This window comes from the organism of the source record quoted next, unplaced genomic scaffold (genome assembly GCF_019419815.1).
Source record: "Pyrus x bretschneideri cultivar Hongxiangsu unplaced genomic scaffold, Pyrus_bretschneideri_v1 Contig2, whole genome shotgun sequence".
Lineage (NCBI taxonomy): Eukaryota > Viridiplantae > Streptophyta > Magnoliopsida > Rosales > Rosaceae > Pyrus > Pyrus x bretschneideri.
The window spans coordinates 12,871,576-13,156,349 of record NW_025999501.1 but is presented as its reverse complement, the minus strand read 5'-3'; the positions used below and the strand labels follow the sequence as shown (position 1 = coordinate 13,156,349).

The 284,774-nt window shown below is 37.0% G+C and overlaps 25 protein-coding genes, 6 long non-coding RNA genes, 1 other non-coding gene and 4 pseudogenes across 46 annotated transcripts; 24 read left to right on the top strand and 12 right to left on the bottom strand.

Moving 5' to 3' along the window:
- Positions 1–11,236: 11,236 nt before the first annotated feature.
- Positions 11,237–14,635, bottom strand: LOC125476869 (cytochrome P450 72C1-like). The gene is made up of 7 exons (XM_048583440.1): positions 14,609–14,635; positions 13,016–13,066; positions 12,540–12,608; positions 12,264–12,344; positions 11,986–12,140; positions 11,711–11,833; positions 11,237–11,408 (listed from the first exon to the last, which is right to left on the bottom strand). The coding sequence occupies exons 1-7, from the start codon at positions 14,633–14,635 to the stop codon at positions 11,237–11,239; spliced, it is 678 nt and encodes a 225-aa protein (XP_048439397.1).
- Positions 14,636–16,755: 2,120 nt separating this feature from the next.
- LOC103949376 (tropinone reductase homolog) lies at positions 16,756–18,411 on the top strand. The gene is made up of 5 exons (XM_009360484.3): positions 16,756–16,972; positions 17,081–17,288; positions 17,380–17,596; positions 17,733–17,842; positions 17,964–18,411. Exons 1-5 carry the CDS (start codon positions 16,896–16,898, stop codon positions 18,132–18,134), a joined length of 783 nt encoding a protein of 260 aa, XP_009358759.2. The 5' UTR covers positions 16,756–16,895; the 3' UTR covers positions 18,135–18,411.
- A 4,700-nt stretch (positions 18,412–23,111) lies between these two features.
- On the top strand, positions 23,112–24,909 carry LOC103949377 (tropinone reductase homolog). Its single transcript, XM_009360485.3, has 5 exons — positions 23,112–23,303; positions 23,404–23,611; positions 23,975–24,191; positions 24,287–24,396; positions 24,525–24,909. Exons 1-5 carry the CDS (start codon positions 23,227–23,229, stop codon positions 24,693–24,695), a joined length of 783 nt encoding a protein of 260 aa, XP_009358760.2. The 5' UTR covers positions 23,112–23,226; the 3' UTR covers positions 24,696–24,909.
- A 2,403-nt stretch (positions 24,910–27,312) lies between these two features.
- Positions 27,313–30,989, top strand: LOC103949379 (ultraviolet-B receptor UVR8-like). Of its 6 annotated transcripts, none has more exons than XM_048583626.1 (11): positions 27,313–27,659; positions 27,767–27,840; positions 27,921–28,005; positions 28,638–28,769; positions 28,908–29,102; positions 29,262–29,477; positions 29,728–29,771; positions 29,963–30,145; positions 30,254–30,344; positions 30,442–30,485; positions 30,600–30,989. In XM_048583626.1, exons 1-11 carry the CDS (start codon positions 27,446–27,448, stop codon positions 30,720–30,722), a joined length of 1,401 nt encoding a protein of 466 aa, XP_048439583.1. In that variant the 5' UTR covers positions 27,313–27,445; the 3' UTR covers positions 30,723–30,989. The 6 variants fall into 6 exon arrangements, with proteins under 6 accessions (XP_048439583.1, XP_048439582.1, XP_009358766.2 ...); XM_048583625.1 differs by having other exon boundaries at positions 27,314–27,659; positions 29,256–29,477; positions 30,248–30,344; XM_009360491.3 differs by having other exon boundaries at positions 27,314–27,659; positions 28,866–29,102.
- On the bottom strand, positions 30,779–35,900 carry LOC103949378. Its single transcript, XM_048583622.1, has 11 exons — positions 35,668–35,900; positions 35,127–35,582; positions 34,537–34,743; positions 34,121–34,208; positions 33,967–34,008; positions 33,799–33,858; positions 32,314–33,513; positions 32,126–32,227; positions 31,731–31,871; positions 31,524–31,649; positions 30,779–31,178 (listed from the first exon to the last, which is right to left on the bottom strand). Exons 2-11 carry the CDS (start codon positions 35,222–35,224, stop codon positions 31,089–31,091), a joined length of 2,154 nt encoding a protein of 717 aa, XP_048439579.1. The 5' UTR covers positions 35,225–35,582; positions 35,668–35,900; the 3' UTR covers positions 30,779–31,088.
- Positions 35,901–48,479: 12,579 nt separating this feature from the next.
- On the top strand, positions 48,480–50,171 carry LOC125476741. The gene is made up of 2 exons (XR_007258036.1): positions 48,480–49,061; positions 49,264–50,171. It is a non-coding gene; the product is annotated as an uncharacterized LOC125476741 (long non-coding RNA).
- A 2,143-nt stretch (positions 50,172–52,314) lies between these two features.
- LOC125476969 lies at positions 52,315–52,989 on the top strand. Its single transcript, XR_007258251.1, has 2 exons — positions 52,315–52,375; positions 52,590–52,989. It is a non-coding gene; the product is annotated as an uncharacterized LOC125476969 (long non-coding RNA).
- Positions 52,990–55,576: 2,587 nt separating this feature from the next.
- On the bottom strand, positions 55,577–57,629 carry LOC108867124. Its single transcript, XR_001953069.2, has 2 exons — positions 57,207–57,629; positions 55,577–55,943 (listed from the first exon to the last, which is right to left on the bottom strand). It is a non-coding gene; the product is annotated as an uncharacterized LOC108867124 (long non-coding RNA).
- Positions 57,630–65,144: 7,515 nt separating this feature from the next.
- On the top strand, positions 65,145–72,224 carry LOC125476868 (annotated as a pseudogene).
- A 16,204-nt stretch (positions 72,225–88,428) lies between these two features.
- On the top strand, positions 88,429–91,915 carry LOC103949470 (annotated as a pseudogene).
- Positions 91,916–93,156: 1,241 nt separating this feature from the next.
- Positions 93,157–95,491, top strand: LOC103949472 (wall-associated receptor kinase-like 20). Its single transcript, XM_048583439.1, is given in 3 exon segments — positions 93,157–94,037; positions 94,217–94,270; positions 94,398–95,491. Coding segments are annotated over 3 exon segments (1,650 nt in total). The 5' UTR covers positions 93,157–93,535.
- Positions 95,492–102,302: 6,811 nt separating this feature from the next.
- On the bottom strand, positions 102,303–103,976 carry LOC125476608. Of its 2 annotated transcripts, XR_007257910.1 has the most exons (4): positions 103,762–103,976; positions 103,585–103,681; positions 103,192–103,473; positions 102,303–102,909 (listed from the first exon to the last, which is right to left on the bottom strand). It is a non-coding gene; the product is annotated as an uncharacterized LOC125476608 (long non-coding RNA). The 2 variants fall into 2 exon arrangements; XR_007257909.1 differs by having other exon boundaries at positions 103,585–103,976.
- Positions 103,977–107,374: 3,398 nt separating this feature from the next.
- On the top strand, positions 107,375–109,713 carry LOC103949386 (aldo-keto reductase family 4 member C10). The gene is made up of 7 exons (XM_009360498.2): positions 107,375–107,554; positions 107,643–107,693; positions 107,806–107,882; positions 108,135–108,222; positions 108,617–108,892; positions 108,984–109,232; positions 109,444–109,713. Exons 1-7 carry the CDS (start codon positions 107,435–107,437, stop codon positions 109,528–109,530), a joined length of 948 nt encoding a protein of 315 aa, XP_009358773.2. The 5' UTR covers positions 107,375–107,434; the 3' UTR covers positions 109,531–109,713.
- Positions 109,714–111,500: 1,787 nt separating this feature from the next.
- LOC103949474 (60S acidic ribosomal protein P2-2-like) lies at positions 111,501–116,465 on the bottom strand (the record flags this gene model as incomplete). The annotated part of the gene is made up of 3 exons (XM_048582957.1): positions 116,249–116,465; positions 115,820–115,826; positions 111,501–111,591 (listed from the first exon to the last, which is right to left on the bottom strand). Coding segments are annotated over exons 1-3 (315 nt in total), but the record flags the coding sequence as incomplete, so codon positions are not given.
- A 4,988-nt stretch (positions 116,466–121,453) lies between these two features.
- LOC103949385 (NADPH-dependent aldo-keto reductase, chloroplastic) lies at positions 121,454–124,345 on the top strand. The gene is made up of 7 exons (XM_009360497.3): positions 121,454–121,834; positions 121,970–122,020; positions 122,508–122,584; positions 122,705–122,792; positions 123,065–123,340; positions 123,523–123,750; positions 124,043–124,345. The coding sequence occupies exons 1-7, from the start codon at positions 121,715–121,717 to the stop codon at positions 124,124–124,126; spliced, it is 924 nt and encodes a 307-aa protein (XP_009358772.1). The 5' UTR covers positions 121,454–121,714; the 3' UTR covers positions 124,127–124,345.
- Positions 124,346–126,477: 2,132 nt separating this feature from the next.
- Positions 126,478–129,160, top strand: LOC103949384 (NADPH-dependent aldo-keto reductase, chloroplastic). Its single transcript, XM_009360496.3, has 7 exons — positions 126,478–126,769; positions 126,875–126,925; positions 127,405–127,481; positions 127,571–127,658; positions 128,072–128,350; positions 128,483–128,731; positions 128,899–129,160. Exons 1-7 carry the CDS (start codon positions 126,650–126,652, stop codon positions 128,983–128,985), a joined length of 951 nt encoding a protein of 316 aa, XP_009358771.2. The 5' UTR covers positions 126,478–126,649; the 3' UTR covers positions 128,986–129,160.
- A 1,075-nt stretch (positions 129,161–130,235) lies between these two features.
- Positions 130,236–133,167, top strand: LOC103949387 (NADPH-dependent aldo-keto reductase, chloroplastic). The gene is made up of 7 exons (XM_009360499.3): positions 130,236–130,428; positions 130,530–130,580; positions 131,061–131,137; positions 131,714–131,801; positions 132,118–132,393; positions 132,529–132,777; positions 132,941–133,167. The coding sequence occupies exons 1-7, from the start codon at positions 130,309–130,311 to the stop codon at positions 133,025–133,027; spliced, it is 948 nt and encodes a 315-aa protein (XP_009358774.2). The 5' UTR covers positions 130,236–130,308; the 3' UTR covers positions 133,028–133,167.
- Positions 133,168–134,163: 996 nt separating this feature from the next.
- Positions 134,164–137,620, top strand: LOC103949388 (NADPH-dependent aldo-keto reductase, chloroplastic-like). Its single transcript, XM_009360500.3, has 7 exons — positions 134,164–135,146; positions 135,256–135,306; positions 135,649–135,725; positions 135,869–135,956; positions 136,282–136,557; positions 136,712–136,960; positions 137,193–137,620. Exons 1-7 carry the CDS (start codon positions 135,027–135,029, stop codon positions 137,277–137,279), a joined length of 948 nt encoding a protein of 315 aa, XP_009358775.2. The 5' UTR covers positions 134,164–135,026; the 3' UTR covers positions 137,280–137,620.
- Positions 137,621–137,946: 326 nt separating this feature from the next.
- Positions 137,947–139,730, top strand: LOC103949390 (uncharacterized protein At2g39795, mitochondrial). The gene is made up of 3 exons (XM_009360501.2): positions 137,947–138,309; positions 138,881–139,191; positions 139,298–139,730. The coding sequence occupies exons 1-3, from the start codon at positions 138,031–138,033 to the stop codon at positions 139,455–139,457; spliced, it is 750 nt and encodes a 249-aa protein (XP_009358776.2). The 5' UTR covers positions 137,947–138,030; the 3' UTR covers positions 139,458–139,730.
- Positions 139,731–145,476: 5,746 nt separating this feature from the next.
- LOC103949392 (delta-1-pyrroline-5-carboxylate synthase) lies at positions 145,477–151,609 on the bottom strand. The gene is given in 22 exon segments (XM_009360503.3): positions 145,477–145,819; positions 145,937–146,007; positions 146,089–146,155; positions 146,353–146,421; positions 146,539–146,689; positions 146,962–147,040; positions 147,157–147,260; positions 147,342–147,438; positions 147,511–147,597; positions 147,721–147,807; positions 147,978–148,067; positions 148,247–148,324; positions 148,421–148,585; positions 148,746–148,760; positions 148,762–148,832; positions 148,835–148,896; positions 149,053–149,330; positions 149,879–150,040; positions 150,150–150,252; positions 150,357–150,460; positions 150,600–150,671; positions 151,147–151,609. Coding segments are annotated over 22 exon segments (2,151 nt in total). The 5' UTR covers positions 151,207–151,609; the 3' UTR covers positions 145,477–145,740.
- A 3,374-nt stretch (positions 151,610–154,983) lies between these two features.
- LOC103949393 (uracil phosphoribosyltransferase) lies at positions 154,984–158,606 on the top strand. Of its 2 annotated transcripts, none has more exons than XM_048582956.1 (12): positions 154,984–155,167; positions 155,284–155,379; positions 155,610–155,688; positions 156,206–156,264; positions 156,374–156,451; positions 156,762–156,843; positions 157,150–157,198; positions 157,491–157,552; positions 157,746–157,813; positions 158,056–158,111; positions 158,192–158,239; positions 158,336–158,606. In XM_048582956.1, the coding sequence occupies exons 1-12, from the start codon at positions 154,994–154,996 to the stop codon at positions 158,385–158,387; spliced, it is 903 nt and encodes a 300-aa protein (XP_048438913.1). In that variant the 5' UTR covers positions 154,984–154,993; the 3' UTR covers positions 158,388–158,606. The 2 variants fall into 2 exon arrangements, with proteins under 2 accessions (XP_048438913.1, XP_009358780.2); XM_009360505.3 differs by having other exon boundaries at positions 154,987–155,167; positions 155,287–155,379.
- Positions 158,607–159,825: 1,219 nt separating this feature from the next.
- Positions 159,826–160,116, bottom strand: LOC125476867 (glycine-rich cell wall structural protein-like). The gene has a single exon (XM_048583438.1). It carries the CDS (start codon positions 160,114–160,116, stop codon positions 159,826–159,828), a length of 291 nt encoding a protein of 96 aa, XP_048439395.1.
- A 5,417-nt stretch (positions 160,117–165,533) lies between these two features.
- LOC103949395 (PRA1 family protein A1) lies at positions 165,534–168,130 on the bottom strand. Of its 3 annotated transcripts, none has more exons than XM_009360507.3 (8): positions 167,757–168,130; positions 167,511–167,551; positions 167,332–167,410; positions 166,654–166,740; positions 166,489–166,577; positions 166,277–166,348; positions 166,055–166,170; positions 165,534–165,901 (listed from the first exon to the last, which is right to left on the bottom strand). In XM_009360507.3, exons 1-7 carry the CDS (start codon positions 167,912–167,914, stop codon positions 166,067–166,069), a joined length of 630 nt encoding a protein of 209 aa, XP_009358782.1. In that variant the 5' UTR covers positions 167,915–168,130; the 3' UTR covers positions 165,534–165,901; positions 166,055–166,066. The 3 variants fall into 3 exon arrangements, with proteins under 3 accessions (XP_009358782.1, XP_009358783.1, XP_009358784.1); XM_009360508.3 differs by having other exon boundaries at positions 165,534–165,880; XM_009360509.3 differs by having other exon boundaries at positions 165,534–165,847.
- A 75-nt stretch (positions 168,131–168,205) lies between these two features.
- TRNAV-CAC lies at positions 168,206–168,279 on the bottom strand. Its single transcript has one exon. It is a non-coding gene; the product is annotated as a tRNA-Val (tRNA).
- Positions 168,280–171,396: 3,117 nt separating this feature from the next.
- On the top strand, positions 171,397–178,125 carry LOC103949394 (serine/threonine-protein kinase ATG1c). Of its 2 annotated transcripts, XM_009360506.3 has the most exons (13): positions 171,397–172,015; positions 173,080–173,197; positions 173,301–173,359; positions 173,937–174,001; positions 174,166–174,259; positions 174,343–174,423; positions 174,564–174,672; positions 175,511–175,577; positions 175,660–176,021; positions 176,120–176,478; positions 176,792–177,080; positions 177,375–177,445; positions 177,694–178,125. In XM_009360506.3, exons 1-13 carry the CDS (start codon positions 171,773–171,775, stop codon positions 177,931–177,933), a joined length of 2,157 nt encoding a protein of 718 aa, XP_009358781.1. In that variant the 5' UTR covers positions 171,397–171,772; the 3' UTR covers positions 177,934–178,125. The 2 variants fall into 2 exon arrangements, with proteins under 2 accessions (XP_009358781.1, XP_018503495.1); XM_018647979.2 differs by lacking the exon at positions 171,397–172,015 and having other exon boundaries at positions 173,114–173,197; positions 173,883–174,001.
- A 151-nt stretch (positions 178,126–178,276) lies between these two features.
- LOC125476866 lies at positions 178,277–179,924 on the top strand (annotated as a pseudogene).
- Positions 179,925–180,269: 345 nt separating this feature from the next.
- LOC103949475 (putative receptor protein kinase ZmPK1) lies at positions 180,270–182,914 on the top strand. Its single transcript, XM_009360594.3, has one exon. It carries the CDS (start codon positions 180,880–180,882, stop codon positions 182,701–182,703), a length of 1,824 nt encoding a protein of 607 aa, XP_009358869.2. The 5' UTR covers positions 180,270–180,879; the 3' UTR covers positions 182,704–182,914.
- A 4,398-nt stretch (positions 182,915–187,312) lies between these two features.
- On the top strand, positions 187,313–188,470 carry LOC103949476 (putative receptor protein kinase ZmPK1). The gene has a single exon (XM_048583437.1). It carries the CDS (start codon positions 187,313–187,315, stop codon positions 188,468–188,470), a length of 1,158 nt encoding a protein of 385 aa, XP_048439394.1.
- A 51-nt stretch (positions 188,471–188,521) lies between these two features.
- LOC125476865 lies at positions 188,522–189,693 on the top strand (annotated as a pseudogene).
- A 9,472-nt stretch (positions 189,694–199,165) lies between these two features.
- On the top strand, positions 199,166–201,183 carry LOC125476748. Of its 3 annotated transcripts, XR_007258054.1 has the most exons (7): positions 199,168–199,545; positions 199,656–199,873; positions 199,967–200,057; positions 200,194–200,249; positions 200,375–200,467; positions 200,543–200,622; positions 200,984–201,183. It is a non-coding gene; the product is annotated as an uncharacterized LOC125476748 (long non-coding RNA). The 3 variants fall into 3 exon arrangements; XR_007258053.1 differs by having other exon boundaries at positions 199,166–199,545; positions 199,656–200,112; XR_007258052.1 differs by having other exon boundaries at positions 199,170–199,545; positions 199,656–200,057.
- Positions 201,184–204,137: 2,954 nt separating this feature from the next.
- Positions 204,138–215,263, top strand: LOC103949396. 2 transcript variants are annotated; one of them, XM_048583617.1, is made up of 15 exons: positions 204,249–204,409; positions 204,636–204,690; positions 204,820–204,919; positions 205,016–205,059; positions 205,167–205,236; positions 205,346–205,398; positions 205,834–205,955; positions 206,065–206,168; positions 206,252–206,491; positions 206,590–206,786; positions 206,979–207,106; positions 207,204–207,271; positions 213,473–213,713; positions 213,864–214,016; positions 214,105–215,263. In XM_048583617.1, the coding sequence occupies exons 1-9, from the start codon at positions 204,379–204,381 to the stop codon at positions 206,345–206,347; spliced, it is 675 nt and encodes a 224-aa protein (XP_048439574.1). In that variant the 5' UTR covers positions 204,249–204,378; the 3' UTR covers positions 206,348–206,491; positions 206,590–206,786; positions 206,979–207,106; positions 207,204–207,271; positions 213,473–213,713; positions 213,864–214,016; positions 214,105–215,263. The 2 variants fall into 2 exon arrangements, with proteins under 2 accessions (XP_048439575.1, XP_048439574.1); XM_048583618.1 differs by lacking the exons at positions 213,473–213,713; positions 213,864–214,016; positions 214,105–215,263 and adding an exon at positions 204,138–204,216 and having other exon boundaries at positions 204,340–204,409; positions 207,204–207,492.
- A 2,237-nt stretch (positions 215,264–217,500) lies between these two features.
- Positions 217,501–218,509, top strand: LOC103949397 (protein MIZU-KUSSEI 1-like). Its single transcript, XM_009360510.2, has one exon. It carries the CDS (start codon positions 217,630–217,632, stop codon positions 218,404–218,406), a length of 777 nt encoding a protein of 258 aa, XP_009358785.2. The 5' UTR covers positions 217,501–217,629; the 3' UTR covers positions 218,407–218,509.
- Positions 218,510–232,343: 13,834 nt separating this feature from the next.
- Positions 232,344–233,633, top strand: LOC108867411. Of its 2 annotated transcripts, XR_001953372.2 has the most exons (3): positions 232,374–232,789; positions 232,901–233,021; positions 233,206–233,633. It is a non-coding gene; the product is annotated as an uncharacterized LOC108867411 (long non-coding RNA). The 2 variants fall into 2 exon arrangements; XR_007258032.1 differs by having other exon boundaries at positions 232,344–232,789; positions 232,901–233,633.
- A 3,746-nt stretch (positions 233,634–237,379) lies between these two features.
- On the bottom strand, positions 237,380–238,384 carry LOC108867409 (receptor-like protein 6). The gene is made up of 2 exons (XM_048583436.1): positions 238,354–238,384; positions 237,380–238,260 (listed from the first exon to the last, which is right to left on the bottom strand). Exons 1-2 carry the CDS (start codon positions 238,382–238,384, stop codon positions 237,380–237,382), a joined length of 912 nt encoding a protein of 303 aa, XP_048439393.1.
- Positions 238,385–261,684: 23,300 nt separating this feature from the next.
- LOC103949401 (mitochondrial substrate carrier family protein B) lies at positions 261,685–265,193 on the bottom strand. The gene is made up of 7 exons (XM_009360513.3): positions 264,800–265,193; positions 263,625–263,801; positions 263,374–263,520; positions 263,125–263,226; positions 262,939–263,009; positions 262,762–262,829; positions 261,685–262,468 (listed from the first exon to the last, which is right to left on the bottom strand). The coding sequence occupies exons 1-7, from the start codon at positions 265,034–265,036 to the stop codon at positions 262,227–262,229; spliced, it is 1,044 nt and encodes a 347-aa protein (XP_009358788.1). The 5' UTR covers positions 265,037–265,193; the 3' UTR covers positions 261,685–262,226.
- Positions 265,194–269,599: 4,406 nt separating this feature from the next.
- On the bottom strand, positions 269,600–274,144 carry LOC103949400 (BEL1-like homeodomain protein 9). The gene is made up of 4 exons (XM_009360512.3): positions 273,087–274,144; positions 270,654–271,021; positions 270,496–270,556; positions 269,600–270,374 (listed from the first exon to the last, which is right to left on the bottom strand). Exons 1-4 carry the CDS (start codon positions 273,969–273,971, stop codon positions 269,832–269,834), a joined length of 1,857 nt encoding a protein of 618 aa, XP_009358787.2. The 5' UTR covers positions 273,972–274,144; the 3' UTR covers positions 269,600–269,831.
- Positions 274,145–284,774: the final 10,630 nt, after the last annotated feature.

Genomic DNA, 284,774 nt, shown 5'->3' with positions numbered 1-284,774 from the left:
TTGATGAGATACATAGTCTACGAAACTAGTTTCAACGATCCAACCGTCAAACTTGTTTGAAAATATTTCGAGATCGTATACGCCAAAAATTGCAAAAAATAAACATTTAGATATCAAGTAACGGGACAAACTTTTCGACGGTTATCAATGAAAAATCTCGATTTAACGGTTATTTTAACTTCGATTTTGATGATTTTTTATAGCTACACTCCTTGACCCTATATGAATACAATGAATGAACTTGATCTTCAATTTAAAATATTTACACTAGTGGAAACCATAAAATCTTATGCTATACTTAATGAAAGTATGAATAAACTCTTAAGTGTTAGTGAATCTATTGTTTTGATGGGATATGCATTCTACGAAACTAGTTTCAATGATCCAACCGTCAAACATGTTTGTATATGCTTCGAGATCGCATATGCCAAAAATTGCAGAAAACAAACATTCAGAGATCAAGTAACAGGACAACACTTTTAGATGGTTATCAACAAAAAATCACAATTTAACTGTTATATTAACTCCGATCTTGATGATTTTTTATAGCTACACTCTTTGTCCCTATATGAATACAATGAATGAACTCAATCTTCAATTTAAAATATTTATACTAGTGGATACCATAAAATCTTATGTTATACTTAATGAAAGTATGAATAAACTCTTAAGTGTTAGTGAATCTATTATTTTGATGGGATACGCATTCTACGAAACTAGTTTCAACGATCCAACCGTCAAACTTGTTTGAGTATACTTTGAGATCATATACGCCAAAAATTGCAAAAAAATAAACATTCAAATATCAAGTAACAGGACAAAACTTTTCAATGGTTATCAATGAAAAATCACAATTTAACGGTTATTTTAACTCCGATTTTGATGATTTTTTATAGCTACACTCCTTAATCCTATATGAATACAATGAATGAACTTGATCTTCAATTTAAAATATTTACACTAGTGGATACCACAAAATCTTATGTTATACTTAATGAAAGTATGAATAAACTCTTAAGTGTTAGTGAATCTATTATTTTGAGGGGATACGCATTCTACGAAACTAGTTTCAATGATCCAACCGTCAAACTTGTTTGAATATACTTCGAGATCATATACGCCAAAAATTGAAAAAAATAAACATTCAAATATCAAGTAACAGGACAAAACGTTTTGACGGTTATCGACAAAAAATACGATTTAATGGTTATTTTACCTCCGATTTTGATGATTTTTTATAGCTACACTCCTTGACCCTATATGAATACAATGAATGAACTTGATCTTCAATTTAAAATATTTACACTAGTGGATATCACAAAATCTTATGCTATACTTAATGAAAGTATGAATAAACTTTTAAGTGTTAGTGAATCTATTGTTTTGATGGGATAAACATTCTACGAAACTAGTTTCAATGATCCAACCGTCAAACATGTTTGTATATACTTCGAGATCACATACGCCAAAAATTGCAAAAAATAAACATTTAAAGATCAAGTAATGAGACAAAACGTTTCGACGGTTATCAACGAAAAATCACGATTTAACGGTTATTTTAACTTCAATTTGGATGATTTTTTGCAGCTACACTCCTTAACCTTATTTAAATACAATGAATGAATTTGATCTTCAATTTAAAATATTTACCCCAGTGGATACCACAAAATCTTATGTTATACTTGATAAAATTATAAATAAACTCTAGGTGTTAGTGAATTTATCGTTTTGATGGGATACCGTATACGCATTCTATGAAAATAATTTCAATGATTCAACCGTCAAAGTTGTTTGTATATGCTTCAAGATCGCATACGCCAAAAATCGCAAAAAACAAACATTCAGAGATCAAGTAATGGGACAAAACTTTTCAACGGTTATCAACGAAAAATCACGATTTAACGGTTATTTTAACTCAGATTTTGTTGATTTTTTACAGCTACACTCCTTGACCCTATATGAATACAATGAATAAATTCGATCTTCAATTTAAAATATTTACACAAGTAGATACCACAAAATCTTATGTTATGATGATCGATGAAAATTGAGGATTTTGTAAAAAGAATTACATTCAAGCTTTGAGTTCCATTGGCAAGGTTTAAACTTTTGAGAAAAGTTTCACAACCTTGAATATCCTTTTGCATATCCTTGCACATTTAATATTTTGTAATAGACTAGCAGTGTATGGATGTTTGTTTATTAGGCTCTTATTTTCAAGTGTAGATGTAGTACTTAAATGAAAAATGTGCTTTAATGTTTTGAAGTAATATTTATGTGGTAATGTGTGGTATGTGCAAGTTTAAGAAAAAAAATACATTTTTCTTAACAGGTCATAACAGGTCATAACGGGTCGGGTCACTTTACCAGTTGGGTAAAGTGACCCGACCTGTTAAGGACCCGTTAAGATAACAGGTGTGGCACGACACGACCCGTTAAGATAACAAGTGTTACACGAAAACGACACGAACATGACAGACACGACCTGTTTGCCAGGCCTAATTTTACTCCCTTGCCGAGCTTAGCTGACAAGTTGGCACGCCCTGTACACAACCGAATGACGTAGTTAGCTTATTAATTACTTGGCCTGCGCGCCACGTAGACTTGGTAGTTTTTTGGGTTAACAACTCTCTATTATATTGTGTGTGTGTGTATATACATATGTATATGTATGTATGTATGTATATAAATATAGGTACATTCATCAAATTTACACACAAAAAAAATTATTGTACCAAAACAAAACATGGGTACATTCCTCAAAACCACAGAAAAAAAAAAGAAGACGTTAGGCTTAATAATATTAATAAATTTCTTCGATTAAACTTAACATGGATACATTCTCAAAATGTACGAAAAGAATGTACCTATATAAGTTTAAAAATAGATTTAAAAAATTGAATGGATTTTATATTGAAAAATTGGGTTCATTTTATGTTAAAAAATAGTATATTTTACATATAACAAATTGGTACATTTAAGAATGGATACATTTAAGATTAAAAAAAATTGAAAATTATATGAATGGGTACATTTAAGATTAAAAAAATTGAGAATCTTTTTATTAAAAACTCAATGGTACAAACTTATTCTAATTTATTTATTTCTTTTATTTTGGAAATGTTTGTATTGAAAATTAATTAGGAGTTTAAAGAGGTGTGAGTATTAAAACCCTAAATCAAATACTAATTTTTATTTTAAAAAATTATGTAATAAACATGTAAATTCATTATCACATTAAAGCTAGGGACTTTAATCAAAATTTGAAAACTAATAAGGTCTCAGTCAATGAATAATAGTAACTAGGGACCATAATATCGTTATCTAAACCCTAAGTCAAAGTTATATTATCATTATTATTAACTTGTTCCTCATGCTAAAAACGAAAAAAAATATTTTATTACAATTGATGGCAACGACAGCTCATGCTTTCCAACCTAACTTCTGTTTGAAGCTATATTGACTTTTCGATGACCGAGTTGGTTCATTCTTTGAACGCAAACCCGCAGAATTCTTAAGCGGAGATGTGAATTTTTAAGTTTTTTCCTCTTGATCAATTAAGTAACCTTAACTATCAAACCATTTTTCTGCGATTTTTTCTGATTAGATTCCTCTAAGAGAAAACTAGCTCCCGATTAGTAAACAGATTTTTAGTGCCTAAAGGAAAAAAACTATTCCTACGACGTTTTTTATCACCAGAATTAAAGATTAATTTGTAGTTATGCCGTCTCTTAAGCAGACCACAACATGATCAGCGTGGTGAGCTCTTACTACCAGAGATTATTTTTTTCCCGACGAAGGTTTGCACAACAAACAAAATTTCGTTGAGCAAAACAACTTTACCCAACGGAAAAAAATTTGGTCGGACAAAAGCGGTCAACGTTTAGATTTTTACAGAGGCTCTAGGCAACGAAACAATTTTGACGGGCAAAGTAGCTTTTGTTAGGCAAAGTAACTTTTATCAGGCAAAGTTCTCACACCAAGGAGAAAAAATGGTGCATATTATGCCACCTTTTCTACCCGACAGAAAATCGATTCGTCTGCACAGGTAACTTGGCACGACATACCATTTCGTAGGGCAAACCCCAATTCATAAAATATATATTTACTTGGTTGCTTCTCCTTTTCCTTGGTGACTTAGGGTTTAGGGTTTGTATTACGTCGATCAAAATGTCAAGCAATGATGAGTGACATTTTCGCATATTAAATTTTTCGATGATCTTCACAATCTATGAAATTAAACCTAATAGTCAACGTAATTGGTACATACTCTGAGATGGCATATGCCAAAAATCATCCAAATTGAAGTTTCCGGATTAGATTACAAGACAAAATCCTTCGACGGGTGAAAACATGCATGTCATCACAATGTAATAGTTTTTTATCTCCGATTTTAATGATTTTTTACAACTACATTCCTGGACCCTAGATTAACATATAATGAATGACCTGATCCTCAATTTAAATATTTACACTAGTGTTTACCACAAAATTTTACATTCTACTTAATAGAAGTGTAGAATAAACTCTAATTATTTGTTGAATCTATTGTTTTGATGTGATACACAGTCTATAAAACTAAATTGAATGATCCAACCATCAAACTTATTTGAATATACTATGAGATTGCATACTAAAATAATCACGAAAAACAAACTTTCAAAGATTAGGTAACGAGATGAAATTCTTGGATGGTTTGAAACGTATCATCATGATTTAACAGTTATTTTAGCTCTGATTTTGATAATTTTTTACAACTACACTCCTTGACCCTAGAACAATACAATCACCGGACCCTATCATCAATTTTAAAAGGTTGACACTAGTTGTTATCACAAAATTTTACGTTATACTTAATAGAAGTACACAATAAAATTTAAGTATTTGTTGAATATATTGTTTTCACTGAAAACGCAATTTGCGTAACTAACTTCAACAATCCAACTGTCGATCACTTATTTGAATATAGTACGAGATTGCATATATACGCCACTCCTTAGCAATACGCTATCAATAAATCTTAAAGAAAAAGACAAATGACGAACCCAAGATAAAGTGAAACCAAGTGGTTCCACCAATATTGTGTATGATCTCCAAGGTCCTTACAATATTCAGACCAGGTCCATTAGTGGGCTCTAAACTGGGGTCAGCAACTAAATGGTCAATTATACCATGCAGTGTGTTCACTTACCTAATTATTTGTTTATATGAAATGCTATGAGCCATCTATTCAATAACATAATATCACCCTTTTTGCATGCACTAAGAGCACTTGTTTTATGCTCAAAAGTAGTAAACATTGATTCCTTTTAAATTTGGGTACAAAAAAAAAAAATATCAAAGTCAAGTATATACGCCACTCCTTAGCACTACGCTGTCGAGAAAATTTAAAGAAAAAGACCAAAGACGAACTCAAGATAAAATAAAACCAACTGGTTCCACCAATACCGTATGTGATATCCAAGGTCTTTACACTATTCAGACCAGATCCATTAGTGGGCTCCAAACTGGTATCAGCAACTAAATGGTGAATTCCACCATGCAGTGCGTTCACTTACCTAATTATTTGTTTATATGAAATGTTATGAGCCATCTAAATCAATAACATAATATCATCTTTTTTGCATGCACTAAGAACACTTGTTATATACTCGAAACACTGATTCCTTTTAAATTTGGGTACAAAAAAAACTATCAAAGTCAAGTATATACTACCATCGATATACATTGAATTGACAAATGAGAATCCCGGCCCCTAACAATTTGGAGGCCAGTACGCAATATTATTGATTGGTTGTATAGTAGATCTCATTCTCTTTTCATTTATTCCTCATGACTTCTCCTAGTTCATAAGTTCCTACAATATTTCAAATAATAAACATGTATAAGGTCTCTTATATGCCTCTTCACAGTTCATCTAGAACAGACCTGCGTTATGTTTGATCGAATTTGTAAGCTTGGAGTGATGTTTTCAGACCAGTTATTGTTTGCTTTTTTCTTGTCCACGACCGCCTTATAACCAAAAATAAAAGATAAAAAATGGTACACAATAGCAAGAAAATAAATATAGGACACAAATCTAGTTTAATAATAGAAAAACAACATTATTGTATTACATTGTAACCGCTTCTTTAGGAGGTAAATCTAATTTTCCTGCCATTTTGTCATTATTTTTTTAATACAATATTCTACACTAAGATGAAGATGAAATGTTATTCTAATAGGAGAAGAGATGGAATTAAGCCCACACAATAAGTCAATCACTTACTAAGTATTGCGGTTGTGTCATTGTCAATTAATATCTACTACAATTAATATATTTAAAATTGAAGCTGCCTATATATGTTACGTACGTATATGTCAGTTCACATACGGATGGGCCATGCTTCACAAAGTCAATTTCCGTATTCCATAATTTTTCTATTAATCAAAGGTCAAGAAACAAGAACTACAGTACTGTACCTATTACAGAATCTAATTAAGAAATACGACCTTTGTTAATTTGGTAACAACAGTAATTACGGTTCAATGGCTCATACTTTGTAATCTTAAGACAATCTTATTAGAATATATCAAGGTCGTCCGTACGCGTTGAATATATCAAAATCAAGAACAAATATTTGACGTTCAATATATATGCATTGACTTGATAAAATCCCAAGAAAAACTTTGACTCAGCCAATGGAGTGCCACAACGCCGCTTGCACCTTTCTTCTTATTAGTTTTAATATTTTGGTTTGCAGTGAGAATGCGATATATATCCACAGCTGTAGCTTTCACAGATTACCATCAGCATATCCACATCTAGCAATTTCATTAAATCTTTAGATATATAACCAATTACCACAAACATCTTTACATACGGATAAAGCAAAAATACATGGCAGGTTTCGGCAGTCAAAGATGCTTTCTAAAGGGCATGACTGCCCTCGTTTCCAGCGGAACCAAAGGCATCAGGTAATTAAAATTAGCTATTTCTGCTCTTATTTGTAGTAAATTTTATTATTGTTGACTTTAAAAATTACAAAGCCTACGTGGCGCGCAGGCCGAGTAACTAATAAGCTAACTACGTCCTTCGGTTGAATGCAGGGCATGCCAACTCGTCGGCCGAGCTCGGCCGAGGAGTAAAATTTGTTGATGTTGCGTTGAGCGCGTCGGTGACTTCTCTATCTTGCGATTGCGGCCGAGGAAGGAACAAATCTCGGCCTTTGGATTCTCAAGCCTGAAGACAAGGCTGCTAGTTCTATGAAGTTCAATATCAAATTCGGCTCTCAAGGTGCCGAATGTAGTAACTTGGTAACACCTCACTTCGCCGAGAAGGCTAATGAGATGACCTCTGCCAATAAGGATTTGAAAATCCTTCTCGACCGAGACTTGGATAGATAACCAGTCGGCCTCGACGCAGTGCTGTTTATCCAAACTGAAGGTGCTTCGGGAACGGCTGATTCTACGGCAACAGTGCTGTTTATCCAAACTGAAGATGTTCGCCGGTTGCCTTCACAGTGGTGTTTATCCAAACTGAAGATGTGTCGGCGGAAAACAGAAAATAAAAAATCTCAAGATGTTTGAGAGGTTTTGTGCAGGGCAGTTGAGTGTCGAATTGGAGGTCCCTTTTTAATTGTCTACCGCTTGGTATTTATAGAGCTAACTTAGCGCAAAATCCATATGTGACCATCAATCTCCACAAATATTAATTTCCGCGGAGATGATGATTATCCAATGAAAGTCGTGGCACTCAACGTCTTTGGTGCTAACCACGCATTTTAGCCAAAACCACGTAACAAAGCTTGGTATGCCAATTCCTTCTTTGCTAAAGATAAGCATTGTCATTCAAACCTTGGAATATCAAGCTTTATCCATAGAATATTCACTTCATTTGGCAGCCTTGAGTTTGCTAATGATTATCCCATGCATGCATCACAATGGCTTACTTCACGTAATTAATCATTCAAGTTGGACTCCACCTTGGTTACCAACTGATGCCACCACATGCTAAGCCTCTTTTTATAATGCATGATGCTCAATCCCGCGTTGAATGCTAAGAATCCCAAACTAAATTGAACTATTTTGCTTGCTTCGATATAGTTTGAGTCACATTTATCTCGTACAAGAAAAGTGTCAAGATAATTCATTATTAAAAGATAATTATCATGATTAAAAATCATAATATTATCCTCTAATAACAACAAAATTATTGTAACTTTCTTATCCGACGATTAAGAATCATCCTTACTCAACGGCCTTGATCGCTTGGGCCGATGGTGTAAAATCAAGTCCAAACAATTGTATGGGCCGATAGCGTAAATTTGGATCCAAACAATTATTAAAGAGATATTATCGATAATAAAATAATTCTAAACTCAAAAGATTAGACCTATTTTAGTAAAATGAACTATTTATAATACTAGTTCAAAGTATTAAACTCATATCAAAGTTTTTTTTAAGAGTATACTGTAGACTAACTTGTAAATTATTTGATTAGAACATGTGCAGCGGTTGAGCAGAAGGCAATCGCATGAATATTGCCCACAAGACAAAAAAGAGTTCCACTGATATGAAAATGGCCAGGAGGATCCTCTTTGGATCCTCAAACTGTGTCCGTTCATCGTATATCGTGCGGTCAATTTTTATCAGATACTATTTATATTTAATTTAAAATAAACGTATTTAAAATGATTTCTAACCGCACAATGTACGATGAACGAACACGATTTGAGGATCTCCAGGATCCTCACAAAGAGGATCGGGAGAGGATCCTCATTCAGTGGTTGAGTTTAGCTGCCTAGTCAGTGGTTAACTTTATCAGTACTGGAGCGATTTTGACACCACCATGACATTAGCTTGCCTTATTTTTCATGTCAGTGAACGAGAGTGAAGGCTCTGATATCAACTGTTAGTCTTATATTCTAATTAGATTGATGGAGTCCTTAATTACATATGATTATGATAATTTACTTGGAAGCAAGTAAGAGGGTTTTTGGGCTTCCTTTACTGATGGAAACACTAACCTTTTGGCTTATATAAATAACGGTCCCTATAAACCCTAGATACGACAACAATAGAGCACCATCATCAAGCTAGCTAGGAGTTTATAGAATGCTTGGTGTTTTTCCTCTTGGTTGTTTATCTCTCTCGGATCATCATCACCATGGCTGCTGGAGCATCTTTAGGTAAGGGTTCATATCTTGTTTTATTATTTCATGTTATGTGTTCTAACTATATAAGCAAATAAGACTAACAGTTGGTGTTAGAGCCTTTTAGTTAAAACTTATAAAGTTCAACATATGAATATGGATTTGAATGAAGTACATGCACTACTAAATAGTCATGCTTGTTGTCGTGATTTTATGCATGAAATTGTCTCTGTTTTGACAAAACTGCAATCATATTTATTACTGTCAAAATCTTTATCACACTGTAATCATGTATCATGGTAAATCATGATAGTATTAAATGTTCTACATGATTGTTGGTACTTTGGTATCTTATAGGTATTGCATGATCAGTATTTGTGTTGTTCAGTTAGGTCATATATTCAGGCTAAAACTATTTATCATGAAATAAAATCATGACATGGACGTTGTTTATCTTGCTCACAAGTGTTGATCATGTTTCCTGATTACATTTTGAATGGTATGACATGGCTGTGAGGGTTTCCACCTTGCCACAAGTGCTGGAAATCACCATGAAAGTAACTGGTATAGTGCATAGATCAGTGTCAAAAGCATACTAATCCATCTTACTCACAAGTGTTGGATTAATCTTGTTTTATGAAGTTTGTTGGGATTGTTTTACTTAAAATGTGCATGTTATATTATTCATTGATGAATGCTGTGAGCACTGTTCAAATCTTAAGTGGTACTACAAAATGTGGAAACAAGACCTTGAATTTGTCCGGGTTTGATGGACTTCGACATGGCAATTAGGGTTGACTCTCGTCCAATGGCTACTGCTGAAGCAGCTGCTGAGGTCAAGGCTAAGTTAGAGAAGTGGCAAAAGGCTAATTGTATTGCTCTTTTAGCGATCAAGAAATCAATGTCTTAAATAGTGAGATGAAGGATTCCAGAATCTGAGAATGCCAAAGACTACTAGGCATCCAGGAGAAGTTCAAAGAATCAAACAAGGTAGAAACTGGGAATCTCATGAATGAACTCATGTCAAAGGAATACAATGATATGGGATGTATGAGAGAAAACATACTAGAATTGCTGGATATCGGTGCTAAGTTGAATGCACTGGATGTTCCTATGAGTGATCCCTTCCAGGTTCATATTGCCCTCAATTCACTGCCAAATGAGTACTCAAGACTCTAGAATACATACAATGCACTTAAGGAAAAGTGGAGCTTGAATGAATTGATTGCCATCTGTGTGCATAAGGAGCAGCATTAGGAAGGAAATATTTGAGAAAAAGGTGAACATGGTGACTTAGTCCAATGGTACTGCTGCAAAACAAGACAATAACAAAGCGGCATCGTATCACTCTAAGCTAGGTGAAAACAAGGGGTTCGAAGCTTTCAAAGGAAAGTGTTTCTTCTGCAAGAAGCCTGGACACATGAAGAGACACTGCCAAAAGTACAAGAAGTGGATTGACAGTGGTAAAGGAAAAGGTAATGTAATGATTTTTAAAGGTGAAGTCTTAGTTTTTGAAACAAATAATGTTGAATATGCTCGAGACTCAGGGTGGATTGATAGCGGTGCTGCAATACATGTAACAAATTCCTTGCAAAGCCTGGTAAGGAAGAGGGCACTAGTAGAAAAAAGCTCATCCATCACGATCGATGCCCGTGGTAGATTGCAATCCACCACGGACACTGTGCCCGTTAGTAATCTAGATGTAATAGAAAGTCACAGATCACAAATTCTACTACGGGCTATGCTCGTTGTCAATTGTAATATAACCACGAATTGTGCCCGTTGTAGATTAAAATCTAACACCACATGCACTATAACCGTTGTGGATTACAAATTGGTCACGGCTAATGCCTGTTATAAAAAAAAATTCCAATATATATATATATATATTGTTTAATAAATGTATTATATAATATTTATAAACAAAATTACACATTTACTACAATATAAAAATTAAATAAAAAAAATCATAGATTCAAACTTTATAGTTGTACACTAAACTAAAGCTAACAACAAAACGATGAGATATACAAAGAAATACCAAACTATCCAGAGACCTCCAACAAATAAGGACATTATCACTTGAAGACTTCACATTTCTTTCAACCCCTCCAAACAAAGGACCTTGAGAGCGTACTACTGCCCCTAATCTCTATGTCGTGATGGAGAGCGACCAACGCCAAATAAATTTGTGCACCAGCAAGACTTTCCAAGCTCTCGAGCTTAACCTTCTTTGTTGCATGCCTCGCAAGCATATCGGTTAAAGGGTAAAGCCTGAGCATTTCATTAACAATCATAGTCACCTGTTTAAAAAGTGAGAAAATAAACAAAATGTGAGGATCTAGCAGCTTAATTGTGTAAATATACAACGTCTACTTTTATCCAATGCACGAAACATCAACTTCTTGCTAGCATTGATAACTTGATTCAAATTGATTGGATTAGATTTTCGTTAAGCTGGCTAAATTAAAGATTTTAATGAACTTACAATCTTGAGTCATTCAAATTCTTTGCAACTGGGAGCTAATTGTCTCTGAAAACATGGAATACTTCTTTTCTTAAACAGCGTCATTAACAGACTAAGGAGATTTCTCGAATCTCCCTTCCTTTTGCCCTTTTTTGCAATCAATGTCTGTATGGATTCACTACTTTCCTTATCTAATCTCCACCTTTCATTGTTACTCTTGGTAGGCAAAAACCTGCAAGCCAAAAAAAGCATTCATTGAGAACTATCTTGTTAAATTAAGAATATCTCAGTAATTAGCACGCATATAAACTATGTTATCTTTCAAACGACAACAATGAAAGTATATAAACGAGATTTGAATCAGTTATATTTTGTTACATTCACCTGAATCCAGGAATGTAAATGCTCTTTATTGCCTTAATGAAAAGATGCATTTGTTGTTCTTGCAAGTTGAAAATACGATCAAAATTCATGATATCAGAATTCATCCATACCTCTATGCATTCGTGTAGATCATCACCTTCTGTTCTCACATGAGTCTGCAAAACCATGAGATCGCATCAATGAGTAATTGAGAATTGGATGTGTTCTTCACAATAACAGAACCCTATCGCTCTACATTATAGTCTAATGTAGTTTGAAAGAAAAATTCTGGCAATTACCTCTATTACTCGTTGGCGAGACACATCACGATTGCCTTCTAAAGAAGCCAGGATGACAAGAGCAGCTGCAACAGTTGAAGGCTAGTAACGAAGTTGGCCATGCATCATGTGATGAACTTTTGCCTCAGGATTTGTTGATTCTATTTCTCCAGTTGAAGACATTGAGACAAGTTAAACATAATCAGTTTCATACCTGGGGGGATGATTTGGAAACCTGGTAACTGGAATTGGGAACCTGTTTTACACCATTCTTAGTTCTTTGGAGATCTATATTGCCTTCCTAAGATCTATAAAGCCCAAATCTGACCCACAGGCAATGTATTTTGTAACTGCCTCATCGGGGACCTAAAAACAGCAGTAACGAAATAAGACAAAGGGCCAAACAAACATTGATAACAAATTTCAATAAGTTCGCAAAATGAATGATAAAGAGTTCATTAGAGATTATGCATTGAAGCAAAGCATCATATACATCCCATCCTACTCAAAATGAACACATATATAACTGAAACACGAAATGATTAATCCAGCCCACCTTCAATAATTTTCACATAGAACCAAAGCATCACATACATCTCAAAACAAGTATCAATGTTTATACTTACTACATGACAACATGTCAAATAACATGAGCAGAAACAAGAAAAACATCACCTAGGCCATAATTAATCACATGTTGTCAATAAATAAGGGGGACCATTATTCTTTTAGGACAAGGGGAAAGGCAAAATTCCCAAGTTTCCAACCTATACAGTTGCAGCAGTCACTATATCCAAAAGGGTGTTGGCAGTGTAACTATTTGACTACATGATAAGAAAAATAAACATACAAATTACTTTTACCTCAATACATAAATTAAAAGTTCCTTATCAAACTTGATGCTAAAGTAAAATGAACTTACATCACATCTTGTAGCGGTGTCGAGGGGAAAAATTGGGGATAATGAATAAATAGAAAATGGAGAATCGAAGAAAGCAGTGAAAATTGAAAACCAATGCACGGTTATAAATTAGTTTTCTTTGAGAACAAAAAACAAGCACCTGGTGTGCAAGTTTGAAAGTTGAAAACCAAGCTCTTATGCTTCACTTGATGATTAAACCTTGATGGTGGTGAAAGCAGATATCAGAAAGGCGCACTGCAGTACCTGCTTTTCTCAGAAGTAGAATCGAAGAAAGCAAGTCAGAGTAATTCATTAAAAATCATCGTACATGACTCGCTAGTCATGATAGAGTGATGATTTGCAGACAAATATGGGAGGACTTGCCCGTTATTGGACAATTATTAACCAAACCGAACCTATTGTAATGAAATTGCCTATCCCTCCTAAACACTAAGGGGGCGTTTGTTTGCCCTCACTAAGTTGGACTGGACTGGACTGGACTAGCTATTAGTCCAATACTGTGTTTGTTCCATGCTGGGACTAACATTAATGAGACTAAAGGGGACTAGCATGGACAAAACCCTTCACTAAGAGGTCTTAGCGAGACCCCTCAATAACCATGGGACTAGCTAAGACTATCCTCTCTTTCTCGTCCTCGTCATGCTCAACGACCACTCCTGATAGACTCCTCGTCATCTCCGGTCACCTAGATCAATCATTAACTTTCCGACTCGCTTTCAGATCCATTTCACAACCAACTTTCATATAAAAATATACCAAATTGAAGCTGGGAGTGACAAGATTACGCTTTTACCAGAATAGAGGCCAAAATGTGGTCAAATGTGGCCGGAAAATGGCCTGGAAGTCTCGGCCTGTTTGGGCTTCTTCAAATCCATGACAGATTCGAGCATTCAAAGCTAAGATCTCGGTCTAGGGATGGTGATGAATTTTTTGGCGGTGCTAACTTCATCCAATTTAACGAGGGTTGGCCGGAAAACACATCGGGAAACTTGCAACTCGTCGGGAAAATTGGAGCCGTGAGGTTCCATTCGAACAACACATAGCTAGAGAGGGAGAGAGGATAGAGAAATAGACACTGGAATCAATAAAGAGTTTAACCAAGAATGAGAAAGAGACATGAATTGAGAGGTTTAAGAGGAAAAAAAGAGGGAGAGGGTGGGACGATGAGAGAAGAGGAAAAGAGTGGGACGGAAATGGTAGGAAAAGATGAAGAAAAAGATAAGATCATAATAAAATATTAATAATTTATATATTAAATAATATAATATTAGAATTTGTTATTATCCAGCTTCTTAGTCCAATACTGCACCAAACGCTTCACTAAGTTAGTCCAGTTTACACTAACCTTCTATGCTACAACGGATAGGACTTCTAAATAATGCAGAATGTCTACATTCCATTTTGGGTGCTCAAAATCACGACCCATACGGCTCTACCTTATCACCTTTATGAGCAAAAACACCATCGCCATACCCGCATCGGGACTAGCATCATACTGCTTCCTATATGGATTCGAACCTAAATCGGATCGGCTTCGGTTGTATCCCCCATACCTATCATCTAAATAGAAACCGCAGGAGCCACCGCCATGATCGAATTTTAGAGAATTCTCATATGGATTTTCATATACATAACACATACATGAGCATATTGGAACAAGCTTGGGATTTTTACCTTACAAAGAAGCCGCGGACTTGGGTGCGCAGTCGACGGAAGGGAGGACGAGTTCGCAAGGAACTCGCCGGGTTTGCAATTAGAGATGGTTTTGTTTCTGATTCTGAAAAGGTGGAATTGAGCTCGAGTATGCAAAAGTAGAGGTGTTTGGAAATTTCCGAAGAGTTAAGGCAGAGAAGCTGCAAGAGAGAAATGAAAATGAGGAGGGAGAGCTAACATGCTCTCTTTGAAAATAGGGAGTTAGAGATTTTGGGCGCCATGTCAAAACTTTGGCAGCCCTCCAAATTTTTTATCTCCCACCTCCTCCAAATGTTTTCAATTATGAAGATAAAAACATCCACCACGGCCAAAGGCGTGATGAATTCACAAAAGACGATGTGGTAGTTTGAAGTAACCACTACGAGCATATCTCGTGGTAATTATGATATTTCATCACGGATATAAATGTCCATTGCAGATTATTCGCTTTTAACAACGGGTCAAAATTTGACCATGGTGGATTAATGTTATCTACCATGAGTTAAACTTGGCCGTGGTAATTGAATAGTTTTTACCATGAGCTATATATGCCCGTGATAGAATTGATGTGGTAGATGAACTGTTTTGTTCTAGTGGGGTGCCAAGAAAGGACGAGATCTCTTTGGTTGAACCCTTTACAAAGAATAATCTTTAACCTAATTCGACGGCCTTGAAATCAATCTGATAAGAGCTTTATCGATTGTTTTAAGTTCATTTGTGTATCTACTTTACTTATTTTTTGTATTCAATGTTATTAAAATCAATTTCAACTTTGTACTTATTGCTCATGTTACTTATTGTCTTTACTCTTCTCTTATGAATAATGAACTGAATTGGTGTGTTTGAAAATAACAAGTTTATATCCAACTCCATCTTAACATAAATTCGATAAACAGTTGCAGTCCTTAATAGGCAAACCATTAAAAATAACCAAACTTGAGCTATGCTTCCGCACAATCATTTGATATAGGAGTTCTATTTACTTGTGGTGCAAGTATCGCATATACAAATAATCTATTCTAAATACATATCATTCTGTTGGCATAAGCCATCAGTATACGCCTTACAAACAAGAAATTAAAGGATTCATTAAATCTCTTCGAAGTCCAACGAGTGAAACCCTATAATCACTGAGAAGCAAACTACTCAACGAGCAACTGAATTGGTTTTTTTTTAATTTTTAATTTGGTAAACGCAACTGAATTTGCTTTCACGCAAACGTTCATACGCATATTTGATAATGGTGAACCGTGGACTTTTGATATGAGCTCAAATGTATGACCAATAGTAAACCCCTTTATGGTGAACCGTGGACTTACATTTGAAAGTTTTAACGAAAAGTTCACGGTAATGTTCACTTTAACGAAAAATCATATTTTTACACTAAAAAGTCAATCCTGGTATTATTCATTTTACCCTTTATTTTGTCCTTATCATTAAAACTCAAAGTTTTCAAATTCTTTTCATTAGTTTTCCTTTTTTCTTTCCTTCTTGCATTTGAAATTGGGCACGCTTTACAAAGTCAATTAGTGCGTACCATAGATATCCGTGTTTACAACTCGTAGATGGAAAAGTCAAGAATCGTATACAAATTGCTCATGTAAAAAAATAATTAATAATACAAATTGCTGGGAACCAACTCAAAAAAAAAAAAAATAAATAAATAATAATAATAATTAATACAAATTGCAGACTAGCATATGGTTCTATACATGCATCATGCATCCATGCACTCATCAATGCAAGAAGTTGACAATGCCTAATTGTCAGGAAGTTTGACTCCGCCCAATTGGAGTTCCACATATAAGACGCGGTTGGAGACTTTGTGATCTTAATTTAATATTTTCGTTTCAAGTGGGTTTCCAGCAAGACTACTATACATACAGACTGGTTACACAGATTATCAGCACAACACATTTTAGTTAATTCGTTCGTCTTGAGCTTTCAGTAATATATATACAGAGCCTTCTTCTTGCCCGCTAACTAAAGAACCACTTGAAGTGAACAAACATCTTTAGTTTCAGATCAAGTAAACATACATGGCAGGTTTCGACAGCCAAAGATGGTCACTACAGGGTATGACTGCCCTCGTCACCGGTGGAACCAAAGGCATAGGGTAATTAACTTTGCCACATATCTCTTATCTTCAATATAGTTTCTGTATTTGAAACATCATGTTAATTTATTTCGTGTGAAAATTTTGTTGCAAATGCAAAATTATCAGATATGCCATAGTGGAAGAACTGGCCGGACTTGGAGCAACCGTGCATACCTGTGCTCGTAACAAAACACAGATTCTTGAGAGGCTTAAAGAATGGGAAAATAAGGGATTCAACGTGACCGGCTCAGTTTGTGATCTCACCTCTAAAGCACAAAGAGAGAACCTCATCAAAACTGTTTCCTCTATTTTTGATGGAAAACTTAACATCCTTGTAAGTTCATTTATCAAATAACCTTAATTCGCAGCTTATTGATTAACATAAAGATGGGTTTTGAGTTTGCTACATATGGTGCAATATGTAGGTAAATAGTGCCGCAACATGCACACTTAGAGGAACCACAGATTACACTTTGGAAGATTTCTCAACTATGATGGAAACCAATGTTGAATCTCCCTACCATCTTTCTCAACTTGCACACCCCCTCTTGAAGGCCTCAGGAAATGCAAGTATTGTCTTTGTTGCCTCCATTGCCGGTGTGGTAGCTCTACCGAAACTCTCTGCCTATGCAGCAACAAAAAGTGAGTGATTAATTAATCTTCCAAAACCGTCCCTATGTTAATTCTCAATTTCTCCGGAACTAACTGCCTCAGATGCATAACATGTGTAAGATTAATTGCAAGACCTCTAAAGATTACTACCATTGCTATCTTACAGGTGCAGTGATCCAAATTTCTAAGAACTTGGCATGTGAATGGGCAAAAGACAGCATTCGTACTAATGCTGTGGCGCCATGGGCTGTCAACACCGGAGTTAAAGTTGAATCTGTAAGCATCCATCCGCTCTATACCTAAATATTGTTGAGTCCTTTGTGTCTTACCAATTTAATTAATATGTTTTAGGCGTATCTCATCTAACAATTGAACTTGATTTAATTTGTTTTGTCAGGACGGTCATTCTGATGATTTCAGACGCCTAATAGGTCGAACTCCCATCCGTCGCCTTGCACAGCCTAATGAAATCTCATCTCTGGTCACTTTCCTCTGCCTTCCTGCTGCGTCTTACATCAATGGACAAGTTATTAGCGTTGACGGAGGATTTACCGTTAGCGGTTTCTAGTGAACTCAACTCATCAATGTATAGGCTGCAAAATCAGCATCCTATCTATCTGATCACATATATCATCTAACAATCCCAACAATACTTCAATTATTTCCTATGGATAATATCAGTTCTTCCAATTTGTGGATATGTCGACATCTCTATGTTAGTAATAAGCCCCGGGGAAATAGTCAATCCAATACTTCTATTGTTAAAAGTCTCTGTAATAATTTGGGCGTTTACTTTGTAAAATGTAAGGATAAACATAATTTTACTTCTTTGGATTTGGATGTCAGCTAAAGCCTAAGTATTATATCCAAACTTTTAAGCAGCTGGTATTACATTGTAAGTACACAATGAAATTACAATTAAAAAAATATTTGTATCACATTTACGAGTTACATTACTCACACTTTACTATAAAACTGGGACCCAATATGAGTACAGTCCGTTTAAATGACCCCATATGTATGATTGATATAACTTTTTTTTTATCAACGATGTCGTTCATAATATTTTTCTTTTATCGGTATTTTATTGAAATCCCCAAAGGCAAAAAACCAAACCAAAAGGGCTAAACAAGAATAAAGATAAATAGGACAGGAGTCGGTACCTACCATGAAACAAACCATCACGTGACTAGATCATTACCAAGAGAGGGAGGAGTTGGGATGCCCATGAGGTTGAGATATTGCAAACCTTAGAGTTGACCGAAAGAGAAACTGCATGTGCAGCTCGATTACTATAGCGCACAGCTCAATTTCCATAGAGTTCGTCTCAATATTAACCTACCATGGACGGCAGCGTCAATAGACGTATCTGAATACTTAGTTTCCATCTCATCATCATCAACCGTCGTGCTTTTTCCTCAGTGATAACTAATAAGACATGAATTGTTTAACCTACAACAAATGTATATACTTATCTATGTATTTGACTCTTTAATCACGTTACATGTAACTTGTTACATAATGTACATATATATAGAACTTATTGTAGGAAGGAAAACTAGTAAATTGAATAATTGTATGGAATATGAATGAATTAGACCTTTTTTCTAAGTCAAAGTTAATTATCATAATTATTCTTTTTTTTTTTTGGGTGAAATTATTATTCAGTTTCTTCCTCTTGGTCAAATTGGTAACGTTATTATTCAGTTTCTTCCTCTAGGTCCGGACAAGTGAACAGATTTTTAGTGCCTAAAAGAAAAGAAACTAGTCCCTACCACATTTTTGTTACCTGAATTATTATTAGACATTAATTGTAGTTACAACTTACGCCCTCTTAAGCAGACCACCAGATGATCAACGTGGTGAGCTCTCACTATCATAAATTACTATTTGCCCACCAAACAAAATTTTGTCGGACTGATCATAAACTTGATCCAACAAAAAAAATAATTTGGTCGAGCAAAAAGGGTTAGTGTTTAGGTTTTTTTTAGCGACTTTAGGCGACGTAACAATTTCAACAGGTAAAGTAACCTCGTCAGACAAAGTTTTGCGCCAAGGAGAAAAAAAAAAAAAAAAGGCGCTTATTATGCCCCTTCTACCCGATGGAAAACCAGTTCGTCAACGAAGATAACTTGGCTCGACGAACAGATATACGGACAAATCCCAATTCATAAAATATTTCTTTGGTTATTTCTCATTTTCCTTGGTGACTTAGGGTTTAGGGTTTATATTTCTTCAGGAAAATGTAATATTTCTTTGAGCAAAGGTGAGAGACCTTTTAACATATTAAATTCTTTCGATGACTTCCATAATCTGTGAAATTAATTTCAAAAATCCATCTGTCAATGTAATTGGTATATAGTATACTTCGAGATTGCATCTGCCAAAAATCACCCAAATGCAAGCTTCCAGAATAGGTAACGGAACAAAATCCTTTAACTGGTTGAAATCGTATTATCACAATTTAACGTTTTTTTAACTCCGATTTTGATATATGATTTTCTACAACTACACTCTTAGACCCTAGAAGAATAGAATGAACAGACACAATCATCAATTTAAAATATTTACACAAGTGGTTATTGTGGTAACAAGAATCCGCGGTCTTGATTCTTGACGAATTTGTACCTACAAATAATCAACACATTTGTTCAAGGCTAAAGCCACACGCACCCAAGAGGTGGGGGGGGGGGGTTTGGGCAATGGATCCTATGCCTAAGTGTGTAGCAAAAGCTTACCAGAAGTTGGTGGAGATGGGGTAATTACGGGTAGGTGGTTGGCCTAGGAGTAGGGTTTTGTCCTACACATGGTAGCTTCCCATTGGCCAAGCTATGACATCCATAGGATAGATGAGGAAAAAATTATCTCCATTTATTAATTAGGAAATAATATCTTGCGATGATGATAGAAGCATCCTTGATTGATTGTGATGAAGATTATTTACTTGTTTGAGTTGATCTTCATTTAGGAATGTATTAAAGATTGGATTTGGTGACTAATCCTATTTTTAATGCCTTTGACTTTTCCAAGCCACGAGCAGGGGAGCTTGGAGTAGCCATAGTCAGCTACTTGAGTCTCCAGGAATGTTAAGCTGCGCGTGAGAATATTTGTGTAACTGTTTGGACCCGATTTTACACTATAGGCCGGAGTAATCTAGACCGTTGAATGAGCATAGCTCTTAACCGTTGGATGAAAATGAAGATATATTTGTTACAATTAAAGGATAATATTATGGTTTTTATCATAATAATTATCTTTTAATTTGAATCATTTTGGCATTATATGTTCGAACAAGTACAATTCAAGTGGACTTGGGATTCCTGTTATTAGATTGGAGCAACATGGTAAATAGGGTTTGAAAAGTCAAGATGCGTAATTTGGGGTAATGATGAAGTCATACAAATTGGAATGTCATTGGTGCATGGAAGTTGGACCATAGAGATTCACGGCTTGCGAGGCATTCAAACATCATCAAAACAAATCTTTGGTTTAAATTGGTGCCATGCAAAAGATAAGGAAGGAGCACGTGGCATTGAGGGAAGGATATGCAGGGTAAGATACCATCAAGTATCAGAATTGTTCCCTGGGGCCATTACCACAAATGCACGTGGTCTACATTAGCTCATTTGGGATTTTGGATATCGCAGATTATATGGAGAAGGTGGCAGAATCCCAATTGAACTCTACATAATTATCTAGCCGTGTCAAGCAAATATTAACCATATAAATACAAGGCGTTGTGCAACGTAAAAGGGACCTCCAATTGAACACCCAACTGCCCTGCGCAAAACCTCTCAAACATCTTGAGATTTTTTTTATTTTCTTTTTTCCGCCGACACATCTTCAGTTTGGATAAACAGCACTGTGAAGGCAACCGGCGAACATCTTCAGTTTGGATAAACAGCACTGTTGCCGTAGAATCAGCCGTTCCCGAAGCACCTTCAGTTTGGATAAACAGCACTGCGTCGAGGCTGACTGGATATCTATCCAAGTCTCGGTCGAGAAGGATTTTCAAATCCTTATTGGCAGAGGTCATCTCATTAGCCTTCTTGGCGAAGTGAGGTGTTACCAGGTTACTACATTCGGTACCTTGAGAGCCGAATTTGATATTGAACTTCGTAGAACTAGCAGCCTTGTCTTCAGGCTCGAGAATCCAAAGGCCGAGATTTGTTCCTTCCTCGGCCGCAGTCGCAAGATAAAGAAGTCAGCAACGCGCTCAACGCAACATCAACAAATTTTACTCCTCGGCCGAGCTCGGCCGACGAGTTGGAACGCCCCGCATTCAACCGAAGGACGTAGTTAGCTTATTAGTTACTCGGCCTGCGCGCCACGTAGGCTTTGTAATTTTTAGAGTCAACAGTAACCTTCTCATTTAATGAGGGCAATTTTGTCTTCTTTAGGAAAAATCCACGTGCCGTCTCTTGGATTTTTGGAATTATTTTGGCTTCACGGTTACCACAAAATCTTATGTTTTATTTAATAGAAGTATAGAATAAATTCTAAGTATTTATGGAATATATTGTTTCGGTGGGATAAGCACTCTATGAATATAATTTCAACCATCTAATCATTAAACTTGTTTGAATATAGTATGAAGCAAATTGGTGTGGAACTAGATCCTCTGCTACAGTAACAGTTGTGTAGCCAGGTTCACTTGCCCAATACCAATGACACGAAGAGCGAGCTTCGCTACTCGAAAAGTCTACTTGATCCACTACAGGATTTACATTATATGCAACAAAAAGCACCTAAAGTACTAAATGAAAGAGGGTTGGGCTCATGAATAAAGGAAAAAGGATATTTCCGTAACCCACAAACCCTTTTTTCAATTGCAGGCCATCAGGCAATGGGAGCACCCCTTGCCATTTTTTCCATGTCCCGCCACAAAGATTGCATACGCAAAAATCACAAAAAGTAAATTTTCAGGAATTAGGTAGCGAGATTAAATGCTTCAATGGTTAAAAATGTATTATCACGATTTAATAGTTATTTTAGCTCCGATTTTGATGATACCTTATTTGGCTCAACGAAATTATTTCGTTGGGAAAAGTTTTTTTTGTAGTGTCTATGGACTTTAGCCTTAGGGTTTCAGATTAGCTCTTCAAAGTCAATTTTGTATATTACATTTTCCGTATTTGTTTATTTAATCTAAATAATTGTTGAATTTAAAACGAACGGGCGCGGACCTCTTCAAAATAAATAGCTATTGGCTAAGCCAACTACAGTAAAGGAAGACATAATAGAAACTTCCCAGTTTTTTTTTTTTCATCTTTCCTATCTGTTGTATTAAATATATCAAAGTCACAAGAAAAAACAAAATATTTTCCAAAAGAAAGTCAATGACACGTACCAACTTTTGACGAGTATGGTATCGACTCTATCAACGTATTGAATTGACAAAACCCTAATTAAGAAGTTGGACTCAGCCAAAGGATGGCTACTACGTAACACGTACGATGTTTGATCCTTTCTTCATTTTGATTAATTAGAACTTTGTTTTCAATTTAAGTGAGCAAGAATTAATACTATATATATGTAAAGCTTCCATAGATTATCCTCACATCAACATTTTAGTTCATTCTTCTTCATCCTTCTGTACTAACTAAACTCAGCCTTCTTATTGCCTGTTAAACAATCAACACTTCAAGCAAAACATACCAATGGCAGGTTTCAACAGCCAAAGATGGTCTCTAAAGGGTATGACCGCCCTCGTCACCGGTGGAACTAAAGGCATCGGGTTAGCTCTCTCTCTCTCCGTCGATTTGTTTGCAACTATTTAGTAAATTCATATTTATTTCCCTTGTTGACATTGTTCTTTTGTATAATTTGTGCATTAGATATGCGATAGTAGAAGAGCTAGCGGGACTTGGAGCAACCGTACATACTTGTGCTCGCAACGAAGCACAGATTGTTGAGAGGCTTCGAGAATGGGAAGATAAGGGATTTAAAGTGACTGGATCAGTTTGTGACCTCACCTCTAAAGCTCAAAGGGAAAACCTCATCAAAACCGTCTCCTCAATTTTCAACGGCAAGCTTAACATCCTTGTAAGTTTACTTATTGCCCTTCCTTTTATCTTTCCTTTGTGTGTTATGTGTTGAAATTTTAGAGTGGTTCGAGCAAGTGGACTTCTATAATCACACTAATATGTTCCAACTTAATCACATGCACAGCTCCGTAGGTGTTTGGTTTTGTCATAAAAGATCCTGGTTCAATTAAGAGTGTAAACCATATAATACAAGTTATAAATTTTCTATCAAGTTTCCAATGTTGGATTGCAATATTGTTCAACATTATGTGTGACTCTGCATAATAATAATAATCATGAGACCTAGGTTGCAGCATTAATTTTGCTCTCTTTCACATTCTTAGTGTAAAATCTAATTTTCTATGTGATTTTTTTGTCACAGGTAAATAATGCTGCAACATGTACTCTCAGGAGTACCGCAGATTACACTTTGGAAGATTTTTCAAGCATGATGAGCACCAATGTTGAATCTCCCTACCATCTGTGTCAACTTGCATATCCTCTCTTGAAGGCCTCAGAAAACGCAAGTATTGTATTTGTCGCCTCTATTGCTGGTCTGAAAGCTCTACCCAGACTATCTGCCTATGCAGCAACCAAAGGTAATTTATTAATTATTATTGTTTAGTTAAAATAAAACTGCAAATGTTATTAGCTCCAAAGCCCTAAAGACAATTCTGTTTTTTCAAATTTACAGGAGCAGTGATACAGATTGCAAAAAATTTGGCATGTGAATGGGCAAAAGACAACATTCGCACAAACACTGTGGCACCATGGGCTGTCAACACCGGGGCTAAAGTCGAAAATGTATGTAGCACTCCCCTCCGGCTTATTATTTTGTCTGAGATTAATTGACTTTGATTTGCAACAATTTAATCAAACTGCGTTAGCGATATTCGATCTGACACATTCTAAACTTGATTTTACATTATCAGGATGGTCATGTTGAAGATTTCAGACGGCTAATAGGTAGAACTCCCATCCCTCGTCTTGCACAGCCTAATGAAATTTCGTCTCTGGTGTCCTTCCTTTGCCTCCCTGCTGCTTCTTTCATCAATGGACAAGTCATTAGCGTTGATGGAGGGTTCACAGTTAGTGGTTTCTAGCAAACTCATCAATATTATCAGTCCCAACATTTTTTTTTTTTTTCCTGCGGATCAATCACACTCTAATGAGTTTGTTGACATATAGTTTCACATTTAATCAGTTTCTTGATAAACTTCGTGCAAAATTATGTAAAATGTCATGCCCTTTGGCACAACATGTGCACATTAGGGTTTATGTACTTTTCAAGATTAATACAGTTTAATATCAACTCAAGCTCAAGTATATATATGCCTAAATTGTTAAGATATTCCAAATGTGAACGATTTGGATATGTAGGAAATGAAATTATATATAATCTTGTCAATTGGTTGTAAAATTAGCCAGCACAATATTTTGTGAATCATATACGCACTCATGCACAGGTACCACTCAAATAGCGCTCCCAAATATTGGTATTCCAAGTTCGAATCTTCCTTTGTTGATAAAGAAAAAAAATTAATGATCATATGCTAGATGTAAGGGTGGTTCGGATAGGGATCCCAATCTGAAAATGGTAACCCGGATCCCAAACCAATCTATTTTGAGACAGGATTCCGAAAACCAAAACTGAACCCAAATTTGGGTATTTCCAATTTTAGGATTCTTGGAAAAAAAAAAAATTGAACTTTGGTACGGTCCGGGATTTTAATTCAATTTCTATTTACTTTCTTGTAAATGAATGCCCCTGATTAAATCAATTCAAACCAACGTCAAAATCCCAAATCAAAGAATCAGATAATATCCCAGATTATATGGATAAAATTAAATAGGAAATGGAATGCAAGTGAACATTTTCCTACAGTTTCGACTTTCAATACAATCTGAACACATTCAGTATCAATATCATTTTGAAATAAGAACAAAGCAACAAACAAGAACAAATAAAAATTGCAAGAGATCTTGCAAAATCAAACACGCATGCCAAGAAAATCATGTTATTTAAATTGATAAAACCAAAACCAAGTCCAAATCCAATAGCAGAATCCAAATCCATAAACAATAAAAATTGCATAAACCCAATTTTCACAAACAGAAACCAAAATTAATTCGGAACCAAACCCTAGATTTTGATTCTTGAATTCCAACCTTAATTCAAAAAATAATTCGAAGCAAAACCCTAGATTTCAAAAGTAATTCAAAACAAATACATCAACTTGGAGCTCGAGAGTCGCTCGACCAAGATAGAGAATCAGATAGAGATAGTAGCAAATGTGTCTGTGTGTGTGGTTTGTATGGTGTGGTCGAGGGGGAGGGTATGGTGTGGTGGCTGGCCGAAGTCGAGACTCAAAGAAGGTCGGCAGAGGAGAGGTGAAGTCAAGCTCGAGAGAGAAACGGCATACGGGTTACTTCATAACATTATCTTTTGGACTATGTTAACACAGAAAGAATTCGTGCTTAGAATAACTCGAGAAAAGAATTGGAGTCCCACCTTCATGCTACATTTTTCCAATCATGGTTCCTCATTAGTAGCTCCGCTACATTATAAATTTTTTTTTTAAAAAGTTGTTCAACTAATAATATTGACTATTTAGACGAATCAATACCATCAAAGTAAAAATAGTAATTAATTGAATTTGTAACACAAAACTATAGTGAAAACTAACAGAATTGAATAGATATGTCAATAAGATTAGTCATAAACCGAATTGAATAGTTCACTAACACACTTTTTCTTCAGTCAAAGCCATGAGATTATCATTGATGAAGGGAAGAGTTACATCTAGAACAAAGTAGGACGCATCTCTACTGCAACAAAACAAAAAGTAGCCTTGCTGCTTACAATACTCAAACTGAATATCAGCTAGACAATCTAGGGGATCTTCGAACCACAAACACGAGCTAGAGGAGAAGAGGCTAAGGCCAGCTAAACGATGAGCTGCTTCATTAGCTTGGCATGTGACATGGTTAAAGACAACTCTAGTTATTCCCAAAGCTAAAGACTTAGGGCTCGTTTGAAAGTATTTTTGAAATGACTAAAAATGTTTTTGATGAAAATATTTTTTTTAAACCAATCTATAGTAAAAATCCAAATAGATCCTGAAAAAACATTTTTAAATGTTCACCTTAAAAAGTATATATCTAATACTTCTTCTAAAAAGTATTTAAAATACTTTTGAAACTCAAAACCAATTTCATCAAAAACGAAACGTCATCAATAATAACATTTGGTAAATCCCAAAGTAAACGCCATAGATACGCCTTTCCTATCTGCCAACGCATTCACAAGAAGATGGAAAGAGACAAATTTGAAATTCAACGACAAAACAGCGATGAAGTGGCCATTATCACTAACACAACTTACATTAGTCGTCGCATAATATGATTAGATCCAAGCCGTTGTGGCACTTTTCTGACCGTCGATTATAATAATGTTTGGATCCAACGTCAGTTTACCTTCCACGCAGCCACTTCACCAGCGTATAAGATCCCGGATTATTCGAACAGTACAGCCCCACCCTACACGTGGCAGCCAACCAGCCCCGCCTCCATAACTCCCCCTCCAGAAAGTTCCAGCAAACTCGTGGCTACCAAAAAAGTAATCCATACTCACGGCCCAGATCCCTCCACGTGGCATCCGACGTGGCGTGACTTGCATCCCGGCAAATGATACGCCTCGCTCTTCCGAGTCTCTCTCTGTCCTTTTGCTTTCTTCTCCGGACTCGCTGAAACTTTCGCTAGAGAGAGAAAGTAGAGAGAGAAAGAGAGAGAGGGAGAGAGATTTTGTTCTCAGATTTGTTATACGAGACAACGAGGTCGTTTTGGATCGACGATGGACTGCAATGAAGGAGGAGGAGGAGGGTCAACGAAAACGGAGGAGCGGAGAGAAGCTCTGGTGTATATGTGGGGATATCTTCCCGGAGTATCGCCGGAGAAGTCTCCGATAGTGTCTCTGTCGCCGGTGCGGTTTCCTAATCGGATGGAGGGTGGATATTCGTGGAAGGACGTCTGCGGCGGCGGTTGCGGATTCGCCATGGCCATCTCAGGTTTGATCCTCGAATTCTCAAATCTTTAACCAAGTGATCAATGCTTAATTACTTGTTCGATTTGTTAACCCTGTTTTTCAATTTGTTTGGATGATGGTTTTGATTAGAGTGTGGGAAGCTGATGACGTGGGGGTCGACGGAAGATGAGGGGCAGAGCTACGTCGTTTCTGGGAAGCACGGGGTAATGCAGCGGTCTTGTAATTACTTATAATTATTTAGGAATTCGAATTTTCTGGGATTAATTTTTTCATCTTTGTTAAGGGGACTCCGGAGGCATATCCTCTCCCAACTGAGGCTTCGATACTCAAGGCTTCTGCTGGTTGGGCTCATTGCGTTGCTGTTACGGGTAGGTTTTTTCGCTCTTATTTCTGATGACGGAATGAATATTCACTGTTCACTACTTAAATTTGTGTTTGAAATAAAAGGATTTATGTGTAAATTGGTTAGTTGACTGTTGTGTGGATTATTAGTGTTTCTTGATACTAGTTGCATTTAGTCAAATTGCGTGAAATACCGCGATAATTCTACTATTTGAGTTTGGTAACATGATGAAATATGGATAATCTACGGCCCGTTTGATAAACATTTCGTTGTTAGTTTTTAGTTTTCATTTTTATACTTGAGATATGGAAATAGTATATGGGGAAAAGGAGGGATGAAGAAGGGTGGTGAGAGGGAGGGGAAGAAATAAAGAAGAATGAATGAGAACAAAATCTGGAAAGTGAAAACAACTTAAAATAGTGTTTGGGTTTTTGGTTTTCATCTGTTTTCCTTTTCTTGTACATTTCTTCTACGTCTTTTCCACCCTACTTATCCTCTCCTCTATATCCTTCATTTCTCCCATGCATTCCCCCTCTCTCTACAAGAAAAATGAAAACTGATGGAGCTAAAAGCAAAATGGTTATCAAACGGGCCCCTAGTTTCTACAGGACCAGAATGTGAACTAATTGGGATTATTGGTCAATCTACATTCTACAGAGACTGGTGAAGTATACACTTGGGGTTGGAAAGAGTGTGTTCCCTCTGGGAATCTTATCGGTGACCTGGGTATGGTGGAACGTCTCCAAAAGGATACTACAGGGAATCAAAGTTCATTACCAGCTGAAAAAGGTATTTCTGTAACCTGGGTATATCTGGAAAAACATGCACGGAAGCCTTTTCGATTGTACTAGATCAATGTGATCAAGACCTTATTGTCTTATACAGTAAACTCAATGCCTCAAGGCTTCAATTTGACAAGTGGGACAGTATCTCATCTTGACAGCAAAAGGGCCAGAGAGGAAATTGCAAAGCAAAGGAAAATTTCATCAGCTAAAGTCGAATCTGAAAGCTCAACAGGTTGTGAAGAATTCTTCAATCCATCCCCTTGTCTTGTAACTCTGGGTCCTGGAGTGAGAATCACCACTGTTGCAGCTGGTGGGCGCCATACTTTAGCATTATCAGGTAATAATGTTTCGGGGTTGTATTTAAGACTTTCAGGACAGTTGCTTTTCTTTGTGGTCACACCATATAGTTTTGTAGGTTGTAGGATGTACGAAGCTATGGAAGATTTTTGATGTAACGCAAGACCCTGATGCATCATAATTTTAACCGAAGTTTCAGATATGGGACAGGTGTGGGGTTGGGGCTATGGAGGCGAAGGACAGCTAGGTTTGGGTACCAGGGTAAAAATGGTTTCTTCTCCTCATGTCATCCCCTGTATTGAGCCATCTGCGTCTGGGAAGGATAGGTCTTCTGTGATATCTCAAGGTTCAAAAGTTCCTGGAAGTTATGTGAAGGAGATTGCTTGTGGAGGCAGGCACAGTGCAGTAATAACAGGTCAGCATTTTAGGGATCGTATAGAGCTTGCAACCAGAGAATGAAGAGCCGGTTAATAGATTGTGTTTATAGGTTGTACACGTTAATATAATCCTACTTATTTGTTTCCCATCCTTAATTATCTTTGGATCTGATGGGATTGTTCTTGGTTGTTGTATGGTCCTCTTATTTTTACGAAGACATCCTCTTTTGTGTGACCATTTCAACTGTATCACTCCTTTATATTTAGAAATAATTTTTCAATTTGCAGATGCTGGAGCACTGCTTACTTTTGGCTGGGGGCTTTACGGACAGGTGAGCTTACTATGCTAGTCAAGGTCTCATGCTGTTTGAGTTGTCCGGAACTGAGAGAATTGATTGCTCTCCTTGTATACTTTCATAATTAGGAGTACTACTGATTAGATTTTCAATTAGAACCGCATTTTTCTTTTCTCGTTCGTGTTATTTATCTGCTGCATTTCTTTTCTTATCCCATTTTGATCCAGTGTGGGCAAGGGAATACAATAGATCAGCTAAGACCAAGTTATGTGAAATCATTATCCGAAACTAAAGTGAAAAATATTGCTGCCGGACTATGGCATACACTGTGTGTATCTGTTGACGGGCGTGTATATGCATTTGGAGGGAATCAGTTTGGACAGCTGGGAACAGGTGCCGACGAGGGTGAGGTACGCTCAACAAGTTATCCATCTTGGTTCTTTTTTCAGCTTTGTGATCTTAGCTTGGCCCAACTTCTTGTTCTATGAATTAACTATATCATATTCTTGTAGCTTCAGACTCTACCTAAGATATTGGATTCTCCGGGTTTGGGAAGCAAGCATGCAAAAGTAGCCTCCTGCGGCGCTCGACATAGTGTCATTCTAACGGGTAAGCTAATGAAGCTGAAAAGTGTTGATACTTGCACTAATTATTGATGTTCACAAAGCTATTAATTTGAACATTCCATTTGTTATTTTGGCTGCAGAAGACGGCCAGTTATTTAGTTGGGGGTGGAACAAGTATGGCCAAGTATGATTTCTTAAGTTATATGATCAAAGTCTTTTAGTCACAACGTCTACTCTTGCACGATCATTTTTAACGGCACGATCATTAACGAACTTTTCTATTCCTGTTTGGATGCAGCTTGGCCTGGGCGATTCCGTGGATAGGAACATTCCTTCTCAAGTTTCAATAGAAGGCTGCTTAACGAAAAATATTGCATGTGGCTGGTGGCACACGCTACTTCTAGCCGAAAGACCCATTTGAGTTTGGGTTCGATCGATGATGACAATATAAAAGGAATGACTTGTTAGAATATGACATCTTCAACTAGTCTGTGTTCTTGGATGCATACTTAGGCTTGTATCATGGTGTACATTATTTCATTGCGCACATTCGCGGAGCCGTTTAGGCATGTATTCCATTCTTTCCAGTTTTTAGAAGCTAATTTTTATTTCAAATTGCAGAGAAATCTTAAGTTTGTACACAAACAGTTAAAGTAGTTGTACTGATAATTTAGTCTTGCTCTGATGAGGATGTGATTGTGACGCTTCCTAGGTCTCGCCATCGTCACCTAGTTTTGACGCACAATACCCGGCGGCTTGCCCTTTCTTGGATATAGATGGAGGCGCATCAGATCCTGCTTGATATTGAACTTCTCCTGCGTTGCAGAAGATGCAGGAGTGGCCAAAACACATCCATTCTGTGAAAACCCCTTGGTGCCTGAGCACGTTCAAACAAACATAACATTTAGAAAAGCAAAAATTATGGGCTTCTTTAGACTATATTACGATTTTGGTCTTCGTATTTTCCGAATAATTGTTGGTCCATGTAGTTTCAGTTTTCGCATTTGGTATCTGTAGTTACTAAATGCAACAATTCAAGGACAAATACGAGAGTAAATCGAGTATTGTTCTTAAATTGCAACTAGTAAACCCCAATATGCCTAACATTGCAAGAATTGAAACTACATGGACTAAAGTGGAACTTCGCCTGAACTATATGATGCTACAGAAATCATACTTTGGCCGTTTTCCAAAACTAAATTACCACAGAGATGAACTGTACCTCGACAACAAAATGTGCCCACATGTTGCTTGAGCGAGTTTCAATCACACCCTTCAAGATAGTCAGCTCTTGTTGTCGGATTGCTTGGGCTATGTCTAAGAAAAGTCCGTGTTCATCACATACCATCTGCAGTAGTCATGGAAAATTTAGACGAAACGCTTCTGCAATGAAGCTTTGCGTTGACAAATAGGGGGGCGTGCAACAAACCTCTATAAGCATGTGTCCTGGGTGTTCAAGATCTTCTACCACAATGGGGCAAATCTGGAGTCCACTTCCAACTTCGAAAGCCCTGCTTGTCCCACTTTCGCAGCCACTTGTGGCTTCGCTCGTGTTATTGGAATGAGGTGCCTGCAAAAACATCAAGGATACAGTTAGAAACTAGTGATTAATTCGTTGGTCTTCAACATTACGCAGAAGCTGGATTCGGAACTACAAAATGACTTTGAGGACAAATAAAAATTCTAAGTCCAGGACGTTGTACAGAAGTTTTTTTCATCTTTGGGAGACCATCATGGTGCTTGTTCTGGCCTGCTGCTGTTTATTGATATTTTCATTTTAATTATTTCATGCATAATTTACCAAGAAAAAAAGGCTTTGCATACCTCTTGTGGTGTGTAGCACCTCAGTTTTTCAGCTTGGTCAGTCATGTTTCTTAAAAACTGCATGTGTTTAACGGTTCGGTCTAAAAGGCCGTCCATGCTGCGCTGAATACCAGAAACCAAACACGTCTAGTTAGAGAAAAACAAGCAATTATGTTTTTGTCCCTCAAAAAATAGAGAAAGGGTGTTACCTTAGCACCATTTGGGACAAGGTCCCGTAGCTCTTTCATACGATCCTGAATCAGTTGTCTATCTCTTGGTCTTAGCTTCGGGATATTGCCAAGCCTGGTCTTTCTTGCAGTGCCACCAGACAACTTTTGTTCCTTTTTAGACTTTGTAGACTTGTACCCTTTCTCCTTCTGCTCTTCGTCAACCAAAGTGCTTATCGTGCCTGTGAAAGAAGCTGAAATCTCACCCCTGACAGGTAAAGTAGATGTATGGTTCCATGTTGTTGAATCACTTCCAACTGGGGCACTCGCTTCAAATTTCAATTGTTTGAAAGAAGCAGGAAATTGACTTGATGAGGTAATAGATGATTCAATATTCTCTGATCTGCTAGACGACCCTTCGTCTTTGGCTACAAAAGCTTTCGAGAGGTTCTCAGCATCACTTCCTTTGGAAAACCATGATGGTTCAATACAGGTAGCGAGATCTTTCTGCAAACTCGAGCTCCTACATGTATCATCAATGCCGATAGATGGGTCCCATATATGTTCATCTGTCTGCCTCTGCAAAGGTGTTCCAAGTGCTTTGTGTAGTTCACAATTTTCAGGAAAGCTAAAGAAATTATTCACCGTGTTGTAACTAGTATCTTTAGCATTAACGTCTTCGAACGGTTCTGCTACACCTCCAACAGAGTAAGAATTGAAACCGCTCAGGGATTCTCCAAACACTTCCAAACCATAGCCATCAAATTGAGAATAGGCTAGAAGTTCTTCCTCTAGACTAGACAGCCCAAACATCTGACTTTCCATCATACCCAGCAAGCTGGTATCTATCGACTGACTGAGTGGACTTGATTCTCCACGGTGAAAAGTTGGCGGAACAGCAATCACACTTTCGCCTGTACTCTTAAGAACTTCTGGCTCATCTGTTCCGGTCTCTAGAAGTGCATCCTCAGCAGTTGGCAATTGCAAAAATTGCCCGAAGGTCGACAATAAGTTATCATTCAGTCCGATGTTATCAACATCTTCTGACCTTTCAACTTTGAGTGGATTCACGGTAATAGCTGACGGCTCAAATGTGTTCTGCATTAAACTAAATGATTGTGACCATGATGATCGAGCTTCAATGTCTTTGTTTAAGTTAAAAGGTACAGTTTTCCCCTCAACATTGTGAATGGCATTGAATCTATCTTTCACAAAAGCAACCACTGCCGGATCTTCAGCAACCTGAAAATTTTGATCAGAGAAGAAAGGGACTAATAAGATGAATACAAATCAGTGCACGTGTTATACAGAGAGAGAGAGAGAGAGAGAGAGAGAGAGACTGAGAAACACATGTGAGTCCTTAAGCTCCAGAAGGGGGGAAGAACATTATGTGAGATTCATGCAGTGTAAGTTGTATAAATTCCACTGCCACAACTTCCCAAATAAACTTGTAAGCTACTATCCAGAAGGGGATGTGACGGTGGACCAATTCAGGAAGTTTAGAATAAGTTCAGAATGAGCACGCACCATCTCCAAGGAGCCAAGTTGCAGAACTCCATATGGAAGTACAGGTACAAGCAAAATTGTCTGCATGAGAAATCAAATATGTAATCAGATTTTCATCCATTACGAACATGTGAAACTTGAGCTATAAAATTAAAACTGTGGCCTAATCTGTGCTGCCAAAAGAATTACCTTGATACCCAATGCAAACTGAAGTAGCCATTCATCTGGACACTGAGAAGATATATTCTTTTTTTAGTTATACTGTTAACTACTAGAAGAAATTTTACCAACTGTATACGAAGATCGCTAAGAATTTACATTAGCTTGCTCGAATAAGATTTACCTGAGGAACTAAATCAGACTCTCTGGTGCATAGATTGTCAAGGAAAACCCAGGTAAAGCTCCCTGTACATGCCACCTCACCAACAACCCTGAGAAATTATTTAAATCCACAGTGAACCATTTTCATTCCTTAAGACATTTGAGAACCTTAACAATAACACATCGTGTGCCTTCCTGATATCTCTTACGAGACAGAACTTTTCAGGTTGTACCAGTTTAAAAAAGTCACTTTCATACGTGTGTAATGTGTATTCACTGATGGTGGCAAATAACAAAGAAAGCGAAATTGCCTCCACCAAAATTTCTTTTTGTTACTTCTATATTTGAAGATATTTCTTATAAAACATTTAGATAGAAACGTTTTTGGAGATTGAAAGGAAGTACGCAACAAGACAAGAGTGAAGAACAAGATTGTACCCTTTTCCAAATGTGTACTGAAGATGTTCCATATCAGCCACAGACAGTGCAATTGGATATCCTGCAGATCCACCATCATGGATACTTGTTGCAAAATCCTTAAAATGCATCTGATTTGCGTCGCTGAAGTAGATGTCATCCGATGAATGTTCCACAGTTTCTCTTGGATTTGGGTGATGACAGTACCCATCCTCCCAAGACAATATCCTTAAGACAACAAGAAAACCAGTATCATACCGAAGATCGCCACTAGATTTGATATACATGAGACACACAATAAGCTCGGCGTAGAAACACCATTAGGATGTCAATCCTAAGATAAGAATCATACTAGAATTTTTATTTGTGTGAAATAGAAACGTTGAAACCTCTATGCGGTTACGCATATGTATTGTATCGAATCACAAATTTCAAATAGAATTCATCTAGTACACTAAGGAAACGACAAGATCATCGTCAAAACTAAAATTGCAGAAGCATTTTGACTAACTAATTATTACTTTCTGAATTCTAAGGACGGATAAACAGATTAAAATTTTCAACAAGAGTATAATTCATAGCAAAAAGCGAAGAAAAGGAAAGAAGCTTACAAATCACTCTGGTGCTTAAGCTTCCAAAACACTGAATAATTCCAATGCGAATTGCTGCAGAGGCTCTTCAGCAACTGCCTCAGAGCAGTAGTCCCCATTATCTTCTCAACTTCCTCAAAAGTCTCTCAAATACAACTAGTAGTAACAAAATCAATAATCACTTCCAAAAAAAGCACACAAAACCAACAAACACCTTATCTAGCTGCCCTGGTACGAAGCCCGACCCGCCTGCTTAATCCGCAATCCCGCTCTTCGTTTAATCGGTGGATCGGTCGAAGACAATGCCATCACTGAACACTAAGCCCGCTCTCCCTCTCTCTCTCTCTGCTACTAATCAACTTAATCAAAAAGCACTTAAACAAATCGAGAATCGATGAGAAGCTCTGCCCCTACTCGTTCGACTGATTCGATTAAGCAGTTCATAACTCTGTTTCTATTAGTTCGAAGCAAAAATCGCTGCCAAACAAACACACACAAAACTAGGAGGATATTTTCATGAAAATTCAATCAGCTACTGCAAGAAAACTGAGAAAGCAGTCACCTCTAGAAACGAAGACACTGATCGTGTTTCGTATTCACTGGCTTCCATTTCTCTCTTTGTTTGTAGTGTTTGCTTGGGAAATTGGCCTTCTTCTTCTTCCTCGCTCTCCCGAAGTCCACAAGCTCCGAATGTCCAAACGCACCACAAACAAGTGAAACAACGGTTGTATGCTTTTTCTTATACAAAATGCCTCCACCGGGGAACCGATCACGTTTTTGGTTTTGGCGGATTTCAAACTGGTCCAAAGTCGGATTATATAACTCGGTTGGAGCGGAGGGAGTGGGTTTCCGGACCCACAAATTTGTTTTTCTATGGGATGTGGGGGCCATTGTTTAGTAGTCATGTCGGGATTGAGATCCTTTCCGAATATCACATTTCCATGCCGACATAAAGAGCAATACGGACCTTCAAGAGAGGGATATTTGAGTGTTGGAAAGAGAAATTGTGTGCGAGGTACGCTACAGGAATGAGGTTAATGGAGACCGTAGAATTTAAAATGAATGGTCCGGATTGATGTATCCGTCAACTCGAGATGTGAGATTTGGAGAGGATCTCAATCCATCCTGTTAACGGTTATTATCGACTTTTTATTTTTAATTTTTATCACAAGTAGTCTTGAATTGACCCAATGCATCAAGATGTTCTATAAAATTAAAAATAAATTAATGTAATGGCTTAGTATGTATGCTGCAAATCGATGTAATCCTTTCGTCACAATTTTCTCAAAAATTTTATCCGTGATAGCATGTAGACGTAGCGTAGATATGGATCCACAAATTTGTTAAATATTACGATGGATAATTATTGAAATGGCCCGCCTCTTTTTTTTCTTTTTCTTTCTTTTTGTCTTTGTTTTTGTCTTTGTTTTTGTTTTTGTTTTTGTTTGTTTTTTTCTTTTTCTTTTTTTTTGTTTTTGGTCGTGTGGAAATCGATACTTAGAGCTGCACCTTAGTCATTAGGGCCTTCTATCTTGTTGGCCCAATGTTTTTTTATATATCTTGTATATACATATAAATATAACAAAATTAAGGACATTGTAATTAAATTGTGAGTGCAGTAGAAATGGTCCGCCTCTTTTTTTTGGCTGTGTGCAGTTCGGAGCTACACTTTAGTCAATAGTTTTTTCTTCTTTTCAAAATTTACTCCATATAAAATTAATGGCCCCATCCAACAATTGATTACAAACAAGCCATCGTACTAGTCCAAATGTTTTTTTTTTATTTTTAATTTTGCTTTTCAAATTCACTTTCAGTAACAAGTAACAAAAACAAAAACAAGAAATCATAGAAAGGGTCAGACAAAAAAAAACACATATTAAATTTGGTTCGAAAAATTAGGATCTAATTGCTGTATTAAATTACATAGAAAATTAGAAATAATTCATGCAATGATATATCAAAGTAATGCATACACATAAGTAACCAATGTTAAATGAAAATGACATAATGAATTAGAAAAACTTGAAAATACAGTCGAAGCAAGTGTTGGACACTTTGTCCTTAAGACAAGTTAACGCCCCACTACGGTGCGTATGGTTGACTGGCGCTCGTCTCCCAAGATACAATGATCACATCCTTGTAATAGTAGCACTCCAAACTACAAGGCTCCAATAAACCACAATTGTGTTAAATACTCTCTTATATGGACTCAATGAGACTCTAATATTTAGTGCATTCTATGTATAATTATGTAACTAATAAAAAAAATTATCAATTGATTATAGGGGCTTCCCTAATGTAGAATTTGAGATACCTTTTTTGGAAGCATGTGACTATTCAAGAAGAGTAAAAAATTCCAACTCTTCATTTGAATAGACGCATCTTTCTACCAAAATGCTTAACTTCTAATTTCCATTCAATGAATAAATTTAATATTATAATAATAATAATAATTTTTGGACATATTTTACCTTCTTCTTCAACATATAAAGTTGTAAAACCTAAGTCCATTTGCAATCCTCTTTTTCTTTCAAATTCTCAATCTTTCTAATTCTATTGAATATGTAAATCAACTCTCACATGATCTTGAAGATTGTAATTTGAGGGAACCGAAACTATGAATTTATATTTTGTTTTCAATAATTTATTAAACAAACACTGGATGATTCTAATATTCCATATTGTGATGTAGATTATAAGAAGAACAGAAGAGAACCAATTGGTGCTATTGATTTTATTATATTCGTCAATCAGGTTTTATTGCTCTTTATTCTCTTGAAATCTTTAGCTTATTGTTGATTATTAATTATCCAGAGAACGATATAATAATACATTAATGAGTATTTACTAAAATCTCACGGCCTGGGTTGGTCTAGATGGGGAGAAAAGAAAGGAGGAAAGAGAGGGAGAGGGACAACGGCAACGATGTTGACACCAATCCTGCTATGTCGATAACCATTCTTATTGTAGCAGTGTAGATGAAGTGAAATGCAAGTACATGCGTAAACTTTAAAAGAGTTCGGGATACTATTTCGAAGAAGGACATGAGAGTCTAGAAACTTTTCTAGATCTAAGATATATAATGGTGGTATTCTAAATTAATCATGCATTGTCATTCCTTTAAATTTTTCACAAGGTTGTCTGTAACTGACTTGAGCTAGCAACGAATTGACCATTCTTGTTACATAAAAGTTATACTCGAAAGGAGATCAGATTACTAGTTTTCATCCATGTGTTGTAATTGTGACTTTTACATCAACTCATAAGTGGATCACATATTTGTCACGTCATCAATTTAATAATAGATCATATAGTCAAATAGACAAAAACTATAAATTAATAAAAATTAAAATCTCGTAGCGTGATGTGATGTGAGAAAATTCAAACTTTGCAACATATTTTAAAAATCACTCCAAACTTATAGTGTAAAGTCGTATTTAGCCTAACAATGAATCTACTACAAAGGGACACGTTTGTGCAATTTGTGATATGTGATGCCTCCCTCAATTACTAGACCGGGAACATGATTATTAATTTATTAATTAACTACACCAACATGCAAGTGGAAGTTACGTAAGTTAGATTAACATTGAATCATCGATCAAAAAGCCTATGAGATATGGCATTTTATGATAAAAGTTGACACAAACATACTTAGTAAGCATACGTATACGATAAGTTGTTCAAGTTTTCTAAACACCTATTTGATATGTTGACCTTACTTCATATAAGCACCCCAATAGATTAAATATATTCGTTTCACCAATGAAACCAAATTAAGTAGGGCAACCTTCAATTATGCATAATTTTAAATAATATTGAGAGGTAGGAGCCCAGACAGGTTCAACAAGAAGTTGACTTAGGCACAATATAAAATATGCTATTAATTACGTGATTTTTTTTTTTTTTTTTTTTTATGTTTGGTTACAAGATATTATTTTTTCGGGGCCGAAAAGACAATTAATTATGTGATTTCTTTAAAAATGAGATGAGTTGGTGGCTTTGAAAAACAGTCCATTCTTTTGGAAGCCCAAAAACTCAAAGAATATGAAAATCTTAACCTAACGGACCGTTGCTCCTTAGAGCAGTTCCACCCCTAAAGACTTTGCACTAGCACCCAGCGCATTTATCCACTCAAGTGAACAGTAATAAATCACAGTGAACAGTAATAGGCCAAAGCATCTCCACCCCTAAAAAAAATAGCCTAGTCCATTTTATTAAAATATTATTATTTTTATTATAAAATAATAATTTAATTTTAAATTTCTGACTTCTTCTTCCCTTCTTCTTCTTCTCTTTGGACTCCCTTCTTCTTCTTCTTCCCACTTTTCCCACTTTCTTCCTTGATTTTCCAACTGTGCAATTAAGCACAGTTTCACCAATTCTTCTTCTTCTTCCTTTCTTCTTCTTCTCTTTGGACTCCCTGCTTCTTTTTCTTCCCTTTGGAACCCAACCCACATTCTGAAACGATGCAACCCATAACTGAAACACCTCTCCATTTTGATTGAAGCTCCAAAGTTGAGTTACGAAGGTAAGTTTGTGGGAGTTACGAAGGTCCACAGCTAGAAGAAGATAGCTTCTCGATTGAAGCTCAGTTTCAATTGGAGTTTACTGGGGTGGTTTTGCTTTACAAACAACCTCTCACCAACCTTGCCAAGAAATTCGGCGACTGCTTCCTCCTCCGCATAGGGCAACGCAACCTCGTCGTCGTCTCCTCGCCGAAGCTTGCCAAGGAGGTGCTCCACACCCAGGGAGTCAAATTCGGGTCGAGGGAGGTGTGACGGTATCGCCTGGCGTCATGTAGGCCAGGCAAGGGCTCAGCACATTCTAAGCTGGCCTAGAGACCAGCTTGGGCTAGGTGCCAGCCTATCTGCTCAGCTGGAGTGGATTGGCTGGGTGCCAGGCCAATAATTTGGCTAGGTGCCGGCCTAAAGGTTCCCCGGTGCAACTGCTCTTAGCTATCTAACACTGTCAATAAACTCTTAATTTATTGATATTTATTTTCTTTAATGGTATGTGCCGTTTCAAGTTTGGATTTTTTTTTCTTGCTCTTTATATTTATTGAAAAATGATTTTCGTGACATTTTCTCTTTTACCTTTGTTTATTTTATTTATTTTATTTTTGTATTTATTCAATCTAAAACTTATAAATAAACATAGGTACGAATTGAAGAGGAAGGAAAATGATATGCGGAAATTATTTGGTGATTCCTTTTTATTTTTTGTGAAAGACGGCTTGACTTCAAGCTCATGCAAAAAACTTCTGAATTTATGGAATAATATTAGAGGAACAAGGTCAACAAAGATGACCTAAAACATGATTTCTTTATGCTTTTTATTAGTTTTGGAGAAACACATTTGCATTTCTCTTTTAACCCATAAATAAAAATAAAAATAAAAACTCTCTTTTAACCAACATTATATAATTTATATTCCTTTCATAAAGTTTGTTTTTTTTTTTTTTTGGTACAACGATATATTTTTACATTAAGGGGAGGGGAAGTTCGGCTAAGCCACACAATAGATAATTTAATTTGGTATCGAATTCACCATTCACAAGATTCGACCTAAGACTTCTCACTTACAAGTGAAGAAAAATATCACCAGACCGTAATATTGTGTGGCTATTCCCTTCATAAAGTTAATAATTCATACTTTCTTAATGCATGCTAATTAACACAACATTACATTTAATAAACAATGAATTGTCCTGATGAATGGCACTTCTAGTAGATTGAAGAATTATTGTGACAATTCTACAGACGATTTAAAATAAGTATAAAAAAACGTGTGTGTGTGTGTAATGTGTCAAGATTAATCAAGAGCTTATTTTGGTCAACTAAAAGAGCATTCGGCGTGCATGGATGGATAAATTATGGATTGACTATTTAAATATGAGTATGAGTTCCTATTTAAAACTCTTTGTTTCTAGTTCATAGACTTTTGTGTTTATAATTAGAACCATTCATATTATATGTCATTCTATAAAAGTCATGTATATAAAAAATCAATTAAAACTAAGGTCATTTAGTCATTGAATTGTATAAGAATAGATGAATGGAAATGGTAAAAGTGTTACGAACCGTTTATCTATATGCTACAGTTAATTGACTTAACAACCTTAGTTTTATTCACGTTTTACAAAGATGATTTTTACAGAGATTTATAATATAAACGGTTCCGAATATAAACACAAAGTTCTGTAAATCATTCACGAAAAATTTACAAATTTCTACTCATCTTTAAGTAGTCAAGAATTGCTCTAAATTATGATGAAAAGGTTAAGGTCGTGCATGTGTTTTGATCTAACCTAATATATTATCAATAAACTACAATTTCACTATCAACATTTGCGTGAGATTTACACTTAGAATCTTTTTATTAATCTTTGTAGATCTTTTCGTTTTTCAATGAACTCGACTTTCAACAAAGTGTTTGAAATTTACTCATTTTATGCTTCTTTACAATTTGTTGGATATCTCTACGTAATATGTCTTCTGACCACGTTTCTGAAGGTAGGAAGCCGAAATGTAAGAAAAAAGTCCTATAATTGAGAGGGTTTTTTCTGACAACCTATAGCTCGCCTGACGACTTATAAAATATTGCCGCATGCTTGAATTTGCATACCAGCAACGACTGCTGGTAGAGATCGAATAAGAACAACTCCTAATTACTTTTTGTAATTATGTATTATCTTACATCAAACACAGCCATCTTCTGGGACATTGTTGACATATTTAGGGTTTTAACTAATTGTCCAAGAAAAAATGTTAAGTAAATTCTTTTAAAAGTAAAACTCGTTACATATTCTACTTCACTTTTTTTTTTTTTGGTATAATTCTTTTAATGTTGGCATAGTTAATAATTGAAGTTCCAAACGAATCGTTTGGGAATGCGATGTTGCTAGAGTTTATTATTTAGAAAAACCAAGGCAGCGCTAGTTTGTGAATTGAATATTAGTTAGGGTTTATTCATGCACAAGGCATCAAGAAATTAAGATTTTTTATTTATTTTTATTTATTTTTGCCTTTGTTCTACTAGAAAGAGAGAAGAATGTCTTCTCTTTGTTTTACAAAAGTTAGGAGGCATGCATGGTTGCGGTCAACTAGTTATTTAATTCATAATTTGTAGCAACTTGTAACTCAGCAGCACATATGGAAAAACAAAAATAATAATCGTAAACAAAGCAAGAGTTCTAATATAATGTTTACACGAAATCAAACAAGAGTTTTACTAGCTATAATGTTGCAACTTGTAACTCAGGCACCATCAACAATCTCAAGTAATTCCACATACATTGTCTATATATATCCCACCATAAATATTTACACGAAATCAAATATTCTTAAATTGAAAATAGATCAAACCTCATAATAATTCATAGTTTTAATTTTTCTGAAAATAAGAAGTTTATCAGCACGTACATTACACAAACCATTCACTTAAAACACTTTTAAGTTTTTTGTTCTAAATCTCTTCACGAATGGCTTTTGCTTAAACACTTGTGGAATCAAGCTCTATCCGTCTATTCTAATTAAATTCACCTTCAAACACCAAAGTAAAACCTAAAATGACTAAAATGCCATTGAAATTATTTTTCCAAAATAATAAAATAAGTAAATAAAATTCCGGGGTAGAATACCACATATACCATCCTTGTAACTTGTGAATCGCAATTAAATCAACCCAAAAAATAAGCCTCCATTAAGTTAACTGCCAAATCAAGAGATGTACGAGTAAAAAGGTAAAAAATAAGTAGGCCGTGTGGCCCTTTTTTTTCCACAAAATGGAGGGATGAGGACTTCTCTCTGGATCCTCTTTGTGAGGGTTTTAGGGATCACTTCATCGTATTCATTTATCGTATATCGTGTGATCAGTTTTTGTCAGGTATTGTTTATGTTCGATTTTAAATTAAAAAATTTAAAATAATTTCTGATCGTAAGATGTCGGATGAACGACCACGATGGAATGATCTTCAGAACCCTCACAAACAGAATCTGTATAGGATCCTATTCCAAAACGGAATGCACGGATACGAGTGTTACCCAAGGCAGAGACCAAAAGCAGCATTATTGCACAAAGCTAACCAGAGGCATACGGAAGCATTGTAAGTGTGGTGTTTTATTGCATACAAAAGCGCGCCAGAGAGGGGCCATGAAGGGCTCATAACAGCGGGAACTTTTAACCTTCATACATGTGGGCCTGGGGATTAGGTCCGCCCTTGACGGTAAGCAGCCTATTTCAGGAATGATAGCAGAGTCTGACGATATGAAAACACAGGGCGCTTTGTCGGGAGACGACGGCCGTACCCTTTCGGCTTCTTTACTTTCTCGTTTGTTCAATCAATTCATTTTGTCGCGTCATTCGTGAGAAATTTTCCCACCGGCTCGTTAGTTGACATAGAGTTTCATCAACCAGAACTTGACACTTGTACACATTTCCTACACCAACATACTGTTTTAGAATTAAAAAATAAAACATATTGGGATTTGGTAGATCAAGTAGTTTCTTACATGAAACGTTAACACGATACAAAAATAACATGTTTCAAGTCAACACAATAACTAATCAGGTGACCCGTTAATAATAGTTATATACACGGGTAACCCGTTTCGATCCGTTAAGAAAAATAAATTATAATTTTAAAGTTTAATTACTACAAAAATTATTATAAAATTCAATAGCCATATTGTATATATATGAGTTAAAAAAATTAAGTTTTATTCATTTATTTATTTTTATTATGAGAGTTTCTTATTATCATTAATAGGATAAATTTTACTTAACATGTTGTTGTCCAAAATTAAAATCAACTAGTATAGTATTAGTAAGGCAATAAGACATCCTACAAGTATGAAAAATTTGAAAGAATATATAAACACTCGTGATTCATCATTCCTCCATGACTAGACAATGGTTACACTTACATTATCGTTTAGATTTTTAAAACCATCCAAACCGTCATGAATAGTGTTTTTTATTTGAGTATAAAAGTAATAAAATTAATAATAATTATTGTAGAAGTGTAAGAAATGTAATATATATATATATATATATATATATATGCATTGTGACATCCCACATCGCCCAGGGGACTGATCCTTATATGTACATTCCATCTCTACCTAGCACGAGGCCTTTTGGGAGCTCATTGGCTTCGAGTTCCGTAGGAACTCCGAAGTTAAGCGAGAAGAAGGCTAGAGCACTCCCAGGATGGGTGACCCTCTGGGAAGTTGCTCGTGAGTTCCCAAAAACAAAACCGTGAGGGAATGGTAAGCCCAAAGCGGACAATATCGTGCTACGGTAGTGGAAGCGGGCCCGGGAAGTGATCCGCCCCGGATCGGGATGCGACATTGGTATCAGAGCCTATCCCTGGCCGGAAATGTGCCGACGAGGACGTCGGGCCCCTAAGGGGGGTGGATTGTGACATCCCACATCGCCCAGGGGACTGATCCTTATATGTACATTCCATCTCTACCTAGCACGAGGCCTTTTGGGAGCTCATTGGCTTCGGGTTCCGTAGGAACTCCGAAGTTAAGCGAGAAGAGGGCTAGAGCACTCCCAGGATGGGTGACCCTCTGGGAAGTTGCTCGTGAGTTCCCAAAAACAAAACCGTGAGGGAATGGTAAGCCCAAAGCGGACAATATCGTGCTACGGTAGTGGAAGCGGGCCCGGGAAGTGATCCGCCCCGGGTCGGGATGTGACATGCAATCACATGTAGTGACAAGCTTTACAACTTTCATGAATGGGTCAACTTCAAAATCCAACACTATAATCCATAAACCTTAAATTTGTATTTTACCGTCAATTGTCTTTTAGGCTTTATTCTTTATATTGAATTTCATTTTTAAAATTTTCTTTTTTTAAAACATGATCTTCTAGGGGATGTAGGAATATGAACGGTTCAGATCTTTGATATCACGTTCCGATATTTACGATTAATTGAAATATGAGTCGATGTTATATAGTTTGTAGAGACTTTATAAACGCCAAGCAATATTTTCACTAACGGTAAAACTGTGAACATAATATCAACGATTCAAACCGTTCATCTTCCTATATCCTCTAATAGATCATGTTTTCAAAAAAAAAAATTTGGTGAGAAAAATGAAGCATAAATGTAAACAACAATCGACAGTTAAATTTTGATATATGATTTATATGATTATAGTGGCACATTTCAAAGTTAAACCCTTCACGAAAGTTGTAAAGCTTGTCATTACGAGTGTTTATATATTTTTCACACTTCTACATTAATTAAAAAAACTATTAAAGACTTTACTTAAACAATAGAAATAGGATAAATGAGAAGAGTGCTAATGTAGAAAGTCTCACTGAAAATATCATCAATATAACTTTTGAAGACAATATATCACGCCAAAATTCCAATACCGTTTCCCATAGTGATTGATGAAAATTGAAGAGTTTGATTGTAAGAAAATGTGCAAGGTTACAAACCTTGAAACATAACTCCCATAATTTTGCAAATCTTTTGAATATTTGCTATTTTGTAATGTTCTAATGTTTATTTATTTATTTATTATTATGCTCTTATTTTGGGTATGTAAATATGTAATACTTGAAAGACAAATGTGTTTTTATGTTTTGAATGTGATAATATGGTATGTATATATTTATTTAGTATTATGTTTTTCATTTGATTATTTATTGGTTTAAAATACATTTTCCTTAATGGGTAACGGGTCGGATCATATTACCTATTAATATTATCATGTCGATTTTGGGTCGGGTCATTTTACCCTTTTATTTTAACGGGTGTTAAACGACACGACTCTTTAAGATATCGAGTATGACACGAAAACGACACGAACACAGGAACACACGACACGAATGCCAGGTCTAGGATTTGGGCCTCACTAGTCTCTTCTTCCTCTCTCCTCCTTCGGAAAAGGCATTTTCATCAATACAACACCAGCCTTCTCTCTTCCCTCTCCTTCGTCGTCTCTATGCACACCGGCAACCAAGCAATCTCCGACCAAAGCGTCACCATCACCTGCATCTGAATGTCCAGTACGACCACTGCCAAGATCACCCACTTGATGTTGATGCCCTCCACCCAACAACCACATCACTCCCACCACTATGAACACCCACTTAAAACTCCAGTCTTTATCGTGCAACTAAAATATGAATTTGATACCATCTTCTTCTTTGATAGTCTTTCCATACTGAAATATGATTTTAAAATAGGGCATAATTTTGAAATTAATTGTTAAGTTATAATTTGAATAATGTAAATGCAAAAATCCTGGATATTTTGGTCGGAGATTGCTTGGTTGCTGGTGTGCATAAGACGGCAAGGGAGAGGAAGAAAGAAGGATGGCCGGTGTTATGCCTTTCAGTTTCACGAAAAAGGGAGATAGAAAGGAGAGACTAGTGGGGTCCAAACCCCAATATGTGTTATTTATTTATTTATTATTATTATTTATGTTTAAAATGTGGGTTGGAGTTGAAATGTGTATAGGTGTCAGATCAAGGTTGGTGGAACTCCATGTTAGCTAATGAGCTCGGAACCTGAAAAAATTTCTCGTCATTCATTTGATCTTTAGAATTGATTGCCAAAAAGATATTCAAAGTTCTACATTTCTGCTGGCCAAGATTTTGCAATTTTGATAGACTACCAACCAGGTAGTTAATTGTTTTTTTAACCACAAGATTTTTGTGATCATTTGAAAAATAAATTACGACGGTTTTTTAGTTTCTGGTATTACAACACTTGATTCCTAAATTGCATCAATTTAACGTTTCGTCAATTTATTGTCTAATTAGACATTAAGTGTTGACGTGACATTGTTCGAGCTCACATTTGAAGCACACATTAACCGTCAATTTCACCATTTAGTATTTTACTCTTCTAATTCTTTTATGAAATTGAAGGTCAACTTCTGCCTCAAATACAGGTCTAGTTTATGCTACGTCATCACTTAACGTCTAATTAGATGTTAAAATTGACAGAAAGCTTAAATTAGTGCAATTCAGAAATCACATGGTGTAATATGCAAAAATTAGAACCTCATGGCTCATTTTGCAAAGGACCTTCAAACCTTGTGGTGTGAAATGATGTTAAACCAACAACGTAAGTAGTGAATTGTTTTTGTAGTTAGGATGTTTCTCTTTATCCATCTGCGTTTCGGGTTTCAACTTTAATCGTCTCCTTAATGTAAACGACAATAGTAATATTGCTTGTATTAAATAAAAGTAATTTTTTTTTTTGACAAATAGTTTATGCAATTTTAGGTTATCTTTTCATAAAATAGTGGTACTCAGCACACACGCTCTACCTATGCAACTAAATTTGTATTTTATTTTACTACGACTTATCCTTAATGAGCATGGATGACAACCGTAAAAAGTAAAAGAAAAATGAAAAAAGGGAAAAGAAAAGGAGAGGACGGGAGGACGGGAGAACGTGGGGGAATGCAGAGAGGATGAGAAGGAGAGAAGTTGAGTTTTCTTATTTGTTTTTTGATTTTTAAATAGGGTATGTTATATTCACATGGCTATGAGGTTAGTGTAAAAAACAGTAAAATTTATTTTAGATATAATGATTAAATTGTCCACTGTTTTTGTAATTTTCAATTTTGGTGAGAGGATTAGAATGGTATCTTGTTGGAGTTTTGGTTGATAAACAAAGTTCTATAAGTAGATAGTTTAGATATTTGATAAAAAAATAAAATTGAAACTTTCATAAAAAGGACTTGAGCTAAGTTTATTTTAATAAAAAATCATGCTATAACTTTATTTAATTAAAAAGACTTAAATTTTAATGAAAACCCCTTAAATTTTAATAAAAAGACAAAAGAACTTAAATTTTAATGAAAAAGATATAATTTAAATATTAAAAAAAATTGACATGTGGACCCACGCGTCCTTGCACAAACTGTATATGAAACTTATGACGCTGTTTATGAAACTTACTACATTGTTTATGAAAACTTACGACAGTATTTATAAAACTTACTGCACTGTTTATGAAACTTAACGGTACTACACTGTTTCTGAAATTTAACGGTGATACATTGTTTAAGACAAGGTTCTAAAAAACGCTAGGCGCTAGTCGGATGGCGGCCTAGGTGGATTTAGGTAAATTTCTTATATATTTTATGAATTAATTAAATTTACTATATCAAATGTAAATAATTATTAACTAATATGTTGTTTCTTATAGAAGAACATACATATGTGAATGTTTTATGTACATATATAAGCTTGCCTAGGAAAAAAAAAAATATTATCTAAATAATTTATAATTTATATATATATATATATATAATCCCAAACTTTTAAAAATATAAAAAGGCCACATAGTGGGTGGTCTTCATTATTAAAAGCATCAGCACCTTACCTCTTTCACATCACCTGTCCACCACCTTGGGTGGTTTTGATAATTAAAACCATCAGCGTCCATGGTTTTGATAATTAAAACCATCAGCTTTTCCTTGGATTTGAGATACTAGTCCTCAAGTTGTGCCATCACGTATTGAAATGTTTCAGTCTCTCTTTCTCTCTCTCTCTCTCTCTCTCTCTCTCTCTCTCTCTCTTTTGCACTCTCACTTCCCTCATCTTCACAGATGAGCTGCAGAACATACCATAGATTGAAATGTTTAATTGTCTCTCTCTCTCTCTCAGTCTATTTTCGCATTCTTTCTTCCCTCATCGTCACAGAGATGAGTTGCAGAAATTCACCGGTAATCTCTCTCTCTTCGCACTCTCTTTTCCCCCATCTTCACAGAGACGAGCTGCAGAAATTCGCCAAGGCTTTGCTGCTACATAGGAGATCGAAAGTTTGGGATTTGCAGCGAGATTCAAATCGCCTAGACTACCACGTAACGCTGCCTAGCCCGCCGAGCGCCTAGGCGATCGCCTAAGTCCTCCCCGCCTAATTGAACTCTTTGGTCTAAATCGGATTGGAACACTGGTTTAAGAAACTTAATGGTACTACACTGTTTATGAAACTTAATTGTAGTACAGTCTTCTCTATCCTATTTTTGAATTTTCTTGGCACATTCTCATCTTCCAAACGCATTTTCTCCTTCTAATTTTCTTCAATACTCATTAAATTTTCTATATATCTCTTCAATTTCTTAACTTTCTACACCAATTACTTAATTTTCTTGTATTGTCCGCTCATCTGCAGCTTCCTCTTCTCCTCCACCAAATGCAAATGTTGTGCCCTACAACACAACATTTTTAATAATAAAAAAGTTGGGCACAATGGGGTGAGGTACAAGGAGTGCCTTAAGAACCATGCAGCAGTCGTATGAGGTACTGCTACGGATGGCTGTGGTGAATTCATGCCTAATAGAGAAGAAGGCACCATCGAAGCCCTTAAGGGCCTTAACTGTTTTGCTTGCAATTACCACAGAAAAGAAGTTGAAGGTGATCAACAACAGCAGCTTTCCTCTTGGGATCATAATTTCCATCACACCATCAACAGGGCGGTTAGAGTTGGGAGCACGAAATTCTTATTAAATCATGGAGGAGGAACATGACATCACAAAAGTTTACTAGCATTACCCCAATATCCCTACCAACACCAGATGATAATGTCTTACAACATGGGGATGGAAATAGTGGAGATAATATCTAACTACAACATGGGGATGCGAATGATGGGGTCCATCCCCTTAGATCAATCTGATTAGCAGAAAGATCATCACCGTCGTCATCACGATGGCAGATCATGTATTGACATAGGTGTATGGAAATCGCATGCTTTGTTGATCATCAAGTTCATTTGCTTGAATCAATAGGACTTTGAGATCCATTTGAATGTTCGGAAATTGGAGATTGAAACATAGTTGAATTCTAAGAGATTTGAAGAGAGAGATGGACCTTTGATTGGAAAATGACTACTGACTGACGGTTTGAAAAAATCATTCCTCATATTGTTCTTCTCTGTAAGTGGTGGATCATGTATTGATAGAGATGCAGGCTTTACACGCGCTTTTGTTAGATATTTTTAATTTTTTTTCTTTCTCTTGTCCTTGTCATTAAATAAAGTTAATGGGTGGTTATTTGTTAACACTCAAAGTTTTTAAGTCATTTTCATTAGTTTTTCTTTAAAAAAAAAAGGTAGTTTAGATAGTAGAACATGTTAATATTAATGCTTACCATTTTAATTTCTTGATAAGAATAAATAAAATTACTCATGTATACTACGTATGTGTTGCAACTTGCAAGTTAGAGCAAGTTAATATAAGAGGAGAAGACTTGAGTGGTTATGGGAAAGAGAATGTTTGTGGTTCACGGTTGTTTGGTTATCATTTTACTATTACATATTAGATCTATTATCCAATCAGTATAGTGTTAAAATTAGGGCTGGTTTGGTATGGGATCCCAAATTTCAAACCAATTTTTTTTGAGACAAGATTTCAGAAACCAAAACCGATCCAAAATTTCGGTATTCCCAAAATTTTTTCGGGATTTCGGTATGGTTTTGGATTTATAGACCTCCGCCCACACGGCCACACCTCGTCCCAGATTCGTCGACCTTTCCACCCCATCTCTATCCTTCTCATTCCTAGGCTTGTCTTTGTTGCCTTCAGGAGTCGGAGGGCTTTGTGTTGGAAATATGCCCTGAAAGTCAATCTTTGGAAGAAACCTTTCAGGACAATGAATTGATGTATATATGACTCTTATACATCGGAAAACAAAGATACTAATTATGACTATCTCAATGAACGAAATTTGTCCTAAATAGTGAATCCATGGACAATGGATCGATGGAAGAAGTAACCTAATGATGTTAGATTACAGAGACCTTCTTCTCATAACCATCATGTCCAAAAAGGTTCCTGGTCATAAGGATTGTCGGAGGGATACTGACAATCCATAGACTGGTACATACTATGTCCGCTTCAATTGGAAGGATGGAAAGTCTCATCCCATTCGTGTAGCGACACTAAGACAAGCATGTAGGTGCTCATTAAGGGAATGAGTTCACTGAACACAATCGAACGAGAGTACTTGCATGGAGGTCTACTCACATGTCAAGCAAGTAACTCTAATGGTTGGAATAATGTAAGTAATCCTTTAACCTGAGGCATCGTCGTTGTCTTGTGGTTAAGTACTTAATCTTTGATTATGTTAAAGTCATTCCATTCGAGAGTGTCCAAGGCATCGTTGGGGTTAAGCCACTTAGCCATGAAGGCAAGTGAATGCGCAACAAGGAATCTCTAATCCTCGATAAGAGAGGATGAATACTCTAAGATATGATTCGGGAATCTTCGGCCGAAGTATCGAGCGTAATAAAGGAAAGCGTTCCTATACGTCTCAAATGAATCGTATAAGAAGGAATAATCACATTAGGGGTTTGACATTATAAATCCATACCCTAGTAATGTGATTGAGAGTATTGTTTTAGAGAAGGATCGAATTACATTGTAATTCCAACTGAATAGGTTCTCCGAATAACTTCTACATTAGCTTGGGTAGCCATGATATATGGTTAGATGTCACTCATGGCTTGTGAGTTCTTCTAGATGATTAAATGTAGTCATTAAAAGGAAGGTGAATTAAAAGTAAGTTTTAATTCACTAAGTGATTGGATAATCAATTGGATTGGTGCCAATCACCTCACTGCCTTGCTAATTAGAACCTAAAAGATTGTTCACCAATACACTCTTGTAGTGAGTAACTAATGGATGAAGGAAATAATTAATTGGATTAATTAAGTGTTTTGATTAATTTAGAAAGTCTAAAGAAATCATAAAAACGATAAAGATCGTTTTGGGCTTAAAGAAACGTTCGGGTTTAATTGGGCCCATTGGGCCAAAACCCATTGGGCTTTTATTCAAGCATTGGATGACTTGAAATAATTAAAAGCCCAAAGCCCAAACCAAACATCAAAGGCCGGCCAAAGAGAAGGGATAGAGTGGGTCAATTGTTGACTTGTTTCTTTATGTGATAAAAGGAACATAATAATGAAAGGGTGTGTGAGTGTGTTAGGTGGTTCATTATACACAAAAGAAAAATAAAATCTCTCTCTCTCTATCTTCAAAGGCCGGCCACCAAGGGGATGAACTAGCTAATCATCTTGTCACCCTTTTGGTTATTCCTTCATCTTTCTCATTACAAAGTGGGTGAGGATCTTTAGAGGTTTTCATATCTTTGGAAACTTGAAGAGGACCTAGGAGCACTCATTCTCAACAAAGTGGAGGAGGCAAGGAGGGAGGCTAGGCTCAAGGAGTTCAAGGAGCAAAGAGCTTGGAGGTGGTCAATCTTTGGTCTTAGATCTAGATCAAGAGGTATAAAACTACTCCTAAACTTTGTTCTTCAATAAATTGTTTTTGATGCATCATATATAAACCTATGCATCTTGAAGGGGATTTGCATGACTATAGCTTTGATAAAATGTATGACATGCTTCCGTTGCTTTCGTATATAAATTTTGAATTGTATATGCATGCTAGTCACTAGAAATCCCACATAAATCTCATATTTTCCCTTCACTTTGCGAAGTGCATAAAACAGAATCAGGTACCGATCATCGTTGATGTGTGAGTTTTTCATGTCTTACCAAACGAAATCGCCATCGAAGGGCTACTCTACTTTGCAACGATGGATCTGATGTCTTGCAAGAACGATTGGGTTGGGTATGGGTTGCGGGTGTGGCTGCTTTTGAAGATTGAGAAAGGATTTTGAAGCCTTGGGCTTGCTTCTGCATTTAAGGGAGTCGGTGGAGGGAAAGAGAGGATGGCTCTCTGTGACTCTGTGGGAGTGAGAAGATAATGATGTTATCAAAAAATAAAATAAGAAATGAATGGTTAGTGAAGATGACAGACAAAGAAAGAATTAAAAAAGGAAAAGGTGGGTGGATATAGGTCGTCTATCTTCCAAAAAAAGTTATTGGCCAAATGAACTACTTGGTTGATTAAACAATGTGTGTGTGTGTATCGGTTTGGGATTGGTACTAAAATTTTCGGTTCGGTATGGTTCGGGATTTTTGGAAATTTTTTCCAGCCTTAGTTAAAACAACAACATTGACTTTTGGTTGAAGTACCGATTTGTTTGTGAATTATCATCTCAGTAAAAATTAGATCCCTAAATTATTGTTTTGGTAAAATTAGTCCGTAATTTCATGAAAAATTGCTAATTTCATCCCTACTATTATATTCAAAGCTATTTTATCCAATTTTTCATCAACTTAAGTCACTTGACACACTTTAGAGTGTAATACCGTCATTTTCCTGCTTATAAGCATTTAACATTTCATATAGGTTGCAAATCTAATACCTAATTTATTCTCTGAAGTTAACTCCATACACTATTTCTTTATAAAAAATTTATCAATCTACTCTCAAATATATATCACATGCAAATAATGTGACTTAAATTGACAAAAAATTGATTATAGTAGTTTCAGATCTAATATTAGGGATGTAATTGGTAGATTTTATAATTTAAAGACTGATTTTTCTGAAGAAAAAAAAAAGTTTAGAGACCTAATTTTCACTCAGGTGATAATTCAAAGACTAAATTGACAGTTTACCCTAGGACTAAACCTAGCATTTTAGACCCAACTCATTAACTTGACTCAATTCACCAATTAAAATTAACAATTGGATGGATGCTTAACGGTCCAGTCGTTAAGGGATAAATCCGTTAATCACCCGTTTAATATCGGGTCAGCTTGAGTCTACCCGTGAAACATGTTAGCACCCATTAACAACTATTAGATGAGGGTATATGTGTAATTTACTACGAAATACTTAAGAACAAGTTGAGTTGGGCATTTCTTCAAACAGGTGATAGGGGTGTCGTGAAAGGATAAGATCAATATCTTTTCGTGATTGGCCAATGCAGGGACGTATTCAAACTTCGAAACAACTGACATGGGGATGGAACCCACCCTTATTACATAAAGACGACGAAGTGTAACGGCAAACCGGGATTTTTAAGAGGTGGGTGTTGGGCGGCGTTTAAGGTTTCGAACACCGTCGTTTTGGTTACAGATATGCAGATGAGGGAGAAAGAGATTAGAGTTCTAAAGAAAATATGTGAAAGAGCGAGAAACAGTATGGTTGTGGAGGAGGGAGTGAAAGTTGGGACGGTGGTTCTGGTGAGAAGTGGGAATGTGCCTAAAACGACGTCAGGTAAAGTACAAATATGGGCAACTAAAGATAAGTTGGTTGGTTGGCAGGATATTAAGGAAGTATTCCTTACAAATAGAACCTAGATCCTCTCCGGATCATTTGAAACTGAGCCTAAGGATCAAATGATTCAGGTTGCTGAAATTTGATCCGACGGCTACAATTATTATAACTTTTAGAGAGGTTCATGTTTGTAGCCGTTAGATCAAATTTCAACAGCCTGAATCATTTAATCCTTAGGCTCAATTTCAAATGATCTAGAGAAGATCTGGGTTGTTACAAATATACTATGCCTTTCCTAGCCTAGGTCAAATCTCACAAATTAGGGAAATATTATTATGATTATATTACGCCTTTTTCTAGTCTAGGTCAATCCCACAAATTGGGGATCACGGCTTGAATGCCATAATTGTCGATATGTATTGATTGTAGAGTTTTGTATATAATACCTTGTATGAGGAAGAGTTAATTAAGAGGAAATATGTATTGATTGTAGAGTTCTACACTGGAAATATGTAATAGAGACTCCACGCTGTTTATCGCCTCAATCACTTCCGTTGGCACCATACAATTTCATTTTGACATCACTTTAATTAGATAATGTTTTATGTGTCCCTTCATTCCGCTTAAACCTCATGTTTGGCAGCAAAGTCACCAATTCTCTAAATTGTTGTGTCATACTATTTTTCATTTTTTGTGTCTTGCAGAACTTGGCTTCAAGGAAGATGATTGGCTCGGGTAAATAGCGTGGTGATTTCTATTACATATATCCAATGCAGAGGACATCGATTTCGTGCCAAGTTTCCCAACCCTCAAACTTATGGAAATGCGTCTTTGCCATCCTTCTCCTCCTCGTCTTATATTAGTATTTCCATTATTGTCTACGAATAATCTCTTGGCTACTGGGAAGATGATTGCCTTGGGTAAACAACGTAGTGGTTTCTATTACATGTCTCCTCTCAACTAGGGCTGGGCACGGGCCGGGCCGGGCCCAATTTTGAAGGGACCGGACCGGACCTAGGTTCAAAAAGAACGGGCCGGGCCGGGCCGGGGATTACATTTTCTAATATAAGAACCAGACATTACCTGGCCCGGTTGAAACGGGCCGGTTCGAGCCGGGTCCACGGGTCCTTTTTTTTTTTTTTTTTTGTTTGAAAAAAAAAAATGTTTGTACGGATTGCAGATTGCAATCTGCACAAAAACTGCACAAATTGCAATCTGCACAAAACTGCACAGATTGCAAACTGCACAGATTGCAATCTGCACAAAACTGCACAGAAAACTGCACAGATTGCACAGATTGCAATCTGCACAAAACTGCACAGATTGCAAAACTGCACAGATTCACATCCAATCTAAATACAAAGTCCAACATCCAAGTTCATAGATTAACAATACATCCAAAATAATAATATTACATCTTCCAACATCTAAAAATCAAATCAACATACAAAATATCCGAAAATCCAAGACATCCAAATTCTAATGCTTTTCTCATCTTGTTATTGTTTCATCGTTAATTGAGTACATCTCTTGGTAGTCTAGAATTTGGATTCTAACTCAAGTTACATTTCAGGTTGCATAATTTTTAACCAATAAAGCAATTAATAACAACTGAAAATGCAGAATGGGAAAAGTAAGAAACTACCCGTCTCTGATTAGCCTGTTTTCTTTCCTCGAACTGTAATTTCTTCCGCAATCTCGTAATGTACCTATCATGAACCTTCACAAGTGCAAGAAAAGTTCACTTCAATCACATCCTTTTTAGCACATACCAATTTACCAAATTATATTACATACCATGTTTCCCTTAACAGAAATAATCATTAAATAACACTGATAAAACGTATCGAAGGCGAAAGACCCTAATGCTGCGAGTTTCAAATGTATATATATGAAAGATGAATGAAAACAAAATGTAAGGGCATAAGTGAATGGTAACATTCTTACCAGGTAAAGATAAATGAGAGATAAAAAGTAGGCAACTGGGTGGCAGTAATTGTAGTGGGAAAGCAACCACAGCATGCATAACACAATCCCTTAACACTAACCCAACGAGCACAGCAGCGGAGTAATTCAGTCAAGTGGTTGTGAATCTTTACGCAGGGCCATAAAAATGAACAAAAAAAATAAAAAATAAAAATCCCAAACTAGAACTCCTTCCATCTTCTTCACAAGTTTTCTCGGGAAATAAAACATATCCTAACCTCAAAAACAATTCCCAAACCCCGAAACTTACAATCCCTATCAACAATCAAAAACCCCTACCCCTAATCAACACCAAAAAATCCCCAAAACTCCAATATTTCAAACAATCAACCAAAAATCCCAAAACCCTCCATATCAACCTAACAATCATACAAAAATGGACAAGAAAAAACGAATTTTAGCATGAATTTTCAATTGGGGTCAAAACGCAGACTGGGAAAAGCACACAGTCACAGAAGCCACATGAATTTTCAATTGGGGTCTTGCTCACTTTGAGAACCCAGAATAGCATCTACAAATCTAATTAAAAAATCCTAAATTCCTAAACCAAAAATTCACGTAAATAAAAATACCCTAATTCAGAATTTCCTAAATTTTAGCATGATGATGGTAGCAGTGTTCTCGATGGTGAATCGATGATGGTCTGGGACCTGGAATCAGAGGACTATGAGCACCCTAATTTAAGAACTCAACAAAACCCCTAAATCTAGAAAACCCTAATTTCATTTTGAAAATAAAAATGTAAACCCAGCACACCAATAACATTGCCCTATTCAATCAACCTTCACCCCAGAGAACTCACTCATCGCAAATCCAGCTCACCCCCAACACATTTCAACAGAGAAACCAAACTAAATCCCAAAAGAACAAAAACCCAGCTCCAAAAATCAAATAAAAACAGACCCAGATGACCATTTCAATCAAATCACAACCAAAAAACAAGCAAGATCCATGTGAAAATCGCAGCAAATGAAAGGAAGCAGAAGAAAATATTTACCTTGCTGGGTACACGAGTTGTTCGACTTCGTTGTTCGTCGGAGGGAGAGAAACTGATTTCCAGAGAGTGAGTCAGGAAAAGAAGATCGAAGCCTGATGATGATGGCAACGGACGGAGGGTAGCGATGTATGGAGCTAGGACGATCGGAGAGAGTTAGGAGGAGAGAGGTCTGAGTGAACTATGAAATGAGAGGAGTCGGGAGGACCAGGAGGAAACAATTTCTTGATTTTCTTCTATTATTCATTCTAGAAACGGGCCGGGCCGGGGGCCCGTCCACTTCTATTTCAAGATCCGCCCCGCCCCGCTAATATGGTATACCCGAACCGCCCCGCCCCGTTTTGTGTTTAGAAATTTTGGACCCGGTCCTTACCCGCCCCAAATAACGGGTACCCGCCCCTACCCGCGGGTCCAGGATCCGTTTGCCCAACCCTACTCTCAACCCTCCAATTTATGGCAAATGCGTCTAGGCCATCCTTCTCCTTCTCGTCTTATATTAGTATCTCCATAATTGTCTTCGAATAATCTTTCTTTTGATAGTAATTGTGGTGTTTGTCCCTTGGCCAAACAAACAAGAATTCCTTTTCCTTTAATTTCAATTTCAACTCATGTTGCTTTTGATTTATTACATGGTGATTTTTTTTTTTTTTTGCTTAAACAAAAAATCACACGCACATAAAATTCCCACTCACTCGGAGTCTAGATCCTTTCTTATAGTTGTGGATGATTTTTATTAGATGCACGTGGATATTTCTTATGCAATTTAAATTTGAAACTCAACACATTTTGAAAACCTTTATATCCTTTGTCCACACACAGTTTCATCCCAACATTAAAGCAATCAAGGTTGATATATTTGCAGTGGTTTGTGAGGGGGATTTAGATCTGGTGTCTACTTTCTCAAATCAGAGTTTGACTTCCATTGAGGATGTGACAATGGGGGCGCACGGTTGGGTTTATGCTGCTTGAGATTAGGGTTGTTTTGATGTTTGTTTTTATTGCCATCAGACTTAAATTCGTGTGGGCCTCTTGTTGTGTATTGGGTTGCATCTCTCTTTCTGCTTGGGCCTTTTACTTTATCTGTTGTTGTTTGGCAAGTTCTTTAAGGCTTTGTACTAGTTTTTAATGGAAGTAATCTTGGTTGACCAAAAAAAAAAAAAAAAAAAATCAAATCAAATCAAATTTCCATACATTTAATTATATGAAATTTATTGAAAAACTGAAGTTGTATGACAAAAACAGGGATAACATTTGCGTACTCATTAGTGAGTACCTTATATATTTACTTTTTTATTTGGCCAAATCAAAATATATCATATGTTCCTTATCTTTTAAAGCTCAAGAAAAATTAATTAACATGTCTATAATTTTTAAAATAATAAAACATATGTTAGGATTCGTTTGGCCAAAATCAAAAACTAAATATATAGGCTACTAAGTGCCTAAGTATTATATAAAAAATAAAAAATAAACACGAGCTAGCTAGCATATATTTAGCTGCTCCATAAGGGAAAAACCCTGGGCTTATCTTTTGCAATATATGCATTCCAAGATGGAGAAACCTAGCTAATTCCTCTTGTACAAATGAAGCTCCCTGGCTAGAGACACAGTTTCCATATATTATACATATCAAATCCATCAGCAGCAGCTAGGGTTCTATACACGCACGCACACACGCGCGCAGCGCACACACACACATATATATGTATGTACATAATTAACGATCACTTTCCCAAAACCGTTTTCTCGATTGTTGCATATAGTTTCTCTTTCTGGGTTTCCTGGGATTGAGGATGCTTAATCCATGTTCTGGAAATTACTTTTAACTTCAATTTATGGGAAACTTCAATCAATCTACAGTAATAGTTTTATAGTTAAAATTGATTGTGAGTCTTTGCAATATAATAATCAATTCCTCTGTTTAATCAATTGAAATTCGGTCATGGTACTTGTGAGATTGTCATTTTCTGTATATTTTACTATTTCAGTATAATAAATAATTTATTTATTTATTTTTAACTCCAAGCTTGATCATGAAACTGAATTATCAAGAAAAATGGTCCCAAAATGTTAAGAGCAATGAAATTGCGTTGATGGGGTGGTGTGAATAATGGCAACCATATACTTGATAACAACTTCTTACATTTACAAGTGCCTTGTGATGGTGAATTCTTATTTTAAAGTATGTTGTAGCTTGTGTTCTTGTTTGGGCTGGCCATTTGATTTAAAACTGGGAATGCTCCTTTTCTGGTTTTTGAATTCTTATTCAAAAGTAAACAAAGGTAAGGTTGTGATTTTATTATCCATTTAAAAAATGTGGTTTAGTATTGTTTTGGCATTTTGGTGAAATGGGTTTGTTTGTACCTGTCTGCAAACCTTTTGTTTGTTCGTGATATAATAGATGACTGAGTATCCATGCTTATACATACTCTAATCATTTTTTTTTTTGCAACATGTGTTCATGTGGCTAAAATTCAGTGATTAGCTTTCTTCGTTGAAATTTTGATTAGTTTAATTCTATTCGAATATGAATTATTTCTTTATGCAACATATGTATCTTTTGGTTTGTTGGTGAGGCATTATTTACTAAAGGTGGTTTTATAGGAACTGCTAATGAAGATAATGAAGTAGCAAATTTTTCATACAATTGTCAATATAAAGTTGCAGAATGAATCTAAGGATGTAAGTTTCCTTACAAACTTAGTTAGACTTGAAAGTGTTTCTTTTAAAGTTTGCAAGTTTTATTTCTCTTCATTGACAAAAATTCATAGATTGGCAGCTTGTGACATACTCACTTGTTATCATGGACAAAGAATGCATTCACCACTCAAGGTTAATTTCAAATCCCTGAACCCTTAAATGCTATTGTACAATTGTATGTGTCGGTTTGGATCATGTTGTAACAACTACTACTTTGTGCTGAAAGCCTTTATTCACCATGTAGTCATTCAATAAATTTATCTTTATTTAACTTCGTCACAAATAGCTAAGCCATATACATTTTGAATTTTAAATAGAGTGGATGGTTCACATTTAGGATTGTCAATATGAGCTATAGCTGCATGAAAGGATTTATAAGGTTTTGGTGGAATAAGTGAAGATTCATCTGGGTAATTGATGACTAGTAACTTGAAATGATCTTCAAATTATACACATCAAAGATATTATTAATTGTAGGCATTACTTTTCTAAGTATATTGGCAATGTGTTTGTTGGCTAGGTAGTTGTGTCATATGTGATATAGGTATTAATCTTCCCTGTTGGGTATTTTGTTACAGGTTCTTTGCTCTCAAGTATGCTGCAGGTGCAAGATGGTTGTGATTGTGCAGGAGCTAGTGCTAGATGGTTGTGATTATGCAGGGGCAAGATGCAAGATGTGTTGTGATGCTACATGGCAGCTAATTTTGAATAATGACAGTAGATAATTTTATTATGTGACATGCTTTTGTATAAGTACTCTAGATGTACGTTTTATACTTATCAATAATTTTTGTGTACTGTATTTTTATTTTTGTGTATTGTATTTTTATGTACATATGTAGTAGCTAAGCATTAAAGCATTTAATTTTTTTTATAAATGAATTGTCTTCCCTACGAAACTAATTTTGTCGGGAGATAGAAGACTTTGCCGACGAAATATCCATGGCGACAAACACATTTTGTTGGCTGAAAAGTGTTATTTGTCGGCTTAAAAGGCCTCTATCGATGAAAATATTTGTCAGGGAAGATGTAAATGCCGATAAAAAAGAGTTTGTCGGGAAAAGTTGAACCTTAGCTGACGAAATACCAAAATTCGTCGGGAAGATTCTTGCACGACATGCTTTGCGTGACAAAATGGCCAACGAAAATTTTCATTGGACAAGACTCTTTGCCAATAAATTTGGACTTTTGCCGATAAACTAATTTTGTCGGTAAAATCGCAATTTCTAGTAGTGCATCTCTCTTGTGCTTTCCACCATTTCTGTGAGGTATCTAGGTATGCAGCTTTTTTTTTTTTTTCTTTCTGCAAATTAAAGCTACCTTCTTTATTCTTTACAAAAAGCTGCATAATATATGCGTGTGTGTACTCTTTGGGGACCATATGGGACAAGACGAAAAGATAAGAATTACTGGTTTAGAGCCCTCAAGATACATGTAGCATGGCAGTGGGGATTTACTTTATACTAAAGATGAACGAAACAAAATGATTTGTATTTATGCAATATATAACTGAATATATAAGACAATTGTACTGCTTTCCCTATTGAGACGGCATATCAGCACGCGTGCATCCCCCACTGGAAAAAAATTTCCCATGCTAAAACTTCACCTATATTTTTATTTTTTTGTTTCTTCGACAAAGTAATATCTTATAAAGTATTCTAATTTGCAGAAAAGAAATTCAAACTTGGATATAAAGGGGTGAACGCACTATATATCCGACTAAACTAGCCTCAAACTCGGACCTGTCAAATTAATCCAAATGTGATCAAGGAACTAGGAAAGTGGTGACAAACATGAAGTTTTTGTTTCAATTAATTAGTGGCCAGAGCGCGTGCAAGAGACCAGACTAGCAAGTGAAGGGAGATGTATAGGGTGAGGATGCAATTTCAGTGACATGAAATATAGGCAAGTAACATCATCTCTTTGGGCCTTGAGCCCTCATAACATGTACTAGGAAAAATGAAAAAGAACGGTAAAGCCCAAGTATGTTGAGGCCCAAGAAAACCTGCAACATGCATGCCAATTGGAGATCCGAGATTGACCTAAAGTTATGCTCCCCATTCTGGTTCGGGAGAGATGCACAAATATAATAGTTACACCATATGACAAGCATCAGATAACTGGGTTAATTCTGTACTACGGGTTTTTTTTTATCATGCACCCGTAGATTTTTGTCCACAAGATGACATGGCTGTTTAAGTCCAGAGGCCCTGATCTTCTTTTTATTTATTTATTTATTTTTTTTAATTTAAAAAAAATAAAAACAGATTTTAAACTTTATAATATACATAATCTTGCTAAATGGTTCTCAATCTTACATGGGTCATATTCAAAATACACACCTTCTTAATAAAAACAATGTGGTAAAAAATTATAATTAAATAATAAGTACTAGTTTAATTAATTTAAGAGTGCTACTAAGCCCGCTCCAATGTCTTATTTCTTCACCCACTTTGAAATGATAATTTGATTGACAACTTTATGTTTGTGTAAAATAACCTTCAAAGACCTATTGACCAACCAATCATGTCTTGACACATCATTAGTTATACTGACAAAAAACCTAAAATATCATAAATGAGAAAAAGAAAAAGGAAAAAAACCTAAAAACCGATCTTATTTGGTGTTTTGGAACAATTTGGATACCTACCATATATTGAATTTGGACGAATCTGATTTGGGGTTATTGGTAGTGACGGTTCTGAAATTATGGGGCTGCTGTCTGCTGGTGATATTTGAAGGTTCATGATAATCAAAATAATATCTGAATAGACAACCTATGATTTACTAGAAGAGCAGCTGGCCTTTTTTTGCGAGAGATTTCCTTTGAGTAAGAAATAGTTGAATTCTGTCTTTAGCAAAGAAGACCTTAATGTTGTGAAGGTGGTCTCAAAGACCCCGCTTGCAAGTGCCGAGGAGAAAGCAGGAATGGGTGTTCAAAAGCTTTCACTGCTGAGTTTGCTGCAACATTAATATTCCTTTGCCACCAGCAAGAGCTTCCTCTGATAGGTCTTTCCATTTGTCAATTACCCAAGCAAAACGGTAGTCGAACAAAAGGCGTTTGGAAGGGGAATTTGGTGACGTTGTGAGCCTGTAACAGAGAGTGAGGAAGCAGCTGAGGACTCCATTATCTACCTCTACCACTCTCTGTTTAATGATATTTTTTTAAATTATAATAATTCTTCTAAAGCAAAGGAAAAATTGAAGAATAACTATATAGCGTCATTTTGGGAATATCACCACTCTAATTTAAACAACACATAGTAGTTGAAGTGTGAGTGTTGTACCATAATTGGAGATGAAAGATATAGCCCTGCACTATTCCTTGAAAATTATATTTTTAGTGTGCTATACTTAAAAGAGTTGGCTAAATTTGGCCAAACAGATGCTTAGAAGGTTAAAAGTGTTTCTAGCACAATTGCAAAACTAACCTTTCCAGAAAGCTTTTAGATTTTAATCAAAATAATTCAACGTTCTTTCCTAAGAACAAAAGTGTTTTCCTAAATAATCACCGTCAAACGGACTCTTGCTAAGAAGCTAGAGCATAATTACTAGAATAATTAACATCTTGCCATTGATTCTAGTAAGATTTATCCCCATTTTTAAATGGTGTCACTACAGTCACGTCATGCTATAAGATTATAGTAAACAAGCCAAGTTTATGATCAACATTCACCAATAAATCTTGAAATAGAAGATTGCACAGGCTGTATGTGATCTCATGCGCTCCACACCTTGCAACAGCAAACTATTATTTTCCATATATAATTATCAATCTTATTTGTGAATGGAATTACTATGATCGTGCTGATTGAAGACGAAATCAAAGACTAATTTAACACGACCCCACCACGAAATGGCAAAATCTGCATACCTAAGCCCCTTGATGTTGCTCGAAACCAACTTTGTATGCAAGTTGATGAACCTTTTTCCCATTGTATTTTTGCGACTTTGCATTCAAGTTCAAGGGGGAAAATAATACCACATCGAAGGCTGACAGCGTGACAGAAGCAGCTTTGTTTTAGTGCACCATGAAAACTAGGGTTTAGCTAGGCGCAACCGGCACGCAGGGTTTTGCTTTTGCTTAGGGTTTGGAGGGCTTTCGATGGCTGCTTTGAAGCTACAAATTCAATTGGGAAAGGAAAGTGACTTGAAGATTGAATTTCAATCGTGGGATTGGATTGGACTGTGATGCAGGCAATGACTTCATCTACGACAGAGACAATGGCGTGCTTACTGTGATGAAGCAAGCAATATGTGTAGCTGTACATACAATATTAGAGGTATACATGGTTGACGACTATAATATATAAAAAATAATTTCTTAAGATATACATGACCGGTCCAAAAATTCTATTTGAGTTTTTTACTTTGAGTATTCCAATAGTCTGATTTCCCATTGGTAAATTGACTTCGGATTAACGATTGATTTGCAGCTGACCTAGCCTGAGCTTCCTATATCATATGACAGCAAAAGAGTTTTTTTTATTATCATTAGTCGGACAAACTTTATTTGGCCTGTTTTTCAAATCAACTCGTACAAGAGAAAAAGATTGATAGGCTGTCAATTTTAGAGTTAATTTAGCAAAACTTTTGACTCTCATACTCATAAACGTTGTATTCTCTATGGATATATGCAATATCGAGAGTGACAGATTACTGAGGTATAACATGTCAAAGATTGGACAACCCAACCGTATTTAGACAGAGATTTGGATTGGGTTTAACTTTTTGTTTGATGAATAAAGAATAATTTGGCGTAGACAGCCAACTAAACACCCAATCAAATGATTCTTATAATATTTCATAAATATGTACAAAGCCGACCAATAAATTAATCTTGTTCGGAAAGCTCCAAGAAATCACTTATCTTGTTCAGAAAGTTCTTAACCAAACCAAACCCTAGTAAAATAATAATTAACGAACTTAGTAAAATAAACCATAATTACGAAATTTGGTAAGATGTTGATCAAAAGATGATAATGGTGTGAGTTCGGATAGAGCTTTCAAGGCCGTCGTGCGGGTTTGCGTTGAAGTCTCTTGGCTTAAAGAGCTGGACTCCGCCACGTCACAATTTCATATCCCATTCCCCATACACCCTCTTAAATTAAAACCCTCACCACCTTCAACCCAAACCAAACCTGAAACTTCCCTAAAAGACACACACACACACAAACAAAAGAAGATTTTATTAGCCTTTGTTTTGCTCCCTTCTGGAAAGCAAAACTGCAAAAGTAAATGGAGGGTTTGATTCCTTTTGTGTACAAGGCCATAGTAGAATACAAGAATGGAAGACAAGGAGGTGGTCATCATGTGTTAAACTCGTGGCTCTGTGAGTCGCCTTCTGCTTCCTATATTCGGTTACCGTCCGGCGACGCGGACCGCTTCGAATCATCGGATTTTCAGCTGTTTTCTGGGACTTCACCAGCTTCTTCAGCTGCCCAAATGATTTCATCTGGAGTTCAGTCCCCATTTCGTCACCGAGTTGCTAGTAACTAATGGAATGAAATATGAAAGTATGAAGTGATTAGTACGTACGTGGCATGCCTGGCTGAAGAAAGCTGAAGGTGTGAAAAGTTGTCAAACTATATGGTGGTGGTGAGCTGCTGGGTTAAGGGGAATTTGTGTATGATTAATCTTTATTTTCGTTTAGTCTTTTCTTATTTTCTTGTTTTTATGGTTTAATTTAGTTTGAACTTCGAAGCAGATAAGCGTATGAAAACCAAAGGGAACATACACTGTTTGCTTTGTTGTTGTTGTTAAGATTTGTGTCAAAAAATGGCTCAAATTTCAAATGTAAATGGTGATTTGTAATGTTTAAGAAAAGTTAAGTGTTTCCGGCCAAACGGCCATATTATGGATTGGTTTGAGATTGCTTAAATATTTTTAAAAGCAACTTCCTGAAAAAAAATGGGGCACTATCTCAAAGCAAAGTCTAAGCACTATATATGACTTTAGTTTCTAGCGAAAAACAGTACGTTTTCTCTCAAGAAGTGTTCGTAAGAAGTGATAGGGAAAAGGCAAATAACACAACATTTAAATTAGAAAGTTGTGTTAAACGCAAACAACATTCGTAAAATCCCTCCCCAAATTCTTTGTAATTTTGTACCAAATATTGATGAAATGATAATTTTACCCCTGAATCCTACCCTAACCGGATCCCTTTTCAGATTCCACTCTTCTCTCCGCCTACCATGTGGCAGCCCACTAACTCATCTCTATATCTCACTCTCTTTCTCCCGGGTCAACACTCTCATTTCTCTCTCTCAGCTCAACTATCTCTCTCTCACACACTCACACTTTCTCGGACCCTCTCCCTCTCATTTTCCCGGTGGCACCCAACCACCCAACGACCTCACCAACACCACCACCCTCGTGAGGACCTGTGAAGCTCTGGGGCACCCAGAGCACACCCAACCCAGGTTTGGTGAGCCTGCGAGTCTTGAGCAAAGATCCGGCCACCATTCGACGTTATCAAGGTACATAATCCCTTCCCCTCGGCTGTACCTTCGGTCAAATGCTAGTTAATCTATGGAGCCTAAACCCTTCAAAAGCTGAAAACCAAAATCCTTGTTAGTTTAGGCCTTTGGGCTGTATAAGACTCGGGCATTAGGCCCATTAACCCCAGATCCAAACCCATGTAGTTTTTATTTATATATATTTATTTTCTTTTTAAAAACCCAAAGGCACTTGGCCCGGGCTTTCAAACCCAAGCCCATTATATGCAACCTAGGGCCCTCGGCCCGTTGAACCTGAAACCCTTTTCCCGTGGGCTGGGTTACCAGCCCACTGGCCCAAAGCCCAAGCCCACCGAACCTAAGCCCAAGAACCCATGCCCAAATCTAGTCCAACACAGAAGCCCAACTGCGCGTGAGCCTGTGCGTGGAGCACACAATCGCCACCGTCCATGGTGGCGCCGGTGATTTTTTCGGCAACCCACAGCGGCGCGTAGGAGTATCCGAGGTCCCTTTTTATGTTTTCTGACATCCTGAATCCGTTTATGACGCCCGTTTTCTAAAATTCAATCGTTTGAGTATAGTTTTATTAAATGGACCCTTTATGTGCTTAGGTGCAATTATTAGCGGTGTTTCCGTCCTTCCTATTTTGTACGGCTCTTCGACGAAGGAGTATTTGTGAGTCGACCCCTTCTAAAATGCATGTTTTAATAGTAGAAATGCATACTTGAAGAGCATAATTTAATGGCTACGTTTTATGAGTAAACTAGATTCACATTATATGATTATCATGCTTACTAAGAATATTTTGGAATACCATACTTTATCGAAATTATGTTCTTTGTAGTATATATGATGGATGACTATATACTATTTATGAACATGTTTTTACACTTCCTTGTAGTATATATGATGGATGGCTATATGCTATGAAGATGTTTTGAGATATGTGTACCTATGTTTGGAAAAACGATGTTCAATGATTTTGTGCGTGTCTAGTGCTCACTGTTTTTGCCTACGAGTGAGGGAGAAATATGGCTTTGGGTCGAGGGAGATATATGTAGATGGCTTTGGGCCGAGAGATACTGACTGATACCACTAGTTAGCACATTACATATGAAATATGTTTCATGAAGGTTTTATGGCATGCTAGGGTTTTTGGAAAACCTATTACATATTATGCTATTGAGTTTTTATAAAACTTTGGGAGTTAGTATGTTGATAACTGTTTCAATATATATATATATATATATATATCAACTTGGTCCACTCATATTTGTTTTGCGCCCCCTCAGGACATAGGAACAAGGCTTACGACCCACGCTACGAGGCTTTCCCCTACCAGTGATATTGTGCCATCATCTCTGCTTTGACATCATTGTAATAACACCTTCCGTTGTATTCTGAATTAGATGTATGCTCTGAACATGTCATGCACTATCACTATCTTCACGCAGAAATGAATAGTCACCTCTTATTATTTTGCTACAATTTATACGTATGAATTATATGTTCTCAGCATATGCATTCATTAAATGGCTTGCGTCATCCTTGGGTGTTGGCCAGCATATGACCATCCCGATGTCCCTTGAACATCAGGATTGGGGCGTGTCAACATTTAAATTTCAATTGTTAATAATATAATTATGAGTACAATTATGAGTCTTGCTCTCTTAAGATCCTGATTTGATTTTCACAGGTCTTCAATGAAGACCTTAAAAGGAGCAGAACTCTATAATTATTTGAAATTCAAATTCATATAAATAAAATAATAAAATACTTTTCCTATACAAACTCTTAACAAAAAGTTGAATCAAACGGATGTGATTTTGTTTTGGAAGACACAAATCATACAGAAACCGTTAATTATTTCATGGTTGCTTTGGATGTAGACATTGATCGAATCAAAGTATGGGATTTAGTTGTGCTAAGGGACTGTGATAGTCTTAGAGCACAATCCGACCCATTCTTTTCGTTTCATTGTGTAAGGATTGAATTGGAATGGAGAAGTCATCATATTTAATCTATGTACACTACAAAACTAAGAACAAGTAGATTAGCCAAAACATTTGCACTTATTAGTTTAAAATAGGGGCAAATAATGAGGTTTTCTGCACCTAATAGTTAGGAGTGGCGGATATTAGATTTGCACTTAAATGTGGCATTGTTATTAGTAAATAGGCCGGGGCAGATAAGTACTTAGGTCGCGTTTGGTACGTGGGACGGGACGGAACGAAGTGGGACGAGGTGTTCCGTCCCATGTTTGGTGCGCCTAAAACGAGTGGAACGCGCTGTTCCACGAGACAAGTTTTGGATGATTTTTCATTCCGCCTCCCCCTGGAACGACTTGTTCCACGTCCGTTGGACACAAATTTATAACATTTTAAGACAAAAATGCCCCTTGTGTTTTTCAAAATTTACATCATCAAAATCATACAACAAACCCTAAAACTATCTCTCTTCTTCTCAGCCGCTAAACCTATTCACATTTGCATCTTCCCTTCACAACCTTTCTCCTCATCTTCTTCTGTGTAGCCTCTTCAGCTTTGCATCTCCCCTTCGCAACCTTCCCGCTCATCCTCTTCCGTGTAGCAGATCACAACCTTCCTCCTCATCCTCTTCCGTGTAGCAGCTCTGCATCTCCCCTTTGCAACCTTCCTCCTCATCCTCTTCCGTGTAGCATCTTCAGCTCTGCATCTCTGTTCCAAGTTCGATCTGTTTTTGTGTAGCCTCTCGGTCTCTCTTTCTTTGTAAAATAAAAAAATTGCTTCCAGGAGGTCCTAATTTTGATGTAAATTTGAAGTGGCATTATTATTCTTTTCTGATTTGCTTGTTTCGATTTCATTAACACTCAGTTAATATGCAAAACATTTGTAATTTCCACTACCTATTTTGGTCTACTTTGGTTGGTTCGATCTGCTTTGGTCCTTGAATATTATTCAAAACATTTGTAATTTCCACTACTTGTTGCTCGAACATGAACCAAAGGGTACAAAATGAAGAGAGTTTTGAAGCTTATTTTGTGTACTTTAAATCCATTGAAGATTTGTAGGAAACAAAGCTCTAGATTGAAACTTATACCAGATATAAAATGGGGACCCAAAACTGAAAATGCAGAACTTGCTGCTATCTGGCAGCTCAGTGACTCAACTTTAGACATGATTTTTATCAATCAAAACTCAACGGAATTTAGTGAAATCAAATGGGTTTAATCATGGACATGCCTAGTTTCCAAATACAATATTGGACCAAAAAGAAATCACAAGGACTGGGAAATCAAGAGCTATAGTAAGCCACTTGTAATAGTTTTTCTGCAGTAAAATAAGTTTTCTGAAAATTTTGAACCCATACTCATTTCATTCAAATTACAACTTCAAAACACTTTCATCCAAGTAAATAGTACAAATTAAAGCATATGAATACAGATATATGCACACATGCCAATTCGTCAAAGGCATATATGAATATTTATCATTTCCAATATATATGAGTAGTTATAATATCAAATGGGTTTCAAACAACAACAGCAATCAAGTATATCATTATAAGAAAGAATATTAATTGGCTAGCCACACAATATATTATAATTCCATGAAGACTGATTTATTTATAATGAAAACTAAATATTTGGCAACAGAAGAAGATTGAAAGCTTACCCATGAAGATTGAATTCATAGTTTGGGGAGAAAAAGTTTGATATGCTTGCCGTCTGAAGACTTCTAGGAACTGAAATATGCTCGTATGGTCATAAAATGGCATAATGCATAAGAAAAGCAAAGATTTCTTATTACTAAATTTTCTGTTCAGCATTTCCTTTGATTTATTTTTTATTGTTCCTGTTTATAGATTTAGACCAGGCCCTAGGTATGGAGAGTTTAAATGTGAGATACAGTCAGAGGTGTTAGGCTTTGAAATCTGACAAAAAATGTAGATAGCAATGGAAAAAATCTTAGTAGTTGTTAATGAATTTTATTCTTTGAAATTTCTGTTGTGTTTAACGAGTTCTATTTTCTTTTGAATTTCTCAGCACTTGCTGTGGAAGTTACTGTGGTGCCACCATCAAGATTGACGGCTTTAATTGGTCAGGCTCTAAAGTGGCAGTACCAAGGTGAACTTTTGCATTTGTTATTTTGTTTTGTTGGCTATTTGGTATGCGGTTCTCCTTGAAAATTATCCTCTTGTGGATATGTTGCTTACCGTTCATTTGTCTTGAACTATTTTTCCCTCCCTCCCTTCTATTTTCTTCCTTTCCATGGATGGGTACTTTTTATTTGTTATGGATACCCTTTGTGGCTGTAAAATTCATATTCACTTTTAAGCATGTTGAATTTTTAGTACCACTGAAACCAAGTTTTATCTGTCCACAAGAAGTTTTCTCCAGGAAGTTTTTAGTGCCACTAAAATCAAGTTTTATCATTAATTTTACCAAGTCCAAGTATCTAAAATGAATTTAGCGTATGTTGATGCTCCCCTCATTCATGTGTTGTTTTTTTGCATGTGAAGGTATGGATGAATATGAGACTCAATTCTTTGTTCTTTTGAACGTTTGGATGATAATGGCACTAGTCTTTACTATGAATGCACAATTGTTGAGGTATAGACAACAACAAAGGAGACAACGGAAAATAGCTAGTTTAGAGCAGAGGACATTTGTTAGACTTCATGTTAGGAGAGAAGAAATAAATCTTATCACACGATTGAGTGGTACTAACTGTTTGTGAGAGCTGCGAATGGATAGGAATGCATTTGCAGTTTTATGTGATTTACTACAAACTCATGGTGGATTGGTAGATGTTGGTCATGTTACAATAGAGGAGCAAGTAGAGACTGTTGTTAACATATTAGCCCACCACATTAAAAGTAGGTCAATGCAAGTTAGATTCATTAGGTCTGGTGAAACTATTAATCGTTATGTTCGCAGAGTGTTGCGTGCATTGCTCAGTTTGCAAGATGTGTTGTTTGCAAAACCAACCCTTATCCCAGAGGATTGCATGGAATCGAGATGGAAATGCTTTAAGGTAATCATCATAATAAAATCATTAATAACGTAATTATTTGTAGTTGCTAATTAATATAAGTTTTTCTTTTGTCTAGGGTTGCTTAGGAGCGCTAGATGGAACATACATAGGGGTCACTGTGCCTAATGTCGATGAACCAAGATATAGAACAATGAAGGGTCATATAGCAACTAATGTGTTAGGTGTATGTACACATGACCTCGAATTCGTATATGTGTTATCCGATTAGGAGGGATCAACTATTGATTCAAGAGTTCTTGGTGAAGCTGTTACTAGAGCTAATGGCCTCAAGGTCCTAACTGATAAGATAGACAAGTACCTAGTATTTTTCCTTACCTTTGTTGGCCAACAACTAAAATTTATTATCAACTAATATAGGTACATACTATTTGGTTGATTCCGGATATACAAATGGTGAGGGTTTTCTGACACCGTATAAAGGCACTAGATACAATTTGCAAGAATGGGAAGACAATTCACGTGCACCTAGGAATCATGAAGAATATTTTAATATGAAACACTCACGTGCTAGGAATGTCATTGAGAGATGTTTTGGCCTTCTCAAACGACGTTGGGCTATCTTACGAAGTCCTTCCCACTATCCAATCAAGATTCAGGGACGAATGATCATCGCATGTGGTTTACTTCATAATTTTATTAGAATGTATATAGCGGTTGATCCTGAGGAAAATGGAGGGCTTGCATTTGATGAATTACCTATAGGGGAAGATTTACTAGAAGTATTAGCCTACATTGAAATCGTTGAGTCAAGCCAGACATGGACTCAATGGAGGGATGATCTTGTAAGAGAAATATATGATAAGTGGAGAAGAATGAGGGCTTGAAAATTGATTGACATGGTAGTTGTTGTAATTGTCTTTTATTGAGATGTGGACTCAATGTAGTTGTTGTAATTAGCTTGAAAATTCGTAACATCAAGACTTTTGAGATGTTTGTTATTGTAATGCGGTAATTGGGAGTTATCTGGATGTTATGGCTTCTTTGATATGTTTATTTGTGTTACTTATGTAATGTATGTTTATTTGTGTTACTTATGTAATTGGGAGTTCTCTAATATGTTTATTTGTGTTACTTATGTAATATATGGCTTCTTTGATAGATTATATGGCCACCTTACGTAATTGGATTAATCATGGGGAGGATGTAGTACTTACCATCCTTGAGGATATGGTTGCTGATGGTGTTAGGTGTGAGACCGGCAGTTTTAAGGCTGGTACTTTTGTAATGGTTGCCTCCAAGATGAGGGAATAGATTTCTGGCATTAATATAGGGCTGAAGCACATACAAAACAAATTGAAGCGTCTAAAAGAAAAGTATTCATTTGCATATGACATGATGAATACATCTAGATTTGGTTGGGATGGTGAGAAAAAATGTGTTGTTATGGATAGTGACGAAATACTATAGGAGTGAGTGAAGGTAAATTTTGTTTCTTATTCTTTATCAATTAGTTGCTTTGAAAGTCTTAACCTTGATTTCTTGGGTTCTTATTGTAGAAACATCCAAATGCATCTTGCAAACCAAATAAGCCATTCTCGTTGTATCCAAGGCTATGTACGGTGTTTGGGTGAGACCTAGCCACGGGTAGTATGGCTGAATCAACAGCAGATGCAATCGAAAATATGGGTTGGAAAGTGAGGATTGTGAGACTTCCGAGATGCCTCCGCCTTCACCTACCCCATCTCCTTCTATTGCTACATCTAGTGCATCTCAACCTGTTAGGAAGAGGAAGAAGAGTAGGAATGATGGTGATGCAAATATTGTATCTATTATTAGTGAAGGTTGGAATAAAGTTGTTGCTAAAATGAAGAAATTAGGTGAAAGTTTTACTTTCAGAGAAACGAAAGCTAGATTACCTTTTGAGCTTCAGGCTATAGGTCTCCCATACAATCAGGTGCTAAGAATTTCAATGAAGTTAGTGAAAGATACCGATCTGATGGGTATTTTGTCTACCTTGTATGACTCACAGAAGCCAGATTTCATTAAAGTGTTTAAGGAGAGCCTTTGAGCATTTGGGGTTTTAGTATTTGTGGTTTTAGTATGATGAACTTTATCAACTTCTAGTGTTTTCATTATTGCTTTAGCAAGACATTATTTGTTTTTTAAATCATGACAAATGTTTGATTTTGGATATTTCATGTTTAAGTTATGCATATTTCATTTTCTTTGTTTAAGTTCTGAATGTTTAAACCCTAAAATGTTTACGACATGCATGATCATTGAACTTATATATTTTTCAACATTGCATGGCAACCATGAACAAAACCATCTCAGGCCATCTCATTCATGCTAACGATCTCATTACTTCCAATATTCACTAGGTCGAGGAAGTCTGACTTCATCAACAAATCATAGAGACATATACTCACCATATCATAAGCCTTTTGGTGGTCCATGTACTGCGTAGTCATAACTTGAGTATTGAGCAACTGAACCCAAAATGCATTCCAAAGAAATTAAAAACACCAATAATCAACCACAACCAACCAAACTACACGAAACAACAAATACAACGTAACGTTACGGAACAACATGAAACCTGGTCTTGAACATTTCTCCTGTGCTCTTGTGTGGTTTGCCACGCAATGCAATGGAGAATATTCAGAGGGTGTCCTTCGAAACAAGGCCAATTCTAATGTTTGCAGAACCTAAACTCCCGATACAACAACAACCTACAATTGAAAGGACCAAAATTAAGGACTAAAAATTGAATTGGGGTGTGGGTTTTGCAATTTGCATAATAAAATTTGATGGGTTTGTGTTGAAAATTCGAATGGAGCTATAGAAAACTAGGTGATTAAAAATTACAAATTTTAAAGGGGTTTGCATGTGGAACACAACATATACCTATTAAAATTTGGACAAAAAAAAAAACAAATAATGGATAATAGTGTTCAAATTCAAACAACTTCAAAAAAAAAAAAAAAAGTCATGTCCCGTTCCACGCATAAAATTGTATCAAACAACAGACGGAATATGGGTATTTTAGTCATTTTAATCTTTTGGTTTCATTTTGTCCATGCGCTACCAACCGTAGAACGGAACAACCTTCCTGTTCCGTCCTACACGTACCAAACATAACACAAAACATCCGCTCAATCCAATTCCATCCCGTCCCGTCTGCATACCAAACGGTACCTTTTCCGCCCCTAACACATTTTCTGCCATGTAAGCTAATCTGACGTGGAAAACATATTAGGTGCGGATGTTTATAGAATTAGGGGCGGTTAATACTGCCCCTCCTTTATTATTTACATTTAAATATATCATTTAATTATATTTGATTTTTTACACTTTGGTATAGATTTATTCACTCCAAATAAAATTTAAGTTAATAAAACATCAATATTATTTATAATTGATTTTAATTACCAAATTTAAATTCATATTATTAAAGCTAAATGCATTATTATTGAAATTTTAACATTAAATATTATACATAAAACAAAGGTATCAAACTTGTCTCAAAATACATAACACAAATGTTTCAATAAAACATACATAATACAATATAAAAGTATCAAATTTGTCCCAACAAGTTAATAAAAACATATTCAAGTACCACAAAATAGTACGAAACCAAAAACATTAACTGTGATTTGTAGGAACCCTCTCATGTGGAGACATGACTTGCTGCAAAAAGTCTGTGTCATTAAGCATTGCAGTAAACTCTTCAGGATGGTGAGGCATGAGATGGAACAACAATAACTGGTGGGGACGATAAAATTGTGTTGATGGTGGATATAGAAACGGAGGAAAGTGTTGATAATGACATGCCTCGATCTCAATATCTCCAAATACCAAGATAGGCATGTGCTAGTCGACACCCGAGGGTGACGAAGCCATTTTAAACATGCGTGCGACTTAAAATATGCAATTAGAAAGAAACACACCAATGCAGAATCGTGTTAAGAGCATACAACTAATTAAGGATAAAGTGAAAGAATTATGATAGAAAGGTATGAACTAAGGAATGGGTCCTATACATAGGAGGCTCGAGATACCTAAGTGGAAGTGTCTTGATGCCGGGATCATGTGCCTCAAATCTAAATCCTGAAGGAGGCGCAAAACAGAAAAAGGTGAGTGGACCATAATTTATATTAATAATAATGATAGGAAAACCATTTTATTTTGGGAACATACTAACCCCCTGTTTTGGAAACAGATATAGTACTACATAATAAGTTTTCTGAAAACTCTAGCATGCAATGATAACTTTCATAAAACAAGTGTGAGTGAAACCATGCTCAATAACGGTGCAATCATCACCCGAAGGCAAATACATAAATCTCATCAATATTGTACTCTCTAGGGGTATTATAGTGGCTCGAAGGTATAACCATCACCAAAGGTGAAGTTGTACGACACTGGGTTATGCCAGTGAAGAAACCATGGTCCATCACCCGAAGGTGAAGTTGTATGACTCCGGGTTACGTCAGAGAAGAAAATATGACACATATATGTATTTGCAGTGGGTCCATCACCCGAAGGTGAAGCTATATGACTCTAGGTTATGCCAGAGAAGAAGTGGGCGGACCATCACCTAAAGGTGAATCTGTACGACTCCGGGTTATGTCGGAGAAGAAACATATACATATAAGATCACACATCGACACTAGCCCCATGCTAGTGAAGTTGGGGATATAACATAAATCTCTTCAACTATGTCATATGGCCATAGATGTCTACATACTCATGTTGTGTGGATGTGATGTATGATAACCCGCTAGATAAGCACCAAAAACATACCTCAAAAATGGCATATCAAATCTGGAGCTCAAAAGCTCAAAGTCTCAACACATAAATCCATGATAATTCACATTTGTAAATCCATAGAATTCCATATATGAAAATCCTATAATTCGTAACTCATATTCGAAAACCATAATATAAATCATATTCATAATCCATAGAGGTTCATATATGAAAATCTAATAATTCATATAACCTTTCATAAAACATAAGTGCAATAAATCATAACTATCTCATAAATCGTAAATATAGGAATATGGTAAAACAATATATCAAACATATTCAAATCATGAAGTGTGAAATGCATGATAGGCTAATATTTTATAAAAATATGTAAGTTTAGAAGGTGTCCACTCACAGATATTTCATTGCCCAGAAGCCGCTCGAACTAGCGAGGATGGTGTCACCCACACTGATGCACCTAAGCACAAAAAGAGGACATTTAATAAAACTCTATTAAAACATTAGAATTTGGGAAAACAGACATCAGATTTGAAATCAGGACGTCGAAATTAGCCTAGGAAGGGTCTCGGCTGAAATCCGAAAAAGTCAACGTTGACCAGTCAACGGTAAACAGAAGTCAATGGGTCGGATCCGATTCGGGTTAATGGGCCAAGGGTTTTGGGCCTGGGTTATTAGGTTAATGGTTTAGGCCCTAAAGGTTTAGGTCGTGTTTTGGATTGGGTTTGGGCCAAAATTATTGGACTGGGTTGGGCTCAAACTAGGTGGCGGGTTGGGTCGACCCGATTTAGCTCGTGGGTTGCTGACCCAACGAGGAAGAAAACTGTGATTTTGGTAGGAAAACTCTTGAGCTACGATCAAACTCAAATCTCAACCAAACATTACAGCCTAATACATCAAATTGAAGCCCGGGAGACAAGGAATCAAATTATACCTATTGGAGGCCATGATATGGCCTGAGTTGGCCTGAAATCACCATGAAGGCTGCTGAGTTTCTTGCCAAAAACTGGAAAATGTCTCCCTGCTATCTCTGTGCAATTTCGTCGTCCAACACATATAATCTAGGTTAGAATTAAACCCCAAGGATGAAAATGAAGGAATTTCGAGTATCTTGAAGCCTACCCTAATCGAAAAGTCGAGGAATCCTGCCGGAGTTCCTCCTCTGTATCAAAGCTCGGTGGAATAATGCATTATGCACGGTTTACAAAAGGAGTAAGGATGTGAGGAAAAGCTGAGAGATAAGAGATAAGAGTTGAGGGAACTTAAGGGAAGAAGGGTATTGGTGGTGAGGTTGTTGTTGCTGTTGTATGTTCATATAGGTGTATGGTACTCGGGAATGAAGATGGAGTGAGTTGCAGAGAAAAGAGTTGAAGGAGAGATGAGAGAGAGCTGAGGGAAATAGAGAAAGAAAAAGAGAATTCTAAAGAGAGAAAAGTCACGGGAAAGAAAGGAAACACCCCAAAAATGGGGAGAGATTTCACCACATGTCAGCCAAGGAGAGGTCCCAAATGTAGAAATATCTCCAATGGTAAAATTACCAAAATGCCCTTATCATTCCGATTCAGGTAATTTTTTCGTTTTAGCTCCAAATTTGATTTCGCTTGCACCAACACACTCGTAGTGACGAGTGCTACAAGAATACGCCAAGGAAATGGATCTTACATGACACAACAATGTGGTCAACAAAAGTTAATGTTTTTGCCTCAAAGGGCATTTTCATAAATTCACACTTTAAAATTAGAAAAACCATAATAATTGGGGATAGGTCGTTACAGATAAAGTATATTCTGACGAGATGATGAAGTATGTTGGGAAGGTGATTCGCGTTAGGAGAATGACTGTTGCGAAGAAGAAGATTAACGCTCACAAGGAGATTGTTGTTGTGAAGAAGACTCATGTCGTGAGTGTGGAAGAAAACGTTTCTCTAATGAAGATATAACTTGCTTCAAATTCTGAACTTCATTTTGATATTGCTGAGACTTTTCATGTTGTTGTGCATAGTTTGCTTGAAGCTGTAAAAATTGAGATTCCAAAAGAGCATAATCTCGGCCATTACGCGATTAACGACATGATGAAGATGCTAGTTGAGTTTGTACAACCCAAGGTACCATATCCAGTGTTACCCTCGCTTTGTAACCACGAACGCTATCATGTCTCTCAAATCCCATCACTGTTGCATATGCTTTTTGTCTTAACTCTGGTGTCTCTTCACCATTTGCAGCAACTAATTGGAAGAGCATACTGATGGAACTATTTTAAGGAGGTCGAAATGTCCCCGTTGTTAAGCATAATCAATTGTAGTAATGTGTGGCCTTCCGAATTTATTAACAGGTGTAATTCTAGCTCAACAGGTGATGCTTGATGCTTGTATGGATGTGGATTATTTCCTCCTAATCTTAGTCTAGTAGTAAAATACGGTATGCCCCTAGTGTTGACCCATATGTGGCTCAACCCGAAGATGTATTCTGAGTCCAGTTTGTTGGCTATATGTCAACCTTCTATGATAAAATTATATAAGCTAATAAATAATAAATGCGAATAGGAAATTAACAGAGTATGAACAACAAAATAATATTGAACATAAATATTGAAGATCGAGGCTTGCGTACCGCAATATCCAAACAGAAATTTCGTCCATACTCAATGCTTGTAGTTCTATGGACGTCTGCTTCATTAGGATTCAACGATCAAGTCAGAATTCTAGCATCGAAAAACTTAACTTCTGGCGAATTTCTATGTGGTTCTCTCAGTAAGGATGTTTTGGATTATAGAAGAAGAATTGTTTTTTTCTGTGTACAAAATGCGATGCAGATGGATGTATTTATAATATGATTATGCATGTTCGCAACAGGTATGAGGAAGGGATGCATCTGTTGGGAGACATCTTCTTAGATGGGTGTGTTCTTGCTGTGCTCTTTCACACTTCAGACTTCATCTGAAAAGATGAGTCTATTGGTAAAAAATAATTAATTAATTAAATTCGAAATTAATTAAAAATAATTAATTAAATCCAAAAATAATTAATTAATTTAATTATTAGAGCCCGAGCCCCAAGGTCCAAGCCTATCTTTTGATAATTAATTATACATTAATTACCAATTAATTAGTACACCCCAAAGCCCAACCCCAAGGGTGAGCCCAATTTTAGTTTCCAAGCCTATTACTCTAATCACTTTCTATAAAAGACAAAGCTTTATAAAGTAAGCATACCTTTTGGGAATGGTCAATGTGGGACAAATAAATTTATACTCAAAATTTCCAACAATACCCCACATTTGAATGTAAATGTATGACTAGCCTGCCTAAAACTGAAAGAGAATAAACATGATATGCATCGGGTGAAGTGTCTTTTGGACTTGAACTTACCCTATTGAAAACATATCGGGTTTACTTCTTGACACAGTGGATGCAGAAGATCTTGACTGTTCACCGCATTAGTAAACCGAGACAATATGCTACACACATATCATGTCTGTCACACATCAATTTATACAGTTGTATTCATTTTGGCCCTGAATAGATCCCAAATTTCGTAAGAGCTTTAGAGAATTTAGCCATTTCAATTCTCATAAATGCAGCCTCATTTACTCCTATATAGGTGACATTAAATAGGAATAATCTGCCATATTCCTCTTGATAACAAGATATTAATGTCATTAAATGTATAAAACATAACCCCTCAAACTTCAACAGACAACACACATTTTATCATAAGAATGGGTAAGTTGTCTGTTCAACTTTTGAATCAAACTCAACCAGTTTGCCTATTGAACCTAGACCATGGGATCTCCAATCAGCTAGGTTAGGTTTCCACCCAGTTCGATTCATTGAATTGGCTTGAGACCCATTTCTCATGATGTAAATAATATTTGCTTTCTTGATAGGCCTTTTGTCAAAGGATCGGCTATATTTTCCTTTGACTTTACATAATCAATGGATATTATTTCAGTGGAGAGCAACTTCTTAAGAGTATTATGCCAATGCCTGATGTGTCGTCGCGACTTTCCATTGTATACATAACTTTTGGCCCTTGATTGCACGACCATGCTATCACAATGTATACATATAGCAGTTACAGGCTTTGGCCACACTGGAATATCCTCCAAAAAATGTTTGAGCCACTTGGCTTCTTCGCCAGCCAAATCTAAAGCTATAAACTCGGACTCCATGATGGAACGAGCTATAAATTTTTGTTTAGAGGATTTCCAAGATATTGCTACACCTGCCAAGGTAAAAACATATTTACTTGTCGACTTGGATTCTGTAATGTCAGAAATCCAATTGGCATCACTGAAGCCTTCTACAACAGGTGGATACTTTGTGTAGTGTAATCCGTAGTCAACTGTATTTTTCAAATACCTTAACACTCTTACTAAAGCATCCCAATGCTCTTGTGTCGGATTACTTGTATATCTACTAAGCCTACTTACTACATAAGCTAAGTCAGGCCTAGTTGAATTCATCAAGCACATTAGACTTCCAATTACTTAAGAATATTCAAGTTGAGATATAGCATTGCCTTTAATTTTCTCCAACTTGCATCCAGCATCAAAAGGAGTTGTAACAGGTTTGCAGTCAAATTGACCAAACCTTGGTAATATTTTTTTCTACATAATGGGATTGTGTAAAGACATACCCTTCACTATTTCTCTTAATTTGAATTCCGAAAATAATTAATTAATTTAATTATTAGAGACCGAGCCCCAAGGCCAATCTTTTGATAATTAATTATATATTAATTACCAATTAATTAGTACACCCCAAAGTCCAACCCTAAGGGTGAGCCCAATTTTAGTCTCCAAGGTCTATCACTCCAATCCCTTTCTATAAGAGACACAACCCTATAAAGTGAGGAAATCTTTTGGGAATGGCCAATGTGGGATAAAGAAATTTCTACTCAAATTTCCAACACAGTTATTGTCTTCGTCTCCCAAGGGTAAACGGTCTGGCTTTGAGAAGAAGTTTGGTAAATATGTTGCACATGGAATTTAGTCAAATGCATCTGTAGTTAAAGGAGAAGGATTCAGGATAGGTAATCAAGCAGCACACAAGTATGGTCTAAGGAGGACCCTCGACCATATTCAATAGACAGGAAGCTTTCCTTCTTACACGTCTAGAATTGATTGATGATTCTCATAAACTTATGAGCTGGTTGGTTATTTTTAGCGGATCAGGATCCTCTCCTGATCCTTGTATGGGGATCCTCATGATCAAGAAGTAGTGGACCGTTAGATTTTTATCCAACGGCTACAAACATAGGGGTCCCTTTAAAGTTATAATAATTATAATCGTTGGACTTTCATCCAACGGCCCACACTCCTTGATCATGAGAATCCTTATCCTTAGATTAGGAGAGGATCCTGATCCATCTTTAGCTACAACTTTTGAGTTTATGACCAAAACTATAGATACATTTACATATACAAGTTTATAAGCAGTTCATTCTCTCTATTTCATACACACCTACACATGCTAAACAGTAGGCCGTAGCTTTCGGCTACAAGGCCCAATTTCTGCCAGCTGCTCACAAGGCAAATTAGAAAAAATTGTGGAAAATTGAGATTCTAACGTAAAACAAATTTACTATATGGTAAGTGCCCCTCTCATTAATATCGGATTCAATCTCAACCTACCCTTTTTGTGGACAACACATATCGGACAACGTGTGTTCAACGTGTGTTGTTACAAACTTGTATCTTAAAATAATGTATTTTATTTCTGAACAATGTCAAAGGTTCAAAATACCCCTAGTTGGGTGTCTTGAATAATTGTGGAGCTCTAAGTTAAGTTCCAATTTCTCAGCTTTCCTATATTATTAAATTAGCTTTCTTTCTCACGAGTGTGTGAACGGAATCGGAATTAAAATCAGAGTTACGAGAGTTAAGTTACGAATTTAAGTGAGGACACTCAGTAATTTCAAATGGGGAAATCATTAAGTAGGCTTAACTCTAATCCCCCTCTCTTTCCCTCATTTCTACAAAATCTTTCCTTGTCTCTAACTCTCAGTCACTCTCTCTCTTAGCTCTGAGAGCACCAAACCTCACCAACTCCCATTTTCCGTGCAAAACTCAACCCTAGACTACCATATTCGAACTCTCTGTGACTTGAGGACCACAAGAGTGTCCTTGCATGTGGGTGAGCTCTATGCTCCAAGATTCTCGGGCGAATTCCACGTTGAAAACCAACGAAAACGCCATTGATGGAGCTCGGGGGATCATTCCTTTGAATTCAAGGTAATGTTTTCTAGCTTTGTGCGTGAATTCTGGTTAGAAATTGAAGGTTCTAACATGTGCATGTAGTGTTCTTTATAGGGATGACAACGGTTCGGTTTGGGAACAGAAATGCTATATCTATCCTCATAACCACGAAAATTAACCATATTCATAACCACTAATTAACCATTGGGTATTATCCATTAACCATACTCACCGAGTAACGGATTCCCCACCGGTTAACGGTTATACCATCTTCGTCAATACAAAAAATATATTCGTTCAGTTCATGCATGTTAATTTAGTTTTGTCATTAAATATTTAATGTATATCATGATTTAATGAATGGATCTTGTGGAGTATAAAAATAAAGCTAAACGTTGATAATGTTGGCTAATTGTTTATATCTCTCATAAATACTATTGGTTTGGATTCTTATAGATTTTGATTCATATCAAAACTTTTTAATTTGCCCACAAATACAACTCATACAATGCAAGTTTTGTATTCTCAAGGTAATGGATTCAGTGAATAATATATATATATATATATATTATATAATTATATATAAATACTATTATATTATATATAATTTTGTTCGGATTCGGAACCCTACAATCATATCAAAACCATAACCGAATATTATTCACGGTTTTTCTCCATATCCAAAATATACCTGAATTTTCATTCCTAAATCCAATCTATTCAGACGGTTATCACGGTTACCTGTTTTAACTAGTTCTTCACATTTCCAAAATTCGGCAAGTTTCCTTCAAATCCTAGGTGGATTCGACCCCATTTCGTCCAAATTAGAGTCTAGGTAAACTTCTCAACCTTTATATATGAATTTTGGTGAAAATGGGTGTAATTCGAAGCCCTGACCGGTTACTGGGTTGTTCTGCAGTTTCCAGTGAGTCTCTGCCGATGGTCGCCGTTAGAACCAAGGGTGGCAACAACGAATTCGATTAATCTTAACTGAATCTCTGACGGCAAATGTATATTCTGTCTACTTCTTATGATTTTTCTAACAACCGACGCGTGGCTCCAGCGACTGCGACGCTTACTCGTCAATCCATGGTGGCAAGTACGACGGCGCATTCGCCGGCGACGATGGCGGCGCGTCTAGTGGGTGTGACACCACAACAGTGACGCGTGACAAGATGACGCGTGCAGGACCCAAAACCCGTTTAGGTTTCTTTACATTCTGAATCATGTGGAGCCCTCCGTTTTCACAAAATCAACGTCTAAATAATAGTTTTGGACATGGGATTATGAATTGTTAGGAAATGCTTAATGAAGAGAAGTTCTACATCCACATGTGCGAGTGAGATTAAGTTGGAATCGGGAAGTAGCCTAAAGAGGAATTTTGCTCAGCATACGTGTAAGTGAATTCCTTTAAAAACAACGTTTTCGATTAAACTATTTTTGATGCCTAATTGATTTGAATTAGGCTTTGGTGAAACTTATCTAGAAATGATATTATAGGTACTTCTATGACTGGTGATTTATTTTCACCACATATCATCATACATTTTGTATAGCTATCTACAGCCGTAGGATTATTACAAGTACCGATATTACTAATAAATGCTAGTATGATTTATTGTTTTCAAGTATGATTTGATTGCTCTGAGGGGATTTGCCTGATGATTGTGATGATTTGGTTTATCTTGGAATTCATGTTTTCGTTGACTATATTCTAGTAGATATTATTATGTAGTTTTCAACTATATATGTATTCTTGGAGGGGGGGGGGGTGATGATTTGGTTTATCTTGGAATTCATGTTTTCGTTGACTCTATTCTAGTAGATATTATTATGTAGTTTTCAACTATATATGTATTCTAAAGGAGGAGGAGGGGGGGGGGTGTCGGGGGAGGGTAATATTTCGAAATGATTTTGACTAGAAAAATGTTACGATCCACTTACACTTTACCTTTCGACTTCTCAGGACATAGTGAGAACAAGGAGCCATGGCAGTGAGGGGGGGGGGGTCGGGGGAGGGTAATATTTCGAAATGATTTTGACTAGAAAAATGTTACGATCCACTTACACTTTGCCTTTCGACTTCTCAGGACATAGTGAGAACAAGGAGGCATGGCAGTGAGGCTATTCACCTTCAAGGTAGGGTGATTTCCTTTCTATTTTATCTAGTTATAATAAACTGCATGATCGTACTGTTGATTATGCATGGCACTGCACTTAATTTGTGTTAACTATTGTATGTACTACTATAAGCTCTGGATTGATGTGATAATTATGGGTTAGAATCCCTTAACTTGTGTTCGCAAGTACGGATGTTGTTTAGGATTTTGTAGGATATCTGGATTTTTAATTAATAAAGAACGCTTTGTTCAAATCCTTTCACATCATTATTTTCTTACTATGGCTTCGTCATTAAGTTAATGGTGTTTTGTCATTCCTACAATGAGGTTACATTTTTAATTTGGTGTCGGCCAGCACAGAATTACAGCTCTTTAGCTAGTTGGTTATTGGATCGGGGTGTGTCATGCGTTGACTATGGTTGACCGCCACCTCATAATAAATTGTTAAAACTTTTAGAAAGGATTGAATGTTCTAAAAGTTAGTTAGAATCAGTTATATAACTTTAAAGCTATATAATGAGAACTCTATATAGAGCACTGTAGAATACAAAGATCAATATATAAATCTTATACATTTAGCTCTCACTATTCTTTTCTGCAAATTCTCTTCTTCTTTGTTTGCTTCATTTCTTTCTCAAGCTTTCTCTATCTTCTGTAACTCTATCAACATGGAATACGGGTGGTACATGACCTATGTGGTCATTGGGCTTCACATATAGGACAGTCTGCTCCAAAATTATGAAGAAAGTTTAGATTCCACCGTAAAACCAATTTGCTATATGGGGAACTTACTTATAAGCCTTTGCAAGGCCTTTCCTCTCATCAATGTGGAATTCATTTTCAAAAAAAATTAATTAATTAGGGTTAGCCCTTTGAAACAATGATATATTTACAATAAGAAGTAGAAGGTGAAGCCAGAATTTTTTGTCAGGAAGGGCGAAAATTTCAAGTTTCTTGTCATTCAAAATAGGTAGGTTGGTTTGGTATCAAATCTAGCAAGAGTAGCTCAAGCGCTCAGGATGTTCAAAAATTTATAGCGCAACATTAATATTGTCCAACACTAAATCTCGATGCACAACATTACAGTTAGTAGAAATTAAATAGTATAAAACCTATCTATCCACTATGAAGCACATCAGAAGATATTCACAACCCAAAAAACTATGATAATCAAAAGAAAATCAAATGTCATTGAATATTTTCAATCTAGTGTTCAAGAGTTTTTATCATTTTAAAAGCAAACTCAAAATATAGCCAAAATTATACAATAAATTAGTACAATAATTTGGTAGCAAGCTTGATAAATAAATAAAAACCAAAAATGATGTGGTTCTAAAAAGAAAAGTTAAAAATGAATAAAAACAAAAAGTCAGAAGATTGGTTAAAATAAATAAATTATTTTGGGGTGTTCAAAAAAATACATTATCTTCTACCTCGCACGCCGCCTCTGCAACAAAAACCATTTTCAGATTTCGACGTAACGGCGTTCTACACATACGCCCGTCTAGCTTCCAATCAGCCCCTCCTAGACCTGAATAGCAAGTCAAAAAACCAGATTTCATTTCCGATCGAACGAGGGGGGGGGGGGGGGGGGGCGCGGCAATACAGCAAACCAGACTCATGTGCTCCTTTTATGGCCCTCTTTGCGGCTTAATAGCTTCGCCCATGGGTAGAAGAATAAATTGGTTGCAAAGTTGCAATTTTCGGATTTGAAATTAGGATGTTTTACTATTAAAGAAAAATACTACTAAACCGTAATACTAAGTGGTAAGGTTAGTCTTTGTGGTACGTTTTCTTTATACAACGACACTAAAGACTGAATAAATAAATTAGTATCGAACTCGACATTCATGAAATTCGAACACTTAATCTCAATTTCTCTTTCTTTGACAAAAAAAAGTTATAGCTTTCTAATCTTAATTTATTGCTAGTTTCGAAAAAACCGTAATATTATTGTATGATGTTATTAGTTTACTAGCTTTAGTGTATTAGTAGTAACAATACCATGATCTAAAGATAAACTCGTTGTCGTTGATGTGGTCGTCCAATCAATTATACGCTCACACCATGATATTCTAGTGAAGCAGACGACAAATTCTGCCCCATTATATCAATAATGGATAAGATTATTCCGAAAGGACCTTCCTTGATTTTGTTGTTCAAGTTTGGTACGCAATGGGGTTTTGTTTTCGAGTTGAGAAAGCCACTTGATGTGAATGAAAACGTACGTGAATGATACATCTCAACTAAAACACGCATATACTTGCAGAGATTACCAGTTAATTAAGTTATCATTTCCTCGTCGACAAAGTGAAAATTAAGCAAAAGATGCTAACCCATCAAAAACTAATCCGACGTCTTTGTATGTTGACATAATAAAAATTTATATGATATATTCTTCTGTTTCATGGGAGTTGTAACATATACATAGATCATTTTGCTTCCTAATATCATCGACCCTGGAAGGGGAAAGAAAAAAGTTGCACCAAACCGATGAGAATATGTTTTGGAAGATGCAAATCATATTGTTAATTGTAGGAATTGGTGGTGGGAGGCTAAAAAAAGGGAATAGATTTGGATCTGAAAATTTCAAGCTACAAATATGCTTAGGAATTCTTAATAGACAGTAATCACGGGTTTAAGGTTAACTCCTCCCAAGTATGTGTCCATCTGATAGGCAATAATAAAGAATCCCACTCCTAGAAGTTGGGGACAAATTATCCCGTTTTCAAAGTTTGAGGCATGTACTACACATTCAATTCATTTTGACAAAAAAAGTTGCGGTTCAATTATAAAACTAATTAGCAATATAAGGAGTAGTACTTATAAGCACATGTAAGGATTATTTTCTCGATGTGGAGTTCATACCCTCAACACGCCCCTCATGTGTATAACTAAGTTTCAAGCCAACACGTGGACAACATAAACTATGTGACGTGGAACACGTATGACTGTTAGGCTTCATACATAGACAACCTACTCTGATACCACGAAGAGGTTGAGGTTCCACTATAAAACCAATTGACAATATAGAGAGTAGCCCAACTATTTATAAACACATACAAGGTCCCTTATTTTCCCGATATGAGATTTATACTCTCAATTGATGTCCAAAGCTTGGGTTACAAATTAAAAGGAAAAACCCTAACTAGCCATTTAGGCGTCCAAAAGTTAAAAAGGTATTGGAGTTGAGCCCTAGTACAGACTCAAGAAGAGGACGGGTAGTCCATCCCTTGCGAAATAAGTCCTTATCTGTTAAGGTAGTTGAGACTAGTTACTGCCTATACTCCATAGGTTGGCATTCTTCACTTTCATGTGTTTACTAAAATAAAATATCCAATATTGGTATGGAGTCATTCCAATTCTTAAAATATCCTATGTGTTTAATTACGAATACGTATAGAATTGAAAACAAAAAAGTTTCACATTGAAATCTGTAATCAAATCTTTGAAAAATCAAGAATAAGATCAACTATAGTTTCGATCCTTTTCCCCCTTCCCAATTCAAGACTTCATCCATTCCAAACAAATATAAAAATGTCACCACTATAACTCAAGTGCTTTTAACTTTAAAGGTAGAATATTTATCCCTACACTTGCGGAAGAAGTTCGTGATTCCTAGAAGGTATTAAGAAAGAAATTAAAAGGGTGTTCTTAGAGTCTTGGAATTTTCAATAATACTAGAGTCATGAATTTTATTTCAATATTTGGTTACCAACTAACGTAGCATGCAATACTCTTATGTCTAAATTATGAATAAATGATATTTGGATTGGAAAAAGATGAGAACGTTCCTAGTGTATCTTATTTGATTTAATGCCAAATGATACTATATTACATAAAACATGCTGATCACGAGCATTAGGTTACCACCTAGTTAAAGTTCAACTTCTACGCACTACTCATTTCTGAACATAAGAATCTTCGCCGTAAACATTTACGGCTTTTATTTAAACCTTAAAATTTTAAGGTCATTGTAACCACAAAATAAACCGAGGAGCCCTTTTGTTACCTATGAGAAACAATCGCAAGTACAATACCAGCTTATATTTTATAGCAGAAGTAAACAAATGTGTGACTGCTCAGCCTCAGAATCCCAAATTAATACGCTCTAGTCACATAAGCATATACCATTTTTCCTCCATCTACAAACCAAATGGAAAACAGACTAGTTTCCCTTCTCATTCTCACAGTTTCAATGTTATGCTGTACAGGACGAAACTTAGCCACAGTAAAGCGCTGCCAGGACTGCGGCCACACTCCGGTACCCTACCCGCTAAGCACGGCACCAGACTGCGGAAACCAGCACTACAAAGTCCGATGCCATGCAGGGTCACTGTGGTTTGACGCCCTCAACAGCTCATCATATTTAATCACATCAATTAACCCACTAACCCGGCGTCTAATTATCCAGCCGCCGGGGTTAGCCAACAACGTTACGTGCATGTCGGCCGACTTTAAATCCCAAGGCCTAATACTTGAGGACAACCTCCCTTTCAACATCACCAGCAGCAACACAGTGATAGGCATGAACTGTTCGTATGAAATGCTTACTCTCTCGAAAAACTGCTCATCGAATAGCTTATGCCATGACTACATTAAGCACAACGCAATGGCTGCCTCCGCTTGCGGGTGCTTCCGGATTTGTTGTTTATTCAAGACTGGTGGGTCTACCAATGCCTACAAAATTAGGGCCATGAAGGAAAGGTGTTCGGCTTATGAGAGTTTTGTCAATTTGGAGTCTTTTTCTGGGCCTTTGAACAGTTGGCCTGAGCCTGGGGTGGAGATAATGTGGGAGTCACCGCGGGAGCCGGAGTGCAAGGTTTCAGTCGATTGTCGTGATTTGTCTAACTCGGAGTGTTTGGTAGATCGGAGTGGACAAAGAAGGTGCTTGTGCAAGACTGGTTTTCAATGGGACCCCATCAATGCAATATGTCAAAGTATGTGTCTCTTTTCCCTTCGTTTTGCTTTAATTATGGTACTAACTAGTTCCCTCATGGGAAAATCCAAAGTTTCTCCCCAAGTCACGATGACCTACCTCGTCCCATCCACGAATGTTTGACATCTTCATCATCGTCAAGTCAATTCATAACTCCGTTTTCAGGTTTAATTAAACAAGGTATAAGGAAATTAACTTATTAATTAGATGAAAACTAAGGTTGGAATACAGTTGGCTAACATGTGTTGGATACTCCACATGCGCTGGTTTTAATAAGAGTGCCCACAGAATATATTGACTGTATTCTTTTATATAAATTTGAATCAAGACAAGTACTGTAGCACTGCGATCATTAGATATTTAGCATTCCAAAGTAGATTTTATTTTTCTTTTATGTTCATATCCTATTTGGCTCATCTGCAAAATGTTTAATTAATATGTTATATGCTGATCAAAGCACATTAAGAGGAATTATTGAAGCTAATTATATTTTATAATATTCAGGTGATTTTTAAAATGAGTTTTGATGTTTCAATATTTTCTCATTGCACTGATATTATCAAATCATATTAATTTTCTTTTACTATTTGACTTTCTCAAAGATGTGGCAATCATGAGGTCGGTTTTAGGGTCGAAGTGGGTGCCACGTTTGCATTACATGGACCAATTCACATAGTTTGGTCATATTAGTGCAATTGTGGCTTCTATGCACCTCAGAAACCGAAGGCAAACTGACAGATTACATTATTGATATTTCAAATGTGTAACGAGAAAATTTTGAAATTCTATGATTCATTTTGAAAATCTTCATAAACATAAATGGTATAAATAACTAAGCAAATTAATTATTATGAAATTTTATATTTTCACTAACAGAAGAAAGCCAGAGATTGTAACCTTATAATCTATGATACCGTGTTATACAACTTAGACTTAGAAGAGACCAATACAAAATTTAGCTGCCCTGTTAGAATTTGTTCTCATAATTTGCTTGACCAAACCCTCCTAAAATAATTTCCCAGTAAAATCATCAGCAATGGAGTTGGAAGAAATATCCAGATGAAAAAAACTTGACTACTTATATTTAACTATTTAACGAGTCAATATTCCTATTTGCATACAAATTATAATTTAACAAGTCGGTATGAACCTTTGTTTTTTTAGTTATACTGAGATATTTAGTTATAAATATAAGTACCTGCCATCTTCCATTAGCAACTCATAAGCTAACAGTCCTGTGTTTTTGTGTAGACCTCAAATGTCCGAATTGGAGGCCCTGCAAACTGAGAATGAAACTAGCTTCATTCATTGGAGGCAAGCATTAACCCCATAAGAAATTAATTTATACCGTTTGTCATTGAATAACTGGTAGTGATCTTTTCTATATTTTCTTCATAGGCTTGATCATTGCTGCCGTTGCAATGATACTTGGAGCCTCACTTGCATTCATAGTCTACAAGCAACGCGAAAAGAAAATTGCCAGAGCAACACATTTTAGCTTGACCAAGTCCCGGGAAGACATGTTAAATGCAAACAATAATACCGGAAAATCAGCCAAGCTCTTCACAGGCAAAGAAATCACGAGAGCAACCAACAATTTTTCCAAAGATAAAGTTCTTGGTGCCGGTGGCTTTGGTGAGGTCTTCAAAGGTGTTCTAGATGATGGAACTATCACTGCAGTAAAGAGAGCCAAGCCCGGGAACACCAAAGGCATGGATCAAATTCTCAACGAAGTTCGAATTCTATGTCAAGTGAGCCATAGAAGCCTAGTCAGATTGATGGGCTGTTGCCTTGAGCTTGAACAGCCACTTTTAATCTATGAGTACATTCCAAATGGTACCCTTTTCGAACATCTCCATGGAAATTACAACACTGCTAATAGGGTCTCACTCACTTGGCGTATGAGGCTTACTATTGCTCATCAAACAGCTGAAGGACTAGCCTATCTCCACGATTCAGTTGCGCCACGGATTTACCACCGCGACGTAAAATCAAGCAACATTTTACTCGATGAAAAGCTTAACGCTAAAGTTGCTGATTTTGGACTGTCAAGACTGGCCGTGGCCGAATCAAGTCACGTTACAACATGTGCTCAGGGGTCCTTTGGATACCTAGACCCGGAGTACTACCTGAACTTTCAACTGACAGATAAGAGCGATGTTTATAGCTATGGAGTGGTGCTGTTGGAGCTCTTGACTTCTAAGAAAGCTATTGATTTTAACAGAGAAGAAGAAGATGTGAACTTGGTGGTTTATGTCAAGAACACTTTAAGAGAAGAGAGGCTAATGGATGCCGTAGATCCTAGGCTTAAAGAAGGGGCTGGCATCGCAGAGCTGGAGACTATGAAGGAATTCGCATCTCTAGCCTTGGCGTGCTTGGATGAGCGAAGGCAGAACAGACCCTCCATGAAGGAAGTTGCTGATGAGATTCAGTACATCATTGGCATTGCTACAAATGAGGATTCAGCAACTTATTAGAACTTTCAATGGCAAGATAGTTTGGCAATTCCTTTTCAAATTTAAGGTCATCAGCAAGCTTTAATTGGATGCATATAATCATCTTGACGCACTTTAAAATAGCAGAACCAAGATTTTTAGTAGAATTTTCTTCTTGGTACTTTTTGGTCGAAATTAGTAAAATCATTTGCATATAATTGTAACATAGGCAATACGTAACAAAAATTAAAATTAACTGAAAGAGTTAATTAGTTCCCACTCCCTTATGGTTTAATATGTCATATGGGTAACTATTATTGATAATCGGAAAAAGAAAAAAAAAATTACTAATGTGATGTTAAGTTGAAGAGCACACGAGTCCATACAATCTAAATGTGAAATTGATAGAATATGTCAACTTAAAAATAAAATATAAAAACAATCAACAATTATTCTCGATTAAATTCAGTTCATCTCACCGCGGCCAGTAGGGAAGAGACAAGTGTGAGATGAAACCATGGAAAATCTTTTGGAATTGCTAAATGGAGATTTCACATTGTTTAAGGAAGCTAATTAAACAAAGTTTAGGATGCTTTAGGATCTTGTAATGTTAAGCAGACAAGGGAATATGCTCATGCAAATGCAAAGAATAAGTGATATGCATATCAAATACATCAGATGTTTGTTAATTCAATCGGATCATGAAAGATGAAAGGGCAAAGGAGCTGCGAGAAGTTCCATCTTTCAAGGAATGTCCAACTCATGAATCATAATCGAACAATGTACTGTACAATCTTCCACAAACAATGCCCGTATTTGGATGACCAAGATGATCAGTTATGTTACAAAGTTGACAACTGTCAACGGGTTTGGCCACTCCGTGGATCAATATAATGGGATAATAAAAAGTAGGCATTGTGCTTGCACTTTGGAAGCCACATTAATTTGGTTCAATTTTTGCAACAATTTATATCTAAAGAAGCTATTGCTAATGGAGGATTCCATTTTATTAATCATATTTTATATTCAAGCGATATTCTACTTTAACCTAATATTCTAATGTCTGAAAGGAGAATGTGTGAGAAAAAAGGCTGCTATTTGTATCATCTTAGTTGTCCACTTGGTTTACCGGCTATCTAAACTTGGACTTTAGGTAGGGATAAATACTTTTAACCAAAGTAAATACTTTTAGCCGAGGAAGTTACAAGCTTTTTTTATTGCAAAGAAATATTTCTGTATTCTAGAGAGCTAGGAATAAAACTCCGGACTACAGGTATAGAGATAAATATTTTTAACCATGCATGTAGTAAATAATTGTAGCCAGTGAAGTTATAGGTCTGCTCCCTGTTGCAAATAAATACTTTTGTATCCTAGAGATTTGATGAATGAGAAAAAGAGAGGGAATAAATTCGTGTGACATGAGAGTTTTTCTCTTTTATGCGACACCTAAAGTAAAGATGGTACTACTAATATTATTTTCATAAACCATAATCTAACTAGTAGCCAAAAAGTTATTTTATACAAGCAATGGATGAATCAAACGCAAGGCATGTGTATCAAAATAAACGCACTTAAACAATTGGGCTAGAAGTCTTTTGCAGTACAACTGGGGACTAACAAGTTAAAAGAGAAAAAAAAGAAAAGGAAAAAGGAGCTCATGACAATGCTGCCAGCAGTACGGATTCATAAGCCTAGCTCACTAATTTCAACCGTCTCTCCTTAAACAATCCAATGGAGAAATTCATATCTACAATAATTCTCCGTGCAGTGATAATGCCACTACTACTATCATCCACTCCCTACCATGTAGCCGCCATGAGGCGGTGCGGCACCACTCCGGTGCCATTTCCCTTAAGTGCGGGACCCAAGTGTGGCGATCCGTGGTACAGCATCCGCTGCACCGCCGGCACACTATGGCTGGACGCCCTAAACAGCTTATCCTACGCCATAACGCACATTTACCCTGACACCCAACGGATCATTATCCGACTGCCCGGCCTGGCCCCCAACACTTGCATCTCAACCGACTTTCACTGCCAAGGCATCCAGCTCGACGACAACCTCCCCTTCACCATCACCAGTAGCAACACCGTCTTGATGTTCAACTGCACGGACGCGCTGCTAAACTTGCTGGCGCCGATAGACTGTTCGTCAAACGGCCTGTGACACAGCTACGTCAGAGACAATGTGGCCGCGGCGGCGTGCCTGAGTGCTTCGCTGTGTTGGTGTCAAAGTAAGTAAAAAAATTTTGTCATCGATAATGTGCCGATATTATTGTTGTTAAAACTTATTTACATCTTATTTGTAAATTCTCAGATTGGCTTTAAAAATAGACGTCCTGCACAGAATTTTAGTGACAAATCTTTCTCATTATAAGTTCAAAGCCTAACTAATTTTATTTGTTGTGTGTAGATGCGAACTGTAAGAGTGCAAAGGGCTGCAAAAATGGAAAGATTATAGTCATAGGTAGTTTGCTCTCTTCACTAGTCCATTCCATGTCAATTAATATAATTTGGCATGTTCTGTAGGATAATGTTCTCTTGTTAGATATCTGATATGTTATTTTGCCATGTTATGAATATTTTGTGTTCAGCTGTAGCCGTGGTTGGGGGACTATCAGTACTTGTTGGCATAATTGGAGTCGTAGGCTACAACCAGCATCGTTGCTCGAAAAGAAAAGCTCTAAAGGTTTTGATGAAGAAGCGTGAGCAGATTTTGTATTCCAAAAGCAGTGGTAAATCAGGCAGAATATTCTTCACTAACAAAGAGATAGCAAGAGCAACCAACTTCTTTTCAAAAGACAATAAAATCGTCTCCGGTGGCTTTGGGGAAGTTTTCAAGGGCACTCTTGATGATGGAACCATCACCGCCATCAAGTGTGCCAAGGTTGGAAACACCAAGGGCATTGACCAGATTCTGAACGAGGTTCGGATTCTTTGCCAGGTCAACCATAGGAGCCTGGTGAGACTCCTTGGCTGCTGTATTGAGCTTGATCAGCAGCCTGTCCTCGTATATGAATACGTTCCAAATGGAACTCTTTCAGATCATCTTCACTGTCATCACAGCGGAAAATGGGCTCCAATCGGTTGGCACCATAGGCTCCGAATTGCTCACCGAACAGCCCAAGGGCTTGCCTATCTTCACTCTTCTGCAGTGCCGCCCATTTACCACCGTGACCTGAAGTCCAGCAACATTTTTCTCGATGAAAATTTTGAGGCAAAAGTTTCAGACTTTGGGCTTTCGAGGCTGGTTGAGAGCACAGAAACCAGTAAAAACACTAATATCTTCACCACTGCTCAGGGGACCCTCGGCTATCTAGACCCTGACTACTGCATTAACTTTCAACTCACGGATAAGATTGACGTTTACAGCTTTGGAGTTGTTTTGTTGGATCTGTTGATGTCTAAGAAGGTTATCAATTTCAACAGAGTAGAGGAAGATGTGACTTCGGTGGTGTACATGAAGAGGGTTTTGAAAGAAGAGAGGTTGATGGATACTGTTGATCCAGTTATTAAAGAGGGAGCTAGCAAGCTAGAACTGGAGACAATGCAGGCACTGGGATTTCTCGTAGGGTCGTGCTTGGATGAGCAGAGGCACAACTGGCCTTCAATGAAAGAAGTTGCCGATGAGATTGAGTATATGATCGGCATTGTTACGAGTGATGTTCCAGCACCCGAGTTTCTTTGAACAAGGCCGTTGTCACTAGTCTAAATCCTAATTTAAAAAAGTATGGCTTATCAAATTGTATGAACTTTTCTATGTTTCAACTGCCATCAAACTTCATCCCTTGACCAATCGATAAATGTTTTCTAGCATAACAAAATAAATGAAACTCTAAGAAAGAGTAAGGGGTAAAGAATTTGTGGGAAGAAATATCGATCAAGATTCCCAATAAATAGTGATGGTGCCACAAACTATCTACACGCTATAGTTTCAAGATGCTTCTTCAGCGCAGCTTCCATGATCCATCTGTCACATCCCGGCCCAGGGGGGACCACTTCCCGAGCCCGCTCTACCACCGTAGCACGATATTGTCCGATTTAGGCCCCGACCACACCCGCACGGTTTTGTTTCTGGGAACTCACACGAGAACTTCCCAATGGATCACCCATCCTAGGAGTGCTCTCGTGCGCTACTCGTTTAACTTCAGAGATCCCATGGAACCCGAAACCAGTGAGCTCCCAAAAGGCCTTGTGCTAGGTAGAGATGGGAATATACATATAAGGATCACTCCCCTGGACGATGTGGGATGTCACCATCCGTCTGTTCGAACCACCAGGTCAGTATATAGTGGCACTACCATGTTGACAAACATACACATAACCAGCAAACAGAAGTAGAACAAGAAAGAACACAAAACTCAGGTACATTGCATGGTAGTTGGAGATAAGGGGGTGTCTACATGTTCCGATCGCACATCTGCTGCACACTGCAGGAGGATGTACATTCCCCGCACATGCAAAAAATCTACGACATTAACTAATCTACATGCAAGTTCCACTAATTTAAATTAACTGTCTAAATCCCGAAGGGTAGGAAAACTAGAGATCCTATTGAATCTGTAGAACTGATTCAATACGTCTTTGTAGATTAAGTGGACTAAGATATGATGCAGTTGAGGGCGCAACATTAAAAAGACGCATTGAAATAAAAATAGGAGGGTGCTAAATTGCCTCAGAAAAAAATTTGGCAAGTCACAGAAACCTTTTCATTTACGAGTAAATAAATGAATGATGTAACGTACATGTATCATCGATAGGACAAAAAAACACAATACTCTAAACTAATGCCGATAGGATCAAAACATCACGTGAGAGGATATGGCAGCAAGGATCCAGGTGACGAAAGCGAAAGCAACTGCAAGCTTGAAGCTACCGCATGAATAAACCCATCTACTCGTGCAGAAATGAAAGTCTCTTACAAATAGAATTACAAGTTGCCCCAAGCTCCATAACACTTGAAGTGCCACGATGCAAAGCTGAACCATGGGACAGAGATCAACGTACAGTTTTTGCAGAACAATTAATTACCAGTGAAAAAAAAATGATTCGTAACCAATCTTGGAGCCATCAGAAACAAACTAGTAGCAGTTAACAACAATCAAGAACATTAAGAAGCAAATATGAGCAACAAACTGGTAACGGAAAAATATGAGAAACAAACTAATCTGGCAAATTCGTTTCACTGCGCTTATGCTAGAATCTCCGAAAAACTTTCAAAATACAAAGCAATGTATGTAGTGAAGAAAGTTAAGGTTTCACCATAAATCAATTGGCAATATGGTAAGTAGTACAACTTATTTATAAACTGATGCAAAATTCCTCATCTCATCAACGTGGGATTCGTTCTCAACACGCCCCCTCACATATGACGAATTTTCAAGCCTAACATGTGGACAACACAACGGGATGACGTGGAGCACGTGTGGCTGTTTGGCTTCGCATGTGGGACAACCTGCTCTTATACCATGAGGTTCCAACATAAAACCAATTGGTAATATGGGGAGTAACTCAACCTCTTATAAAACTATGCAAGGTTCCTCCTCTCATCAATGTAGATTCATTCTCAAGCCTAACATGTGGAACAACCTACTTTGATACCATGAAAAAAGGTAGATACATGTGGGACAACCTACTTTGGTACCATGAAGAAAGTTGAGGTTCCACCATAGAACCAATTGGTAATATGGGGAGTAGCTCAACCTCTTACAAGCTCATGCAAGGTCCCTCCTCTTATCAATGGGGATTCATTCTCAACACGCCCTCTCACATGTGCCGAATTTTCAAGCCTAACACGTGGAACAACCTGCTCTAATACCATGGAAAAAGTTGAGATTTCACCATAAAACCACTTGGCAATAAAGGGAGTAGCCCAACTTACTTATAAGCCATGCAAGGTCCCTTCTACCATCAATGTGAGATTTTTTCTCAACACAGCCCCTCATGTGTGGCGAATTTATTCTCAACATGCCTCCCCACGTGTGGCGAATTTTCAAGTCTAACACGTGAACAATACAACAGCGTGACGTGAAGCACGTGTGGCCATTTGGCTTCACACGTGGGACAACCTGCTTTGATACCATGATGAAAGTTGAGGTTCCACCATAAAAATAATTCATAATATGGGGAGTAGCCCGACTAACTTATAAGCCCATGCAAGGTCTCTCCTCCCATCAATATGAGATTCATTCTAACTAGCATACAATAATTTCATCCCATTACGGCCACAACGCTATTGGTCTGTGTGATAAAGGCCGTTGAATTTTAATATTTTTCCTACATATTACTATTGGATTATCATAGTAATTATCTTAGAGGACGACAAAATCGAGAAGTTTGTTCCATAATAAGATAGACATTGGCTTCTTAATGATTTGCGGCAGTGGATAATGATATATCATTATCTTGTAGTCTAGTAAAAAAAATTAGGGAATTTTAACAAAACATTCTCGGTATTGTTCACTTTTAACGAAAAATTACTTTTTTACCTTTTCCTGGTACTATTTACTACACCTTTATTTGTCATTTTTCATTAAAACTAAAGTTTTTTTGAACTTTTCGTTAGTTTTTCTAAAAAATTAATGTCATGCAAAAAAGGTGGAAAGGATTAACGTGATGCAAAAAATGGAAAGGATTGTCATGATACAATCATATCCTAAAGTCCAATTGGATGAAAGGATTATCATGCATGCACGTGATCTTCATTAGCAAGGGGTTGGCTGATGAAGAGTCAGAATTTTGTGGTGATGTGACATATTAGCATGTGATGTAAAAAATAATCAAGAAATTTATGGAGGTGATACATGGACTTTTGGGTTAAAATGACAAAATTACTCTCAAGACAGACCGCGATTCCCACACACATGTAACGGACAATAACGACTCAATCAAGGAAGAGTCAAAGGTAATCAAAATGGTATATATTCAAATCCCTTTCATCACTCGTCATCAAATCCCTACTCAAAAAGTAACTCCCAATTATCCTATTTAAATTAGGATTGATTGCCTAGATTAATTGCAAGATATTATTTCACATAATATCTTACAATTAAATCCCTAATTCCACCAAAAGTGGCCATACCCTATTCTACAAATAGGGCCGGCCACACCCCTATAAATAGTCTCATTTTCCCCACTAAAATGCTAAGTTCATTCTCTCCCTAAAATTTCCTAAATACATTCTCTCTCAAATTCTAACTTTGGCATCAGAGATTCTTGAGCCAAAGACCCCCACCCCCCAATTCATCCTGGGCGCATGATGCTTTTGGCCTTAATCTTAGATGTTATTATTTTGCAGATACATTTTCATTAAAGGAGAAGACGGCGGAAATTTGCATCCACACTAATGGTATAGTAATTGGACTCGACTAATGGATAAAAGATGTTACCATCCATTTGTGATTTATCTTTTTGGCCAATTTGATATTATTATTCCAAATAGCACGTTGAGTGGTAATGAGGATGAAGATGGTTTTGGTTTATTCAAAAGTGACACGTTCAAGCATATTAATCCTATAAATACAAAGAAATAGTGCAGCGGAAAAGGACCTTCAACTCATCACACAAAACTACTTTGCACAAATTCTTGCTCTACGATATATCCTCAGCATTGTGTTGGCAACCGGCAATATCTTCATCCTGGATTAACAGCACTGGAGCCAATCTTGGCTTAACAACACTAGAGACGTAGAGTCAGACGACCGAGGAACAACTTCAATTTGGAGTAACGCAATGCTTCAAGGGAGCACCTTCATCTTGGAGTGACAGCAATGCCTCAAGTTCAGCTACAATACTCAAGTTCAGCTGACTATCTATCCAAATCTCTGTTAATAACGAGTCTTTGGGTCCTTATTGAAAGAGGTCATCTCATTAGCCTATCTGCAAGTTTAGTTGTTCCTAGTTACTCAGTGTTTGGCACATTGAAAGCCGAACCTTATTTGAACTTCACAGAAATTAGCAGCTTTGTTTTCAAGCTTTAGAACCCAGAGGCCGAGACGTGTTCCTTCCTCAACCGCAATCGCTCGAATAACAGAAGTCAACAGCGCGTTCGACACCACAACCACATTCAGTCTACTCGCCGATCGAGCTTGGTAGTAAATTGGCATGCTGACATTTACTAAAAGGACGTAATTAGCTCATTAGCTATTCGTTTAGCGCGTTGCTTCGTTACAAACCAAACGGACCTTACTAAGTACATCCATTCAACTTAGTAATCAAGTTATTCTCAACTCTCAAATATTATACCCTCAAAAAGAAGAATGAGAGATGACAACAAAACTTCTTTTGTAAAGATGACAACAAAACTTTGATTAATCAAAGCATACCGGAAGATCTGGAAATACTAACCATCGTCAAACAATTATGGGAATAAGTCTTGCAGATATAATTGCATTTTAGATGGAACAAGTGGTTTCTAAATTCAATAATAAAATGATGTGTTGAAAAACTTATACATATCATTGTTTTATTAAAATGGAATATTACAGTGACGATAAATCCATTATATGAAAGTTTTTTCAAGGATGAAGGATTTTCAACTTTAACACAAACAAGCAAGTTGGTGAAGATGGAAGACGGTGGCATTGTGCATCCCAAAAAAAAGGAGAGGAAAACAAATTGGTAACGTATATTGGTCAAAATCATTGGAGACATGACAATGACAAACGAGCTGAAATAGAGAGAATGGCGGGTTCCATTGGATGTTTGTCTTTGTCGTGCTCACTTGGAACTGCAAAAGTGAACCGATTAGTTGGATTCCTTCCTCTATTCAAAATAGTTCACCAACTACACTAACACAAGAGCCAATTGCATAACTCCAAAACAAGCTCCTATATGGCCGGCCACAAAATATCACATTGTCCAACTTTTTTTCTCCCATTCTTTTCCCGTTTAAGGTGAAGTTCATTAACATCATGATCAAACTGTTACTTACGTTGTATTAATAATTATTGTGTGCAATATTAGTCGACGTTGATGCTCATGAATTTGATGTATCTTTAATTAACTTTGATGGGTGGGTTGATATATTATGGGCCAGAGTGCTATTGTGTTATGACAAAAGTAAAATAATCACTCACGGTGCAACTTAACACAAATCCCCATATCTCTAAGTGGAAAATCTTTATATAACTTAAAACAACAATAACAAAACTTTATATGACATAGCGGTATCGATTGTATGAATTTTAGAACGACACTACATTCGGTTTTGTTTCAAGTTTTCTGTTAACTCTAAATACTCCATATATTTTTTTTAGAATCTCTTTCCAGATGTTCTTATGTATTCCACTACCCTATTTGCTTTGAGTCTTTTTCTCAAAATAGCATCTTCTAATTGGAGTATTTGTAGATCTTTAGTTCACAACTTCACATGTCCAAATCACCTTAATTAGTAATACTACGATGGTGTGAGTCTTGTGACACACCCAAAAATTTTATTAATTTTGCAAATAATTTGTAACTCAATTGATTAATAACAATTATTTTTTCACACAATGATAAGAGTTTGAATAAAGTAAAACTAATGAAAAGGGCTTGAAAACTTTGAGTTTTAATGATAAGGACAAAACAAAGGATAAAGTGAATAGTACTAGGATTGATTTTTTAGTGTAAAAATGTGGTTTTTCGTTAAAGTGAACAGTGCCGCGGGTTTTTCGTTAAAATTCCCTTTGAATAACTCGTACCCTAATTTTTTTAATTTTATTTTAATACCTCGTCCCCTAATTTTGGTTGTTAATAAAACAAAAAGTACCCAACTTTATAGCAAGAATTTCATTTTATATCCCCGAGTTTGGAAGTTGACCTCATTTAAACTATCAGTAATGTTGAGTAAGAAATTAAAAGTTGGAAAAATTAAAATGCGGTCCCTAATAACCAATGTTTATTGATTGTAATCTTCTTTTTAGGCAATTATCTCCCTCCATGAACAATGTCTGGTGTTTTCTTTTCTAACTCTTCTTTTTGTTAATTTTTTATATTTAAGTATTTTAATTTGTTTGAATGATATATATAAGAAGATTCCTAACCCGTTTTGAAGAGGTAGACATTTTTTCTCCACTCTTCTTGCTGTAAATAGATTTTAAATATTCAAATGGTACGATATCATTTGCTTGCATGTGGTAAAATTTCTTTGTGGATAGTGCGTTGGATTTTTACCTATGTATCCCGAGGTTAAACTCTCCTTTCCCTAAATTTTGTAATAATTTCAGACTCTTCCTTCCTCCTAATAATAGTAAATTATTTTGTTAAAAAAAAAATGATCATTTGCTTGTTGTATTTGCTTACTAATCATGTGCCGTAGTTGAATATGCACATACGTTTTTTTTTTTTTTCCTTCTATTGTAGAATGTACCACTATGTTGTAGTTGAATAAGGACCACATCCAATGACACACCCAATCCCGATATTCTAAAAACATCAGGGTAGGCACGTGTTGGACGACACCCGAGTGTGACGAAGCCATATTAACATGCATGTAAGTTATGAAGAAAGAACGAACGTAAATAAAACACGTAAATTTTACTAATAAAGAATATGCAAAAGTGGGAATGTGTTCAGAGCATACAACTAATCAAGAATACTGTAGAAGAAATACTACGAAAAGGTACGAACAAAGGAATGGGTCCTACACTGAGAGGACTCGAAGATATCGATGCGGAAGTACCCTGACGCTAGGATTGTACGCCTCGATTCTAAGTCCTGAAGGGTACGCAAAACAAAGTATGAGTGGACCAAGTTTATATATAAGTAATACGAAAACAATTATTCTTCAACCTAAACCTACTAACCCCCAGTTTTAGAAAACTCATATAGCATAATAATTAATAGGTTTTCCGAAAACCCTAGCCTACCATAAAACATATATCGTATATAGTGTGCTTAGTAGTGGTATCACAATCGCTTAAAGGCCCTACATCATCCGCTCAAAGGCATATATAAATCTTCCACTCGAAGGCCCTACATCGCGCCCCCGAACGCATAAATAAATCTTCCGCCCAAAGGCCCTACATCGCCTGCCTGAAGGCATATATAAATCTTCTGCCCGAATGCCCTACATCGCCCGCCTGAAGGCATATATATATCATTCGCCCGTAGGCACTACATCTCCTGCTTGAAGGCATAAAGTATGAATAACCACTAAGTAAGCATAGAAAATCATGAACATAATCTTTCCAAAATATATCTCATCGGAGCTCAATAGCTCAAACATCATATCATAAATCATATTTATAAATATCTCAGTAATGTAAATTCGATAAAATATGATATTTCATAAAGCGTAAATCCAATAACTCATTAAACTTTTCATAAACCGTTGCCATAAAATCATGATTTTCAAGTATGCATTTCTAGTAATAAAATCATGCATTTTAGAAGGGGTCCACTCACAGATAATCCATCATCGAAGAGACGTTCGAACTAGGGAGGACGGAATTGCCACTGATAAACACACCTAAGCACATATAGGGACCAATTAGTAAAACCCTACTAAAATGATTGAATTTGGGAAAACAGAACCCGGATTTGGACTCAGGGTGTCAAAATACCCTAAGGCGGGTGCTGAGCAAATTTTGTAAAAGTCAACATAAGGAATATTCCCTAACAGAATATTCTAAAAAATATTCCACCGGGTCTGGTCAACCGGGTTTTAGGCCATGGGTTAGCTGATTTCTGCAAAAATGGCCAGAAAGATAAACAGAGTCCAATTAGCTTCATTTCACAATTATAACTAGCATGCCATATATGGATTTGAAGCTACGGAGGAGGGGAATAGAAATATACCACTGGTGTTCTTGGCCGTGGCCGAAATTGGCTGGAAAACCACTCAAAAGTCATCGAAAAACTGGGTTTGTTACTCCGAGTCGATTTCGTGTTGATCCTTCACAACAACGAGTATACAAACTTAGCAATCAAACCAAACATCAATTTGAGGCAAAGAAAAGTGACTCCAAGGCTCACCTAATCGGAAATCATGGAACTCGCCGGATTTGTTAACATACGGTGGTAGTGGTGGTGGTCTCAGTGTCTGCACTTGCAGAGGAAGAAGAGGGATGAGAGATGTGAGAGAGTCCGAGAGGGATGAGGGAGATTAGAGAGAGAGAGAGAGAGGAAAGGTTGGAGGTGGCTAGTTGGTAGTCCTTCATGTGTGTGGGTGTGCTCGGGGAAGGAAAGAAAGACAGAGATGAGAGAGAGCTTCACAAGGAGAGAAGAAAGAGAAAAGAGAGGGGGAAAAGAGAGAAAGAGAGAGCCAGGGACCAAAAAGCTAGGGTGGGCCCCCATTGGCACACTAAGCAAGGCCAAAAGAAAACAAACACATAAAAAATAAATAAATAAATAAAAATAAAAAAATAAATTTCGTAAAAATTCTGAATGGGTTGTTACATCCAAAGTCTCATATAAAAGTTAGGGTTCGTTTGAAAGTGATTTTAAATGATTGAAAGCATTTTTGTTGAAAATTTTCTAAACCAATTCTTAATAAAAATTAAAGTAGATCATGAAAAAACACTTACTTCTTGCAAGAAACACATATATGATACTTCTTTCAAAAAATACTTAAAATATTTTTAGAACTCAAAATTAATTTCAACAAAAACATTCTATGTAAATTTACAAATAATTCTAAGCAAGCCTTTTGAGTTGAGGTATACAACTAAAATTCCTGCCGAACACGAAGAGTCAATACAATCTAAGAGTAACTTACGTAAAATAAGTCAATTGTCGGTCACCGTCAGTATGACGTTCCATTTCCATTTCAATAATACCTTGCATGTGAAAACTGAAAAGAAAACTTATATAAACGCAACGTCTTCTGTTTAGTTTTTGGCCAAACAATGCATGTGAAGACCGACGCGATTCATCTGCCCTTTTGCCGTCTTCCTCGCCCTATATATAACAACTGAGCCATTTAAAATCGCACCAGAGGTGAAGCTTTCTGCAAACAAAACACAGAAAGCGAAAAATGCGAAAGCAATTCGCTTTTTTGAGCTCAACACTGGTACCGATATTCCGTTGGTCGGACTGGGCACATGGCTGACCGAGATTGACCTTAGATGTATGAATGTTAGAACAATACTGTGCTTGATTTTGCACTAAGTTTTTTATCAGCTCTAAATATATTTTTTGTGGACACTTTGAATGCGGTCCTTAACTATTAATATTCTTTGACTCAAACCTTGTTGGTTTTTCAATTTTTGATTGAAGTTCTTGAAATTAATGTGATAATGTATTTCTATGTAGCTTACTATATTTTTTAGATTAAAAATTGAAATTTCTAGTTGTTTATATTAATGAGATTTTAAATATAAAAGAACCATAATTTATGGATTAAAATTACTAAAATATAAATTATACTCTCCAATATATTTTGTATGCAAGAGAGAGAGAGAGAGAGAGAGTGTGTGTGTGTGTGTGTGTGTAAATATAAATTGGGTACATTCTTCAAAACCACACAAAAAATAATAGATATTAGGATTAATAACATTTGTAAATTTCTTTGATTAAACTTGACATGTATACATTCTCAAATCAAGAAAAAGTATGTACCCATATAAGTTTAAAAATGGATTAGAAAAAAATTGAATAGATTTTATTAAAAAAAAAAAAAAAAGGTTACATTTTACATACAACAAATTGGTATATTTAAGAATTGGTACATTTTAAGATTAAAATTGAAAAATTACATGAATGGGTACATATAAGAATAAAAAATTGGAAACCTTTTTATAAAAAATTAAGGGATACAATCTTATTCTATTTTTTATTTTTTGGAAATGTTTTGAATTGAAAATTAGTTAGGAGTTCAATAAAGGTGTGAGGTTAAAATCCTAAATTATGTAACTGACATGTAAATTCATTATTGCATTAATGGTAGGGACTTTTATCAAATTTTGAAAACTAATAAGGTTTCAGTCAGTGAACATTAGTAACTAGTGACCGGATACTAATTTTTCCTTTTTTTTTTAAGTCTCTTTCGAAGTCTTCTTATGTATTCATCTACCCTATTTACCTTGATCCTCTATCTCGTAATCGCATCTTCTAACCAGAGAATTTGTAGATCTTTAGTTCACATGTTCAAACCACCTTTATTAGTAATACTACGAACTTGTTGACATACCAAAAGTATCTTAATTTTACAAATGATTTATAGTTCAGTTGATTAAAAGTAATTATTTTTGTACACGATGGTAAGAGTTTGAATACATCATCCCCTAATTTTGGTTGTAAATATAACAAAGAAAACACCCAACTTATAGTGAGAATTTCATTTTATCCCCCGAATTTGGAAGTGTACCTCATTCCAACTACTAGTAACGTCGAGTATGAAATTAAAAGTTGGAAAATTTAGGACGTGGTCCTAACAATCAATGTTTATTGATTGAAATATTATTGATTTTTAAATTTTGATGAAAGTCTTTTAACTTTTGTCCATATTAGCAATTTAAGCATTATTGTTGTTGTTGTTGTTGTTGTTGTTGTTGTTGTTGTTATTATTATTATTATTATAGATTTTTTTTTCTAACAAACAATATTATTTACACTAAGAGGGGTTGCGCATTTTTATTATTATTATTGATTTTTTTTTAACAAACGATATTATCTATACTAAAGAAGAGGGGGTGTGCCAAGACTCGCAATGAGTTAGCAACAATATGCTTAAATTCACTCCTTCACCCTCTTAGTGTATATATTGTTTAAGAAAAGAAAAAAAAAAACCTCTCTTTTTAGTTAATTTTTGATATTTTGAGTATTTTAATTTGTTTGAATGATATATATTAGAAGATTCGTAAGTCGTAACTCGTTGTGGGTGCTATATATATTCGAAGAGGTAGACACTTTTTTTTTCCAAAGAGGTAGACACTTTTTAATTTCCATAAAATGAAAAGTTTAAACCACATTGAATATGTACAAAATGTGCATTTTAAACCATATTCCCATAAAATGGAAAATTTTAAATTTCCACAAAATGTGCATTTGCTTAACGGAAAAACTCAACTTGATGTGATTGAAGGCATTTTCTTTGATGTTCAATGTTTGAAATAACCGATGAGGTCAGTAGAATTTGTCTTCGCTCCTTGTGTTTGCAACAAGGCAGCGCATCTAATGACTTCGTTTGTTGCCTGGGAAGGGAGCTTTCATAATTGGGATGGTCTTGAGCCATAATGATTGTTTAATACTTGGCTTCAAATGTAAATATTTCCATTTGAATATAATAAAATTTCTTTCTTTTGACATATCCCATATAAAGGAAAGTTTTAAATTTCATAATTAATAAATTCCATAATAGTTATGTGGAAATACATTACATTACTAATATGCTTCGGTGTATAAAATTAAAAAAATAATAATAATAAAGTTTCCTTCAAAAAATATTATTAATTTCCATTTCGATTTCAATAATACATTGTATGTGAAAACTGAAAAGAAAACTCACAAATACGCGACGTTTTCCGTTTAGTTTTTGGTCAAACAATGCATTCTTCCGCTTTAAATGTTGGCCTTTTATGCGACGTGTGTAAACTGACGTGATTCATTTGCCCTTTAGCCGTTTTCCTCCCGCTATATATACGAACTGAGCCAATTACAATCGTAGCAAGTGTGAAGTTTTCTGCAAACAAAACACAAAAAGCGGAAAATGGCGAAAGCAATTCGGTTCTTTGAGCTCAGCACTGGGGCCAAGATTCCGTCAGTCGGACTGGGAACTTGGCAGGCCGAGCCTGGCGTCGTCGCTGCTGCCGTCACCGCCGCCATTAAGGTATTTTCCGTTGGCTTAATTTTGAATTCCAATTACAAATAAAAAAAGTTCAGTTTTGATTATTAATTGCACGTTCGTTTTAATGTAGATCGGATATAGGCATATTGATTGTGCTCAAGCTTATGGAAATGAAAAAGAGGTATTTTTTTATTATTTGGGGTTAACTCTTATCAGCTTAATTAATCTGGTTTAGAGAATTAATTGGTGTGACAATGAAACAGTGACCGATCATAATTTCGTGAATTTTGTAGATTGGGTTTGCTCTGAAGAAGCTTTACGATGATGGTGTAGTGAAGCGGGAGGACTTGTGGATCACTTCAAAACTCTGGTCTGTTTCCAATATGTTAATAACTCCACAAACATACATGAATGAAACTGGTTACGAACTTTTAATCCAAACACTAGATTTATAACTTTATATACAACTTATTGTCGGTTTACTGTCCCAATTTTGTTTTTGAGAAAAAGTTTGTAGCGGGTTCTGTTTATGGGCGTTTTCCTGTTGAATTCTTGGCTCTCGAGTCTTTACAATCTGATTGGAAAGGTTGAATTTGAAATTACATTTGTCTGCACTGTGCAGGTGTAGCAATCATGCACCAGAAGATGTGCCAAAGGCACTAGATAGTACCCTGCAGGACTTGCAACTCGATTATCTCGATCTGTATCTGGTATGTTAGGCACATTTAAATACTCTTTCTTAATACGTACATACGTATATACATGCATACATGATACATACAGAGGATAATCTTTTGTCAAACAATATGATATCCTCGTTCGCTAGTGTATGAGTTTCGAATTTGGATCGTACATTCCGATGAGAGTTCGACATACCAGCACAAAATATGTGAAATCTTTGACAAAACGACATTTATTATATACATGAATAGAATGATTTCTTCGAAAATAAAATTAACATTGGTTTATGCTTTAGTTAGTTTTGGACTGTGTTGTATCTGGGAATAAGGACGCAATACAACAAGCTTGCAAGTCTCAGTAGCTTCATATAAATTGGAAGAATTGTTGTGTACTTGTCACTGATCGTGCATAAAATTATTGTAGATCCACTGGCCGGTCAAGATGAAGAGTGGTTCAGTTGGTTTTAAGCCTGAAAACCTTGACCAACCTGACATTCCCAGTACTTGGAAAGCACTGGAGGCAGCATATGATTCTGGCAAGGCCAGGGCTATTGGGGTTAGCAATTTTTCTACCAAAAAGCTAGGAGACCTGTTAGCAGTGGCGCGCATCCCTCCTGCTGTTAATCAAGTGGAAAGCCACCCTCAATGGCAGCAGCAGAAGCTGCATGAATTCTGTAAATCCAAGGGAGTCCACTTAAGTGTGAGTATTCATTAATACAGTAAAACGTTGATTTCAAAACTCACACGCTGCTGCTTGCTGGTATAATTTTGTAATGAATTTCTTATATCAGGGATATTCACCACTGGGATCCCCAGGCACAAGTAGCATTAAGGGTGATGTCCTTAAGAATCCAATCCTATTGTCGGCAGCAGAGAAGCTGGGAAAGACTCCTGCTCAAGTGGCTATCCGGTGGGGATTACAGTCAGGCCACAGTGTTCTGCCTAAGAGCACAAAGGAGGAAAGGATCAAGGAAAACTTTGATGTTTTTGACTGGTCTATACCTGAAGACTTGCTTGCAAACTTTGCTGAAGTAAAGCAGGCAAGTACTCAGCCAAATTCACCCGTCTTTTCTTCTTCTTGGTGTATATCATGCCTGAATGATGAATGAAATTTCTGTTTAAAAAGATTCGGTTTTGTAGCATCTGCTAGTATAATTTATCTGTGTCGTTGTACATATCCAATGGGTTTAGGCCTATTTATAAGCCTGTTGTGATTCGACTTTGCTAAAGTTTCCCTGTAATTCCTTGCAGGAGAGGCTACTTAAAGGTACTGGATTTGTCAACGACACGCACGGTGCCTACAAGACCATCGAGGAACTCTGGGACGGCGAATTGTGAGGAGCGTAGCCTGCATGGGCGGATGTTAGAAACATTCGGCTTTTTTATATGCTTTAATGTCTTAGCCTGTTTGGATGTAGCTTGATTTTCAAAAGGGTGAATTCATAAGCTCTGGTACTTGTGTTAAGCATTGTTCTAATAAAGATTCTTCAGAATAATTGAAATATCAAACCTTTTCGGATTCTTCTGTCATGAATTATTGATATCAAGTACCATTTGATGTAATGGCATCTGCAAAATGTCACCTTCTACGGAGCCAGAAATACCGAGTTTTAGGCAATAAGGTTGTGCATACTTTATGAGGCATTTCACAAACAGTTTTTCCAAATAATGGCATTCAATTATGAGCTCGTTTGGAACTGTTTTTAAAATAACTAAAAGTGTTTTTGGTGAAAATGTTTATGGAACTAATCTAGTGCTTTCTGGTGAATTCTGGTAAAAATAAAAGTGAATCCTGGAAAAGCACTTAAATGATTCTTGCAAATCACTTGAAATGCTTTTAGAACTCAAAAAACTTTCGCTAAAAGCACTTTTAGTCATTTTAAAAGTACTTTTGATTCAAAAGAGTTGACACCTCAGACGTTGAAAGAGAATGAGGATCCATAGAAACCAATGCACTGTAAAATCATGTGAACCGTTTAATTATATTAAGATAAAAGTAAAAATTATATACACCGCATTGGAATATTTAGAAATGTCATAAACTCTATAGATTTGCTTACGTAGAAAGCACATATGTAAGAACTAGTGTTTCTAATATAAAACAAACCGTTTTTAAAGAAAACTAATAAAAATGATTTGAAAATTTTGAGTTTTAACGATAAAGATAAAATAAAAGATAAAGTAAATAGTACCATGATTGACTTTTTAATGTAAAAATGTGGTTTTTCGTTAAAGTAAACAGTACCAGGAGCTTTTTGTTAAAGTTCCCGTTATTAGAAATCCAAGTGCTTTCCAGTATAGCACTTTGAAGTTTTTTTTTCAAAAAGTTTTTCTATGCATGCAACATGTCCGGACATTCAAATCAAATATGAACATGAAAGACTCATTAAGTTTTATGAAAATCCTTTAAAAAACCATGCAACCCTTAAAACATGGTGTTCTACTTAAGTGAAATTACAATTATTAGCCACAAGAAGCCAGCATCGGTTTCAAGGAACTTTCTGATCAAAATTGCATCAAATTACTTTTCTAAATATTCTAATGGTCGCAAATCACTAAGACACTTAGATAGTTTAAAACGGTAATTAATAATTCAAAACATGCATGCATAATATCATAAGTAAATTGAAAACAAACTATATATTCTTGTTAAGGCTCGTGGCCTCGTCTTAGGAAAAGAAATTAGCTACCAACAATCATAAAACAGAATATTATTAAGAACATGTAAAGAAAACACCTTGAAAATAAATTTGAATCGTCAATCCAAAATAGTGCGTACATTCTCCTCCTCTCTTTCTCTCTCGACTCTAATGGCTAAATATCTTTATTTATACTACTACAAAATAAAACCCTAAAAGGTCTTCTAAAAAATAGGAACACAATAGAATAATATAACTAGGAAATACATTCCTATTCTAACTTTGGGAAATCTGCCCAGCCACAAAGAATCCCACATAATATAACTAGGAAATACATTCTTATTCTAACTTTGGGAAATCTGCCTAGCCAAGAAGAATCCCACATTTTTTGATCTTCAATAGTCCAAAACAAGCCCAAAATAACTTGAATTAAAGCTTGAGATGTCCCGAACATAATTGCAGAAGGCCTCAAACCCAAAAGACGTTATCTGGGATGCCAAAAAGCCCAAATAAGCCAAAAATAAACCGCTGGGTAGAAAATTATGAAACTTTGATATGAACAAGTTGAGAGACACATGAACATCCTCCAATTTGAATCACTCCAAAATTCATCCAGAGGAAGTCAAATATCATATATTGAAAATACACAACAAAGTATCAAAATTCATCGGACTCCTCGTTCTCCTCGCTCTTCTCTTCTTTCTTTGCCTCGGACAGAGCAGGAGCAGCGCCACCACCAGTTGAAGCAACTGCAACTGCACTGTTAGAAGTAGTGGTTTTATCCACTACGTAAGTTTAGGGTTAATTATGTAAGCAGTTTCAACTGCATGGTGAAATAAACCCTAGAATCTAGGGATCAGTTTTTCCTTCAGACTTAGTCTTCAACCACGTTTAGGTTTATGTTCAACGTGGGCTGCATGTTTTTTCATTCAGTTACTATGTAAGGCTTATATAAAGCCTTTTTGTTCTTCATTTAATATTAACGAGATTTCTCATAGCTTGCAAAAGATCTCTGTTGACAAAACTCAGATTTAACATTTGGTATTAGAGCCCCAACCTGGGGCTTCTGATTAAAACTTGAAATAGAGTAATTTTTGAGTGAAGATATACGAGAATATGGCAGGAGAAGGAAGTGGTTTTGTGCAAGCATCCATTCCAAAACTGGATGGGCATTATGACCATTGGGCGATGCTTATGGAAAATTTTCTACGTTCAAAGGAGTATTGGAGCATTGTAGAGCATGGAATCACTGCAGCAGCAGAAGGAGCCTCACTGGCGGAGGGGCAAAGGAAGGTGCTTAAGGATCAAAAGTTGAAAGATTTAAAGGCCAAGAATTATTTGTTTCAAGCAATTGATCGAGCTGTTTCGGAAACAATCTTGAACAAGGATACGGCTAAGGAGATTTGGGATTCGTTGAAGCAAAAGTATCAAGGGACTGCTCATGTCAAGCGAGCACAGTTGCAGGCACTTCGAAAGGAGTTTGAGATGTTCACATGAGGACAGGAGAGACTGTGAATGAGTTTTTTGGTCGAACTCTGACCATAGCCAACAAGAGAAGAATCAACGGTGACATATTGACAGATGTAGAAGTTATTGAGAAGATTCTGAGATCGATGACTCCTAAGTATGATTATGTGGTTTGTTCAATTGAGGAATCCAAAGATTTAGATCTTCTTTCAATTGATGAACTGCAAAGCAGTTTATTGGTACATGAACAGCGGATGATCGGACATGTTATGAAGGAGCAAGCACTAAAGGTGGTGTATGAAGAGAACTCTGGAGGAAGAGGACGTGGTCAAGGAACCTTTCGTGGAAGAGGCAGAGGGAAAGGTCGACAAACCTTTGACAAGTCAACAATTGAGTGCTATAATTGTCATGAATTAGGGCACTTTCAGTATGAGTGTCCTAAGAAAGACAAGGAAGCAAAGCTCAATTATGCTGAGGCTAGTGAAGAGATGTTGCTAATGGCGTATGTAGATGCTCCAGAGGTCAAAGAAGATATTTGGTTCCTCGACTCGGGTTGCAGCAATCATATGTATGGTAAGAGGGAGCTATTTTTTGACTTTGATGAAAGTTTTAAAGAAAGTGTGAAACTAGGGAACAATACTAGTATGACTGTTTTGGGGAAAGGAAACATTAGACTACAAGTGAGTGGGATGACTCAGGTGACCACAGGGGTTATCTATGTGCCTGCTTTGAAGAACAACCTTCTAAGCATTGGTCAGCTTCAGGAGAAAGGTCTTGCTATTCTCATTAAACATGGAAGGTGCAAGATCTATCACCCTGAGAGATGACTGATCATGGAGACCATTATGGCTGCAAACCGCATGTTTATTATTATTGCTCAGCATCATCTCAGTGTCCAGGCATGTTTCGATGCTCTCACAGATGATCCAGTTCAGCTGTGGCACTGTCGTTATGGGAATTTGAGTCTTGGTGGCTTAAAGACTCTCCAACAGAAGCAGATGGTGAGTGGACTGCCTCAGATAAAGGACACCTCAAGAGTGTGTGAGAATTGCATGATAGGCAAGCAGCCGAGAGACCCCTTTCCAAAAAGGAGTACCTGGAGGGCTTCTCAAGTCTACAACTCATTCATGCAGACATATGTGGACCAATAAAGCATGCATCCAACAGTAAGAAAAAGTATCTACTGACCTTTATTCATGATTTTTACTCGCAAGACTTGGGTCTATTTCCTGGTAGAGAAGTCAGAAGCTTTTCGATTTTTTAAAGTCTTCAAAAGTCTTATTGAGAATGAGACTGATGCAAGCATTAAAAGTCTGCGCACAGATCGGGGAGGGGGGTTTACATCTCATGAGTTTGTTGAGTTTTGTGTTGAGAATGGGATTCGACGACAGTTAACTGCAGTCTACACCCCACAGCAAAACGGAGTAGTTGAGCGTAAGAATCGAACCATCATGAACATGGTTCGAAGCTTCCTAACCGAGAAGAAGATGCCAAAGACATTTTGGCCTGAAGCAGCAAACTGGATAGTTTATGTGCTCAACAGAAATCCCACACTTGTAGTAAAAAACAAAACACCAGAGGAGGCATTTGAGTGGTACGATACTGTCAGTAAGTTATTTCAGGGTTTTTGGGTGCATTTCATATGTGCACATCCCAGACAACAAGAGAACCAAGCTGGATGATAAGAGTATGAAGTGTGTGTTACTTGGGGTTAACGAAGGGTCCAAAGCCTATCGGCTATTTGAACCAGTCTCACAGAACATCATAATTAGTCATGATGTTAGGTTTAATGAGAACAGTAACTGGGTATGGGATGAGCATCATCATGAAGCTGTCATAGTAGATTTGGAATGGGATGATGATGAAGACACAACAAGTGAAGCTAATGAGGTTGACAGTGAGGGAAGAGATGAAGATGGATTCGATGGAAATGACAATGATACAAGCAACAATAATGGATCAGATGAAGTCTCAGAAGCAAATTCATCCAGTTCAGAAGAAAGAAGACCTAGAAATCCGCCAGTATGGATGCGGGATTATGTGACAGGAGAAGGTTTATTTGAAGAAGAGGAAGCCACGGTGCATTTGGCTCTTCTTGCAAGTATTGATCCAGTTCATTACAATGAAGCTGTGAAAAATGTCAAATGGAGAAAAGCTATGGATGTCGAGGTAGCAGCTATTGAGAAGAACAACACTTGGGAATTGACAGATCTACCTCAAGGAGGGAAGATAATTGGAGTTAAATGGGTTTACAAGACTAAACTGAATAAGAATGGAGAGGTGGACAAGTACAAAGCTCGGTTGATGGCAAAGGGGTATGCTCAAGAATATGGGGTTGATTATGCTGAAGTTTTTGCTCATGTGGCTAGGTTAGATACCATTCGAATTGTGATTGCGCTTGCTGCTCAAAGGGAATGGACAATTCATCAAATGGACGTGAAAAGTGCTTTCTTACATGGGGAAATCAACGAAGAAGTATTCGTGGAACAACCACCTGGGTATGTGCAGAGAGGTAAGGAGCATAAAGTTTACAAATTAAGGAAAGCTTTATATGGACTTAAACAAGCCCCTCGTGCTTGGTATAGTCGTATAGAAGCTTATTTCTTGAAGGAAGGGTTTGTGAAGTGTCCCCATGAACACACTTTGTTCATCAAAGCAGGAGATGGAGGTAACATTCTCATTGTTTGTCTTTATGTTGATGATCTCATTTATACTGGCAATGATGAAAGCATGTTCAATAAGTTTAAGCAGTCGATGATGAATGAGTTTGAAATGACTGATCTTGGTAAGATGAGATACTTCATTGGAATTGAAGTAGTGCAGAAACCAGATGGAATATTCATCTGTCAAAAGAAATATGCTCAGGAAGTGTTGGAGAGGTTTAATATGGGGAATTGCAATCCAGTGCATAATCCTATTGTTCCAGGTACCAAGCTAACGAAGAACCTGACTGGTGAGAGGGTCGATAGCACTTACTACAAACAAATTGTGGGGAGTCTCATGTATCTCACAGCCACTCGGCCTGACACTATGTTTGTGGTGAGTTTAATTAGCAGGTTTATGGAAGGTCCAACAGAAATGCACTTGGCAGCTGCAAAAAGGGTTTTGAGATATGTAAAAGGCACGATCGGCCTTGGAGTTCTTTACAGAAAGGAAGAACATGCTGAGCTCAGAGGCTATACAGACATTGATTATGCAGGTGACTTGGACGATAGAAAGAGTACATCAGGATATTTGTTCATGTTAGGTTCAGGAGCTGTGTGTTGGTCTTCCAAGAAGCAACCGATGGTTACACTATCAACAACTGAAGCTGAATTCATTGCAGCAGCTTCATCTGCTTGTCAGGCAACCTGGTTAAGGAGGATAATGAAGGATTTAGGTCAGGTTCAGCAAGTTTCTACAACGATTTTCTGTGATAATAATTCAGCAATAAAGCTCTCCAAGAATCCTATGCTGCATGGTCGAAGCAAGCACATAAATGTACGGTTCCACTTCCTTCGTGAGCTGATTAAGGATAAAACTATGCAACTGGTTTATTGCAACACTCAGGAGCAAATAGCAGACATACTAACCAAGCCATTGAAGACTGATACCTTCCTGAAGTTGCGGGAGTCTATGGGAATGTGTTTGGAATCAAATGTAAACTGATTACTTAGCAGTCAATTTAAGGGAGAATGTTAGAAGTAGTGGTTTTATCCACTACGTAAGTTTAGGGTTAATTATGTAAGCAGTTTCAACTGCATGGTGAAATAAACCCTAGAATCTAGGGATCAGTTTTTCCTTCAAACTTAGTCTTCTACCACGTTTAGGTTTATGTTCAACGTGGGCTGCATGTTTTTTCATTCAGTTACTGTGTAAGGCTTATATAAAACCTATTTATTCTTCATTTAATATTAACGAGATTTCTCATAGCTTGCAAAAGATCTCTGTTGACAAAACTCAGATTTAACAAGCACTACCACCAGTAGATGGGACGGAGGCCATCTTTTCCTGCCCAGACGCAATTAGCTTTGCAATGTCCTTACGCTCCACTCCCGAAGAAGGAAGTTGAATCCCGCCACCATTGGCCTTAGCGCCAACAGATCGGAGGATGTCCTTGAGATCTTCGGCGGAAGGGGCAGTGTTGCCCCTCAACACGGCCAACAAGTATGCAGCTAGCACCTTCATATTTTCTTGAATTTGCAGCCGAATGCAAGTCTCAAATTTGTACTGATAGAATTGATGAATATTACAGCCGATAACTAGGGTTTATATAGCCATCATAAACCTAATCCTACTAGGAAACGTAAATAACAAGCGAAGGGAAATCCTAAACCAAATAGAAAAAGAAAACTAATTAAATCCTGTTTCTTTAAAAATAATACTATTTCTTTTAGGGAAATCTTTGACTATTACAACCGGTAACTAGGGTTTATATAGCCATCATAACGTAATCCTACTAAGAAACATAAATAATTACAATTAAATCCTATTTCTTTAAAGAATCCAATTTCTTTAGGGAACTCAAATCCTAATCAGACTTCTTGTGCTACCGTTTGGACCCAAAATAATATTTTGGGCCAAGCTAAGAGTCGTTCCCTATCCAATCAAGGTCGGCCAAATCCTGTTGCGAGAAAGATTGGTTTAGATAAAGGAAAGGTAATCAAACCCTAGTACAACAAAGAGTCTTAAAGCTGAAGGTGCTTAGAATTAGGAATGAATCTGGTTTGTTAAAGAGCGTGGTTCAAAGTCCTATAGGAGTTAGGATTGGTCGAAACCTGATCAGATTGGGATGAGGAGTTCTAATTCGAGTACATCTTTAGTTCGGCCATGAGGGGGGTTCATTGCTATAAATAGAGAAGGGAGTGCATCATTCAATCATCTCCAAATCAACACACAAATTACCCTGCACAAAGTTTCTCAACAACCTTTGAGATTTTATCCTATTCCCTTTCTTCCCAACTACACATCTTCAGTTTTAATAAACAACATTGTGAAGGTAACCGGCAACATCTTCAGTTTGGATGGACAACACTGGAGTCGTAGAATCAACCGACCAATGAACACCTTCATTTTGGATAGATAGCACTGCTTCAAGGCTGACTTGTTATTTATCCAAGTCTCGGTCGACAAGGATTTTTAAGTTCTGGTTGGTAGAGGTCATCTCATCAGCCTTATCAGCGAAGTGAAGTGTCACAAGTTACTAGGCTCAGTACATTGAACGCCGAGTTTTGCTTTATGATTAGATATTCACAGGTACATTTTAGAGTTCGGCACTCCGATGGCCGAACCACATTTACCATCAAGACATTTATCTCTTTCGAGTATTTATGTCTGTATAGTCTGATACCAGTTCAGTGTACTTATACTTTCACGAATATAATTACCGAGACCGAGCCTGGCGCTGACGATTTGTGAACTTCGCAGAACTAGCAGCTTTGTCTTCAGGCTCTAGAACCCTAAGGCCAAGACGTGTTCCTTCCTCGGCCGTAGTCGTAAGATTGAGAAGTCAGCAGCGCACTCAACGCCACATCAACACATTTTACTCCCCGGCCGAGCTTGGCCGACTAGTTGGCACGCCCCCTACATGATCAAAGAACATAGTTAGCTTATTAGTTACTCGGCGCACCATGTAGGCTTAGTAGTTTTTAGGATCAACATTTTGGCACGCCCAATGGGACCCAATGCTAAAACTATGAAGTTCATGACCATTGAAACGTGGTCATGACGGATAGTTAAATATCCAGGTGAACAGGCTGAAAAGCACGGGAATTAAGGTTGCACGATTGTGTGTAACGATGAAATTTATGACGAAGAGACATTTCGGCGTCTACACGCCTCGAACGTGGGGCACGCATGATTGAAGGTGGATAATCATGATGAGGAGCTGCCACATGTCAAGTAGTGCAACATTTTTAGAAAATTGGTAGAAGTGGGATATCATGGGAGTTGCCACGTGTCAAGTTGTGTAGCATTTTTCAAAAATTGACAGAAGTGGGAGGTCGTGCTTAATAAATGCGTCCGAGTGGTTGAATAGTTCAAGGCTTGTAATTTTCTTTGGATGAATATGCTAAGGGTTTGTTCTTTGGTAATAAATCGCTTCTTCAAGGTCGAGGCTCGCCCAAGAATTATGAACTGAAGACCTTAGAAGCGAGGGGGCAATGTTTGGGCCCAAAATAATATTTTGGGCCGAGCTGAGAGTCGTTCTCGGCCCAGTAACATTCATCTAGAATTTTGTCATGGGCTGTCCAGTCAAGGTCGCGGGAATACTGTTGCAAGAAAGATTGATTTAGATAAATGAGAGGTAGTCGAACCCTAGTACAACAAGGAGTCTTAAAGTTGAAGGTGCTTAGAATTAAGAATGAATCTGGTTTGTTAAAGAGCATGGTTCAAAGTCCTATAGGAGTTAGGATTGGTCGAAATCTAATCAGATTAGGATGAAGAGTTCTAATCTGAGTACATCTCTAGTTCGGCCATAAGAGGGTTCGCTGCTATAAATAGAAAAGGAAGTGCATCATTAAATCTTTTCCAAATCAACACACAAATTGCCCTACTCAAAGCTTCTCAACAACTCTTGAGATTTTATCCTCTTCCCCTTTCTTCCTGCCAACACATTTTCAGTTTGGATAAATAGCACTTTGAAGGCAACCGGCGACATCTTCAGTTTGGATAGACAACACTGGAGTCGTAGAATTAGCCAACTGAGGAGCACCTTCAATTTGGATAGACAGCACTGCTTTGAGGCCAACTGGTTATTTATCCAAGTCTCGATCGACAAGGATTTTTGAGTCCTTGTTGGTAGAGGTCATCTCATCAGCCTTCTCGATGAAGTGAGGTGTCATAGGTTACTAGGCTCGGCATATTGAACATCGCGTTTTACTTTATGATTGGATATTCACATGTACATTTTAGAGTTCGGCACTCCAATTGTCGAACCACATTTACCATCGAGACATTTATCTCTTTTGAGTATTTTTGTCAGTATAGTCTGACACCGGTTCAGCGTACTTATACTCTCACGAATATAATTACCGGGACCGAGCCCTACGTTGACGATTTGCGAACTTCGCAAAACTAGCCTTGTCTTCAGGCTCTAAAACCCGAAGGCCTAGACGTGTTCCTTCCTCGGTTGCAGTCGTAAGATCGAGAAGTCAACAACGCGCTCAACGCCACATCAACACATTTTACCTCCCGACCGAGCTTGGCCGACGAGTTGGCTTGCCCGCACATAACCGAATGACATAGTTAACTTATTAGTTACTCGACTTGCACGCTACGGAAGCTTGGTAGTTTTTAGAATCAACAGCTACGTATAAATCAAATTAAATTATATATTGTCAAACAAGTTGGATTAAAAAGAGCCACAAATAACAAATTTGCAAGCACACTATCTTTCTCCGAACTCCGAACAGTTCTTACGACTTTCAGCTCTACCCTATAAGCATTTTAGGTTTGGTAAGATGGATGACAATTTATACAACGAGTTTGGTAACTATATAGGCCCGGAAATTAAGTCTGACAAAGAGAGTGATATGAGGACAAAGATTATGAGATTCCAAACAGGCATGAAGAGATTGCATTGAATGATGACGATGCAATTACTGGTTCCAATGGGTGGTTGACCGCCTCCAATGATGTTGATATGGATAACCAAGTTGTACTTGCATAGGTAAAAAATACTAATCGACCATTGAAGAGGTTTACGGTGAAGATGTTGAGACGTTGGTTATGGATAAAGATGCATAACCTCTGGAATAACCCATTATTAAGCCTGTTGGGAATGTCAAGTTTAAGGTTGGTGTCAAGGATTCTTCCACCTACATGTCAAATCAGTTCTTTTTGGGACTCATGTCGAACCCGTCTCTGGTTCTGTTACTGCGGGTCAAGGATATTGAGCTTGGAAGGTCCAAGATCGATTATAAGAGATAATCTACATATATCACATGGCAGGGAGAAATTCTTTCCAGCTGAGACATCAAAGTTTCTCGAGAAGTCATTTGCTCTAAAGCTTGTTTTCTTTTTTCAACATCTTGGATGGGTTGCAAATATCAACCAGGTTTTAGCAGTTCGAGTTTTGATGCAGTGGTTTGATCAGACAACCAAAGTCGAGAGGATTATGATGAATACACTACAAAAAGTTCCACATTTTAAGTTCTAATCCTAACATGAAGACAAGGTTGTTCTTATATGAGGGGGCAATGATGTGATTTGTGATTGCCTTAGTCACAATTAGAATTGAGTTAGTTGTTATTCTTCTTTTAGGCAGTTTGTTAGATGTCAATTGGCAAAAGTGTATGAGAGCTAGTATATGAAGCAAAAAATAAGTGGATTTTTGTATCAAATCAGTTTTATAGAGAAATTAAATACAAAAATATTGAGCTCTGTGTAGTAGATAATTTTCGTTGTCTTCAGTCTTCACGTAAAAGTAGCTACAAAACAATCAAAATCAAACACTAAAGCCTCACGCACCCATGAGGAGTGGCCAAAATTTGGTAGAGATGAGTATATAGATAAGGGATGTGATAGGTATAAATAGGGTATAATTAAGAGATAATATCTTGGAAAGATGATAAGAATATCCCTAATTGATGGGGATAGGGATTCTTACTTGAAGTGTTGATCTTCATTTAGGATTGTATTAAGGGTAATGCTAGGAGACTAAATTTAGAGACAAAGTTTTGCAAACTAAAAGACATGAAAGTTGATGATTAGTTTATTACTTAAAATAAATATACTTACATCATTATTTAATTTGCAAATTTAGTCTCACTAGCATTACCCATATTCCTTCCTTTCCTCTTATCCCCTATCATTATGTGCTACTACAGGCTGAATAAGGACTGATAATGTCACTTGCAAGTTGAATAAGGACTGAGAATTGGGTAGTATCACGCACAAATAAAGATGAGGGAAAAGGGAGGAATGAGTGGGGTGGGGCGTAATAGAAGAGATGACGGGGATGAATCTGGGTTCTTTATTTAATAAGTAATGTTATACTTATTATCTATTTTTATCATCACTTGTACCATTTCTCGAATAAAAGTAGAGCCCGTCAACATATACGGGTCTTATCTCTAATAAAGACGGTACAAATAAATGGTAAAAAAACTAAAAATAATATTTTTGTTGTTTAATTAAAAATAAATAATAGGTGCCATAATTGGTACTCGAAACTAAGCAGGTGAACCCGTGACCAAGAAAAATTTCTCCAACGTCACCCCATCTAGGAAAGAAACCCGTGCCGGAATAGAATATCTTCACATGACGGGAGATTAATTTAAGCTGAACGAGCTGAACGATCTCCCATTTCGTGCCCAACCGAAACGCAGTGGTTCGTAAGCTTTAGATAATCTGTGATTAATCTAACTACTAATCACAATTAGTAGTTGCAATCTCAAATCGCAGCAAGCACACAGACAGAGCGAGAGAAGCTAAAAATGGCGAACGCAATTCGGGTTTTTGAGTTGAACACCGGCGCCAAGATTCCTTCCGTCGGCTTGGGCACATATCGCGCCGATACTCATGTCGTCAGCGACGTCATCACCGCCGCAATTAAGGTACAGCTGCTGTTTTCTCAGTTTCTCAATCATTACTAATTCTAAATACTGATCAGGAAGATTAAATTACGTGCTTATAATTTGATTAGTCTGAGCTGAATTTTGAGTTGTTTCCTGTGGGCTCTGTGTGTGTAGATTGGGTATCGTCATATTGATTGTGCTCGGTTGTATGGAAATGAGAAGGAGGTAACACAAGAATTCATGCTTTTGTTTCTTATCAACTTTTTGCTGGAACATTTTATATTGTTGGGTACTTTCTTCTAGAAATTGTTGTTTTGGAGAAGAACTTACTGAAACGGGATCCAATGTGGCGGTATTCCAAGCAAATTACGCACAGCTATCTAGAAAATAAATGCATGATAGTATGTAATGGTTTGGGATACAACCACAATGACATTTCCGTTGTAGGTGAGAAATTGGGTAGGCGGCCGTACCCAAGTTTTTTCTCTAGTTGTAGATTAGTTTCTCCAATTTTTCTTCGATGGTCTAGCTACTAGGTAGTACGGGAATTGAACACTCAAGATTGAATTGTGGAGATACTATTTTTTCTTACTTACCAATCTAATGGGGTAATAAAGGCGGACTACTCTCAGTAGTCTGGACTATTAAAGACTTACCTTAGTTTCTCTAGTTGTTTTGAGACTTTGAAAAACTTTGTGGTTTATGTATATAGATTGGTGGTGCTCTGAAAAAGCTATTTAATGACGGTGTAGTGAAGCGTGAGGACATATGGATCACCTCCAAACTCTGGTTTGTTTTCACCTTCGCTTAGATGCGTGATTTCATACTCTGCTCACAAGCTAGTTTGCTTGACTGTCAATTATCATGGCCTTCACCATCACATTCTAGTTAAGATTACAATTAATGCAGGTGCAGTGATCATGAACCAGAAGATGTACCAAAGGCAATTGACAAGACTTTGCAAGACTTGCAACTTGACTATCTGGATCTTTGTCTTGTATGTCCTCCACCTTTAATCTTTCCCTTTTTAGTTTTGCATGCACCAAAAAGATGTCACCAGAAAGCGATCCTTCATATTTCTGCTTTACTATTTTGCTTTTGGAGGTAATAAATGATCAAGTAATCACATGCCATGTAATAATCAGACTGAATTTGAAGAGACTGAGACTTTGGGACCTTCACTAGCAAACCTATTAAGTTTTGATGTGTTCATAGAGAGTATTTGAGTTGTTCATTTGCAATCGAATGCGACAAAAATCTTTGGTATAGGTGCACTGGCCAGTGAGCATGAAGAAAGGGTCAGTTGGCTCTGATCCTCACAACCTAACCCAACCTAATATACCCAGTACATGGAAAGCAATGGAGGCACTCTTTGATTCTGGCAAGGCCAGGGCCATTGGAGTCTGCAATTTCTCTTCAAAGAAGCTTGGAGATCTGTTGGAGGTGGCACGAATACCTCCTGCAGTTAATCAAGTGGAATTGCACCCTCACTGGCAGCAACTAAAGCTGCACGCTTTCTGTAAATCCAAGGGAATTCACTTAACTGTGAGTATGCTGATATAAAGTCTTTTGTTGTTCTTATAGGTAGTAATATCTCCTCAGCAGTTATCTACTGTTATACTACTGATGCCATGACATAAACTTGTGCGAATGCATTGAAAACACAATGTACTAGTTCTCAATCTTTGCCGCAGTGGCTAACTACTGATATATTTGTCCTATTCCAGGGATTTGCACCATTGGCAAGGAACAAGGTCCTTACAAATCCTATTGTGAATTTGGTAGCAGAAAAATTGGGCAAGACTACTGCCCAAGTGACTCTTCGGTGGGGGCTGCAAATGGGCCACAGTCTAGTGCCTAAAAGCACAAATCCAGAAAGGATACGGGAAAATTTTGATATTTTCGATTGGTCTATACCTGAAGACTTGTTTGCCAAGTTTTCTGAAATTAATCAGGCAAGTGCCTTTCCCCCTTCTTTTCATTCCTTATTTCTCGTTCTATTTGTCTTAGTTTTTGCACTTGATTGTCATTATAAGACAACCTTCTGTCAGTCAAGTTTGTTCGATGTATCATTTGAATGACCATATTGATTAGGCACTTGTAAGCTGTGACTTTATGATAATTTGCATATTCGTAGTTATTCGACCTTGTAAATATGAACTAGAGACATTGGTTTTCTAGTATGCAAAAGGGGTTTAGTTTCTTTTGGATGATTGAATTCAATGTTCTTTTTGATTGATCATGCAGGAGAGGCTTATTAAAGGTACTGGTTTCGTGCATGAGACTCTAGGTGCATACAGGACCGTGGAAGAACTATGGGACGGCGAGTAATGAGCAGAACCTTGATGTTAGGAATGTCTTCAGTATAGTAAGTCGGGGAGGATTATCCTGTACGTGAAGATATTGCCGAAGGTCGAAAATGTTGCATCTGTTAGGTGTTGAAATGGTGGAACTGTTCACTGTTGCTTGTTCAATTTTCTTTCCGAACATGCATTTTTTCTCATCTCTGTACAATGTTACAGAAACCAACTAGTGGTGGTCCGATTTCTCTGCCTTGCCTTAACAATGGCTCTCATAGTCTTTCACAGTCACGTTTGCTTCTTTTGCAGAAAAGGAGCCTAGGGGTGAAAATCAAGGTGCAAATAACACTGGCCATTTCTATAGGAAATTAGGAATGTATTCATGATTGTTTTGTGACCAAAACAGCAATTTTTCTTCAATGCTACATAGCATTGGATAATACATATAATAATAGTTGAAACTGAAAATAGAATATCAAATAATTGTATAAATCAAACATAATATACTCACGACACTAAATGCTACATAACATTAAAGCCACATCCACTAAAATTGAACACAAACAACAATTTGCTATGTTCTCCTGTATTATTAGTGCTATGAAGTTCATTATTATTATTTTTTTAATGAGAATAATGGGTCTCAAAAGAATTTGAGACGTCTTCAAACATTATAAGGACAAGTGTCATTTACCAAATGTTGATTCATATTAAATTTTCTGCTTTAACAAACATATCTCTTCTTCTTCTTTTTCCTTTTTTTTTAATAAAAGAGGGACAACTGATATTAAACTATAATTATATACTTTTTCTGAACTTGAATGAAGCTAGTTGGGAATTGCATAATCAAGTATATTCGCAGCTTATAAAATATATCTCAATCAGTGTTGTTGGAATATTTTAGTATGACCATTGTTCAACTCCTTTAGTCCTTACACTTAAGGAGTCCATCTGTTATTCTCCTTAACCGCACGTTAGACTATATAAAAACAGAAAGTTATGCACACATATCGAGTAATTATCTATTTCTAAAGAAGCAAAACTTCTAACATGTAAAAATACCAAGTATTTTATTCTAAATATTCTCCAATTCATCAACCGTGACACTGCGGTGGATTATTTGCTACTACTGCTGCTGCCACTCCCCCATCATCCTTCCCAATCAGTTTGTTGAGTTGCTTTTCCTTCAACTCGCTTTTCCTCTTGGACTAGTTGTCTGTGGATGCGAGGAGCGAAGGGAAGAGAGAGAGCTTCGGTAGGGTTCCTCAAGATTCTGCAAGAACACTTTTCTGGAGAAACATAGAAGGTTGCAAGAGAGAGGTAGAAGAGGAGGGCACAACTGATGATAGAGAGAAAGAAGGTAGGATTGGAAAATTGAAAAGTTCTTTTTTTTTACTGTTCACCCATGTTTTACCAAAATAGTTGTTTTGTTTAAGCTGCTATTTCCAGCTTCTGGTTTTCAGCTTTTTTTCACCCATAACTTTGAAAAAAAAAAGACTGATTTAAAGTGTTTACCAAACACTTAAAATGCTCCAACTTTTTTTCATACCCACTTTTTAAAAAAGTTAAGCAAAGCCAAACCAGGACTAGTTTGGGATTGTTGTGCTGTGAGAATAAACAGTTGTGAAAAAAAAGTAGACAAGTGTTTGGTAAACTATAATGCTAAAAGTGCTTATAGCAAAAAAAAACAATGTCAGAATATTTGGTTAACTTTTATATAAAACTGATGTGACTGTATAAAATGACTAATAAGGACATTAATCATTCATAGAAGAATGTCTAATTTATCAGCAAATCACATAGAAAAAACAACAATCATTCATAGAAAAATCATAGATTGCAAAAACACATACTAAAATCCATATCTTTATGTATCCAATTTTTCAAAATAATAGAGAGGAAGATGACTTGGCTTGCTGGTGGTCTTCCATATTGTTGAAGAAGTTCATCATCGTCGGTCTCATCACTCTGAAACTTAAATTATCCAGAATCGCAAATCACTAATACAAAGTTATATAAAATAAAGTCTTACATGTAACTTTTGTAACTTAAAGGGTAATGAAATTGAATTAAAAACTGGTTTGACTTTGACACCCCTCCAAAACTCACAAGACATCCCTTATCCATTCCAGTTGTCGAGTCCCCTAGAAAAAGATCGACGTCCTTTTTTTTATGACTTTGGATAAAATGCAAAGAAATAACTGGTTGATAACTCCGCCACGTGTTTTACCCTTGGCCACTCGATGACTGGCTTTCACTACCAAAGGTGGGGTATTCCATACTAACGGCTCAGATCTTCCTGTGCCGTCTGATACCAGGACCAGTGGAACACTACCACATTCCGAAAGTGGAAAGTAGTCTCTTGGCAAGCAGCCGTAAACGATGACGTATCGGCTTCCGTCAATCAGTCGTAAACGATGACGTATCGGATTCTCTCCCGCCGGCTCCTTTATCTTTATATACGAGCTTGAAGTCGCTTTCCATGGAGATCACTCGCTGCCTCTCTCTCTCTCTCTCTCTCTCTCTATACACTTAACTCTCTCGCTCCGGAGAAATGGCTGACGACATTCGTTTCTTCGAGCTGAACACCGGCGCTAAGATCCCGTCGATAGGGTTGGGGACCTGGCAGTCCAGCCCTGGCGTCGTCGGCGATGCGGTTCACGCCGCCGTCAAGGTATTTTTCTTTCCCTTACTTTACTCATATCATTTTGTGTTTCTTCTAACTGAAAAATCGAACATTTGCGGTAGATAAGTGAATTTGTGGTTTTAATAATTGCAGGCGGGGTATCGGCATATTGATTGTGCTCAAATCTACGGCAATGAGAAGGAGGTAATTGCACTTGCTTTTTACTAAGTTAGTTATTTAAGTCCTCGTTTGTTAACTATTTCGTTTTTAGTTTTTGGATTACGATTTTTGTGCTGGAGAAAAGAAAAAGAGTAGAGAAAAGTGATGGAGGGATCTGTATCTAACAGAATTAATAAGGAAAACTAAGAACTAAAAACGAAATTGTTATCAAACGAGCTCTGAACATTTGTTGCAGGTTCGTTATAGGAGCGCCATTCGTCTTTATGTGTTTAATCATGTTAAGAAAATTGCTCCCAGCAACTGCAAACATTAGGGTTTTAACTGTTTTTTCTTTTCTTTTCTGAGAGCTGATTGATTGCCTTGCATTGCCTCTTAAATTGAATTAATTTGCGGGCATTTCTAGGCATTCAAATCCAGATAAAAGTTGGAATTATTCATGTTAGACTAATTCTTTGAGTGGTTACCAGAATTTGGTTTAACCAACATGTTTTTATTTCTTGTAGATTGGTTTGGTTCTGAAGAAACTGTTTGAAGAGGGCGTGGTGAAGCGCGAGGATTTGTGGATTACCTCCAAACTCTGGTTTGTTTAATGCTAATTTAACTGAGTACTAGATCTTGAGGAATTTCCATGAGGGCGTGATGAATACTGCTTTGGTTGTTTATCCACAGGAATACTGATCATGCTCCAGAAGATGTACCAGAGGCATTGGACAGGACTCTGAGAGACTTGCAACTGGATTATGTTGACTTGTACCTTGTACGTATTACCTGTCTAGATCTTGCTCTCGAGTCATGCCTGTTAGAGTCTGATACTAAATTGTACACATTTTGTTTTATAATTTAGTTAGTGCCGAGGTCCTTTTGAAGGAATGGAATGGTAGCCTGTTTTCCGTAGTGTGATCTTATAAGTTACCTTCATTTTGTTTTATAATTTAGTTAGTGCAGAGGTCCTTTTGAAGGAATGGAATGGTAGCCTGTTTTCTGTAGTATGATCTTATAAGTTACCTTCAAATGCATTGATTCCTTCTGAGTCTGGCTATGTTACCTGCATTTTGCCTATACATTATCAGGTTAAAATCATATATAATCAACCTCATCATCTTAAATTCGTTGTGGTATTCTGTGGACATTATTATGCTGTAACTGATGAACCTGCTGAAAATTTTGAAGATACACTGGCCAATCCGGATGAAGAAGGGGTCATCAGCAAGTTTTAACCTTGAAAACTTTATTGACCCTGATATCCCTGCGACTTGGAGAGCAATGGAAACACTCTATGATTCGGGAAAGGCTCGAGCTATTGGTGTAAGCAATTTCTCCACAAAAAAGCTGTCAGATTTGCTGGATATTGCACGTGTTCCTCCTGCTGTCGACCAAGTGGAGTGCCATCCTTCGTGGCAGCAGGACAAGCTACGTTCTTTCTGTAAATCCAAGGGAGTTCACCTTTCTGTGAGTATGCAAATACTGAATCGCATTGTCTGTCTTGAGTAGTTACAACATACCTGTCTATAATTGCGTAATAGTTTTATTTAATTTGCTTGGCATGTTCAAATGGGAGATAATCATATATTTTGCTTTCAGGGATATTCACCACTGGGCTCTCCTGGAACAACATGGATCAAAGGTGACGTCCTTAATAATCCGATTCTTGTGACAGTCGCTGAGAAATTAGGCAAAACTCCGGCACAAGTTGCTCTTCGTTGGGGACTGCAAAAGGGTCATAGTGTTCTTCCCAAGAGTACCAATGAAGCGAGGATCAAGGAGAACCTTGATGTGTTTGGTTGGTCTATCCCAGATGACTTGTTCGCCAAGTTTTCTGAAATTGAGCAGGTAAGTCGTCACTGGAATTGATTCTTCTCTATTCTCACTGCTATTAGTGCCCCTAACTTACCTACGGAGAGGATGCCAGTTGTTGCGTTATCCCGAGCGAATCATGCACTAATAATTTCTATCTAGTCTTTTCTCCCAACTAACTACATTGATTTCAAATTATGCAGGCAAGACTGATCAGATGGCTCTCACCTGTTCATCATACTTCTGGTCCGTACAGGAGTTTAGAGGAATTCTGGGACGGTGAAATATAGATTCTAGAAAGACTGATGAATCTTTAAGTGGTCTGCTACATGAAATGTAATAGTAATGTAATATTAAAGAATAATGTAGATTGTGATATGTAACGTAATAAGAATGTAACATTAGAGAATAATGTAGATTGTGAACGTCTACAAACATTAAAAAGATAAGTATCATTTACCAAAAGTTGGTTCCTATTAAAATGTTCTGCTACAATATGCATATATCTCAATCACAGTATTGTCGAACTATTTTTGTGTGAGCGTTGTTTAACCGTTTTAGTCCTTACACGTAAGAAGTTATTTGTTAACAAAAAGTTACACACACATGTCGAGTAATGATTCGTTTGTAAAGAAGAAAGTCTTTTACATGTAAATAAAATCTAGTATTTTATCTTAATATACCAAATTAATAGAAGATTTAGGTGAAATCAGTTCTTCAACCGTGACATTCAAGATCACTAGTACAACGCTATATAAAAAAATGTTTTACACATAGTTTTGTATTAACTACTCATAAAATTATAAATAAAAGTGCGTTCCATAAAAATTTCTCTTTAAAATTAGAGAATATCACAAATAAATAAATATTCAAATTCAAAACGCAATGAATTAAAGTAAACACACCATCAACGACAAAGATTTCAGCTATTTAGTTTGGGAAAAGACTAGTTTGACTTCGACACACCTCGAAAATTCACCATGCATCCTTTCCCTTCCAATTCCAATTGTAGAGACTCCTAGGAAAAGATGGACGTCCTTTTTGAGGTCTTGAATAAAACGCAAAGAAATAGCTTGTTGATAACTCCACCACGTGTCTTACCCTTAGCCCCACGATGACTGGCTTTCGCTACGCAAAATCTACTGCTACCAAAAGTGTCATATCCCATATCAACGGCTCAGATATCGCGGTGCCATCTGATACCAGGACCAGCAGAGCACTAACCACATTCTTCCGGAAAACGGAAAAAGTAACAGTGCCTTGTCAAACGGTCGTAAACGATGACGTATCCGATTCTTTTCTGTCCGTCTTCAGAGCACGTTTGTATGTGTTTTTAAAATTAAAGTTTTCAGATAAAATATTTTTTTTATTTCAAAAGCATTTAAAGTACTTTTTAAAAGAAATACATAGCTTGTGCTTCTTTTAAAAAAAAACACTTTAAATTTTTTATTTTAAATTTACTTATTTTTATTAAAAATTAATTCCTAAAACATTTTTACCGCTTTCAATCATTTATTGAGTGCATCCAAACAACGAGCTTTTATGTAAGAGCTTGAAGTCGCTTTTCATCTAGATCTCTCTCTCTCTACATTTCACACTCTCGCACCGGAGAAATGGCGGACGACATTCGCTTCTTCGAGCTGAACACCGGCGCTAAGATCCCGTCGATAGGGTTGGGGACCTGGCAGGCAAGCCCTGGCCTTGTCGGCGACGCAGTCCACGCCGCCATCAAGGTACTTTCTTTCCATTGCTTTACTCATTATTTTGTGTTTTTCTAACTGAAAATTCGAACGTTTGTGGAAGATAAATGAATTTGTGGTTTTAATAATTTCAGGCAGGGTATCGGCATATTGATTGTGCTCAAATCTACGGCAATGAGGAGGAGGTAATTGCAACTGTTTTTACTAAACGAATTCCTCGTTTGTTAACTATTTCGTTTTTAGTTTTTACTTCACGATTTTTTAAGTAGAGATAGAGAGAAAATACATGCGCCATGCGGAAAAGAGTTGAGAAAAATGAAGGACGGATCTATCTGTAACAGTATTAAAAAGAAGACAAGGAATTAAAAATGAAATTGTTATCAAACAAGCTCCAAACATTTGTTGCAGTTTTCATTAAGGAGCGGCATTCGTCTTTATGTGTTTAATCATGTTAAGAAAATTGCTCCAAGGAACTGTATAAGTTTTTTTTTTTCCTGAGCGGATTAATTGCCTTGCATTACCTCTTAAATTTAGTTACTTTACGGGCATTTCTAGATATTCAAGTCCAGTTAAAAGTTGAAATTATTCATGTTAGACTCATTCTTTGAAGATGTTGGAGTGGTTACCAGAATTTGGCTTGACCAACATGTTCTTATTTCCTGCAGATTGGTTTGGTGCTGAAGAAACTGTTTGAAGATGGTGTGGTGAAGCGCGAGGATTTGTGGATTACCTCCAAACTCTGGTTTGTTTAATGCTAATTTAACTGAGTACTAGATCTCGAGGAATTTCCATGAGAGCGTGATGAAGTACTGGTTTGATACTGAGGTTCTTTTATAAAAAGTGGGTATTAAAAAAAATTGAACTTAAAAAGGTGTTTGGTAAACACTTAAAAACAACTTATTTTCACAGTTTTGGATGAAAAAAAAGCTGAAAACGTGAAGCAGCACAAATGAGCTTTGAAAAAAAAAGCTAAAAATGTGAAGCAGCATAAAAGTTGGATTATATGTTAAATGTTGGATTATGATTTCTTGTTAAATGTTGGGTTATAATTTCTTGTTAAACGTTAGATTATATGTTTAAGATAAATTTTATAAATAATTTTCTTTTAAAAATAAAATATATTTAGTAATTCACCTTTATTTGTTAAGAAAATTAAATTAATGGCACGTCTAGTATTATACCATTTTTGGTCATTTCACAGTCACAGCTGTTTTACATAAAGATTTACCAAATACTATAATACTGTTTTTTTTTTTTCAAGCACAACAATACCAAACCAACCCGAAATGGAATGACTGTTTCGGTTGTTTGTCCACAGGAATACTGATCATGCTCCAGAAGATGTACTAGAGGCATTGGACAGGACTCTAAGAGACTTGCAACTGGATTATGTTGACTTGTACCTTGTACGTATTACCTGTTTAGATCTTGCTCTCGAGTCATGCCTGTTAGAGTTTGATATGAATTGTACGCATTTTGTTTTAAAATTTACTTAGAGCGGAGGTCTTTTGAAGGAGTGGACTGGTCATCTATTTTCCGTACTATGATCTTATAAGTTAACCTTCAAATGCCAATATTCCTTCCGAGTCTGGCTATGTTACCTGCATTTTGCTATATCTTATCAGGATAAAATCACAGATAATTAACCTCATCTTGAATTCATTGTGGCATTTTGTTGTTGTTATTAAGCTGTAACTAATGAACCTGCTGAAAATTTTGAAGATGCACTGGCCAGTCCGGATGAAGAAGGGATCAGTAGGTTTTAAGCCTGAAAACGTTATTGACCCTGATGTCCCTGCAACTTGGAGAGCAATGGAAACACTCTATGATTCGGGGAAGGCTCGAGCTATTGGTGTGAGCAATTTCTCCACAAAAAAGCTGTCAGATTTGCTGGACGTCGCACGTGTTCCTCCTGCTGTCGACCAAGTGGAGTGCCATCCTTCGTGGCAGCAGGACAAGCTACATTCTTTCTGTAAATCCAAGGGAGTTCACCTTTCTGTGAGTATGCAAATACCGAATTGCATTGTCTGTGTCTTGAGTGGTTACGACATAGCTGTGTGTACTTGGGTAATTGTTTATCTAATTGAACTTTGGCATGTTTAAATGGGAGATATCATATATTTTTGCTCTCAGGGATATTCCCCACTGGGCTCTCCTGGAACAACATGGATCAAAAGTGAAGTCCTTAAGAATCCGATTCTTGTGACAGTCGCTGAGAAATTAGGCAAAACTCCTGCACAAGTTGCTCTTCGTTGGGGGCTGCAAAAGGGTCATAGTGTTCTTCCCAAGAGTACTAATGAAGCGAGGATCAAGGAGAACCTTGATTTGTTTGGCTGGTCCATCCCAGATGACTTGTTCGCCAAGTTTTCTGAAATTGAGCAGGTAAGTTGTCACCGGAATTGATTCTCTATTCTCGCTGCTGTCAGTACCCTAACCAACCTTCAAGGAGGATGCCATTATTGCGGTATCCCGAGCGAATCATGCACTGATAATTGCTATGTAGTGTTTTCTCCTAACTAACTACATTGATTTCCAAATTATGCAGGCAAGACTGATCAGAGGGTCCACATATGTTCACGATACTTTTGGCCCCTACAGGAGTTTAGAGGAATTATGGGACGGTGAAATCTAGATTCTAGAGAGGCCGATGAATCATGAATGCTTTCGTGGAAGAGATTCTGGGAGCATTTTTTATGTAATAGTTATGATTAGTGTGACCGTTTATGTCCTAAATAACGATTAGCTTGATTACGCTACTTGCAACTTTCAGCATTTTGCTTGTCTTGATTGCCTATTGCTCAGCATTGGCTTGACGGTATCTATGTTTGGTAATTATTTTGTTAGTTTTTGGATTTTGTTGAGTATCTCACAACCAATTGATTTTAGATCGAATGTTCATACATTGTTATCACACCATCCATTGAGAGTTGAGAAATTGACCAAAATGATCAGTTTTTCAAGAGTTTTTTAGTCTTCCGTAACTGATAGTTATATCGTCAATATATGATTACAATTTCCCTATTTTCTGTACTGGTGGGTGATTTTTCTTAATTATTTGGTGGACTACATACATAGCTAAGCTTAGTCTATATATATGTATATATAAAGGGAGAAGGTAAACAATTTGAAGATTTCATAATATCTAAATTCCCCTTCTTCCATTAAGACTATCATTTGCCTATACATTTTGTGTGTATGAACACATCTTTTTAGAAAATGAGGATGGGGGTGGGGTTGTGGGAGGTTTTTTTTTATTTTTTTATATTGGAGGTATTTTAACACCACTGGTAGGTGAGACTTCAATAAAAAACAGTAAAATTTAGACCTGTGAAATTACATTATTACCCATCATTTTTTTTTGTGTGATAGAAAACTAATTTGTCTTTTCACCATCTTTTGATTGACAAAAAAAGTTTCATTAATTACTAGAGATTAAAAAAATCACGTATGTGAGGGGTTACGTTCATTATTTTTTAAAGAATATTTTAATAAAAAAATACTTAAAAAAAGTATAAATTTAAATCTATATATAAAGGGAGAAAGTGAAACTTAATTTTCGACCATCTGATCGAATGAATTGAAGAAGATCAATGACAAAAAATTAACAAAGTTTGTTAGAAGTAAAAATGAGTGTGAATATCACTTTTCAAAAGAAAGTCACGTAATGAGAGTGAAGATTGTTACGTTGATTATTTTTCAAAATATTATTTTTTAAAAACAATTAAAAAAATGGCAATTGCCAAATATGTGGCAAGAGGTAGTTTTCAATTAAAAAAGGGATTGGGGAAAAATTGGATTTCAAAATTTTCCTTCGACCAAACCACCAATAGCTTCCCGTTTGTACATTTCGTCACCGTCGACCCTCGCCGTGGTAGTGGTCGGTGGAAAATTTGTCCTTTTTCTTTCTATTTTTTCCTATCCCTCCTTTTGCTACCTTTTCCCCCATCTATCCTTCTTGATTTACCCTATCCTTTAAACCTCATGGGCGTCCATCTTCTTCGACCACTTTCGACCCGGTTTATTGTCAGCTTTCAACGCATTTTGATGCGATCTTTCGATTTACGGTGTGTAAAGTTCGGTGGTCACACCGGCTTCGAGTGTTTACAACACACCTCCTTCTCTCTGTATGCTTTTGTTGACAGTGTTGTTCGTGGTAATCCTACGGACTTCTATCAATTTCTGGCTGAGATCGGTGCGGCGCTTGTGGCTAGGCGATGGGGTATTACTTCATTTCATCTCCAGTGCTGCTTGGTTGGAATTGCGGCGTCTATTGTGGAAATCAAATTGGGTTGATCGGGAAGAACTATTGCGGCGGTGGTAGGAATTTGGAACGTTCTTTGCTCCGTATCAAACTTCGGCCATTTGGTTGGGCTTTTTTATGTTAGCTTGGGCGGCCCCTTTTTGTTCTGTTTATATTTGTTTGTGGGCCCTTGTTATGTGAATTAGTGTTGCAATAAAATTTTGTTCCCTACGATCCATCCAAAAAAAAAAAAAAAAAGAAAGAAACCAAAATCGGATTTCGTTTAATTCCAATTCCCACGTCCCACCTCCCCAAAAAAAAAATAAACAGAGCGCCAAGTTACTGTTCACTGCTCCATTCCACATCACTCGATCTTCTGAGAAATCGAGAAATGGCGGACGATATTCGTTTCTTCCAGTTGAATAACGGATCTAAGATCCCCTCAGTAGGGTTAGGGACCTGGCAGTCGAGCCCTGGCCTCGTCGGAGACGCCGTGGCCGCGGCCATCAAGGTCTTCCTCTTTCCCCGCTTTCAGTTTTGATCAATCTCGACCTTTGATTTGGTGAACTTATCATTTTTCGATCTCACTAACAAAATGTGACTTTTCTAACAAATTACAGGCAGGATATCGCCATATCGATTGTGCTCAACGCTATGGCAATGAGAAGGAGGTCATTTGAGTTGAATTTGGCTAAATTATTACATTAATTTTTTAGTTAATTTCCATTAATTATTTTATGTTTTTGTTCATTTCTAAAATTGCTTCAACCAAAACGTAAACTTTCCCTAACCTAATTGATTGCATTCACCTTTGTAAGTTTGATTATATGCCGGTATCCTTATGACTCGCATTTTCAATTTTTTTTTTATTAATCAACAATCGTCATCCATGATATTCGAACTCATAATCTGCTAAGTGGTCATTGGCTTGCGTATTCGATTCTAGTTTGGATTATTAATGTTTTATTCTGGCGATTTGAATGTGACAAATATGTAGTTTTTATTTCTTGTAGATTGGTTTGGTTCTGAAGAAGTTGTTTGAAGATGGCGTGGTGAAGCGCGAGGATTTGTTTATTACCTCCAAACTCTGGTTTGTTTCAATTTTTAATGCTAATTTCGCTGACAAGGAGATACAATGAGTTATAAATTGTATTGTTCAGTTATGATTTGGCATTATCTAACCCTTAGTGTCTGCTTAATTTCGTAGTTTCTAAAAAACTAGATGGTCTGCAGGTGTACAGATCATGCACCAGAAGATGTATTAGCGGCAATGGACAGGACTTTGAGAGACTTGCAGCTTGATTATGTTGACTTGTATCTGGTAAGTGTTACCTGTTCAAAGCGTATTCTCTAGTTATTTCTGTTAAGCTCGGCGCAAGTCAATGCCAAATTGAAGGTGTAATACTGATTGGAACCGATGCTTCTTTAAAAGACTACAATTTCCATTTGTTTGCCTGCCATCTTTGAATTTGTTTGAAAGATCGAAATTACTTCCAAAATTATCTTTTTCAGTCTGGTTATGTTGCCTGTATCTAGGTATAAGATAGCGGGGAAAAATTATAGATAATTAGCATTATTGTGTTGAATTTGTTATACCTTTGTGGCCATTACTCAGCTGTAACTAATGACCTGCTGAAAATTTGAAGATGCATTGGCCAGTCCGGTTGAAGAGGGGGTCAGCAAGTTTTGATCCTGAAAACCTGGTTCAACCAGATATCCCTTGCACTTGGAGAGCAATGGAAACCCTCTACGATTTGGGTAAGGCTCGAGCTATTGGCGTGAGCAATTTCTCTACGAAGAAACTGTCAGATTTGCTGGATGTGGCACATATTCCTCCAGCTGCTGTCCAAGTGGAGTGTCATCCTTCGTGGCAGCAAGGCAAGCTACATTCTTTCTGTAAATCCAGGGGAGTTCATTTACAGGTGAGTATGCAAATATTGAATGACATTTCAATGCCAAATTTCTTATTTCGTTGACATTTCTTGAGGGAGTTACCTATATAATTGGGCAAGAATTTAATTTACATAGTCAGCAAGTTAGCTCGAAAATTGAAGTAACTGCATACTTTTCTTTCAGGGATACTCACCACTGGGTTCTCCGGGCACATCATGGATTAAAGGTGACGTCCTTCAGAATCCAATTCTTCTCATGGTCGCAGAAAAACTAGGCAAAACTCCTGCACAAGTGGCTCTTCGGTGGGGACTGCAAATGGGGCACAGTGTTCTTCCTAAGAGTACTAATGAAACAAGGATCAAGGAGAACTTCAATGTCTTTGGCTGGTCTATCCCGGAGGACTTGTTCACCAAGCTTTCTGAGATTCAGCAGGCTAGTAGTTACTGTAGTCGGTTTTCTATTCGCTTTGCTATGGTTATCCTTGCCAAGATCTTATTTCATCATCTAGGTCTAAAGCAAGAAACACATTCCACCTTAAAATATCCAACTTCTGTTCTTCCATTTGCATTATTCTTCGAGCTCGTTTTGTTTTCAGGGCTCCGGAAGTGTCCTGATTGTCTTTACACCTAATTCCTAAGTTTTGCTTTGATGTTCAACTATGCAGGCAAGATTGGTTAGAGGGACTCAATTTGTTCATGATACGTATGGGGCCTACAGGACGCTTGAGGAATTGTGGGACGGAGAAATTTAGAAGTCCGGATGAGTGCTTCAATGGAAGACAATCTTGAAGCAATTTTTCAGTTTCTTCAAAGTAAAGAGTTTGGATTTTTTCCGGCCTGTATGAATGTAGCGAAATGAGTTTCGCCAAATATACACAAACAGAACCGGTTGCAAAGGCTATTGTTCAAGAATAATACTTGGGGTGAGCTCAAGCTTATGTTTACATATGGGCTCTTTTACATTGAATTTTTCGGTATGCTCCTGTGTAATATATACACTAGGATTTTTGGTTGTTCAAATTTGGCTCCTATTAACTAATGTCTGACGACCAAAATCTTGTTGCCTAATAAAATCTTCGTTTGGATGGTGCTATCCACACATCCTTTTTACCTTCCACACACTTTTAATTTTCAGTCGTCGGATTAAATGAATTGAAAAATATCAAAAGACAAAAATTAACAAAAAAGGTGTGGTAAGTAAAAATAAATGTGTAGATAACACTACTCTATATTTTTCATACAAAAAAAAATTATACGTTAAACTAATCTAAACGTCATAAAAGTAATTTAAATTTAAGTGCTTAATGATAAACACACCGCTCTAATTTAATACGTTGAAGCCCACGTCTTCTCTTTTACAATTCCGATTCCAAAGCCATAGGCCCATAGCCCAGTACTACATTACATATTGCATCTTCCTAAAACCCCAAGCAAAAAGACAAAACCCTGCTGAAATTGCAAAACCCTAAACCAACTGAATTTTCAGTGCTAGCCGGACCTCAAATGGCTCTCTTCTCGATGCTCCGCAGGCCGTCCTACTCCGCCCTAGCCCTCGCCGTCCGCTCCATCCGCGCCGTCGGATCTGCACCCACCTTTCACCGCTCGATCTCCACCATCCCTGCTTTCAGCCCACAGCTCCTCCGGAGAAGCTTTGTTCCAGTTCATCGATTCTCCACGGCCACGGCCACGGCCACCGCCGTGGAGCCGATCGGCGAACAAAGTCTGGTCGAAGTCCTTGAGTCCGAGATCAAGTGTGCCCTAGACGTGAAACCCAGAAAAGCCGTAAGCGTATCAAAATTGCTGTTTTTTACTTTGAAGTTGCGTTCTTTTTTCGTTTGGTTAAAAACAACTTAAAAGAACATCTCTTGAAAACAGGTTTTTATTTTTTATTTTATTTAAATCCAAAAATTTGTATGGTATTGAACTCAGAAACTGTTTTAGATCTTAAAATTAGGAAAGTCCCAGTCTTTGGTCAGGGAAGTAAGTTAGGATCTCATTGGCAACTACCTTCCCCACCGGCAAACTAAATGGAGCTACGGCGGAGTCGAATCGACGCCGGCGGTGGACCCAAATCGACGCTGGCAGCGAAGATCACAAAGAGAGATGAGTGAGTAGAGGGTGAGAGTCGGGCTATAGAGTTTTTGGAGGTAGTTAGGCATTCTTTTTAAGTTATTCTTAAATTCAGTTTTGAAAAACAGGCCAACCAAACATGAATTTGAGTTTGAAACTCAAAACTCATAACTTGTTTTTGAGTTATAACTGTATTTGGATTGAATACCAAACGGGCTCTAAATTTTTTTAGTTATTGAATGTTGGGTAATTTTTTTTTATTTGTATGATCTTCACACTTTAGGAGGTCCCAGAGAAGTTTCCTTTTGAAATAGTGGACAATCCTGGAGACCAAACCATTCTGCTCAAAAGAGAATTTGAAGGCGAATCCATCCAAGTATGTGTCGATATTCCTAGTTTTACCACAGATGATGAGGACGAGTGGGAAGACCCCGGGATTCCGATGGTTGTGAGCATTTCCAAACCAAATGGACTGCAACTGGAGCTTGGTGTTTCTGTCTTTGAAACTGAGATTTCAATCGATAGCTTGTCCGTCAAGCAGCCTGAGCTTTCTTCCAAAGAGCTTGATTATGCTTATGATGGACCTGAATTTCCGTAAGCTTTGTCTCAGTGGATCATACCTTTTGTTTGCATTGCGTAGATTCTGATGATGGTTTCATTCTGTTCTGATGTGCTCTGTTTTTTTTTCCTTTTCCCTCAGCGACTTGGATGAGAAGTTGCAGAATGCTTTCTACAAGTATCTCGAGGTTCGAGGGATCAAGCACACCATGGCTGAATTCTTGTATGATTACATGAGGAACAAAAACAACAAAGAGTTCCTGATGTGGTTGAAGAACGTCAAGCGTGTTGTTCAGCAGTAAACGAAAAGAAATGGAGCTGTTTCCTGGAGCTGTATCAGTTTGAGAACCTCTTATTGATACCGTTAGTTAAATAAATAGTTAAGTATAGTAGATTGAGAAGATTAGAACTAGGTCAAATATTGTTAACTAGTTAATCAGCGTGGATGGTATTTCGATACCTATTAAGAATTGTAACGTATTACCTGGATCAACTACAGTTCCGTATTAACTGGATGGTATTTTGAAGTGCCTGTTTGGAAGTTGTTTAGAATGATTATAAGTGCTTTTGGTTTTGATACCGTTGTAAAAGCACTTGAAAGTGCTTCCTGAAGGTGTTTCTCCAGGCTGTTACTGCTCAGTGTTCGCATTACTTGGCAACAAAATTACCAAAGCTCTCAACTCTTGCCTTCCTCTACCTTGCCCTCAACCTACTGTGACCGAAGACAACATAATGTACTCGTATAATACTAACGGTATTGTACGACACATGTTTGGCCGAGTAGCAAATTGGCGTGTCCGCATTAATATTCAAGGACACAGAAGAACCAAATTGACTCTTTGTAATCGGTCTGTGCGTCACCTAGACCGCATTTTTCTTCTAATTTGAAGTCATTTTTCTTAGTTTTCTTAGTTTTACGGTTAGGGAGTAATGATTGATCATAATTTTTTGCCATCAAAATCTGTCCAACACATAGCTCATGCATCATCTTCCAAGAAAAACTTTTGGACATAGAAAGCACAGGTGAGTTGCCTCCGAAATCTTGCATCTCTGTCATTTTTCCCGACGTTCGATCCAAATAGCTAATGTCTTTTCTTCAGTTCATCACCCACCTGGTGTCTGAAATTCATATTCAAAGTTTAAATAATATGATTGGACTATGTTACTGTAGGTTTCATCTCAGTTCTGATTGCATGTTCAGTGCGTAGATTATGGGCGAAAACAAATCGGAAACCTTGTATTTTGATCTGAATCCGGGAGCTAAGATTCCATATTGGTCTTGGACATGGAAGGCTGAACCGGGCTCGGTCAGTCGAGCTGTCATCGCGGCAGTCAAGGTTCATTCTCCATATAAGCTATGGTATGTGTTCATTCTCTTTCTTTTAATTCGTCGTATCTCTGACTGACGAAGAACTTGGAACAATCAAAATTATGTTATTCGCAAAAACTTATAATCTTGACGCCAAACAAGGCCTTGTTGAAAACTTAATAATGTTTTTTCCGTCTGTGTGACATCTACAGGTGCAGCGACCGTTCCTCAGAAGATATCTCCAAGGCACTGAGCAAGACTTTAGAAGATCTGCAGCTTGATTATATTAATCTATATCTTGTATGCAACAAGTACTTTATATAAGCAACCTCAACATTTTGCTAGACTAACATTTTCTTCCTGAATTTGGAATTCCAATAACGAAGAATTTTAAATGGTTATGGTGAACATTCTTCTGCAGATACACTGCCATTTCGTACAAAGCCGGGCTCATTAGGTCTCACTCAGGAAGTCATGGCTTCATTGTGCCTTCTAGAGACTTAGAATGCAATGGAGGGCCTGTACGCATCTGGTCAGGTGCGAGCAGTCGGGGTGAGCAACTTCTCGTCTAAGAAGCTGCAGGACCTCCTTTCTTATGTAAATCAAGTGGAGTGCCACCCTATATGGCAACAACCGGCTCTTTATAATTTGCGAAAATCTGCTGGGATTCATCCATCGGTAAATTCTATATGCCAACTTGAGAAATTTTCTGCGCAGGATGTCCTCCCTCAGTTTTAATCAATATCATCAATTTTGATCTCATTTATTGATTGGGTTGATAACTTAATGATTTAGGGTATATAATGGTTCTTTAAAGCCTTAGAGCCAAAAATGTGATACTTAAACCAAAAATCGAAACAGTCAAGTTTTCCGAGACTGGAAATCTAATGTCTAAGCTCTAATGATAATTCTACACCAAAACAAATGTCTAAAAATGGTCAAAGTTGAAGAAAATTGAGTAGAAGTGAGATTTTCTCGAGGTATCATCCACAGAGATGGACTGATACCACTTCGAATGTTCAACATTCATCTGATACCAACTTCAAATGTTCACCATTCATTTTAATTTTTAGAAAACTGAGCAGCTTATTATTTGATCGAAAACTCTTCCTCTCCCTTCAGGCATATACTCCTCTGGGTTCTCCAGGGGTTTGGGTGAAGAGGGAAGTTCTGAAGGATCCTGTACTAAATGAAATTGCCGAGAAACTCAAGTAGTCAACCGTGCAAGGATGTCTTCGTTGGGACATTCAGGGTGCACAGAGTGTCCTTCCAAAGAGTGTAAATGAAAGCAGGATCAAGGAAAATCTAAGCTTATTCGACTGGTCCATTCCACCGGAGCTCTTCTCGAAAATTTCAGGACTCCACCAGGTTTGTATAACACATGCTTAGATACATCCCTCAACACATTTTATCACATAAAACTTTCTACTGACATTAACTTGCTTGTCTGTTATGCAGCAAACGCTCCTACGGGGTGATTTCGTAGTCCACGAGAGCTTGAGTCCTTATAAAACCGTTGAAGAACCGTGGGATGGTGAAATATGAGCTCTTTAATTCAATTTGATCCATACAAGTTTGTCGATTTTCTTGCTTTCTCTGCCACATTTTCAGATGGAAGAAACTGTATTTGTAGTACTACGATCTGCTTTTATGATTCAAATCCGTCCTATACGATGGCAAGGCAAACCTTTTGAATCATCGAATGATAACTAGTATTGAAACCGGATGCGATTTCATGCACCTTAGTTAACGATTTCATGCACAGTTAATACAAAATTTGAGAGACTTGAATGCCAAGCATTTTGCTTGAATTATCTCATTCAGTCATTGCTCCAATCCAACTTGAAATGACAGATTGAAAAAGATTAAAATGGCAACAATATTTCAAGGTGAAGTGATGAGATATCAACATAAATTTGCTAAAAAATGTTTTTCTTTAGGGTTTAGCATTATAAAGAAGATCAACGTCGGATCTGAACTTAGAGACAAATTGTATTTGGATTAACAATAGAAGTAGGCACATTTTTAAACCAGACAGAAGACTGGTTAAGAGTATGTCTTACTGAAGCAGACATATCTGATATTATATTTGACTCACAATAGATGACTCAAAGATACTTGAGAAATTTACTTACAGCTAAAACAGGTGTAAGATTTTTATTTTATTTTTTCTCCTTTTTATTTAATTTCAGTTTTTATTAACTAAATTTATAAAATGTGAATAATGGCACGACATTACACGAAAGGGAAAATAGACAAAGGGAGGCAAAGGATTTAATGGCACGACATTACATGAAAGGGAAAATAGATAAATTTGCTAAAAAATGTTTTTCTTTAGGGTTTAGCATTATAAAGAAGATCGTTGGATCTGAACTTAGGGACAAATTGTATTTGGAGTAACAATAGAAGTAGACACATTTTTAAACCAGACAAAAGACTGGTTAAGAGTATATTTTATTGAAGCAGATTTATCTGATATTATATTTGACTCACAACAGAATAGATGACTCAAAAATACTTGAGAAATTTATTGATAGCTAAAATAGGTGTCATATTTTCCTTTTTTTCTTTTCCCCTTTTACTTAATTTCAATTTTTATTAACTAAATTTGTAAAAGGTGAATAATGGCATGACATTGCATGAAGGGGAAAATAGAAAAAGGGAGGCAGAGGATGCAGTTCCTCCAGCGCTAGCCCTGAGAGTAGCCCAAGTAGGCGCCCGCCTAGGGCTCCCATTTCGAAAGGGCTCCTAAAAAAATTTTATATCCTGTAATTAACATATAAATACAAAAAAACAAGTAAAAAAAAAAAATATCATGATTCATTTGATAGTGCAGTGGAAATGTTGTGGCTTCATTTTTCTTTGGGGTGTTGAGTTCAAAACATGAAGGTGCCTTTCAGTCACTAGATTTTTCTTGTTTTTCAAATTTACTGCCAATCCATATGTCCAACTCCCAATACATTTGTCCAAATACATATAAAGTTATAAAACTCAAGTCTTTAAACCAACTTCCAATTCTCTCCATTTCTATTGAATGTTTAAATCAACTATCATATGGTCTTAAAGATTGTACTTTAAGGTAATCAAAATTTTGAATTTCTATTTTTCTTTTCAATAACTTTTTATTCAATGGATTATTTTAATATTCGATTCATTAGTGTGAAGTTAATTTTAGAAGGGAAAAAAAAACACAAATAAAACAATTGGCGTTGAATTTATTATACTCGTCAATCAAGTTTTATTGTTATTTACTCTCTTGATCATCAAGTTTTATTGTTCTCCACTCTCAATCTTAGACTCTTGATTGCAAACATTTAGTACATTTATGTCTAAAAATGTGAATTGTGTAATGTTTGTATATTTATTTTCTTTTGATATTAATTTTTAATTATATTTGATGTGAAAATAGAACTTTTTTTGCATTTAGAGAATTTTTTTTTTATACAAATCAATATACAAAGAACCAGAGATCAGAGAAGTTTAGGGCCCCACTTCGAAGGCTCGCCTAAGACCCCTAAATGCTCACGGCCGACCCTGAGTTCCTCCTCATTATTTTCATAACTACATTGTCCAAAGCTCTCTCCTTTGTCTGTTAGATTCGGAAAGACTCCTTCACCATGCAACAGATCGTTTCCAGCCTCAAGGGCCTCGGAATTTAAAACTTTTTCAACGGAATTGTGCCTTTTAAATGACCGTTTCTATCACCGTGCTGCAATTCTTGTCTTAATTTCTTATCTAAACATATCTTGAATTTTATGAGTTAATCAATATATTCCAGTTACTTGTCATCAAACCAGCCCTTCTTCTAAATATGATTGTCGTCACATATGATTGTCGTCACATATCATATGAATCCTTTTAAAAGAAAAAAAAAAAACCAAAAAAAAAAAAGATCAAATAAAATCAGATAAAGATGAAAGAGAGAGATAACAACCATCTTATTTCTTAGTATGATTTTTTCCACTTCAAAATCCTTAGAATTTCTAAAGCATAATTGTCTTCTCTTTTTTCCTTTTTTTTTTCGACAAACGATAGTGTTAGTGAGTTAAATAATTAGTTGTTGTCACTTATATTACAGTCTAGTGGTATTTCTCTTCACTTGTAAGTGAGATGTCTTAGGTTAGATTATTGCCAAAAGCGAAATTGAACCATATTATTGCTAACCCATTGTGAGGCTAAGTCCACCCTTCCCCTTAGTGTAAACCTAAATTTTTAGCTCAAAAAATTTAAGTTCTAATCCAAAAATAGTTTTCCTCCTCCAATGGTTTTGATTTAAAATTTTAGCCGTAGATTATTTAAAGATTGAATTTAAGCTATTTTTTTTTCGGTAACATTTTTTTTAAATAATATTTATGTAGATTATCTTAATTTATTTTTATGAACATTTTAACATAACAATATTAAGATTCCAATAAATAATAAAAAATCACTAAATTTAAAAACATTTTTATTTAAATAAAATAAATTCTTTTAGCCGTTGGATTTAATTTGGACCATTAGATCTTTTTATTCACCGTTAAATTTGTCATATTCGATCTCAGTTGTTGGATGTAAAATATTTATAAATTGAAATTGAAAAAAAAAAGTTTGAATCTAGACCATTGGATCAACCAACGGTCAAATCACCAACACTGTCAGATCAACAAAGAGTCGTAGTGGGAAGATTTGGTGGCCCACAAAGTTGTCAGTGGTTGGCCCCACCCGCCACATCTTTGTTGCGTGCAAAGGCGTGAGGCACGTTAGTGCACCTTGCATAAGAAAATTGTTTAAAACCTAAATTTTAGATTTTAACCTAATAGTTAAAGATGATCTTAGAGAAAGGGAAAGCGGTGGAGATCAAACCTGTATCATGGCGTATAAATATGATTGTTTTCCGCCACAACGGTAAAGCGACATTTGCTTTCTTTTATAATTAGAGAGGTTTTTAAGTTAGTGCACTTAGCACTTGGAAAGTTCAAAGTTTCTCTCTGCACGTATTGATCAAAGAACAAAAATAATAAAAACTCAAAGGATTAATATAAGACTCTCTCTAATTATTCATGATTAAGACGATGATTACATGAAGCCCCCCTTAATTATTCCAGCTAATAAAAAAATCTGGCAAGGGGATAACCGTCGATTTTACACGACAATACAAATACATAAGAATATTTCTGTGGAGCAATCGAACTCCTATGCTGTCATTTGATAAGATATATGTAGAAACTAAGGCTAACAGATGACCATAGGTGTTAAATCTGTAAGTTGTCTGCTACAAAAGCTTTTAATTGAGATGTTTAGGAACTAAGCAGGTCCTTGTGGGTGTACTCGACTCCTCTATCCGCGTCTACAATATGCCCGTTCCCTCTCAGAATCCTGCATTTTGTTACGCAAACAAAGGATGATCGCGCAACAAGAAACAATCAGCATGCTCAAAATTCTAAGGAAATAGAAAGAGAAATTAGAAATAAAGGTAATGCAGGATTGATATACCATCTTGTTGTTAGCAATCCTTCAACTCCTACAGGACCTCGAGCATGAATCCTGCTCGTACTTATCCCTACCTGTTCATCCACCAGATCAGTGACAAATGAGTGGAAGAAGAAAATGTAACTCAAAGACGGAACTATTTTGGGAGCACTTACTTCTGCACCGAGTCCAAATCGCGCTCCATCACAAAACCTTGTACTCGCGTTATGAAAGACCGCAGCGCTGTTGATGCAATAGTATGACCATCAAGATGTGCGACATTCAGAAAATTTTGTGTAAAACCATTAACATATGTAGCCACATTATTAGAAAATATCGTTCATATTTTTCGCAAAGAAAATATGGATCGGGAAACCAATGAGAAATGCTCTAGTTTGTCCTGTTCTGTAAGACGCTTTGCACACGTGAAACATCCTTACCTGTCGACTTGAGTTAGGAAAATTTTAGCAACTTGACCATCTTCAGTGACGATGCAATCAGTATGAGAACTGCAAAACAGGGGATGTGGAGAGGAGAGGCAATAAAGTTAGAGAAATCGCCGGAAAATAATCAGTACAGCAATGATACCTGAAAAAGGAAGATATGAAATATGTGAATGTGTATACCTTCCATGTTCATGAATGTGGTCAATTGCAGCGTTCACATCATCAACGATTTCAACTGAGCAAGCCATTGAACTGTACTCGTAATGGAATGAGTCTGTCTCTGGAAGGTGTAACGCAGTTGCTGCCCTAGGTCCACCATATAAGCTAACACCTGCAACCGACTTGATTTCGTCAACTTATAGTCGTTACCAATGTTTGGAAATGAAAAATGTAAATAGATTGTATCCATGGGAACAGAACCATAGTTCCGAGGTCCTAGGATAGGAACAAACAAAGGTTTAGTCGCGGCCTTATGAATAAGTTTATCACATTGTTAGGCATCAAAATATTTTTTTCGATTTCAATTAGAAAAGAGGTTACTATACAGATATATTTTATAAACTTTCCAGCAGTTTGTTGATAGAAAAGCACACAGTGTCATACCTGAATTTTTGAGTTCTGAAATTATCTGCTTAAACCCGCCATTGTCACTCAACAGATCCTTGTGTACAAGAAGTGTTTCCTGAGAAAGAGTGCAACATGTTAAGACATGCAGTACGGCAAGTTCCAAAGTCAGATACAGCTAAATAAATGGACGTGCATAAACGATCAGGCATGCATAGCAAAAAGTGAAATTACCATCGCATTGCAGGCAGCAGGGTAGTCTACTTTTGCATCCAGAACAATTCGCTTCGCCATATCCAGATTAGCGAACTTGTCAACATAAACGTGACAAATCCCATCTGTGCATCAAAATCAGCAGTTTACTAGTAATTCTAGTTTGCAGTGGTACGGTATTACATTGCCAATACTATTTCTCTTACCGGCATGACCAAGAACAGGTATCTTAGTTGACTCCTTAATTTTAGAAACAAGCTTATTGCTGCCTCTAGGGATGACAAGATCAATCACATCATCGAGCTGCAGCAAAACAATTTGTTTAGAATTCATCGTTCTGAAAAACCATAAACAGTTATAAGTTTCTGTACGCACCTTAAGCAGGTCAGGAATCTCGTCTCTTGTATTCACAAGTCCGATAAGTTTGCCACCAACAGGTTCTGGGATTGCTGAGCTGATGACCTGCAAAAGGAAGGACGTAACCAAGCCAACGCAAATTAGAAACGTGTCAATGCAGAGAAAACCATGCTCCTGAATTTTTACTTTGTAAATAATAGTAAAAGGACAGAATCTAGAGTCTCAAACCTTGTGCAAGATTGCATTTGATCGCTTGGCTTCTTTCCCACCTTTAAGCAGAAGACCATTCCGGCTTTGAATTGCTAACGCAGCTATCTGTTGAACCATTTGGAAGAGAAACGTGTTGGTAAACTGATCAAGAAACTACCAGTGTGAACAAAATCAAGAAAACGTCAATAACCAAAACAAGACTGTAAGACTGCAAATTTCTGCATGCTTAGATGCTTAAGGAGTCAGGAGTATAAATGGAGTGGATATTTGTATACCTGAACAAGGGCATCCGGCCGAGACTCAAACACAACTAAGAGAACACCCAAAGGACATGACAGTTTCTCCAAGACAAGCCCTTCTGCAAGCTGCATGTAAGAGCAGTTGTAAAATTGTCAAAAGTGAGTTCCAGTGCAGAGGGAAAACGGTTTATCAAAAGGGCTACGATTAACAATTAGTTTTGTGTAAATTAAATCATTAAAACTCTAAACCTGTCCCATATGTGTTCATTAATACTGAATCAGAAGAACAAGAAAAGTGTCCTGACCTCAGTCTTCTTTAGAACACGGCCAATGGGCTCTTCCATGTCAGCCAGTTTACGTATAGACTTTGCAAGAGCAGAAATCTGTAGAGACACATTAAATACAAAATAAGAAGATTTCAGTCCAACCGGAGTGATGCAGGTTTTAACTTCAACTACACAAGTAGCTAAACTGCATACCTTCCCAGGCTTTAGGGCTAAACGCGATATTAGGGCCTTCTCATATCCAACCTCCTGAGCAGCAGCAACATCAGCTTCATTCGCAGCTATAATTTCACCTTCATTTGCCTCCAAGGCATCAGCTACGTCGAGCAAAATTTTCCTCCTCTCTTGAGATCCTAGAGCCTGCAAGGCAAATAATTCAAATCAGATGTTCAATCTCTCAACTTAACCACTTACTCTATATCCAACTTCTTGAAGAATACTTCAATCTCTACATTAGGAACCTCAAGCTTCATTGAAAAGGAAAAAAAAAAACAAAAAACAATTTTATGACGACAATTACTCGGAACTGTCTAGACTGCTTCCTGCGCTGCAACAGCCATGTCACGTGCACCTTCTTCCTTAACTACAGTCCACAAATGTGCATCTGATGAAATACAGTGCCAATGCGGTCTCCACGAAGCACTTTCTTTATGTTGTCTGTGTCATAGCCACTGTAAACAAAATACAAAACTAGTTTAGCACCAACAAACTATTGCAGTATGCCGGAAAATTCCAGTGAATACGCCAGATAATGTTTCGATTCCCACAGGCAAAAAAAAATACAAACTGGTTATTGTATATCAAAACAAGCAGACAATAGAATTTACCTAGTGATAACAACAGGGATTCCACCATAAGCTGCACACACAGCAGCATTGACTTTAGCTGTCATACCGCCTCTGCCCACCCTTGACTTGTCGCCAAATGTTATTTCTCCCTGATGTTTCTCTTTCACGTAAGTATGGATTAACTTTGATTTTGGGTCCATAGGAGGACCGCTATAGAGGCCCTCTACATCGCTTAACAAAACTAGAAGGTCAGCTTTTAGTTCCAGAGCCAATAGACCGGCCAAACTGTCATTGTCCCAAAATATGCCAGAAGAATCCTGCAAACATAACTTCCATTCAGAAGCAACAGATGTATATTTTGACAGAAGGAAAATTACGCGCCCGTCTGGTAACATTTGCATTTCTAATTTTCATTTGTTTGTTAAAGCTAAAGAGATGGAAGGAAAATGCACATCATAAAGTCGCGAGGGAGACGAGAGATTGTAGAGGTGAGGAAGAAATGAACGGAAATGTATAAAACCTTAAAAATAAAACTGCTCAAAATTATTCGTCGTATCTAGTTTGTAGTTTTTATTTTATGAATCATTCTACATCTATCATCTCTCTTCTCACTTAATCTCACAATTTCCCTTCGCCGTTTTTAATTAAAAACAAAAACCGAAAATCAGAAACAAAAATCTTACCAAACGGGCCTAAGCAGTTCATGAGATTTGTTTTCAAGGGAAAAAGACTGGGAGAGGGACAAAAGCATGAAAGTTGCACAACACACAACCAAGAACATAGGCAGTATAAACCCATATGCCAATCAAAAGGCCTATGAAAACAAATTCAAACAAAAAGTATAGGAACAAGGGGATTTGCATACCTCGTATGGAGCTTTCCTAGTACTAACAGCGTCATTTTCGTTGAAGATTGGAATGACCCTCAGTTTTAACAGCGACTTCACAGTTTCAGAAAGTTGCTTTCTGAAAGCTTCATCCCTAAAAACGCTATCCGTCACAAGAAGTTGCGAAGAAGTCACATCAAGCTGCAATTCAAAGAAAGCCAAAATTGTTGAAGTGACGAGGGGCAAGTCTGAAACTACATATTAAAAAATTGTAATCCTAAATGATACTGCAAGAAGATTATAGTCTTGCCTGGCTGAACATGGTATCATAAAGAGCCATGAGACTACTCTGTCCAACAGCTGCACAAGCCTTCCCATCAAAATCATTTTGTGGATTTTGGAGATCAGCAAAGCTGCAAAACAAGGCATTAACTTGTTTCAGGCACTTTTGTTTCGCGAATTCAATGCCAAAAATTCGACAAACAACTGAGAAATTTACGCGTCTTTGCATATAAACCTGCTATTTGCCAATCTCCGGTATCTCAGCCTTTGACGGCCAAGACCAACAGCTCCTGAAGTCACCAAAATAACTTCATACCCCTGGGAATTTATATCTTTAAGCTGCAAATATCCCATTCAAGTATGTCATCACTTATCAATCTCAGATACCATTTTTTTTAGTCAGTCTAAAATATGAAACAGTGCATACAAATCAACAAAATTGGAGATCTTCCTCCTAGTTCTGGAACCAGTTACATACCTGCTCACAGAGAGCACCTAGTCTGCCCAATGCTAATCTTCCATCACCGCGAGTGACCACAGCTGTTCCGACCTTCAAATCCGAACAAACAAGCGAGCAAATTGGCATAAAAATCAGAAAAGCATCATCGACAATTTCCAAAAATAAAGACTCAGATCAACCGAAAGCGAAAATCCTATACAACCCAAGTTCTCTTTTTTTTTTTTTTTTTTTTTTTCTCTAAACTTTTCCTCTTCAACTTACATGTTATTGAACATATTGGGATTTAACATATTAGTCATATTAACTGATATATTAGTCATATTAACTAATATATTTATAAAAACAAAAAAAAAAAAACAAAAAAAACAAAAAAAACAGAAAAGCGGTCTGCAAATTGGCTCAGACAAAAGCCTCATATGATCATCACCAAAACAAACAAAAAAGGCCCAAATACGTAACAGAGTGTGATATATATTTGTTTTCACAACTCAAAATCAATATTTATATGTACATGTATACAGACACACACACACACACATACATAATGATGAAACGGGGGGTGTACCTTAACAACGATACGCTTGACATTCTTGATAAAAGCTCTCGTAGGATCCACAGAGTCCATGTTTGCCTGCTCGATGGAGTTTTACTGGACTGGGATCTCACCAATATGCACAGAAAACAAAACCCAGGTTTTCCTTCTTGGCCTTTTGGTGTTGGCCAATGGAAAGCTAACAGCAGCTTATCAAAGAAGCAGAGAGGGAGAGGGAGATAGGGGAGAGAAAAACCGAGAAACCCAGAGACCAAGGAGAGAACCAAAACAAACCTGAAACAAAACAACTACTGACCCCCTATATATTAGTTAAAAAATAACACAAACTCTGTGAAAAATCGACAACGTCGAAAAAAACAAAATTAAAATAAAATAAAGTTCTTGAGAGAGTATAAAAAGGGAACAAATTTTTGTAAAATATCGGCTGGGGAGTGAAGTCTCGGCCGAAAAACGAGGACGAGACGCCACGTACCCGTGGTTGCCTGGGGACGAACTTATTTTGCGTTGTGTGTGAAGAGAGTCACGTGAAGGTGAAGGAGTGGAAAGGTAAAAGAAAAGACCAAAAGCGCGTCGGGACGTTGTTTACGTGATCGAAAGCAAAAGAAAGATCGCACGTCAACTCTGTTTGGTTTATATGATTGAGACATTTTGTTTAAACTAGAAACAAGACATTAACAATTTGCCACATATTTTTTGAGAGCGAAACCAAACGCAATCATGTCACAAATTGTCAAGTCTTAATTTAGATGTATTATGATTTACGTGACTAATTTATGCAGCGTTGTTATAATTTTTGTATATGTTTACGCAATTTATAAACTAGAGTATCTATTATTTAATAAAGACATAATGACATACTTGAGTTATATATTACAACAGAGTGAGCCACATAGTGCCACTAATTTATGTGACTAATCTATGTGATAGTGGTATGGTTGTAATAGTTGATACGAAATTTATACACTATGATATCTAATAAAGACGGAAGGCCGTACATGAATTGGATGCTTCAGTTGAGGGAGCAACGTGGTGCTATTAATTTACATGAAATATCTATGCAACATTGTAACTTTTATGGCTAATAGTTTTTCCAAACTACATAATTTATGCGTGAATTGGTAACTTTACGTGGCGGTGCTTCAACCACCAAAAAATTTATGCTCGACTTATTAGGTCTGTTAATGAATTAGGACTATATAAATGATATGTTTAGCATAAATGGCATATACACTATGAGATAATTCATTCCCAACATTTGTGCAAAATGATTATTGTGAATATAAAGTTATTAATTCGAACGAATAACTTTAAACTAATATGGAAATAAGAGACGGGAACAATTATCGAGTGTCTATTTTCAATGGTTAAATTGTGTACAAAGAATATTAACAGTATACAGCTAAATATCGTATTTATTGTTAATTCGAGTAAATATTCTAACATACAACATGATATATGATATTTTTTCAACAAATCAAGTCTATTATATTGATGTAGTCAACTTGGTTACGTCTAGGTATAAAATATGATGATTATTTCAATCAATTAAATTTATTGCCATGATCTAAATTTGCATGACTATTATTAGTGATGAATTGTTTTGGTGGATAAGTCTTTCACTCCAACACACAATGAGTAATATTCCGGAAGACTAGTTTTTTTTGAACCAATGAGTAATGTTTGATTTCTACCAATCTTCCTTTCCCTAACAACTAACAATTTAACCCATTAACACTATCATTTATAAAAATATAATCAACACCTTGTTATCATGTTTTGATGAAATTTAAGTCGAACTAAACCGAAGTTTGTGCTTGTTCAAAGAATGAGTTGAGCAACCACTTAATACGTACTACGATCTAGTAGTATTCCTCTTTACTTGTAAGTGAGAGATATTAGGTTCGATTCTCGCCAAAAGCGAATTTGAACCACATTATTGCTAGCCCATTATGAGATTAAACTCACTCCCACCCCTCTTAGTGTAAGATAATATTGTCTGTTAAAAAAATAAATAAAAAAGAATGATGTAAGCAAAGCCAATCAAAAGATCATGTTTAGTTAAAAAACAAGCACGTGCTTGACAATAAATTATCCAAGCCGAGTTTGGGCTTGAAATTACGTAACTTTTACAAGTTTGAGGACGAAGAATATCATTTAAGTCAAGATTGAGTACCTTGGTTCTGCCAGGTTAAACTCATTCCCAGTCCACATTATGTTTAACATAAATCTTAAATAGTGAATTCTAACTTCAAATCGACTTATCATAAACTTCAAAATGAGGTCTTTTCTAAACACAAATATTAATCTTTTTTTTTTTTTTTTTTTTTAAAGATGGATGAAGGGAATTGCTGGGTCCTTGTACCCACATCAACCTTTTGTTTTTTTTTTGGTTAAAAGTAGATTTTGGCCTCAACCCACTTGATTGCAATGGATTTGGGATTATTCGATTTTAAGATTCGAACCTCATAAATTATTATTTTTGTGTATCAAAATTCAAAAAAGTAAAAAGCTCAAGTAGCAAACAAAAGCAGATGAACCCGATTTCTAGCAAGTCCGAATCCTCCACGATCCCTCAAAGTTCACACTACAGGGCCGACCCACGTACCTCATGTTTTATCAAGTACCAAGTGTTCAAAACCAAATTAAACTTGAATACTCTTTTTTAAATTGTTACCTCGTCATCTAATGCACTGTATATGTACAACTCTTTTGGTTGAATGAGCATTCTCTCCTCATCTCTTTGTAAAGATAATAGAGATTCTCAAATTATATCCGTTTATCGTATATCGTGCGGTTAGAAATTATTTTAAATAGTTTTATTTAAAATTAAATATAAATAGTACTTGACGAAAACTGATCGCACGATTTATGATGAACAGACACGATTTAAGAATCCGGAGAGGATCCTCATTTCTTTTTGTTAAGTTCAATTGTTACCAAGTCACCCCTACCATCATTGACCTCACACTTGCTACTGCGTCCCCTTTTTATTTTATAAAGGGCTAATTCCGGAAGTGCCTTTGAATATCTGAAAGCACTTATAGAAAAAATATTTTGAAAATCAATAATTAATTTATTGCAAGTTAATATTGAAAAAAAAAAAATTGAAATGCTTTACTTAAGTGCTTTTAGAACCCAAAAACATTCTGTGAAAGCACTTTTAGTCTTCAAAAATTATTTTTCAAACGAACATAAACTCTTATATTAAGTATCATATTTTTCATTTGATATTTGATACATAAAAGGGAGATATAGTGGGTGTCAAATAAGGCGATTCATTTTTCTTTCAAATCCTTTTGAGGATAAAGTATACGGAAAACTATTGAAAAAAAACTTGAAAACTTTGAGTTTTAACGAAAATGACAAAAATGTATTGTAAGTGAATAGTACCATGATTGATTTTTTAAAGTAAAAATGTAATTTTTCGTTAAAATAAACAATATCGAAAACTTTTCGTTAAAATTCTCTAAGTATAAGCTGAAAAAGAGTACTTAGGAGAACGACATTGACTTTAACCAAAAGTGACCCAAACTATACTACTAATTCTAACGACAAGAACGTCCTAATATTTGCTATTTTCATGCAGGACAATGCACCGAACCCTAGAACAAGATAAAACGCAATGCCGTTATTATCTCCAAACCCAAACCCAAAAGCCCACGGACCTTATTTGGGCTGCTTGATAAAAAAGGATTAGTATTCAAATTTCTCGTGTCCGAAACCGAATCGGAAAGTCCACGGGCCACAATTGAGCCGACGGATAAATCTCCACCCAGGCCCGTGGGCCAAACGGCACGCGTTTCGTGGAGCCAAATCATCTCGATCTTTCCTTTTCGGTTTGGAGTTAAAGAGTCCCTCCATGTCTTCTGCACCAATCTATCCAATCCTAATGGCGTGCCGTATTAATTTCTCTCTCCGGTGTCCCTCCTCCGAAACGCCGCGTTTCGGTTCCACTTGTCGCCTCCAAAACCCTAGCTCCTCTCTCCTACTTAATCTCGCTCCCGCCTCTTCTTCTTCTTCGAATCCCAAAAAGGTAAAGGTCCTCGCTTTTTCCTTTTTAGCTACCAAAAACAAAAATGGGAATAAATCCGCCATTTTTTTCCCTCTCTCTCGGTGTTTTAAGCATTCAACCGGGTTTTTTTGAACCAGAAGATCTCATATTCCGGGACGCGGCGGCGCAGGTCCGTTGCGGTGAAGTCTCAAATGGCCACGGAGGAGAAAGTGGCTTCCGGGAACAGAATGCTTGTTAGTTCACTGTTCACTTTTCACCCTTATTCTCTGTTTGGTTCCTGATTTATTAAAATTCTATGAATTTTGATATTTTAAAGTCGTTTTGTATGTTTAAAATTTGCTGCCAAATTCTGGGTGAATTTTAAGAACTGGGAATATATAATGCTGTCAAAATTTGCGACGTGGTGTGTGAATAACTGAATATTATGCTGAATTCAAAGGCTTGATTGGTTTTTTTTTTCCAGGTTTTCGTGCCACCGCACCAGTTGATCAAGCATTGGGTTTCGGTTTTGAGAAATGAGCAAACCCCTTGTCCGATTTTTCGTAAGTTTCAAATTTGTTTTTCTATTCTACGTAATGTGAATATTTGAGTGGATTTGAAGTAGCTTGATTGTTGAACTCTTTGTTACCCTCTAACACTCTGTTTGGATTAACGAGCTTGAATTAAGATTACCAAGGAATCCAAAATGACGGAATTAGAAATGATGGCATTTTATTTTGTAGAATTTATGAATTTTCTTGTTTGGTTAAATCTAAAAGAATAATTGAATATGAATAGTAGAATATTTTATTTTTAAACTCTGACTCATAGAAATTTGGAAATGACACCTATTTACATGGAATTTAAACTTAGGAATTGGAGGTCTCGAATTCCAAGTTTTTTCTTTCCAAGCGGAAATTCTAAATTTCTTTGTTTATGAATCCAAACAAGGAAATTGGTGCGTGTCAATTTATAAATTTCAACTTTTGTCAAAATTCCTAATTCATTTCTCTCATCCACACATAGTGTAAGTGTTTGTTTTTTATTTGCTTACGAGGCATTGACGTTCGTATGCTTTAGGAAATGCCATGGCTGAGTTGGGGAGGCTTCTTATGTATGAAGCTTCAAGAGATTGGCTGGTTAGTTTTTCGTAATTTACACTCACACATCCACAACCGCAATGATTTTGAGGATTACATTCTGTTTTCATTAGATGAAGCAATTTTGCTTTGTTTCTTTAAATTTCAGCCTACGGTAACAGGAGAGATTCAATCACCAATGGGTGTCGCATCAGTTGAATTTGTAGATCCAAGGGAGCCTATTTCGGTTAGTTTTAGTATTAATTTTGTGCATTTTTCATGTAAAGATGTTGCTTCCTGTATATTTGAATTGCGATAGCATATTATATAGAATTGCTCCATTTTCATTTGGTGGTTGAACATCCGGTTCACTTGTTCAGGATGTATCGAATCGGCAAGAATTTATGTCCCCTTGAATTTTCATATTTTGGTAGTTGATTATGGTTTTCTATTAATGTTTAGATTGTTTCTGTGGTGGTCTTATCATGGTACTCTCACTAAGCAGATCAGTGCAGACGATTATTATTTTATTTGATGTTTTTTTTTTCGTATTGCAGGTTGTTCCAATTTTGAGAGCTGGTCTAGCTCTTGTAGAACATGCATCGTCAATCTTGCCAGCCACAAAGACGTACCATCTTGGTAAGAAAGGTTCATGCATTGTTCACTATACAGTTGAAGTAAACAAAAATGTTTGGCGTGTATTGAAATCTTGTTATTATAAGTTTATAGCCATGAATGACTGCAATATCTTCTGGTCATAAGGTACAAGTGAAATATTTGTTATCATTTGGTGCTATGATGTAAACACTCAATTTTGTTTGCTTTTTGTTTAATTAATTTTTTTGAAGTTCATGAAACTTATCTTGTATAATCTGTTTGATAAATTTTGTCAAACTGAGCATGTTTTGAACTCATCTATGTATATTAATTGTTTTACGAATCTAGGGTTAAGCAGAGATGAGGAGACACTTCTACCAACAGTATATCTGAACAAGTAAGCGTTCCTTGCCTAAACTTGTTTTCCTGTTCGTGTTCTTACCTCTGGCTTTCGGTGCTGGTGGGAGTTAATTTCCAAACCTCTATGTTATTAGTTGCAGCAACTTAATAGTAGATTTTCAAGTGCTTTGATAGAGTATGAACAAATGAAATGCACCCAACTCATTGTGAATTTCGTAGTCCATACGTAATCTTAGGGCTGGAAAGTTCAACATAAGGTGGTTACGTTTATGAATACCCTATCTATATGATAATTTTGGGAGTGACCCTTCATGTGATCTTCTTCGTAGGTTACCTGACAATTTTCCGGAAGGCTCTCGAGTATTTTTGGTTGACCCAATGCTAGCAACAGGTATTATTAGTATACTTGTGACAGTATCTGAATTTTCATTTCTGAGTATTTAGGATTAGTGAACCCTCTTCAAGTGTCCATGTGCTGTATTCTTTCTTTCCATCATGAGCACAACTAGTAAATTTTATCAACGAATAAGCTTAGCCCCAGTTCTATGGTATTTCTCAATTTATTTCTTTTTCTTCAATTTCAGGTGGCACAATAGTAGCTGCTTTGGATCTTTTAAAGGAACGCGGGCTTGACAACAAGCAGATCAAAGTGGTAAATACCATAGATGCACTTCTGTGTTTGAAACTTTGTCCCTAAATTTACATAAATATAGATATCTTAATATGTAAACATATTTGTCAAACTAGCCTATTGAAGTTTTATGTTGAGGCAATTTACAGTTGCTTATTCCATTTGACGAACTGTTCTCGCCTCCAGTGAGATAAGCTGGTTAATTTAATCTGATTTCATTGTTTCATACACCGCTAAGCCTAAGATAATCTGTCATGTCATAGATATCTGCTGTAGCTGCGCCCCCAGCACTTCAAAAGCTGAGCGAGAAGTTTCCAGGGTAATAATAATGTCAATCAATGATTACAGTTTGGAACGAAACTTAGCATTCCTTAACTCTGCTTTCGTTTATTTTTACAGGCTTCATGTATACACTGGAATTATTGATCCTACCGTAAACGAAAAAGGGTAAGTACGTTGCGCTCCCATTGATGTTGTAATGCTGCTAAAGTGATGAATGTTGAACTGTTTAACATATTTTACCTACGCTCGTGCTGATTTCAGGTTTATAATCCCTGGACTGGGTGATGCTGGAGACCGCAGCTTCGGTACATAAAGTGAATACTCAAGTGTGCGGGGATCTGTTTTTAGTTTGTACTCGTGCAATTTTGGAATGTTGAGCTTATTGATAGCAATGGTTTTTGAGATTGTTTTTGTCAACGGGTTATACGGTTGATTCATTTGCAAGATTTGGTATTGAGAAAATGTGACCAGAATTGATTCTGTATAAAACAATTTACGTTATTGTTTTTAAAGAAATTAAAATTCGGTACGATTTTTTTTTCCGTATTTTTAGACTGATTAAAGTGCTTTTATCAATAGCCGGTTTAGCATTTTCTGTTAATTCAAATTACATGTCATTATTGTATTTTCTGTTAATTATTAATTTTTGAATTTATCCTTTTAGTTGTTTGATGAGTTCTTTTTCCTTATTTAGTGGGGATATTAGTTATTAACTCAATCAGAGCGGTGATTACAAAATCGCAACGAACCAAACGGTGAGTATTATTTACCAGGTTTCCATCTTAATTTCTAGTACTGTATATTATTTATCCTTTCTAGTACTGCGTATGACTTCGCATAATATTATTATTACTATTTCTTGACAGACGAATTCAAAGCTTAATATTATATTATTATTATTATTATACTTTTCTCTTTGTAGTTAATATACTGTGACTTGATATAATCAAAATAGAGGAGGAAAACGCGGTTATGAATAATCAAAACAGTAAAAGTTTGCTAAGACGGCTTTCCCTATATGAATTCATATTATTACAAGGAAAGGTATTATATTTAGATATACAAAATTACACAGTACTCTATCAGTGATGGAGTTTAACAAATAAAAGTAGAATTAATTTTATTTGTGTGTCGATGTAGCATTATTAATTTGTGAGAGTACTTGCTATACGTTAAAATATGACTTTTTTATTTATAAGAAACAAAAAATTACAAGAGTCTCTAAAACAACCAAAAGCAAAACAATCCCATAGCCAAGAGCTTTCAAATCCGATTATTAGCAGAATTCTAACCAACAACATCTACAACATTTGCCACAAACTTTGCCTCTTTATAAACATGGCGAAAGAAAATGTCCACCAACTGGCAGAGTCATCCTCTCAATAGAATATTTGAATAATGAAACTTATACAGAAGAATATAGCAAATCTCTGAATAGAGTATTTGAATAATGAAACTTATACAGAAGAATACTGCAAGTCGGAACTCGGAAAATACTAGGAAGATCATGTTTTTTAGACTATATTTTCTAAACCACGTGATGTGATGTTTGATGGTTGAATTCTTTATTTAATGATTTAAAGAAGAAGTTCAACTATCAACCGTAACATAATGTGGTCTACAAAATATGGTTTGAGTAGATGGTTTCTCTAGCATCACCTTTACAAATCTGAATCAGACCTAGTATCAAACTAACTGCTAAAAGCAAGACAACAAACTAGGGCACCATATGGTGAGAAATGAATTTGCTTTCAACATGCACTGCTACCAAGTCCTCCTCCTGCTCCTCCTCCGCCACCACCAAAATCAGCTCCACCGCCACCAAAATCAGCTCCACCACCATGGGCTCCACCGCCAAAGTCTGCTCCGCCATGGAAGCCTCCTCCTGCAGCATGATTATGACGATGGTGATGAAGACTACCACCAGAAGTTCCTCCACCACCAAAGCCTACCGAGGTACGTCCTCTACAAAAAAAACCTAACGCAGTAACTACAGCCATTCCAACGAACACAACAATCAGGAAGATTTCCCAAGGCTCCATATTTATCTACTATTGTCTGCTTGATGCTCCCAACGTTCTCCCTTTTATAGACCAACATTTACTAAAACGTTTGCTTAATGATTCAAGGTTGAATTTTATTAAATTAGTTTCAAATTAACATGTGTTAGTTTGAATAATATAACCATTGACTAGTGGTCGAATGGACAAGTCAAACGCGCGCGGTTACGCAAACCATAACCAGAAGAGCGCGTATATAATGATTTTGGCTCCATTTGGAAGTTTTTTGTAGGGGGTCTTCGTAACATGACAAGTATCCGTGTGCGGATCAAATACTATATTATATATAGGGGTGGATTGTCTGCCATCTCATTTTCATACTCTTTTCATGCCCTCCTGTGATGTGTGGTCACGGATAAATTACGTCAACATTTTATATTAATTTTTTTTTTTATAGAAATAAGAAAACAAAATGTAATAAGAATATAAAATATTGACGGGCATGAAGAAAGTATAGAAATGAGAGGGAGACAATCCACCTCCATTATATATATGATTGGTCGATCGTACGAGAAGAGTTTTGCCAGGTCTGTTGGTGTAGATATGTAGATGGGATTACGTGTGCAAGTATTATTGTTACTTTCGAGTCTTTGACAGCTATACGTATAACGATTAATGTTCCAAATATGTAATTGGCACTCCATGATTTGGGTTATGCTTACGTAACAATTACTCATGCAAGTCCATTTAGCAATTTTCACGCAACCTTTGGATGAACGGACTCCAAATCCAGAATATTAGTAAGGCGTAATGGTTTTTTTTTTTTTTTTTTTCGGTTACAAAGGGACCTAAAGCCCAAGTAGAATCACTAAACAAAGAAAAACATCATGCTCATTGGGCTTGCGCAAACAACCCGGGTCCTAGCAACCCCGAAAATATCATCTAGGAGTAAATCAACAATTGAAGCAGGAGGGTCATCCAACATAATAGATAATACAGTCTAGGTCCAAATAAAAACTTAGTTTTGCCAAGCCATCAACCATCATATTCCTTTCTCTATAAACATCACTAAGATCACATTGCTCAAATTTGAGCAATCAAGTGATGACAGTCATATTAACAAAGAAGCCAAGAGTGCAAATCATTTAAAGAGTGACACTGAAGCAGCAGAGTCAAATTCAACAAGTATCTTCATAACATCCTTATCTAAAGCCATTTTCAGACCATTGAACGGTTTGTTTACTCAAAAACTTTATACCCAAAACTTAGTAAGATATTAAAAGAAGCATAAGAAAAAAAAATGAATTTCGAATGTATTGCATGTGGTTCTTTGAAGTACATTCTGCATTTGGTTAGCTTTTGTAAGAAAATTGACCGTGTCATCAAATCCAGAATTTAAAGCCCCAATACATATTCACTAACTCTTTTTAGTACGACAATGATATATAATTATTTGGGTATAAACAACTCCCATTGGGTAATGGTAATTAGTTGAAACTGCGATGAAGTACATATTTTCATCGAGACACACTTAACTAGTTATATTTTCATTACTTGAGACGTATTTATTAATCACCTTGTATTTTAATTCCATCTAAGTGAATATGTTGAATGGTGTTGTAAGGGGGGAAGACAATTCATTGGTGCTAGCAGTGTCCTCAAAAATTCGTCAGGGGCATGGATTTTTTATTTTTGTGCTAATCTTGGTCAAGGTGAGATTCTCTGTGTTGAAGTTTGGAGTGTTTTTTTATTGAGCTGCAATTTGCATAAAATAATGGAATTAAGAAGATTATGGTGAAATCGAATTCTGCACTTGCAGTACAATTGGTTTCAAATGTAAAAGTGGATAATTACCCTCTGGGAAGTTTGGTACTAAATTATAGTACCCTTATGCACCAAAGTTGGTCTTGTAAAATTTCTCATCTTTACACTGAATTTTTTTTTGTTACTGATGGTTTAGCTTGTTTAGATTTATCATGCAATTTGGGTCAAGTCTTTTTGAGCAAGCTCATCCTTTTGATCATCTGGTACTAATTGTAAATATAATTAGGGTTTCCTGTTCTCGTGATTTAAATGGAGCCCATATGGTAACACCTCAAATGACTAGCATGCAGCTAGATGGATTTGATTTCTACTTTTCTTACATTAAGTCACATGGGAACCCCTCAATGTCTCCCCAGTTCCAATCCCTATGACCATTGATTGAAAGTGTCTCATGTAATGTTAGAGAAACTAAATTTGTAGATTAAATCTTGTAAACTAAATGACATAAAAATTGATGATTAGATTGTTGATTGACGTGCTTATTTTTTGTTAATGACACATCATTTAATTTATAAATTTAATCTACAAATTTAATTTATCTAACATTACTCTCTTAATTAATAGTTGACGAGGGCAGAACGTTCTAATCATATGTTGATGAGAAGGCCCACCTAATTAGGCATAAGAAAATACTAATTAAATTTGCCTATTATATGGACAAATGGAGACAACCCAACATTATTACAATCGGAATTGAAATTACCAGATCAGATCCTAAAAAAGTAATAGAATAAGAAAAGAAAAAAGAGCATCATGGTAAGTTTAAAGGCCGGATCCTTCTCGCAATCATGTCTGTTCATCGTATATTATACGGTCAGTTTTTGTTAAATATTATTTATATTTGAATTTTAAATTTTAAATGATTTGTAACCGTACGATGTACGATGAATAGATACAATTACGGAATCTCTAGAATCCTTAGGAAAAGGATCCGACGAGGATCCTTTTCCAAGTTTTAATAGCTGAAGAGAAGCGTCAATTAGTCAACAAATTACTTGGAAAATAACCAACTACAAGAGTACTAATATTTTATATCTGACTTCACAATATACATGAGATTTAGACACTTGAGTTTAACCCGCATCCTTGAGTCTGGTTTAAATTGGCGAGTTGCAAATATTTAGTTAACAAAATCTGATTATGAGAAATGATAAAATGAATAAAAATTATCAATTTGTGAGGACTGTTCCGAAGGAGCCTAACGAATTCGTAATTGGAATTAGAAGATCTCTTTTAATTGATTTCAACCTTGTTAGTAGCAATTATGTTTTACTGTAGCACAAATGACATGATATATAGGGCTCTCATAACAACCATGTATTTAATGTGCAGACCTTCGTATTTTAGAGCAAGAAGTAAGGGGCAAACAGTCAAATCTTAGAGACTCTCGAAAACCCTAATTCACTTCTTTCTACACTAAAACAGCTGGTCTTAACCATGGAAAAGCTAAAAGGAGAGAACAGGGATGAAGAGAGGGGGCGGGGGATTGAGGAAAAGAATGTACTAAATATTCAACAAACGGCCCCAGCATCGCAGCTAATGCAGGCGTTTCCGGAGCTTCCATTGGCATTTAGGCGAGGATTGGAACCGAGGCAGAAACATATCAGACCTAACACTACTATGATACAGCATGCCGTCCCTATGCCTGCTGCCAAGTACAGAAAATGCTTCATGATATTGACTCTTCCGAATTCCGATATTAACCGGCGATCCTCCTCCTCCCTCCGCTCCTCTGCTTAAATAATTTTCACCGTCGTGTAGTCTTAACAACTTTTCATGCATGCATGCTGTTTCTCTGTGTGTGTGTGTAATACTGTTAGTACCCCCCCCGACATCAAGAAAATTAATGCGTACGCATCAAAAAATTAATTTGTCGATCATTAAAGTGCTATATATCTTCCTTCTAAACCTTTTAAATCTTTAGTTTTTACTTCTATTTTCTTGTTCTTTTTTTTACTTAAACAATTCAACATAATAATATCCACTAACGTAATAAAACATAATATTGCGTATACAAAATCAGCAGAATAGTATTGTGTATGCATGAACAAGATAGATATATATGAGAAAAAAAAAGAAGATATATATATATATATTTATGCAGTATGATGTAAAAAAATAGTACAACTACAACTAAAAAACTATCTAAAAGTATGACAAAATTCTATAAAATTTTACACAATCACAATCTTAATTAATTTGAAGTGCAATACCTAGTAGATTTATGATGGTATTTTTTCACGCCATACTGCTACGAATCTTTAATTTATTATTGGAAGGAATTAAAACGAGAAGACTAATGGAATCAAGGTATGATCTCGTTCTCGTGTGGAGGAATCAGCAGCGAATGAAATCTGGAGCAGGGGAATTAATTGTAGTGCTGCACGTGGGCTATGGGCCGGTCTGTAGATTGAAGCCTTAAAGCAACCAATGTCCCGAAATTCTCTGCATCTCTTATTTTAAGCCACGTAAAAACTATATCTCAAGAAGATGTTAAATTTTAAACGTAAAATTTACGTTTAAAAGTTTATGTGGCAGTTTAATCTTTTTTAAAATTTTATTATCCATCCAATGTGTTAAATTCAAATTATTATTTATTACATTATTTATTTTTATACTTGTGATAAGTATTTTTAGAACAACCAATTATAATAAAAATGATTAAAAATAATTAATTATCAATCACTACAAATAAATTTGAAGTTGTTGCAAAATGATGTCAATCCATATCATGTCAGATAGAATTGGTATTTCGGTTGAAAACAATGAAGGCGTCATTTTTTACTGTTATTGCTCGTGGACTTTTGGGCTTTTCCTCTGAAAATGCTCTATAGGTTTTTTTTCTTTTTTTTGTTAATTTTTTTTAAAAAAAAATTATTAGATTGAAAAAAATAAATAAAAAGTTAAGGATAGAATTAAATACAAAAATTTATCAAAAAACTGTTTACTTTGATACTCAATAAATATGAAAAATTTAGCCCAAAGGCGACAAATTTAAGTAAAATTGCACGGTCAATCAGTCATAACAACTTAAGCACGTGAGAAAATAACATTTTTTGCTACATTTATTAAAAAACATTCGATTTGTTGCTTTTATGTGCAATACGAACCCCACTCTCAAATACCGTTGAAGCTTTTTTAAATATTACACTACTTTCTGGATGATAATAATACATCTGTAAAAGTTTTCTTTCCTTTCCCTTCTCTTTTTTCTTTCTTTTTTCCCAGCTAAATTCATTGGCTGGCATTTTAATATTCCTTTGTATAAAGTAGGCGGTGTTAGGTTAGATTAACAAACCAGTTTAGCTGTTCTAATCAAATTAATCTCATTTTTCCATGATTAATTAACAGGAAACCCAGTTGACCACTCAATAGCAAAGGTTGTATCTTGTTTTAAAAACAAATCCAGAAACCTGTCTCTAGGTTTGCAGCCGGTCATTAAAATTGTTTGACAATCGAACCATGAATTCATGGTTACGATTCTTTTTGTATCTCTCTCATCACATGATTAGACTAAACAAACATAAACTCTAATCTCGTCAAGCAACGGAAACCTAATAACAGAACTAATTCCAACATACAATATCCTTTATGGCCATATTTTCAAAAGGACTAGATCATATAACTCATGCAACTAAACTAAATCACTGCATTCTATTAAAAGCAACAGAGTTTATGGCAAGTAGAGAGGGCACAAAGAACGCACGCTCATATGTTCTATGAATGTTAGCAAATGACTGCATAAAGTAAGGCCCTCTTCAATGTTTCTTACACAAACGGATAGCGAAATGAAACAATTTTCTTTACATTAACAAAGTTCATCAGAATTTACATCCTGCTGGTGATTTGCAAAGGTAAGAGGCAGCTTTTACCCGAGTCCCGAGAACTCCAGTTTAACCAATGTTATTTGAAGGCAGCCACAGCAAAGCTCAAGTTTAGAATCACATATCTTGTATGAAATTCACAATCAACAGCACAATGTCTAAATAGAAACAATAAAAGGCTGTTGAAGAAGAAACATGTAAAACAAAACTGTATCAATTCATTCGTATCTACTGAATGTGAACTAGAAACGTACATGATTAACAGCGAGTACAAAACAAAACGAACCCGCACAAAAAATAGACAAATAAGAATCAAAGCAGGATTCACTCACATCTTAGGAAGGCTACAGCTCACTATAGTTGCGCCAAACTGCGCGAAATTCCTCACGATAAGTGTTCAGGCGTGCTTTCAAATTTGGTGTTCTGAAGCTTGCGTGCAACAAAGTGGCTGCAAGACAGATGGAGAAAGAGACAGAGGAACAGAGAGAGTAAATCAATTACAAAGCATACAGCATGTGAATTAAAAGAATATGGATTATAGGAAAGGAACATACCAAGAAGTCCAAAAGCGAGTGCCCACAACACAGTTAAGAGACCACAGGTGACAAACCATAGAATGAAACTCACTACACATAGGAAATGAATGGTTAGTAAGTAATGAAATAATTGCTTGTTGATATAAATAAACACCAAAACAAATATTGAAGTCACAAACTAGCTTGCTTTGACTACTCCAGAACAAATATAGGGAAAAGGATTTACGTACTAGAAGAGAATATCATGACAAACACCCATCGAGGCCGACCACAAATGAATATTGCTCTTTTAGCTGATGGACGTCCACGAATTACAGGCCTGGAAATAATTAAACAGTCTATGAAACAACTGCACGCGGTTCATAGTAGGCCAAATGATAAGCAACCAAACTTACGTAAGAGGAGGTCTCATTTTAGCAGCTAAATGTGGAGAGAATTGTCTCACGGTTCTTGAAACTTTCTCACTAAAGGTACCTGCAAAGCTGTAATAAATGGTACTTACAATAATGCCTTAAATAAATAACAGATAGTAACCCGTAAGTAAATATGGGATCATACAACTTATGCAAGATGCTTGTTGGAAGATCAGGGATTTCAGGATGACCCTTAACTGTTGACTCAACTGTTGAGAAGTGCATATCATCGAAATACAAATTCTTTTCTATGAAAACAATGACTATAGACGACACTATGTTTGGTATCTAGGATTGGATTGGAATGGAACAGACAACCCACTATCCTAGACACCTAGACACCAAACGAGACCTAAATGGTTTAAGTAGACTCATCTAAGGGCACAAATATATAGAAACTGAACTTCAAATACTCTATTTCACCTTTCACAACTCCAAAAATGACTTGGCGATACTAAGTTATTCTGCAAATAACTGTAAAACTATAACATGCTAAAGCAAACGCTGAGGTATAAACCACAACAAGGACAGTGCAGTGATTTCCAAATAAAAAAACTGATAAGAAGATTTGACAAGGAATGCTAAATTAATGCACTGAACCGGATAGCCGATTAATCCAAAAAGTAATCACTAGTATGTGAGAAAGATTAGAGTGTATACCTGTCATTAAGAAATGCAATGCTGAGCGCAGTAAGAACAGCCGCGATAAGAGCGAGTGGCCTCCGGAGAAAAGCCAAGCCTGCAGTTGAAATTTGAGATTTTAACACACATTTACACGCACAGATAAGGCATAAGATTGGCAATTAGAGAAAGTGATTTAGGCTGCCTTGTTTGCTCACCAAGGACTAACACGATCAAAAGGAAGTAATTGGTCCTGTAGCTGCACAAAATTCAAAAAACGGAAATTTAAAAAAAAAACGATTAATCATAACTAAATGAATAATTCAAACATCTAATCGCAAAAACATCAAAATTTGAGCTGAATTTAGTACAAGAAAATTAAGTCTTACATTCGTATTACAACAGCCAAATAAAATAAGGTGAATTAGGGGGGGGAGAGAGAGAGGGGGGGAGAGGGATCGTACTAGTAAAGATTGCATTTGAGGCGGCTATTCCATTTGGAGGAGGATCTGGGGATGGTGAATCTGGAGAAGAATTCGGAGAGAGGGCGCGGCGGAGACGACCAGTCGACTTCGCGGAGGGCGTCGATCACATCCTCCGCTGTGACGTTGCCCCAATCCATTTCTGTGGCGGCGCTTCGAAACCCTAGCAAAGACTGAGCCGAACGGAGAAGAAGGTGAGGACTGAGGAAGAAGGAGACCGCGATGTCGAAACGGCGGTTGGGTGACGGAAAAAGAAACAGAATCGTCGGGAAAGAAGGGATCGGAGGGAGTTGGGTGGTGGTGGGTTTTTTGATATGGAAATTTGAGGAATTGGGGGAAATGAATTATATGCTGGGGAAGGAGACTGGACCAAGTTAACGACTCGGGATACTGGCGAGTAGGCCGCCACCCGCGAAAATTAAAAAAATAAATGTCTGAGCCCGGGTTCGAACCGGGGACCTCTAGTGTGTGAGACTAGCGTGATAACCGACTACACCACCCAGACGCTATAGCTAAGAGTTGTTGCTATTCTTTATTAACATGAGGGTTTGGAAGTCATTCGCACCAAGCATATGCACGGTGTCACAACAGCCAGTAGGGGCAGTTTGGAATTTGCCATGCTTTTTTAAAAACTGTTTTTTTTTTTCTCTAATGTTTTAAGAATAATTAGTTATAAAATAAAGCAGCTGAGCGTTTGATAAACTATATTTTAAAAGTGTTGTGAGTATGAAAAGTTATGTAAAACCGTTTCGTAAATTTTACTGTAAAATAATATAATTGTATATAATGAAAAAAATGGACATGGTAGTGGGGCGGTGGTGATGCAACAATGGTGAGGGCAGTGGCGGTGTGGCGATAGTGGTGATGGTAGTGACAAAGGTGGAGGTATGGTGGTGGTGCCAATAATGGGTTATGGTGGTTGGGATGTAGAGGTAACAATGATGGTAGATGTTAGTGGCACTTGTGTTTGTGTTGGTAGTGGTAGCAGCTATGGTTATGGTGGTGATGGCAGTAGTGGTGGCATTGACAACGACGGTGGTGGTGATGGTTGTGATGGCAGTGGTGTAGTTATGGTGGTGGTAATGACAGTGGTTGTGTAAGGTTAGTGTTTTAAGTAATGTGTGGTGGTGGCGGTCACTTTGTTCCCAAGAGATAAAGTGAGCATCAAAGGTTAAACAATGTCAATTTTGAAAAACTAATCAAGACATTAAAAGAATCGAAAATATTCATTAAAGACTCAAATTCGCTTTTTATTAAACCAGTTTTTAAAGGCAATCTACATGTTGCTTTTAAAAGCTATTGTTTAGATGCCATTGTTATAAGATAAGCAAGATATTTTATTTTTACTAAACACTTTTTAATTACTTAAGTTTAAAGTAAATCAGTTTTTTTTTTTTTGCTAAAAAAAAGAAAAAAAAAAAAACAATGCCAAACATGGCCTAAAATTTTGAAGTGATTTTATAAGCATCTTTCTCATGTGTTTTGCTTCGTAAGTGATTATGTGACTCGTAATGCAGTTCTTACTTCTCAATGTATTCTCAATTTCTCAACATGTAAGAAAATCGACCATCAAATAAAAGCAAAACCTTACTTGAGGAGAGAGACAAAACTAATTAAAAAACAAAACTTTTTTGTTTTTGTTACTTTGCAGAGTTATGAATTTTTTTATACAAGAGTTATGATATTATTTCCCAACAATCCATTACGTCATCTACCTATTTATTTTTGCATTATTTACATAGTGACAAATGTCAAAACAACAACTATCATTCTAGACTGAGACCGACATATTCGTCTTATACTCACATAAAAATACTCAATGGTATGCGAACTTACGGTTCTTGAAAAATACGAATTTATATATTATATTTGTTCTGTGGCGTTGGAGCAATTTGCATAAAAATTCATTGAATAAGGCTATAACATTTTTTATTTTTATTTTATTTTATTTTTTACATATATATGGAGGCCCTTGTGTGATGTTGGCTTCCATGTTATATTCAAGAAGACAATTACTTACGTATGCGCATATTTCTCCTTATGTTACGTGAGAAAAGAACATTTAATTAAAAAAAAAAATATAGTATGAAATTTCTCTTCAAAACTGCTATTGTAGAGCGAAAAAATCTTATTATAATTAATTTAACAAATGAAGTCATCATCACATAATTGGTTAACAATATGTGGTCCCTTTTATTATTACCTTTTTCTTCAATTCCATTCACGATTATTTCGTTTTTAATTAGAGAACCTTTTCCCGCTGCAAGCCTGCAAGAGGAAAAGGGTTTTCATTTTTTATTTTTTATTTTTTTCAGATAATTTTGCTATCCACGTCAGCAAAAGTAACTCCACTCCTCAAACCAATAACCACGTGAATTGACCCAAAATAACCACGTGAAATGTCATTCAAACATGATATTGAGAGCATTTTCGACCCGTTCTTAAATTAAGAGGGATTTTTCAATGTGTTTAGAGCATGAGTTGGTACATTACGTGTTACTATACAAGTGATAAAATACAAAATTAGCGACTTAAGACCATCTTCAAAAGATATACCAAATTCCAAGTGACGCAATCAAATTTAAAGATAGAAAGAAACTCTAACCGATTTATTAATTATTTTATTACGTAAGCTCATTAATGCATCAATTATATATTAAGAAAATTTATTTTTATTGATTTCTTTTTAAAAATTGGTTTGAAAAATATCATTTGTAACAAAAAAATATATGGATTGGAGTAAGAAAAAAATCTAACATTGCCATGTCACTTATCAAATTAACATTTAACATTTATCATTTAACGTCTTCATTGGAGATGCTCTAAAAATTAAAATTTTCCTTTACTAATATAATAACACATAATATGAAAATATTATGTACTAATTGTCGTTTAATTATTTTAAAATTTAAAATTTGTACTAGATAAATCAAATTAAACTTGTGGTGAATATAATCATCACTTTATTATGGTGAGTAAACATATTTCAATTATTGTCCCTGTTTCAATCCCATCATTGCCAACCTCAACAAGGAAATAGCTTGAGCCAACCACACTGCGCCACCTGTCAATAGACCGTCACGGTTCTAATACCTGGTTTGATAGTGAGGTGATTCTGAAAAAAGCTGGTATAAAAAAAAGTTAGGAGTTGTTTTTGTGTTTGGTAAACATTCAACTTCAGTTTTTTTTCATAGTTTTGGGTGAAAAAAGCCAAAAACAAGAAGCTGCAAAATCCAGCTTTGAAAAATCGATTTTTTTTCACGTATGTTTTACATAAAAGTTTACCAAACACTATAATACTACTTTTTTTTTTTTTTTTTCAAAATCACTTTTACAAAAAAGTTTACCAAACAATCTGTTGTTTTATTTTACAGCTGCTTATCCTCACATCACAGCAGAAGCAGCTTTTTTTTCAAATAGAGCAAAACCAAACTAGTTATAAGAGAAGACATTCGCGTGCGCGCCCTCACGATTTGTACCGTATATACGCATCCGTAGGGAATCATCGCTCTCGCTCCCTGTTAATCTTGTAGCTCCACGCTTTCTCTTTCTTCAGCCTCTCCCCGTCTCCGCACATGGACGCTATCGAAAGTCCTGTCACTCCACCCCACCAAAAAAAAAAAAAAAAAAAAAAAAAAAAAAACCACTAATCTCAATTATTATCACTAATCACACTTTTTTGCAATCATCACGATTACGAAGTTTATCAGATTACTTAATCAAATATTCTAATCGGCTTAATCATATCAAGTTTTTCAACCTTACGCTCCGCATTATTAAACAAAAAACCTCCCATTGATCTCCCTGCCTCTCTCTCTCTCTCTCTCCAATTTTTTTCTCTCTCATCGCGTTATCAGAATCCGACCGAAACAGGGGTCGAAATCGAATCCCGAGAGATCTATTTACGAGGTACGGCGAGTTCGGAAATACGGGAGCTTCAAGATTCGGGTTTCGGGTTCGGAGGCGCTAGGGTTTTGGGTTATTTGGAGGGGGTAGAAATGGCTCAGGCGTCCGGGAGGGGGAGGGTCGTCGGGGAATATGTAGTGGGTCGGCAAATCGGGTCGGGTTCGTTCTCGGTGGTTTGGCACGCGCGCCACCGGATCCACGGAACAGAGGTGGCGATTAAGGAGATCGCGACGGGGCGGCTGAACAAGAAGTTGCAGGAGAGTCTGTTGTCGGAGATTTTCATAATGAAGAAGATTGACCACCCGAATATTATTCGGTTGCACGATATTATAGAGGTTGGTGGAATTTAGGGTTTTTTTAGTTTGTTTATATTTTTGGGTGAAGTTCTGTTTGGTTGCTGAGAAAATTGGGGAAAATGGAGGGAAAGTGTATTGAGCTCTGCTGTTTCGATTTGGTTTGAATTTTTCGGGGTTTCTGGATGCTGAAAGCTTTGAATTTACTTGAGACTTTGATTACTTTGTGTAGCTGTGTTGTTTGGAAAGTTCATACATAGAAAAGTCTATCTCTTTCTCTCTCTAGGAGCTTATTGAAGTCTTTTTTGTTGCTTTCTGGTGCTCGTGGAATCTTAATATTTCCTTTATGTAATTAAGGCATCAAATTTGCAGGGATTGTGTACTCTGCATTGAAACAACTGCATTTTCTTGTCGCATTTAGTAAGAACATAAACATTAGCGGGCTGAAAAGCGCTCTAGGATTTGTATTGATGACACATGTAGAAATGGGAATACTTTAACTAAAAATGGCATCACTTGATTGAAAACTAAAACAACTTTCTGCATTGGTTGAGGAAAGTGAATAGGTTATGGAGTAGTGCTTCCAGCATTTTCTTGTCGCATTTAGTAAGAACATAAACTGTAGTGGGCGGAAAAGCCCTCTAGGATTTGTTTGGTTGATGACACATGTAGAAATTCGAATTCTTCCACTGAAAATGGCTTCACTCGAGCGAAAGCTGAAATGACCTTTTGCTTTAGTTGAGGGAAGTGAGTAGGTTATGGGGTAATGCTTCCAGCATTTTCTTGCCGCGTATCGAAAGAAAGCGCCAACCCTTTGTTGGCAGCGAAACTTAGTGGGGCAAAAAACTTCTAGCATTGGAGAACCGGATATTTGGCATGTGAAGTTATCATTTTAGGCATTTAATAATTGTTTTTGTACATAAATGGAAGACACCTTTGGAATTGCCTAATTAGTAGAGAGATATAACTGATGCTCTGCTTTACTTTGTTATGGTTTACGGGTGGGGAAAAGACTAATCTCACTTTTGCTGTCGGTTGTCGCTTTCAAATTACCCCTCATTTCTTTGTTTCTCTCATAATGTTTGTTTGCCATTCAATTAAAACAGGTTCCTGGGAAGATAAATCTTGTCTTAGAGTATTGCAGAGGTGGCGATCTTTTTATGTATATTCAACGTCATGGAAAAGTGCCTGAAGCTCTTGCAAAGCACTTCATGCAGCAGCTAGGTTTGCCTCAGAATTTTTATTGCTTCAGATCATCTTCTTTTTCTGTCTGCATATATAAGGAGTTGTATATGTACTAATTTTGAATTAATTGTGTTACTTACAGTGGCAGGTCTACAAATGCTTCGTGACAACAATCTTATACATCGGGATCTCAAGCCGCAGGTCTTGTTGAATCAAATGCTAATTATAATTAAATTTTGATTGTTCAATTAGTGCAATGGTGGTTTAGGTTAGTTATATTTTTCAACTTGATCATTACCATTTATATAGTGATGATCTCTCACCAAATAATCTAATGTCAGATTATTAATCAGGACAGCGTATAATCATGCATGATTGATGATTCCATCTGATCAATATGTTGCTTGATGCTAGGCAATATAACATGTTCTGATAAGACAACAAGCTAACATGCTAGATTGTCTGGTAAGAGATCATCACTATACGTTACACATACATATACAGGCATTCTGTTGTAAGGGGCTAGCATAAGTAGCTAATCTGAGGGCATCAGTTTTAGAATTATAGCACTCCTACTGTTTGGATTAAAATATTTCCACCATTTGAGTCTCAGCTGTAGAAAAATATTTAATGGTCTAAGATTAGGTACTTATGTATAACTAAATAGTGATGGTCGGAGATGTCAAAGCATATTGTTTGATTTGTAGTAATCTTGTCTTTGCAGAAAGGTTTCGTTGCTATGTCATTCCATTTGTAATGTTTATCATTCTTGGAACAGAATCTCTTGCTGTCCACCAATGACAACAATTCAGTCTTGAAGATTGCAGATTTTGGATTTGCAAGGTAAAAACATCATCGTCGCTTTGCCTTTTTTTGGGGTAAATCGTTACCCCATATATTCAAGCATGTCCATTGACTTCATTATTATCTTTTAGTAATTGATTGCATATGGTGTTTGTTGACTCTCTTTCCCATTCATTCTCATCAAAAATTTCTTTTTTGGGCAGATCACTGCAACCTCGAGGCCTTGCTGAAACCTTGTGTGGTTCCCCACTTTACATGGCTCCAGAGATAATGCAACTTCAAAAGTATGATGCAAAGGTGAAATTTACTCTTCTCTACTGATAGGCAATCACAATTATTTCATGAGCGATTTTCCCACTAACCTTGAACTGAATACGCAGGCAGATCTCTGGAGTGTTGGTGCAATTTTATTTCAACTTGTAACTGGGAGAACCCCATTTACAGGAAACAATCAAATACAGGTTCAATTACAAAACCTTTCCCTTTTTCCGTTTCCTTTTCTTCACAGACCTCAAGCTAATATTAGGCATGGACCAAAGCAGTAATTTTCAAGTGTATTTCTGCCTCACTTTTTAATTAATTTCTCTCGTGTGTTTTGCAGTTGCTTCAGAACATACTGAAAGCAACTGAGTTGCAGTTCCCTTCAGATAGCAACAATTTGAGTTCAGAGTGCAAGGAATTGTGTCAGAAATTGTTACGCCGCAATCCAGGTATCTAGTTTTGGTTCCATAATCCAAAATATAATTAAGTGAAATTTGCATGTGTAATTCCAAGTTAGGCTAAAACAGGTCAATAATTGAATGCTAAAACGGGCTTTAATCATTTTTATGTTGCCAAGTTTCTCGATTGTGCGTGAGAGATGGAAGCAAGCTGCATGAGCTGGTTCCTATCAGTGTAAAACCTCGATATATCATTATTGTTCTGTTGATTTCTTGTATAATTAGAACGACCTTGGCTTAGTTTCACTTTTATAAGAACTGAAAGGATGTATACAGCTTAGGCATGTAAGAATTCTAAGTTGGTTTGTTGTTACACATTGAGTTCATAGTTACTTTACTGTGGTAGTGCTCCAAATAAGTCTAAGCGCATTTTGTTTTTTTGTTTTTTGATACAAGCGAGAAAGGGATAGTGTAGTAGAATCTGCAAGATTCTTATCTCCAATAAAGTATGTGAACTAGAATTTAAGATGGATATAGGAGTGACTAGAAAATACAATAAAAAATGTTTGCATTAGGAAAAGGTTGAGAGTGATACCTAATAATGGTAGATAAGAGAAACTAGGCTCAGATGGTATGAAGATGTGTAAATAGAAGGTAATAGGATTCAAAAGGTGACCAAAACAAACATCAGATGAAGACTAAAGTAATGTGGAAGCATCTTAAGAAACTCAGATTTATATGTGATACAATATATTCTAGAAACAAAGGGAAAATGATGAACGAACGAATGCATGCATGGAAGTATGATTGAAATCTGCTGAGCTCCTGATTTGTTTAACTAATATTACCCCATAGTTCTGATTGTTTTTCTCTGTTATTGTGTATACAGTGGAACGCCTAACATTTGAAGAGTTCTTTGATCACCCATTTCTTTCTCAACAGTCACCATATTCAAGGTAAATGAGGCAAATAGTTCAGTCTTCATGTGTTTGACTAAAAATATTCCTCATATTTAATATGATTCTCGGTTTCATGCAGGAGTAGGAGGGCATCAAGAATGGTGGATGGACTTCCTACATCTGAATGCAATGCAATGACGAACATGGAGGAAAGTTCTCAAGAGGATTGTCTGCCTTTCCATTTAGATGATGATTCCAGTGGCCCTGAGGGGAGCCCATCCTTTTCAAGGAGGAGGTCCTCGATGAAGTACACTTATGGATTTTCTCTCGATACAAAAGGTGATAGACGGGAAGCATCACCTACCACTTTGTACAGATATGGCAGTGCAACACGTAAAGAAAATTCTAGTCTTAGGTTGGACGGCCATAGACCATTAGATAGAAATCTAACTGACCCTCTAAGATCTGTGCACCAAAAACCAGTGAATGCTCGATCAAGAGGTAGGATTCTGTTGTACTCTTCTAATTTCATTATTAGTTATCTACATCCAGAAATGTCTTAATACAACATGCATCTATTATCTTATTTGCGTTCGCAGTTATGGATTCGCTGGAGTTGATTGATCAAGATTATGTTCTTGTGTCTGGACCTTCAGTTGATGTGTCTTCTTCCTCAGCTAGTGCTTCCAAACCAAGCCCTTCTTTATACAAATCACAGAGTCTCCCTCGAGAATCTTTAGCCACCTCATCAAGTGCCCCAATGCCAATCAAGGGTGCAGCTGCTAATAGTAACGTGTGTTGCATAGGAAGCTTGGATAGTCAGAGTTCTGCTCCAGGGACGTCACTAGGATCAACGGATATGGGAGATGCGTTGGAGCAGCCATCAACACACTGCATGACAAGGCTTAGTTCCTTGCAGCAATGTGTGTCTGCTATTACTGAATTAGTTCATGAAAAGGTAAATCATGAGATGCCCACCTGTATGAAGTTGCTTATGGTTCCCTCTGGAAAATCAGTAACTATGTAGAAGTTCCTTATTTGAAAAATTCAGAAAAATGCACTGTTGTTAAGATTAGCGTATATAATCTTTTGGTGCTAAGAGTTGATACTGGTACCTCCATGCATGTGCTTCAGATGCAGCTAGACTAGACCCTTGATTTGCTATACAGAATGATGGGTTTTCTCTGCTATACACTGATTATTATTTCTATTTCCCATTTGTTTTAACTGATTACGGTATCTCTGTGTGTTTCTTTTTATGGTGGGAAAAGACCCAGGCAGGGAAGCATCGAGAAGCATTCTCAATTCAGCTTGTAATTCTTGCAATTTGGAAGCAAGCTCTTCATATATGCCATACACAGGCTGCCTCAGCTATGGAAGGAAGTCCGAGTCAAGAAACTACAAGATTTAGGACCACCAGCAAGAAGTATAATAGTCCTGATATGGACGAAAGCCTTGATGTTAACACTCAAGGACCTGAAGATATTTCCTCTCAGATTGAGCGGGAATTTCTCCAAGAAGTCGAGCATGCAGAGGAACTTGCAAAGGCTATTGAGCCCGGTATGCATTCAATTCTCAGATGTCATCTGGAGCCTTTTTCGTTTTGCCATATGCATCATTGGTTAAGTACTTACGACCAGTAAGACCAAATGTTTCTCTGCTCCTATAATGTGGAAACTATTTCATCGATGTTATTTGGAAACCAGTTTTGCATCATTCTTGTCTTATTTATGCATGCATGTTTCGCTAAATAAGAACGCTAGGTTCTTCCTGATATCTTCAGTTGACATGAAAGCATAATTTTTTTGTTAATCTTCTCTAATAATCTTCTGTTTTACTTTCTAATGGTTACAGGACATGCAGAGATGCCAGATGCAATGGAGACAATATTTCAATCTGCTCTGGTTTTCGGGAAACTTGGGGGTGTAAGTATCTTTTTTTCCTCTATTCTCATATTTGTAAACATGCCATTCATTTCTCTTTTAAATTTTGTTTACACAGATTAAACTAGCTGGAAAGGCTCCAAAAACCATTGTCTTTTTAAAACCAAATCATTCAAACTGTATATCATCCACGAAATTACCTTCAAGCCAGATCATTACATACTCTATAACAGAGAATCAACTTATGAAATCTAGTGATGGAAGTAAATTGGTATTCCTCGTATATGTAGGTTGATGAGCTAATGGGTAACATGGAAAGTGCGGCAGTGTTCTATACAAAAGCTGTGCGCCTCTTGGTCTTTCTTCTAGTCGAAGCACCATCGCTCATTCTCAACCCGCCATTCTCCCTGACAAACTCTGACCGGTATAGGCTTCGAAATTACATTGGTATACTTAATAACAGGCAAGGTTACTCAAGGTCTCAGCGGATGGCGATTTTGAAGGGTGAGGAACAACAATGCCCGCCTTAGAAATGAAAAACTTAGGAAGTGTAGTTTTTTACGTGCCCCAATTGACTGTACACTGTATAATAATTTGTTTGTACAGCTATTCTTTGATTGAAGGATGTGGGAAGTTAGTGGAACATGTTTAGTTCATTAGGTAACATGTATTTATTTCATTTCTGTCATTTAAAGAATGATGAAAATGTACATATTCGTTTACCCCCTTGTGTTCTTTGTTTGTGCCTGTTGTAATGGACATCAAATATTTATTAGGTTACAAGCGATATTCTACCCAAAGAGGAGGGGGCGGGTTGTGCTACTATGGCCGTATCTCAAATCAATAGCGTCCTTATGCGATAAAATTGGATACATGAGCTTCCGTTATTTGGTTGGGGTACAGCTACTGTACAGTAGCGGGTGTAGGTAAGTCTCTCACCAACCCTTTTTTGGTTGACTTGTCTGAGTTGTGAGTAGTTGGGCGATCAATGTTGGGGATAGTAGGTCGGACTATAAAAGTCACCGGTTGCCAGGACAGAATGTGGTCCTTCCGGAAATTGATGTCTCCTCTTTGCTGTCGTCTTTAGGCAATGGAGGTCAATGTCAACCCGTACACACAATTTTCGGGTTAAAATCTTTACCTTTAACCCACCAATGTTACTACACTAGGGGAGGAAAAAAGTTTGAACCGAGACGTAGTGAATTGAATAAGAAGAGACTAATCGGCAGGATAATCCACAACCTGCAGGCCACCAACTTTGGTGGTTCTATTTTATGGCACTCAATCCAAACTTCTATGTTCATTAAACATCATTAGTCATTACAAAACCTTCAACTCTCCTCCCAAACCAACCCTATACAAAGAGCAAGAAGCTGATATTGACTTTGGGAAAAAGCACTTTTGGAACTGGCTGTTTCAGCTTCTATTTGGACAATGACAATGGTTTGAAGCTCATGTTCGATGGTCCTGACATTTCGATCTTGAAGGCACTGTGCAGGAGCTCCGATGGAAGATGGATATCACGTGATTTCAAGTTAGTTTAGAAGTTTTGCTATGCTGAGCTCACGTAAGCAACCAAAAACTTCAAGGAAGAGCTTGGAAGAGGAACCTCCGGTGCTGAGTACAAGGGCGTTCTGGCAGATGAAGGAGTGGTGGCTGTGAAGAAACTGAAGATATATATCAAGGGGAAGATGTGTTTTAGGCAGAGGTTAGCACGATTCGGAAAATCAATCGCATGAACCTAGAGGGAATTTAGGGGTTCTGTCCCGATAATAAGCACAAACTCCTTGTCTCTGAGCACGTCGAAAATGGCTCGTTGGACAAGCACCAGTTCCCCCCAAATTTCCTTGGATGGCAAGAAAGGTTTAAAGTTACAATGTGAATAGCAAAGGGTTTAGCCTATCTTCACCATAAGTGCCTAGAATGGATATCCATTGCAACATGAAGCCCGAAAACATACTTTAAGACAGAAATTTTGAGCCGAATATTGCAGATTTTGGGCTCAATGTTCTCTCAAATTCGAGGGACGAAAGGATATATCATTTATGGCTCTCGAGTTGGCTCTGAACCTTCCAATCACTGCGAAAGCGGATGTCTATAGTTACGGAGTGGTGATTCTAGAGATGGTGAAGGGCATTCGACTATCCAGTTGGGCACTGGAGAACACTGAGGATCAAGAATCGGAGCTGACTATCCAGTTCGTGAGGGTAGCAAAGCGGAAAATTCAATGCGGGGAAGATCGGTGGATCGACGATATGATGGATTCAAAGCTGAATGGACAGTTCAGCAGGGAACAAGCAGCAAAGATGGTAGAGATTGGAATTTCCTGTGGAGGGAAGATAAGAGCAACATACCTACAATGGTTATAGTAATAGAAACTTTGTTAGAATGTGAAGATTGAATCTTTGGTAAAAATAAGTATTGCTATCACATTTATAACTCTTTTGTGTACGAGCGATAGTCTGAACTACTCGATGCTACTCTAATCTACGCGAAAGGAGATTCAAATTTAGGTGCAAAGGGCTGGACATACTGCGTCAAACTAACCTAACGCAAAAGAAAAATCAACGACGTCTCGGATTTGTGCATGTTTTGTACTACACATATTGCGCAAAACATCTTCGGAAGAATTCGGATTGCAATTTCCTACTTGAATAAATTGGGTTTAATAATATTCAAGTTGCGTAACACGTTCAATAGACTATAATATTTCATGGAATTAAAAGAATTAATAGTTTGAAAATAATTGTAGTTAGGCCTAGAAGCAAAGACATTTGCGGTAATAAGTTGACTTTTATTGCATAATCGAAGAATATTCTGCATACCATTCCAAAGAAAGAAAAAAAACCAAGAGACGAACGTTCTATTTAATGGCAAGACGGCAACCTAACAGTTCAGATTGGAACAAGACCATTTCCAACAGCCCTGAAGCATTCTCCGAAAACCGCCATGGAAGTTCTCAAACTTCTTGTTCTTTCGCTGTTTGCAGCCACGGTTGGTCGGAGTCAAGCAGGGTTAATAGGGCTACAAAGCCTAAGGCCGGGGAGCTCTTTGACAGTTGAGGAAGAAGGTGACTTCTTGGTTTCGCCCAACGGAACTTTCTCTGCTGGATTTTACCGCGTTGGCAGCAATGCATCTTGTTATTCAATATGGTTCACAAAGTCAGCCGATAAAACAGTGGTTTGGATCCAAGCTAACCTTCCACAGAAATGGCAACCTGGTCTTAACTGATGGGGTTGGATCGATTATATGGTCAACCAACACTTTCTCCAACACGGGCTTGGAAGCACGGCTTCTTGAGACCGGAAACTTGGTGCTGCTCAACCAAGAAAAGAAGGTCATCTGGCAGAGTTTTGATTTTCCCACGGATACACTTCTACCGTCACAGAAATTTGTCAAGAACACAACCTTGGTGTCTATGAGAAGTCAAGGTACATACTTATCTGGATTTTACAACTTCAAATTTGACGATAATAATGTACTATATCTCGTATACAATGGCGCTCTACTTTCAAGTGTTTATTGGCCAACGACGGACCGTAACTGTTTTCGAGAGTGGTAGAACACCTTACAATAGTTCTAGACTAGCAATTCTGGATGAGGCCGGACAATTTATATCGAGTGACAATTTGATGTTCAATGCATCTGATTACGGGGTTGGTCCAAAACGCCGTTTAACAATGGATTATGATGGCATCTTAAGGTTGTACAGTCTAAATGAGTCATCCGGGTTTTGGGAACTGTCATGGTTGCCTGATGGTGTCGATGCGTGCTTGGTTCACGGCTTGTGTGGTGAATACGGTGTTTGCACTTACAAACCACAACCTACTTGTGCTTGCCCTCATGGTTTCACCAGAAACGATCCTTCAGATGGGTCGAAAGGCTGCTCGCCAGTGTTCAATTTGAGCCATGATTCGATCAATTCAGAATTCATGGAGCTTCCCAACACAGATTACTATGGATATGACTTGGAAACTTATTCTCCTAAAGTTTCTTTTCAAGAATGCCAGAAATCGTGCCAAAACGATACAAGATGTAAAGGGTTCGGATATACTCTGGATGGACTTGGACATTGTTTCCCTAAAAGTTTACTCCTTAACGGATTTAGTATGCCAAACACTCTCCAAATCATGCACATGAAAATTCCGAAAGGCTTTCTGAGCAATGAAGTCCTAAACGGGCCAGTAACATACGATTTGAACTGTTCAGCGGCACAAGTTGTTCTCCAAAGTAGTGATGTTGAAGTGGAAAAGGGCAATAAAAATCGGTACATGGATTACCTGATTGGTTTTGTGAGCTCATTTGCGGTAATTGAAGCAATCTGCATTGGCTTGACATGGTGGTACATCTTCCGAAAGCAGGCTAAAGAGGAATTTGTGAACATGGGTTACATAGCATTAGCCATGGGATTCAAGCGCTTCACGTACGTAGAACTAAAAAAAGCAACCAATAATTTCAAGCAGGAGATAGGAAAAGGAGGCTTTGGAACCGTGTATAAAGGGGTTCTAGATGACGAAAGAGTTGTAGCTGTGAAGAGACTAGATGGTGTCTTGCAAGGAGATGCAGAGTTTTGGGCAGAGGTGAGTGTGATAGGGAATATCAATCACCGAAACTTGGTTAAACTGTGGGGTTTCTGCGCAGACAATCAGCATAAGCTTCTCGTCTATGAGTACCTTGAGAATGGATCATTGGACAAAATCTTGTTCTCAGATGTGGAACTAGGATTGGAGCAGAGATACAAGATTGCGGTAGGCACTGCAAAGGGTTTGTCGTATTTACACGAGGAGTGCCTTGAGTGGGTGCTCCACTGCGATGTAAAGCCTCAAAACATACTGTTAGATGATCAGCTTGAACCTAAAGTGGCAGACTTTGGGATGTCAAAGCTATTCACAGATATCCATGGCATCAAAGACATGCAAGGGATGGGATTTTCGAAAGCGCGGGGCACCAGAGGTTATATGGCTCCAGAGTGGATAATGAACCTGAACATTGATTCCAAGGCGGATGTGTACAGCTATGGGATTATTTTGCTGGAACTGCTGAGTGGAAAGAGCGCTTCGATTCTCATTTCAGCGCTTGCCAAAGAGTACAATGAGTGCAACCAACTGGTTCAATTTGTGACTGAAAAGATAAAAAAGGAAGGGCTTAAGCAAGTGATTGACCCAAGACTACTGCCCGAATTCGAATTGAAGAAGCTCGAAAGATTGATGAAAGTTGCCCTGTTGTGTGTTCACGAGGACCGCAATGCAAGGCCAGCCATGAGTAAGGTTGTCGAGATTCTGCTTGAAAATATTGAGTGAAGGTCAATTGAAGATCCAAGAATAACAGAGGCTGAAGAGTATACCAAATATTATTTTTGTTTGTAGAATAATGTTGCTGCCAATAGATTGTAATCAGAGTAGGATTCCACCATGTTGGCTTGCTAAGAATTTGTTTCGAGTTTCGGTGCAATATATTGTTATAAACCTCATATTCAATTTTTACACATTGAAATCTAAAAGTTTCAGAATATGTGCAGATGAGTTTTATGTACATTCTCCGAACGACAAGTAAATTTTATTCTGATTTAAGCTAAACAGGAGTCTTTTCCTCGGTTCGGTTTTTGGCGATTAGATCTACTTGTTCTTGTGTATAAGTTCTTAACTGCTTCTGCTCATCTGTTGATATGACCATCCACAGAAGGTTTTAAGTTTTGTTGATTACAGTTATAACAGCAGGTTCTTGCTGCTACTGTTGCTTGTGTTAGAAGTATACATTTCACTACATGTTGCAATATAGTAAACCTCATTACCGATATCACAACTGCAATTCTTTTGTGGGATATATGCATGTTTGAAAAGTACTCAAATTGCAGTTTACTAGTTGCTAAAATAGGTATTAAATCAAGTGTATTGATAGGGATTTTACCATCTGTAAAAGTAGGGATAAAAACAATTAAAAATATTTGCAAGAGTACAAGATTGTCATAGTATAGCAGCTCAAGCAAGGTCGTTTTCTATAGGAATTGAATGAATAATTTATGTTAAAACCAAATCTTAATTAATTATTTGAAAACAAAGTTTGGAAGAGGTTGATTTTATGACCTAAAAATGAATTTAATTAAAAACAATTAAATAAATTGGGAAAGTAAAGAAAACAAAATAAAATAGTTTTGAAAATAAATTTGAGCATTAGGTTTCGCCGTCACCTTAACAATTCTACGTAGTTCTTTCAATTACTTATGAATTACATATGCAAATTTTGAAGGTTAGGTTTTTCTAAAGTATGCCCTACTTAGAACCTCCAACATAGAACGTATATCTAACATGCAACCCGTCCATGGCGTCCAGATCGAATGTGAACATGCAAGACTCATTAAATTTTGTGAAAACCTTTTGAAAAACCATATAACCCTTAAGACGTGTCGTCCATCCTAAGAAGTTACACATATTAACCACAAGAAGCCAACGCCAATTCCAGGGACGGCTTTCCGCCAAAATTGCATCAAATTACTTTTCTAAGTATCCTAATGGTGACCAATCACTAAGACAAATAGATAGTTTAAAGTACAATGATTAATAATTCAAAGTATGCATGTATAATAGCATAAGCAATTAAATAAAAACTACATATTCATGCTAAGGCTCAAGGCATCGCCCTAGCAAACGAAACTAGTTACTAACAACCATAAAACAAAATATTATTAAGAATATGGATAGAAAACATTTTGAAAATAAACTTGAATCGTCAAAAGCTCTCCAAAGCCAAAGTATTGCGTTCTCCTCCCTTCTAACCTAATGGCTAAAAAGCCTTATTTATACTACTACAAAATAAAATCCTTCCTAGAAAAGGTCTTAGAGTAAAACTAGGAAATATAATAAAATAGTAAAACAGAAAATAAAAGGTTTCCTATTTAAACTAAAATTCGGATTTCTCAGAATTTGGTCCTAAAAGGTCTCTTTTCAAAGCTGAAAACGTCCCCTACAAATTCTCAGAAGGAATTTTCCGCAAAATATGGCATCTTGACCTCTAAAATACCCAAAACGTCCAGAAACGTCAATCTGAGAAAGCTGTGTGATGGGCCTTAATTTTATCGTCACGGTCAAATGGCTTGGTACAAAAATGTAGAATTTTGACACAATTATCTTGAAAGGCACACGAACATCTTCCAATTGGAATCACTCCAAAATTCATCCGTTTGATCACTTTTTCCTCCAGAGGAATTCGAATGTCCTATATTGAAAATATATAACAAAGTATCAAAATTCTACCAAAATAATCAATAAACTAATACTAAAAATAGGATAAAATATATAATATAATATGGACTCATCATGTACGATGCCATTTTCGTTTTATTCAAAAGTGGAAATTGGTTGAGAATTGCAGCCTAACATTCAAGAGTCAGTGACATTCTGGGAATCAAAGCACCCAAGTCTTGGGCTCGGTTTTGTTCTTGGTGTTTGGGTATGCCTTATTAGTTGGGCCATTAGTTCTAGCCAGTTCGACATACAACCATACAAGACGAAGAATATGGCCATGGGCGGCCCAATTTTATGGTTCCCTTTTTTTGTTTTTGTTTTTAAATAGAACCATATATTTATATTAAGAGATGCTAAATTGAGTTAAATCACACAATGGCTCCTTCATAATAATTTAGCTCGAACTCAATATCTATGAGATTCGAATTAAGACCTCTATTAACAAATGAAGAAGAATATCGGTAGACCGCAATAATAAACCTTTTGTTGTATTGTAGTGTTTCAAATTCTACTGCATCAAGCAGCCAAAAAATATACAAAGCTCTGGGGCTCGTTTTGTATGAAGGATTGGATTAGGATAACCCTTTAAAGGTATTTTGAAAGTAGAGGAAATGATTTTTCATTTTAAGAAGATTAAACTTAAAAAACACTCCTCCCTTCTAATCCTTCCATTTTGGGAAGGATTGGACTGGATAACTCTTCTTGAATATTCATCTTCTATCTCCGAGTTGAAAACAAAATTTCCATTTCATTTTTTTTTAATTTTATCAAAGGAAATAATTTTATTAGATTCGAATTGAAATGTTTACATCAGAAGCCAAAGTGTTAAACAACCACTTTAGCTCGAAATAGTCTCATCCATAAGAGCCTCCCTCCCGTAAGGTGAAAGCTGCCACTAGATGCGCTGCCATATTACAAATACGAGAAGCAAAAATGACATCCATTAACCTCAGCCGCTGCTTCACATATTGGATATCAAGGAGTGCTTCAATTGCAACATTTGGTTAAGCCTTGTTATTAATCATATCCACAAGTCCTTCGGAATTTGATTCAATCTAAACGGCATCAAACCTCATCTCAATATAAGCCAACAAAGCCGCCCACACCGATTCCGCCTCTGCCATTAGACTAGATTCGCATGGGAAATTCCCCACTCCCCCTTCCTGTGAAAATACCTGCGAAATATTGTACCACCCATCCATACCCTCCTCGTCCGGATTCCTTTAACCATGCACCATCGCAATTCACTTTCATAGTCCCGAATGGACGTCTTACCCAACCTGAAGGATCCCCATTACTAACCTTTTGTTGCCGATGCACCTCGTCCACCAAATGAGACTTCTAAGTAGACAACAAAAAGTATGTAAAAATCTTTTAAAAAGATTGTCACAAGACTTCTGTTTATCGCGCGCTCTTTTTCTCTGTCACTTTAAAACCCCAAATCGAACCGCCGTAGAAAAAAAAAAAAAGAAAAACAAAACAGCAGCTACCAACAATTCTAGCAACTTGTTGTGTTTGACCGCCCACAACCAAAAATTTGAGAATGAGCAGTCTCCGTCTCCACACCAAATGTAAGTTCTTTGTTTATTCAAATTTTCGTTATCTTAAACCGTTGATTTTACATATATTTTTGTTTAATCCGTTCCTTAACCAAAAGAATTGATGCGTGTTTAGAAATTAATAATCTTGGTTTAGCTGGCTGCTTGCATTTTTAAAACAAGTAGCTGCTAGGTTTATGGAAACTCTTAATAAAACAACGAGTAATGCTATGGTGCATATGCTCGCCACCCTAAAGTCTTAAAGTGAGGTGAGTATTACCACTGCTTTGATCTATTTCCAACGTAAATTTCAAAATCTGAACTCATCTAATGGTGATTAATGTAGTTCTGAGCAAAAACATTTCTGTAATGCTATTTAGACACATAAACTAACCATGTTACTGACACTCTCTAATACATGTGAGTCCCACATAATAGTCATAGAATTCTTTAGAACCACCTTCTAATACAATGATAGAGCTCGCTTCCAATAGAGAGCGTGCCAACAATGCAACTAGTTTGTGCGTCTAAATAACGTTATTGTTAAATATTGATGCACGTTTAGAAATTAAAATAAAAAACTTGATCTAAGTTGTTGAATTCCTCTGTTGGATTGTTTAGTTGCTTTTGGAAAGTCTACTTCAACTACATTCTATTCCATCTCTAGTTTTGTATAAAACCAATTGCGTGTTGGATCATATTTCTTACATTTGAATGTGCAAATTGCGGGTTTCTACATAATTCAATTGCGTTTTAAGTCAACCATAAGATATTGAACTCCTCCAGAGAAATGGAAACTGGGTTGACAACAACCTGCAACATCTTTCACCAAAAGAAAAATAACAACCATTAACATCAGCTCTTTACTTAATCCATATTTGAAGGTTTATCCCACACAATGGAAGGAACATATCCCTTCCATTTACCAAGCGCATTTGATGGAGCCGCCAGGCATCAGGCGTGGCGGCTGAATCATTGAATCTCACAGGCTTGTAGTGGTTTGATGGAATGAAAGTCATTAAAAAAACTTTAGAGAAGAATTTTGTTTAGGTTTTTCTATAAAATCTGAAGAAGGTTCTGCATTGGCCTAAAACCATCTACAGGCCATAAGCTTTTTTCCCAAACCAACCATGGGACTTCCCAAGTTTCTTATTCTGTTTTTGTTTGCTGCCACAGTGGCTTGGAGGCAACAGCAATTTCCGGGGCTTCCGAGTTTAAGCGAAGGAAGCTCCTTAACAGTTGAGAAGGAAAGCGACTTGTTGGTTTCACCAAATGGAACTTTCTCAAGTGGATTTTACAAGGTGGGCACTGATGCCTATTGCTATGCAATATGGTTTACCAATTCCACCAATAAAACAGTTGCATGGATGGCTAACAGAGATGAGCCTGTTAGCGTACGAGGGTCCAAGCTTACCCTCCACAAAGATGGGAACCTTGTCTTGACTGATGGGGTTGGTTCAACTGTATGGTCAACCAGTACTTTCTCTAATGCAGGCGTGGAGGCTCGGCTTCTTGAGACCGGAAACTTGGTGCTGATCAACCAATCAAAGGGGGTCATATGGCAGAGTTTTGACTTTCCGACGGATACAGTTTTGCAATCACAAAGAATTGTCAAGAAAACAATGTTGGTGTCCATGAGAAGCCAAGGTACATATTTATCTGGATACTACAACCTCAAATTTGATGACACAAACGTCCTTTATCTCATCTATAATGGTCCAATCATTTCGAGTGTTTACTGGCCGAGTACAGATGCAACTGTTTTTTATAGCAAAAGAACACCTTATAATAGCTCTAGAATAGCAATTTTGAATGAGGCTGGACAATTTAGATCCAATGACAATTTGAATTTCAACGCATCTGATTATGGAGTTGTCCCAAAGCGCCGTTTAACAATAGATTATGATGGCATTTTGAGATTGTACAGTTTAGATGAATCAACTGGGCTTTGGGAAATCTCATGGTTGTCGAGGAGTGTTAAAGCTTGCCAAGTTGATGGCTTGTGTGGTGAATATGGTATTTGCATTTCCAACCCACATCCTACTTGTACTTGCCCTTACAGTTTCACCAGAAACAATCCTTCAGACTGGTCTAAAGGCTGCTCACCTTCGTTCAATTTGTCTACCGATTCAAGCAAATTGGATTTCATGGAACTTCCTTACACAGATTACTATGGATACGACTTGGGGACGTACAGGTTTGGCATTTCATTTGAAGCCTGCAGCAATTCTTGCCTGAATGATACAAGATGCAGAGGATTTGGATATGCACTGGATGGACAAGGATAGTGTTTCCCTAAATCTCTTCTCCTTAATGGATATCGTTCACCAACTTCACGCATGATCATACATATTAAGGTTCCAAAGGGATTTCTGAGCCCTCATGCGTTCTCAACGAAGTTTGAAACACATGATTTGAACTGTTCAGGTGCACAAGTTGTTTTCAACAGCAACGATCCTGAAGCCGAGCGCAATAGAAACTGGTACATGAAATACCTAATTGGATTTGTAGGTTCTTTTGCAGTAATTGAAGCACTCTGTGTTGGTTTGACGTGGTGGTATCTCTTCGGAAAGCATGCTCATGAGGAGTTGTCCAATATAGCCGGTTACATGGCATTGGCCATGGACTTCAAACGCTTCACCTATGCAGAACTAACAAGAGCTACCGGTAACTTCAAACAGAAGATAGGGAAAGGGGGCTTCAGAACTGTCTATAAAGGCTACTGGATGATGGAAGAGTTGTTGAGGTGAAGAGACTGGAAGGCGTCTTGCAAGGAGAGGCAGAGTTCTGGGCAGAGGTGAGCGTGATAGGGAATGTGAACCACAGGAACTTGGTCAAACTATGGGGTTTCTGTGCCGAGAATGATCACAAACTGATGGTTTACGAATACCTGAAGAACGGATCCTTGGAGAAAATCTTGTTTTCGGATGTGGAATTTGGATTGGAGAAGCGATACAATATTGCACTAGGCACTGCAAAGGGTTTGTCATATTTACACGAGGAGTGCCTAGAATGGGTGCTTCACTGTGATGTGAAGCCTCAAAACATACTGTTAGCAGATCATTTGGAACCTCGGGTAGCAGATTTTGGCATGGCAAAGCTATTCAAAGATATCCACGGCATCAGAGACAGTCATGGGATTGGCTTTTCATGAATGCGTGGCACCAGAGGTTATTTGGCTCCAGAGTGGATGATGAACCTGAAAATTGATGTGAAGGCGGACGTGTACAGCTATGGGGTTGTGCTGCTGGAACTACTGAGTGGAAGAAGTGCTTCTAGCTTCCTTTCAACTGGTGGCCAATACAATGAATACAACCGCTTGGTACATTGGGTGACTGAAATGATCAGAGAAGAAGGGCTTGAGAAAGTAATCGACCCTCGGCTACACCATGAGTTCAACACGAAGCTCAAACGATTGATGAAAGTCGCTATGTCGTGTGTACAAGAAGATCGCAAAGCAAGGCCTGCCATGAGTAAGGTTGTGGAGCTTCTCCTTGAAAATGATGAGTAGTGGCCGATTGAATAAACACCGGACACTTTTCAACGGATTAGAGTGTGTACTTCAATTTCTAGTTTTCCGCACACCTATTTATTTACATTTCTTCTATGGTTTATTTATGTTTCTTCAAGCATAGTAACAATCATTGTTATTCTCGTTTTCCACACACTTATTTATTTACGTCTCTTTTTTTGTTTATTCAATCCAAAAGTCAAAAATAAATAGAGTTGTGCATAAAGAAAAAATGAGTATGCGGAAATCACTTTCCCAAAATTAAGTAGCTTCAACCTTTTTCTAGTGCAATGAACTTCATACAAGTAGGTCGAGTTAGTGTGCGACCAAGTTCAAATTGATTAAAAGAGAAAAGAGCAAGCCTTTGGACTTTGGTTTTTTGTTTTGGGGGCATATCAATAAATAAGCCAGGTTAATATTTGTATTCAATGATTCAATGATTCAATAATTCAATGATTCAATGATTCAATGATTAAACTGGTCCGATCCAGTCCTTCTCATTTTGGGTCTGGCCCGTGCCTACTCCTAGTAATGTTAGTATACCGTGCTTTGGTCTTTAAAACGTTGCCGTTTTGCCCTTTTGTCTGTCCTTTTTTTTTTCTTTTTACTTAATTTGGACCCACTATCTTCTGTCTTAAAAAATCTTTTATATCCTCTCCTTGTTTTGCCATTTGGCCTTTTTCTAGCCCTACAAAATATTGAATGCTAAATATATTTTTTAGGGTAATGCTAGGTAGACTAAGTTTATAAACAAAATTTGCAACTAAATGATGTGTCATCAATAAGAAATAAATACGTTAATCAACACTTAAGTAATAACTCAATCGTCAACATCCATGTCATTTCATTTACAAAATTTAATCTCCGTAGCATTACCCTATTATTTAACCTTTTAAATTACTAGTGTCTCTTCACCTCATAATTATTAATATCTCATAAAAAAAGAAAACCCTTCGAGTTACTAGTATCTTAGGGAAAAAAAAAACCTTATAATTTCCTTGTTCTCAAGATAGACATTTCAATTTACTAGTTGTAAAAAAAATTGACCATGAATATTTTATCAAGGCTTTTAATCTATAAAGAACAAAACAAGGTTGCCCATATACACACAAAGTGCTCGACAAAATGTTTTATTTAAAAAAGATTTTGTTGCACGCTATTTCCATCTACAAAATCCTTGAATCTATTATACTAGGACCGCCCGAGGTTCAATTCCTGGATCCGCTGCTGGTAAAGAGACCTCATCTCTCTTGTTGCCGTTGCAACGTTGAGCGATGGAGCAAGAGTAGATGTAATGTTGAGGCCTTCCAGTGATCAAGCTGAAGTTATCAGCCTAGAAGCTCAGAAAAGGTAAATATTCTCGAGGCGAAAGATCAAAACTTGGAGACAGATTTAGTAACCGAGGAGGTGGAGTGGTGTTGAAGCTAGGGTGGCATGTGCTCTTACTCTTGGATCCCTCGGCTAGGCCGAGCATGCATGCGACAAGTTGTACACTACATTTGGTGGGTGACATTGGTTTGCCGGAGATCATTTCACTTCTTCGGCTCTCTTCCAGTGGATTGACTTTTGCTCAGCATGAAGGTTTATGAGGATTTTAATGTGGTATTCGTCTTCCGTGGCCAAGGGGTCTTCACATTCATGAATATGAATGGTGATTCTAATAGAACCCCTGTTCTAACCTTCACTCATATGCTGATATTTCCTCTTGTATTACTAACAAACTTCTGTTACAATTCATAATCCTGCATGTGCACAATTATCTAGTATTTATACTAGATTGCAAGCTAGGGTAGTTACAAGATATTTTCCTAACTAATCATCAATTAACAACCACACATTCAATCAATGATTCCCAGACACTTGTCACCAACAATATCAACCTATCACAACCTTGTACAAGTATTATCAACAGTATCCTATCATTACCCCACCCTTAAAAACGAACCTTGTCCTCAAGGTTGGAATGTAGGAAATCTCTGTTTGAATGCCGCAAAGTCTTCCCAAGTGGCATCTTCCTTGGAATGATGCTTCCACTGCACCAAGACCTGAGTTTGAGATGAAGTACCAGTGCGGACCACCCGTTGTTGTAAGATGGCCATGGGATAGTCCTCCACTATGCCGTCCTCGGTTACCACCGGTAAAGGAGTTGCAGGGATAAGACCAGTGCCCAACTGTTTTTTTAAGCAAGACACATGGAAAACTGGATGAAGTTTGGAATTTGCAGGCAAATCTATCTTGTAAGCAACTGATCCCACCTTTTGTAATACTTTGAATGGCCCATAAAACCTCGGTTGTAGTTTGTGAAAAGGATGCTTAGCAAGAGATTGATGTTGATAAGGTACTAATCTGAGAAATACCATATCACCCACTTCAAAAGATCTGTCACTGCGATGCTTGTCCGCTTGCTGCTTCATGCGTACTTGGGCAGCAACAAGATTAGTTTTAAGCTGGGATAAAATTCTGTTTCGTTCTTGTAAACTCCGATCAACCAAATCAATTTTTGTTGCTCCTGATTCATAAGTAGGCACAGTAGGTGGAGGCTGACCATAAACAACCTCATAAGGTGTAAGCTTTGAAGAGGTGTGGAAAGTAGTATTGTAGTGCCATTCCGCCCAAGGAAGCCATGGAACCCATTTCTTTGGTTGATGACTACAAAAACATCTCAAATATGTTTCCAACCCTCTGTTAGTAACCTCCGTTTGACCGTCTGTTTGAGGATGGTAACCGGAGCTCATACACAACTGAGATCCTTGTAGTGTAAAAAATTCCTTCCAAAAGGAGCTGAGAAAAACAGGATCTCGATCACTTACAATTGTTGAAGGCATTCCATGAAGTTTGAAAATATGGTCAACAAATAACTGAGCTACTGAGTGAGCAGTGTAGGGATGAGACATTGGCAAAAAATGAGCATACTTCGAAAGACGATCGACCACCACAAAGATAATAGTTTTTCCCTTACAAGGAGGAAGACCCACTATAAAATCCATGGCGATATCTGTCCAAACAGTAGAAGGAATAGGGAGAGGATTGAGCAGCCCCGGAGAAGCAATGGTCTCATTCTTATTTTGTTGACATACTTGACATGCTGCCACCCACTGCATAATGTCGGATTTCATGCCTTGCCAATAAAACGATCTGGAAATTCGTTTGTAGGTCTTAAGAAAACCAGAATGTCCTGCCACCGGAGTGCAATGATGTTCATAGAAAACCTTATTCCTCCAGCAACTCGATGGGCCCAAAACAATTCGTCCCTTGTATCGTAGGAAGCCATTGTCAAAATGGTACTTATCATGGGAAGTTGTAGCACCAGGAGAGAACAATTCCTGAATCTTAGAGACAACCCAAGGATCTTGTTCCCCATGTCTTCGGATATCATCTAACCAGCCCATATAAGGATAGGAAATGGCATGTAATTCTACCTCAGAATGCATGCGAGACAGAGCATCAGCAGCCACATTGTCACAACCCTGTTTATATTGGATTTCGTAATCAAAACCAAGGAGTTTAGAGATCCATTTCTGCTGAAACGGGGTGTGTGCCCTATTCTGTAAAAAGAACTTCAAACTGTGATGATCAGTTTTGATAATAAAGTGTGTTCCCTGAATATAAGACTGCCATTTCTTGATGGCATGGACGATAGCTAGCATTTCCCTTTCGTAGGTAGACATGGCCTGAGCTCGAGCACCTAAAACCTTGCTTGTAAAGGCTATAGGCTTACCATCTTGATGTAAAACAGCACCAATCCCAGTGTTGGAAGCATCTGTTTCAATGGTAAAAGGCTTGGAAAAATCCGGCAAGGCAAGGACTTGAGGCGAAACCATAACAGCCTTGAGAGTTTGGAAAGCCACATCTGCCTCATTAGTCCACTTGAAGGCATCCTTCTTTGTAAGCACAGTGAGAGGTCCACAAATTTTCCCATAATTAGGAATAAACTTCCGATAATAACCGGTAAGGCCAAGAAATCCTCTTAGAGCCTTTACTGACTTAGGGACGGGCCAATCTTGGATGGACTGAAGTTTAGCGGGATCTGCAGCGACACCTTCCCTGGACACCACATGACCTAAATATTCAATTTGGGATTTACCAAAATCACACTTTGTCTTCTTCACAAAGAGTTGGTGGGTCTGAAGAATCCTTAAAACCAAGGATAAATGGTGTAAATGAGCTGCCCAAGAAGGACTATAGACTAAAATATCGTCGAAGAAAACTAAGACGAACTTCCTCAAGTAAGGCCGAAAAATCTCATTCATCAAACTTTGGAAAGTAGCCGGGGCATTTGTAAGTCCAAATGGCATGACGAGGAATTCGTAATGACCATCATGAGTACGAAAAGCTGTCTTTTCAATGTCACTCGGATGAACCCTGATCTGATGATACCCGGCTCTTAAATCCAACTTGGAAAAAAATTGAGCACCAAACAATTCATCTATCAACTCATCGATCAATGGAATGGGGTACTTATCTTTGATTGTCAACAAATTGAGGGCTCTGTAATCCATGCACATCCTCCAACTATTGTCCTTCTTTTTGACTAGCAGAACAGGTGAAGAAAAGGGACTGTTGCTAGCTCTAATAAAACCAGAATCTAGCAAGTCTTGTACACATTTTTCAATCTCCGATTTTTGAAAGGGACCATATCTATAAGGCCTTGCACTTGTAGGCTTGCTGCCTTCCAACAATGGAATGCGATGGTCATGAGATCGTGAAGGGGGCAGAGTGGTAGGGGTCTGGAATACAGCAGCAAATTGAGAGAGTAAGGCATCTAATTCAGTTTGTTGAAGGTCAGAAAGAGTCCCAACCACAGCCACTTGTGTCTCCGGTTCCACAAAAAACAGAATCATACCAAAAGGACCCTGAGAAAGCAATCGTTCCACTTGACATGCTGAAACTGTCCTTGGTGAGGGGGGAGGATAACTGGAAATACAATAATGTTTCTGCCCCAAACTGAACTCCATTTTTAATTTGTCAAAATCCCAAAGAATAGGACCTAAAGTTCTAAGCCATTGTGCTCCAAGAACAACATCGCATCCACCCAGTTGTAACACATAAAAATCAGAAGTATACTCATACTGTTGAATCTGTAATTTGACCTGTGAACAACAACCCTTACTCGAAATAGTACCCCCATTTGCTATCATGACCTCAAAAGATTTATTGGCATCAACACTCCAGCCTAATTTCTTGGCAACAGATAGGCTAATAAAATTGTGGGAACTTCCAGAATCAAGCAAGACAATCACAGGACAATTTTTTATTAAACCAGTAACTTTCATGGTTTGGATATGTTGAGGGGCCGAAATACCATAGACTGCACAAGCTGTGATTTCCACATGTTGATCTTCTTGATCCTCACAATCAGTGACTTCCATATCAACGGATCGTTCAGCCAATACATCTAATAACAGCAATTGCTGACTCGCACAAACATGACCCCTAACCCATTTTTCCGGACATGAATAGCATAGACCCTTCTTACGACGATCTTGAAGTTCTTCAAAAGACATTTTTCTCACATTACTAGGTTTAGAATTTGTGCTAGAAGAAGAGCTATGACTAATTAACAGAGGTGAAGATTTCTGATTTGTGAAATTGCTGGAAAAAGAATTTGGGTTCTTAGAAAAATTCCGAACCTTGATGTCTGCCAATTTGGCATCCACTTGAAAAGCCAAGGCAATTGCTTCATGAACATCAGATGGACGGAGTAATTTGACGTCGTGACGCACTTCGGACTTCAACCCACCAATGAAACAGCTTCTCAGCATCACCGGACTGATCTCCTTAGTGCGATTCGCCAAACGGCGGAACTCCACCACATAATCTTTGAGAGAACCCAACTGCTTCAATTGAACTAAGGCTTCGGTGAAATCCTCAAACTCTGATGGACCAAATTCTTTGCAGAAAATCTGAACAAACTCCTCCCATTTTGGGTAATTCGTGATACAATTTCTCCATTGAAACCACTGCAAAGCTTCATTATCCATGTGGAACGAGGCCATTCTCACCTTCTGCCGATCATCAATGGTGAAATAGTCAAAATAATGCTCAGCACGATAGACCCATGCTAAGGCATCATCACCATCTGAAAATCGTGGAAATTCAAGCTTCACTAATGGCGGTCGGGGCTGAAAAAATGATTCTTGGCGATGAAAGCGCTGACCCATATGAATCGCCGGATCAGGCAAGGTGTCTTCGGATCCCCCAATTGGATTGGAAGAATCGCCATGGTCAAATTGATCCCGCCGAGTGCGATCAGCACCATTGAAATGAGTCTCCAAAGATGCGAATCGGGCCTCCATGGAAGCAATTACGCTGGACAGATTCTGCATCGTCGAACTGATCGTCGCGACCGACGATTGAATTTCCGAGACGGAGCCTTCAAGAATCGTTACCCGTGCATCCATGGTGTTAGCACGCGTAGATGCGCGCGTCATACAAGAAGGGAAACGTGTAGTGTAAAAAATTCCTTCCAAAAGGAGCTGAGAAAAACAGGATCTCGATCACTTACAATTGTTGAAGGCATTCCATGAAGTTTGAAAATATGGTCAACAAATAACTGAGCTACTGAGTGAGCAGTGTAGGGATGAGACATTGGCAAAAAATGAGCATACTTCGAAAGACGATCGACCACCACAAAGATAATAGTTTTTCCCTTACAAGGAGGAAGACCCACTATAAAATCCATGGCGATATCTGTCCAAACAGTAGAAGGAATAGGGAGAGGATTGAGCAGCCCCGGAGAAGCAATGGTCTCATTCTTATTTTGTTGACATACTTGACATGCTGCCACCCACTGCATAATGTCGGATTTCATGCCTTGCCAATAAAACGATCTGGAAATTCGTTTGTAGGTCTTAAGAAAACCAGAATGTCCTGCCACCGGAGTGCAATGATGTTCATAGAAAACCTTATTCCTCCAGCAACTCGATGGGCCCAAAACAATTCGTCCCTTGTATCGTAGGAAGCCATTGTCAAAATGGTACTTATCATGGGAAGTTGTAGCACCAGGAGAGAACAATTCCTGAATCTTAGAGACAACCCAAGGATCTTGTTCCCCATGTCTTCGGATATCATCTAACCAGCCCATATAAGGATAGGAAATGGCATGTAATTCTACCTCAGAATGCATGCGAGACAGAGCATCAGCAGCCACATTGTCACAACCCTGTTTATATTGGATTTCGTAATCAAAACCAAGGAGTTTAGAGATCCATTTCTGCTGAAACGGGGTGTGTGCCCTATTCTGTAAAAAGAACTTCAAACTGTGATGATCAGTTTTGATAATAAAGTGTGTTCCCTGAATATAAGACTGCCATTTCTTGATGGCATGGACGATAGCTAGCATTTCCCTTTCGTAGGTAGACATGGCCTGAGCTCGAGCACCTAAAACCTTGCTTGTAAAGGCTATAGGCTTACCATCTTGATGTAAAACAGCACCAATCCCAGTGTTGGAAGCATCTGTTTCAATGGTAAAAGGCTTGGAAAAATCCGGCAAGGCAAGGACTTGAGGCGAAACCATAACAGCCTTGAGAGTTTGGAAAGCCACATCTGCCTCATTAGTCCACTTGAAGGCATCCTTCTTTGTAAGCACAGTGAGAGGTCCACAAATTTTCCCATAATTAGGAATAAACTTCCGATAATAACCGGTAAGGCCAAGAAATCCTCTTAGAGCCTTTACTGACTTAGGGACGGGCCAATCTTGGATGGACTGAAGTTTAGCGGGATCTGCAGCGACACCTTCCCTGGACACCACATGACCTAAATATTCAATTTGGGATTTACCAAAATCACACTTTGTCTTCTTCACAAAGAGTTGGTGGGTCTGAAGAATCCTTAAAACCAAGGATAAATGGTGTAAATGAGCTGCCCAAGAAGGACTATAGACTAAAATATCGTCGAAGAAAACTAAGACGAACTTCCTCAAGTAAGGCCGAAAAATCTCATTCATCAAACTTTGGAAAGTAGCCGGGGCATTTGTAAGTCCAAATGGCATGACGAGGAATTCGTAATGACCATCATGAGTACGAAAAGCTGTCTTTTCAATGTCACTCGGATGAACCCTGATCTGATGATACCCGGCTCTTAAATCCAACTTGGAAAAAAATTGAGCACCAAACAATTCATCTATCAACTCATCGATCAATGGAATGGGGTACTTATCTTTGATTGTCAACAAATTGAGGGCTCTGTAATCCATGCACATCCTCCAACTATTGTCCTTCTTTTTGACTAGCAGAACAGGTGAAGAAAAGGGACTGTTGCTAGCTCTAATAAAACCAGAATCTAGCAAGTCTTGTACACATTTTTCAATCTCCGATTTTTGAAAGGGACCATATCTATAAGGCCTTGCACTTGTAGGCTTGCTGCCTTCCAACAATGGAATGCGATGGTCATGAGATCGTGAAGGGGGCAGAGTGGTATTCAGATGCTCGATTTGCTGCTGTACGATATCGTCCAGTAAACTGGAATTCAATTCATAGCCATGAACATACAATTCATAGCCATACACAAAATCTATATATATATATATATATATATATATTCTATATATACTAAAGCTTAGCGGATTGGCACTGTTCATTAACAGTGCCCATCCGATTTTGTCCCTCGCTTGCTGAGCAATTTTTTGCCCTTTTCTGGAATTATGCAGTGAGTTGGCCATTTTGCCCTTTCCGCTTTCTGGTGCCGTTCTCCATCATCTGCGGTTCTTTGCTTTTCAAAACCCAAACACATTTTTTAATCATTTTTTCCCTAGAACAATTATTTTTATAATTTTTTTCCCTTTTTGCGCCACAAACTATGTGGCTGGAGTTAACTACTGACAACTATAATCAATTGTTTTGTCCTGCAGTCCATTTTTTTATCATTTTTTTTTGTTCAAAAACCAATGTGTTTATCCATGGGGTAAAACAATTGGTGATTGTTTTGTTTATTATATATATAATTGTTTTTCTAAAGAACTCCCTCACTGGCTGTTGCAGCTCTCTCTGAAAGTGGGTTTTCTTTTCTATGCATGTTATTATTTTATTTCTCTCTCACTGTTTCTTATATCTACCTGTCCATTATCCGTGCTTTTTCCTCCTATCACTCTCAAGTCCAGTATTTAAAGCCTTTTCTGATTGCTTTTGATTTACATTATGCCACGTGTTGATCATTCCCTTCCATTTGAGAAAGAGGCAGAGGAAAAGGGGGATGCCATTACCATTGCCTGGTGGTAGTAACGCAGGCCCATTCCTCAAAACAGAGATAATAAATGCAGAGTGGCAGAAAAAAAAAAAAAAAAATATATATATATATATATATATATGTATTATCTATATACTTAAACCCGGTGGAAATCACTGTTTATTAACAGTGCTCCACCAGTTGTGCCCCTCTTTCTCTTCATGTTTTTTCAGCTTTAGTGGGGTTGAAAGGTGAATTGGCCATTTTGCCCCTTTCTCATTTTTCTTTCCGTCTGTGCGTGCGTGTTGTCTTTTCTAGGGTTCTAGCTTCTTCCACTTTTATCTGCTGCTGCGTGTTAGTTCCACGTGTTGGTCATCGGGATCATTTGGCCCGTAGTGTCAGGATTTCTATTTGCTTCCAGTGGCTTCCAATTGCTTCTAATTGCTTTCATTTGCTTCATCTCTCCTGAAATGAACAAAAAAACCTGCGTTAATCCAACCTTAGAATCCCGAAACCAAAATTCATCCAGATCGTTTCAATCTCCAACGGAAAATCGAAATATCCAGTCGCTTGATTCTCTATCTAAAATGCCCACTCATCGTTGCCTTATCTCTGATTATTCAGTTGGCCGGCGACGGCTTCTAGGATTCTAGCTCGACTTCTCTTTCAAAACTCAGCTCGAGTGCTCGGGTATTTATTTTTGGGTGGCCTTTGCTCTGCAAATACAACTTATGTTTAAATTTTGGTTTTTGGTTTTTTTATTTTATTTTTAATTTTGACTGTTTTGTTTATGTGTTCAGATGCTCGATTTTCCGACATGGCGATTTCTGCTGATGACCAGAGAACTAGACCTTGCTATTATCGGATTCCTGAGTGAATTTGGTTTTCGTTTGTTTAGGGATTTTGTTTCTAGTATCCGTTTTTTGACTGGTTGTGCATCTCTGTAAAGCTAGATCTGTAAACGTTTTTTCTGTTGTTTTGCATGGAACCAGAGCCTTTCCATGCTCGAGCTCCACAGGTATGGCACCGCCCTTTTACATGTTTTTGCTTTGATTCCAGTTTTTTCCAAGGCTGACGTGGCGATTCTCTGCGAGGATTGCAATGGGAGAAGGTGGTTGCTCTGTGATTTTTGCAAAGGGCAGAAAACGAATGTGAAATCCTAGACCAATCGAATCTACGGCCGATGCCCATCTTGCAGAACTGTGAGTTTTGAACTCCTCCTCACAAGGGAAAGCCTAATAACTTTTTGTTTCAGAGGTTTGATTTTTATGGAATTTGAAGTGAAACATTTGGTGCTTAATTTTTAGGTTTTTTTTAACATAAATTAATGTGTTATAGGCTATGTCAGAATAATGAAGGACCTAAGAGAGCTTTACTTGGAAGTAGAAGTCAAGGTAATTGTTTGCTCCCAATCCTCATCCTCTCTTCACGTTGTTTCTTTTTAAAGTAATTTTTCCACCCCTTAAGAACGTAAAATTTTATTTTCTTCTTTTCTTGATGGATATGCTTTTGTTTGTAGGTTGATCCAGTTGTTTCATTTTGTGAAGATGTGTAGCCTTTGTCAATCAAATGCTTTGCTGAAACATCCAATAAGAAGAATAAAATAACTATGGTAAGAAGCAACCTAATTTCAGAAATTTTATGTGATTCAGTTTTTAAATTATAATCTTCTAAAAACCTTTTGTAGATTGCTGAGCCATTGGAGAGAGGACTTGCTGAGGACATTGAGAATGTATATAAGCTACAGTGTTCGTTTCTGCAATGCAGGTTGAGTATGATATCCTAGATTTGATTTATGCCATCCATCGTGTTAAGTCGGTTAAATGTACTATTTGGCTTTTGGGGTTGAATAATGCGATCTGAATCTCGGGTTTAAAATTTTTGTAGCCTTGAGTTGATCTTGATCCAGAGCTAATGCAAATGGATTTTTATTATTCCTGTATATAAATGATGGCTGTTGAATTTTTTTTTTTCATTTATTGATATCATAGTTTGCCATCGTCTGTCCAATTCATTCATGTAAAGTATTACTGCTAATTAATTACAACTGTATTGACATTTTGTTTCAGCTGTAACCTTTTTTTTTTTTTTTTTTTTTCCCTGATGATCCAAATTGTTTTATATGCAGTGACTGCTTCAAGGAAAATGTGCTCTTATGGGATATTCTATGTTCATGTAACTGTCAATGGGGAATACTAGACTAGCCATTTTTGTAAATCAATGACAAGGCATTTCACAATGTCTTTTCTGTAAGTTACATAAACTTAGACAGCTTTGTAAAAATATTTGCTCCATTTTCTCCTTAATGTTTATCTTAATCTTTGGTTATTTATATGTTAAAAATTTAGTCTATAGTTATAGTTTTGCTCCCGCAACAACGTGCGGGTAAAATTTACTAGTATATAACTATGCAGCCACCATTATTCCTTACACAAAATCATGACAAGAGAAGGAGAAAGTGCCTGTTTGGTTATCAAAGTAACTTATGCTTACGCACTCAATTGAAACTAACCTTCTTTCAGAGAAAAAAAAAAAAAAAAAAAAAAAAAAAAAAAAAACTTAGTGGGATGTTAAAACGACAATAAGCAGTAAAAAGAAGAATTCTGTTGGAATTTTCGACTAAAGTATGTAAATTCGTTTTTTGTGCATGGGTATTAGAGTCACCAAGTTTACCTTAAAATATAATATTGGCTGGCCTAACTAAGTCGAGTGCCAAATGATCAGAGTATGAAATGAGTCCTAAACAAATAATTAAGAGAAGAGCGCGCAAGCCTTCCGACTTTGGTTTTGGTTGTTCGCTTAGAGGGCATATCAACAAATAAGCCAAGTTTACATTTGAAATCAATGATTCAATGATTGAAATGCAACTCCATCGGGAATTAAATCAATGATCACTATTACAATTAAGACGTAGTATCTATGGTCACTCTAGTCCATGACATATACAAGAACTACTTTGGAAAATGGCAATCGCTATAGGACATGGATCGAGACTTCTAATTCGATTATCCGAATTAAATCCGAAATCCGACATTTTGACTTTAACTAGATCCGGATATGGGTCAAGACTAATCCGGTTCGATATAATAATCTGATCCGACTTTAGACGACTAATTGTTTGAATTTTCAAAAATATTTCACTTGTGTGATAGTAATTTAATTATTTTTATACATTTAAAAAAGGAAGTTTTAACGAAAAGTTCACGGTACTGTTCACTTTAACGAAAAATCACATTTTTACTCTAAAAAGTCAAACCTGACACTATTCACTTTACCCTTTATTTGTCCTTATCGTTAAAACTCAAAATTTTCAAACTCTTTTCATTAGTTTTCCTTTTAAAATACCCTTATACAAATACTTCACTTGTATGTAATATAAGTAATTTCAGTTTTGGATGGACAAAATGGCACACAAATTGTATCCTGGATGAAGTGTAATTCTCACAATCCTTGGATTAAACGAAAGCTGCAGATTTTATGAAATGCATCCACCGTAAAAAAATAAAAAATAAAAAGGGTCAAGCATCCATTGTAAATGGTAAATGCAGACGATGAGACCATGACGTGTCATGTAATGTAAGAAGGTCGGTGATGCATGAGGTGAGGGAGGGGGGTAAATTGGGAATGGGAGAAAATAAGACAATGAAACCATGACGTGTCATGTAATGTAAGAAGGTCGGTGATGCATGAGGTGAGGGAGGGGGGTAAATTGGGAATGGGAGAAAATAAGACAATGAAACCATGACGTGTCATGTAATGTAAGAAGGTCGGTGATGCATGAGGTCCCATTTTTTCAATTTTTTCTGCACACTTCTCTCCCTCTCTCCCTCTCTCCCTCAGTGAGTCTGTACAACCCACATTCGTCTCTCCTCGCTCTCTCAGTGAGTCTGTACAACCCACATTTGTTCACAGTAAAGAGGTAAATCCCATGATTTCGTAAATACTTTTTTAGATAAATTAGCCAAAAGTCAATAAAAATTTTATTATAATCGTATATTAATGACTTCTTTTTATTTTGGACTTAATCAATGATATATTTTTATTAATTAGGCATAGGTCAATGATGTCTGTCACATACACTTTAGATCATTATAAATAGTTAGAATTTGACTATTCTATCCTTCACTCTTTCTCTCTCTATAAATGTCATGAGCTTTAAACTATTATAAATAGGGATTTAGATTTGTGGGGATCCTCTAGACCTATGGATCTCAAAAATTGATACAAATGAATGTGTCGGAGGTATGTGAGTGATGGAGAAGACGAAACTAGTAAATAGACACTGAGTTGCAATGTATGTGTCTGAATCCAAGTGTAAAAAGTAGAATAAGGAAATAGACTTTGTGTTGTAGTGTCTGATCCGTGTTGACCCACAACCCCCAATTGCAGGTCCCTCACCTTACCCTCCCCAAAATCAGCCCCAACATCGCCACATCCCTCAATTGCAGGTCCCTTGACCTTAAAATCTCAGTCGATCTTAACGAAGCAACAAAGAGAGGGGTCGTGCAAACCGGTGTCTTTTGGTTGTGGAGATCTTTTTCATAACAATGGAAGAATTATATATAATAAAGTTACAGTAGATAGAGAAATTTGAAAGATGATGAAGAAGAAGAAAGAACGAAAGGGGAAGAGGTTGTGGCCGTTGAATTTCTATCCTTATGGAACTAATCTAGAGAGGATTTGAACGTGTAAATTCTATTCTATCACTCTCGCCTTTTGTTTACATGGAGGATTTTGCTCAACTTAAAAAAAAAAATAAAAAAAAATCAGGAGTCGCACGAGGTGTGAAGCGTAGGAACGTGTGAGTTATGAAACAAAAACAGAACTGGGAAACAAACACTACAACACACGGCCTGAATCCAAGTGTAAAAAGGAATGTGTTGGAGGCATGTGAGTGATCGAGAAGATGAAACTAGTAAATAGACATTGAGTTGCAGTGTCTGTGTCTGAATCCAAGTGTACAAACTAAAATAAGGAAATAGAATTTATGTTGCAGTGTCTGATCCGTGTTGACTTATCCAAAATATAAAACTATGAAAGAGGGAGTGTCGGTTGAAACGGGTGCTAGCTGTAGTGGCAGATTTTGTAATTTTTAGTTTATTTTAAATACATTTAAGTATTACAATACATGATTGACATATTTATAATCAAGATAAATATTATTAAAATAGTGTTAATATTGTAACTTTTTATTGATTTTATACAAAATCACCCTTTATTTTCTCAATTACGTATGGAGGGTTAAAAATGTATTTTTAAATAATTTTAGTTCACAAGGAGGGTTGGCCTTTGGCTTTTATATAATTAGTAACGGATACATTTTGATGAGGGTTGAGCATTGAGGGTTTTCCGTTTGATGAGGTCGGTCCGTCGGGTTAAACCCTAATTTTTTTTTTCCGACTTTGATTTGTTTATTTTTCGCGGAATTCTTCAGCGCAGAACGTTTTTCTTCGTTGTGATGCTTCGTTGTTTGAAAATTTACAGACAAGAAGAGGAGTCGTCGGTGGTGGTGCGAGTTTTGCCATGGCAGAAATCTCTTCCAATTCAGCAAAGGGTTTGTTTCTTTCTTCTTCTTCGTTGTTGTGCTTTTATTTGGATGGATTGGAATTGCTAGAGTAGAATCATGCAACTGTGTAATTTTTCTCTTGTTTTTTCATCCATAAAAACAAAATCCAGTTATTTTCTTACTAGTCTTGCCTCTGCGCTCTGTCGCTTCGGTTTTCGTATTGTTAGATGGTCTCTCTAGTCCCTTAACCGTTCCTTGAAAATTTGAGTTTCAGTGCATCCCGTGAAGGGTGATATTGCAAGTGCAGCTCACGGCAGCATTTGCGAGAGGTAGGATGTTGTCTTCGCTGTGTCTGTGCTTGTATTATTATTATTATTATCGTCTTGATTTCCATAAATTGCTACCACGGAACCAGATTTTTGTCCCCTTTTCCAGTCATGCTTTTGGTTTATGTTCAGACTTTCCCACAAAAGCCGTTGGAATAGATTTGGACATTATGTTTTTTCACACGGCGTTCGTGTGTTAGACCCTTGGAATTGTGTACAATACAGGATGGCGGTCAGATACAGTTTAGCTGAATCAGTCTTGTTTACATCCTACGCATTTTTGTGAATCCACTCTCTTCTAAAAATAGATGCATGCCACTTTGCACAGATGGAAGAGCTTCTTTCTAGCAACTTAAACAGCAATCTCACAGCGTGAGTTTCTGGTTCCCTTGTGCTTCACTTATCTTGGTTTCTATTTGCTTCAGTGGATTACAACAACTGTTCATTTTAATTCCTTCTTGCTTCTGATATGTGATCAGTTTTGTAGTGAATAAGTTCAAACCACCCTTTGCTTGGAAACTGAGGGAGGAACATCCGGATTATGTACCAGTAAGGAATATCACTTCATCAAATATGTTATTTGTTTGTCTCCTCCTATGCAAATTCAGTTAGTATCGGTACGTAATACCCCATGTTTCTAATTTGGACCTCCGTGCAGGTGGGTGTGGAGAAGGATGCAAGGAGTGACATTCCTGATATCGAAACGAAGAAGTTAGTTTCCCCCTCCCTTTTTTTTTGTTTCTTTGATTATCTTGATCCGTATTGCTGCAATGGAATTGGAATAGGAATTTCCCCCTTTTCATTCGTGCTTTTGGTATACCACGTGTTTCTAAATCCGTCTGTAAAAGAAAAATGAAACGGAACTAAAGGTGCTTCTGGTTCTAGGATTGGTCCTGGTTTATATCATGGGTTTCACAAATTGGTTGCTTCCATAACCGAGTTTATTTTTGGGTTAAGTGGGTTGGGTGTTAAAATTGACCATGTGATTTTCATACTCCACATCATATATAATTTTCTTCCAGAGAGGAAAACACACTTGTTACTACAAAGGGCAAACTCCAAGCTCATTTGTGTCCATAGCTTGCCTTGAGTGAAAGGGTTCATTCTCATGTAGTTTTTGTGCTTCTCCCTTGTTTCTGACTGCAGATACCAAGTCCATCGTGATATGCCTCTGAGAGAATTCGTTTATTATATTCAGACTTGCATCGGGAAATTTGATATATATGAGCCTATGTTTGTTCGTTTTAAGAACACTGAGCCTCCCGCAGGTGAGTAGGGCTTCGATTCCTTGTTTTACCCAGTATGATATTCATCTTGTTCCCTTCCCTCCACAAATTAGGTGTGGTTGTAATAATTATAATTCTTTCACTGTTGCAGGGGCCTTGATGTCTGCAATTGATGAGGGAGATAAGGATGAAGATGGATTTCTTCGCATGATCTACAGTGGAGATAGAGCCCTTGGATCAGTTGAAAGGTTACCAGTAAGAACTTCGGTGAATTAGATATGTTGACTTCCTAGTCATTCCAGTGGACATATTCTGATGTTATTTGAGACTTTATGCAGATTATTAACGAGAATGTCAAGATGAGGAAGTTTGTTCGCACTCGCATTAAAGTGTTAGACCCGTGGAATAATAAAAGTTTCGAGTTGGCTAGGTAACAATGTAATTGAATCAAGTATGGTTACATCCTCTACGCGTTCAGTGGATACTGTTCCAATTCAAGCCTCTATGCATGTTGTTGCGGAGAAGGCTTTGCTTTTTAAGCATGCTGGAGAGCAACTTGCTCGGGATCCTGGCATGAGGTAGTTGCGTACTCCCTTGTTCTTTAATTATGTTCAGTTGACTTGCTACAACTGAATAGGATTGTATTTTTCCACCTGTGCCTTTGATGCCCCATCAGGAGAAGGTTGTTGGACATGTACGAACCACGGAGTATAGATGCATGGAAATTGAGGCAGAAGAAACCAGATCGCGTACCAGTAAGGAATTTTACTGCATCATATATACTGTTTCTTTATTCGTATGCATTCAACAGAGGATGCAGGTTTGGGTGGAGAAGGATCCGAGCAGTGGCATTCGTGGCATTGGCCCAAAGAAGTTAGTTTCTTGTTCCCCCCAAACATTTCTTTAATTATGTTGATTTGTATCTGCTAAAGTGGAATGGAATTCCCCCCTGTTTCATGTATGCTTTTGGTAGATATATAGCTTGTCTTAAATTGAAGGCGCAAGGAGGGGTTGGCTGGGTTGTTATGTAGCTTTATCGCTTATCCTGTATTTTTGTGACTGCAGATACCATGTCCTTGGTGATATACCTCTGGGAGAGTTTGTTAGTTATATTCGGTTTACGATCAGGAAGCATGGATATGCATGGAAAAAGCCTATGTTTGTCTATTTTAAGAACACTGAACATCCCATTGGTGAGCAAAGCTGCAACTCTTGTATGTTGTAGGCCGTTGGCATAACAATGTCCGCCATCTTGTTTCCAAATTAACTTCAACTCTTCCAATGTTACAGAGACCTTGATGGCTGCATCACCTACAGTGGAAAAGAGAGAGGAGGCTGGACCAACTGAAGTGTTCTGAGTCAGTGATCTGACCTTAGTTCTTATAGCTTTATACTGATGCATTGTTAATGGGGATTATGCTCTTTCTTTCGCTGAATCACGACAACCCTATGACATGTTGAGAATCAATGTCATTTGTAGGTGAAGTAAGTGTGTGAGGTTGGTGAAGTAAGTGGAGGTTGTAGGTGAAGTAGGTGGATGTTGTAGGTGAAGTAAGTGTGTGAGGTTGGTGAAGTAAGTGGAGGTTGTAGGTGAAGTAGGTGGATGTTGTAGGTGAAGTAAGTGTGTGGTGTAGCTTTCATTTGGTTTGCTATAAATACCCAAGTCCCCAAGCATTGTATATCATCCAAGGAAAAACAAAGCCTAGAGCTAAATAAGAAAAGCTTTGCTAATTAGTTTGTTTTGTGAGTTTTCTTTAAGAGTGTGCTCTATTTTCTTCTTCTTGGGATCATTAGAGTTATCTTGGATACTCTTCTTATTCAACAATTGGTATCTAGAGCCAAGTCGGTCAGGGATCATTCTTGGTAGAGCATTGGTTGTAAAGTCTCTTGAAATTCCGAGTATGCTCTGTGGTTGCAGTTTTGACTGATCTTCCACATCAGAAAAAATTTCTTGAGATTATTGCTGGGGTTATCACAAACCTTGAGAGGGAGTTTCTTTGTGTCGAGAGTAGTGTATTACTCTGCACGGTAGTCACTCAAGCTTGTTCGGTGTAGTCAAAGTCTTGCCGATACGATGGGTGATCTTCAAGTTGTTGGAGGAATCAAGAAGCTCAACAACCAAAACTATAACACGTGGGCAACGTGTATAGAGTCTTACCTTCAAGGTCAAGACTTGTGGGAGGTTGTCGGTGGTAGTGAAGCTACACAACCGGCAGCGGAAAATGCTAACGGCGTCTTGCGGAAGTGGAAAATTAAAGCAGGCAAATCAATGTTTGCCTTAAAGACCACAATAGAAGAAGAAATGTTGGAGCACATTCGGGATGCTAAAACGCCAAAGGAAGCATGGGACACTTTTGTTACACTCTTTTCGAAGAGGAACGATACAAAATTGCAACTTCTCGAGAATGAGCTGCTATCGATGGTACAACGCGACATGACGATTGCCCAGTACTTTCACAAGGTGAAGTCGATATGCTGCGAAATTTCAGAATTAGATCCAACAGCTCCTATTGGGGAAACCAGGATGAAGAGAATAATTATCCATGGTTTGAGACCCGAATATCGAGGGTTCATTGCCGCTATACAAGGATGGCCGACACAACCATCGCTTGTAGAGTTTGAAAATTTGCTTGCAAGTCAAGAAGCTATGGCCAAGCAAATGGGAGGAGTCTCACTGAAGAGTGAAGAGGAAGCGCTCTACACCAAAAGTAAAGGCAGCTTTAAGCAGCGTGCTGGTGGTGGATCTAAAAGAAATGGTGACAAGGAAAAAGATCATCAAGGAGGAGGGAGTTCTCGGCCAGGGGGAGCTCCGAAGTATCACGGCAACCGTGGTCAGTCCCAGAATAATAAAAGATTTGAGGGCAAGTGTTACAATTGTGGAAAAAATGGCCACATGGCGAAGGATTGCTGGTTCAAAAGGCCTGCAGAAAGTAACGTCGCCAACTCAGAGAAGAAAATTGAAGATGATTGGGATGTCGTTGCGTCTCTAGCTGTGGAGGAAGAATGGGACGCAGAAGCATCATCTTGTTGGTGCTCAGAAAATGAGGCGTCACCTGACCCAAAAGAGTTTGAAGATACGTTGCAAGGGAAACTGGGAGACCAAGCTGCCCAAATCCAATCAAGTCCAGATGAGCCTGAAGATTTGCTTACTGGAGACGATGTCGACCAAGAAGTACCTAAGAGTCCTTGGCAAACAGGTGTGTACCAACAACCACAAGAAGTTAGACCTAGTAGAGTAGAAGTATCAACTCCACAATCACAACTAAGAAGGTCAACAAGAGTACGAAAGCCAAATCCTAAATATGATAATGCTGCCATAACTGATGGAGCACCAAAAGAACCTGAGGTGTTTAAAGAAGCATCACAGAGTTCTGAATGGATAAGAGCTATGGAAGAAGAAATCACTGCGCTTAAGCAGAATCAGACTTGGGATTTGGTGCCAAAGCCAAGGGATGTGAAATCCATATCCTGCAAATGGGTGTACAAGATAAAGCGTCATCCTGATGGTTCAGTTGAAAGGTACAAGGCTCGGTTGGTGGCTCGAGGCTTCTCAAGGTATGTGTGGGTCTTCTTTATAAAAGAAAAATCTGACACATTCTCAAAGTTTAAAGAGTTCAGAGAGTCAGCCGAAGGAGAAGTGGGAAAGAAGATCCGTTGCCTGCGCACAGATAACGGGGGAGAATATAGCTCAAAAGTCTGTCGAAGTATGCTACATGCAAAGAACGTACCGGGAAGGTTTTAGGCTGAAGCAATGAGGACTGCAGCCTTTGTGATCAACAGACTTCCTCAACCAAGGTTAGGATTTGTTTCTCCCTTTGAGAATCTGTGGAACATGAAACCTACAGTTAGCTATTTTCGAGTATTTGGCTGTGTATGCTATGTATTTGTTCCTGATCATTTACGGAGCAAATTTGACAAGAAAGCTGTTATATGTATCTTTGTGGGATACGACAGCCAGAGAAAGGGGTGGAAATGTTGTGATCCAACAAGTGGAAGGTGCTACACTTCACGAAATGTGGTGTTTGATGAAGCGTCTTCTTGGTGGTCATCAGAGAAAGAGGTGCTACCAGACTCTAGAGAATTTGGAGAAAAGCTGCAACAGAAGATGGGGGAGCATACTATCCAATCCCTATTCAAAGATAAATTCCATGCCGTGGGTTCCAATTGAGCCTAAGAAGGCTTCGTCCGGCTGCAAGACGTAAAAGAAAGCGCTACTTGGGAGGCAACCCAATGCACTGAATAAAACAAAGCTTGTTCATTAATTTTCGAGAAATTACAAATGTATATAACAAAGAAAGAGAAAGGTGGAGCCTTCACAAGGGTTGTGTACGTGAGGCCCCACTACGTGGCAACACTCTCGGAGCAGAAGGCATCGGAGCAGAAGGCATCGGAGCAAGAGGCATCGGAGCGGAAGGCATCGGAGCAAGAGGCATCGGAGCAAGAGGCATTGGAGCGGAAGGCATCGGAGCGGGAGGCACCGAAGATAGATCATTCAAGGCCCCAAACCTTGGTGGAACGCTGGATGACCCAGGAAAGAGGTGCCTCTGGAAGAAAGCCGCAAGCCTTTGACGGTCATTAAGCTCATCAAGCTTCCTCTTCATGCCTGTCGAATAATTGTTGGCAAGCACGTGCAAACTTCGATTCTCGTGCTTAAGCTGTTTGATCTCCTGCTTAAGACTCTCCACCTCTGCCATCAATGATTCAACCTGACGGGAGCGAGCAAGAAGGCGTTGGCCCATGTTGGACACAGAGCCAGCGCACTGAACACTGAGAGCCAGGGACTCTTGAAAGGCCAACTCATCGGACCGTCCTGAAAGCAGCTGACTATCTTTGGGAGTGAGGAGGTTCCGAGCTACTATCGTAGCCGTTGTTGCATCCGTCATCACAGAGTCCTCACCTGTAAGGGGGCCATGAGAAGATAAGAAAGACGGGCACCATACCTTATCCTGACGCGGTGCGACCGGATCACTGCTTAGACTCAAATCTAAGCAAATGTTCGATGGGTTTGATGAGCTAGCCATTTTTCAAAGAGTTTAAAGAGAAGGGTTGGATGGAGGAAAATCTCGACGGGCCGAAGATGATGTTTGGGAAGTCTTCAAAGTGTGCATTGATAGAGGTGATCGATCACCTCTATTAAAGGAGAGGCGTTCACCGAATCAGAAGACGCGTGGAAGGCGAGAAATCAGCTGCACACTTTTGCCGACAAGTGTGGGAGACAAAGCCGAAAGCTCCCGGCTTTCCAGAAAGCGAGTGCAACTTTGTCAAAAGCTCCCGGCTTTTCAGAAGACGCGTGAAGGACATTGCCGCATCCGCATTGCCACTTGCCATTACAATTCCTATATACATCAACATCCTGGTGGAAGTGGAGAAAAGGTTCTGCAAGAAGAGATTGAGATGAGACAGGTCAAGACAAATGATCAAGTTGCGGACTTGTTCACAAAAAGTTTGAGTACAGGCAAGCTCGAAATTTTTCGTTGTTTACTCAGCACAGTGCAAAGAATGAGAGCTGACATTGAGGGGGAGTGTTGAGAATCAATGTCATTTGTAGGTGAAGTAAGTGTGTGAGGTTGGTGAAGTAAGTGGAGGTTGTAGGTGAAGTAGGTGGATGTTGTAGGTGAAGTAAGTGTGTGAGGTTGGTGAAGTAAGTGGAGGTTGTAGGTGAAGTAGGTGGATGTTGTAGGTGAAGTAAGTGTGTGGTGTAGCTTTCATTTGGTTTGCTATAAATACCCAAGTCCCCAAGCATTGTATATCATCCAAGGAAAAACAAAGCCTAGAGCTAAATAAGAAAAGCTTTGCTAATTAGTTTGTTTTGTGAGTTTTCTTTAAGAGTGTGCTCTATTTTCTTCTTCTTGGGATCATTAGAGTTATCTTGGATACTCTTCTTATTCAACATGACACAGTAAAACAACTGTATTATGATCGTTCAGTTTTGTTAATGCTGCTGCCTGATAAGGCTGCTCTGCAAAAATACGTGTTTCATGGATAGAAATCCTATGAGATTTAGAAGATCTTTCCTAATAGTGTTTGTGTTACTTGGAGGGAAAGTTAATTTCTTTCTTCCTTACTATTATAAATAAAGACGGAAGAGGCATGAGGAATATCAATAATAGAATTCCTCAAGCCTCTTTTCTTCTTTGGCAATACATTTATACAAAACTTCTATCCCAAGCACATACAATGGAGCCGTAAACAGTCAAGTGAAATCCGACGACTTTGGGCATGGCCAGCTCCCATAGTGTGACGTGCGGTGTGTACAAGGTCCGGAAACGAATTCACCAATGTATGGTTGACTGGCGATTCCGGTCTCTCTGCTATTTCTCGCCCTCCTCCCTAAATTTATACTACAACATCCGGAGTATTTTTCGATTTTGGTTGCCAATTTGTAACATATGCAAAAGCTCCTTTGAAATGGCGCTTAGTCTTTTGCCCAATTACTGGATTTTATTACATAATCTACTTTCAAACACACATTTTTTAATTTTATTTTATTGATTCTATGTATCATTTTCGGTCACTTGTATTAAGAGTGTCATCAATGATGTTACTTTTGTGTGTCTACGTAATATTATATCAATAGTGGCTAATAGTGAGTTAAACTTGAATATTTTAGGGTTGTTGCCATTCTTTGCCTTTAGCTTCCGGTATTTGGATCTCCCAATATAAGCTAGAGCCAATGTGCTCACTAAGGTCACGTACTAGTGCAAAGTAGAATACCAAAACTTAATGAAAATGTGGATGAAAATTGGACGAAGGTCACATATTGTCAAAATGTTTGGAGTTTGAGTGAAAAAGTCTTGTCACATTTTTGCAATATTCCCTAATTTAATGTACATTATCATTTGGTACGTAACCCATAAAGTACCACATCGAAATTTATCATAAATGAGATCAGGTGCAAGTCAGACATGTTTTACTTGCTTGGATTTGAGAAATCATGAGTCGAGAACGAAAGAATATGGGATAAACTAACTCTACTATTAGGAGAAAGACTTACATGAGTTTACGTCATCGTGGCGCTTCGTCCAAAAGATTAATGACATTGTCTTACTGGATCGTGATAGCACGCAGCGATAAAGTTGTTCCCTGTAGGTTGCTCTCCTCCCTTAGTGCCCGTTCGATAACCATTTTGTTTTTTGTTTTTACTTTTTTTGCTATGGAAGAGTAAATGAGGTAAAGTAAGGATAAAGAAATGTGATGGGAGGGAGGGGAAGAAATGAGAGTGAATGTAAACAAAATCTTAAAAATGAAAACAATTTAAAATAATTTTTAGTTTTTCGGTTTTTAGTTTTTAGTTTTTTTTATATTTTTTTATTTTTTTATTTTGTGTATACATTTCTTCCACATCTCCTCCGCCATGCTTCATCAACCGTTGTTAACGACTTGAGCTTAGAGTTAAAAGAGAAAAACAAGAGGGAAATAGTAACATGGTACGGTTTCATTTGTTACGTGTGAGTGTTATTGTTGCAGGTTTACTCCCCCATTTTTGGAGGAGAAATTTGTTAAGATAAGTCATCACTTACATGGTATGTGCGTTTTCCCTTATTTCATGAACAAATCAGGATTCTCAGGTAGCAACATACAAGTGTGATGTGTTGTTAGTCGAACAAACCATAACTTACAGAGACCACCACAATATATGCAGCAAACATTGAGAGCGAGACAGAGCAAGACAAGGGAGGAGGACGGGACACCGGAAAGCGATGGAGCATGCAGCGCATTTTTCATATGAAGGGCTAGAGAGTCAACTCCTTCCTCCGCAAAGACCGGTTGGAGGATGGAGAGCCGTCAGATACATTCTCGGTATGTTCATGATCTTAATTTTATTATCAATGTGGTGGATTAGGTCAGTTCTGATGTGTTTTTGATTCGTGTTCTTTTTTTTTGTCCGACGAGACTTTCAAGAAGTTGGCTTCCATGAGTTTGATTGCTAATCTCGTGGTGTATCTGCAGACAAAGTACCACTTGGACAATGTGGTTTCAGCTAATGTGTTCAATATACGGTCTGGCTCATGCAACGTTGCACCATTGTTTGGTGCTTTTCTTGCTGATACTTACTTGGGAAAGTTTTATTCTCTTCTTTTCAGCTCGATAGCATCACTTCTGGTAAGAATCTGTAAATTAGCTCACAAGAATATTTGTTGCGTAAATATTTATAGCCATTCTATGAACACATCTTGTTTCAATTTGACAGGGAATGGGGACCCTGACCTTAACTGCATGCATACATAAATTAACTCCGTGTGCCTGCACTGCAAAAACTGCGCAATGCCAACAGCCGAGTACTTGGCAGATAGCGATCCTGTATTCGGGTCTTGGATTGCTTGTTGTTGGATCCGGAGGCCTTAGACCATGCAACATTGCCTTTGGAGCTGATCAGTTTGACACCACAACGGAGAAGGGAAGAGCGCAGCTTGATAGCTTTTGCAATTGGTGGTACCTCTTGTTTACTCGAGCCCTCCTCATCGCTCTCACTGTCGTGGCTTACGTTCAGTCGAATGTCAGCTGGATTTTGGGTTTTGCCATCCCAACTGACTAATTTGCTCTCTCCATTATAATTTTCTTGCTCGGAACTAGGTTGTACGTGCTCGGAACTAGGTTCCAGTAGCCGCCTGCAGAAAATGTGGTTCGAAATCTAATGTTGGACAAACTTCGGGGCAGTCATACTATGATCCTTCAGTTGGATCAGAGTCAGAGACAGCAACAATAGCGCACACCAACAAACTCAAGTTCTTCGATAAGGCTGCTATGATCGTAGACCCAAGTGAATTGGACAGCCAAGGAAAACCTAAAAACAGTTGGAAATTATGCAGTGTGCAACAAGTGGAGCAACTAAAATCCGTGGTGAGGATTTTGCCTGTTTGGATAACTGGAATTGTTTGCTTCATAGGCATGCAGCAAATGAATTCTTTTGGGATTTTTCAAACGATTCAAATGAACAAATCGATTGGCCCCAAATTCCAAATTCCACCAGCCCAGATGGGCCTAACACCGATGATTGCACCTTCGACATGGATCATCATCTACGAGATCATCTCCATTCCTCAAATGCAGAAAAGGAGCAAGAGCGAAACCGGAAGATTGACAATGGAGCAGAGGTTCAAGATTGGTATTGTGATGTCAATTCTGTGCATGGTTGTGGGTGGACTTACAGAAATGAAGCACCGTGACTCAGCTTTGGCACACGGGACTCTTGAGTCACCAATAACCGTTGCATTGCTTGTGCCGCAATTCGCCGGTTTGATTGAAGCCTTTGCTGCAATTGCCTTGATGGAGCTGCTCACCACTCAATGGCCTCAGACCATGAGGACTTTCGCTGGAGCGGTTTTCTTCCTCAGCTTGTCCAGTGCAAACTACCTAACCACCATTCTTATTAACGTGGTCAAAAAATTGAGCTGACTGAACGGAAATTCATCATGGTTGGGAGGTAATGACATTACGAAAAACAGGCTTGATTACTACTATTACACCATAGCTGCCTTCGGGGTCTTAAATTTCGTGTATTTCCATTTCTTCGCGCGCCATTATCTGTCCAATGACGTTGATCAACACTCCGAAAAGCCGTCCAACTCCGAATCCTCAGACGATAGAAAAGGGTTGTAGTCTTGTAGACAACAGACGTTGTACTATACTCTATACAATGAAAGGGGCTGTAGGTTTTCTTACCAAATTGCCAGAAAAAGAAACGAGAGCTTAGCCTTTAGGATGTTGTTGATGCTCCAATATCGAAGGATGTGTAACATGTTTGACATGTGATAAAATGACTAATGTGAAATACGTGACACAATTAGACTACCGATAAATTGTAAAATTGAACTGAATGACCAAAGTGAAGCCCGAAAATCAGGACCGCTACTGTAATTAACCGTTATAAACTTTTGGATGAAATTACGGGGGTCCCAGAATCAGAGTGGCTTTAGCTACCTAGGCTGCCACCGTAGGAACAACTCATCTCCGTGAGGATGGGCCTGCACTTCATTGAGATACGGCCCCATGTTCTGCCTTGGTCCAACCATTGTACCTGTGTCAGGCCGCAGTACTAGCTATAACCCCGGGCTTGCATCCCTTGGAGTGAGGCCTACAAGACTATGAATTTCTTTTACTTTATTAATTGTAATCAATAGTTTGTTGACAGTATTTTTAAAGGAGATGTTAAAATGTCAAAATCAGCATTAACAGTAAAAAAAATCGGTAATAATGTTTTCCAATTGAAAAGAAAAATCTGATGTGAAGTGACATGAATTGGCACCCCTCACCCTTTTTGCCAAAATTGGCAACCCTCACCCCTGCTGCCAAAATTGGCAGCACCTTCAAATATTTTTCTAATTGATTATTAAAATGCATTTTCTTGATTTATGTTTATTTTTTAAAACTATTTATAATAGTTACCTAAACTATTATACTAGTTTAACTACACTTTTAAAGATGTTAAAGTGTCACATATAATGTCAATTTTAAATTTGACATTTCCTTTGGAGATGCTCTAAGAATCGTGTAGGTCAATTAGTTAAAAATATAGGGTGAAGTGCTGATTTATTCCCTGAATTATTATTTCAGTGAAAATTGAGTCCTTGAATTATTTTTTTAGCAAAATAAGTCTCTAAATTCATAATTTTATCCTTAGTATTATGTCCAAAGCTATTTTATCTAATTTTTCGTCAACTTAAGTCACTTGACACACTTTAGAGTGTAATACCATTATTTTCTCACCTCTAATTTTTCGTCAACTTAAGCCCTTAACATTTCATATAGGTTGCGAATCTAACGTCTAATTTACCCTCTAAAGTTAACTCTATACACTATTTCTTTATGAAAAACTACCAATCTACCCTCCAATGTGTATCACATGCAAGTAACGAGACTTAAATTGATGGAAAAATTGAATGTAGTAGCTTCAAATATAATATTAGGAATGTAATTGGCAGATTTTTACAATTCAAGGATTGATTTTTTTTTGAGAAAAATAATTTAATGACCTAATTTTCACTGATGTAATAATTTCAGGACTAAATTGACAGTTCACCAGAAAAAAAAAAAACTTTGTATTTGATATCTCGGGTTGTATTTCGCCCTCTTCTACTATCGCTTATATTAAATAAAAAGTTGCAACTAATTGTTACCATGAGACCTGATTGAACCAATGAAATTATGGAGAAGAAATTAAAATCCAAGTCAAACTACGAGACCTGATTAAACCAATGAAAATTATTGTTCCTCCAAATAAAATTGTCGGACGCACATGCCGCTTGTGACATTTTCGTCAAAAAAGTTAATAATGAAATTACAAACAAGATCCAATTGTAAAAATTAAATCCCCAACCAAAAATGTCGAAACCTTAACATTTGTGGCAATACGACATCTAATTGTTCCAATGCACAAAGATGTGAATCCAGAATCGACGGCACACTACACTAGCCAACTGGACTTGACGGCACATATTTCCTTAGTTACACGAGGCGAAAGGCTGGCTAGGCTACGTGTCATGTTTATGCAAGGCTTCGCTTGCAACGGCTATTTGCACTTCGATACTTTTCCCGCGCAGTCTCCGTATATAAATGTATCTCTCTCTGCACCCCCGTAAACCACCAGACTTCCAAAACCTCTCGGAGATCCCTTCCTCTCAATTTCCTAAAACCAAAAGAATCAACCTCTCAACGTTTGGAATTCGAAACCCTAAAGCCCCTACTCCCAAGAATCCGATCGAATTATCCAAAAACCATGACCAAGATCAACGCCCTCCATCGATTTCTTCTCCCCTGCTTCTCCCCTAACTCCGCGAAATCCACCCGCTCCGCCACCGTCGCCCCCAAGAAACGCCTCAGCACGTCCTTGCGCGACGACCTGGACGACATCAATGCCGCCGCCGCCGCCGCCAAAGCCCTAGACCCCCAGGACCAAGATTCCCAATCTTCCACCTCGCCCACCCCCCAAAACGACGTCGTCTCGGTGGTTCTGCCCCAGCAGCCCCGCCCCTCGAAATCCATGGTCATCGGCACAATCTTCGGCCACCGCCGCGGCCACGTGTGGTTGTGCATCCAGCACGACCGCCGCTCCACCAAACCCACCCTCCTCCTCGAGCTCTCGGTCTCGACCCACCAGCTAGTCAACGAGATGCAATTGGGGCTCGTGCGCGTGACCCTCGAATGCAACGAGTCGGACCGGCCCCAGCTCATTGATTGCCCGCTCCTGACCGTCCCCATTTGGACCGTTCACTGCAACGGCCGCAAATTCGGGTTTGCGGCGAGAAGAAAAGCGAGCGAGAAGGTGAAATTGATGCTGAAGCTGATGCAGTCGATGACGGTTGGAGCCGGGGTAATGCCGGCTGGGTTCGCGCTTGGGTCGGAGGCGGAGTCGCATCAGGAGGTGATGTACATGAGGGCGAATTACGATCACGTGGTGGGGAGCGCTGACTCGGAGTCGTTTCATCTGATTAACCCGGATCAGTGTCCGAGTCAAGAACTCAGTGTCTTCCTGCTCCGGTCCAGGCACTCTTGAATCTGTGAGCAAAGATTCAAATACCACAGTTTTCTTTCTTTTGAAATTTGAATCAACTGCTGAAGTGGGAACTTGAAAACTAGGTGTTTTCTTTAGAGGGGGATAATTATGTTTTTGTGCAGATTGATTAGTTTTTGTTTAGGGCTAGCTTAGCCGAATCCGACAGTATCAACTGTACAATGTGTATCATCTCAGAGGTGATCAACAGATTAATCGTGATGAAATTTCAGACCATTTCTCAGATTCTGGAACAAAAGAATTAAAGTTGGGAATATTAGATTAAATTGATATGGCGGCAAAAAATGTAGCAAGAATATTTCAATGTCAGAATTGAGCGTATAATATGTTGTTTTGAAGAGAATCGCAAGCAGAACAAGCCCGTCATGTTTAAAGCCAAAAACGATAGTTTAGACTTTGAAAATTTGCATTTTGAAGTTTGTAATAAAAATCGAACTTTTTGTTTTACGTTTGATTTACTTATTTTCCATTCCCTAATACTCTCCTCAACTTTCCTAGGGTTGGATTGAGTCTATGTAAGGCTTACGGCTTCTATATAATCATCATTCATGAATTAATAAAATAAAAAAATAAACATTTCAGGGTTGGATTAAGTCTATGTAAGGCTTATGGCTTCTATATAATCATCATTCATGAATTAATAAATAAAATAAAAACCTTTGAGATCTTCTCTTTAAACTGGTGGATTTCAGCCTTGTAATTCTTGGGGTTTAGGTTTGTATCCCATTGACTACGCTTGTGACAAGTCAATTGGTATTAGAGCATGGATTTGTCCTTAACTAATGGCAATCGATCATGGGAGAAGCAAAACCCTAAGCCACGTTGTTCGTAGGGGGGTACCAAATATTTTTTCTGGGAAATGATTGCAATGAAGGCTTTCTAGTGTTGGTTGAACCGACTTATTGTTAAGCAATTATTTTTTCCGATTTATAGAAATTGTATTTGGAAAGGAGTCAAGCAATCATTAGAAAATAAGCTAAAGTGATGAACACTGATAATTCATTATGCCAAGAAACGGTGGAACCGTGGAGGTCAAGATAGAAGAGATAAAACAAGTAATTTTACTTGTTGAAGAAGATCTCCCTTGACAACCCAAAAGTTGAGACTCAAGAAATTGAAAATATAGGTAACTGAAATAGTTATAACTTTGGAGAATCAACAATTTAATAAGTTGGAGTTTAACTCCATCCTTGACTAAACAAGAAAATTGGAGAGAGAAATTTTTTATGATCGATTGACATATTTCAATCTTTTTTATGGAATTAATTTCATGATTATTTCACTTGAGTACACTAAAAGTCGGGCTTCTCGAGTTGAAAAATTTATTTGCTTAACAAGGGAGTTGTCTATTAGCTATCAAGATCATTTCAAGGAGAACTCAAGGTCAAGTTGTGAAATCCCGTCCCTGGAATTTCACTATTCATTACGTATCTCGTAATTTAAATTCTTATCCCATGTTTACGTTATTTTTATTAGTTAATTTTATTTCTGTAAATTTTGGGAATTAAATTGAATAGTTATTGGGTTTGAATTTTCGTAATTAATCTTTAAAATTCGTTGACCTTATGAGGTCACAATTAATGCTTTCGAATAGATTTCAACCCCACGAGTGCATAGGCGAAGACTGTTCGTGAACTGGGACAAGAAAATAAATGTTACGGATGTTAGAAGTTTCCTTAAAAAAAAAAAAAAAAGGGTGGAGGGGAGCTGCCAGATGGCAGCAAGGAAAAATAAACAGAGGACGGGGGAGGAAGGATAAAAAGGGGAAGAAAGAGGAACAAGAAGGGGTTGCGGGAGAGAAAGGAGGGACAGGGGAACCAATGAAGGGAGAGATCAGGGAGGGAAAGGAGAGAGGTGAGTGGCACCCAACCAAGGCTTGATATTTTGGCAACGGCTTGATAAACTTAGGGAATTATACCAGAGTGGTATATTACAAGAAACCGCTTGATATTTTGGTTTCGTTGAGTGGTCCGAAATCCGGTGTTGTTGGATTTTGTTGAGTGATTTGAAATCTTTGTGCTCATTTCCATAGGGTTAGTCTAGAACCCTAGATTCAAGTGAACAGGAATTACCCACAATAGACCTTGTATATTTATATACCAAGTTATTACTCAAAATCCAAATCGGGAATTATATAGAGATGGCTTACAAGGCTCTTGATCTCTATGAAGTTTCTGATTTCCGATCCGTTGCTCACTATATCAAACAGCTTCAATTATTTTTATCCGCAAAACTTGTCTATTGGAGTTATATTTTAATTCAATATAGACCAACCTACGGAGAGGAGAACTTGGGTGCAGAAGGGATGAGTCCATTGCTCTTAAGCACGGGACTGCACCGCAAAATTAAATAATCTTCACTTCTTTATGTAAGATATTATTCTTCAACAGCAGAAAACAAGCATTGAAAAAGTGGTTTTTTTGATTGTCATCACATCTAATTATGTGATTAAATTATTGTCACAAGACGACCGAGATTAATTAGGATCCAAACGCTAACTTTTTCAGCAAGGTGTAATGGCAGTGATTTAGCTTAAACCCCAATTTAATACAACATATCTGCATAATATTTTCAAAAGTAGCCGATCTCAGCTACCACTTTTGGGTCCAAATAGCATCTTTAAAGGGTTACAACTTCCTTTCTGCTAGGAGAAAAAGCTTAATGTTTTTAGTCAAGTTAATTAATTAAAAAGGTTTTGGGATGCTATAGGTTTGGTGTGCTATTATTTTCCTATTTGTTTTCTGGTTTGTATAGGGTATAAGGCTTTGCTTTAGACTGAATCTCATTTGTGAATACTAAAGCATATATTCCCCCTTCTACTTTGTTACACTTCCCCAATTATACGGTTAGTATGTATCAAGGAACTCCGACCACGTTATTTGTTGGCGGCTTTTACAATAAAATGTGGTCTTTGACATTTTAATCCCTTCTGACCACACACGATGGTCGCACCCAGTGTGAGAGCTGTCAAAGTCAGGCAACCTACCAAAGTTTTCCTCATGAGACGAAGGAGTTCCTCGTGTTCAAGGATTGCAAAAACTCTACTGAAAGCAGGGAAGAAGCTGGGAGTACTGCAGATTGAAAGCCCAGAAAGTGATGCGTAAGGTACAACTAGTACCAAGACAAGTTGGAACTAGGCAAATGCTAGTTGCTTTTCGATTCTAGACGAAATCAAATCTTATCGAACTAGGGTAATTTCACATAAATCCAAATCAACAATGGTCAGTTTCATGCCTCAACTATTTTAGTGTTCAGCTACAGCCGACGGGACGAATCAATCATGCCTTGCCAGTTGCCATTCTATTTGTTTTTTTTTTTTTTTTTTTTTCAATTTATGGATTCAGAAACTTTATATTAGCGAAAACATCCTGTTCATTTGAATTCAATCCAAAGTCCAAACTAAGATACAAAAGTTGTACAATTTGTGAGCACTAATCAGGAAAATAATTCCGTTCTGTTACCTTAACAGAAATTTGATTGAAAAATTGTTATGACCGCGATTCCTTTTCGTCCAGACCGTAGATATGACCAATATTTTAAGCATGTTTCGATGTCATAAATGTCAAGTATGCACTTCACACTGGGAGATTCTGCTCATGTTTCTTGATACCACTCCAAGCAGCTTCAACAAGGGAAAACCAGGTTTTCCTGTAACGATATAGAGTTACAACATCGATAAAAAATATTACTGTCAAACTTCGAATTCGCCCTCTTGCCATGCCGCTCACTCACGTGAGCTGGGTTCAGAACATCGTGAGACAGTTCGGTCTATATCCTTGTATCTGCAGTCCGATAGTAACCGAGAGAGAAAAAAAAAACAGGCTTTCGGAAACCAGCAGCCTAAAAAGCTCCTTATAGAATTCCAAAGCAGCCCATCAACAAAGTATACAGCAAATTTCTCTGTTCGGCAATAGTATATAGTTTGAATCGTAATCTTCAAGGATGCTCCATCACTTGAAAATGGTTATATCATAAAATTTCAAGATCTGTAAGTTACTGAAATCGTTTGCAAATAGCAAAAAGTATAAAAAGCATAACAGAATGTTCATGTTCTTATTAGAGAATTACTGTTTAGTAAATTACCCCATTCCAGGAAAAATCCCATCATTTGATACGTGCCGCAAACAGAAAAGTTGATCAGCACAGCAATCCGTCCTCTGCAGTAAGCTAGAAGCACCTCGGCGGGGCAAATGATAGATGTTTAGGAGCTCCTGCTCAGTCCAATTGCAGAGAACATAAAAGAATCATCTGAGCAATATTGTAAGGAATATAACCTGAAAATACACAAAAAGACCAAGAACATAAAAGAATCAAAACATGCATTAAGTAGTAGCTTCACGACTCATGAGCTTAACAAGTCTTCTTGCATTGGCGGCAAGGACAAGGTAATCTGCATCCCAAGGACTAGATACAACAAATACGTTTGTGCTGATCTAAACCTCAGGATGCAGATTACCCAATCCTAACCCAATATCGAGTCATCGACTCTATGAAGAAGACGGAGAAGAAAGTAAATGTAGTTAAAGGAGAAGCTGGTTGGTGGCAAGGAGGTGTGAGGCCAATCTGCTTGATGGAGTTCTGTATTTATAGTGGTACTTAAAGTGAGCAGATATATATTCGGAACGTATATTTATAGGTTAAAATATGCAATGTTGCTGCATGATAGGGCCTTATAAAAAGATGTTCTTCTATGAGCAATTATAACCAAAGAAAATGATGTTTCTTCCTTGACTGCTTTTTTAGGAGGATTAGAGAGATCTTTTTAAAAGATTCTCAACATTTTTTCCTTTTTAGATTTTTATCAACTTTGGGATTAGAAACACAAAAGTGGTGAAATATTTACAGTATTAGAGCGATATTCTAGTCTACTCTGGACAACAGAGAGGGGGGGTTTGAACTTAGGTGCAGATGGTGAAGCATACTGCTCAACTCCAAGGTAAGCGTCTTATGGTTTTAATTTCCAGAACTTTTCGCTTACACTTTACACCATTGCATCATGAGTATTCCCTAGCTAGCTCTCTCTTTCAAGGTTGATGTAACGGAAAGGAAAGTAGTGCCACAATTACATACATGTTGCAGCAGATTTCAAGGTCTCAATCAGCTTTTGGCAGCAGCAAATTTGATTCCTTTAGCTACTGAAATGTGCCTTATTATCCCCAACTCAGAGCTTGTTCAGTTGCAGAAATTTGAGAAAGATAGCTACAACTTCTTTTATCTTGGCTAGATTACTAAATATATATGGCCTACTTTCATTGTGTAGGATGTTCGTTCTTTTATATATCGATACTGTTTAAACTGCATTGATAACATGTATGTAGATTTTGTATAAATAATTATCAATTTCATATCTACTGTCTATACTTTATTTAATAAACAGCAACACCCGTTTTATTAGTGTTCATCTGGCTCAATTGCAGGCAAATTGCTGGACTGGAAATGGATGGACCATGCCTTACGCCAAAACCAAGGCTAAAATTGTTAGCCAGTCATGGTCAAGGTCCCTCCTGAAAATTGACAGAAGAATAGGTGCTAAATTGGTCACCTTTTTCCACAAGAACCTGCAACTGCATGGTCCATCCAGACTCATTGATGATGATATGTACGGAGTTTTATATTGCATATATTCGGTATTTTGCTAGGACCCTGAAAATGATACCGAACATCCACCTTTATTCACTGAAGTGAACTTAAAATGCTTTGGTCAGCAATTCCAGAAAGACCCCAAACCCGACTGGCCAACTCACATGAAATAGGAACATTAAGGTGGCGGTATTCAGAACTTATTGTGCGATGCGATGTGGTAAAGGTAACACATGAGGTAACACGTGATATCTTAGTGTTCATGTTTCATGTCAGTCGTTCGTTTTTTGTAAGGCTCCCATGCACCTGAGTCACCATGTTGTTTGTTTCTCGAATCAGTTGTGCATTATTACGTGAATAAATAAAAAACATTTAAATGAATAATGAGACATTGTAGAGTATAATTGACAAGAAATACTGCATTTGTCGCATCCTATGTGCCGGAGAGTCTCCCATACTTTACACTTGGTGTTCAATGTGGGGCTAGTCTTATGTTGCGTATAGGGTCATGCAAAGCATAGGAATCAATCTTAAAGGTCCTTTGCCAATAGCATCTCTCTGTTCCAAATTTCTATTCCTCGTCTCTCAGCTCTTGGTTACCATTTATGTACTTTTTACTCAAATTTTCGGGTTTGTCTTCGGTCGTCTAGCCTACCAAGTAGTCCGACTTTTTAAACGATCTTCACTTCTCAATTTCTTAGAGTTAGCCGTTCAATTTCTTAGAGTGAATCTTTGCCGTTCGTTTACTGGACCACTGAAGAAGAATTACAAATTTTCTCTCATAGCATATCTTTTATTGGCATGTGAATAAAAGTATGATAGCAATTCCAGTCATTCTCAAACAACACTTCAATAATAACATCGAAATGTGATTCCTCATTAACCTATCATTTGACTCTCAAACTTCAAACAAAGTACGAAAAAAAAAAAAAAAAAACTAGGCGAAGACAAAAGATCTTCAACAACAAAATTGTTACGGTGACCACCGACGAATATGTAAAAGGTTGCTACCTTTGTCAAAATAGGAGTATGTTGCGATTCATGCAGCTAAACTAACCTATACAAGAATATATATATGGTCATATGGCAGCAACAGCAAAATTTACCACCATAATATTTCGCAACTACCACAACTATTGTTCTACCTAAGTTGTGTTTAACCAACTTTATCCTCTCCGCTAATTTCATACGTCGGGAAACCCCACTGAGCTCGAGAAATTTCATTGGCTTGAGTCGCTTGCCAGATGGCTGAAAACGGGAAATTTAGAGGCAACTAAATCACTTGATTGGATGCGGGCAAAAAGCATTTTCAATGTCTCGTAAGTCATGAAGACAATCCCTACACTTGGAACGACCTTGTAATATTCTGGCATTATCCCTCTGTACAAGCCCCGCAGGCCTTCAATCCGCGTTATGTGCCTTAAAGTCCCAAGTCAGCCCTTATTATAGCCGCGGACTCGACCACCAGCCCCCTCCAACTGCATTCTTCGCCTTACAAGATCCAGAGGGAATGTTGCTGAAACAAGAGCAAAAGATAATCATTTAGAAGAATGAATCTGAAGTCTTATTGCTGGATTCTAGAAAACTAATTGGAAAGTCCTAACATATAATCTTCCATCTATTCAGAAATTTATATAGGTTTTGAAGGCATCGTACATGGAGTATTGTTCATAAACCACAATGGTATATAAAAATTTGATACTGAATCTACTGATGAAAATATATTCTCCACTGTCAATCATGCCATAATATTTCTAATTTAGTGTTCCATCTATTTATGCTTCAAACGAATCAAACCGACTGTCACAGATCACTAACCTGTTGATGAGGCAATGCCTGAAAGACTGCTTCAAGCAAGACTGACCACAACAGTCGAATCATTGGGCCTCATGTCAAAAGAATTAAAAACTACAATGTTACAACTCAATAAATAGAGGGACAATAGACCTGGCTCAAGAAATTCAGCCTCAAATCAACCAGCTATGCCATTGAGTTGGCTTACAAGGCTCTTGAACTCTGTGAAGTTTCTGATTTCCGATCCGTTGCTCACCGTATCAAACAGGTTCAGTTATGGTTTTATTTGGAAAGTTTCTATTCCTTGGTAACTGAAGCCCAAAGATCTATGAACTAATCCATGTTTGACTAACCAAGCAGACAAACCAGCCCGGCAAATAGACATCCACAGGAATTAGCTTATCAACTTCCCAAATAGTATTATAAGAATCGGTACTGAACATTCTTCCTTGTAATTGTGCATGCTCCCATAGCAATAACATATTTTGGTTCAGGCATTTGTTCATATAATCTTATAAGTAATGCAACTATGAATCTTATGGAGAGTTCGATCCTGGCTCAGGATGAACGTTGGCGGCATGCTTAACACATGCAAGTTGGACAAAAAGGTTTGGCACCTCGATGTCAGCTCTTTGCCACCTGCAGTTGTAGTATGTTCCAAGGGTTGGGCTATTCGCCCATTAAAGTGGTACATGAGTTGGGTTTAGAACGTCTTGAGACAGTTTGGTCCATATCCGGTGTGCCTCTCCATGGGTGTCTGGTGACCATGTATGTAAGGGTATGACTGGTGATTTGACAACAAAAGCAATAAGATTGGGAATTAGCTGATGTTTCAAAATCTAATATTGGGAATTCCAGGGCCTGTTGAATAATTATTTGATTATATCATTTCACCAATTTGGAGTAGATAACGAGCCAATGAATCTCCTTCTTTTTGCCACTGTACTTCCCAATCAAATTTGTCATAACATTCATAATTATCAACTTTACGAAGATCCCATGGCATTCCGGAAGCTCGCAGCATTAGTCCTGATAAACCCCAATTTCTTACTTCCTCTCTACCAATAATGCCTACTCCCTCGACTCGTTCTAAAAAAAAGGATTTCGTGTAATAAGTGTTTGATCTTTAGCAACTCTTGTTAAAAGGAATTAAGGAAGCTCCAATAGAAAAATATTGGAAGGAAAAAAATACTTCGAAGATGAACTTGTTCCCATTCAATAGTCAGGAATTCTTGACGGTATCAAGCTGGAATTCCAGAATACCTTTATTCAACGCCAAAGAATTTCTTGCCACTACCATATAGTATTCATCTTTACTTAGTGATAAATAAAACATCTTTTTTTATCTCTCAGAAATTTCATAAAACGGACTTTCTAGAGACCCAATAACCAATCTTCGCATGAATTACTAAGGATCCAATAAGTCCAACGTTGATTCCTTCAGACATGTCAATGGGGCAAATGCGTCCATGATCGGGTACTTAGGCATCGCGATGCAATCATATGACATCTCAACTGGGTATGTATATTTTTAGACTTTCATAGTTTTGGTTTGTATATTCATAATGATACCATACCTTAATGATTTTCCACAAAATGGTGACGAAAGGAATAACTTGTACAAATCTTTACATTTTCCAATTCGATCCGATCCATTCGTTCGTCGAGCTATTTACTCGATCGCAAACATTTCACATAAAGTTCTTGTTTCGGCAATTCAAATGTAGGAGACGACTTTTTACTAATAAATCGATATTCAAAATCATTCCATTTCGGATTCCTTTCTCTAACAAAGTATCGTATTTCTAAATTCTCATAGTTGTCCCCTTGGAATTCCTTCCAGGGCATGTTGAATAATTTTTATGATTCTATCATTTTACCAATTTGGACTAGATAACGAGCCAATGAATATCCTCCTTTTTGCCACGGTACTTCCCAATCAAATTCGTCGTAACATTCATCCGCAAAACTTTTCTATTCGAGTTATATTTTAATTTAATAGGGACCAAACTACGGAGAGGAGAACTTGGGTGTAGAAGAGATGAGTCCATTGCTCTTAAGCCCGGGTCTGCACCCCAAAATTAAATAATCTTCACTTCTTGTTTATGTAAGATATTATTCTTCAACAGCAGAAAACAAGGATTGCAAAAGTGGTTTTTTGATTGTCATCGTATCTAATTATGTGATTAAATTATTGTCACAAGACGACCGAGATTAATTAGGATCCAAACGCTAACTTTTGCAGCAAGGTGTAATGGCAGTGATTATTCCAAAAGGAGTTTAAACCCCAATTAAATACAACATAGTTGGATAATATTTTCAAAAGTAGCGCTACCACTTTTGGGTCTAAGGAGTAATTCTCTAAAAAGCATAAGAGAATGTTCATGTTCTTATTATTCTTATTAGAGAATTACTGTTGATCAAGTTACCCGATTCCACAAAAATCCCATCATTTGATACTTGCCGCAAACAGAAAAGTTGGTCAGCACAGAAATCTGTCCTCTGCAGTAAGCTAGAAGCACCTGGGCGGGGCAAATGATAGATGTTTTGGAGTTCCTGCTCAGTCCAATTCCAGAGAACATAAAAGAATCATCTGAGCAATTTGTAAGGAATATGAGCTGAAAATAGACAAAAAGACCAAGAACTCAAAAGAATCAAAATATGCATTAAGTAGTAGCCTCATGACTCATGAGCTTAACAAGTCTTCTTGCATTGCTGGCGAGGACAAGGTCTTCTGCATCCCAAGGACTAGATACAACAAATATGTGTTTGCTGATCTAAACCTCAGGATGCAGATTACCCAATCCTAACCCGGTATCGAGTATTGACTCTAGGGAAGAAGACGGAGAAGAAAGTAAATGTAGTTCAAAGGAGAAGCTGGTTGGTAGCAAGGAGGTGTGAGGCTAATCTGCATGATGGAGTTCTGTATTTTTAAAAGTGAGCAGATATATATTCTGCAAGCATATTAATAGGTTAAAATATGCAATGGAGCTCCATGATAGGACCTTATAAAAAGATGATATTCTATAAGAAATTATAACCTTTCAAAGAAAATGATGTTTCTTCCTTGACTGCTTTTTCAGGAGGATTAGAGGGCCTTTATAAAAGATTCTCAACATTTTTTTCTTTTTTCAGATTTTTATCAACTTAGGGAATTACAGTATTCGAGTGATATTCTAGTCTAATCTAAACTACGGGGAGGGGAATTCGAACTTAGGTGCAGATGGTGAAGCATACTGCTCGACCCAAGTTGCTATGCCAAGGCATGCATCTTATGGTTCTAATTTCCAAAAACTTTTCGCGTACACTTTACACCAACTCATCATGAGTATTCCTAGCTCTCTCTTTCAAGGCCGATGAAACGAAAAGAAAAGCAGTGCCACATTTACATACATGTTGCAGCAGATTTCAAGGTCTCGATCAGCTTTTGGCAGCAGCAAATATTATTCCTTTAGCTACTGAAATGTGCCTTTTATCTTTTAAATCTTGGCTAGATTACTAAATATGGCCTACTTTCATTGTGCGGGATATTCGTCCTTTTATGTATTGGTACTGTTTAAAACTGCATTAACACGTATGTACATTTTGTATGAATAATTATCAATTTCATATCTGCTGTCTATGCTTTCACTACTACAAAAGGGCCTTATAGTGTCAGTAGGTGGTGTCGGTTTAATATAATATAGTGGCGGACAAAATAATTGCGACACTAACTAAACATGACGTCGGATTTACTGTCGCTTATAAGCATCATAAAATGTCTACGTTGCTTTTAAACTGACGTAAACATTTAATGTCGCTTATAACTGACATATGTTTTAATAATTTTTAAATATTGGCGTCACTTTAAACAAAAGAGTGTCGCTTTTAAGCGACACAAAGTATGGGTGTCGCTTTTAAGCGACATAAAGTATTGTTTTTAAATATTTTAAAGCCTGCGTCGGTTCTGAGCAACATAGGTTTTAGTTTTTTTTTAAATATTTTGAAACCTGGTGTCGGTTGTAAACGACAAATTGATGGTTTTTATGTACTCTCCCCCGTGTTTTCATCTTCATCTCTTGCATTTTTCTTATTCGTTCTTCTAATTTTTCTTTTTAGTTTTTTTTAAATAACCGTTAAATCGTGATCTCTGAATGTTTGTTTTTTGCAATTTTTGGCGTATGCGATCTCGAAGTATATACAAACATATTTGACGGTTCGATTGTTGAAACTAGTTTAGTAGAATGCGTTTCCCATCAAAACAATAGATTAACTAACACTTAAGTGTTTATTCGTACTTTCATTAAGTATAACATAAGATTTTGTGGTATCCACTAATGTAAATATTTTAAATTGAAGATCTAGTTCATTCATTGTGTTCATATAGGGTCAAGGAGTGCATCTATAAAAAATCATCAAAATCGGAGTTAAAATCACTGTTAAATTGTGGTTTTTCGTTGATAACTGTCGAAAAGTTTTGTCCCGTTACTTGATCTCTGAATGTTTGTTTTTTTGCGATTTTTGGCGTATGCGATCTCAAAGCATATATAAACAAGTTTGACGGTTGGATCATTGAAATTAGTTTTGTAGAATGTGTATCCCATCAAAACAATAGATTCACTAACACTTAGAATTTATTTATACTTTCATTAAGTATAACATAAGATTTTGTGGTATCCACTAGTGTAAATATTTTAAATTGAAGATCGAATTCATTCATTGTGTTCATATAGGGTCAAGGAGTGTAACTGTAAAAAATCATCTAAATCGGAGTTAAAATAACCGTTAAATAGTGATTTTTCGTTTATAACCGTCGAAAAGTTTTGTCCCGTTACTTGATCTCTGAATGTTTGTTTTTTGCCATTTTTGGTGTATGTGATCTGGAAGCATATATAAACAAGTTTGATAGTTGGATCGTTGAAATTAGTTTCGTAAAATGCGTATCCCATCAAAATGATAGATTCACTAACACTTATAATTTATTTATACTTTCATTAAATATAACATAAGATTTTGTGGTATCCACTAGTGTAAATATTTTAAATTGAAGATCGAATTCATTCATTGTATTCATATAGGGTTAAGGAGTGTAGCTGTAAAAAATCATCAAAATTGGAGTTAAAATAACCGTTAAATCGTGATTTTTCGTTTACAACCGTCGAAAAGTTTTGTCCCCTTACTTGATATCTGAATGTTTATTTTTTGCCATTTTTGGCGTATGCAATCTTGAAGCATATACAAACAAGTTTGTCGGTTGGATCGTTGAAATTAGTTTCGTAATATGCGTATCCCATCAAAACGATAGATTCACTAACACTTAGAGTTTATTTATACTTTTGTTAAGTATAACATAAGATTTTGCGGTATCTACTAGTGTAAATATTTTAAATTGAAGATCGAATTCATCCATTGTATTCATATAGGATCAAGGAGTGTAGCTATAAAAAATAATCAAAATCGGAGTTAAAATAACCGTTAAATCGTGATTTTTTGTTTATAACCGTCGAAAAGTTTTGTCCCGTTACTTGATCTCTGAATGTTTGTTTTGTGCGATTTTTGCAGTATACGATCTTGAAGCATATATAAACAATTTTGACGATTGGATCGTAGAAATTAGTTTCGAAGGATGCGTATCCCATCAAAACGATAGATTCACTAACACTTAGAATTTATTTATACTTTCATTAAGTATAACATAAGATTTTGTGGTATCTACTTCTATAAATATTTTAAATTGACGATCAAATTAGTTCATTGTATTCATATAGGATGAAGGAGTGTAGCTGTAAAAAATCATCAAAATCGAAGTTAAAATAACTGTTAAATTGTGATTTTTCGTTTATAACTGTCGAAACGTTTTGTACCGTTACTTGATCTCTGAATGTTTGTTTTTTGCGATTTTTGGTGTATGCGATCTCGAAGCATATACAAACAAGTTTGACAGTTGGATCGTTGAAATTAGTTTCGTAATTTGCGTATCCCATCAAAACGATAGATTCACTAACACTTAGAGTTTATTTATACTTTCATTGAGTATAACATAAGATTTTGTGGTATCCACTAGTGTAAATATTTTAAAATGAAGATTGAATTCATTTATTATATTCATATAGGATCAATAAGTGTAGCTATAAAAAATAATCAAAATCAGAGTTAAAATATATTAATTAATTTTATGTATTTTAAGTATTAATTAGACTATGTTTCAATTAGAATGTGATGATATTTTATAATAAAATTATATTTCTGTTTTTTTATTAAGTATTTTATTTATTAAAATCTTAAACTGTTGGTGTCGGTTTTAAGCGACGCTATCATCTTTTAATTCGACGCGAGTTTCATTAAACCGACGCTACGTGAATTTTAAAAAGTGTGTCAGAAGTTAGTGTCGGTTTAGACCGACACCAACATTAATTTAAACCGACGCTGTGATTTCCAATAAAGAATGTCAAACTTCACGTGACTCTCTCTCTCTTACACACACATCAGTGTCACATCATTTTTTATTTTCTTTCTCTTTGGTCGGTACCTCACATGGGTTCTTTATCTCTCTCTGACACACATGCCTCATTTCTCTCACATTATTATTTTTTTAACTGGTTCTTCTTCACCCCCTCTTTTCCGTCTCCATAATGTATCTCTCTGTACCCACACTCAAGCTTCTTTCATCCTTCTCTCTCTCATTCCTATTCTCTCTCTTTTTCCTCGACTTCTCCATTTCCCATCCCTCCATCTTCTTCTCTTTTGGGCGGGATATTTCCCCTCCATTTTTTAAACGAAAAAGAGGATCAGTCCCCCTATTTCAAGAGGCTCACCTCCCTTATTTATCTCTCCCTTCTTCCAAGCACACCCTAAAACTACAGCTTCTCTCTCCACATTTTCTCAAACCCTAACCTCCTTTTCTACAAACCAAACCTTAATCTTCCATCATCAACCCATAAGACCTTGCAACCATGGATTTATTGCATCACCAGAAGGGTAGCAACACCGATCTTGGTGCCGACACACTCAGGTAAACTTCTCACCCTCCTTTGCCAATTCATGTACTCAGGTTCACGGATTGAAATATACCATACAAGAAAAAAATCTTCAATTCCTCATGCTTGTGTTGTTTCTTTTGCAGGGACCCGAGATTTGTACAAAAAAAAAGAAAAAAGACAATGCAACAATTGGTACAGCCCCAAATCGCATCTCAAGGAAAAACCACCAGAGAATTGTCTCCGTTCTAGATCCGTCATTTAAAGGTATAACAACAAAATCTATTCTAATTGGATGATTTCGTGGTGAAAGGGTAGGAAGAATAAGTGGAACTCTTGATGTATTTATAACCTTCCATGTAGCTATTAATATGTGAATGCTAAGCAGTCTAATGCATGACTCACTAAAGCTATAATCTCCACTGAGCTCCTCTTTTATGTTCTTGTTCAGTAAGATCAACAGTTCGAAAATCCATATAAAAATTCATGCATGTTCATTTTGGATCTGAAGAGCAAGGACACTGGAAATTTCAGATCCATAATTTTTGAAAGGTATAAAACCTGAATTTAATCTATAGAGATTAAAGCCCTAATGTTGAAGTAGTAAAGTATTGGAGCATTGATCTGATGGCAAGTATGGTTGCATGGAGCTACTAGTATTATATATAGCAGCATGGAGCTACAAAATCTGTGGTCTTCGACAAAGGCAAGCACGGGAACGCATCATGGCAGCTGCTAGTATTATACGCAAGCATGGAGCTCTGATTAGTATTATATGTAATTGTTAGTTTTTTTATCTTCATCTTGTAACTGGTTCTCTAATAGCTTTGTACGTACTTGTTTATATGAAATAGAATGCATTTAACAAGAAATTCTACACCCAAAGACCTCAATTGAATTCTTGAATAAATTAATTGAAATTTATTATTTTGGTTATATAATTTTTTTTAGGTACAATTAATTGAAAACGAATGCAGAGACAGATTTCCAAATATTTTTATTACTATTAACAAAGGTGGTGTCGGTTAAAACCGTTACTAGTTTGCATATTTTATTTATTTAATTGTTATCTGACGTCGGTTAAGGGATATTTTATTTGTTTAATTTTATCACGATGTTGGTTAAAACCGACAGTAGGTTGAATATTTTATAGTTGAATTACTAGTACACGTCGTTTTAAACCGACGTAATGTTGAAGTATGCGTCGCTTTAAACTGACGCAATGTTGAAGTATGCGTCGCTTTAAACTGACGCAATGTTGAAGTATACGTCGCTTTAAACCGACGTCAACATTAGTGTCGCTTTTAACCGACGTTGTGTAGTGGCGGATTAAGCGAACAAACCGACATTGAAGCCCTTTCGTGATGGTAGCATTAGCGTCGCTATTATAATCTGACATTACATTGTTTTATGTCAGATTTTTGCCATAGTTCCGACAAAAATTGGATTTCTTGTCGCTTTTTGCTTCGCCGGTGATAGCCTATATTGTAGTAGTGTTTATTTAATAAACACCAACATCCGTTTTGTTTCATAGCTGGATTAAATACAAACGTTAGTAATATTAGTTTTTATCTGGCTCGGTTGCCTGCAAATTGCCTGACTGGAAATGGATGGACCATACCTTAGGCCAAAAGTAAGGCTAAAATTGTTAGCGAGTCACGGTCAAGGTCCCTCCTGAAAGTTGACAGAAGGTGCTAAATTGGTCACCTTTTTGTACAAGAATCTGAAACCGCAACTTATGATAGGAGCTTCCTTCAAACTCTTTGGTGATGATATGTATGGAGTTTTATATTGCATATAATCAGCATTTTGCTAGGACCATGAAAATGGTACCGAACATCCACCTTTATTTACTGAAGTGAACTTAGATAAGCACGGTCAGCAATTCCAGAAAGACCCCAAACCCGACTGGCCGATTCACATGAAACTGAAACATTAAGGTGGCGGTATTCAAAACTTATCATGCAATGCCATGTGGTATAAGGTAACACATGAGGCAATGCGTGATTTCTTAGCGTGTATGTTTCATGTCAGTCTCTCGCTTTTATAAGGCTTCCATGCACCTAAGTCACCGCGTAAGTTTCTCAAGTCATTCGCAGATAATGGTTTCAAAACTCGTAGCGAAGTGCGGGCAACTTTTCTAGTTCTCATTGAAATTTTCAAATCCAGGATCGTTGTGTTTTTAAATTAATTGTACATAAGATATAAATCTCACATTAAGAATGTTGATTTCTTTACCAACAAGGCAACAGTAAAGATGAAAGAACATTGTAATTAAAATTATAAAATAATAGTAAGAAGTAAAAAGGTTGAAATTATAGATCATTATTATATATTATGGTTGAAAGTATGAGAGGTAAGTTTTTGAGATATTTCTTTGGTAAAATAGCACAAACACTTAATAAACACAGACGACATATACAGTAACAACTTACCAAGTAAGGAGCTAATCGACAAGTAGATTCTAGCAGAGGAGGCTTATGAAGGTTCACTCCCATTAGTCCCATCTGCTGGAACTTACATCTCATAATACATAACATTTCAAAGAGAAAATTGACTGCTGAGCACGCTGTATTATTCTTCGAAATCATTTCAAGGCGTCCACCTTTGGTGTATGTGAACATGTCTTCGATGAGGACCAAATCTTTCCTCCAGCTGAGGGAATATCTTAACAAGGATTTTATACATAGTTTTGTAATACCATTTACTCCATCTCTTGCACAATACTAGTGATCCAATAGCAATTCCCAAGCCAACAATAAATCCAACTTCAGCACCAATCAGATCCCAATCAATTCCGTGTGCCGAATTTGAATGTTTGCCTTCTAATGTTGGTGAAAACCTTGCCGATCCGTCATCTTTGTTACCTAGCGGTAATGGTGGCCCATATAATCCTTTATTGCCAGAGAAAGAATCTGCTGAAAAAGATTGAATCTGAGTGCCGGTTGGAATCTTCCCGACTAGTTGATTGTTCGAGAGATCCAGGAATGAGAGGAAATTAAGTTTGGACAACTCTGATGGAATTGTTCCGCTCAATCTTTTGTTCGAAATGTTTAAGGACTCAAGATGTCGTAGGTAACCTAGGGATGATGGGATTGCGCCTGTGAAACTATTGTTGGAAAAGTTGAGGCCAAAGAGTGATTTCAGCTCTCCCACTTCCTCAGGTATTGATCCACTAAATTTGTTGCATGAGATGTCAATGTAGCAGGTGAAAACAGTTAGAATTTTTACCAACTCCATTTCAGACCTTTATTGGTAATTGTTATAGAATCCTGATAATATACCTGATCAAAGTTTAGAACTTGAAATCGAACGTGATTCATCTTTGACACGGCATCATCTTCTTCAGCCATGATTGCTTTCCTGCTTTTCAAACCAAAGACTGGTAATTCACCAATGAAATTGTTGCGAGCTATGTCAATAATTGGAAGCTTTGGCCAGGGAACACTGGGCTTGAAGCTGCTGCAATCAATGCAACTATAAAATTTGTTGGAATGCAAGACAAGTACACGCAAGCTGGATATGCTCTTCAATAAGCACGGAAAGACATCTCTTATCTGATTGTTTCCCAGGTGTAACACCTCTAACATTCTGCAATTGACTAGACACTTTGGGAACTGACCACCGATCACATTGCCATTGAGGTCTAGACTTTGTAGACTACATTGCTCAGGAAAATTATCGAGAAGAGTGCCAGAAAGTTTGTTTCTCCTTAAATTAAGTACTGCAATATACCTGTTCCTTGCAGTTAAGCACTAGGGAATCATGCCACTTAAGAAATTATTGGACAGATCAAGAACTTGAAGATATGTCACACGACATATTAATGCTGGAATGATCCCGTGGAAGTGATTGCTTGCAAGAGAGAAGAACACGGTGTACATAAGGAAATCACCAAAGTCAGCCAGAATGCTAGAGCTGAACTTATTTCTTGAGTAATCTAGATAAGTGGCCAATTGTGGAAGCATTGGAATTGGTCCCTTAAGCTGGTTGGAATGAAGGTCAAGCACATACAAATTAGAAGTAATATTGAGGAAACGACCTTCTAGAGTTACCAGAGAGTTGCAAGAAAGATTTAGTTGACTAAGACTACTCAACTTCCAAATCCTGTAGGATATTTCACCATGAATCTGGTTTGAGGAAAGGTCCAAGTGCTTAATTTTGATTGATTTCTCAAGAAATCTGGAAATGTTCTCAACTTTCCAGAAGACAATTTTAATGTCGTAAGTTGAGGAAATGAAGAATAAGAGGAATTAGGATCGACATAAGTAATCAACAAGTTGTTGTATGACAGATCAAGACCCCAAAGATTTTTCAGTTGTTGAAGCTCATTAAGCGGAAAGGACCCACTGAAGTTGTTTGAAGAAAGTGCGAGTATTCTAAGCTCTCGTAGATTAAAGACTGACACGGGTATAGGCCCTTCCAAACTGTTGTTACTCAAATCAAAGGTGTCTAGGGAACAAATATTACCAAATTCTGGCAACTGACCAGAGAAGTGATTGTTGGAAAACTGTGGCTTTTACAGCAAGGGAAGGGAAAACAGAGATGGCGGAATAGACCCATCTAATTGATTGGATCTCAAGTCGAGATTCATCATATTAGTCAGGTTTTCCCAGTGAGTGGAATTAAACTGACCCCGTTAGCTGATTGTTAGAAAGATTGATCAGGGTCAGATTTTTGGCCATACTGAAGGATGGAACTGAACCATTGAACTTGTTTAATGACAAGTCAAAATAAACCAATTGATGAAGGTCTTTTATCGACCTTGGGATTGATCCAGTGAAATTGCACCGTGAAATATCTATATTGGACAACATTTTGAGGTTGCCAATAGAGTTCGGTAGTAACCCTGAAAAGTTAACCCCACTTAGAACCAAGGACTGGAGAGATGCGTTCTTTGGAAATTCTGGTAAGGAACCCTGAAGCTGTTGATTGCCTGATAAATCAATAGTCTGCAGCGTAGGTACCTGGAAGATTTTCTTTGGGAATGCACCATATAATCTAGAATTCCTGAGGAGTAAGGAAGTCAGATTTGTGAATTTTGAGAAGAATTCTGGAACTTGAGTAGACGCATAATTGTTCTCTATCCAAACAACTGAAAGCGATTGAAGCTTCAGTAATGAACTATCAATAAGACCTGAAAGATTACAAGTTGATAATCTCAACACTCTCAAGTTTGGGAGTGAAGATGATATCGCTTGGCACCACTTGCTCCCCTGTGCTGATATCCTTACATCATCAAGATAAAGTTCGGCAAGCTCAAAAATGTTCCGAATGAGAAGATTCAAATTCGGATTCTCAAGATTCAGTGAAGGGGTTCCGGGAAAATAGAAGGTAGACAAATCAAGAGTTACCGACCTCATAAGGTGTGAAATCTCAATTGGAACGTGCCCTGCAAAGCCAGCATTCGACAAGTTCAGATTACTCAACCTCGTAAGGTGTGAAATCTCAACCAGAACCTCGTGTTGTTGAAGAAGTTGTAAGCCAAATTCAGGTTCTCGATTGACTTCAGACCAAAAAGAGAACTCGATTATTAAGTCCACCAGTAATCGCCTCAATGCTCAAGTCCAGATTCGAAACACAACCCTTTTTGCAGGACACTCCTTCCCAAGAGAAATAATCCGAGCCATTGTTCCACTTCACTAGTTTTTTAGATGTTTCAGGGTCAAATGTGAGGTTGCTCTTCAATTGTAGCAACAAAGATTGCTGATCGCTAGGACATTGGCTAGAGACCACAAACGTCTGGAAGCTGAGTGAAACATAGCATATGCAGATTAAGAAAAGACATGAAAGTAGAGGAGTTTTCATCGGAAGAAGTTGCTGATATGTGACACCAAATGTAAGTAAGGAACAGCTTATGCAGGTCCCTAGTTATTCTTCTTTGCTAGTATGCTCTGTTTTTTTTGGCGGGAATATAAAGAGCAATTTGGTCTTAGCGTGTTGAACGGGCAAGAGAATAGAGTGTTGAACGGGCAAGAGAAAAAACAAAGAGCTAGAGGGAAAATCTCTTAGGAGTGAGTTCTTGGGAAATACTTTGAAAAGGTGTACAAGGGTTTCTGGTTTGGATTATGTCAATTTAACTCAATTGTATCTTGTAATATTGTTATTCTCGTAGTGTAGAGTAATATCTCTCCAGGGACGTAGATAGGATTTTGTCGAATCTATCTTTATTTCTTTGTCTATTTTTCTTTTATTCAACTGTGGTTTGTTTTGGTTTGGTTGTAATTTGAATCTCGGTTCGGCATGGCCTAGCACATCATCTACACATGTATAACCATTTCATCTCCCATTTTTCTTTATCTCGATTACAAAAGGTGAAAACCAAAAACAAAAAATTGAAACGATTTTCAAGCTCCAAGAGACCATTTAATAACCATTTTGTTTTCTTTTTTTCATTTTTATCGAAATTATATACTGGTAACTGTTATAAATAGAAAAGTTAGAGAGCTAACCTTCACTAGGAGAGAAGCGGGTGCAAGATATTACACTATTTAGTTTCGTAACTATAACACAAAAGATTGCAGGAAAGAGAAAATGAGGGATATTGATATTATTGCTTTCACTTCTTTCTTTTTAGTTGTGTAGGAATTACACATGGAGTGCTCTTTATATAGAGCCACATCCGTGACAAAAACAAAGTGAGGTGATCGCTCCTATTGAAAATTTCATATAATGGCAAGCTACTACTATAGTCTTTTTGAAATCTTCAGATACTAACAAGCTAATGTTGTAGCCTTTTTGAAATCTTCAGATACCAACAAGCTAATGTGGGCATTCACTTTCATAATTTTACAATGCTCACCCTTGGATGCCCACATATCAACATTAGTTGCCTAATTAAAACCTTGCTCGGAAAAACCCAGTGGGAAAAAATCGTAGCGAAGGAAAAAGAGTACAACTTTGCTTAGATTGTTGATATAGTGTTAAGTATGCTTATGTTGCCTTGTTAAAACCTTGATAGGAAAAATCTTACTCAAAGGAAAAAGAGTACAACATGCACGTATCATGGATGCTCCCCCAGATATGTATCTCCCCCTGATTCCGCATTCTTCAAGTTTGACTGATTGGTAAGTCAATGTAATCTGATATTATGCACTAGTTTCTGAAACGTGCACCTTGGTAGAGATTTGGTGAATAGGTCTGTCGGATTTTCATTGGAACGGATTTGTCTGACTTCAATAACCTTAGCCTTCTGAAGCTCATGTGCACTAAAAAACTTTGGAGATATGTGTTTAGTCTTATCACCCTTGATGATTTCTTCCTTCATTTGGGCAACACAGGCTACATTATCTTCATGAATGACAGTTGGAGTGTCTGTCTTTAAAGGTAGACCACATGAATTCCGGATATGATGGATCATTAATCTTAACCAAGAACATTCGCGACTTGCTTCATGTAAAGTAAGTATTTCCAAGTGATTAGAAGATGTAGCAACTAATGTTTGCTTTGTTGAGCGCCATGAGATTGTTGTATCTCCATTAGTGAACACATATCCAATTTGTGAGCGGGTTTCATGCTGATCAAAGAGAAAACCGGCATCTGCATATCTAACAAGGATCTGATCATTTGTTGATTTCTCTTAGTAGAATAGACCCATGTCTGTTGTCCCACGAAGGTATTGTAAAACATCTTTAACTCCCTTCCAATGACGAATTGTTGGAGCAAAGTTATACCTTGCCAACAAGTTAACTGAAAAAGTTATTTCTGGTCTAGTACATTGTGCTAAATACAATAAAACACCTATTACACCCAGATATGGTACTTCTGGACCAAGAACCATTTCGTCATCTTCTTTTAGATAGAATGGATATTTCTTAATATCCAAAGAACGAACTACCATTAGCGTGCTGAGTGAATAAACCTTGTACATACCAAATCACTTAAGGATTTCTTCAATGTAAGCTAATTGATGGACCAAAATTCCATTAACACGATACTAGATCTGCAGGCTGAGATAATATATTTTTTTTGCAATGTCTTTCATTTCAAATTCGCTTTTTAAATATTCAGCCGTTTTATTGAGCTCTTCAAGGGTTCCAACTAAGTTCATATCATCGACATATACTGCCACTATAGCAAATCCAGAATTTGATTTCTTAATGAACACACAAGGGCAAATGACATTGTTGATATATCCTTCTTTGATCAAATACTCACTAAGATGATTTTTCCACATTCATCCAACTTGTTTTAGCCGATATAATGATCGCCTTAATTTGATTGAGAGCATACCTCGTGGTTTGTTCGTCATTTCAGGCAACTTAAGTTCTTCTGGGACCTTCATATATATGTTAGTATCTAATTCTCCATATAGATACGCAGTGACAGCATCTATAAGTCGCATGTCAAGTTTTTTTTCTGAAACCACCAAACTTATTAAGTAACGAAATGTAATTGCGTCCATTACAAGAGAGTATGTATCCTCATAATCAATTTCAGGTCTTTGTGAAAAACCTTTTGCAACGAGTCGTGCTTTATATCTTGCAATCTCATTTTTCTCATTGCACTTTCTTATGAATACCCATTTGTAACCCACAAGGTTTACACCAGGCGGGGTTTGGACTACCGGTCTAAAAACAATTCGTCTTTCTAAGGAATTTAATTATACCTGGATTGCATCTTTCCACTTAAGAAATCTTGTCTCTATTTGCATTCATCAACAGAGCAGGGCTCAGTATCATCGCTTAATATGATTTCAGTGGCTACTGCAAATACGAACATGTCGTTGATGATTATATCATTTCGATCCCACAATTCATTAGTACATGCATAATTTATAGAAAAATATTTGCTTTTATGTACTTCTGTCTCTTTAGGGACATGTGTCTCATTAAGGACATTTTCTTTTTCAGAATCATGAATTTTGGATTTGTCATTCACTTTCTTTTCCTGAATGATTTGATTTGGATTCAGTTGTGCCATCATCTTTCTCTTTTGAGGGGCTAAATATTTTGAACCTGGGGGTCTACCACACTTCAGGCGTGCACCAGATAAATCATTCACTGCCACTTTATTTTGTCCCATAGGGACATCAATTCTTGCAGGCACATTTGCAGCAGGTAGATGTGATTTTGTTACTTTCGTAGCATCATTAAATGCATCTGGCATTTGATTAGCAATACTTTGAAGTTGAACGATCGTTTTCACTTCATTTTCACATTGAGTGCTTCGTGAGTTAAAATGAGATAAGGTGGGTACAACTCATGTTAGCTTTTGCCGTTCTTCTAGAACAGTCTTTTCTCCCTCCTAACGACGAGAAGACTGTCTCATCAAAGTGACAATCCGCAAAACAAGCTGTAAACATATCACCTATCAAGGGTTCCAAATATCTAATGATATATGGTGAATCAAAACCCACATAAATTCCTAGTCTACGTTGAGGTCTCATTTTAGTGCGTATTGGCGGTACAATAGGCACATAAACAACACAACCAAAAACTTGTAAATGTGAAACATTTGGCTGATGCCCAAATACGAGTTATACTGGGGAGTATTGGTAGTTGGCTATAGGTCTCAAAAGGACCAATAATGCTGCATGTAAGATGGCATGTCCCCATGTAAAAACTGGCAATTTTGTTTTCATGAGCAGAGTGCGGGCTATTAATTGAAGCCGCTTGATAAATGTTTTTGCTAAACCATTTTGAGTATGGACATGAGGAATAGGGTGTTCAACATCAATGCCTAGTTTCATGCAGTAATCATCAAATGTTTGAGATGTAAATTCAGCAGCGTTATCAAGTTGGATTGACTTAATAGGGTAATCTGGGAACTATGCTTGCAACTTAATTATTTGAGCAAGAAGTCCCGCAAAAGCAACATTTCAAGTAGACAATAGGCAAACATATGACCATCGAGTAGATGCATCAACCAAAACCATAAAATATCAAAATGGTCCACAAGATAGTTGAATAGGCCCACAAATATCCCCTTGAATTCTTTGCAACAATGATGGGGATTCAACATTAATCTTTAGTTGTGATGGTCTAATTACCAACTTCCTTTGGTAACAAGCCATGCAAGGGTTATCATTTGATATAGCAATGTGTCTACTCAATAATGGATGTCCATTAGAGTTGGTAATGATTCTACGCATCATGGTAGCTCCTGGATAACACAAACGGTCATGCCAAAGCATGTAAAGTTTTGGATCAATGAACTTTTGGTTCATGATAGTATGTGCTTCAATTGTCTTTATGTATGTATAGTACAATCCACTCAATAAACCACGCACCTTCTCCAATGTACGCTTCTGGGTATCATTAGAGGTAATGCGTATATATTCCATATTTTCTGCACTTTTCGTTTCAATGTGGTATCCATTTAAACGTATGTCTTTAAAACTTAACAAATTTCGAGTGAATCGAGTAGCATACAACGCATTTTGTATGGACAATATTGTTCCATTTGGTAACATGATCTGGGTTTTTCCTGAGCCTTCAATTATATCTGATTGGCTTTATATAGTTGTTACCTTTACTTTTGTAAGCATCAAGCTTGAGAAATATTTCGATCTCGAAGTATTGTATTCATGGTTGGTCTTGTTTTGAGAATAACTATTGTTTTTATCCATGCTTTCTGAGTAAGGGAATCATACTTAAAAAACAATTTATTCATAATGAAATGCCATATTTATTGAATTGAAATGCAAGTTTTAAACTACTAATTCAGATAATAAGAGTACATCAAACAGAAATGATTCAGTCGGATCGACACACTTCATTCCCTATTTCCACTATGAAATCAAAGACATCCAAGTAAGTTTGTTCAATTGCCCTAATAAATCAAACACTGGATCAGGTACATCCATTGGTTTAGCCTAGTCGAGAAAATTGGATTCGACACCCTTCTCCTTGAAGAAGGCTTGATACAAGTCCACCAGATGTTTTAGGGTACGACATGTACGCGCCCAGTGCCCATTGCCACCACACGTATGGCAGGCTCCTTCAGGATTTCTAGGAGTGTTATTCATATAAGTTTTACCTTTGTGGCAATTTACATTTTTAAAGCTTGAGCCTGAATTATGCTTTGGACCCTGGTTGTGAAACTGGACACCATGATTTTTGCCTTTTCTGTTCCACCGGCCTCGCCTGTGGCCATGTCCTCATTTGTAATTATTGCCACGAGATGATATGGTATTCACTTCAAGGGAAACAACATTCACTTCTGGGAATGGCGCCGATCAAGTAGGTCAGGACTGATGATTTTTCATGAGGAGTTCATTGTTTTGTTCAGCCACAAAGAGCACCGATATCGGCTAGTTATACTCAGTAATGCCTCAGTCTCTATATTACAGATGCAGAAGCATGTTGGAGGTATGAAAGGTACTGAAAGTCTTTTTCAGCATATCTTCCTCAGTGATGGTCTCCCCACAAAGCTTCATCTGGGAGCTAATTCTATACATTGCAGAGTTGTACTCAACAACCATCTTGAAATCCTAGATCCTTAGGTGTGTCCACTCATAACGAGCCCTTAGAAAAATCACTGTTTTATGGTGATTGTATCTATTTATCAATGCCTTCTAGAGGGCTAATGGATCTTCAACCATTTGGTATTCACTTTTTAGTCCTTCATCAAGGTGATGACGGATAAAGATGGCTTTTACCCGATCTTGAGAGGATGCAATGTTTTCCTCCTTGATGGTTTCTCTAAGATTCCCTGCCTCCAGATGGATCTTGGCATCCACTACCTAGGTAATGTAACAACCGTCTTCAAAAATTACAGTTTTTATAATTTTAATACATGAATTTACGAAAAATGCCCTTCGAGGCAAAAACGTTGACTTTTGTTGACCGCATTATCATGTCACGTAAGATTCATTCTCTTAGCGTAGCCTTGTAGTACACATCGTTGCAATTGTGTGGGCGTAAGCGAAAGTGAATTTGGAGCTAAAACAAAGATTTTACGAGACTCGGAACAATACAGGTATTTTGGTAATTTTGCAATTGGAGATATTTCTCAATGGACCGTTGAGATGGCGACACATGGCGATTCTTTCCCTCTCGTTATCTCTCTAGAACTCTCCCTCCCTCTCTTTTTCTCCTTTTCTCCTTGTCTCTCTTAGAAAAAAAAAACTATCTCTCTCTCTCCGAGCAACATCACAACACCACCACCACCACCACCTGTCGCTGTACTCTGGCAAGCCTCACAACCAAGACACCTCCACCTCTCTCCCTCATCTCTCTGTCATTTTCTCACATTTCCCCATGCCCTACCTCTACATCAATAGTGGCGACTGTTGGAAATGTGCCCTAAAACCAATCATATGATGATACTTTACGGACATTTCAAACTAATGTAGTTCATTTCAAACTAATGTAGTTTAAATGTAAAGGGCAAAGATTATTGTTTGAGCCGTCTAATATAAATGTTATATGCTTAAACGATAAGTCCAAGGAATATGTGATTGGAAGAATGCGATCTAAAGAAGTTAGATTCATGAGACCATTCTTTCGTTGACACATCCTAAACGTTCCTGATCATAGGATTGTCAATTGGGCATTAACAGTCCGTTAAGATCAGTACGTGCTATGTCTTCTCTCAGGGAGAGTGACTAGTCTCGAGTCATTGGTGTGTGTGACATCAAGACAAGTACGTAGGTGCTCAATAGAGAATGAGTTCACTGAACACGATCAACGAAGAGTTCTCATATTCATGTCACATGAGAACTCATGGTTGGGATAATGCAAATTAGTCTTTTGACCTGAGGCATCACAGTTGTCTTGTGGTTAGGTCCTTAATCTTTGATTATGTCAAAGTCACTCTATCAGGGTGTCCACGGCATCGTTGGGGTTAAGCCACTTAGCCATGGAGGCAAGTGAATGCGCAACAAGGGATCTCTAACCTTCAAACTGTTTGAGGGAGAATACTCTATGATATGATTTAGAATCTCTGGCCAGAGTATGAATGAGATGTTGGAATGCGTTCCAGATCACATTCAAGGTAATCATATAAGTACAAGATTCACATTGGATAGTAGACATGAATAAACTATCAAACCAAACAATGTGGTCAAGAGTATTGTATTAGAGAAAGACCGTATTGCATTTGTAATCCTAAACTGAATAGGTTCTCCACCTCTTCTGATTAGCTTGGGTAACCATGATATGCTGCTAGGTGTCACTCATGGTTTGTGGAAGCCCTAAAAGTGTATTATCACTAACGGGAGAATTGAAAGTAAGTTTCAATTCACAATCGATTTGAAAGAGTTTGAATCGCCCACTGCCTCGCTAAAAGGAACCTAATGGATCGTACACCGTGTAAGGTAGAGATTGAAGATTTAACGGAGATGAGTAAGAATAATTAAATGGTTTAATTATTTATGGCAAGGATTAATTAATATGATTATTAATCAAACGAATAAGTTCGTTAAAAGACCTCGGGTTAGTTTTGGGCCGCAAGGTCCAATGGGATTTGAATGTCAAGCCCATTAACTCAAGTTGTATGACAACTTGAATAAAACAAAGGGCTTGAAAGCCCAATAAACCTATAGGCTAGCCATGTGTAAAAGAATAGGGCTTTTGGTCCATTAGGTCACTTATTTGAAGGGACTATATAAAGGACTTTATAGCCTAAAATTTACTAAGGGTTATTTTTGGGGAAAGGATGAGAACACAAGCTCTCCTTTCTCTCAAAAATTTTGGCCAATCTAGAGGGGAATAGCTAGCAATCTTACTTCCTCTAGGTCACTCATTTCTTCTACAATATACCTTGGTGTGGAGACTTAGAGGTTCTCAATTTTGGGAACTTGGAGAAACCTTTTCATCCATCCAAATCCATGGATCCAAGATGCAAGGAATGAAGGCCCTCTCTTTGGGTGATTAGCCTTTGCTTATGCAAAGAGGAATCTACAAAGGTATTGATTTCTCAACTCACTTTGTTTTGAGTTGAGTCTTGATTCACCTATCTACTAGGCTTTGAATTTCATGGGTAAATGTTTTGTTTTAAGTGCATACAAGCATGATTCCGCCTTTAAATTGTTAATTGCATGCTATTGATGTTGCTTAAATGAACATGTTTTTCACAAATTTTCCTTCAAGTGGTATCAAGAGCCTAAGTCTAGTAGTTGGTGAATCCTTTTGGGTTTTGTAGTTCATAGTTTGTGATTTGAATGTTGTAATTATTACAAGCTTTATTCTTGCTTCTTTGAATGTAAATTTTGTTAGAAAATTTGTCATCTCAAATGTTGTAGATGTAGTTCATATGAGCATGAATTTTGGAGCTAAAATTTGGTGCCATGTTTTTTGGGAAATTCGGCCAAATCCAAAGGGTGGAATTTTGGGTTCTTGTTTGACTTGTTAAAAGTGTTTTAAAGTGACTTTTGGAACCCCTATGTACCCTAGTATGGTTGTATGTTATTTCCCTTAAGTTTGAGTGGTTTTGGGATGTTTTTGGGTGAAGAATGTTCATGGAGCTCTTATGGGTTTTCATGAATGTTCTTCATTGTTCTTGATATGTTCTTGCCAAGAACAAAAGGTTTGGTGTTTTGATTCAAAGTTTTGATTTATTTCATAAAGTTTTTGTTTTGAAATATTTCTTATGTTTAAATATATTAGATATTTATTTTGAAAAATTAAAGAAATTATAGTGGGTTTGGTGTGTAATGATTTATTCCATTACACACACCCCACTTACAAAAAACTTTGAAATTTTTTTTATTACTTTGCTTCAAAATCAGCCACCCTACTCAATTAGGGTCCTTGTGGGGCTTTTGTGCAATTATATAAAGTTTTGATACTTTTGTGTATTTGCATTTTGACCCAAAAGTTTACGTTTTTACGTAAAGGTCCAAAATCACTGAAAGGACAAATTGTTTTGCTCCTTTAATGAAGTTTTATTTTTTGTGGAAAATTTTGGGTTCTAGTTGTAATTACATGAAGTAGTGGACTTTTGTGTTTTTACAAAGTGACCCCAAAAGTTTAAGTTTTTGCAAAATAGCCCAAAAGTTGAGGTTAATTGCACTATGGCCCAAACAAGTTGAGGTCATAGCATTTTGGCCCAAATTAGGTAGAGAACAAAATTGTTTTGTTTCTTTAAATGAGAATTGGATTTTCATTTCATTTAGCTCCATTTAAATCAATTCTATGGATACAAAAACCAAATGAAAATGTTGCATTCAAGTTTAATTAGTTAAAGCGTTAATTAATTAAAGAAAGGGTGATTATGAACCTTAGCCTACGATAATTGAGCTATGTGAAAGGTCGTTTCAAATTTGTTTGAACCATGGGAATGTGTAGATTAAATTTTGGTTGTAATTTGATATGATCAATTGTTGTAAAAGAGCATAAGCTCTTCTTTACTTTAAAGTAATTTGATTTGATCAATTGTTGTAAAAGAGCATAAGCTCTTATTTACTTTGAAGTACTCCTTTCTTGTTTTATTCGATATGCATGAAAATGGAGTAGTTGGGTCCAACGCCCAATAAGACAACACGCCTTAATGTGATTAAACGCGTAACTAAAATCAATCACCATCCCTAGACCGAGATTCAACTCTAGGCTCGTGTTTGAATCGAATCAAAGGTTCATAGTCATCCTAAGGCCCTAAGGCAACTATATAGTCCATCAATGAATGCAAACCTTATGTTAGTAGTATCATATACTCTTGCTTTAAAAACCGTTTTAAAAGCTTAGTGGGAGTATTATATACAACTAAATCAATCAAATGGACCAATAGTTGTAATAGGACCAAAATGTTTTAATTGGATTAAAATGTATGTTTATATGTGATGAGACCTAAAACCCTCAACAAACCAATATTAAGTTGATAAGCGAGAGATGCTTTGAATATCTCTTCGTGGCCTTCCACCGTGGTAGGCTCCAATCGTTTGTGACTTGTACACCGGCTTCACCCTATCATGGGGGAGTACAAAGTGCATGCTTACATTCAGGAGGAGTCTATACGCATATGATGAGGTGAGTGTAGGCAACGAGGATGGCCAACATCATATCATTGTGAGGCTATTCTTGAACCCCTTCATGAACTAAGCATGGTGGGAATAACTTAACTAAGTGCAATGGCGCCAACATCATATCATTGTGAGGCAACATTCTCTAGAGGCCAAATAAGATGGGTACTTGCATGAGATGCAAATGAGTAAGCGTACTCTCTCATTATTATTAATGCTAGCCGACATCGTATCATCGTGAGGTGGGCTTGGTAATAGTGAGCCTCCCATACCCTACTAAGAGTTTCCTCCAAAACTCTCGAATTCCGATGAGGGATATGGAATTTGCCAAAAATAGTGGGTGGTGCTATTTGATTTAAAGACCCGAATCAAATGGCTTAAAATCAATCAATTTATATTCGTTATGTATTTGTTTACCAATATATTTGCAAACGCTATCCAAAACTTGACAAAGAAAAACCGAACGCTTTAATTTCCGGACTTAGTTCTACAATCCCATAGATTGTCTTTAATGGCTTGTAGATGTAACTAAGTAGTCTCATCCTCACAATCTTCCTATTGATAATGTATCATTGGAAGAATATGTTAGATAAGTCTAACATGAGAAGGACAACACTTTTAATGTCATAATTCTTCAAATACAAATTGTTGTATGAAGAAATAAGAGTTGCTTTGAACAACCCTTAATCAACACAAACTTTAGTGCTTGTCTCTTTGTTACACGAACAAGGAACTTGAGAAGTAAGCACAAGGGCATGGACACTTTATGTGCCATGATTCTTCACTTACAAATTGTTGTATGAAGAAATGAGAGTTGCCTTGAAAAACTCTTGAAAGTTTGTTATTATGTTTAGAACATAATGGTTGGTTGACAAAAATAGTCCATTTATATGGACTTATGATGATTTTGAATAATTGAGTGTTGAAGTGTTAAACCACTTAACGAGACGGAAACTAGGCAAGGACTTCACCTTTGTGTCCCTATCCTAATGGTTCACTAAGTTTATTGTAAACTATATAGTGAACAATAACCGCACGCTCTCCAAATCGTTTGATGTGTATAACACATTTGAAATGAGTTTCAAGAGAGATAGTGGGAGTTTAGGGACCATGACTATTGTAATCAAAAGGGAAGTCAAATGAAGAAAGCAAAATAACTCCAAGGGAACAAACTTTCTTTATGAAAGGATAGACATTGGAAGGGGTATTTGCAAGAAATGTCTTGCAAGTGTCAAGAACACACCTTTCGAAGGTGTTGAAAATGTTCTTGAAAAGTTCACAACAGTTGGTTCTTCTACTTGAATGCATGATTCTGTATTAGTAACTATGTTTTACAATTGATGTAAAAGTGTGCTAATAAGAAGTAGAAGATTAATGAGAGAAGAGAAAGTACTTCACATTCCAAACGTGAATCGAATATAGATCTCTGCGAAAGCGGATTGTACTTACTTCCTCATATGAACTACCAAAGAAATTGGAAAATACTAAAGATTGTCTTTACATTCCAATTTTAAGGAACTTAAATCCGTCACTATAGTAGAGATAGATAAATGTTTTGTTTGACAAAAACATTGTTCTTTATTAATCAATAATTAGATTATTGTAATTTAATTGGTTGTCTCTATAGTAGAGATGATGTGGTAGTTTAACTGTTTAGAATACGATGATGCTTAAAACCCAAAAGGTTGCAAGGTAGTGACTAATCCCAACTGAGTTGTGATACCTCTAAAACATAAGTTACGAGTTGGTCATAGATGGATGCTTTGGATCGTTAGATCCGGATCCAAGACCTTCTTGTTAAAAATTGCATAGAGGCGAAATGTTCGAATCTTTATTCTTTTGGAAAGAAGAAAGAATCACAAAGTTGTTGAGGTTAATTCACTTAGATGTTAGTGGCACTTGTCCACAACATAATACTACTCATGTTGTATGACATTCACCGAAGATCATTCTCGGTTGGATTATAGTTTATTTTGAATAAACACAAGTTCGAATACTTTGCAAAAGGTTTCAAAGAATTCAAGAAATGTAAGTAGATGAGTAAGACGTCTAAAGTATTTACCTCCTTAGATTTGATCCAAGGAAAAAGTAACACTTTAGATTAATTTTCTTGAAAAATATCAAGGAAAGTAGCATCGTAAGATAATGTATTTCTCCATTAGGAGAAGAATGAACATAAATAAGATTTAGTTCGTTGGACATTATCAATTACCCATATATATATATGATATATACTTCTAAGACATGTTAGTTGTAAGAAGATCCATCCATCATGGATCTTAGCAAGCTAGTGGGAGCTATAAGCGTCTTATGAGAAAAGATCAATTGTTTGATTTCTCATAAAGATGTAAATGAATCTTTTGTTTACTAGGTTTACAAAAGATTAGTGGGAGTTGATCATATTCCTAAATTTGAATATATATATATATATACATGATATATATTAATTTTGAAAATGAAAGGAATTCTTCATCGTTAAAGTTATGACTTTAAACATTCTATAATGATAGAATGTATATGGGAGACATAGTCTATATACATGGGATGGAAATCTATAATGATAGATTTCAAGATATAATTGGATTATATCAATCCCTAAAATAGACAAGAGATGCTAGGAAGTTTCTCATATGATGATAAACTTCAATTAGAATGACAATTCTAGTGAGACTAGGAAGTTGTTCTTCTCAAAGGGAATGTACCCTTTGACTCCCAAAGAAATAATGCGTAAATAGAATCCTTTATGCATACGCAGAAAGGTGATTTATGTATTTCATATTGTATGAAAACATTGATATAAGTCGTACCTAGAACGGTACAAGATGATATCAGTGCAAGCCCAGGATCAGAACCATGGCAACTGTCAAGTGAATCCTTAGGTATTTGAGAAATACTAAGGATGGATTCCTCAAGAATGAGGAAGAATTAGAGTAACGTAATGGAAGCGTAAATGTATTAGATTATGAATCTAATCCATCATAGAATATCTCTTCATTATGAATGAAGTGATAAAGAGATATCTCTTTATTATGACTAAAGAGATATTTGGGTGGAAACGTTAAAAGTAAATGACTTTAATGTGTTCCATCATGTATGCAAAATATATTGCCATATAGAAGCTTACAACATTGTTGTTTGGATGGGAAAGTTCATTCATGAACTCTTCATTCGGTTCCAACCAGAAAGTGTATGACACTAATGGGGTGATAGCTCAAGCCTGGGAATCAAGGTCTCATCAAGGTCCGAACTCAAATGAGAGACTGAACCACATGATTGAGAATCATGTATAATGGTGACGTCGTTATTCTCAAGGTTGCTTCTATGGATAACATATAGATATCCATTGTTTAGGCCTACTACTCAGCCATTTATGAAATGAATTACAGAAGAGGTATCATCAATGATGACTAAGCTGATTGGCTCTAGTGCAAGTGGGAGATTGTTGGAAATGTGCCCTAAAACCAATCATATGATGATACTTTACGGACATTTCAAACTAATGTAGTTCATTTCAAACTAATGTAGTTTAAATGTAAAGGGCAAAGATTATTGTTTGAGCCGTCTAATATAAATGTTATATGCTTAAACGATAAGTCCAAGGAATATGTGATTGGAAGAATGCGATCTAAAGAAGTTAGATTCATGAGACCATTCTTTCGTTGACACATCCTAAACGTTCCTGATCATAGGATTGTCAATTGGGCATTAACAGTCCGTTAAGATCAGTACGTGCTATGTCTTCTCTCAGGGAGAGTGACTAGTCTCGAGTCATTGGTGTGTGTGACATCAAGACAAGTACGTAGGTGCTCAATAGAGAATGAGTTCACTGAACACGATCAACGAAGAGTTCTCATATTCATGTCACATGAGAACTCATGGTTGGGATAATGCAAATTAGTCTTTTGACCTGAGGCATCACAGTTGTCTTGTGGTTAGGTCCTTAATCTTTGATTATGTCAAAGTCACTCTATCAGGGTGTCCACGGCATCGTTGGGGTTAAGCCACTTAGCCATGGAGGCAAGTGAATGCGCAACAAGGGATCTCTAACCTTCAAACTGTTTGAGGGAGAATACTCTATGATATGATTTAGAATCTCTGGCCAGAGTATGAATGAGATGTTGGAATGCGTTCCAGATCACATTCAAGGTAATCATATAAGTACAAGATTCACATTGGATAGTAGACATGAATAAACTATCAAACCAAACAATGTGGTCAAGAGTATTGTATTAGAGAAAGACCGTATTGCATTTGTAATCCTAAACTGAATAGGTTCTCCACCTCTTCTGATTAGCTTGGGTAACCATGATATGCTGCTAGGTGTCACTCATGGTTTGTGGAAGCCCTAAAAGTGTATTATCACTAACGGGAGAATTGAAAGTAAGTTTCAATTCACAATCGATTTGAAAGAGTTTGAATCGCCCACTGCCTCGCTAAAAGGAACCTAATGGATCGTACACCGTGTAAGGTAGAGATTGAAGATTTAACGGAGATGAGTAAGAATAATTAAATGGTTTAATTATTTATGGCAAGGATTAATTAATATGATTATTAATCAAACGAATAAGTTCGTTAAAAGACCTCGGGTTAGTTTTGGGCCGCAAGGTCCAATGGGATTTGAATGTCAAGCCCATTAACTCAAGTTGTATGACAACTTGAATAAAACAAAGGGCTTGAAAGCCCAATAAACCTATAGGCTAGCCATGTGTAAAAGAATAGGGCTTTTGGTCCATTAGGTCACTTATTTGAAGGGACTATATAAAGGACTTTATAGCCTAAAATTTACTAAGGGTTATTTTTGGGGAAAGGATGAGAACACAAGCTCTCCTTTCTCTCAAAAATTTTGGCCAATCTAGAGGGGAATAGCTAGCAATCTTACTTCCTCTAGGTCACTCATTTCTTCTACAATATACCTTGGTGTGGAGACTTAGAGGTTCTCAATTTTGGGAACTTGGAGAAACCTTTTCATCCATCCAAATCCATGGATCCAAGATGCAAGGAATGAAGGCCCTCTCTTTGGGTGATTAGCCTTTGCTTATGCAAAGAGGAATCTACAAAGGTATTGATTTCTCAACTCACTTTGTTTTGAGTTGAGTCTTGATTCACCTATCTACTAGAGGGCTAATGGATCTTCAACCATTTGGTATTCACTTTTTAGTCCTTCATCAAGGTGATGACGGATAAAGATGGCTTTTACCCGATCTTGAGAGGATGCAATGTTTTCCTCCTTGATGGTTTCTCTAAGATTCCCTGCCTCCAGATGGATCTTGGCATCCACTACCTAGGTAATGTAACAACCGTCTTCAAAAATTACAGTTTTTATAATTTTAATACATGAATTTACGAAAAATGCCCTTCGAGGCAAAAACGTTGACTTTTGTTGACCGCATTATCATGTCACGTAAGATTCATTCTCTTAGCGTAGCCTTGTAGTACACATCGTTGCAATTGTGTGGGCGTAAGCGAAAGTGAATTTGGAGCTAAAACAAAGATTTTACGAGACTCGGAACAATACAGGTATTTTGGTAATTTTGCAATTGGAGATATTTCTCAATGGACCGTTGAGATGGCGACACATGGCGATTCTTTCCCTCTCGTTATCTCTCTAGAACTCTCCCTCCCTCTCTTTTTCTCCTTTTCTCCTTGTCTCTCTTAGAAAAAAAAAACTATCTCTCTCTCTCCGAGCAACATCACAACACCACCACCACCACCACCTGTCGCTGTACTCTGGCAAGCCTCACAACCAAGACACCTCCACCTCTCTCCCTCATCTCTCTGTCATTTTCTCACATTTCCCCATGCCCTACCTCTACATCAATAGTGGCGACACCCACACACCACACCTTTCCGGCGAGCCACTTTACGGACCACTGCCTCTACCAATCTCTCCCCACAAATCGAAGTCATAATCCCGAACCTCTAGCCCAGGATGATGTCTCTCCCTCTTCACAATCACCATCATTGTGCAAATGTTTCTTCGGTGAATACTCGCTATCTCCAACTACGGTGAGCTTCAAAAACCTTCTCAAATTTCCTAAATCATGTTTTAGGGCACGATTAGGATAGTTTTGACATATGTGGTATAGTTTTGGATGCAGGAAACCTCGAGGGGAAACATTTCCAGATTTTTTTGACAACACCCAATGGCTTTTGAGCCAAATTTTGACCAACTCCGACCACGTTCAACCCTCAAATTGGTAATTTCTTGTTCCCCTCTTACCAGGCTCAACTCTCTTAACCTATAAACCTAGCCCAATAACCCAAGCCCAACCTATTTAACCTAACCCAGATCTAATCCTATAATCCGGCCTAATCCAGCTACCCAAGCCCAGACCCGAATCCGACATGTTGACTGTGACCCGTTGACTTGTTAACCCGACCCGTTGATCGTTGACCAACCCGTTGATTTCTGTTGTTCGGTCAACGTTGACTTTTAAGTTGATTTTTTTCAGGTTTCAGCCAGGACCCTTCCTAGACTAATTTTGGCGCCCTGAATTAGAATCCGTTGTCTGTTTTCCCAAATTCGACCGTTTCAGTAGAGTTTGACTAAATGGCCTCTATATATGTTTAGGTGCATCGACAGGAAGTGGCACCATCCTCGTTAGTTCAAGCGGCTCTCCGGTGGTGGAATACTTGTGAGTGGACCCCTTCTAAACTTTCATGTTTTTATAAAATATTAACCTAGCATGCATTTCACATTTCATGATTGGGTATGTTTTATATTATGCTTTATGAACTTCTATATTTGTGGTTTACGAAATAATTATGATTCATCTAAATTACGTATTAATAAAGGTTATGAAATATTGGGTTTTCGCGTATGAAATTCCTTGGATTTACGATTGTGATTTAAGTGGATTGATGGATATGATTTATCATGGATTTATGAAATGAGGCTTTGAGCTTGTGAGCTCCGAATTTGATATGAGATTTTGAGGTATGTTTTCGGTGCTTATCTAGTGGGTTATCATACAACACATCCGCACAACACAAATATGTAGACGTCTATGGTCATAGGACACAGTTGAGGAGATTTTTGTATATACCTCTTCTTCGGCGTAACTCGGAGTCGTACAACTTCACCTTCGGGTGATGAACCATGGTTTTCTTCACTAGTGTAACCCAATGTCATACAGCTTCACCTTCGGGTGATGGACAGGTATTGTCTTCAGGCGAATGAGGAGTGAGATATTTATGTTATACGCCCAGCTTCACTAGCCTGGGGCTTGTGTCAGTGTGTGATGTTATATATCCTCTTCTCTGGCATAACCCAGAGTCGTACAGCTTCACCTTCGGGTGGTGGACCATGGTTTCTTCACTGGCGTAACCCAGTGTCGTACAGCTTCACCTTTAGTGATGGACATGTACTGCCTTCGAGCAACTATGATACTCTTAGAGAGTACAATATGATGAGATTTATGGATTTTCCTTCAGGCGATGATTGAATCGTTACTGAGCATGGTTTTACTCATACTTGTTTTATGAATGATTTCATGGCATGCTAGGGTTTTCAGAAAAACCTATTATGTAGTATTATATATGTTTGCAAAATAGGGGGTTAGTATGTTCATAAAGAAAATGGTTTTCTTATTATTAGTATTGTATTACTATTATAAACTTTGGTCCACTCACCTTTTCTGTTTTGCACCCCTTCAGGAGTTAGATTTGAGGCACGCAATCCCAGCGTCAGGGCATTTCCACTTAGGCATCTTTGAGCCTCCTCTGTGTAGGTTCCATTCCTCGGTTTGCACCATTCCATAATAATTCTTTCACATTATTCTTGATTAGTTGTATGCTCTAAACACGATTATGCATTTGTGTATCTCTTTCTAATTAAATATTTTAGTTGTATGCATGTTTTAAATGGCTTCGTCACCGTTAGTTGTCGACCAACACGTGCACATCCTGGTACTAAAGGGATATCGGGGTTAAGGCGTGTCTGGTAAGGTAGTTCTTCCCAATAATATCCAGGGCAACAAAATCAAGCTTTTCCAAGTTCGCCATTTTCATTTTTGAAAGAAAAATGAGGTGTGTAAGAACTTGCAATAATATGTATTATGGATGAATGTAGTGCTAGAACTTTTGGTTCTCACAAATTTTTCATTTTGATCTTAAGGCCAAAACGATAAACACTCAAAACTTCAGGCTCGAGATTTACATGATTAATAAGGAGGGCGATTGTACCGCACCACTCTCATTGAAACAATATAGCATAGGGTGGATGATTATACCGCGCCACTCAAGCAGCAGGAAAATTTAAATATGCAGTGCAGGGTGGGCGATTATACCGCACCACCTAAAATTGCAGTAAAATTAACATAAATAAACACTGGGTTAGTAGTTAGGAGCTACACCAAACAAGAAATAAAAAAATATAAGTAATTGTTATATTGGGAACTAGGAGCAGGCACGGTGCTAGCAGATCTTGGCAAGGGTACAACAAGCAGGTGAGGCAAAGGAAGAAGAAGAACAGTAAATTCCTTGGAGGAAGCATTTTTCGGCAAAGGGAGGTGAGAACTGGTTAGGGTTGGAGACTCGTGCTGATAACGTGTTATAAATAGAAAAGTTAGAGAGATAACCTTCATTAGGAGAGAAGCGGGTGCAAGATATCACACTATTTAGTTTTGTAACTATAACAAAAAGATTGCAGGAAAGAGGAAATGAGAGGTACTGATATTATTACTTTAACTTCTTTCTTTTTAATTGTATGTAGGAATTACACACAGAGTGCTCTTTATATAGAACCACATCCGTAACAAAAAACAAAAGCGAGGTGACCGCTCCTTTTGAAAATTTCATATAATGACAAGCTACTATTGTAGTCTTTTTGAAATCTTCAGATACTAACAAGCTAATGATGTAGCCTTTTTGAAATCTTCAAATACTAACAAGTTAATGTGAGCATTCACTTTCACAATTTTACAACAGTAACTAAATTTGTGGAAAAGGTTTCTATGAGATTTGGTGTTTGCTTGACTTGCTCACTTCAAAGCCTTTCCCCATATCCCTTGTGGGGTTTAAAACGTACGTTGTTTTATATGTTGACCTGACTATTGTGGAGAAGCGAGCTAAAACTTCACGAAACGGTGTGTATACCCCACGTTCGATACAGTGCGTTATACTCCCGATTTTTTTTAAGAGTTTATTTAGAAGTGTTTTTAAAAATCATTGAAAGCATTTTTAGTAAAAATATTTTTGAAATCAATCTTTAGTAAATATGCAAGTGAATGTTGGAAAAACACTTGAAGTGGTGCTTATTCTAGAAAGCACTTCAAGTGCTTTTGGATCCCAAAAACTTTTTCTCTGAAGCGCTTTCAGTCTCTCTTTTGTAAGGCTACAAGTGGGGGTAATTAACGAAATCATGTTTAATTTTTTGGTTGGATACTTGGAAGTGGCATTCTACCGATGGCGTGAAGCTTTTCATGATAAACATTTCGTATTTAGACTTTGATTTTCACTTTTTGTTCTTAACAAAATTCTAACATAATTCTCATTTCGACACTGATAAATCAGGGGGAGGTCTTAAGAAATCCAAACATAAATCCAATTTGGAAGGCGTCCATTCAGTGTTGGTGTTGATGACAATTCTGCTTTGTTATCCACCGTTAAAAGGTGGACTCCATAATCCTTTGTTTCTTGTAGTGAAAGCTTTTGGAAATGTCGAAAACTGAGTACCGGTTGAGATCCTGCCCACGAGCTCATTATTTGAGAGATTCAAAGAGCGAAAGGAAAGTAAGTTTTGCAAACTCTGGTGGAACTTAACATGTCCAAGGATTTAACATGCTGAAGGTCACCGGAATACAAAGGGATTTCTCCGCTCAGCTTGCATTGATGCGGTGGCGGCTTTAGGGTTGTGGAAAATATCTCCATCAGATTTGTCGTTGTTTAGCTTGACTAGGAAGTCTTCATCCTGAAAAACCAAAGCTAAAACAGAGTAAATGTTCATGATATCAAACAGACAGAGTAATTCAAACAAAGAGGAGAAAACACAAAAGCTAAGAGCTAAGAACCAAAGCCAAAAAAAGCGAAGAGAGTCAAATGAAGCTCATTAAATAAATAAATAGAACTAATTGATTTAGTGCTGCTTGGATCACCATTGTTTAATTCTGTTTTTTGGTGAGCACATTTAGTTTTATGATTTGTATTTTATGTGTCAAATTTTGTACTTTGGAAAATTTGATCACGAATATGTTGTTTTCATAATGAGTAATGCTGATTCCTGTATCAGAAAGAAGATTAAAAAAATAAAATAAAAAACTAATGAACAGGACTTAAAAATTTTGATCGTTAATATGTCGTTCTTATCGATCTTTTACTATTAAAAACTTGCAACATCAAAATATAAAAAAGTAACAGAACAAGCTCACACTACATCTCGTACTTCATAATTATGTGACAGCAGAAGCAACTGCCCAATTTCTTGCTAAACACAGGCATAACAAGTAGGCCAGCTGCATTTGCCCTCATAATAATTTCAACATGATTTATGTGAACATGTCTTCGGTGAGGACTAATTCTTTTATCAAGCTTAGGGAATGTCTTAACAAGGATTTTATACATAGCTATGTAGTATCATTTACTTCATCTCTTGCACAACACAAGTGACCCAACCACCGCAAATCCAAAGCCAAATGCAAATCCAATTTCGACACTGATAAGATCCCAATCAATCTCAACTCCAAAATTTCAGTAACTTCCATTGACTGCTGGTAGAGGAGATGATCCTGCTTTGTTATTCAAATTCAAAGGAGGCCCCCAAAATTCTTTGTTTTGGTAGGGTTCAATCATAAAACTAATTGGTAATATGGGGAGTAACTCAACCTCTTATAAGCTATTGTAAGGTTTCTCCTTTCACCAATGTGGAACTCTTTTACCTTCACATTCTCACACGCTTTCTCACGTGTGGGGAATTGTCAAGTCAAACGTGCGGGGGATTGCCAAGTCAAACACGTGGACAACACGAACTAGGTGACGTGGAACATGTGTGACCATTGGGCTTCACACGTGGGCCAACATGGCTGTGATACTATGAAAAAAGTTGGAATTCATTATAAAACCAATTGACAATATGAAGAGTGGCTCAACCTCTTATAAGCTTTTGCAAGGTTTCTTCTTTCACTAATATGGGATCCTTTTACCTTCACATTCTCACAAAGGCTTTGGGAAACATAGTAAACTGAGTACTTGTTGGGATCCTCCCGACCAGTTGACTATTTGAGAGATTCAAGAACGAAGGCAAATCATTACTTGACAGATCTAAGGACCCGAGCTTTCGCAAGTTACCTAGGGATTATGGGATTTCACCAGTGAAAGCATTACTTGACAAGTTGAGGACATACAAGGATTTACGCACTGATAGTTTTTCTTCTTTCATAGGCATTGTCGAATCGGAAAAGGGGAAATGGACGAATAGTTTTTCTTCTTTCATGTCGACTTTGAAGTCTTCTGCCATCACTGCAGCCATGGAGAAATAGTGGTGCCAACACCATGAGAAGCGGAAGAAAGTGGAAGCATGTCGCACTCCCACCTACATAGGTGCTCATGATTGCTTTGTGTGATTTTCATTATATAAACACGTACGTCATTATATAAACACATACGTCATCGTGTTTTTTCTCTTTAAGAGTAAATACTTTAATCGACTGACCTACAAGTCCTTTATTTGTATGTTTGGTTGCATGAACGTCTTTCTTTTTCTGCCCAAAATAAAAACTTGCGCTTAAATCACTCGCTTCTTATTTTGTTCGTTCTATGTCAGGTGGAAAAATTAACCGTTACCAGTACTTTTTTTGCTCATTAGTGTAAAAAAAAAATTTCGTTAGTATTTGGAAAAGAATGAATCAGCGCCTACAACATATACTCAACCAGGTTTTAACATAGTTTCGATGGATGGTTGGAGGCTTTGTTGCTTGCAGTTTGCTTACTTCCAGAACACCTAGAGATTTTTAACCAGAAATTCTCAGTGCATTGCTACCAAACACACCAGAAATTCTCAGTGGTCATTCGGGTTTGTGGTTGGGTTGGCGTTCAAGTCTTACTGTGTTGGTTCAAGTCTTCGATAGTCCAACCTACTAAATAGTCCGACTTTTTAAACGTTTTTTACCGTCGATTTTTTAAGAATCAATCGTTCAATTTTTTAGAGTTGGTCTGCACTTTTCATTTCCTAGAGTATTGAAGAAAAATTACAAATTTTGTCTCATAGCATATTTTTTATTGGTATAGGAATAAAAGTTTAGTAGCACTACCAGCATTAGAGCATCTCCAATTTGGAATCCCTATTAGGGACTCCCACCACCATCATTGATGATTCATTTAGGGAAGTGTCCTTAAATTTAAGGACTAAAATATTAAAAGTTCATTGTTAGTTTTGCTTGATTTAAACAGTAAAAAAAACAAAAACAAAAAGTCAGGCAAGTAAGAATCATTCGTGCGTGTCGGGTGCGTTTGGTAGCTAGACAACAGCTTCACACCTTCCCTTGGTGGGGACATCACCCAACTCAAAAAAGGACGTGTGCCCCACCACATTAGGAGTCCCTTCAGCATCCCTATAGCATCCCTATATATGGGAATCTTTTTAGTACTCTGGTGAGTCTCTATACTTTAAAACCTTCATTTCCGGGCCATTGGAGAATGCTTGACTCTCCATGTAGGGATTTTACGGTGGTAGAGACAACAATGGAGACGCTCTTAAGAACCCATCCCATGATCCCAAATTAACTTTTATAGTCGTCGTATAACATTCATAATTGTAGTACATCTTTAATAGAAGGGAGGTTTAACAAAACACTCTCGGTACTGTTCACCTTTAACGAAAAACCACATTTATACCTTTCCCTAGTACTATTTATTATACTTTAAAAAAAAAAAAAAGCTTTTCATTAAAAGGGAAGTTTTATAAGGACTTTTCGTTAATTTTTCTTTAATAGAAACGATAAGATGGATCCAACAATCTAAGATGTATGTTAAAGAAAATTAATAAATTCTCACAAGATGAGTAAAAATGAATTTATACATATATAGAACGTCTTTCTGTAATCGACGAATATATCTTGCAAAATCGTTTCAAAAGTGTTGCAATTCCCTTTCTGTCCAATGGACTCCCTAAAAGAGCTCCTTGGTGTAAATTAAAACAAAAAAGTTAAAATCAGACCAAACACAAGGTTTAAACATGTAAGAAGAAACTCTAAAACTTCAACAGAGTAAAAAAGAAAAAGAAAAACACAAGGGGAAGACAAAAGGGCTTCTACAACAAAATTGTTACGGTGACCACCGACGAATGCGTAAAAGTTTGCTAACTTCTCATGTCAAAATGGGGAGCATGTTGTGACTCATGCAGCTAAACTAATCTCTACAAGAATAAACAATACGGTCACACGGCAGCAGCAGCAGCAGCAGCAAAATTTACCACCATAATATTTCTCAAACTACCACAACTATTGCTCTACCTAAGTTGTGTCTTTAACCAACTTTACCCTCTCCCCTACCTCCATACGTCGGGAAACCCCCACTGAGTTCTGAGAAATTCCAATGGCTCGACAGATGGCGGAAAACGGGAAATCTAGAGGCAACTAGTCACTTGATTGGATGCGGGCAAAAACCATTTTCAGTGTCTCGTAAGTCATGAAGACAATTCCTACACTTGGAACGACCTTGTAATACTCTGGCATTATCCCTCTATACAAGCCCCGCAGGCCTTCAGTCCGCGTTATGTGCCTTAGAGTCCCAAGTAAGCCCGTAGTATAGACGCGGGCTCGACCACCAGCCCCCTCCAATTGCATTCTTCGCCTTACAAGATCCAAAGGGAATGTTGCTGAAACAAGAGCAAAAAATAATCATTCAGAAGAACAAATCTGAAATCTTATTGCTAGATTCTAGAAAACTAATTGGAAAGTCCTAACATAATTTTCCATCTATCCGCTTCAGAAATTTATATAGGTTTTAAAGGCATCGTACATGGAGTATTGTTCATAACCACAATGTATATAAAAATTTGGTACTGAATCTACTGATGCAAATACATTCTCCACTGTCCATCACACCATAATATTTCTAATAGATGTTCCATCTATTCATGCTTCAAACCGACTGTCACCGATCACTAACCTGTTGATGAGGCAATGCCTGAAAGACTGCCGCAAGCAAGACTGACCACAACAGTCGAATCATTGGGCCTGATGTCAATAGAATTAAAAACTACAATATTACAACTTAATAAATAGAAGGACAAAAGACCTGACTCGAGAAGTTCAGCCTCAAATCAACCAGCTATGCAGTCTTTACCGTTGGGACTGCCAAAAAGATCTCAAAGCCTCATAAACTGAGAAGCTTATTGCTATACTGGGTCCCACACCCTGTATCGCAGCAAGAAGAAAAATAGAATTTAGTGTCAACGGAATGAAGAAATGAGCCATAAAAGATGAAAATGAAAAATGAAAAAATGAAAAAAAATGTGCAAATAAAGCATACCAAAAGTGTCGCTCCAAGTCCTTTATACAATCCCCAAAAACCTTCTTCTCTGCAAATTGTATGAAATGCATGTCCAATACCTCTGTAGTATAGTGCATTTCTCTACAAAATTGGAATACACTAATGAACTCAAACTGAAAAAAAAAAAATTAGAAGGGAATGAAAGTTATAAATCAACTTTACAATGAGAATCAGGATGTCTTTTCTTAGTTCTTAATTCTTAACCCACAAAAAAAATCTTTGCAATACCTGGGCTGCAAGGCGTGTCCTCACAAGATCCAGTGGATATGTGGCTGAGGCAGCGGTTAACCCTGCCATCCCACCACCGAGAAAGTGCACACACATGTCAGTACTTGCATTACCCCTAAAATGTTCATCAACAAGTGAATGCAGCAACTGCAATATAAAAAGAGGTCAGATGAAACCAGAGCAAACTGCAAGGACAACATTGATTTGTACTCAACAAGCTTAGAATTCAGTCAAGGCATGTATTAACTCACGGTCTTGTAGCGTTCATAAGCATAGAAGCTGACGGCAGAATATGGAAGGCGATGAGCAATGGTAACCAGATTGCCTCTCCAAAATGCTTTAAACCCTTCTTCATGGATAATACGTGAAGCTTCATGCCATATGCTAGCCTTACTCAATGTTGCAATATCAGAGTGCATTCCTTGCACCTAATCGAAGTAAATGATGGAATAGTCAACTAACCACCTTCAAACAGGAACATCACTAGCACCGCACGAGAGAAAAGTTCAACAAAATCCCATCACACATAATGATATGGAACTGTCCATCCTTTCCCAATGTTTGGACGAGGGCTTTAAATTTCCAAGGAACTTTAGGCTCAATTGTCAAAAATGCACTACAAACTACTGAAACACTACAAATGCAATACAAAGTTAGCCTTTCAAGGTGTAATTTGAAATTTCTCTGAAATGTATTGCATCTAGTGACTTTCAAGTCCCTCTCTAATTTTTATAGTGCGTTCCTAACAAATTTAGCCTAAGTTCCATGAACTTGAAGTCCCTCGTCCAAATGTGCCATTGGGTTAATTCAGCTTTCTGAACTAAGGAAGATAGCCAGCCTTAAGTATAAATAGCTACATAGGAATTAAATGAAATGAGCCTCCCACCACAAACATCATTGCAAAACATAAACCCACGAGCAATTGAATAATACGGAAACGTCTCTGCTCTTAATCATTTTCTTAAACCCCAGATTCCAACACAACTTTCACGGCTCTACTCGACATGAAATCACCAAAACAAACTTTCTTTTTTCTAGCAATATTTATCTTACGCATGTCATTTCCACACAGAAATACTCCCAAAACTTTGTCAATTTTCTAGTGTAAAGGAACATTTTTTAACTAACACCAATCCAACAAAAGCAATTAAACATCTTCAAGCTTCAACACACCGTGCCCTGTATTTTCTTTTCCCATAATCTCAACTCTCCATAATTCTTACAAGAAACTAAAACTAAAATTCAGAGAATAAAACCCTTTATTTCATATCCCACATTAGAAAAACAGAGCCCCAACTTTTAACGCTTAGAATCCCATTCATCAAACATCAATAATGCTTGAAAACACAAACCCAAAATAACCCATATCAAAAAACTATAATACCAACTAAATTAGCACAAAAAATTCATTGAAATTAATAAGAACCTGAAAGAGGATGGTGAGGCGAGCAAGAGGCGCAGTGCAGGTTTTGCTAAAAGCACCGGCGATACCGCCAGCTAAAAGCTGGTTCACCGTCCCTATCTGGGACTGCTGATTCAGGGACTGGTTCGCCTGGCTCTGCTGCTGCAAGAATTTCCTGGCGCCCCCATCCACCACGCCTCCCTGAGCTGAATTCGAAGCTCTCTGCTTTCCTTCCACCACCACCCCAACTCGAGCTTCCATATCCAAAACCCTCTCTCTATCCTTATCTCTTTCTGCCTCTAGAAAGCTTCAATCTTTCCCCTGTATGTGAAGTTGGGTCAGGCCGAACTTAGCTGATCTCACATGGGTTTTGGCGGTTTGAAGAGAATCTTATAGAATCCGTGGAATTTGGTGAAACTGTGCGCGGAGTTGGAAAATCAGGGAAGAAGAAGGGAGTCCAGAGAGAGACCCTTTTGAGAAAAGTAGAAACCCTAACGAGGGGTTTACGAATTTGTGGTTTAGACCGGTTTCCCCAAAGTGTGGACACCCTTCACATGTGGAACATTTTTCTGCGAACAATGCTTGCCTACCCATCGAGGACACCTACTCAAAACTTTTCAATCATTTTAATTGCAAAAAAAAAAATTAAAATTAAAATTGTTTAATCAATCCATTATAACAAATAAATAAATGGTTTTAAATACTCTTATCAAATTCATCTATCTGTTTTTATACAATCGATGTCACTCAATATTACGGTTTGTTGGTATTCTTCTTCGCTTGAAAATGAGAGGTCTTAGGTTCAAATCTCGTAGATGACAAATTCGATACCAAATTAGGCTACTCATTATGTGGCATAGCCAAACTCTCTCTCCCCTTAACGATAAAAATATCGATATACTCAAAAAAATAAATGATGACTAAATGACATTAGTTTTAATTGATTTTTTTTACAAAGATCATCTTCGTAGACATTTATAGTATGAACGATTATAATCATAAACATGAAATCCAGTAAATCAACAACGAAAAATTTTGAGTAAGAATGCCAATAATATTCTTTTTGTGCGTGCTTTGAACGATGACGTCGATGAGTATTTTCCAAGTGCGTTCTCACATTTCTCTTTTATTTTCTTTCTTATTACTTATATTTTTGGGTTTTATTAAATAATTCTAATAATTTTTTTTTCTTCAATAATATTCTAAATTATTTTAATTGGTAAAGACGGGTAAATAGTGGATTGCTCTTATTAATTAGAGATTTTCTCATTAATTTACTGTCTTTCAAATTCAAACTCTTCCCAGCATACAATATTTGCCAATTGGTTAAATTATTCGAATATTTGGTTTGAGTTAACTTAATGCATTGGTTATATAACCAATCCAAAATGCAAGAAGAGTGTGACATTACAACGTGTGGAAAGAGAAAATTTCAATGTGCCCAAAAATGCTAGTTACTTCTAGAACGATGAAATTCTCCATCATGACCAAAGAAACAAAAAAACAAGAACAAAGAATCTCCCTCGAGTTCCTCGAGTCTTTTTCTCATATCGTTGCCCCACGATTTGCTCTAAAACTTCCTTTACCTTGACAAGTTCTCAATGTAGATTGAGATCGAGCTCTTTCCTTTGTTAACTAAATTGAAATATTTGAGAATTGTAGAGAAACTGAAGAAGAAAGAGTAATAGAGAGAAAGGTGAACTAGAGAATTAAGAGAGAGAAATATGAGACTTGTATTCACATTACAAAATGATTACATAACTTTGTTTTTATAACAAAAATTCTAACAGCTCTAACCAAATACAAACATGCTTACTAACTATATCGCTGACTTGTACAATCAAAGTTTAGATTGAATCAAAGTCATAAGTTTTTCCTTCACATAAGTGCTCCCTCAAGTTCCGTACAAGCACGTACATTGTAAATACTTGTAAATTTTGGTTGTCCTCAAACGTACAACTCACATCTGCAAAGTGTTTGTACACACAACTAATCCCCATTTTTTGAATACACAGTTCAGATCATTGAAGTTCAATATAAAGTGGATCCCATAACTAATCTCCATTTAAAAAAAATACAAGGATCCCTCCCTTTAACGGACACGTATATATAGAAGGTATATATGTACCTTCGTTCAACGCACTTAATTATTTTCTCATTCCTTGTATGTTAATAAATACATGTAATATAACAAATGAAACTCATACATTGCATTTATATTCATGGTAACTTAGTAAACATGTCAGTAATGCTTTAAACATTTAGCGTAGTTGAAATGAAGTTTTTCCAACAAATGAATGAAAGAAAATCAGAAACCTACTAATCCAGTTGGATTATTATATAAAACAATGCATCACAGTAACCTTGGGCTTCTTCTATCCAATTCCGTCCAGCATAAAAGGTTCAGTCTGGCCCAATATTTTCAGGTTAAGTCTCAGGGAAATGTATACACCATGTAAGTCGTAACCGTAGAAAAACAGGCATATCTCCCAAGTGTCGACAGTCCCATTTCACTAATTACATACAGAAAATTCCTCCTGTAAATATTTGTTCACGGATATAATAGTCAGATTCTGCAGTTTTTGTTTGGTAATTCTTCAATTGTCCATCCACAGATAATATAAACAAAAATAAATGTCATAACTTGGCCAGCCTGCCAACCGAAACTTAGCCTTTCCAATCACCTTCTGGGTTTCTGTTGACCCTAAAAATTCAGTTTCCCACCTCCCAAGACCTTTATTCTCTGCAGCTTCACTTTCACCCTCCCCTAAGCTAACCCTGGAATAAAATTTGTTACATGCAAACTTCACAGAGATTTAACTAGTTTGCATGGCCCGCAGTACCTAAATACGACGTAAAACATAGAGCATACGAGTCGGTTTTCAATAATTGTACCCAGAAATGATACCCTACTCACTATAATTATCTACCTTATTTGGCAAAACAAGAAAGGGTAAGTCAGCAATTGATGGAATGCGGTCCGACAGTTTCTGACACGATACAAAAATGACACGATAATTTATCGGGTTATTATCAGGTCTTAACGGATATACACGTGAATAACACGTGGGTAACCCGTTTTGACCTGTTAAGAAAAAAATTATTTTGATAATTTTAAAATTTAATTACTAAAAGATTTATTATAAAATACAATAGTCATATTAATATATACAATATATTCTATATTAAATATATAATTTTGTATTATTATTCTATATAAGTTAAAAAAAAAAAGTTTTAGTCATTATTTATTTTTATTATGAGAGTTCCTTATTATCGTTACTAGGATAAATTTTACTTAACATGTTGTTGTCTAAAATTAAAATAAACTAGTATAATATTTGTGTAGGCAAGAATTAAGAAGACATGCATACAAGTATGAAAAATGTGAAAGAATATAAAAACACTCATGATTCATCATTATTCCTCCACAAGTAGATAATAGTTACACTTACATTATCGTTTAGATTTTTAAAATCCTTCAAACCTTCATGAATAATGTTTTTTATTTGAGGGCAAGATTAATAATAATTATTGTAGAAGTGTACAAAATGTACAAAAAAAAAATACAATCACCTTCGAAATACAACACTATAATCCATAAACCTTAAATTTATATTTAACTGTCGATTGTCATTTACGCTTTATTCTTCTTGCTAAATTTCATTTTTTAAATTTTATTTTTGAAAACATGATTATCTGGCGGATGTAAGAAGATGAATGGTTCAGATTTTTGATATCACGTTTCGATATTTACGGTTAACTAAAATATGAGTCGATATTATATAGTTTGTTGAAACTTTATAAACATCAAGCAATATTTTCACTAATAATCAACGATCCAAACCGTTCATCTTCCTGCATCCTCTAATAGATCATGTTTTCAAAAAAGAAAATCTGAAAAAACAAAATTTGATGAGAACAATGAACCGTAAATGTAAACAACAATCAACGGTTAAAATTTGATCTATGATTTATATGATTACAGTGGCGAATTTCGAAGTTAAGTTCTTCATGAAAGTTGTAAAACTTGTCATTACGAGCGTTTATATTTTTTTACACTTCTATATTAATTAAAAAACTATTAAAGACTTTAGGTAAGCGAAAATATACTTAAAAGAAAAATGCGTTTTTATGTTTTGGATGTGACAATATAGTATGTATATACCTATTTAGTATTATGTTTTTCATTTGATTATTTATTGGTTTAAAATATATTTTCCTTTAACAGGTAACGGATCGCGTCATATTACCTGTTAATATTATCAGGTCAATTTCGAGTCGGATCATTTTATCCGTTTATTTTAACAGGTACACGACACGACTCGTTAAGATATCAAGTATAACACAAAAACAACACGAACACAAAAAATACGACACAAATACCAAGTCTAGAATGCGCAAAACAACAAATGGTAAGTTAAAGTGATGGAATGCGCCCAGATTGTTGACACATTTCTCTTCCACTAACTGCATTCCGAGTGCAAACCCTTTCCCCTCCCTTTAGAGTAGAATAGAGTAAAAAATTGCTCGCATTAAAAATATGGTTAGTTGCATATGCACATGAGGATTTTCTATCTTCTAACGCATAAAAGAAAAATAATTTTCACGAAAAACTCCCGATATCATTCACTTTAATAAAAAACCCATATTTTATACTAAACATCAATCCTGATACCATTCACTTTACCCTTTATTTTGTTTTTATCATTAAAACTCAAAATTTTCAAATCCTTTTTATTAGTTTCTTAAAAATAATGGCAAGCCATCGCAGGATGACAGAACCTAGCTATAAACTTAGGGCAAATTTTGATTCAAGCCATGTATCATGCACGACGGTTTCATGGGTCTTATTGGACATTTCATCATTTTTTTTTCCTTCAATCAAATACAAAATTACCTAACAATTTAACACCAATATTACACATGGGGTGTGACAGAATGATACATACCTCTAGCTAACACCACACTATAGGCTAACCATTCAACCATTCTTCAAATTTCAACTGAGATTCTGGCTTAATAAATGAACATCTAATTGCATTTTGTTTGACGTTCATCCCACAAAATCGTGCAAAAGTTGCCCTCCCATGACATCCCTTCCATAATGCCGATTTTGAGCTTCGAAACCAACCATTGCATAGTTCTCGCTATTGCCGTCAAGGCCAAGGCCAAAACGTTCAGCTGCATTGATAGGAAAGGGAGCTGAAAAACCAATGCCATTATTTTGGTGAAGTCCCAGGGTTAGAGACACACCACTACTACTCCCACCAGCCATGTTCATACCAACATGACCTACATGCATATGGCTTGGAAAATTACTGTAAGATAGGCTTTGTTCAGTAGCCCCCATAGTGATATGATCATGAAGTTCGCTTCTGGTGCGCTTAGATGCGGTGTCTTGAACTCTATGGGTGGATGTGGATGGATTCTCGGATCCCAGCGAGTTTGGGGAAGGTAAATGATCATCACTTGATCTATTGGAACTTAAATCCACCCTTTGTGAAGCTTTTTGGGCTTGCCGTGTTTCCAGCATGTGTATTTCTTCCACCATTGGTTTCCATAGCCTTACTCTTGCATTAATAAACCAATTTGAAACCTGATTCAGTTTAAAACAGTTTATCACGATTGCTTGAACACCAGACTCCATTGTTTTGGAAATGGACAACTTTAAAAACTAATATACTGATCCGGTTACATAGATGACAGATGTCACATACCTGGCTTCGTGATAGACCAGTTTGTTTAGCCAACATTAATTTATCCGAGTCGGTAGGATAACTGCAACATAAAGTATTAGATTGAAGTAATGCAAGGCTCATATCCATTGAAGAAAAGACTAACAAGCTGTCAAGTAACTAATTAATTAATTACTTACGGATGCAGGAAGTGTTCAAACAACCAGGCTCTAAGAACAGTAACAGCGCGCTCAGGAAGACCCCTTTGTGGTCTCCAAACAGGTTGGTGATCCACAAAGTCAGAGGTATGAATCGATCTCTGGCCATATACACTTCTACTGCTATGAAGCATAGGACTTTCATCTTTTTCATGTCCTAAATGACTACCATTCCGATTTCTGGAGTGAAGCTGATCAGTGATAGCATTCTTCAAACACTTAAAATGCCTAGCCATGGCTTTTATCGCTAAGTTTGCATAAGGAGTTGCATTTCCAAGCCCAGCAACATACTCAAATGACCTTGCCACTGCCTGCATCTGTTGACAGTATTGCTTGTACCTCCTATAAACCTAGAGGACACACAAAAAAATAAAATAGCACTTTAAAATACCCTTCTATACAAACTGCGACGATATAAATGTTTGGACATCAAAGTGTGCAAATTCTTAAGCTTTTGATCTTTATGCGATGTCAAGAAGTAGAATATCATTAATCAAAAAATTTAGCAGTGCTACCACCACCCCAAGGATGCAACCAAATCCATCCCTTGAGAAGTTGCTCTGTAAAAAATTCATCTCGAAGTACAAAGAAATTTGGAATTGCCAACCTACCCAATAATATAGTGTAATGAACTCCTAGATGCAAAAAATAGGAATCTTTATTCAATAACATTTAGTTTCGATATAATTCAACTGATATTCTACTGAAACTTTCCATATTCTCTTCGTAACATATACTAGTAATGTTTGCTATGTGATAGGCCGGGTGTGATATGCTTCCATCAAATTGTGCCTACATATTCACCCCACGCCTTTGATTGGTTGGGTTGGAAATACCTGTACGATTGGCCCATGTATATATTCGTTTAGGAGTTAGTCAATGAACCCTTCATTAAAAAGGGTACCAGTACTCAATTTGACAATATTTTTGTTATATGCCATCACATTCACACATAACAACATGCCTTGATAGTGTATTGGGAAGTTCAAAACATAAACACCTAACTTGTTACAGTATTAACAACATCATACTTTACCATTATTATGTAACCTTTGACGATTATAGTGTAACGTTTCAGTTATTGTAATTCAAATGTTGAATGTTAACGCTATATATGTTGCAAAGGTTAAATGTGGAGTTACGAAACCAAATAGTGAATGACGTTACGAATAATTCCCTAAGGTACCCGTATCCATATTTTGTAAAGAGTACCGTGTATTTGTCCCTGGTACAGAATGAATCAAGAATCAAGATCCATAATGCATCTTGCTACATAATTGCAAAGAATTCACTTTGATTTGTTCACTTAGCTCTCCAATAAGTAATTGATCCACATAAGCAAGGGGATGTGAAGTTAACTTCCTTAGGTTTCACCCAAAACCTTCAACCATCATATATATATATCCAAGTTCTTGTTAAATACACCATATCATATTGTCTCACAGCTTCCAAGTCTTGACAAGGACCGCAAAAATTCACAGCAGACCGAAAACCTATTTGTCAGTGAGATATTAAATAGGCACATGACACCATATATATGCATGAAACCATATAACGTGAGACTGAATCTTCATCATTGCCCTCAACGGCTAAAGCCAGGAAATGTAACCCCGACAGCAGGTTTAAGTCTGACTCAGATATCATCATGAAGACAAAGCAACATGCACTAAATACATATCACACATGCACATGGACGAATTATCACATTTTGAAAGAAAAAAAAGTCATATTTGCGTTTTTTTGTTCCATTAGAAAGTTTCGAATCTCGGACGCAACCTACTCCTACCCATCATTCTAAATAGGAACTGAAATATTGATTATTTCACTGTTCACGCTTGGTAACTTTGTCTGAGTTCATATCATAAAATTAAATTGCCCCGATCCCATCTTTTAAATTTCAAAAACATTATGGTTTTTATACTTTTTTTTTTTTTTGGTTTAAATACATGTAAAAAAATTCAATTTAAACGGATTCCCTCCGCTACTTTAGGGCCAAAACTTGGAGACATTGTCACGTATTAGGAACTCATTCCATGGTTGTCAGATGCTTTATAAGCGAAGATCTCAGTGCATATATTCCCTCCTCCTATCACCTTTTCTGTAAAGACGATTTTTTGTTTTTACACTCACCAGTCTCTCCTTCCTTCAATGCAAGAGTCTCATAATCCCCTATTAATTCCATAATCGCACAAATGAATTGTAGAATAACCCTAATCAGTCCATGTTAATTAACACTACCAAATTAATGACCGCAGTTTGTACTTTGACCAAAAACCAATGAACAATCATATCATATAATGCACAAAATACAGTCACAAACGTCTGCCCAAAATTAAATCATAAAACAAACGTTGGGCAAAACAAAAACTAAAACGGGAAATTAATTAAAAATGTAAGTTAAAATTAATTGCATACCTCGTCGAGCATGGAAATTAGTCTGGACTTTTTTCTTGTACTCTGACCGCCGTCTCCCCCAGCCGTCAGTGAGTCGTCGTCACCAAAGTTCTCAATAGGAGGGTCAAGAAACGAAGAGGAATCCTCCGCCGTCAAGACTTTCGCGCTGTAAATTTCACGACTGCTCACATCGCAAAACTCCTCCAGCAACTGCTGCGCCGGCTTCAAAAACCTAGATCCCTTCAGAATCGAAGCGTACCCCGTGAACGGTCCAAAAGGGACAGAAGCAACACTAACGCCAGAATTTATTGAATCATAATTAATCCCAGGAGAGGAAAATCTCTGGAGACTGTTGTTGTTTGTGTTGTTCTGGGTTTGCTGGGTGTGGTGGGTGTGGTTGGTGGGCTGGGAAGAAGAGAGGGACAGAGAGAGAGGCTCTGGTTTGAAGACGACGACTTGATCGTCATAAGGAGGTTGTTGGTGGTCGAAATCTCTGAGGGGGTGGACGTTTTGAGGGGGGCAGAGAAATGGGTTGGCGTTGATTTCTTGAACGGCGGTAAGAGTGAGAGGGAATTGTGGATCCATGTAAGGATGGTGGTTGTTGTGGCGAAAAGTAGAAGATGAGGTGGAATTGGAAGCAAAACCCATCAAGTGGTTGATCACGTGATGATGACTACCCTCTTCTTTCACGGCCGGCTCGGCGCACATGAGCAAATCTGAGGAGGATGAGATGAAGGAGGTGGTGGGATCGTATGAGAGAGGGAGCAAAGCATGGTGGAGATGTGATGGAGGAGGAGATGGTGATCCGGGTTGGAGGCAATCGGGGTGGGCTTGACCCGCCAGGACCCGGAGCTTGTCCCTTCTGCTCTGTTGGGGCACATGGTAGGGCTCGAAACCCTCAGCCATGAATGGAAAAAGCTCTTTAGAGACTGAGAGTGAGAGAGAGAGAGAAAGAGAGTTGCGTGTGGCTAAGAATTTTGTGGGTGAGATTATGGAGAGAAAATAGTGGAAAAGGAGAGGCTAGGCTGTCTTATCATGATGATGGAAGATGATGATCTTATTCTACTGAGCAACGACAACGTCTAAGTATGGCTTGCACAGGAGAGGGGGAGAGAGAGAGAGAGAGAGAGAGAGAGAGAGAGAGAGAGAGTTGATTGAAGATTTGGGTTTTTGCTTCACTTCACGCATCCTTATATAAACGCAGAGAGAGTTGAGTGAGTTCAGCAGTCGCTCACTCACACACAGATCTTGCACAATACCAAAATCTTGTTACAGTCGCTTTCTCTTTCTCTCTAAAACTCTGCATTTCTGGCACATACAACAAGATAGAGAGATAGAGGGGGAGAGAGAAAGAGAGGGAAGGGGCCGGGAGGGCCTGCAGGAGCTGGGAAGCATAGGGTTTCGAGAAACCGGACGACCACCGGCTATTTCCGGTAATAATCGAACTAACTGTGGTGGCAGATATTTCTGACAGGTTTTTGGCTCTTGTCGTTTCACTGATCTTACAATTTTCCTCTCTTTTTTTGAAATTATTTGTTTTTAATCGTTTTTAGAATCCGAATATATTTTTTAAATAATTTTGTATTCCGTAGTTGGGTCGTGATGACGCACGTGAGAACGCGGGAATAGAGGACGTGTGTGTGTTGAGGAAATTTTTAGTTATGACCGGAACACGTATGGTATATCATGTATTTTTATATAAGTGATGAAAAATTGTAATTTTTAAGTTATTAACTTTTTAACACACATAACACATCATTTCTATAAGAATACATGATGTACCATCTCGTATGATGGTCACACTAAAAAATCATTATGCGTGATGAATGAAACGTTTTCTGATTTTTGGTTTTGGCATTCCTCCACGCTCATCACCTTTTCCTTCTTCGCTTCTCGCTTCTCGCTTCACGAGGTTTTCTTCTTTGGTTCCTTTCTTTTTCTTTTTTTCTTTTTTTTTTTTTTTTTAATTTTTTTTTTTTTTTTACAATTATTATAACAGCCAATTAAAAGTATGAGCATATAAACGAGAAAGAACGTTGTTCTTCTCTTTTTTTTGTTACCAAAAAGCCAATACATGTTCAAATTTCAATACAAAAATGTTATCAATCCGTGGTCTTAATCCACAAATGATATGTAGCAAATATTGAAGTTCATAACTCTAAACCTTAAACCCTAGACGCTAAATTATTATATTTAAATGTACAATTATGATTTTACAAAAATGTTTGTATTGCTTTGTTAAAATCGAAACTATTTGTACAACTACATATATTAGTCCTTTTATTCAACTGTCAATTTCCTCGATCGCTTAGAATAGGAATTTGACTCGTTTATGTGTTTTTCAAACACCTCGGTGCAAGAAAAAGGAAAGTTATTTGCTTCATTTGATGGTTTTGAGTATATAAAATATCATCATGTTATGAGTTTATTTAAACTATAATATATTATTGTACATTTGTCAATTGTGCGACTGTTTGTGAATATGTGATATTTGATAGTTTAGTTATTTAATAATGTAAACAAAGAAACTTGTGTTTTGTTTCCAAGTAAACACTATGTTTATAATTGACGCTTTTAATGAGAATAATAGACGTCTAATCTCTCCCCAATTTTCTCATCTCTATATTTATATATTTTATTTCCAACACACATGTAATTTTTTTATTATTGTATTTTAAAAATTAAATATATCAATTATGTCCTCCGTCAATATTAGGGTTGGGCAAAAGGGTAGAGGAACCGCAGGTTGGGGTAGGTACGGGCCGGTTCTAAAAATTGTAAAGAGAAAACAGGCTGGGTCCATATAATTAGAAAAAGGGGGTCCTAGACCAACCCGTTTCTAATTATAATGAACGGCCGAGATTGAATGATAACCTATCATCCAATCTCAAGTGTTAGTTTCAACCCTAGTGAATTCCTCCCAAGTTCCAGAGTCAGACTCTCAGTCCCTCGACTCCCTCCCCTCCCTCGACTCTCTCAAATCTCAATCGTCTTCTCCTCCTCACAATGCTCACCAGCCTCACCTCACAGAAATCACCCAACCCATCACTGTCGTCGTGACCAACATAACGGCACCACCCATCCAGCCATCAACCTCAACAACATCCCAAAAAACCCATCGTCATCTCCATCGAGCAGTTGCAGGAGGTCCAAGACGAGCTCGAGAAGGTTGTACCTTCATACCTATCTCTGCATATCCTTGTTGTGCCTGCGTAATTGAACCAAATGGAAAACGGTTTGGGTTTCGATGATGCTCTATTTAGGAAATTTCTACCAATTCAGAGGTTATTATGTTCTTGTTTTTGAAATTCAATTGATTTTGGGGGCATGCATGAGTCGAAAAGGGATTCGATTTTTGGGTTTTGGTTTTCTGGATATAGGGAAATTAACCCATAAACAAATAAATCTCAATGAGCTAAGTTACTATAACTTCTTCTTCGAAGTGTTTTCGAGTTGCAACGATGAGGAAGTGGACGATCCCTTCCGTTCTGCTTCTGCTTTGCCATCTCTCACTCCTCCTCGATCAAGGTACGCCTAGGGTTTCTGCAGATCTCGATTAGTTGAATTGTGAACGATGCATTGTTATGAGTAAATGTTTCTGAATTCGAAGTTTGTATTGGAGATTTGATATTGATTAGGTTTTTTTGATGATCTATGTTTGTTCACGTCGGAAATTACACGCCAATGCGGAGGCTTATTCCGACGAGCTTGTGAAGGTTGAGGAGCAGATCGACGCCATTCCACAAAAAAATAAAAAATAAAAAATAAAAAATAATAATAATAATATTTTAATCTAACTCTTATCTTCTCTTTTTATGGGGTACGTTTTTCTCTAATTGCTGATGTGGAGGCTAATTTTCAAACAAAAGCAAGCTCCTTTAACCCTACTTTTAGATGGGCAATCAAGGGCAAGAATTATATAACCCTTACGTGCTTGATTTAAAGGGGAAAGGTGTAACTAGGGATTCCAAAAGCATAATCCAAAAAGAGGGTAGGCGCAATTAATTAAAGTTGTTCTGCTGTGCATATCGATTAGGTTAAGATTACTGCGACGTAACCAAACCATATAAGCAGCAAATACTCATTTGGAAAAGGTGACACTTACGACAACCAGGAGGCGGGAGCCAACTTCCTCGTATATATATTCGTTATTGAAGCATTCTTTTTAGTTTTCAATAACAATCCCATTGACCCTTTTTTTTAAAAGGAATTTAGGGTCTATTAGGTATTAGAGGTCAGGTCCCATGATCTCTAAGTTGATGATGCATTCATAAATGCATTTTATGCTGCATTGCATACATAATCCTTTTCTTATTCTTTGTTTTTATAAATGGAGGAAATCAAACTATTGACCTAGTTTAATCCGATGCATTATCTTACTCACGCTCGCTACTTGAACTAACCCACATTAAATAGAAAATATTAACATTTGCATGGTCTTTGTTAACGTTAATTAAATACGAGTGTTATGTATTCTTTAAGGAAACACTTTTTACTAATATGTACATATAATCTTATGATACTAATGATATCAATATAATTTGGTACACAACTTATGTATAACTCTTTAACGAGAATATATATACATTTTTTTTAATATAAGAGGTATCACATCACACATTTATGATATAACTCCCATACCACATGTTAGTAGTACAAAATTGAGACTTCTTATATTGCATTACAATGAATTACATGATATAAATATGGATGTGTCAAAGGGGGATTACATTTATATTTAGAAGTACAATAATTGATTAACTCTAATCTAACACGTAGTTTTGGCCTATGTGTAAACCGATACACTAGAGGCATGTACATCGTTACTTTCAAAAGATGAAGCATCATTTTGAATTTTTTGGGTTCGTTGGCAAAAGTGTCAATTCGAATTTTCATTAAAGTGTTTATTCTGATTGACATCTTTTATTGATCTTGGTTTAAGAAAAAACACTGTTGAAAAATAAGCATATATGTACCTTTGTCCTTCATTACACAGGCCCTGGCTGACGGTATCCGTGTATCGAGTCTTAATTTTGACAGGGATAGGCATGCAAGCTTGTGACAACCCAAATTCTCCAATAATCTGTCGGACTAACAACGATTTCTCTAAATTTATAGGAACTTCCAAAAATAATATTTACTCCATAAGAATAAATCAGGTCGAGAACAAATGTGGTGGTAAAAACTAAAAAAGTAATCATAGCAAAGGAGGGGAAAGAGGCCCAGCTGCACATAGATGGGACCAAACCTCCCTCGACCTTCAGCAGCAGTACGCACCACCATATATAGCTACAATCCAACAGGCTCATATTTCTTCCTATAAGGCCATCTATAACCGATAGCTGGCCAAAAGGTTTGTTTTAGTTCTCTGGTTCTCCAAGATATTAATATTTTAATAAACAGTACAAGGTCATATTTGTCTCCGTCTCCAACCGAGGGCTAAAGGGCTCGTTTTAGCCCTGTCACAAAAAATCGTCTCCAACCGAGGGTCATAGGGCCAAACATAATTTATTATTTAAATATAAAAACTACAACAACTTAAATTTAAAAACAATAACAACTTATATTTAAAAACTACAACTAAAATTTAAAAACGATAAATTGAATTTAAAAACTACAAATTAAATTTGAAAACAACATTAACTGAAATTTAAAAACTTCAATAACTTAAATTTAATATCCATAATCAACATCATCTTCATCATCCGCCATTGTAGGAGTATAAAAAATATGAAGTTATAGGAAACAATGGAATTTAAAAAAAAAAAAAAATTGTGAAATAGAAGTTATAGGAAAAAATGGAATTTAAAAAAAATATGAAACAAATTTTGTAAAATAAAAGTTATAGGAAAAAATAGAATTTAAAAAAAATGAAAAATAGAAGTTATAGGAAAAATTTTGTAAATAAAAAATAATAATAAAACTGTAAAAACAAAAACAAAAAAAAAAATTCAAATGCAACGGCTAGCTGACATCAGCTAGCAGTTGCATTTGAATTTTTTTTAACCATTCTTGTCGGTTATAACCGACAGGAATACATTTATATTAAATAATATAAACGTATTCATGTCAATTATAACCGATAGGAAATATGATTTTTCAGGGCAGCCCCAGGCTGGCTGGCTGGCTGCATGCCCTCTAACCCTCTCCGATTCCGTGGGGCCCTATCAGATTCCACAACTCTCTGGCCTAGCCCTCGGTTGGAGACAGTTTTCGAGCTATTTTCGACCCTCTGGCCCTTTGGACCCTTCGGTTGGAGATGGCTTAAGACTAGAATATTGATGACACATCCCGATCCGGAATGTCAACTAGGACTCTGAATCGAGTTATGCTAGTCGACACCAGAAGGTGACGAAGCCATAAAGTGTAGTAATGTGGAAAATGTGAACAAATTTAAACCTAAAAGTGCCTAACTAGAAGAGTGTGATGTGAGAGGGAATAAACCCAATTCACATGTGATGACAGAGTATAAGTATAGTACAGTAAAATAGAGTGAGAATTACACCATCGATGATAATCGCCTACACCAAGATTTGCCAATAATTCTCGTCAGTACGAAAACTTTGCTACTAACACCTGGAGGGGTGAAAAACAATGGTGATTGGGCCTAAAAATAAAGTTTTAATAAAAACCTTTTGATAGCATTATAACCCCTCGCTGTAAAACCTGTATAGTTTCCAAAAAATAATACTACTACGTAGGTATAAAAACCAATGCACAAGAGCAACGAAAACTGAAGTATGCCATGTCATAATATCTCAACAATAATAAATGTAAGCCAGGTGTGAAACCAATATAAAATAGTATGCTAATCGGAGTCACCTAACGTGACCTGTACGACTGGACCTATAGCTCATCAATCTAAGCTAGAACACGAGTGAGAGTCACCTTGTGTGACCTGTACGACAGGCTGGGTATAAATATGTACGCTCAAGTGCTACAATAACGTGAAGGCTGTGCGATAATTCGCGGGTCACCTACAAGTCGGAACCACCTATTGTGGTCTGTACGACAGGCTGGCACCAAACTTGGATTCAAGGTGAGCCTGTAGTGTAGGAGGTGAACAATCATGTGAAGGCTGGCCCTAGCCCCTGGCGGGAGTACTAATACTGGGGTGCAACCATGATGAGCTCTAAATAAATGTGTGAATACCAATGCAATACAACCCATTCAATCACATAATACTCACCTGAAGCTTACCTGAGTCTCCATAACATCACACAATACAATTCACAAGTGTATCAATGCAATATTTAAAATGTAACTTATTTATGATATGGCAAGCAAAGCATAATTCCATATAAATAAAATAAAAACATTTCTGGAAATCGTAAAGTTTACACACACACACACACACTAACTATAAAAAGGAAAAAGACCCACTCACCTAAGGTCCGTGCTACAACTCCCTAGCACGAATATCGAGGCATCACGAACGATCGTTGCCTAGAACAAATATTCAATTACATCTCAGAATTCTTATCGATAGAACATGTAACTTACATAAAACACATCCCCAAGGGCATTCTAGAATGATTTGAAACCCATTGACCAAAAGTCAACCGTAGGTCAAAGATCGACGGTAGGATCCACAACCTACGTAACTCGATCCGGAAGATCCGCATTATAGATTTCCCATCCATAACTTCCAAAGATCCACATTATGCTTCTAAAACATCATACTAAAGTTTCATTACGATCCATCAATCGGATCTCTGCCAATTGTAAATTCAAGCGGCGGTTAACATTTTATTTTACGAACTTAGGAATCCAATTCGGGAAGATCCACATGTCTGATTCCCGATCCGTCAGTTCCTATCATCCTTAAATATTATGAATAATAACCTATTAAAATTTTGCGACGATCCAACGGTTGGATCGTCGATTCAAATGAGGATCAAGTGGCGGGCCTTAGTGAAATTGTACCCAAACAATGGAATTTTGTTAATCAAACTTCACTTATGCAATTGGAGTATTAGACTTAGCTTAGGAAGGTTAGGTGGGGTATCGGCCCATGCCGCTGCACATGGCAGTCGGCCCCCTTGACTTGCCGAAAAAATCAACTATTTCAAAAAATTCACAAATTTCACGGAAATGAAGATCTCAATGAGTAGAGCAAGTTTCATACATGCAGCTAAGTCCAAACTGACCGGAAAAAGTTTCAAATCGCCAAGAACTCGCTGAAACCCTAGAATTTGGGTGTTCTTCAATTTGATCAATCCGCAGTTTGGGCTTTGTTCTTAACCTCCAGAGAAGTGTTTTGGTGGTGTTGATTGAAGGTAAATGTTTTAGAAATGGGTGGATCGCCGTCTAGTATCCACGAAGCCGTGCTTTGGCCTTCACGAAATTGGAACCAAAACTCTTTGTTTTTGGGCTGAGATGGTGGATGGGAGGCCACATGAGTGATTTTCAAGTGATGGATGGTGGTGATCAACAAGAAAAATGGTGGAAATTCGCCATATTTGGGTCGGGTGATGCGCGGGTGACACAACCCGATCGAAATCAAGGTGTGCTGGGCATCACGTCTTGATTTCGATCAGGGTGTGTCAATTTGGTACTCGGGCCCCCACCACATCCCGGGCCAGGATGTGACAGTGGGTGTATGGACCGACGGGAAGGCTGAAGCTTTTTTTTTTTTTTCTCCTGATTTCTGATTGGTCCTTACCCTTTAATTTGATTGGTCCCTTATTCTTGGCTTAAAATTGATTGGCCTTCTTTCCCACAAGGTGGGAGTTCAAATAATTTATAATCTAAAATGTAAGTAATCAATTCAAATGTCTGTAACTATACCGTTATAATCCGGGCTCGTAAACGGCTTTCGCTTATGCGTTTGTATCATCGAGTACTACGCAAATATGCCAAAAGAATAAGTCATACGTTTCTCTAGACAATGGTCAACAAAAGTCCAAGTTCTTGCCTCTAGGATATTTTCGTAAAATCACTTTTTTAAAATTTATAAAAATGAAAAATTAGTGACATGTCATCACAATTGAAGGAATATATACCAATACCAATAATTTAGAGTTCAATAAGAACAGCCAATAGTAGTCTAATTATTTTAATTTATAAAGTACTAGTCAATTTAGAGTTTCGTCTTAAAATTATACACGAAACTTGACGAATCATAACAAATCCAACTACTGAGGTTGAGATGGTGATTCAATACGCAAAACCCCTAATTTTTTGTCAGCATTCTTTGATGAAGTAAGGTTATTTGATCATCGTGATCATAGGAATCGGTATATGTACGGTGCTTTTATTATTATTATTTTTTTTTTTTTTAAGGGTTTAGGGTTTAGGACTCCACATGATATTGTGATAATTGAAAACTAGGTCTTTCACTTTTTTGCAAGGCTCGTTAACGAGTCAGGTTGTTATCAGATCATTTGTTAAGATAACGGCTATGACATAAAAAGACACAAACACGACTTATTGGCCAAGCCTATACATTAAGCATGATAATTTTTTGCATAACCCATTAACCTGATACGAAACGACATAAAAATAACAGATTATGAGTCAACTTGTTAATGAATCGGATTGTTATTAGATCATCTGTTAAAAATTTATTAAAATAATAAATTTAACACGATACGATCCATTTGAATAACAAATATAATAAGAAAATAATAAGAACACAACAAATAAGTGTCATACGGCTTATATAATAGGTGTACCAGGAAGTCAGAATGACAATAAAGCTGTTTCATTGAAGGGCCTCTAGGGAGGTACATAAGATAAACTGCTCCTTAGCAAGCTAAGCTACTGCTCGCCAGCTAAAATATATGGGAATCAAACATGGGTATATATGTTCATCAGGTGACATCGTCATGCCAACGTTTTCTGTCCTTTTAAAGCTCTCGATGCCAAATCTTTTGCTTGGTCAAGAGACCAAAGATACAGTTAATACATAGACACGTGTACAGACCTAGCGCCGGATTCTTCTGTATTCGATCTTACTCGAAGGAACGGAACGGTGTTTCGAGTCAAGATTACAGCCTTTTGCTTCACATGTACAGTGACAGAGTCTCCTCAGTCCGTACTTTACACTATACAGTACTCTATTTAATAGTCCTTACATATATATGACCAAATAGTGACCCACTCTTGCGCATATGCACAATGCCTAGCCAATGGACGAGGATTCCATCCGGATTCAAATGATAAGGATTCTAGAGATTCTTAAATCTTAGTTGTTCATCGTATATCGTATGATCAGAAATTATTTGAATTTTATTATTTAAAAATAAACATAAATAATATTTGATGAAAACTAACCGCACGATATATAATAAACAACTAGAATGTAAGAATCCTTAAGATCCCACCATTTGGATCTGGGATCCTCATCCCTAGCTAATAATGTCATAATGTTAAACCTACTAGTACTTTAGCATTTAGTTATTTTCCTACAGTCACTCACGAAGTACCGGATATTACAGAGCACCTAAAAATGTACCACAAAATATTATAAATTGGCCCCTAATCTATACAAATATTAAGTTAATCACTATTTTTCAGGATTTGGTGTACAAAGCAAGTTCTTAGGCCATCTTCAACCGAAGATTAGTCAGATAGCTCGTTTTAGCCCTCTAATCCTTCAATATATTAATATTTTAATGAACAGTACATGGTCATATTTCCCTCTTTCAGCTTTTAACGGATAAATGGATGAAAAATGTAACGGATGTACTATATTGAAATAAAATAGTATATGAGATATGAATGTGAAATGTTTTAAAGATATTGTATGAGGTTATAATAAACCTCAATCTTGAGAGGGATTATGTAATTTACCCAAAAAAAATTCTATAGTTGGTATACTTGACAAAATGGTATGTTTCAACAAAAATTGAAATCCATGACAGAATGGTATTGTTTCAAGAAAAATTGAGTTCAATCACTAAGTCTGTCAAATTTCTAATGAACGGCACACAGTTTCTCATTAAACCCATATTAAAAATTGTGTAATATTACAGAGACCAATTTTATAATGGTAATGATAGGAAATTAAATTTGTAGATTAAATTTTGTAAACTAAATTATATGGAAGTTGATAATTGAAGTATTGCTTTAAGTATTGATTAACGTGCTTATTCTTATTGATGATACATCACTTAGTTTATAAATTTAATCTACAAATTTAATCTACCTAGCATTACTCATTTTATAAATTGAATTTGTAAACAAATAATGTGATTATTAATTGTCACATCCCGGCCTGAGTGGCACCACTTCCCGGGCCCGCTCCACCACCGTAGCACGATATTGTCCGCTTTAGGCTTACCATTCACTCACGATTTTGTTTTTGGGAACTCACGAGCAACTTCCCAGTGGGTCACCCATCATGGGATTGCTCTGGCCCCCTTCTCGCTTAACTTCGGAGTTCCTACGAAACCCGAAGCCAGTAAGCTCCCAAAAGGCCTCGTACTAGGTAGGGATGAGATTATACATTTAAGGATCACACCCCTGGGCGATGTGGGATGTCACATTAATTATTGGAGTTAATGTGCTTATTTTTTATTAGTGACATATCATTTTATTTGCAAATTTAGTTTAAAATTTTTTAGACATTACCCTTAAAATGTTATAGACGAACTTGATACCCAAAAAAAAAAAAAAAATTGAGACTAATGTAAAACCACCACTAAAGTTGAGAGACCAAATTTTATGTAAAAGAAAAACAATGGGCAAAAAAGTTCACATGAA

Bases quoted from the DNA above. Each gene is read 5' to 3' on its own strand.
- LOC103949377 (XM_009360485.3), top strand. From the start codon at position 23,227: ATGGCAGGTTTCAACAGCCAAAGATGGTCTCTAAAGGGTATGACCGCC. The intron at 23,304-23,403 runs GTTAGCTCTCTC...TTTGTGCATTAG, and splicing joins GGTGGAACTAAAGGCATCGG to ATATGCGATAGTAGAAGAGC. The intron at 24,397-24,524 runs GTATGTAGCACT...TTACATTATCAG, and splicing joins CCGGGGCTAAAGTCGAAAAT to GATGGTCATGTTGAAGATTT.
- LOC103949401 (XM_009360513.3), bottom strand. From the start codon at position 265,036: ATGGAAGCTCGAGTTGGGGTGGTGGTGGAAGGAAAGCAGAGAGCTTCG. The intron at 263,227-263,373 runs GTATTGCAAAGA...CCAATTTTGTAG, and splicing joins GGACACGCCTTGCAGCCCAG to AGAAATGCACTATACTACAG. The intron at 262,469-262,761 runs GTTAGTGATCGG...CTCTTGTTTCAG, and splicing joins AGGCATTGCCTCATCAACAG to CAACATTCCCTTTGGATCTT.
- LOC125476867 (XM_048583438.1), bottom strand. From the start codon at position 160,116: ATGGAGCCTTGGGAAATCTTCCTGATTGTTGTGTTCGTTGGAATGGCT.
- LOC108867409 (XM_048583436.1), bottom strand. From the start codon at position 238,384: ATGGCTCGGATTATTTCTCTTGGGAAGGAGT. The intron at 238,261-238,353 runs GTCCTGCAAAAA...TTTGGTCTGAAG, and splicing joins TATTTCTCTTGGGAAGGAGT to TCAATCGAGAACCTGAATTT.
- LOC103949384 (XM_009360496.3), top strand. From the start codon at position 126,650: ATGGCTGACGACATTCGTTTCTTCGAGCTGAACACCGGCGCTAAGATC. The intron at 126,770-126,874 runs GTATTTTTCTTT...TAATAATTGCAG, and splicing joins CGGTTCACGCCGCCGTCAAG to GCGGGGTATCGGCATATTGA. The intron at 127,482-127,570 runs GTTTGTTTAATG...GTTTATCCACAG, and splicing joins TGGATTACCTCCAAACTCTG to GAATACTGATCATGCTCCAG.
- LOC103949390 (XM_009360501.2), top strand. From the start codon at position 138,031: ATGGCTCTCTTCTCGATGCTCCGCAGGCCGTCCTACTCCGCCCTAGCC. The intron at 138,310-138,880 runs GTAAGCGTATCA...TTCACACTTTAG, and splicing joins ACGTGAAACCCAGAAAAGCC to GAGGTCCCAGAGAAGTTTCC. The intron at 139,192-139,297 runs GTAAGCTTTGTC...CTTTTCCCTCAG, and splicing joins TATGATGGACCTGAATTTCC to CGACTTGGATGAGAAGTTGC.
- LOC103949395 (XM_009360507.3), bottom strand. From the start codon at position 167,914: ATGGATTGGGGCAACGTCACAGCGGAGGATGTGATCGACGCCCTCCGC. The intron at 166,578-166,653 runs GTAAGTTTGGTT...AATTATTTCCAG, and splicing joins AAAATGAGACCTCCTCTTAC to GCCTGTAATTCGTGGACGTC. The intron at 166,349-166,488 runs GTACGTAAATCC...TCCTATGTGTAG, and splicing joins TGTCATGATATTCTCTTCTA to TGAGTTTCATTCTATGGTTT.
- LOC103949385 (XM_009360497.3), top strand. From the start codon at position 121,715: ATGGCGAACGCAATTCGGGTTTTTGAGTTGAACACCGGCGCCAAGATT. The intron at 122,021-122,507 runs GTAACACAAGAA...TTATGTATATAG, and splicing joins TGTATGGAAATGAGAAGGAG to ATTGGTGGTGCTCTGAAAAA. The intron at 123,341-123,522 runs GTGAGTATGCTG...GTCCTATTCCAG, and splicing joins CCAAGGGAATTCACTTAACT to GGATTTGCACCATTGGCAAG.
- LOC103949376 (XM_009360484.3), top strand. From the start codon at position 16,896: ATGGCAGGTTTCGACAGCCAAAGATGGTCACTACAGGGTATGACTGCC. The intron at 17,289-17,379 runs GTAAGTTCATTT...TGCAATATGTAG, and splicing joins ATGGAAAACTTAACATCCTT to GTAAATAGTGCCGCAACATG. The intron at 17,843-17,963 runs GTAAGCATCCAT...TTGTTTTGTCAG, and splicing joins CCGGAGTTAAAGTTGAATCT to GACGGTCATTCTGATGATTT.
- LOC103949387 (XM_009360499.3), top strand. From the start codon at position 130,309: ATGGCGGACGACATTCGCTTCTTCGAGCTGAACACCGGCGCTAAGATC. The intron at 130,429-130,529 runs GTACTTTCTTTC...TAATAATTTCAG, and splicing joins CAGTCCACGCCGCCATCAAG to GCAGGGTATCGGCATATTGA. The intron at 131,802-132,117 runs GTACGTATTACC...AAAATTTTGAAG, and splicing joins ATTATGTTGACTTGTACCTT to ATGCACTGGCCAGTCCGGAT.
- LOC125476869 (XM_048583440.1), bottom strand. From the start codon at position 14,635: ATGGCGATGGTGTTTTTGCTCATAAAG. The intron at 11,834-11,985 runs GTGAATGTAACA...TTTGGCTTGCAG, and splicing joins ATTTACATTCCTGGATTCAG to GTTTTTGCCTACCAAGAGTA. The intron at 11,409-11,710 runs GTTAATGACGCT...TGAAATGCTCAG, and splicing joins TCGAGAAATCTCCTTAGTCT to GCTTTACCCTTTAACCGATA.
- LOC103949388 (XM_009360500.3), top strand. From the start codon at position 135,027: ATGGCGGACGATATTCGTTTCTTCCAGTTGAATAACGGATCTAAGATC. The intron at 135,147-135,255 runs GTCTTCCTCTTT...AACAAATTACAG, and splicing joins CCGTGGCCGCGGCCATCAAG to GCAGGATATCGCCATATCGA. The intron at 136,558-136,711 runs GTGAGTATGCAA...CTTTTCTTTCAG, and splicing joins CCAGGGGAGTTCATTTACAG to GGATACTCACCACTGGGTTC.
- LOC103949378 (XM_048583622.1), bottom strand. From the start codon at position 35,224: ATGGGGACTACTGCTCTGAGGCAGTTGCTGAAGAGCCTCTGCAGCAAT. The intron at 33,859-33,966 runs GTAATTCTTTTG...TTTCTCATGCAG, and splicing joins AGTTTGCATTGGGTATCAAG to ACAATTTTGCTTGTACCTGT. The intron at 33,514-33,798 runs GTGCGTGCTCAT...CAAAATTTTCAG, and splicing joins AACTTGGCTCCTTGGAGATG to GTTGCTGAAGATCCGGCAGT.
- LOC103949386 (XM_009360498.2), top strand. From the start codon at position 107,435: ATGGCGAAAGCAATTCGGTTCTTTGAGCTCAGCACTGGGGCCAAGATT. The intron at 108,223-108,616 runs GTATGTTAGGCA...AAATTATTGTAG, and splicing joins ATTATCTCGATCTGTATCTG to ATCCACTGGCCGGTCAAGAT. The intron at 109,233-109,443 runs GCAAGTACTCAG...AATTCCTTGCAG, and splicing joins ACTTTGCTGAAGTAAAGCAG to GAGAGGCTACTTAAAGGTAC.
- LOC103949475 (XM_009360594.3), top strand. From the start codon at position 180,880: ATGTACTATATCTCGTATACAATGGCGCTCTACTTTCAAGTGTTTATT.
- LOC103949400 (XM_009360512.3), bottom strand. From the start codon at position 273,971: ATGGCTGAGGGTTTCGAGCCCTACCATGTGCCCCAACAGAGCAGAAGG. The intron at 271,022-273,086 runs GTATGCAATTAA...TGTGTCCTCTAG, and splicing joins TAATTTCCATGCTCGACGAG to GTTTATAGGAGGTACAAGCA. The intron at 270,557-270,653 runs GTAAGTAATTAA...TTTATGTTGCAG, and splicing joins TTTGAACACTTCCTGCATCC to TTATCCTACCGACTCGGATA.
- LOC103949394 (XM_009360506.3), top strand. From the start codon at position 171,773: ATGGCTCAGGCGTCCGGGAGGGGGAGGGTCGTCGGGGAATATGTAGTG. The intron at 173,360-173,936 runs GTCTTGTTGAAT...TTCTTGGAACAG, and splicing joins ATCGGGATCTCAAGCCGCAG to AATCTCTTGCTGTCCACCAA. The intron at 174,002-174,165 runs GTAAAAACATCA...TTTTTTGGGCAG, and splicing joins GCAGATTTTGGATTTGCAAG to ATCACTGCAACCTCGAGGCC.
- LOC103949379 (XM_048583623.1), top strand. From the start codon at position 27,446: ATGGACTGCAATGAAGGAGGAGGAGGAGGGTCAACGAAAACGGAGGAG. The intron at 28,770-28,865 runs GTATTTCTGTAA...TGTCTTATACAG, and splicing joins TTCATTACCAGCTGAAAAAG to TAAACTCAATGCCTCAAGGC. The intron at 30,486-30,599 runs GTATGATTTCTT...GTTTGGATGCAG, and splicing joins GGTGGAACAAGTATGGCCAA to CTTGGCCTGGGCGATTCCGT.
- LOC103949396 (XM_048583617.1), top strand. From the start codon at position 204,379: ATGGCAGAAATCTCTTCCAATTCAGCAAAGG. The intron at 204,691-204,819 runs GTAGGATGTTGT...GTTTATGTTCAG, and splicing joins CACGGCAGCATTTGCGAGAG to ACTTTCCCACAAAAGCCGTT. The intron at 206,169-206,251 runs GTAAGAACTTCG...GACTTTATGCAG, and splicing joins GATCAGTTGAAAGGTTACCA to ATTATTAACGAGAATGTCAA.
- LOC103949393 (XM_048582956.1), top strand. From the start codon at position 154,994: ATGTCTTCTGCACCAATCTATCCAATCCTAATGGCGTGCCGTATTAAT. The intron at 155,380-155,609 runs GTTAGTTCACTG...TTTTTTTTCCAG, and splicing joins CTTCCGGGAACAGAATGCTT to GTTTTCGTGCCACCGCACCA. The intron at 156,844-157,149 runs GTAAGAAAGGTT...TTACGAATCTAG, and splicing joins CACAAAGACGTACCATCTTG to GGTTAAGCAGAGATGAGGAG.
- LOC103949476 (XM_048583437.1), top strand. From the start codon at position 187,313: ATGGGACTTCCCAAGTTTCTTATTCTGTTTTTGTTTGCTGCCACAGTG.
- LOC103949397 (XM_009360510.2), top strand. From the start codon at position 217,630: ATGACCAAGATCAACGCCCTCCATCGATTTCTTCTCCCCTGCTTCTCC.